A 288,358-nucleotide genomic window follows, 5' to 3' on the forward strand; every position below is an offset into this window, starting at 1 on the left:
TGAGACAGGCTAGTGTAGGAAAGAAATCTACTTTCACTATATACTCTTTGGTACTGTTTGAACAGTTTTTTTTTTTTACAACATTCATGAAATACTTTTTCAAGTAAAAGAAGACCTGTGACCCTGATACTATCACCACTACAAGACACACAGTATGTTCTTGACTCCCCCACTCAAAGGGTTAAGAGTCACATAAATGATTAATATAATTTTAAATGTCCAGATTCACTCTAAATAAAAACTAATGTTTACTCCCCAATTCTATATTAAAAACAAACAACAAAAACAATTGTTCAACTTTTGGACAGAGGTATATATATTAACCCTGTGTGTTATTTTCACGGATAATGAAGTTCAAGTGTTCACTGGTATTACTGCTTAAGTTCTAAAATCCTATAAAACATCTCCCATTTTAGTCTTCTATAAATAACATAAAATTTCAAGTTCATAAGAAATTTTCTACCGTATACATTATAGAGATTTCAATGAATCCTATCTCAACAGAAATAAAAAAGTATGTAAATATATAAACACAAAGTAGAATGACACTGCTTCTAAAAAAAAACAGAAAAGGTAATTCAGTTTTAATTTATTTTCATCACTTGTTCTTCATGATCCAGATATTTTAAAATGCAATGAAAATTAACTTTCCATGATATGTCAGGGACTGGCACTAAAAAAACTTTCAGACTGCAAATGAGTTATACAAATGAAAATATCAAATGGAGATCCAGTTATCAAAATGAAAGCACTCAACATATTAAAAGTTCACAATTATTTGTTTAGAGCACATAAAAAAGTCAGCTTGCTAACCAACTGTTGTGATTTTTCAAGAACTACTGCAGAGGTTTGAAGAAAATAGATTTATTAGTTAACTTATAAAGAGATTAAAAGAGCTTGAAACAAGTATTAAAAAGAAATTTGTGCCTTTATTAGAATGGTGTTAGGCTTTAAATATACCAATTTGGGTAATCAAATTATTCATTTTTTAATAAGAAATGACACTGCAGAACTGCAATACTGGTCCAACAGTCTTGTCTTTACTTTTCCTTTAAAGCGAGAAACAGAATGCAAGTAATCAGAAAGCACTAGCAGGCATCAGTTAATCCAAGATACTAGCTTCTTAGTTCCAAAAGCACTTGCAAAGAAAACCACTGGGGGGCATAGGGTACGGAAGCACTTCCTAATAACTGGAATCCCATGAGTGTGTGTGTATGCCAAGTCTCACAGGCTATTTTTTGTATTTATCCTTTACTTGGTCATTTTTTTCCCTCAAATACTAGTTTTTCTTTGACTTTTTTTCCTCAAAGTATAAAAAGTATGAAATATAAACAAGCTCTTGCATTGCACACTTCAGAGTGTACAATTCAAGCATTATAGAGCTATCTACATACCGATAAATCCCATCAAATCTTGGATAATTCAATAATATACAAAATAGCAGGGCACAGAAAGAACTAAAACCCACTTCTTTTTGTTACACGTTAAGATTCAAATATTCAATCTAAAGAAAAACACTTAATCATTTTGGCTCTCCTCTACATTCGCATGTTGATATACTTATTAAAATATTCCTGTATAATTATGTTTGGTCTTATTATTTCAAGTCAGGTTTACAACCTCAAAACCAGCCATCCAGACAAAACAGGTAATCAGAAAGATTATTTCTTCCCCACCTCCCTAACCCCAATAACTATGAAGCCAATTTTACGACATGACTCCAAACACTGGATTGTGACGACAAATGCTAGGTCCAATTTCTTCATAATCCTTTTTGGTGTGGCATACTTGGTAGAACTCAGGCTGCAAATAAAAGCATATATTTTTGTAAAGGTCAAAAATTTACCACTTTTCCACATGCTTTAAAATAGATTTGTTAAATCTAAAATGTTTATTATTAGTCCATTCATGGTACTTGAACAAAGCTTAGAAATTCTAGCAACCATGACTCAAAATCAGCTTTAAGTCTATAACCAAAACTGAAAAGGAGCATTTAACTCGAGTCCCTCCATCCCCCTCCTCAACACCTGTTTCTCCTGGGACTTTGAAATTCTGAGGAATGGAAGGTTGAATCTCAAATGCTCAGACCATTCTGTTGAGGCTTTCCCACATTGTACAGTGAATCAAGAAAAGCAGCAGCATTAATCTAAATTACAGATAAACTACTCCTAGTCATGCTACAAAAACTTCTAGATTAACCTGTTTTCCTCACTTATGGTCTGGTATGGACAGACTGTTCCATGCTCTGTTATCTCATTTCTCAAAGGGCAAAGTTTTTTTTTCTTTTTTATATCTTTATTGGAGTATAACTGATTTACAATGTTGTGTTAGTTGCTGCTGTATAACAAAGTGAATCAGCTATACGTATACATATATCCCCATATCCCCTTCCTCTTGAGCCTCGCTCCCACCCTCCCTATCCCATCACTCTAGATGGTCACAAAGCACCAAGCTGATCTCCCTGTGCTATGCAGCAGCTTCGCACTAGCTATCTATTTTACATTTGGGAGTGTGTATGTCAATGCTACTCTCTCACTTCATCCCACCTTCCCCTTCCCCCTCTGTGTCCTCAAGTCTCTTCTCTACTTTTGCATCTTTATTCCTGCTTTGCCACTAGGTTCATCAGTACCATTTTTTTAATATTCCATATATGTGCGTTAGCATCTGGTATTTGTTTTTCTATTTTCTGACTTACTTCGCTCTGTATGACAGACTCTAGGTCCATCCACCTCATTACAAATAACTCAGTTTTGTTCCTTTTTGTGGCCGAGTAATATTCCATGGTATATATGTGCCACATCTTCTTTATCCACTCATCTTTCAGTGGACATTTAGGTTGCTTCCATGACCTGGCTATTGTAAATAGTGCTGCAATGAACACTGTGGTACATGTGTCCTTTTGAATTATGGTTTTCTCAGGGTATATGCCCAGTAGTGGGATTGCTGGGTCACATGGTAGTTCTATTTTTAGTTTTTTAAGGAACCTCCATACTGTTCTCCATAGTGGCTGTATCAATTTACATTCCCACCAACAGTGCAGGAGGGTTCTCAAAGGGCAAAATTACACACTCAACTAGCTTATACGGCACAACTGAAGACAATTCAAATTAAGGAAAATAACTTTTACCTCTTATTTTTAAATGGTTTTCAATCCAAGGTTGTATAGTTTTCAATAATTCAGACAAAAGTTCTTACATTTTATTTAATACTCTGTGCACTACAGGATAAAGCACCATTATTTAGTAGGCTAACAATGTTAAAATATCTTTTAAAGGGGTTTTAAGATGTTTTGGTTTGGGGAGAGGGATCTTAGTAATTCCCTTTATTCAGTTTAGAACATCACACTTCCTGTGTGATGAAACATAACTCTTAATGCTTTTAAATATTTGCACAGAAAAAACAATGACCTTCTGATATCTGTATTACCACAGGGTTAAAAATTTTTCCCTACAGATAAATTTTAAAACTTTAAAGGCTCACTCTAAAAAAACAAACAAAAAGAAAATAAATCCAAATGAATTCCACTTTTTAAAATACTGTGTACATTTCTATTCAATCACTTCCCTGAACAATATTACATAAAAATTTAAGAAATTCCTCTTGTTCTTTTAAATTGTGTAAGTACTGATAAATTCTTTTATCTTAAAAAAAAAATCAAATTTTAAAGTAAGCTTCATCTCACTTACTGTGGAAGCCAGCATGGATCCTCCAAACCAAACTGCATATCGCTGCATGTGGTGTGTAATGACTTGTACATCAATAGGTTTTGGCTATAAGAGACATAGTAAGATCAGTTCAATGGTAAATTCATACAACAATTTCTGTATCATTTAACCTTAGATGTACATACTCAAAAATAAGTAAATAAAACTTTAAAAGATGCGGGGGGAGGGGTACACATGGCAAAACAGAATACAACAAAAACAAATTAAGCTAATTTTATTATTTTTCTAAAAACATAACCACACTGAAGTGAGGGAAAGGAACTAACCCAGGTAACCTGTGAACACAATATTATGGCTATGTCCTCAGGCTTAAGATAAAAACTAAGCAAACACTGAACTCCAGTTAGCGGGTCTATTTGTCACAGTGGTATGGATTAATAATTCTGAAACTACGATATATGTATTCCAGGATTGAACACAAACAAATGTATTATAGAAAAGAGAAGCCAGGTTTCTCACTGTCTGGGAAGAACATTACAAATATAGGAAGGTAGAAGGCTAGAATGAACCTTATGGTGTTCTGGAACTTGCATTTATCAGTATGAATCCATAGTTTTTAATTTATATAAATAGAGCCAACTAGATATAGATGGATACTCACACGTATCCTAGCTCTGACTGCCAAAAAGGCCTAGAAGCAGTGACCCCTCAGTAGCAATGAATATACCTAGTGTCCAATTCTTGGTTGTTGTTTTTTTTTTAATTGAAGTATAGTTGATTTACAATATTGTGTTAGTTTCAGGTGTACAGCAAAGTGATTCATATTTTTTTTCAGATTATTTTACATCAGAGGTTATTATAAGATATTGAATATAGTTCCCCATGCTATACAGTAAATCTTTTTGCTTAGCTATTTTATGTATAGCATAAAACTTTGTTTCTTAATAGCATTCTCCACTAAAAGGAACAAGGGTGCATTGAAACAAAATGGCTGATTACGAGACTGGCGAAGAGAAAGTACAAGATGAACCTGCAATATGTTGCTGTTCCAGAAAATAAGGAAGTACCTGAAGAATACTGGGGCCACAACAAAAGGAATAAAAACCACCTCTGAATGATTCCTACTGGCCAAATCTGAGAAAATTTGAGCATCAAAATTAATAATAGTATAATGATATGTTGATATTATATCACACTGATATTAATGATACAGCGTATAGAATAACTGAGAAATCAGGAGTTCATAGATATAACTTAATGAATGAATGAACGAGGTGGAAGGAAATACTCTTCCTTCCAGTAAAGTGAGACTATAAAACATAGAAGAAATGACAGAATTTGCAAAATACCATCTGGCCGCTACCACAGTAATAACTATTTTAGGAAAGAAAAATGGGTATTAAAACCAGTGGGTGAGAGTTGGATGAAAATCAGGATAGTTACATAGTCTGAAAGTATCTCCCCATAAGATTCTTATTAAATATAAAGGAAAAAATAACTTTATAATAGAGGAACCAGACAGACACTTAACCAGGTGATCAAAGTTAGCATATGGGACAAATCATATCATGTGTCTAGTGATACAATGCACTAAAAAGAATACAACATCACTTCTGCGGTATTACTGCCAAAAATGCAAAATCTGAACCTAATCATAACAAAACATCAGACAACCCCAAACTGAGAAAGATTCTGCAAAATAAGTTGCTTGTACTCTTCAAAAATGTTAAGGTTATAAAAGATAAAAAACACGAGTACTTTTTCCAGATTAAAGGGAAATGATACCTAATTCAAACATGTGATCCTGGATTGAATCTTAGACCAGGAAAAAATAAAATAAATGTATTTTTTTCCTTTTTCTATAAAGAACAATAATAGGAGAAATTTGAATCAGGTCTATAACTAGATAAAATATTGTGTATCAAGGTTAATTTTGTTGATAACTGTAATGGTCTATTTTTAGGAAATACACAATAGAATATTTAGGGGTAATGGGCCATCATATCTGCAACTCATTCTCAAATAGTTCAGAAAAAGGTATATGTGTGTATTTGCATACAGACATATATTTATAAAAACAGAATAATAAAACTAGTATAAAATGCTAAAATTTGGGGAATCTAGGAGAACAATGTATAGGAATCTTCTACTAGATTTTGCCAAGTTTTTTAAAGCATGAAATTATGTCAAAATAAAAAATTTTAAAACTTAAATGTCATAAAAAGATCTGGCTTTTTTTGTTTAAAAAAAAAGCTGTTTGGCTGCCATTTAAAATTGGATTGACAAGAAATAAAGCCAGATTTAAAAACAAATACATAAAGATGTTATGAAGATCTATAAAAATGACTACTGAGTAAAATAAAAGGGAAGGAGGCAGAGTACTCTAGTATACAGCTTTTTCCTGCCTCTCCCATTGCAGAGCACAGGCTCCGGACGCGCAGGCTCAGCCGCCATGGCTCACGGGCCCAGCCGCTCCACGGCATGTGGGATCCTCCCGGACCGGGCATGAACCCATGTCCCCTGCATCGGCAGGCGGACTCTCAACCACTGCGCCACCAGGGAAGCCCTCTCATTTCTTATTTAGAAATATACAGGCTTAAAAATATTTTAAACATTTTTACTTTACTGAAATATTGTTTTCAAAAACAGCATTTCTTTTGTCATTTCATGTACCTGTAATGAGTCATTACAAACTAAACAAGTACTTTTTACTGTACTCCAAGGGATAAGTTTAAGATAATCAAAATTTAGGGGCTGAAAACAGTCAGCTGTCATGCAGTTTCTCAACAAGCAGCAATACAAGAGTGTTGTAGTTTACGTTTAAGTAATTTTGAGTGACTGTGGTAGTCTCAGATGAAGCCCTCGTTCTTGGTAGTTTTCCAAGTTGAATAAAATGTGTTTTACTTAGCAACATGCCCTCTGAATCAATGTTTTGCTTCAATATCCCACATTTAACGAAAATGAAACAAAATTTACTGAAATTCTGTCTTATAAATACATACAGCAGTCATCTGAGAATTTAAGGCTAATTCTGACCTTTTGCCAGCAAGCCCAAAATTACAGGACACGTAACAGAAAGGTTGTTTTGCTGAACCACCAATTTGATTTCACACTAATGAGGCTGTATGGGAGAGGCTAGAGTCTGTGAAAGCAGGCTTGACCACACAACCGCCTCTCTCTCTCAACTCTGCTTTGCTGTCCTGCTGTAAAAGGTATTTAAAATTTTGTGGACCCATAAAGAATATTATTGCTGGAATATGCAAGGAATCTACTATATATAAATTATCTGTTTGAGACAGATATCAAAAAATTCTCTCTCGTGGCTATAACCAAGAATATTTTCCAGAAATGTAGGTAGTATCCTAGAGGAATGGAATGACCGAGAATATCATGAATATGAATCTATAAAATTAACCACTTTCCATTAGAATACCTCAGGTTCCTCTTATCTTTCTAAATAAAAGAAAGTTGGCAGACATTTTGCATTCCCAATATAATAATCAAGGCACCCTCAACCCTCCCACCAATAACTGAGAAAACCAACCTTCAATCTACCACCACTCAATTCCTCACTTAATTTCAGCCTGGCATCTACAGTTCTTTTCAAATCTCTTTGCAAGCGACGTCCGAAGTCCCTGAACATGGTTGAACCTCCAGAGAGGACAATATTCTGTATTAATGGACAAAATAAATAAATAAATACAACTTTTATGTAAGAGAAAGAAGAAAAAATTTTAAAGATACAAGAAACGGTACTAAAATCCTATTATACCCCTTTGAAGAGAGGTGTTTTAAAATTTACATTCACCAAGAGAGAAAACAAAGAAGTTTTTAAAAAGTATGACCTAGAATAACTATTTTGCTGTAAATACTGACCTTGTAGAGAGGACGTCTGACATCAATAGGACAATTCTGAATTACTTCATCTACAACTTCTGAGATAGGCTGAGTAAAGTCTGGATTAGCAAACTGAAAAGTAAATTGGACATATGACAGAGATTAGACCACTACTGACTTAAATATCACAATAAAAAATTAAGAAAGCTTTCAGTTCAAAAATAAAAGGACTTCTAAAAACCATAAATTCTGGTCTCTGATTCAAATTAAAGACACTGAAATCAGAGATTTCAGAAGAAATCAAATTAAAATAATGATCATATATACCATTTCATAACCACCAGAATAGCAAACATGTAAAGCCAAACATACTATGAGCTGGCAAAAATTTGTGCAACACTTTACAATGCTGATGAGAATATACATTGATATAAACACTCTGGAGAACAATTTGGCAACATCTAATAAAATTTAAAATGTACCACTACTAACTCCACTTCTTATAACAAACCCCAAAGAAACTCCCACACATGTGCTATTACATAAAGGCATAAAATTATAGCAGCTTTGCTTCTAAGAGTAAAAACAACCCAGAAGTCCACCAGCAGGGTATGATATAAATAAAATGCTGTGCCATCAATCCTCATTATTCATGGATTTGGTTATCTGCAAATTTGCCTACTCGCTGAAGTTATTTGTAACCCTGAAATCTGTATCTGCGGTGCTTTCACATGGACATGCGCATGTGCAGAGCTGCGAAAACTGGAGCTGACATTGACATTCACAGCTCAGGTGGAACCAGGCAACGCTCTGCCTTCTTGTTTCAGCTTTTATACTACAAGTAAGTCTCCTTTTCATGATCTCTTAGTGCCACAGTTTTCCCATTTTTGTCGGTGATTTTGCTGTTTAAAAATGACCCCCAAGGATAGTGTGAAGTACTGTCTGCTGCTCCTAAAGCACAAGAAGGCCGTGATGTGCCTTATGGAGAAAATACAGTGTTAAATAAGTTTCATTTAGGCACGAATTATATAGTGCTGTTGACCCTGAGCTCAATGTTAATAAATCAATAATATCTATTTTAAAATGTGTCTTTAAACAGAAACACACATAAAACAAGGTTACGTGTTTCAGTGACAAAAATGTTGTAGTCTGAGCCTCACAGGACCCTAACTCTGCATTTCCCTTAGGAGCAGTGGCTCAGCATTCACTAATTCAGTGTTTACAGCAACTTTATATAACATCTACTGTGAATAACAAGAATGAACTGTATTATTCACAGGATGATATACTCATAGTCAAAATAAACAATTTCCAAATAGTGACACGCATTTTTTTAAACTTGAATGATTCCATATATGCAAATTTTTTAAAATATATTTTTCTTATGGATACATGTACATTTAAAAACACAGACTGGAAACACACTAAATTCATGACTGTGATTACCTCAGGAGGAAGAAAGGATGAAAAGGAAGTAGAGAAAGGAAAGGGTCTGAGGAAGGTATTCTTTCTGTAGTTAATTTCACTTAAAAAATATATGAAAAATGTTAAAATATTAGTTATGTGTTTATTTGGGGTGGTTAAGTACATGTGCGTTATACAATACACTTTTCAGAATATTTTTTTTAACAGACTGATTAGATGGGTAGGCTTGAGATGGAAAGTTGTTTGACAATTTAAACTATTACAGAAATGGAATGAGGTTAAAGATAATAAATAATTTTAAATTTAATTTTTATATATAACAAAGAGGTCTGATACAAGGAGAAACAATATTAGGGAAAGCTTCCTTTTTACCCATCATTTATTTTTATATGCATGCCTATAGCCCTCCTACATCAGGCTGTATATTTCCTGAGAGGAACCACAAAAAAGAAAAACATAAAGAAGTTTTCAAATGCTGGATCTCAGAATTTAACTTGTATTCCTAAACAAAGATCTCATTTTACCAAAATTTTTCAAAAATATGTGTAAGTTGCCATGTCGTTAAAATTGGAAAGGAAATGCTAGAAGGGATTTTTCCTAGATTAAAATAAAAGGTCAGAATCTAGCTCTAATTTGTCAAAAATAAATAGGTGTACTTTATTAAAATGAACACAATTTAAAATATTGTCTAGAAAATGAGCTGCCAACAACCTCTCTTGGCCTCTCATTTCTAGAATTAGGTTGTCTTAATGGGAGAGACAACATTCCTTTGTTCATTAAACTGATTCCATAACTTGACTGATAATTATCAGGCATGTGTCAGGTTTTTACAATTTTTTAAATTAGTTTTAAGTTATTTAGAGGGTGGGCACGCAATGGAGAGATTTAATGTTACCTGAGTAATGAAGCATAATGACAGAAAATATTTTAATTTACATAAAGTAAAATACCACTAACAAAGGTTCTACTGACCTCTACTACCACAGTAAGAGAAAAGAAACTGGCAGTCAAAATCTGATTTTCTGAAACATGCTGATGAGTGTTAAGAAACCCTAACAGGGATATACAGTGGGTATAAAAATGTGGCTCATACTGAGTCTCAAGAACCCAACCTACAGATTAGGGAATGTTTTATCTGTCAGAGGTGGTCTGTATTGTATTCTGTGGAAAAATGGGAAAATATAGCTCAACTTGGCTGCCTTCCTATGCCATCTATAGGCAAGCTCAGGTTACAGGCAGGGACTAGCTTAGCTGATGGTTAACTGGAATGAGCAGAACTGGAATCCTGAAAATGTTATCTTATCAACTTGTTGATATAAAACTTTCAAATTCTCTTTGTGGTTCTTTGTTAGCCATTTCTTCAGTATTTACCTAAAACAATAATGTATACACACACACATGCACATGAGATTAACCTTCCTGTAATTATTTTTCTACCTTTAAGACAGTTTGTCTGCTATACCATGAGCTAGCAAAAGGCAGGGATAGGGTCATTCATTCCTGTGCTATGTACCTGTATGTCCTCCTCACAGTAATTTTTAATCAGGAATATACAAAAGAAAATATTTATAAACCTTTAAGTATTCACATACCCTGGGATCTACCCACAGAATTCCTGATTTAGGAAGAAATGGAGGCTGATTTGAAAATATCCTTTGAAAAAGCTCACGGACTACTGTGCTGCAGAACCCCAGGTGAGAACAAGTAGAATAATATACAGTAGAGAAGCAAGCAATGAATATTTCTTAAATAAATTTAGGAAAAAAGAATAAATTAACAATAAAGTGTTGGAGATTTATTCGATACTTTAATACTAATAGGCTCAACTTAGGGTCCCTATTAATATCTATAGGACTTTTCTTTCACTTGCAGCAAAAGGATTAGTCCTGCTTAACTGCTGCTTGATCAGGTCTTAGTATTACTGCAAGTAGCTATCAAGGAAGAAATATCTTTTTTCTCTTCTGAAAAATTTATAGGGAATGTACCCAACTAAAGCACAGCAGCCCAAAGAGGTTTGTCAAAAAAATTTTAATTTCCTTTTTAAAAAAAAAATGAAGTGCTAAACCCATTCCTTCTAAAAACAGTTCTTTCTACTATTTATGATAAATTTAGCAGTTCAATAATAAATATTCCCTTATTCTTTCACACATTTTTTTTTTTTTTTTTTTTTGCGTTACGTGGGCCTCTCACTGCTGTGGCCTCTCCCGTTGGGGAGCACAGGCTCCGGACATGCAGGCTCAGCGGCCATGGCTCACGGGCCCAGCCGCTCTGCGGCATGTGGGATCTTCCCGGACCGGGGCACGAACCCGTGTCCCCTGCATCGGCAGGCGGACTCTCAACCACTGCGCCACCAGGGAAGCCCTCTTTCACACATTTTATCTTCAGTGTTCAATCAAGCTCAAATGCCCACACTTTCATCTAACCAAAACAAAACAAAACCAAAAACTGAGCAAATCCTTCAAATGACAGAAATATCTAAAATTACAGAAGAATCTTAATATTAACTTGGGAAGTGACACAGTTCATACGATACAAAAAACAGGTCTGTTCTTGGAAAACGTGGTGAACTGAACACACACATATCTAATCTTGCTCTTTCTCTATTAAAAGCACCAATATAGAGAATTTTTTAAGGCATAATCCCCAAGTATGGAGAGAACAGAACAGGAAGAAACAGCAACAATATTTGGTAAAACAGAATCTGAAAAGCAGATGGATAAGACCATGCACTCCCCCTAAAACACTTAATAAGTCATCAGTAGGAAAAGCCACGAATCAAGCTGTATCACAAATCCCCCAAAGAACTAGCTGTACCTGCCAGCGCTGAAATTAAGTTAGAAGGAGGGCAGGGAGGAAGGCTGGCAGAAAGCCTCTCTGAGGAGCAGTTAAAGCCCCAGATCCCCTCCAAAGAAGTCTATCAAATGCCTCCTCATCATCCAAGGAGAAAACTGGTTAGCCTATACTCTCAACGGAATAAAGCAGAGTGCCAGGACTCTACACACAACTGAAAGGAATGAAAGCAGCAGGATTTTAAGTGAAGGTATTCATGCAGCCTACTGCTAACACATAAATACCAACCCTCTTCCTCAGTTTGGCTGCCAACCTTTACTCTCTAGGCAGGAGTCTTCTCTGGGAACTGGATTACCCGAAATGATCTGAAGAAACACACATAGGGCTATCCTCCAAAGAAAAAGCCATAGTCAACAAGTCCTACTCACAAAGCTTAGATTTCCAACAGGCTGAGCATCCCCCTCCTAAATGAGTGATCCCCTGGAGTCTCTAGCATGTAAAATATAGGTACCAAAACAAACAGAAAGGCAACTTGGAAGAAAGCAGAAAGAAGAAAACTTAAAAAAAAAAAACAAACAACCTCTGACTAGTATCCTCAGAGAGTCAAAAGATATGCAACCATGAAACAAGTACACGGTAGCATAAAAAAGGAGCATCAAAAGCAGAGGTAGGGGAAGTTCTTGAAAATTAAGTATGTTACCGGAAATAAAAAATTCAATAGAGGGTCCAGAAGGCAAAGTTGGAGAAATCATCTAGAGATCAGAACAAAAGCGCAAAGAGAAGAGAAAAATATCACAGCAGAATGCTAAGGAACAAAGCAAAGATCTACAAGTATCTATCTGGAGAGGAAAAGAAAAGGTCCTATACAAGGTTTAGAAATCAGAGCAGTTTTTCACTTCAAGTTATAATGAAAGCAACCAAGCAGTAGCTTCAAAATGCTGAAGGAAAATAATTTCCAATCTAGAATTCTACACCCAAACTACCAAACAAGTGTGAAGATAAAACGAATACATTTTCAGACATGCAAGGTCTTAAAGTGTTCATTTCCCATGTACCCTTTTTATCAGGGACTCTACTGGCAGATGATCTCCACCAAAGTAAAGAAGTAGACAGTAAGAAAGGGAAAGACACAGGACAGAGGAAAGAGGGATCTAACTCTAACACAAGAGAGAGGCAAAGGGAATCCCCAGAATGATGGTGAACTCTCTATCAGGTGCAGAAGGAAACAAGTTCAGATTGGGACATATCAGATGCTCTGGAAAATTAAACTGATGAAAAAACCCTATGCATCTGAGTATGCTGAAAAGACAGATTCAAAGTGAATTAATGACAATTATTTTAAAACTAAGTAGACAACTTATTAATGATTCTGTGGGAAAACAAAATACTAGACAGGAAAATATTTCATGGTAAACTACATGGCTCACATCTAAATAAAATTTGTGTTCACCAACATATAAGCACTGGATTTTTACCTAATTGAAGTTACAATCTAACTATTGGGACAAAAGATTATGAAAAGGTACTGTTTGTGTTGGAGACAAAGGGAGAAAAGAAAAGGCAATCCTCCTCTTCCATAGCTAGCTAGAAGTTGACAGAAAAATATCTAAAACTGAAAAAACTTGAAGTTGCAATATAACCAAAGCTGTTTGCAGCTATGGATGCAATCACCAAAAGAATCAACTAATAAGAGTATACCTCTAGAAAAAAAATGGGGAAATATACACAGGGCACTCCTACTTTTTGCTAGAATTTAAACAACTAGGACTTTTAAACAATGTGCATATACATAACTAATTTTTTTTTAACTTTAAGAAAGAGAAAAGAAAACAGATTTCTCATAGAAGAAATTTCAAAGAAAAAAAAGCTATGGAGACGAAAAGATGTTTCAAAGTTTTAAAAAACAATAAGAAAACTTCGTATATCAAACAATAAAGATTACTTAAATTAATAAAAAAAATTATATATGAAACCTTAAACAGCAAGATATATTTTCACCCAGACAACTATCCCTTTTCTAAGCAATATGACACAACCAAAACACATTTTATTTACATATCTAATGTTTCAAGGTTTTTAAGACAGTCAAGATGTTAGCTAAAGATATCTGTAAAGAGTATTTCACTCAAACGCTTCTTCTTTTGAAACCCAGGGTATCTCCTTCCATGCTATTATCTATCTTGTGGATCCCATTCATCTGAGACTCTGGTTCAGAATCTTCCATGATACTCTAATTCCTGTCCTCAACTTAGGGTTTTAACATCTCTCTCCAACATTTCAACTTCAAAACAACTGATGTTCCTTAACTCAAGTGATCTTAAATCCACTTCTACTTCAGCCACTCACATATACATGGCCCCACTGGAAAATCTGCCCTGATTTCCAGCTACATGTGGTTCTCTCTCTCCATCCTCTGGAATCCCCAATACAATGACAGAGGGAAAGTACAAGGAAACTTAAATGCTCAAGGATGAAAAAAGGAGATAAGGAAACAATAAAATAATCCAACCCTGTTTGGAAGACAGAAAAGGGACTTTACATCCTAAGTGTTTCCAGAGCACCCTGTAGCACCTTCAAAATTGCCAGAAATTGAAGGTATAAGAAACTACATAAGGAAAGAAATTATTATAGAGAACCAACAAGGGCCTACTATATAGCACAGGGAACTACTCAATATTTTGTAATAACCTATAAGGGAAAAGAATCTGAAAAAAGAATATATATATACATATATATATATATAAATAACTGAATCACTGTGCTGTACACTTGAAACTAACACGATATTGTAAATCAACTATACTTCAATTAAAAAAAATACTAGGTGGAAAATAAAGAAAGAAATTGTTAAAATTCTCTACGTGGAATAGTGACACCCCCAGGTTCCTTTCCAGACCTGGTATAACCAGGTAGTTAACTACAATGTCCATGAATAAATGAAAGAAAGAATATACGAACAAACAAAATGACATAAATGAAGAAATGAGGCAAAAATTTAGGAAAAACTAAATTTTAAGAGAAAAAAAATCACATTACTACCTCAAAAACAAACAACATTGACGGGTAGGATATTATAAATACTGTCATACTATTGATTTAACATAACAGCCAATAACATGACAGACAGGCTAAGAGAAAAGAGGCTCTAGAAACAAAATCAACTAAAACGAGGTTAGCAGATAAACTACTTACATTGATATATCAAGAAACAGCAGTATAAGCACTGTATTTTGAAATCTGGAAGTAATTACCAAGAGTAATGGCTACGTAAGAGCTAGTGGCTGCTCTGCACATCACTGTCAGTGTTATCTGTCTTTTAAAACCATGCGCACATATCCTTTTTAATTTAAAGAACTGCAAAGCAAATGTGCTGTCTAAAATCTGAAAACTCCTGTACACTTGTCTGACAACAGTGCCCTATCCTTCTGGCGCTCACTCCTTTGCTCCCCGTTTCCAACTATATGCCAATTCATCATGACCTCCAACCCTTGCCGGTATCCCTCACTATCTCTACGTAATTCAGCCTTCCGGATTCCCTCTCTTCTCTGAGCTGCACCACTTTAACCTCTTGCCTTGGCAAAGCCCTTTGCTCCTTTCCCAATACTGCCTGGTGGGGTGGGGCAGGGGGCGGGGACGACACCATTCTATGACTACAAGCTCTGAGTATCTAATTTCAGTGGTGCCCCACGACTAATAATACAGTCACCTTCTCAATTCTCAAGAGTGATTCCAAGTCACTATTCTCTCCCAGCCCTCAACCTTCTGTCTGATCCCTTCTCCAACACAAGAGCTTGATTCCAGTTCATGAAAAATAATTAAAGCTATGAACTATGATGATAAACTTCTTCAGCTATCTGCCTGCTCCTCTAACCCCTTCCAGCTCCACATTTTCCTGCACGCATACTTAATCCCTTACCTGTCCCTGGAGTAACCCCTCTTAAAAATAAAACTAACCTCAGCCTTCTTACAACTGACTTCTTACCAGTTCCCTGTAGCCACTAAGCTTTTCCTTTATAGCCGCCTCTCACGATGCCCACAACTGACAATTCCCAGACCTTTACCTCTCACTGATGCGACACACTGCCTCTATCACACCATTCCATTGAAATTGCTCCTCTAGGATCACCACTAATCTGGATGCTAAAACCCCATGGGTATTTCTCAAATTTCCTCTATCACCTCACTGTACCAACTGGCACTATTTAACCTCCTCCCTCCCTGAAACATTCACTTCTCTCAATGTCAGCACCACAATCCCTTGGCTTGTCTCCTTCCTTTCTGTATGTTTCAGTATCCTCTGCAGGCTTCTCTTACTCTGCCTGTCTATGAAGTGTTAGTGTGCACTAAGGCCCCATCCTTCCCACTCCACATTCTCTGCCTGGCCAGTATCCTTCTTTGCACCATATATGGTGATGACTTGACATCTATCCTCACTCCAGGACACATGCCCCAGTTCAAAACCCTTAGAACCCAAGTGTTCATTTTCAAACTTTTTTGAAGATGCATAGTAAACTCACCTCATTCTACCTTATCTATCTTATCCTTCCGTTTTCCTAACTTCAGTGATGGCAAAACATTGAGTTGCTCAAATTACAAACCTGGGAATCACCACAGATTCTTCATATTCTTACTCCCCTCACATCCAAGCAATCGGTAAATCATGTCGATTCTATTCTTACTCTCACCTCCTTTCTCATTCTCACTGACCTACTGACTTTTTTTCATCTGGGAAACTGCAATAAACTCACCTGTTTCCAACACAATTCATTCTGTTCCTATCTATCCAACCCAGTGCAACCAGAGTGACCTTTCCCATACCATATATAAATCTGTGTCATTTCCATGCTGAACATTTCTGCACAAGCACAGAATCCAGTAAACTCCTTTGCATAGCATTTTAGTTTCTCATTAACACCTATCTGGATCCATCTCCTACCACTCTCTTCCTTTGTACTTTATTATCTAGCTCTCTTACACCCCAGACCTCTACCCAGCTTATATATATATAGTTCTCTGCCAGAAATGTACTCCCCTAACATACCTGACTGAGAAATACCCATTCATGCTTTCTCAGTTCAACTGTTATCTCCTTTAAGAAGTTTCCCTGATTCTCCCAAGCAGACTTAGATGCTTTCTTCCCATGCCCTCACCAGATACATGCATTCATTAATATACCATTTTTTTAGATATTCATCTCTCATTCTTTCAGCTTGATTAGAGCAAGATAAATAATTTTTCATCTTAAATACACAATGCTTAAACTGAGATCATGAAAACTGTATTCACTTACCACTTGCTGACTGAGTAAACAATATTAAACAAACTATTCTTACTGCTGAATAAGCAGAATAGGCATTTAATGTTACTAATTCTAATACAAAAAGTTCTTATACTAACTTACTAGAAGAATTTTTCATTATTAAAAGCTCATATTTCATTAATTTAATATAGCCTGTATGTTGCTAACACTTCATAAAGAGAGAAGACTATTTTGCTAATAGTTAAATATTTTGTTATGATAGTCAATTGAGGGTTCTTTGTATAATGGTTATTTTATATGGGAGGAGGAGGAGAGAGTTCTAGAACATCTCCCAAAATATTTTATTTAAATGGCCATGAATTTAAGGGCTCCCCACCCTCCATGACCCCAAGTAAGTCACAAATATTAGATAAAAGTTTCATTTTTCTAAATGTATGAAATATAGTAACTGTTTACCCAGTTTTAACACACAGGCAATTTTTTTCTTGAAAAATATGACTCACTATAGTATTTTAGTATACAAAAGAAAGTTCCTGAGATTAACTCCTCTGATATAGTTGACTGATATTTTCTGCTGAATATTTCAAAACAATTCCATCTAAAAAAAAAAAAACTTACCTCTGGATGAAAAAATATTTCAGGTCCCAAGAATCTCTCATATCCAACATCAATGGAAAATTCTTTCTTTGAGATAGCATTGATTCCAGTATACTGTTTAATCCACTTTGATCCATCTGTATCATACTTGTTAAATTCTTTTACTAAATCTGGGCAGACATAACTATAGCGCTCCTAGAAAAAGAAATGAGTAATTTTTTCCTCTTGCTTTAGGAAAAGCAAAACAGAATGGCATATTTTCAGTAAACTAAAATCAAATAAAAAACATCTTCAGAAAATAAAATTAGCAAATTTAGCTGAAGAAAATTTTATGTTAGGACGTTATTGTATGTGTAGTAAAAATAAACAGCTCATCTCCTATACATAACTGAAGGTTTCACAAATGAAGAGAATAAGACTTAAACTAAAGAGCCAATTTCTAATATTTCAGTGCTATTTCATGAAAGTACTCATTAATATCATCCAAAATTTTATGCTGTTTCAATAATTAAAGGAGTTCATATTTTAGAAAAAAGAAAAAAAATACACAAAGAACTGGAGAATAAATAGTTGATATAACCACACAAATTAATATAGTAAGAGGTACAAGTTATTAGGTATAAAATAAGCTTCAAGGATATATTGTACGACATGGGGAATACAGTCAATATTTTAAATGAAATACAACCTTTAAAAATTGTGAATCACTGTATTGTACACCTATAACATATAATATTATACAGCAACTAAACTACAGTTAAAAAAATTTTTTTTTTTTTTTTTTTTTACATATATAGATCTTTAATACCTATCTGGAACAAAAGATTATGGGCTAAGTGAGCAAAAGAAAAAAAACTGAAAATATAAACTATTCTTTTTTTACTATATCACCTGCAAGGCTGAATCACTGCATATTTGGATATACATCCTCAGTAAAAGTTTTCATCAAAAATGCAGTTCAAACATGTTATAACTTTCTATCTGCAATTTGTGGACTCCTGATTGCCAGTCTATTTCTTTTTTTTTTTTTTGAAGGAAAACACACATTTCACATATTTGTATACATCAATGATTCTATCCAAGATAGGTACAAATATTATTACTGATAATCAACACACATAATGGGAAAGAATACTGGAAAACAGAAGATAATTTGAGTATGTCATATTAGGTCTTCTTTCTCCAAATCTTGGAAGTAGGAATTACATGGAAATGATGATCCTTAAAAGACACTAATACTGAGCACTAGTATGCTCTAGAACAAATCCTTGGTGTTTCTGTTAATTTTTAAACTCCAGAGATTTCCCAAAGATGTTGAAACAGTAGTGTTCATATTAATTTTTTACATATTTAATTTTGATGCCACCTACCTGAGGTGACTTTTTGCAACCATTTACAAATTCCTTTACTACCTAGGAAGTAGTAAATTCATTTTCATTCCTATCCTTTGATAAGCAAGGAAAACACTATAATCATGCAAAGACCGTCAAATATATGGAGTTATTTTTACCTGGGAAGTTTTGCTTTGACATAGTTAAAACATTTGTGAGACCCAATGAAATTTTTTAGGTATGCTGACAAATGATAAATTTAAAAAGCTATGTTAAATATTTTGGTATTTTGCATGGAGCCCTGGTGTAGCATACAAATTATTAAAATACCTTACACAGCCTTCACATTTTTCGTCTATAGGCCATATCACTTGGGCCAACCATTGCCTCTATTCTACAGCCAAATGAATCAATGACATCAAAAATTTTGTTGTAACAGAAAACTGCTAGAATTAAAAATAAAGAAGTCAGCGAAAATTGAGATGTGAGGACTCTGAAGTGAACTAATTACAGGCATACCCCGTTTTACTGTGCTTCACCAATAATGTGTTTTTTACAAACTGAAATTTTCTGGTATCTCTGCATTATCAGATGACGGTTAGCATCTTTTAGCAACAAGTATTTTTTAATTAAGGTATGTACATTTTTTTATAGACATGATGCTATTGCCACTTAATAGACTACAGTATAGTGTAAATGTAACTTTTAAATGCACTGGGAAACCAAAAACTTTGTGTGACTCGCTTTACTGCGATATTCACTTTATTGCAGTGGTCTGGAACAGAACCCACAGTACCTCTAAGGCATGCTACATTTATTTTTACTAAAGAGAATAATCACAAAAATGTATGTTGAAGTCAGTTGGTATAAATGTTCTTGTATGTTAGTCCTCTCAAATGTGAAATGTGGTGAGAGCAAGCAAAGGGTTGATAATCTCCCCAAAATTTCCTACAAGAAATACAGAGAAAAATACATGTAATTAATAAGAGTAGTGGTTTGTAACTGGTTAACGAAAGTTTTTTTTTAAACTACTGTTCTTGACTTAAGAATTTTTCATGTTCATATTATAACATGATTTTAATTTTTAAATAAATTATATTCTTAACTTTTTTTTTTTTACCTTTACTGCCTTAGCAGTTTCCAAGGATTGCTCTGGAGGAATTCCTACTTCTCGGTCTCTCAGCAATTGCTGAATAAAATATGTTATATCTCGTCCTGCGATTGGAATGTGCTTAATACAGCTGCCAATCACATACCCTTCAGCCTAGATGAAAAAGAAAGTGTCAAATTTACTTTCAACGTTTTCAAAAATCAGTATCACCTAAATTAATCATTAAAGACCAATTTCTCAGATTACTGTATTTGTATCCTTAAGTATTGCTTTATCCCAGGAGAATTCTTCTAGTCTTTATTCCTCAACTGTATTCCTCACAGTTAACTTAGCACAGAATTTATAATACTGTACAGATATTATGAACAAGAATGAACAAAACTTATGAACAAAGCTTAGATTTATTCTCCTACTGATAAGAGTTTACAACCAAGACTGAAATGACTCAACAACAAAGAAATAGTGAGTTTCAGAAGTATTAAAGGTTTTAGACAACAGACTTCAAATAGGATATTAGTTTTAAATCTTCTATAATTTCAGCAAAAAATTTAGATTGCATTGTAAGAAATTTTATCATTAACCCACAAGCTGGCTATCATTTTCCTAATGAAGTAGGTACCAACTTCACAAGCCTGAGGCAGTCCATGTACCATCATAATTCCAAATAATTTAATTCTGCAGAATGAATTCATAAACTTACTAATACAACTAAGAAGTACAAAAATAATGTAGCAAAATTAAATTTCATTAACAACATAACATTCTTGTTTATGAAATGGTAAAATATTATTTGTAGTTAGACTGTAATAAATTAGAGATGTTTAATATGAGCCCTAGAGCAAAAACCACCAAAAAATAAATGACAATAACAAAGAAATATATAGCATAGCTAATAAGTCAATAAAAAAAGATAAACTGAAGTTATAAAAAACAGTCCATTAATTCAAAAGAAGGCAGGAAAATCACAGGAATACCCAATTCTTAATATTCTTACTAAAACTCTTTCTTTTCCAAGTTGGTAACTCCTTTTTGCAAATTACCTATTCTAATATTAATTATCAAGATAATAATATTACTGCTTAATTGTGTAGATGTTAAGAAAAGACTTTGGTCAGGAAGAACAAGTTCAGATCCCAGCCCCATGACCTATGATTTGGTGATCTTAAGCAACTCAGTTATTTGCATTTTATAAATGAGTAAACTGAAGTCCTCAAAGGATAATATAATCTACAGCATAGATCTTGAGGCTTAAATGAGAATTTTAAATGAACATTTTAAGAATCTTTATGTATCTCTAAACAACATACATATATGCATTATTTAATCCTCAAAACAGTTTTATGACATAGGTCACTATTATTGTCCCATTTTGGAAAAAAAAGGGAAAAGAATATGTAGCACTAAGAAAGAAAAATACGCCAACTAAATTATAAAAAGCCATCAAAATGTTGGACACATCCTAATTTCCAAGATATTAAAATATCCCCCAATGGCAATAAAATAAAATGTAGAATATCCATACAATGAAGTATTATTTGGCAATAATAAGAAATGAAGTACTATACATGCTACCACATGGATAAATCTTGAAACACTGGGCTATGTGAAAGAGGACAGTCACAAAAGAGTGACTCTAGGACTTCCCTGGTGGTGCAGTGGTTAGGAATCCACCTGCCAATGCAGGGGACATGGGTTTGAGCCCTGGTCTGGGAAGATCCCACATGCTGCGGAGCAACTAAGCCAGGGTGCCACAACTACTGAGCCTGCGCTCTAGAGCCCGTGAGCCACAACTACTGAAGCCCACGCACCTAGAGCCGGTACTCCACAACAAGAGAAGACACGTCAAGACACGTCAACGGGAAGCCCATGCACCGCAACAGAGAGTAGCCCCCGCTCGCCGCAACTAGAGAAAGCCCGAACACAGCAACGAGGACCCAACACAGACAAAAATAAAAACAAACAAACAAACAAAAACAAAAACCTGGTGACAAATGTTTTAAAAAGAAGAAAAAAAGAGTGACTCCATTTATATAAAATATCCAGAACAGGCAAATCTACAGAGACAGAAAGTAGACTAGTGGTTGCCAGGGGCTAAAGTTACGGGGGGACAGTGAATGCTAAAAGATACAGGGTTTCTTTTTAGAGTGATAAAAATGTTTTAAAATTGACTCTGGTAATGGATGCACTTTATGAATATACAATGAAACACTGAATGGTACACTCTAAATGAGTGAATTGTATGGTGTGTGAATTATATCACAAGGAAGTTTTTATTTTTTTTAAGAAGGGCAATTATTACTATTATGACATCAGAAGAATAAATTATGACATCTAATCCAAAAGTAGTCACTTGGAGGATGTAATCTTCAACAGAGGTTGCCTGATGCATTAAAAAGAGGAATAAGAATAATGGAAAAATAAAGTTCTAAGTCATTTCATTCCTTACATGTTATTCAATATAACATAAAAATTACTTTAAAAGATAAACCTTTCTACATATATGCACCCAATAATAATCAGAATGAATTCAAGTAGTCATTTTGATCTATTAGACACAATAAAAAATCTAATTTGTCATTAAAAATTGGAAGCAGAAAGGCTTTGGCAGAAAAATGCTATCTCTCACAAATAATCCAATCTGATGCATTTTTCTTAACATGCTTGATTAAATCCAAACCATGAAGCACAATCACAACTTGAGCTTTTTAATTCAAAAACGTAATTCCCCAGAAGTCATTAATGGTCATGTACTTTCGACTAACTGCTATTTAGTAGATAACCTATGACCAGTACAAAATCTGTTAATTAAGGATAAGAAAAACTATCAACTGGCTAACATACAAACAGACACATCCAAACTGGAAAACTGAGTTCCACATTTAAGACAAGAAAGGCCTATTGCCATTCCAGATACTCTAATTCATCATTTCCTAATTATGAATTAGAAACTATTTCTAATAATTTTCTAATTATTTTTAACAACCTAGAGCAAAAAAAAAAATCTGGAATTTGTTTACAAAGTTCTAATAATAATTTGAGCAAAACACAGCTACAGCTGAACAATGGTCAATAAAGTTTTTAAAAGGTGGCAATAATTCATATAATTTAACTTTTCCAGGTGTTATCTGATATCCTGTTCAGTAATTTTAAACTATCCTTACCACAGGGATGACATGAGTGACACCATCTCCACTGTCTATTACCGTACCGGTCAACGTCCGTTCTCCTACTTGCCTGGAGGTCCACGATGCAGCTAAGGCAAGAACAGCCTTGAACAAAAAGAAATATGATAGGCAAAAAAAATAAAAACAAAGAGTTATTAGAAAAAATTTTTTTACTGGAGTACTTTATGCAATTTTAAATGTAGTATCTTTGGAAAGAGAATACACAAAATTAATTTATATTATACAATAAAATTGTTCACAACCTACATATTATTAAGACAACTTACAGGCTTACAGTAGTCTTTAGGGGCATGTTTACAAATTTTCGATATTTTAGTGGGGGCGTTTTCCTCTTATACCCCCCAAAATGTGGAAGACTAACATGAGATAGTACGGTACTAACATATGGAAGACTAACATGAGATAATACAGTACAGGGCTTAAAACTATGTTTATATGGCCTAGCCTGTAACATACCACAAAGTAAGGTAGAGAAGCACGCAACTACCAATCATCAGTTATTCAGTACATAGATGGCTATACTAAGTATCACTCATAAGATTAGCTACAAATTTTCTAAGTGCAACATGCATTTAGGAATATGTAACAAGCTATTTAACCAGAAAAGGCCATTGCACACTTCCAAATACTATGATTTAATGAGGAAAGCAAAGCTGATGAAATAATGTATTTCTATAAAAAATCTTGGCGTAGGCAATAAAGTATAATTTTTTCTATTAAAAGAGTTTGCAAATTAAGAAATTAATGAAGCTAGTTCATTTTTTTAAAAATTACCTAAATTTCATACAAATCCAAGCCTCGAACAAGATAAATAACTAATTAATTAAAATCAGAACTAAGCTGGCTTTATTTTACCTACTTGCAATATAATAGCTGAAAGGGACCTAGAAAGGTAACTAGGCCATCCTCCTATTTTAACACAAGATCACACCATAATAACTGTGGGCTAACAAAACTACACAGTAATTTATATACTTCTTAAGCATTTGTGATATGCCAGGTATCACATTTGCTACATTAAAAAACAAGTAAGAAGTAAGCTCTGATCCTGAGGGATGGGAGAGAAGCTGTTCCATACAGGTATATACACAAATTAAATGCAATAAAATATTATGGGGATTTGTGATATACAGAATACAGAGGGGCACAAAGGAGGCAGTGGTCAAATATATGTAATGGTAAGTCATTCAAAACAGACTACAAAAAAAGGACACAGTGAATGTTACAAGGGTAAATGTGTACAGAAAATTCTTGACAGAGTAAATTCTCAATAACTATCAGTGCCCTTATTTCTGTTCTATAAAAGGTCTTGATTTATCCAAAAACCATTAACTTACTTCCTTTAACATTTCCCTTTTACTAACTAAATAGCTCCATTCCTCTAATACAATTTCTAAATTATCAGTTCAGGAGAGAACTATGATACGCTTTGAGGTTAAGAAAAATATAAATATACATATATTTTAAGAGTGAATTAAACCAGATTAAAATTTAAGAGTCAAGCTTATTTTGACTTATAAACTTGCTTACTTACCTGTACAGCAATGTACAAGCCTGGAACATTGAAGGACTCAAACATTATTTCAGCAGTATATTCCCTGTTTTCTGGAGTATTCAGTGGAGGTTCAGTCTATTAAATTGAATAAGATTTTAAGTATGCAAGATAAAATTATTTTGATAAATTCATAGATAATTTTCATGTGAGAAATAATGTATTTTAAACATTGTATTTAAAAGTCATTAAACTCAGAGGCACAAAAAAAAAGACACACAGACCAAAAAAAACCAGTAGAGAACTCAAACAGATCTGTATGTTTATATAACTGCTAGAGTATAAAACGGAAATGTTTACACAGTTTAAGATGTTTCTTCAGTTTAAGTTATGTGACTGCATACATCATGTCACTTAGAAACCTGCGGGTTAAGTCTGGGCCAAAACACATCCCAATGAGGCAAGAAAGGACCTAAGGAACAGCCCTCAAAATCCTGGACTTCATGTTTCACTTATGCCTCAGGAATACCTAAATCATTTTATATTACCAAAGCCTGAAACTACATAAGACATCATTCTTATTAATCTGATTTGACTATCCAATCCTTTTTGTTATCTCAAATATTTTAACTTGAAGGGCAAAAGTTTAAACTTAAGAAATACAGAAGAATTATCTTTTTGACCTTGAGGTAAGGAATGATTGCTTAAATTTAATGAACATAAATTGCAAAAGGAAAGACAGATAAAACTTAAATTCATTACAAATAAAATCATTTTTTTTAACTTTAAAAGACACTATAAAATTTTTTTTAGAAAATTAACGAGGATTAGACTTTTTCCATATGTAAAACCTTTAACTTCTAAACTACTTGATGTGTTTAAACTTACTTAGGAGGGTTTTGGACTATGTTCAAGAGTTTGAAGATAATTCAGTAAGAGTTACATATAAAATTAAGCAAACTAAAAACCAAGGCAGTTAAATTATAAGCTCCAAGAAAAGCAGAAATTCTATACAAAATAAAATAAAATATAATCAGAAGACCTCACAAGGAAAATATACAAATAGCTAATAAGCACATGAAAAAGTACTCAACAACATCAGTCATCAGAAAAATGCAAATTAAAACCAAAATGAGAAAGTTTACCCACCCAACCAGAATGGCTAAAATTAAAAAGACTGACACATCAAATGCTGGATCTGGATACGTAACCAGATCACTAACACATAGTTGATGGGTGTGCAAAAAGCTACAATCCCTTGGAAAAAGTTCTGAAAGTTTCTTAAAAAATCAATCATGCATCTATCCTGTGACACAGCAATTCCATATCTAGGTATTTACACAAGAAAAATAAAAACATGTCCACAAAAAGACTTGTTTAAGAATGTTCACAGTACCCCAAAAATATTCACAGTAGTCAAAAACTTGGAACAGCTCAGGTGATTATCAACAGGAAAATGGACAGGGAGGCATACAATGGAATACAACCCAACAAAAAGCAACAAATTACTTGTATGTGCAACAACATGGATGAATATTAAGATTATGATGAGTGAAGTCTTACCAAAGAGCACAACTTGTACAATTCCATTTACATGAAACTCAAATATAAGCAAAACATGTATGTACTGGAAAAAATCTGAATAAAGGTTGCCTCCAGGGCATGGGGGCAGGGATTAACTAGAAAAGGGCATGAGATAACTTTCCAGGTTAACAGTAAAGCTCTGTTATCTTGATAAGGGTTTAGGTTACACAGATGTATAAATCTGTCAAACCCAGGGGATGGGCAAACTACATCATGCATCCTGAAGGCCAGATCTAGTCCACCACATCTTTCTGTAAACAGAATTTTATTGGAACACAGCCATAGCCACTCATTTAAGTATTGCCTATGGCTGCTTCCTACTACAACAGCAGAGCTAATTAAGCAGCTGCAAAAGAGACCACATGGTCCACAAAGCCAAAAATATTTGCTAACTAGCTTTAAAGAAAGTCTGCCAATGCCCAGTCAAACCCATAAAATGGCAGGGTTAAGATGTGTGATTTTATAGAATGTAAGTTTTATACAAAAGAAAAAGTGTAAACAATAATAAACTCTAGTTGATGATAATGTATGCTAAAGTACTTAGGGGTGAAATGACTCCATCTGCAACTCATTTTGAAGTGATTATAAAAATAAGATGGAGTGATAGAAGGATAACCCAATAGACAGATGTCCTAAAACAATTATAATAAAATTAATAGCTGAGTCTAGGTTGTGGGTATATTGGGCATTCACTGCAAGGTTCTTTTCAATTTTATGTTCATGGTCCAACCATAAACAATATTCACAATCACAATAAAATATTAAAATATTAATTTAACCCAAAATTAAACTATGTCACAGAAAAAGGGAGAAGGTAAGGATTTTGTGTTAAGGAGGGGATCAAAGGAAAAGAACGAAATACTCATCTTACCTAGCAGGAAGTTAATAGACTGTCTAATATTTTAAAAAAACAAAAATATGGGCTTCCCTGCTGGCACAGTGGTTAAGAATCCACCTGCCAATGCAGGCCACATGGCTTCGAACCCTGGTCTGGGATGATCCCCCATGCCGCGGAGCAACTAAGCCCATGCGCCACAACTACTGACCCTGAGCTCTAGAGACCGCAAGCCACAACTACTGAGCCCACGTGCCACAACTACTGAAGCCCGCGCACCTAGAGCCCATGCTCTGCAACAAGAGACGCCACGACAATGAGAAGCCCACGCACCGCAACAAAGACCCAACGCAGCAAAACAAATTAACATAAATAAATAAACAAACAAAAATACAAGAAATACATGATATAACTATCAAGAAAAACTCTTTAAAAATTTAAAGTGTTTGGCCGGGGGGAATCAAGGGTTCAAGGGTAGGGAGAGGTGAGGAAGGAAAATTTTAATTTAAATCTGATATTATAGCACTTGATTTTTTAACATTATGAACATGCATTGCTTTGGTTAAAAAAAAAAAAAGAAAGAAAGAAAAACGTTTAAAAATTAAATTATATTGTAGTTTGTTACGAAGAATTACAAATGAAATAATAATCAGACCAGTTATTTTTTTAAAAAAGAAAGTGCCATGTTTACAACTTTTTCCCCTGAAACTTACTGTTAAAGATACTAAAGATGATACAGCTTTATAACAAAGTCTTTAGATACATGACAATTTAATAAACAAGAACGTATGTCCTATGAGTACAGATGCGATGAAAACATTCTCATTAAATTTCTTCAAAAATTTCCTCACAGGGCTTCCCTGGTGGCGCAGTGGTTGACAGTCCGCCTGCTGATGCAGGGGACATGGGTTCGTGCCGTGGTCTGGGAGGATCCCACGTGCCGTGAAGCAGCTGGGCCCGTGAGCCATGGCCGTTGAGCCTGCGCGTCCAGAGCCTGTGCTCCGCAATGGGAGAGGCCACAGCAGTGAGAGGCCCACGTACCACACACACACAAAAAAAATTTCCTCACAGAATTTAAAATTTGTACTTACCAAAAGAAAATAATGGTCTTCAGGTTCCGCCCTTAAATATTTAAAGATCACTTGCTCCATAAACCTTTCCATCAAGTCCCAATCTTCAACTATACCATGGCGGATTGGCCACTATTAAAACAAAAAATAAAACAGGAATTAAATCTTTACTAATATCAGAAAAAATCAAAAATAAAACAGATCATTAGTGAGTATTAGATGAGGATAGCATTTCTTACGTGTGCTAATGACACGCAGATCATTAGAAGATGCATACTTAACTATTTAGAGATAAAAGAAATTATTTCTACAACATATTTTCAGATGTTTCAATTAAAAAACACAATGCAAATATATTAAAATGTTAAAAACTGTTCAATCTAGATGGAAGGTCATTGTACCGGTCTTTCTAGATTGCTAAAAGTTTTGTAATAATGGAAACGTAACCTATTAAAATTTAGCCTGTGAAAATTACAGGTTATGACAATTTGCTTAATCTTTATTAGCGCTTTCACAAGTATTTGTTGTGTGCCTAATATATAAAACACAGTTGGTAAGTATAGAGCAAGAATAACCATAAATCAAGCAAGCAAAATTTTGTAAGACAAGTCATATGTATTTGTTATGGAACCATGGTTCCAAAACTGAGCCCCAGGGTACTACAGCAAATTCTCAAAGACACTGCAAATATTTTACATTTTCCAGGGAAATCTGGTGATACTCAGAATCAGTTTGGCACTGCATACCTACTATTTTAAAGTAGTTCAGTTTCAACATCAGATCATACTAGATTCCCTTCAAGTAATATCACTTCTTTGAAAAGCTGGGTTGCCAGCAGTCGCTATGATGAAAACTAAATACCTCCCCAAAAAACCCATGTACAATAAGAAATGAGGATGGTGATGTGCAATCTGATTCCAGGTGTAAGAAACTGTGAAGTGCCCGACAGGCACACGCATCCTACTGGTAATTGTGAGTATTTAACAATTAAAAATATGTTTTATTTTTCTCAAGTGGCTACTAAGTTGCTACTTAACAAACAGAACTGTTAGTAATTTCTTTCTAAGTGATGCTGTAAAAAATTTTACTGAGACACTAAGGGCACTGAGAAAGTTTGTGAATCTCTGCAATAAAATAGTTTCACAGCACATGTAACTGAAGATTAGTATTCTGAATATATGAAGACTTACTTAAGCAAAGTAAAAACGTAGGCATAAAACTTTAAAAAATATACAAAAGAAAAATTAAAAAATACAGTTCCATGCACATAGTACAAATACACACCCAGTACTTAAGGCTGAATGCGTTAGTGAAATAAATATCCTACAGTCCTCTACTCAATCATTAAACCTTTTATCTATTAATTCCTAATATCCACATTTCACCATAGCCTTCTAGATACTTTCTAAGTCATTATACTTAAAAAATAACTTTTAGTCCCCACTTTGCTTTAGGGAAGGAAAAAATGTACTACATCATTCATTTTATAACATTACTGGAACTGACATATTTTAATGTTCTAAGTGTTATTTATTCATTTATTCCTCATTTATTATTGTGCACCTACTATAACCATTTGGACATGAACATCCTGCCATAAGGAGCTGTCCATTGAAAGAAATAGATATAAACATAACCTTGTAAGTTTTTAAGGAAATAAAGTACCTAGGACAAGATGATCAACTTGGCTTCAGAGGGAAAATGGGAAGGTTCCTATTCCTCTATGACTGAGGAGGTCGTATCTAAGCTGGGTCTTAAAGGAGCAACCTTGTTAATTTTGTTTTCAGGGGGTGGGGTAAATAGAGAATAGAAACAAATATATACAAACACCGCAATAATATACAAACACAACAGTTATCGATGAAAAACACGTGTGCCTTTAGGGAAAGGGGTATAGACAGATAGATCAGTTCTACATGAAGGGGACCAGGTTCTCAAAAACTATTACTTGCCTTGTATTTGGGTTTTATTCTATAAGAAACAGATCATCAGTAGAAATTTTCAAGCAGGGTATAAACAAGAATAGCTTTGAGTTTTAATAAGATTATTATAGCAGCATTGGGAAAGCTGAAATGAATCTTAAAAGAACCAAGGAAGAAAGACAAAGAGCCCCAGTTGTGGTGTAAATAACGCTAGGCCAGATTCAAGATTTCTGTCACTACAAGGGAAAACTCAAAGATATAATCACTAGGTTTCTAGCTCTAGAGTCAGGATGGCAAGGATCTATTAATTAAGACACAAAAGTTGTGTTTTGTCTTATCTTGGAATAAGCAAGGGTAGAGTATATGTAATAAATTTTGTTTTGAGTATATTAAACTCAAAAGCCAGGTAGTAGGTAGGTGACAGTAGGTACTTGGAAATGGGGTCAAGGAATTGGAAGTAGAGATGTAGGCTGTGGTTGTTGATGAAGGTGTGGATGAGACCACCTAGAGAAAGTCTCTAATAAAGAGAATCAAGGACAGTACCTGGGAAATACTGACATTTGAATAGTAGGCAAAGGATAAAGAACCAGTGACAGCAGGGGAAAAAAATAAGTAATAAATAAAAAGAATAGTCCAGGGCTTCCCTGGTGGCGCAATGGTTGAGAGTCCGCCTGCCGCTGCAGGGGACACAGGTTCGTGCCCCAGTCCGGGAAGATCCCACATGCCGCGGAGCGGCTGGGCCCGTGAGCCATGGCCGCTGAGCCTGCGCGTCCGGAGCCTGTGCTGCGCAATGGGAGAGGCCACAGCAGTGAGAGGCCCACGTACCGTAAAAAAAAAAAAAGAGATCCAGCAGAGTAATCTTGTGAAAGAAAGACAAATCAAGAAGGATGAAAATTGTTACAGATAATTGGATTTAACAAAGAGCTTATCAAATAATGAGACCAAATAAGAAGTTCGGTTTTAAAAGAGGAAAATAAAACAATAGCTAAAATGCTGAGGAAAGAAGGTAGGATTGAAAGAATTTTTGTCGTTTGGGTGTGTTTGTTGCATTTGGAAGACATGAAAATGTTTAAAAGAACAGAATCAATGCAGAGGAACTCTGGCCTCTCAGCTCACCGACTTCATCACATTCAAAGGTGTCTTTTCCATTTTGGCCACAGTTTAGATCATCACTATCATCTCTAAATCCCTGAAATGCAAGTACACTCCTCTCTGATCACAACTTCTTATCCTTCTAGCATACTCCAGCACCTCACCATATCTCTCGCGATCACAATTAGACTTGCAGTCCACTGGTTGTTGTAATTCTTCCCTCGCCAGAAACCATCCCCCTCACAACACACACACACACACACACACACACACACACACACACACACAGTTTAGATTTTAGGCCCCATCACTTTGACTATTCATACTTCCTTTTGTCATTCCATCTACCAAAACCCAACTCAGCACAGTCCTACCCTAAACTTGCCTATACCCAGAATGCTGATCACACAAATCACACAGAACTGGTTGATAAAACTAAGAATTCGTAATTGCTATTCCCAAATGGACCTAAATTTACCTGGCAAGCCTTTGTTTCCCTACTCTGTTATCCACAGTGATGATTTTAAATATTCTCCCTATCACTCAGATTTCACTTTTTCCCCGCTATTTCCTGGGCAGCAGAGATAACATCACCATGTATTTCACAAAGAAAGCAGAAGCCAACAGTCAGGAATCCAACTTTTCTTCACCAAATCTATAAAACTGATTCTATACTTACCTCTTTTTTCTTTTTCATTTTTTATAATGTAAGAGATCCTCCATATATCAATTAGATCATCTGGATTCCATCCCTTTAACTTTGTCAAGAGCCCTGTATTATACTCCACTTTCCTGTTACTTTAATCTCTTTTTCTAATGACTCTTTCACACTAGCATTTAAGCATCTCTTCCACCTCACTGAATATACTGTCATTTTTTTCCTTGTCATTCATAATCCAATCTACTTTAATCCAGCCTCACTGCTCTTCTAAAACTATTCTTATTAAGGTTATAAATGACATCCTTGTAGCTAAAGACAGCAAATAACCTATGGGTTCTAGCTTACTTGGTCGCAGCATCCCACACTCTTATTTCTCCTTCCTGTTTACCCAGTCTCTCTAACTACGCCTTCTCAGTCTCCTTTGTAGGCTTTCCTCCTCCATCCAAACCTAAATGATGTGTTGATCAGGCTCTGTCCTAGGCCTATCCCTATGGAATCTTACCCCTTCCAAAGGTAACTAATACCTTCTAAATGTTTATCCCCAGTTCTGTCTTGTTTCTAAGCTCCAAGAGCCAAATATTTGTATAACTACAAGCCACTTATAATTATTTCTTCAATGGCTTCCTTTCCACCAATTATAATAGACTTGAAGTCAGGAAAGCCATTTTTCTTATCTAATCTCAGCACTTTATAAAGTTGTTTATACATGGTAGCTGTTTATTAATGAAATTACTAAAACGGAAGAAAAGAGGGACCAAGGAAGAAATGTGCAAATTAGGGAAAGTCAATTTGAATAGTGTTTCCCTTTTGGTGCAGGTTGGGTAGTGACTATGGGAGCAGACACAAGGAAAGCATCTGGGTTACTAGACTTGTTCTATGTCCTGAACTTTTATGATTACAGTCACAAAAAATTTTCAACTGTGTAACTAAGCCTTACCTATTTTACTGTATATAAATTATACCTCAATAATAAGGGAAAAGGAGGAAGAATAGTATGGGACAAACAAGAAAGGGAAAAAGATAAAAAGGAGGAAAGAGGGTGGCACTTCCAGATGACATAGGCTTCAAAAGGGCAGAAAGTGTGGGTCTGAATAAAGACGGGAGGGAAATATCTCTAGGTGTGGCGATGTGGAGGCAAGAGAAAGCCAATCACATTGATGATTCTGAGATGGAAAAAGTAAAAACTGCTCACCTGAAGGGGCTAAAATCTTCCTCTTGGGGAAAAAAAACCAGTAGTTAAAGCAAGGCTGGGAGGAGCCACAGAGAAGAAGAAATTTCTATTGTGAAGAGGTTGAGGGTATTAGACTTGTAATTGACTGAAATTCCAAGTGGCACAATTATAGAACAAACTAATTTTTTGAAAGAGAATGTTATTTATATTTATACAAATCATAAAAATATACCTTTGTTGCATATGTAGGTTTTTCTATTGCTTCATCACCAATGAAGAAGTCTAGGTCATCAACACCTTTCATCACCCTCCTTTGAGCTTGATCACCCACTTTTGCTGACTCCTTAATAGCAATACCTTTAAAATAGAAATTATTTGTACATGTCAAAAATTGTATTTTTTTCAAGTGAGACAAATTTTTCACTTGTATTTCTTCCGTAATAAAGTGTTACTAAATAGAACATGATCTAGTATATTTAAAGTGTCAAATTAAAGCAAAAAGGTCATAAAAAAAAAAAAGACAAAATTCATCTAACACAATAAAAACTCAACTTCCACCCAGAGACAGGCCTCAAGTGTAAAAAGCCCCCCCAAAAAAAGTACTGCTGTGGGAATGTTTCAGTTATGTTTTTAAAAACTATGTGAGATCTATTTTGATTTGAGTAAAATTATAATTTCACCAAGTCAACCTGTGCTTGATGGACAATCAGAAAGAAAAAACTGAAGAACAGTTATAAAGGTGGGAAAATTGCACGGGGAATTTATTTTTAAAGCTTTCTTCATATTTCTATCCTATTTGCATTATTATGAGCTAGTAATTTAGGTATAACGCTGGCATAAAGACCTGATAAACTTAAATCACATATACAAAAGGAAATTTCAAATCATTTAGGTAAAACCCACAACAATCTCCTTATATAATTTCAGAAATCCAGCATACAGTTCTAGACCTAAAACTTGTATATTTCTTAATTAAGTTATAAATTTCTGAATCCTTCAAGTTAAACAGTTCTTCATTCAAAATATCTGCCTGGGGACTTCACTGGCGGTCCAGTGGTTAAGAGTCTGTGCTTCCACTGAAGGGGATCTGGGTTCCATCCCTGATCAGGGAACTAAGATCCTGCATGATGCACGGTACGGCCAAAAATTAAAAACAACAAAAAAAAATCTGCATGCACATAAGCTGATGTGGCACCCAACTGTTACACTTTCATTTAATAACAATTTATATCCTTAACAAGGTAGGTAGAAAATACTGAAGGAAATTCTAAATCCAATCTACTTCTAAATGTCAGAAAGCTTCTCTAGCAATTTATTTACAATGTACACAGACATCAGATGGCTCACTATAAACTTCCTAAAAAACAAAGATTATGAAAATAACTTTGAACCATATCCACAGGTTTTCCAGACCAAATATCCGTGCTCATCAGTGGCAGTGATTATATTGGCTCATTTATAAAACTACACCTGCAGCATTAAGACTGGCTGCGTGAAAAAAAACCCCAAAATCAAAAACCTTCTTTCATACACACATGGATTTTTAACATGCCACAGCTTCTCATAAGACAATGAAAACTAAAACTGCAAATTTTGGCAGAAAGGTGAAATAGAGAAAGGATACAATGGTGATGAGAACCCAAGGTTCAAAAGTTCAAAATTATATGGGCTTCCAACAAAGACTGAACACAGCCACTTAAGAGCATAAGCAAAACCAAACTTTACAAGGATGAGAGTTAACATATCAGTAATCTCCTGAAATAAACGTTTAATCACAACATAATGTTTTATAAAAGATTATAAATTAAGAGATTACAAAATCAGCATTTTATGGGTTGAACTGTGTACCCCAGAAAGATATGTTTAGGTCCTAACTTCTAGCACCTCAGAATGTGACCTTATTTGGAAATAGGGTCTCTCAAGTTAAAGTGAGGTTAGCAGGATGGGCTATAATGCAATGACTGGTGTTTTTATAAAAATAGGAAATTTGGACATATCCACACACAGAAGAAAAACAATATGAAGACACACAGGGCAGCCATGTGACTGGAGTGATGCATATACAAGCCAAGGAACATCAAGGACTGTCAGCAAACACCAGAAGCTTTAAGAGGCAAGGAAGATTTCTCCCCTAAAGCTGTCAGCAAGATCTTGGTCCTGCTGACACCTTGATTTCAGACTTCTCCAGGACTGTAAGTTTCTGTTGTTTTAAGTCACATGGTTTTTGGTACTTTGTCTCGGCAGCCTTGGGAAACTAATACAACCAATACACAATGGTATAATACTAAACTCAAATATAACTAATGTCAAGTACTAGTCCACAAAAGTACTTCTATTTTAGTCAGCAATAGAGGCAATATTTGTTGTCAAAGTCTTAAACAACTATCAATATGTTTATATATAAATGTGGGACAAAAGTAAAAAAACAAAACAAAACAAAAAAGCAAATCTGTCCCTCAGTGTAGATAACAAATATGCATGAATAAAACATAAAGAAAAAGACAACAGTACTACAAATTAAGACCACTGTATTCCTATGAATGAGCAACACTGTCCCCTAAAATCTATTCCAGGCATTAAAGAATTAGACTTAGGTAACAGCCTAAATTCTCAGATGGTAAGAATTAGATTATTAGATAATAATCCCTAGAGAAGTATACCAAAAGTATATCAGAAGTGCAAAAGTCAAATAGGTTTGTTTCTAGAGAGTGAAAATATGTACTAGCTCCCCCTTTAAAGACAATTTTGACACACACTTCACACATTTTAAATTTTGTTCTTACTATATATAAACAACAAAACAATCAACCTGTTCAAGTCTGATGAGTACCCAAATGAGACTAAAGATCTGCAGCTTTGGGCAAGCCCAGTAATTTCTACCTCATTCTCAACTTCACAGATTTTGAATCCTAAGCTGCTTTCACTATTCTCTGCATGTTTATTTTTCCATTTCCTTCTTATTTTCATAAGTTAATAAGAATACACAAAAGTATTCAAACAGTCTAATACTAGTGATACTAGAACTGTCTAGGAGTTAGCACCACCAAGGAATGGCTCAAAAGGTTTATCATCTGATATGCTAAAGTCTTAACTTGGCATAGGTCAGGTGGTTCAGAAATGTTACTACATTATGCACAAAAGGTGAATTGTCTAAAAGTCAGAAGCCCAAAACAGGTTCATCTAGGAACACATACATAGCCCAGGCTAACAAATATGAGTGCTAAGAAACCAAGTGTGAGAGTATTTTTTAAAAACTTCTGAAAGACAAACTATTGAAAGTGGACAGTCAGCTAAAGTGAAGTTAACAGAAATAACATAAAACAAAAACAATGTAAGTATGGTTATAAGATGTCAGAAAACAGCTGAAGTCCGCATCTCTAAAGATGAGATGCCATCCTTATTTTGAAACATGAGCTCTTGTCAGGGATGTCAACAAGCACGAGTCCTGCAAACAATCACATCCACAAACCAAAGGATAGCCTTTGTAGGCGTGTGATGGGGAATGCATTACTTAATAGTAACACACACACATTATTAACAGCAATACCCTCAAAGCAGAAAACTGTTTAATTATCAGCTCATTCATTTTTGTCTTTAAAAAGGTATTTGGCAGATCTGGTAAATGAAGAGCTAAACAGAGATCTGAAACGAATGGTCAGAGGTACAGAAATGAGGCCATGCTTAGAACTTGGCAAACCATGTTTTTAAAGGACTAAATCTTACAGAGTGTCAAAAATGATTATTTATTTTACTTTATTAAATGATATTAAATCAGCTTATTTGTGACTTAAAAGAAATACTTACAGGAAGGGATGATAAACTGTGGTTCCGTATTTCCAGCATATCCTAATTTTGTATACCTGAAAAACACAAAGAATTTCGTAAGGATTTCACAAATATCTCAGCAATTATGAATTTAATTCTTAGATTTCCATTTGTTATAAAGTGAGATTCCACTCTGGGTAAATACTATACAAAATTCCATCGTTTCAGTTCATTTAAACATCTCTGCTTTCAAAATTATATCAAAATTATAAATACCCATAGCTTTTAACCAGGAACTGCACTTCTAGAAATTGATCCTACAGGGATATTCATACATGTACAAAATAACATATAACAGGGCCTTTTGCGACAATCTTGCTTATAATAGCAAAAGACTGGAAATAAGCAGCCATCAAACTAGTTAAGTATGCTTCGTTTATACTATAGAATATTAGGCAGTTATTAAAAAAGAGATTGAAGTAGCTCCTTATGTACAGATATGGAACAATCTCCAAAACGTATTGTTCACTGAACAAAAGCAAGGTACAGAACAATGGTTCAACTATGTGATATTTGTATAAAAGTAAAGGGTAGGGGTAAAACATGTAAAACACAAGCTGCTCATCTCCTTACACAGCCCTGCAATAAACCTTTCTCTGCTCCAAACTCCGATGTTTCGGTTTGGCCTCATTGTTCAGTAGCACCTTCAGAAAAACTCTTCCTTCTACAGCTAGTAGACACTTTGATAACTTTTCCTTCCCTTAAGCTTTAAACATGGGATTAAACAGCTTGGATTTTTCTTAAATCTGCCATTTGGATAATTGGATTATTTAGTATAGGAGTCAGACATGGGAAAACGTTCACATTTGGAAGTTACTTACTCAAATTGACTACAGATCCATGCAATTGCTATCAAAGTCCCAACAATGTTTTTTTGGGAGAAAGAACAAATCCATCCTAAAATTCATATGGAATCTCAAGGGACTATGAATAGCCAAAACAATCTCAAACAAAGTTGGAGGTCTCACACTTCCTGATTTAAAAACTTAGTACAAAGTTACAGTAACAAAAGCTGTGGCAGTGGCACTGACACAGAGACACACAGACTAATGGAACAGAACAAAGCCCAGAAATAAATCCTCCCATATATGGTCAAATAATTTTTGACAAGGGTGCCATAACCATTCAAACAAGGAAAGGATAGTCTTTTCGAGAAAGGGTGCTGGGAAAACTGGATATCCATTATTTAATGAACATGGACTTTTATCTTATACCACATACAAAATTTAACTCAAAATGGATCAAGACCTACATATAAGATCTAAAACTATAAAACTCTTTGAGGAAAATATAGGGGACAAAGCTTTATGACATTAAATTTGGCAAGGATTTCTTGGACATGACACAAGGAGGCAACAACAACCATAAAAAATAAATTGAACATCATCAAAATTAATAACTTTTGGGTACTAAAGGACACTATCAATAGTGTGCAAAGGCAACCCACAAAATGGAAGAAAACAGTTACAAATCATATATCTGATAAGGAGTTAATATCCAGAATATATAAAGAACTCCTACAACTCAACAACAAAATAAACAACCCAGTTTTTAAAACAGGCAAAGGACTTGAATAGACATTTCTCCAAAGGAGATATACAAAAGGCCAACAAGCACATGAAAAGATGCTCAACATTATTAATAATTAAGAAAATTCAAATCAAAACCAAAATGAGATACCACTTCACATCCATTAGGATGGCTATTACCAAAACATCAAAAACAAACAAAAATATCAGTGAGGATACGGAGAAACTCTTGCACACTGCTGATAGGAATGGAAAATGGTGCAGCTGCTACAAAAAACAATACGGCAATTCCTCAAAAAATTAATCACAGAATTACCACAAAATCCAGCAATGCCATTTCTGGGTATATACCAAAAAAAAGAAAGCAGGGGCTTCAACAGATTTTTGTACACCAATGTTCACAGCAATATTATGCATAATAGACAAAAAGGTGGAAGCAATGCAAGGGTCCACTGACAAATGAATGGATAAACAAATGTGGTATATACATACAATGGAATATTAGTTAGCCTTCAAAAGGAAGGAAATTCTGACACATGCTACTACATACAATATGAATGAACCTTGAGGACATCATCCTAAGTGAAATAAGCCAATCACAAAAGGTCAAATACTATATGATTCCACTTAAATGAGGTACCCAAAATAGTCAAATTCACAGAGACAGAAGCTGGATGGTGGCTGCCAGGGATGGAGGTGGGGTATGGTTGTTACTGTTCTATGGATACAGAGTTTCAGTTTGGGAAAATGAAAAAGTTCTGAAGAAGAATGGTGGTGATAGTTATGAATGTACTTAATGCCACTAAACTGTACACTTAAAAATGGTTAAAACTGTCAATTTTATGTTGTGTATATTTTACAACAATTTTCTTAAACAGCTACGTAAACTTGACAGCTACTGGGGAAAATAATTAAATTCTGTACATATCGTACATGTTAAAACAAAATAAATCTAAATGGATGAAATATTAAAACAGGGTAGGGAAATAAACCAAAAACTTTAAAAGGTAATGCAGGATAACTTCTTTATAACCCTGGAACAAGGGAGTCTTAGTAACTATAATTCAAAATCCAGACATTGAAAAAAGACTGATACTCCAATTATGTGAAAATTTAAAAGTTCTTCACAAAAACATACCAAAAGTAGCCAAAAGAAAAATGACCAAAAGAGAAAAACTAGCTGCACTCAGAGACAAAGAGTTAATCACCCTAATATATAAAGGATATCTAGGAGGTGATGTCAACAAGGGAGGGAAATAAGGAGAGAAGAAAGTGAAAAGTAAAAGACAATAACCATTCAAAGAAAAAGAAATATAAATGGCTATAAATGAAAAGATGCTCAACTCTGTGGGGTAAAAAAAGAAAAACAAAGGCAAATTAAAAGTACACTGAGGAGGGTTTCCCTGGTGGCGCAGTGGTTGAGAGTCCGCCTGCCAACGCAGGGGACACGGGTGTGTGCCCCGGTCTGGGAAGATCCCACATGCCGCGGAGCAGCTAGGCCCGTGAGCCATGGCTGCTGAGCCTGCACGTCCGGAGCCTGTGCTCTGCAACGGGAGAGGCCACAACAGTGAGAGGCCCGCATACCACACACACACAAAAAAAGTACACTGAGGTAAATTTCATACATTCCTAGTTGGAATGATAGAAAATAATCAAAATCATTTGTAAATAAAACAGCCACTTTGGAAAACACTTAAACATTCACTTACCATATGACCCAGCAATTCTAATTCTAGGTATGTACCAAAGAAAATATGTCCCCACAAAGAAGTGTAAACATTTGTTCACAAGAGCATTATTCATAATGGCCGAAAACTGGAAGCACAGTGTATATTCATCAAGAAAACAGATAAGCAAGGCTTGATATATTCATACAAACCAAAATTATGCCATCTATGAAGAATCATGAAAACGTAACCCATTCTCTAAGGAAAAGATACTCAACAGAAGACGAAATGACACAGTGTTGGAATTATCAGATAAAGACTTGAAAGCAGCTGTGACTATCACAATGAAATAGTAATGACTAATAGTAAATATCACAGAAACTCTAAAACTATTAAAAAGAACAAATGAAAATTACAGAACTGAAAAATGCAATGTCAGGTATAAAAAATTCTCTGGATGAGCTAAACAGCAGAACAGAGGAATTAATCAGTGAACTTGAAGGCAGATCAGTAAAACTCATTCAGTCTGACAAGAGAGGGGAAAAAAATTAAAAAGAGAGACACAAAGTGAAAAGAATAGACCCTCAGAGACTTGGGGAACAATATCTGAAAGGTGACACAGGTTCCAGAAGGAAGGGAGAGAGAGAGAGAGATGCAGAATAAATCCAAAGAAAACTATACCTAGGCACATCATAATCAAACTACTGAAAATCAAAGATAAAGAAAAATCTTGAAAGCAGCCGGAGAAAAATGGCTCATTAACAGGAAACAAAAATTCAAATTACTAGCACCTTCTTATGAGAAACTATGGAGGCCAAAAGACAGTGGAATAACATTTTTTAAGTCTGAAGGAGGTGCAAATATAGTCAGCCCAGAAATCTTTTAAGAGCAAAAATATCCTTCAAAAATGCAAGTGCAATAAAGACATTTTTCAAATAAAAGAAAACTCATTCTCCAGGATAGATCACATCTTGGGTCACAAATCAAGCCTTGGAAAATTTAAGAAAACTGAAATCCTATCAAGCATCTTTTCTGGCCACAATGCTATGAGACTGGAAATCAATTACAGGAAAAAAACTGTAAAAAACACAAATACATGGAGGCTAAACAGTACACTACTAAATAACCAAGAGATCACTGAAAAAATCAAAGAAGAAATAAAAAACTACATAGAAACAAATAACAATGAAAACACGATGACCCAAAACCTATGGGACGCAGCAAAAGCAGTTCTAAGAGGGAAGTTTATAGCAATTCAATCTCACCTCAAGAAACAAGAAAAATCTCAAATAAACAATCTAACCATACACTTAAAACAACTAGAGAAAGAACAAAGAAAACCCAAAGTCAGTAGAAGAAAAGAAATCATAAAGGTCAGAGCAGAAATAAATGAAATAGAAATGAAGAAAGCAAAGATCAATAAAACTAAAAGCTGGTTCTTTGAGAATATAAACAAAATTGATAAACCCTCAACCAGACTCATCAAGAAAAAAAGGGAGAGGACGCAAATCAATAAAATTAGAAATGAAAAAGGAGAAATCACAACTGACATTGCAGAAATACAAAGGATTATATACATGGAATCTAAAAATAAAGAAATGGTACTGATGAACCTAGTTGCAGGGCAGGAATAAAGAGGTAGACATAGAGAATGGACTCGATGACATGGGGCGGGAGGGTGAAGTGAGAGTAGCATCGACATATATACACTACCAAATGTAAAACAGTTGGCTGGCGGGAAAGCAGCAGCACAGTACAGAGAGATCAGCTTGGTGCTCTGCGATGACCTAGAGGGGTGAGATAGGAAGGATGGGAGGGAGACTCAAGAGGGAGGAGATATGGGGACATGTGTATGCATATGGCTGATTCACTTTGTTGTGCAACAGAATCTAACACGGTATTGTGAAGCAATTATACTCCAATAAAGATCTATTAAAAAAAAGGAAAAAAGAAAAGAAAACTCACTGCCATCAAACCTGAGCTAAATAAAGTTCTTCAGGCTGAGGGGAAACGATACCAGAGGGAAACTGTGGTATTAATGAAGAACATCAGAAATGGGAAACAGCTAGGTAAATGAGACTTTTTTCTGCTTAATTTTTTAACACACTTTTGACTATTTAAAGCAAAAATCAAATTATCTTGTGGGGTTATAACATATGCAGATATAATACCTATGATAACTATAGCATACAAGGACAGTAGGGTAGAGGGAGTGTCAAGAGAGTTAACAGATCTACAGAGATGCATGGTTTCTACTCTGCATAAAGTTTTAAATTATTAACTCTAAGTAAAAAAATAAATAAGACGGTATACCAAAATTCAACTGTACCAATTTTTACGTTAAATGTAACACACTACAGTCTCCAATTAAAAGGGAGGAAGGAAGGGAGACAGAAGAAAGAGAAAGGAAGAAAGAAAAAGGAAGAAAGCCCCAACTATATATTGTCTGCATGATATGCACTTTAGAGATGGAGAGTGAAGAAAGATGGATGGAAGGCAAACAGTAAACGTAACTCTGAAGTGGCTGTATTGATATCAGATGAAACTTCTTGAAGAAAAAGAGTTAACACCAGAGATAAAGAGAAATTTTATAATAATAAAAGGATAAATTCATCAAGAAGACATAACAATCTTAAACGTACATGTGCCTATTAACAGTTTAACGTCAAGCATGGTTTAATAGTACAAAAATCAAGGCTCTACTTTTTAGAACACCTCAATGAATTTCACTGGTTGGAATACTACCCTATTTCCCTTCCCAGACTCATCTAAGTACCCACAATTCACTTTCATAATCCTCAACCCCTGCAATATACTCTGTTATGTCTGAAGTAGAAAGAATCACTTTTATAAAGCCTTGATAATTATATTTAGGAACAAAAAACATAAATCCTAGCTCTTACAAAATATAAATGCTCCATCCTTCTTTTCATTGTTGCTCTTGTTTTATTTTATCCTAATCTTTTTTTTCCTCAAAGGCCCTTTTCAAATCTTCCATTTTCATCAGTCCTTTGGGAACACATCTGATTTTCACAGTATGATTCCCAGGCAAAATTAGTACAGTCCTAATACCTTCCAACTTGCTGTTCCTTAATAAATGGTACGTGTGTATGTGTTTTCCTGCCTATGCACACGTGTGTCTATTTTTAATATTAATTACACTATACTTTATTACTTTGAAATACCTCGAGAATACTTTCACATCTAGTCCTAAACAGGGAAAATACATTTTGTGAATACCTTGATACTTTTGTATCAAATATTTTTGTGTCAATTGTAAACAAAAATTTACATATATATGTAGAGAAAAAATAAAACTACATAGGAATAATTCTATTATATAATGCTAGCATATACATACACTTTGTCTTCTGGAAGTCTAAACAAGAAATAGTAAACTCTGATTATCTACAGATAGCAGGATGGGAGAATTTTGTTTTTCAAATTAACACTTGTCTTAAATGGTCTAACCATGCACTAAATTATTTTTTAAAAGAATTTTTGAATAGGTAACATTAGCCCATGATAAAAATTTTAACAAATAAAACAAGAAGCAGTACTAAAGTAAGTTTCCCTACCACATAAAAAGTACTAAAGTAAGTTTCCCTACCAGGCCTATCTCCTAGCCACCCCGCCGCTAACCCAAGAGGCAATCACTTATGTATTCCAGAGATAATTCATGCATAGAGAGGCATGTATGTTACTTTAATTTAAAACATGTCATTGGGTTATCCGGGTAGTGAAATCATTAATCTACTTCACTTCTTTATGCTTTCCTATACTTAAATAAGAAAGTGTCATTTTCTAAGTGGTCTTTAAAAAGAGACCATAAAATGAAAAAGGCAAAGCTATCCTAAGTTTATGAAATTCATAAGGGCAATATAATACTTTGAAAAACTAAACCAAATTTTTTCTTTGTGGCCCAGGGAAGCAAGTTAAATATACAGAAAATCTCCCTGGACTGTGGTAGCAATGAGAAAAGATCTACAATGCTGGTTTTGGTCAGCAAAGTTGGAAATTGCTTTGATAAAGGAATACAGTAAAGGAGAGAATTCAAAAGCACTTTTGAAGTTATCAAAGTGATTAGAAGAACAGCAGTGGAAATGTAATAAAGTTAGGAGAGAGGGAAAGCTCGGATTGATAGAAATGAACAGCAAAAAAAAAAAAAAAGAATTTTATACAAGAAATGGTTACTTTATTGTGGTCCTAACTGCCTCTGGGCAGGGGGGAAAGTGGATTTGAGGAGAGCCATTTATAATGTTGTTTCATTCTTAAAAAACAAAAAGAAATGAATCATTACCAGGTAATTATTCTGATAAACAGGGGTATATGTTATATTATTCAGTATACCTTTCTAAAAGGAAGAAATTTATTTATGGAAAGAATATTTTTAAGTAGTAAAACCAGTTAAAAGCAGTAGCATCCCTCATGTTGGATATTATTTTTAATTCTGTAAATTCATGTTTATTTATTGAAAGCATGTAGTTGATTTGACAGAATACTTTTTTATTTAATACAATGGTTCACTTTTCTTTTTGCTTTGAAAAACCTTATCAAGCAAAAAACTACTTGAAGATCCCAATACATTACGGATATTGAACCACTAAATGAGAACAGAATCTTTAAAAAAACAAAATTACATTTCACAAATGAACTGGAATAAAAAGCTAGGACAAAAATCATTCCAGAAAAGAACAAATATGTACCAAAGCTATTACGCTAAATATGGTGTGTGACTCTGTAGACTACCTAAGGGAGAAACAGCAGTAGAATTTTAACTTTCAATGTTTCAACAATTTTAAACCATACAACAAAATGAATATAAGACCCTAGAACTTTAGGGTGGATAGAACCTTAATAATAGTACAACCCATTTTCCAAAATTTCTTGGTATTGAGAACCACTAATTTAAAGTTGAAAGAATTTTATCTCAATATGAATGACCAGCTTCCACCCTAACATACTATAAAAACAAAGTAAAGTACACATAGAGATTTTTACATAACAAGCATATAATTTTCAAATTTTAAGTGAAAATGGAGGTCTACAAATGAATCCCAATGCCAACTTTCATGATATCTCAATTCTCAGCTTAGCTATATAGTTTTCTTCCTACTTGTAGTGTGAGGAACTTTTAGCACAAGAATGTAATGGCTAATTCACAGGGAATTAGCTATAAAGATAACTGGCAATTTTTTAAAAAGCATTTCCATTTCCAGTTCCCTCCAATGTTCTTCTCACTACATGAAAGTCACTATTTAACACAAAAAGACTGACAAGACTGCTGAGTGGAAGAACCTGGATTCCTAAATATCAACAGAAATATTCTCCCAGTTCTTCCAGATCTAAAACTTAAAATCTAATAATTCCTTTTCACTCTTAGGGAGGAAAGAACATGGACCACAGAATCAGAAAATCATGAGTGAAATGTTTGTTCCACCATTTACTGTCTTGTGATTATAGACTTTATCTCTAAGGAATAAAACCAAATTTGCAAGACAGTCACGACAATTAAGATAACAGTGGATGGCACTCACTAAGTATTCAGTAAACATTTCCTTCCCCAGATCATTTTCCTTTATCCAGAGTCCTTTTTTTCCTTCTATCCACTCCCATAATTATTCTTTCAAAGACTCTTGGCGATGTTTTCCCAACCTCTTTGCTACTAACCAGTCCAAGCGTCCACCACGAAACATGTAGACTACAGCAGTCAATACTTGTCCCACGACAGAAGCCAGTCACAAATGGCCACAAGTTGTATAACTCCATTTATATGAAATAGCCAAATAGGCAAATCCACAAGGATAGAAAGTAAATTAGTGGTTGCCAAGGGTTGACGGTGACGAGAATGGAGAGTTTCTGCAAATGAGTATGAAGTTTCTTTTTGGTGTGATAAAAATGTTCTAAAATTGACCGTGGAGATGGTTGCACAACCTGGTGATATACTATAAATCACTCAATTATACACTTTAAAAGGGTAAATTTTACGGTATGTGAATTATATTTCAATAGAGCTGTTAAAAACAAAATAAAATAAAACACTAGACTCAGACTAATACTGCATAAATTTAACTTTTATCAGTCTTCTGCTTAATGATCTACACAATCAACTGCCCATCAAATCATTCCAAACAATTGTGCCCCATTTAAACTCCTTCTGAAATAAGGCAGGATAATAAATAAATAAAATACTTGCTGTCCCAAAGCTCCCAATAGGAATACCTCAATTCCCGGTAGGGCAATCTCCTAACTAATCCCTCCCTCAAATATTTTGAGACTCCTTCCTGACTTCCCTTTATCAATAAAATATTTGCTGGGCATTATTAAATACTATGCATGAGGCCATAACTTGGAGACTGAACAAAAGACATCCTGCCATCATAAAGCTTTCAACTTAGCTTACACATCTTACCCTGACAAAGTCTTCCTACCCTTCCATCTATCATATCCTATTTATACTTTTCCAAGGATTTGATCAAATTCATAAACCAACCTCCACCTACTACAGCCCTTATTAATCTCCCCAAACAACTAAATACTAAAATGTCATCCTTACTAATGAGAACCTACTCTTTTAGCACAGGGAACTCTACTCAATGCTCTGTGGTGACCTAAATGGGATGGAAATCCAAAAAAGAGAGGATATATGTATAGCCAATTCATTTTGCTGTACAGTAGAAACTAACACAACATTGTAAAGCAACTATACACCAATAAAAATTCATTTTAAAAAAATGCTGGCAATGCCTACATAACCAGAAAAAAAAAAATACTATTTCAGTCCTGGTTTGTTCAGCAGGTCACATTGCTGGTATTTATAATCACCTTCTTTCAACACCCTTGTCCTCACCCAACACTCAGCTCTTCATGGTTCTTTGCCTGAAGAGATGACTCAACATTCATTCTTGAATGCTTTGACCATTAGATGTTCTGCCTCAATTAGGTTATTATAATTATCCATTGACTTTTCTCCCCAGCTTTACTGACAAATAAAATTGTAAGATATTTTAATAAATAAAATAAATGCCATCCTTAATTATTTCACATACATTAGTTTCATCTCTGTAACTTAACTGTAAGCTTCAAGTATAAAACCATGCCATCACTTTCTGTACATACCAGTGTTCAGCACAGAACTGAAAACACTGTAATAGTGAAATAAGTAATTAATTACTTTCAACACCCTTAATAACTAGAGCCACCATTATTTACTGTATGCCAATTATTTTGCTATGCACTTTACATTATCTCTAATATTTATCATTACCCTGGATGTTCTCTTTTTACATATTGGGAAACTGCAACTCAGAGAAGAAACCACTTCAGAGAAATAGCAAAGCTAGATTTGAACTTAAGTATCTATCAGCCTCCAGTCAATGCTGGTTTGTACTGTCTCCCTAAAGCATGAGCGATTACATACACAATAAAACCAGAGAAAGAACTAACAGTATAGTTTATCATGCTACCTATGTGATCTCTGGCAAGTAATTTACACTCTGTATCACAGTTTCATCTGTAAAAGAGAGTAACAGTAACTATCTCATAGGGTTAGGTATAAAATGAATTAATATATGTAATGCAATCAAACGAACAGTGTATGGCACATAGTATGCACTACATGACTGTCGACTATTATTTTTTTATCATCATAAATCACCATAACGAAGTCATCAAATATACTTCCTATTCTCATAAACCTGGTTTATAACAGATTGTGGCTTCATACTACCTACAACATGAACGAAGTTAGTATAGAATTCAAGGCCTTCCAGGCTTCCATAATCCAGCTCCAACATCTTTCTACTTTAATTCAACCCAAGAAGCACTTACTGAGCACCTTCCATATATCAGACTCTTTCACTATTTCCCTGTATCATATCAAACATTTCACTACTTCTCTGTACCATCTCAAACATTACTACTTCCTTGTACTATATCAAACCTAACACACCCAAATTCTACCTTTACACTTCCCACCTCATTATTTCCTCCCACTGTTCTCTCACCTGGTACACTAGTCTTATTTCTGTCTACCAATATTTTACTTATCCTTAAAGGCCTACTTCAATTATTATCTCTATCAGGAAATTTTTTTTTCATGCTCCCTAGAAAATGTAAATTTTCCTTCACCTATGATTCCAAAAAATTTCATTTTATACCTACCAGAGCATTTGCCATACTGTCATAACCATTTGTGTACATGTGAGCTTCCTAAAGGCAAGCAGCATTTCCTATTCATCTTTATGTTCCCCACAACAAAAGTCCTGTAAAAGTATTTATTCATTTGCATAGATGACGCTTACTATTCACTGAAGACCAATTTCTCCAACTATAAACAAATGAAATGCATAAGCTATTTCCTCTCTCCCAAGTTTTATATATATGTGTGTGTGTATATATATACTTATACACACACACACACACACACACACACACATATACATATATATATACACATCCCATTATCTCTTGGGAAAAAAAAGTGTAGCTCAAATTCTTTAAATTATACTCCTGGTTTACAATTTAAAAAAAAATTTAAAAAATAGCCTGTCATTATCAAATAGGTCCTGTTTTCCAAAATACTCCATAATGCCAAATTGCTAGAATATTATACCTCTGTTCTAATGAAAAATCCCATACTACTCGAACCATCATCCATTATTCTTAAAATAAAAAAAAAGAAAAACTGCTCTTTCAACACGTTTAGGCTGAATTTTTTGGAAAAAGTTTTAATTCAAATTGCTAGTCAGTAATGGATCATGCAGTTATCAAAATGAAATAATAAGGAATTTAAGGCAACATAAAGAAAAATGAGCAACTGACTTCTCCATACTCATCTTTTCCCCTACAGTGAACACTATTTTTTCTGCCAGAATTGAATCACCATTCCTATCCTGAGGGACCCACAGGAGGCAAAACCTCACATCACTTAATAGAAGGAGGGAACTGACGCTGACCCATCCCACTCCTGTCAGCTTCTATATATCACATGATCTATGTCTAGCCAATCTGAGCCTCGGTCAGAACTTTCAATCTTGACTGAATAACCAAAAGATGATGAAATGGTTTAGACTTCGTATTGCTAGTGTCTAGTTGCAGCATTCTGCCGCATGACTGGCAGCAGACTCTTGATACCTGACCTTCCTTTTTCTCTGCTTTTCTGGACCTGGTTCTTCAGCCTTCTCATCAATTTTGTGATCTACATCATATCCCTTCAACAACCCCTTTTTTTGCTTATGTTAGCTAAAGTTATTTTGTTGTTTGCAGCTAATTTCTCACATATAACCACAAGTTACATCTCTCATTTCTACTTCTCAAGAGTTTGCTCTCAATTTTAAATAGTTTCATTTTATTAAAAAAATCAAAGTTTCATTTCTAAAATAACTTCCCTGACAGTAAGGCAACTTAAATAAGCAAGGAACATCCCTTTGAAAGGCATTATGGAAGCAATAAAATTCTCAACTAGTCTTTTATACAAATAACAAATTCATCAAGAAAAGGTAGGGGGGCTTCCCTGGTGGTGCAGTGGTTGGGAGTCTGCCTGCCAGTTCAGGGGACACGGGTTCGAGCCCTGGTCTGGGAGGATCCCACATGCCGCGGAGCAGCTGGGCCCGTGGGCCACGACTGCTGAGCCTGCACGTCTGGAGCCTGTGCTCTGCAGCAGGAGAGGCCGAGGTGGTGAGGGGCCCGTGCACCGCGATGGGGAGTGGCCCCCGCTCGCCGCAACTGGAGAAAGCCCTCGCACAGAGACGAAGACCCAACACAGCCAAAAATAAATAAATAAATTTATATATTAAAAAAAAAAAAAAAAAAGAAAAGGTAGGAAAAAAGCCCCCCCAAAGTCTCTTTTGCTGTTACCTCTACCTTTTTTGACCATTATGAAACAAAGTTTTAAAAGAAATACCTTCAAAGAGGAAACATACAAGCTCTTACGTGTGCTTTTTCAATAAAATGCATCCTACTTCATCATATACTCCAGAAATAACAATTCTGTTCATTCTCGTTTAGAAAAAAAAATCTACTTTCTAATAACCATGTGTTTCCTTTAATCCATATATTCATTATTTGCAGAGTCAAATGTCAAATGTGTACTAAGTCCTCTGAGTCTAACATAAAAATTATTTTTACAGTCCTATATTCTTAAGTTATTTTTATTCTTAGGTTCAACTGTTTCATCTCTACATTTTATGCAATCATTAGTGAGGAATGACTTTTTTAATGCATCGATTATTTATGTTCAAATTGTAGCTTAATGAATATGTACACCTTCATTTTAAAGTTATGTGTAATTAAACATCATTTCCTTAATTGAGCTGTCCTGAATTAACCAGCAATTGTCAGTTTTACCATGCTAGACACAATATGTCTTTATAATATTCAAAGGACTAAATAAATGATTCTATGTCATTTAACTTACATGTGTTTCAGGTTAATAAAATCAAAGAACTGGTCACAAAGACCTCCCTATATAGTTCATATTTGTTAAAAATTAACAGTTCTAAAAGTAGAAATTTATTTTTCTAAATATGTAGCTTAAAATTTGAACACTCTTCAAAAACTGGATTTAACAATTTAACCACCCTTACTGAATAATATTCCAAGTTGGAGTAGTCTAGTAGTGGGCCCTGGAGTCAGACTGCCTCAGGGCTCAATTTCTATATCTACTACTTAACTATTTACATAAGCAAGTTACTTAAGCTCACCATACCTCACTTTCCTCACCTTTAAAATGGTAATTATACAACAGTACAAACCCACTTCGCAGGGTTTCTGAAACTGTTAAACTCTTAAAAGGCCTTGAAATGGCTGATTTGTAAACATTCCATGTAATAAGTCTTTAAATAACTGAAATCCAAAACCTAAAATAAATGTATCTAAGATTTAAATGCCTAAAACAATTAAAAAAGCACATTTCTGTGAAAAGACCATCAATTTTATGAAAACGGTCTCAAACGTTATGTTGGGGAACATAAAATCACAGGTTTTCATCTGTGCCTTATACTGCGCATTTTTATTACAACAGAAACACTAAAGAATTCTGATGCATGTGTTGCACCACATCTCAAACAAGACTACTTTAACTACAAAAAACATACATGTTACTTCGACTATTAAGAAGAAATTTCAATTACTATAACTCATAAACATGAACTCCTAAGAAAACATGAAAGAATTCAAGAATGCTGTCAACTGACACCTAAAAAACACTCCTGAAAGACATTTCTCAACCCTGGACCTCTGTTTAATTTGTAAATAGAGTGGATTAAATTATTTCTCAAATTCTTTTTCAGCTCCATTAATTCTGTGTGAGTAATTAGGCACTTCTCTAAAGTGTGTCACAAATACACATTAAACGCTATTTTTAATAGCCTCAAAGTAACTGAATCTTTTAAATGCTTATAAGCAGAAAAGCACACTGTATTTTAATTATACTAAACTCTAAAACTTTAAGCAAACACTTGGGTTTTATCATAGACCAATACCAAAAACATAGTTTATACTTTTACAGTTTCCAACCCAACCCTAAACTGTAAGGTATTTTGCATCCTAGTTCCCTCTTTTAAGACTTCCACCCTCCTTGTAGCAACCCCTCATTCACACTAAACCCTGTAACTGAAAAAGTGTTAAAGACATCCTTCGCAAGAGTATGGCATTTTCACAAAGGGCAAGAAGCCTTCAAGGAGAATGTTTATAGATGGAATGCTCAGCACCAGAACAGATGAAGAAAATGGTCTCTGAGGCACGGGTTAGGGGTAGGGAGGAAGAGGAGAAGGAGGGCAAGAACGTACGCGACACACAAATTCAAGGCTGGTCCCTTCCTGGTTGCAAGGAGGATGCAAGAATGACTTGTGTTTAAATGAACAGTTTGGAAAGGTTTTGAAAAAAATTTTGAAAGAAAATTATTCAAATTCCACAAAGTAGTCCTTTGGAAAAATTAAGATACTATTTGTCTTTCTGCTCTGGTATTAATCAGTTATGCAGGTACCTTTTATACATTTTATGATATAAAGGCCCACATAAGGATATAAAACAAGCAACACAAAAAACAGTATTAATCAGTATCCTATTTTGAAGAACCAAATTTAAAATATTTATCCAATAACATCACCTTATCTTGCACCATTACTTAATAATTCATGAATTTATAAGTGCTTGGTAAGCTGTAAAGCCTGTTAATGTAGTGTTATTATTTTGCTCTTACCTCTTTATGCTAGTGGCTATCACAGATCCATAGTGTCATAAAAGAGGCTGCAAGTTCCAAAAGAATTGCAGGTGAGCATTGAAACGCTTTTATTACAGGGGAATTTCATTTCAGAAAACATACTGCCTAAAGGTACATTTGAACCCTCCCAGACGTCTGCTCCTAGTCGGAGCGTTTAGCTGTCTCCACGTGCTGGAGGGGGAGCATTCTGCACAAGGAGGAACACTGGGAGGAAAATTCAGCCCTACCGTGAGCTAAACTCTCCCAAGGACTTGCCTCCTAAAAAGTGGGATGAGATCACTCACCACTTCAAGCCACAGTGCTCACTCATTCTTCTCTTTGTGATGCTCAAGAAGCCAGATCACATAACCAAGATTTTTTAAGGAAGATTAATGTTCAGTCTTTTTGTTCTCTCTTTAAATTGTCATTTTATTAGCTTCAATTTAAAAATGGTAATAATTATTGTCAAATCCCCACCTTCACTTCTGAAGCTCCTGTATTTTTAACTTCCCCTTAGAATATTTCCAATTATGGATCAATCCAAATTCCAATCTTACTCAGATTCTTAAAACCAACTCCTTATTGTCCCACTCAAACTCAGAATCGGAAATCTTCATTGATTGCTATTTACGATATACTAGAAACAACTGCCAAGTCCTAGCTATACCTCTGTCTCTCAAATCAGCAAAAACATTTTGACTGAGCAAAGAACCCTGGTAGACAAAGCCCACAGGAAATAAGAAAATAAGCATAAGACAATGTGTTCCTTTCCTTAAGGACTTTTCAATTCAATAAAAAAGGGAGCTAACTGATAACAGTAATAATTACATTGTACTGAGCTCTTACTATGTACCAAGCACTGTGCTGAACCATCTTCATGCATTATCTCAAAAAAACAAAAAACAAAACCCCCGTAAGATAGATACTGTGATCTCCAAATTACAAAATTAAGACCTGTAGAGTTTGCAGTGTACAAGGTCACACAGCTAGTAAATGGTAGAGCTTGAACTCAAAAACAGCTCTGACTACAAAGCCCTTGCTAACCTTAAATAAACCGTGCAAAACAATATAACTGCCAGAAGAAAGGTACAAACAAAAGAAGCAATCTTTCCCAAATTTATCTCTTCTGCTCCATTCCCACTGCCAACACCCTATTTCAGAATTTCTGCATAACAGGTGCTGAGAGGACTGCTTAAAAATCATCTAAGAAGGACCTCCCTGGTGGCGCAGTGGTTAAGAATCTGCCTGGCACAACTTCCCTGGTGGCGCAGTGGCTGGGAGTACGCCTGCCAACGCAGGGGACGCGGGTTCGAGCCCTGGTCCTGGGGGATCCCACATGCTGCAGGGCAGCTGGGCCAGTGCACCACAGCTGCTGAGCCTGCACTCTGGAGCCCGCGAGCCACAACTGCTGAGGCCAGCACGCCTGGAGCCGGTGCTCCACAAGGGGAGAGGCCACCACAATGAGAGGCCCTTGCATCCCGGCGAGGAGCGGCCCCCAGCTCGCCGCAGCTAGGGAGGGCCCACGCGCAGCAACAAAGACCCAAAGCAGCCAAAAATAATAAGTAAATAAAATAAGTTTAAGAAAAAGGAATCCGCCTGCCAATGCAGAGGACAGGGGTTCGTGCTCTGGTCCGGGAGGATCCCACATGCCGCGGATCAACTAAGCCTGTGCACTGCAACTACTGCGCCTGAGCCCTAGAGCCCGCGAGCCACAACTACTGAAGCCCGCGCGCCTAGAGCCCGTGCTCCACAACAAGAGAAGCCACCGCAATGAGAAGCCCACGCACCGCAACGAAGAGCAGCCCCCCCGCTCGCCACAACTAGAGAAAGCCACGCGCAGCAACAAAGACCCAACGCAGCCAAAAATAAATAAAATTTTTTAAAAAAAGAATAAAGAGTTACCCTCACTAATACAAAGAAAGCAACGTGCACAGGTCTGAAAAGAAGTGCCCATGGTGTAACAGAAAGAACACAGGGCTTAAATACAAAAAAAAAAAAAAAAAAAAAAACCTTAAATACAAATAGCAACTCTCACAACCCACCTACATGACATTAAAAGAGTAATTTAAATTCTCTGATTCTATTTTCTCACTTGCAATATGAGGTAAAAATAGCTGTCACAAGATTAAATAAGTTAAATAAAAAGCCTGACCAGCAGGTCCTCCTCTAGTGGATCTTTCCCTTCTGTGCTTAAAAGTAAAATTTCTGAACTTTTTTACAATAAGGCTGAAAAGTTCATTAGATTCAATATACACCCAATCCAAAGTCAATATTCCAACACAAAATTGGCAGGCAGGAAGAGATTGGCAGGAAAGGAAAGGAGAAAGATATTTTAGGCAAGACTAAGAAGCTAACTTCTCAACAGGAGCAAGTGTGCTATACTTACTGCAAACAGCATGCAAAAAAAAACAAGACCCATTTAATGAATGTTTTTTGGTAACAAATAGATACTGTGAATGTTTCTGCCCTTGCAGACAACTGGAGAAATAGTATTTTACATATTATGCACAAAATTCACGTAAGAAACATGAACTTCCCACTTATATTTTCTCCCACCCACTCAGCTCTTCCCCACTGCTCTCAAACAAGATCATCCTACCTGTACTAACAGCTAGAATGTGACGACAGGATGAATAATATAAGCTCCTCATCTGCTGACTCCAACAAAATATTTATCCTTACATTTTAAGATTGCTAAGAAGTTTAACTCAGAGAAATTCCTTAACTCATTCTAGATCTGAACATATCCAAGAGCTCTACAATAAGCCTATAATAACTCTGCTATTATAATCAATGAAAATAATTTACCAGTACAGTATTTATTAGGGAAAAAAAGAGGAAAGACGTAAAAGGGAAAAGAAATGTCACAATGCAAAGCTTTGTAAACAAGCTACAACATAATAAAAGTAAATAAGGAGTTCCTTTATATGGCTTGAATGTTGAAGAATTCTGAGGGAAAACATGCAAAAGATAATTTAGGATAATCTTAACTTTACAAGTATTACAACGTTTCAAAAACTGCTTTAAAAAAAAAATTTTCCTCACCACTGGTAGCCCGTTTGAGTCTGTACCTTAGTTCTTAAGCAACCAGCTCTATCAATAAGAATCTCTGTCCCAAAATTTTATTCTACATTACTATTCCAATACAGATCACCCACCAAAAAAGTATGTAGACATGTTATCAATATGAAAGAAGTATTTTTTTCTAAATTCTTTTCAAAGGAGTTCTCTCTTTTATGATCTGGGCCGGTGATTCTTTATCTTACGTTGAAATAAAAGACTTTTGCTGGAGGATCTCTAATTTTAAATTTAGGGATTAAGCTTCATGTATCGAAACTCTTACAGCTTTTCTTACCTAAGACCACCAAATTTCATAGATGGCCACTTTTTCCAGTCACCGTTTGCCTAACTTACATTATGAAATGGAATGAGCAACTTGATTCCAGTTATAATTTTTCACTTATATTAAGTGGCTAACTGTGATTGATGAATGCATTCTCTAAAGCACAAAGGAACACACAAACTGTAGGTGCACAATTTGCATCTCGGATCGTACAGTATTCTGGAACATGAAACTCTCTATTAAGGCCTTATTTAGAGATGCTTATCACAGGCCCAATTTCAATGAGCTATCCTTTAAGTGCTAATAAAGTTGAAGGTGTAACTTTCCAGGATTGCATAATGGACAACAGGAAAGACCAAAATGCCTTCTGAAAACCAAAATAAACGGATCTCTAAAGGTGGAATTTCAGAGACTGACAGATGGTAAAAGGAAGTGAGAAGTATCCTAATCAGTTCCATTTAAATCATGAGTGTCCAGCTAACAACCTCTGCCGGTGAGATAAAACTAATGTAATAATGTAAGAGTAACCGCTATATTAAAACAAAAATATCCTAAGCATAGACTGAACCCCTGTCCCCCACACCTCCTGCTCACTCAGTCTGTGTTTTAAATTCAAGGCTGCCCTATCAGAAAGAGGTCACTTAAGGATAGTTAACCTCAATGAAATACCCAGCACACTAATTCAAAAATAACCAAAACTATTGCCAAAGGGAAAAAATAAAGTGAGAAAGAGTTAACACCCTACTTAAGATGTTACCATGTTCTTTATTAGGGCAACAATTATCTACACTAACTTTACTGACAAGGCAATGATTACTGAAGCATAGAATAGTAATTATGTAGCAATATTTTTCACTTTAACAAAACATACTTGAAAATCTTTGTTAGGCTGCCAAATCTAATTTTAAAACTCAACCTACACATAAAACTACTCACCAGCTGGACTAAGAAGGGAGGGGGAAAAAAAAATACTGGTTCAGGGAAATGAAATTTGATTAAGAAAAAAAACTTTAATTAGTTGTCCATCAAAAAATTACATGGAAGTTTCAAGGCTAAACGAGGCTCGTGTTTCCTATATTACTATTATATTAACATATTAATAAATTGGTTGTTTCCCTATGCACGGCTGGGATTTTGGAAACTGCCACACTTGCATAAAGGTATGAGCATGAAGATTACAGAGAAATGTTAACAGAGAGCAAATAGCGAGGAGCAGACCACCCTTTAAGTAACAATAGTTTGCTGAATAGTAAAAACGGGGGTAAAAGGCTGGCAGTCCACTTCTCACAACAACCCCCCAAACAAAAAATGTGGAGTATTTGGGAAATGAGAGAAGTAATAATATATCAGCAAGGTATACACACGGACAAAAGAAAACACTTCCGATACTGCAACGTAAAGCAGTCACTCTACATTAAAATACTGGCAGTATTTTCTACGTAAGTATAAAATGTGCTGCAACTCTCTAAAATGCCTATTAACACAAAAGGAACGACCACTTTCACGCCATCCTGTATTTGAATAAACTACACTACAGATCTATGATAAACAACTCCTTGCAAAGCAAGCACATCCCTTGACAACTCTATCACCTTCCTCGCGCCTTAAGATACCGTCACAGAATGAACGTATACAACTTAAATTAAGCCTCCTGGGTGCTTCCCTTCCTCCCTCTCCGTGGAACACAAATACATTTTTTTAGGTTCCCATAAACTGACACCCAGCACCAGTAACTCACCCTATGTGAAAACTGTTTAATTTTGAAAATTCTAATAAGATGTGTTCAGGTTCGAAACGAAAAACTACCTTATAAGGGTATAAAAGACTGAAAGCAGGAAGCGGCTTTGACAAAACTAAGGAAGTTGCAGCGCGCTTGCTCACTGGGGGACTTTTTTGAGGCAAGAGAAGTAACACATGACATCTTTCTCTCAAATTAAACTGTGACTTGGTTGACCGGTAAGAACGTCGTGGGAGATGGAAAAGACCGGGGATCGAAAAGCAAGAGGAGGCGGGTGGTCAAATGAAAGACCCGCTCTAGGTTCCCATTTTCCGAGTCCGACTCTTCCCTTTCCCCACCCACACCCCGGGCAGAGTGTTGTCACGGCAATCTTGCAAAACCTACCAGGAGCGCTTCTCCTTCCTCGCTCCTCTGCCAGGCCAGTCCCCGCGCTCGATGCCCCGCGGTGCCCAAACCCACGGGCAGGAGGCGGCACGCGGGGAAAGGAGGGCCGGGCGCGCCGGGCTCCGCGACCACCCCAACGCGACCGCGGGCCCCGGGAAGGCGACCATCCCCGCAGCTCCGCGGGCGGCGCTGCCCACCGCGATGGGGGAAGGGCTGGGAGGGGTCGGGCGGAGGAGGCCGCTCCCCGGGGGCTTCTCGGCCCCTCGCACCCGCCCGGCTCCCAGAGGGTGAAGCGCGAGGGACGAGGGAGGCCGTAGCTCCGGGCCCCACCCCTCGCCAGCCGGCGGAGCCGGGGTGGACACAGCCGGCAGCGGCAACTCGCGGCACCGTTCATCTCCCGGCCTCCTGCCGGCCCCGCCATTTTCCTCCCTCCGCCTCAGTTTCCCCACCCCCGCCCATCAGCCCCCTTACCCCGTGCCACAGTCCACCACACAGGCCGGCAACCGTCCCGCCATCTTCCTCCTCGCCTGCTGCTGCCGCTGCCGCCGTCTGCTCCGTGCCGGTTGGGGCCAGGGATGGGCGGCGAGAGGTAGAGGCTATCTGACCATCCACGGCCAGGCCGCCCTCTCCGTCCGCGGGGTAGCCGGGAAGCCAAAGCAGTAGCGAGAGAGCAGCAGGTTCGGTCAGCGGCTACCACTTCCGCAACCCGGGCGGGCAGGCAGTCCCCGCCCTGCCCCGCCGCGGCCTCCTCCCCCTCTCTCTCCCCTCCTTCTCGCTCCTGCCCCCACCCTACAACTTCTTCCCCTCGCGCCGCCTTTCCCCGGGAAGCCAAGATGGCTGCCGGTGCCGACGCCCCGGCCAGGCCAGGCCCAGGCCGCGAGCGCTCCCCGTTCTGGCTCCGGGCGGGCGGGGCGAGAGAGCATGCGCAGTGAGGTGCGCCTCCGGCCGCCGCTCCGGTCCCGACGGTGAGGAAGTCCACTTCGGGTGTTCGTCCAGGTAGGGGCGGGGAAGTCGGCCCGAGCCTCCAAGTCTCCTTCTGAAGCTGGAAGGGGCTGATAGTTTCAGTTACTTCTGTGCTTGGTTGAGGGAGGGATGGGACCGCCTATCGCAGCCGCGAATATCTTTTCCGGTGCCCCGGGGAAAACGGCCTAATGGAAAACGTTGTCAGCGGTACACATCCTTTTTTTCTAACTTGAGGGGCTGCTTTTCCGCGTGGAAAAGAGCGATATCAGACCGAGGGTGAGCAGTCGGTGGAGGGTTGAACAAAGGCTTGCACCGTGGCTCCTCTGCCTTTGTGCGTTCTTTTTTTTTTTCGGTTACACTTGTGCGTTGTTAAAGCCTCGCGTGTTGCAAGCGTTACAACACGGTTTAGATTGCAGGCCCTCCGGAGGGCAGGTCTGTGCCCACGAGGAAGGCACACCTCCCGAGAATATGGTCTACGTAACATACTCTACACAAATACACCTTTTTGTTTGTTTGTTTGTTTGTTTTGCGGTACGCGGGCCTCTCACTATTGTGGCCTCTCCCGCTGCGGAGCACAGGCTCCGGACGCGCAGGCTCAGCAGCCATGGCTCACGGGCCTAGCCGCTCCGCGGCATGTGGGATCCTCCCGGACCGGGGCACGAACGTGCGTCCCCTGCATCGGCAGGCGGACTCTCAACCACTGCGCCACCAGGGAAGCCCCACAAATACACCTTTGGCGGCTTTGGACGATGACAAAGATTTCCCTCTGGAGTAGTTTAAGATTCTACTGTTCTACTTTTGCAGGATGAAACCAAAGGTTAAGGACCAAAATTTTTAATTAAAAAAAAAAAAAGCTAAAAACTGGAAAACCTGGAACAGTGGTTTTCAGACTTCTCAAAGTGTGCATGAGAATTACGTGGAAGGCTTGTTAAAGCACAGAATGCTGGGCCGTGAATTCTCTTGATGATTTGGTGTGGAGGGGGCCCTGGTAATGTGCATTTCTACCGAGTTCCCAGGGGATGGTCTGGGACCCGCCCGCCCCCCAACCTGGGAAAACTATAAAGTGAATAGATTTTTTCTCCACCAGGCTTACCTTCTGATAAACCATGTGGATGTGCTTATATGTGACTGAAATAGAAATATTTTTCCTCAGAAAGGATGTCTAATTACTCCAGAAGATTTAGACCAGCCTGGGGGATGGGGTATAGGTTTTTCATTCATCTGGCAGATGAGGATTGCTCACCCACTCGATTATGACAGGGACTCTGCTGACCCTAAATATTCCGTAGGCATAAAATAGATAAGGTCTCTGTGCTGTAGAGCTTACGGTTTAGTGGGGAAACATACAAATTGTGTTAAGAGCAATAGAAGTCAGAAAGCAGGGGGCTCTGAGAAATGGAGGGGAGTGGGAGAATGGGAGGGAGGTAGCAGGTAGGGGAGGCTTCTCTGACAAAGTGGCATTTAAAAGCTGAGCCCTGGAGGATAGTAGGAAATAGAGGAGAGGGTGAGGAAGAAGGGGAGCCCTCCAGGAAGTGGGAACAGCAGGAGTCAAGGCCCTGAGGTGAGAAAGAGCTTGGCTTCTTCCACAAATTGAAAGAAGACGCAAGTGATCAAAGTGAAGTGAGCCAGGGAAGACAGAATGGGAGATGAAACCTGAGAGAGAAGGAAGAATCAAATGATGCAAGGATTTGTGGACTTATCTAAGTGTCTTAAAATTTAGCCTGAAAGCTATTTGGAAGCCATCAAAGAGACTTAAGCAAGGAAGTGTTCTGGCTGCTTTGCAGGGAATGGATCCCACAGAGTAAAGAGTGCAGTGAATGGTCATATATCATACGTGATGCTGGCATTCAGGGATAGAAACGTGTGAGGAGTAGCATCTAGATGGGATTGGATATGTGCAAAGGAGACTTACTAAGGGGCGTCGTCATCATTACCATCAACTGGTGCCCAGCACATCCCCAGCTACTCACAGAAAATAAACAAATAATCCTCAGGGGAGGCTTTCCTCAGAGATTGTCTTACAAGAAGACAGACAGAGGTGATTCTTCGTTCAGATGCGTTGTTTTGTTTTTCCCTACATGTAGAAGATGCTATATGAGGATTCATTGCTGCCTTTTCCACCACCAGGTGTTTAAGGTCATTTGGGAGACCAGATGCCTAAAGATTGGCTCTGACAGAGGAGGGAGATGTGGCTTGGTTGCAGTAGAGCAAATGGTTGTTTTCAGCATCACAGATGGTCAGTCAGGACTAACGGGATCTTACCTAAGGGGTCCCGAGGACAGAGGTTAGGAACTTGAACTCAGGGAAGTTCTCACGCTCAGGGAAACCCATAGTGGTAGATCCTCACAAGGACTGTCCAAATGCTGGCCTTGGGTGGGTTGTCATGGAAGTAGTTACATCAGTGTTCAGAGACTAGAATGCTCCCACAGCCCAGGCAGGCAACATTATAAGTGAAGAGGGCTATGAGGAGGGTATGGCAACGCGGAGAGCCCACAGAAGACAGTAGAAAACTGTTGCTATGCGGGAATGTAGGCCTGGTGTTGCCAAAGCCTCCCTTTATTCAAGAAAAGTCAGAAATCTGTATTTGTATCTGTTGGTAACTAATTCTTTGAAGGCTGTATCTGACCTGTAGTCTGTCAGTTTTCAACGTTTGATTTGAGAGGCTGTTTAATGTTTACTTGTGTATTACATTCAAATATGAAGTTCATGTCAGTGCTAGGTGCTGTATCTCATTTCGTAGGCGTGAGGAACCCTGCCACAGTTTCTTTCACGTAGTCAGGACTGTCCTTCGTCTATAAGGCTGTGACTGTTAGAAGCGTTTGGAAGCTTGCAGCACTTATGAGAAGTGTCATTTGTGGAGGTTCCTCATAACGTCTGCCCCAGCGCTTTGCTTGCTCAACACCCCTTCTACTTCCTCCTTCCTACGTGCCACGTTGTCAGCGTCTGTACTTTGGAGGCACATCTGTCCAAAGCATTTCTGACCACCGTGTTTGCATATGCACCCCCTGCTTCCTGCCCATCCTTCTCCAAATACAGAGAAGCAGAATATGTCTGAACTAGAAGCCCTCTTGGAGATGATCTTGTAAGATGTGGAAAGGAAAGCAGTGGTGGATGGGTGGGGTTTGTTTCACTGCCCTAAATCCATTACTCCCTGGTAGCACCCTAATTTCCCTTTTAGTTCAGGTCAACCAGGTGCTTTCTTCTTGTTAGTTTCCAAGCCCAGTTCCCAGCCTTTCAAGCATTTGTGTGTCTTACAGTATCCTTCCAATAAATCCCCTTCTGCCTAAGTTAGCAGCAATCAGTTCCCATTACTTGCATCAAATTTAAGAACCCTAAGTGATACAGAAGACCAGAAAGTTTAAGTGATTTTCCCATTATCTTAGGCAAACTAGGGAACGGAGTCCAGACCAAAACCCAGTTCTGACCCCTTTTCAGGGCGCTTTAGTTATAATGCCACGAGCATTGTTTAATTTTGACTGATACACTGGTTACCAGTTACCATGAGATTTCCTAGGTCATTCCTGTGTCTTAAGGCCAGTTTAGCACATGTCTCTGAATCTTAAAATGTCCAAGAAATTCACATGTCACTCAATCTCCATTATTTTAAAGTGGGAAACATTATTATTTTTTTAAACATTATTATGTTTTTAAACATTATTATCTCAGCTTAGGTACTTGCTGCACGGGTGACTATTTGCAGGTTGGCAGACCAGTCAAATCTACAGAGAGCATTGATTAAAGCAGATAGATAAATGGTCAAGATAGATAAATGGTCAAGATGTCCATGCAGCCTAGTGGTCAGAGGGAATGATGGCTGTGAACTGTGGATTCTCCTTTCTCATGTTGTGTAATCTTAGATAACTTCGTATGTTGAGAGATCACTGAACTTGGAATCAAGAAACTTGAGTATGAGCTTTTTAAATTAATCTGTTTCTTCATCTATAAAAATGGCAGGAATACCTAACCCACAGGGTTGTTGTAAAGCTTAAATTTTTAAAAAAGCATATTACAAATTATAAAATGATTTTATGAACAGATCAAGAGGAATATGGTTGAATTATAAAGTAATGACTCTTTTACTTATTACTTATACAGATCTAAACATCCAAAAGTTGGTCCTCCTTTTCACAGAATTTATCTTGGGGCCTGTGTGCTTACTCTTTTAACGCTATCATCATGCAAAATATTTTTGGAAGGTTTCCTTTGAACTTGCCTTCAGAGCCTGTTGCACATTCCTTTAAATATTTTAATTGGTAACAAATCTTGGCCCTTTGTGGGTAGGTTTTATTTTTACAATTGGCTCAAAATTATTTTTTCAGAGCCAAGTCTAATGCATAAAATGGCCAATCAACTAGGGCTATGGTGGGTTGCTTTTTAAATTAATTGATTTGTTTATTTGTTTTTATTTTTGGCTGCATTGGGTCTTCGTTGCTGCGCACTGGCTTTCTCTAGTTGCGGCGAGCGAGGGCTACGCTTCGTTGCGGTGTGCGGGCTTCTTATTGCGGTGGCTTCTCTTGTTGTGGAGCACGGGCTCCAGGTCCATGGGCTTCAGTAGTTGTGGCTCGCGGGCTCTAGAGCGCAGGCTCAGTAGTTGTGGTGCACGGGCTCAGTTGCTCCACGGCATGTGGGAACTTCCCAGACCAGGGACTGAACCCGTGTCCCCTGCATTGGCAGGATTCTTTTTTTTTTTTTTTTAACATCTTTATTGGAGTATAATTGCTTTACAATGGTGTGTTAGTTTCTGCTTTATAACAAAGTATATCAGTTATACATATACATATGTTCCCATATCTCTTCCCTCTTGCGTCTCCCTCACTCCCAGCCTCCCTATCCCAGCCATCCAGGTGATCACAAAGCACCAAGCTGATCTCCCTGTGCTATACGGCTGCTTCCCACTAGCTATCTGTTTTACGTTTGGTAGTGTATATATGTCCATGACACTCTCTCACTTTGTCACAGCTTATCTTTCCCCTCCCCATGTCCTCAAATCCATTCTCTAGTAGGTCTGTGTCTTTATTCCCGTCTTACCCCTAGGTTCTTCATGACATTTTTTTTTCTTATGTTCCATATATATGTGTTAGCATACGGTATTTGTCTTTCTCTTTCTGACTTACTTCACTCTGTGTGACAGACTCTAGGTCCATCCACCACACTACAAATAACTCAATTTCATTTCTTTTTCTGGCTGAGTAATATTCCATTGTATATATGTGCCACGTCTTCTTTATCCATTCATCCGATGATGGACACTTAGGTTGTTTCCATCTCCTGGCTATTGTAAATAGAGCTGCAATGAACATTTTGGTACATGACTCTTTTTGAATTATGGTTTTCTCAGGGTATATGCCCAGTAGTGGGATTGCTGGGTCATATGGTAGTTCTATTTGTAGTTTTTTAAGGAACCTCCATACTGTTCTCCATATTGGCTGTACCAATTCACATTCCCACCAGCAGTGCAAGAGTATTCCTTTTCTCCATACCCTCTCCAGCATTTATTGTTTCTAGATTTTTTGATGATGGCCATTCTGACTGGTGTGAGATGATATCTCATTGTAGTTTTGATTTGCATTTCTCTAATGATTAATGATGTTGAGCATTCTTTCATGTGTTTGTTGGAAATCTGTATATCTTCTTTGGAGAAATGTCTATTTAGGTCTTCTGCCCATTTTTGGATTGGGTTGTTTGATTTTTTGTTATTGAGCTGCATGAGCTGCTTATAAATTTTGGAGATTAATCCTTTGTCATTTGCTTCATTTGCAAATATTTTCTCCCATTCTGAGGATTGTCTTTCCGTCTTGTTTATGGTTTCCTTTGCTGTGCAAAAGCTTTGAAGTTTCATTAAGTCCCATTTGTTTATTTTTGTTTTTATTTCCATTTCTCTAGGAGGTGGGTCAAAAAGGATCTTGCTGTGATGTATGTCATAGAGTGTCCTGCCTATGTTTTCCTCTAAGAGTTTGATAGTTTCTGGCCTTACATTTAGGTCTTTAATCCATTTTTAGCTTATTTTTGTATATGGTGTTAAGGAGTGTTCTAATCTCATACTTTTACATGTACCTGTCCAGTTTTCTCAGCACCACTTATTGAAGAGGCTGTCCTTTCTCCACTGTACATTCCTGCCTCCTTTAACAAAGATAAGGTGACCATATGTGCGTGGGTTTGTCTCTGGGCTTTCCATCCTGTTCCATTGATCTATATTTCTGTCTTTGTGCCAGTATCATACTGTCTGGATTACTGTAGCTTTGTAGTATAGTCTGAAGTCAGGGAGCCTGATTCCTCCAGCTCCGGTTTTCTTTCTCAAGATTGCTTTGGCTATTCGGGGTCTTTTGTGTTTCCATACAAATTGTGAAATTTTTTGTTCTAGTTCTGTGAAAAATGCCAGTGGTAGTTTGATAGGGATTGCATTGGATCTGTAGATTGCTTTGGGTAGTAGAGTCATTTTCACAATGTTGATTCTCCCAATCCTAGAACATGGTATATCTCTCCATCTATTTGTATCATCTTTAATTCCTTTCATCAATGTCTTATAATTTTCTCCATACAGGTCTTTTGTCTCCTTAGGTAGGTTTATTCCTAGGTGTTTTATTCTTTTTGTTGCAGTGGTAAATGGGAGTGTTTTCTTGATTTCACTTTCAGGTTTTTCATCATTAGTGTATAGGAATGCCAGAGATTTCTGTGCATTAATTTTGTCTCCTGCTACTTTACCAAATTCATTGATTAGCTCTAGTAGTTTTCTGGTAGCATCTTTAGGATTCTCTATGTATAGTATCATGTCATCTGCAAACAGTGACAGCTTTACTTCTTTTCCAATTTGGATTCTTTTTATTTCCTTTCCTTCTCTGATTGCTGTGGCTAAAACTTCCAAAACTATGTTGAATAAGAGTGGTGAGAGTGGGCAACCTTGTCTTGTTCCTGATCTTAGTGGAAATGCTTTCAGTTTTTCACCATTGAGGATGATGTTGGCTGTGGGTTTGTCATATATGGCCTTTATTATGTTGAGGAAAGTTCCCTGTGTGCCTACTTTCTGCAAGGTTTTTATCATAAATGGGTGTTGAGTTTTGTCGAAAGCTTTCTCTGCATCTATTGAGATGATCATATGGTTTTTCTCCTTCAATTTCTTAATATGGTGTATCACATTGATTGATTTGTGTATATTGAAGAATCCTTGCATTCCAGGAATAAACCCTACTTGATCATGGTGTATGATCCTTTTAATGTGCTGTTGGATTCTGTTTTGTACTATTTTGTTGAGGATTTTTGCATCTATATTCATCAGTGACATTGGCCTGTAGTTTTCTTTCTTTGTGACATCCTTGTCTCGTTTTGGTATCAGGGTGATGGTGTCCTCGTAGAATGAGTTTCAGCGTGTTCCTCCCTCTGCTATACTTTGGAAGAGTTTGAGAAGGATAGGCGTTAGCTCTTCTCTAAATGTTTGATAGAATTCGCCTGTGAAGCCATCTGGTCCTGGGCTTTTGTTTGTTGGAAAATTTTTAACCACAGTTTCAATTTCAGTGCTTTTGATTGGTCTGTTCATATTTTCTATTTCTTTCTGATTCAGTCTTGGCACGTTGTGCATTTCTAAGAATTTGTCCATTTCTTCCAGGTTGTCCATTTTATCGGCATACAGTTGCTTGTAGTCATCTCTCATGATCCTTTGTATTTCTGCACTGTCAGTTGTTACTTCTCCTTTTTAATTTCTAATTCTATTGATTTGAGTCTTCTCCCTTTTTTTCTCGATGAGTCTGGCTAATGGTTTATCAATTTTGTTTATCTTCTCAAAGAACCAGCTTTTGGTTTTATTGATCTTTGCTATCGTTTCCTTCATTTCTTTTTCATTTATTTCTGATCTGATTTTTATGATTTCTTTCCTTCTGCTATCTTTGGGGTTTTTTGGTTCTTCTTTCTCTAATTGCTTGAGGTGCAAGGTTAGGTTGTTTATTCGAGATGTTTCCTGCTTCTTAAGGTGGGCTTGTATTGCTATAAACTTCCCCCTTAGAACTGCTTTTACTGCATCCCACAGGTTTTGGGTCGTTGTGTCTCCATTGTCATTTGTCTCTAGGTATTTTTTGATTTCCTCTTTGATTTCTTCAGTGATCACTTCATTATTAAGTAGTATATTGTTTAGCCTCCATGTGTTTGTATTTTTTACAGATCTTTTACTGTAATTGATATCTAGTCTCATGGCGTTGTGGTCAGAAAAGATACTTGATACAATTTCAATTTTCTTAAATTTACCAAGGCTTGATTTGTGACCCAAGATATGATCTATCCTGGAGAATGTTCCATGAGCACTTGAGAAAAATGTGTATTCTGTTGTTCTTGGATGGAATGTCCTATAAATATCAATTAACTCCATCTCGTTGAATGTATCATTTAAAGCTTGTGTTTCCTTATTTATTTTCATTTTGGATGATCTGTCCATTGGTGAAAGTGGGGTGTTAAAGTCCCCAACTATGAATGTGTTACTATTTCCCATTTTATGGCTGTTAGTATTTGCCTGATGTATTGAGGTACTCCTACATTGGGTGCATAAATATTTACAATTGTTATATCATCTTCTTGGATCGATCCCTTGATCATTATGTTCTGTCCTTCTTTGTCTCTTCTAATAGTCTTTATTTTAAAGTCTGTTTTGTCTGATATGAGAATTGCTACTCCAGCTTTCTTTTGGTTTCCATTTGCATGGAATATCCTTTTCCATCCCCTTACTTTCAGTCTGTATGTGTCTCGAGGTCTGAAGTGGGTCTCTTGTAGACAGCATATATATGGGTATTGTTTTTGTATCCATTCAGCCAGTCTGTGTCTTTTGGTGGGAGCATTTACTTCTATTGAGATGATCATATGGTTTTTCTCCTTCAATTTGTTAATGTGGTTTATCACATGGATTGATTTGCGTATATTGAAGAATCCTTGCATTCCTGGAATAAACCCCACTTGATCATGCTGCATGATCCTTTTAATGTGCTGTTGGATTCTGTTTGCTACTATTTTGTTGAGGATTTTTGCATCTATGTTCATCAGTGATATTGGCCTGTAGTTTTCTTTCTTTGTGACATCCTTGTCTCGTTTTGATATCATGGTGTTGGTGGCCTCATAGAATGAGTTTGGGAGTGTTCCTCCCTCTGCTATATTTTGGAAGAGTTTGAGAAGGATAGGTGTTAGCTCTTCTCTAAATGTTTGATAGAATTCGCCTGTGAAGCCATCTGGTCCTGGGCTTTTGTTTGTTGGAAGATTTTTAATCACAGTTTCAATTTCAGTGCTTGTGATTGGTCTGTTCATATTTTCTATTTCTTTCTGATTCAGTCTTGGCACGTTGTGCATTTCTAAGAATTTGTCCATTTCTTCCAGGTTGTCCATTTTATCGGCATACAGTCGCTTGTAGTCATCTCTCATGATCCTTTGTATTTCTGCACTGTCAGTTGTTACTTCTCCTTTTTAATTTCTAATTCTGTTGATTTGAGTCTTCTCCCTTTTTTTCTCGATGAGTCTGGCTAATGGTTTATCAATTTTGTTTATCTTCTCAAAGAACCAGCTTTTGGTTTTATTGATCTTTGCTGTTGTTTCCTTCATTTCTGTTTCATTTATTTCTGATCTGATTTTTATGATTTCTTTCCTTCTGCTATCTTTGGGGTTTTTTGGTTCTTCTTTCTCTAATTGCTTGAGGTGCAAGGTTAGGTTGTTTATTCGAGATGTTTCGTGTTTCTTAAGGTAGGATTGTATTGCTATAAACTTCCCTCTTAGAACTGCTTTTCCTGCATCCCATATGTTTTGGGTCGTCGTGTCTACATTGTCATTTGTTTCTAGGTATTTTTTTATTTCCTCTTTGATTTCTTCCGTGATCACTTCATTATTGAGTAGTGTATTGTTTAGCCTCCATGTGTTTGTATTTTTTACAGATCTTTCCTTGTAATTGATATCTAGTCTCATAGTGTTGTGGTCGGAAAAGATACTTGATACGATTTCAATTTTCTTAAATTTACCAAGGCTTGATTTGTGACCCAAGATATGATCTATCCTGGAGAATGTTCCATGAGCACTTGAGAAAAATGTGTATTTTGTTGTTTTTCGATGGACTGTCCTATAAATATCAATTAAGTCCATCTTGTTGAATGTATCATTTAAAGCTATGTTTTCTTATTTACTTTCATTTTGGATGATCTGTCCATTGGTGAAAGTGGGGTGTTAAAGTCCCCTACTATGAATGTGTTACTGTCGATTTCCCATTTTTATGGCTGTTAGTATTTGCCTGATGTACTGAGGTGCTCCTATGTTGGATGCATAAATATTTACAATTGTTATATCTTCTTCTTGGATCGATCCCTTGATCATTATGTAGTGTCCTTCTTTGTCTCTTCTAATAGTCTTTATTTTAAAGTCTATTTTGTCTGATATGAGAATTGCTACTCCAGCTTTCTTTTGGTTTCCATTTGCATGGAATATCTTTTTCCATCCCCTTACTTTCAGTCTGTGTGGGTCTCTTGTAGACAGCATATATATGGGTCTTATTTTTGTATCCATTCAGCCAATCTGTGTCTTTTGGTGGGAGCATTTAGTCCATTTACATTTAAGGTAATTATTGATATGTATGTTTCCTATTCCCATTTTCTTAATTGTTTTGGATTCGTTATTGTAGGTCTTTTCCTTCTCTTGTGTTTCTTGCCTAGAGAAGTTCCTTTAGCATTTGTTGTTAAGCTGGTTTGGTGGTGCTGAACTCTCTCAGCTTTTGCTTTTCTGTAAAGGTTTTAATTTCTCCATCAAATCTGAATGAGATCCTTGCTGGCTAGAGTAATCTTGGTTGCAGGTTTTTCTCCTTCATCACGTTAAATACGTCCTGCCACTCCCTTCTGGCTTGCAGAATTTCTGCTGAAAGATCAGCTGTTAACTTTATGGGGATTCCCTTGTGTGTTATTTGTTGTTTTTCCCTTGCTGCTTTTAATATGTTTTCTTTGTATTTAATTTTTGATAGTTTGATTAATGTGTTTCTCCTTGGATTTATCCTGTATGGGAGTCTCTGTGCTTCCCGGACTTGGTTAACTATTTCCTTTCCCATGTTAGGAAAGTTTTCAACTATAATCTCTTCAAATATTTTCTCAGTCCCTTTCTTTTTCTCGTCTTCTTCTGGAACCCCTATAATTTGAGTGTTGGTGCATTTAATGTTGTCCCAGAGGTATCTGACACTGTCCTCAGTTCTTTTCATTCTTTTTTCTTTATTCTGCTCTGCAGTAGTTATTTCCACTATTTTATCTTCCAGGTCACTTTTCCGTTCTTCTGCCTCAGTTATTCTGCTATTGATCCCATCTAGAGTATTTTTCATTTCACTTATTGTGTTGTTCATCGTTGCTTGTTTCATCTTTAGTTCTTCTAGGTCCTTTTTAAATGTTTCTTGCATTTTGTCTATTCTATTTCTAAGATTTTGGATCATCTTTACTATCATTATTCTGAATCCTTTTTCAGGCAGACTGCCTATTTCTTCTTCATTTGTCACGTCTGGTGGGTTTTTATCTTGCTCCTTCATCTGCTGTGTCGTTTTCTGTCTTCTCATTTTGCTTATCGTACTGTGTTTGAGGTCTCCTTTTTGCAGGCTGCTGGTTCGTAGTTCCCGTTGTTTTTGGTGTCTGTCCCCAGTGGCTAAAGTTGGTTCAGTGGGTTGTGTAGGCTTCCTGGTGAAGGGGACTAGTGCCTGTGTTCTGGTGGATGAGGCTGGATCTTGTCTTTCTGGTGGGCAGGTCCATGTCTGGTGGTGTGTTTTGGGGTGTCTGTGGACTTATTATGATTTTAGGCAGCCTCTCTGCTAATGGATGGGGCTGTGTTCCTGACTTGCTAGTTGTTTGGCATAGGGTGTTCAGCACTATAGCTTGCTGGTCGTTGAGTGAAGTTGCGTATTGGTGTTGAGATGGAGATCTCTGGGTGATTTTCGCCGTTTGATATTATGTGCAGCTGGGAGGTCTCTTGTGGACCAGTGTCCTGAAGTTGGCTCTCCCACCTCAAGGGGACAGCACTGACTCCTGGCTGGAGCACCAAGAGCCTTTCATCCACACGGCTCAGAATAAAAGGGAGGAAAAGTAGAAAGAAAGAGAGAGAGAGAGAGAGAGGGAGGGAGGGAGGGAGGGAGGGAAGGGGAGAGAGAGAGAGACAGAGACAGAGAGACAGAGAGACAGAGAGCGAGAGAGAGAGAAAGAAAAAGAAAGAAGGAAGAAAGAAAGGATGAAAGAAAGGGGATAAAATGAAATAAAGTAAAATAAAGTTATTAAATAAAAAATAATTATTAAGAAAAAGAATGTTTTTAAAGAAGAAAAAAAAAAACCGGACAGATAGAACCCTAGGACACATGGTGAAAGCAAAGCTATACAGACAAGATCTCACACAGAAGCATACACATACACACTCACAAAAAAGAGGAAAAGGGGAAAAAATCATAAATCTTGCTCTCAAAGTCTGCCTCCTCAATTTGGGATAATTCATTGTCTATTCAGGTATTCCACAGATGCAGGGTACATCAAGTTGATTGTGGAGCTTTAATCCGCTGCTCCTGAGGCTGCTGGGAGAGATTTCCCTTTCTCTTCTTTGTTCTCACAGCTCCCAGGGGCTCAGCTTTGGATTTGGCCCCGCCTCTGCGTGTAGGTCGCCGGAGGGCGTGTGTTCTTCGCTCAGACAGGACGGGGTTGAAGGAGCAGCTGTCTCGGGGGCTCCGGCTCACTCAGGCCCGGGGGAGGGAGGGGTGCGGAAGCAGGGGGTGCCTGCGGCGGCAGAAGCCGGCGGGACGTTGCACCAGCCTGAGGCGCGCCGTGCATTCTCCGGGGGAAGTTGTCCCTGGATCCCGGAACCCTGGCAGTGGCGGGCTGCCCAGGCTCCCCAGAAGGGGTATGTGGAGAGTGACCTGTGCTCGCACACAGGCTTCTTGGTGGCGGCAGCAGCAACCTTAGCGTCTCATGCCCGTCTCTGGGATCCGTGCTTTTAGCCGGGGCTCGCGCCCATCTCTGGAGCTCCTTTAAGCAGCGCTCTTAATGCCCTCTCCTCGTGCACCAGGAAACAAAAGAGGGAAGAAAAAGTCTCTTGTGTCTTCGGCAGCTCCAGTCCTTTTCCCGGACTCCCTCCCCGCTAGTCGTGGTGCACTAACCCCCTGCAGGCTGTGTTCACGCCGCCAACCCCAGTCCTCTCCCGGCGCTCTGACCGAAGCCCGAGCTTCAGCTCCCAGCCCCGCCTGCCCCGGCGGGTGAGCAGACTAGCCTCTCGGGCTGGTGAGTGCCGGTCGGCCCTGATCCTCTGTGAGGGAATCTCTCCGCTTTGCCCTCCGCACCCCTGTTGCTGTGCCTTCCTCTGCGGCTCCGAAGCTCCCCACCTCCGCCACCTGCAGTCTCCGCCCGCGAAGGGGCTCCTAGTGTGTGGAAACCTTTCCTCCTTCACAGCTCCCTCCCACTGGTGCAGGTCCCGTCCCTATTCTTTTGTCTTTGTTTATTCTTTTTTCTTTTGCCCTACCCAGGTACGTGGTGGTGGTGGTGGTGGTGGTGGTGGTGGTGGTGGCGGGGGTTCTTGCCTTTTGGGAGGTCTGAGGTCTTCTGCCAGCATTCAGTAGGTGCTCTGTAGGAGTTGTTCCACGTGTAGATGTATTTCTGGTGTATCTGTGGGGAGGAAGGTGATCTCCGCGTCTTACTCTTCTGCCATCTTCCCCCTCCTCGGCAGGTGGATTCTTAACCACTGCGCCACCAGGGAAGCCCAGGGCTATGGTTTTTGATCAAAAGTTTTGTGTGACTATAAAGTATTAAAACTGGGTTTTGAGATGACTTCCTGACCATGTTTCTAAAAAGTAGTTCTAGAAGGATTTTATTGAATGGTCACATCCCTGGGATAAAAATATTATACTCATGGGGACTTCCCTGGTGGTCCAGTGGTTAAGACTCTGTGCTTCCACTGCAGGGGGCATGGGTTGGATCCCTGGTCAGGGAACTAGGACCCCACATGCCTTGCTGCGTGGCCAGAACAAAACAAAAACAAAAAAAATTAGATTCAGTATGTGTTTAATTTCAATTGAATGTATATTTCATATAATGATGATATTCGTACAGTGTTTGAAATGAGGTGAGGGTCTGTGGGATATCACCCTAGTCCCCCCCCCACCACCTGAAAATGATGAATAGTTTATTTAAAATATAACTCTCAGTGTGAAAGAAAATAAAAGTTAGACTCCCCACACACATACCCTATTACATATAAAAACAAAGTCCAGATGGACTACAAGTCCTCAGTGTAGAATAAAATGCAAACTCCTCGTTGGCCTGCCAAGCCTGCCAGTACCTGCCTCCCTCTCCAGCATGTCTCCTCAACCTGAGGCATGAGCCACATCAGCCGTCCTGCCCTTCACACATCCCAAGGCCATTCCCACCTGCCTCTTCTCCCTGGACTTCTCCCCAGAGCAATAGTTATTCCTGAGTCAGTTTGAATCCCATCTCCTCAGAGAAGCTTTTCCTGACCACTCATTCTGAAATAGCCCACCTCACTCTACCGTGTCACCATGTTTTAATTCTCTGGTGAAATGCCTCGCTTTTTTATTGGTTCATTGTATTATTGTCTGTCTTTCCTAACTGGAAGGCATCCCCACTAGAATTTGAAGAAGACCTGGCACATAATAAGTGGTCAACAAATAGTTGACTGAATGAGTCGAATAATAAAAACAAAACTATAACAAACAATAAATGCTGGAGAGGGTGTGGAGAAAGGGGAACCCTCATACACTGTTGGTGGGAATGTAAGTTGATACAGCCACTATGGAGAACAGTATGGAGGTTCCTTAAAAAGCTAAAAATAGAACTACCATACGACCCAGCAATCCCACTACTGGGCATATACCCTGAGAAAACCATAATTCAAACAGAGTCATGTACCAAAATGTTCATTGCAGCTCTATTTACAATAGCCCGGAGATGGAAACAACCTAAGTGTCCATCATCGGATGAATGGATAAAGAAGTTGTGGCACATATATACAATGGAATATTACTCAGCAGAAAAAGAAACAAAATTGAGCTATTTGTAATGAGGTGGATGGACCTAGAGTCTGTCATACAGAGTGAAGTAAGTCAGAAAGAGAAAGACAAATACCGTATGCTAACATGTATATATGGACTCTAAAACAAAAAATGGTCATGAAGAACCTAGGGGTAAGACAGGAATAAAGACACAGACCTACTAGAGAATGGACTTGGGGATATGGGGAGGGGGAAGGGTAAGCTGTGACAAAGTGAGAGTGACATGGACATATATACACTACCAAACGTAAAATAGATAGCTAGTGGGAAGCAGCGCATAACACAGGGAGATCAGCTCCGTGCTTTGTGACCACCTAAAGGGGTGGGAGAGAGGGAGACGCAAGAGATATGGGAACATATGTATATGTATAACTGATTCACTTTGTTATAAAGCAAAAACTAACACACCATTGTAAAGCAATTATATTCCAATAAAGATGTAAAAAAATAAAATAAAATAAAGGGAATAATTAGATGGCAGAAAAAAAAGATGTGGCACATATATACAATGGAATATTACTCAGCCATAAAAAGAAACGAAATTGAGTTATTTGTAGTGAGGTGGATGGACCTAGAGTCTGTCATACAGAGTGAAGTAAGTCAGAAAGAGAAAAACAAATACCGTATGCTAACACATATATGTGGACTCTAAAACAAAAAATGGTCATGAAGAACCTAGGGGCAAGATGGGAATAAGATGCAGACCTACTACAGAATGGACTTGAGGACACGGGGAGGGGGAAGAGTAAGCTGGGACAAAGTAAGAGAGTGGTAGTGTATATATGGACATATAAACACTACCACATGTAAAATAGATAGCTAGTGGCAAGCAGCCGGAGATCAGCTCAGTGCTTGGTGACCAGATAGAAGGGTGGGATAGAGAGGGTGGGAGGGAGGGAGACACTAGAGGGAAGAGATATGAGGATATTTGTATATGTGTAACTTTGTTATAAAGCAGGAACTAACACAGCATTGTAAAGCAATTAAACTCCAATAAAAATGTTTAAAAAAAAACCCAACACAGCCAAAATAAATAAATTTATTTTTTTAAAAAAACTATAAGTATATTAGAAAATAAGAAAAAAATTCAGGAAAATATTTGTATTAGCTCAAGGTGGGAGAGACTTAAGTAAAAGTAGAAACCCATCGCCATTCATGGAAAGATTTGGTTACATAAACAAATTTCCAATGGCTAGAGATTTTTTTAGAATTTAGAGATTAGAAGAAAATGGTTACATCACATATGACAGAGATTAACATCTCTCATAGTTAAAATGATAAGAAAAAGGCAAACAGTCCAACAGAAACATTGGCAAAGGGTATTAACACAAACTCCCTACAGAAGAAATTTAAGTGGGCAATTAACATAGGAAAAGAGGCTTTTCATTCCTGGTAGTAAGGGAACCACAAATTAAACAATGACAGATATCATTTTTCACCCATGATTCATAACATTTAAAAGGAGAAAAAAATATCCAGCGCTGAGAAGTGTATAGGAAAATGGATATGCAACTGAACGCTGTTCCTGAGAATGAATTGTCACAGCCTCCTACAAAGTTAACCATCAGCATCTATTAAAACTTAAAATTTGTTGACATTAGTCCTAGGAATCCCATTTGGTGAATCCTAAAAAAATAAAAGTACCGATGTTGGAGGGAGAGAAGATTATGATCGTGAAGAAATATTCTAAAATGTGAAGATTTAGAAACATAGCCTTCAGTTCAGGTGCCTCTGCGACCAGGTTAAATCTGAGGTTTCTTTTAAGTCAGAAGAGCCTGGATATTGAGGGCCTTCACAGTCTCTTCCATGTGTCCGTCTTAACCTGCAGGAACGTGGAGCAGAGACTGATATTTGTATCTTCTCCTTAATAACAGTACCTGGATTTTACTCTGGTGCCTGTGTGCCAAAAGACTACATTTCTCCACCTCATGTGAAGCTAGGTGTGGCTGTATGACAAAGTTATGGCCAATGAGATCTAAGTGGAAGTATCTGAGTGGGAATTCCGGGAAATATCTTTAAAGAAGGGCTGACTTACGAGAGGCTGACCATTTTGTTTTTGCCCTCCACTTTTTTTACTGCCTGAAACACAGATCAAGTGACTAGAGCTCCTTAGCCATTAGGGATGATTAACTGACCTTGAAACTAGAATCCACGTCCCAAGGAAGGTGGAGGAGAAAAATAGGGGGAGCTCAGGTCCCTTGTGACTCCGAAGTACCATGTAAGCTGTGGACCACACACCTCCAGACTTAATTTACATGTGAGAAAAAGAAACCCTTAGGGTTTAAGCCACTGTAATTTGGCATTTTCGGTTATATGCAGCTGAAGTTAATTCTAATTGATAATACCATGACATAATGTTAAATGCAAAAAGTTGCTAAGTAATATCAGGAGGATATAAACTCAAATGCTTATAGATGTTAGGCCAGTAATATCAAAAGGTGGATTAGTGGAGGTATGAATAATAGGGAATGGAAAGGACCATGTTAAATTGGAAGGCCTGTGCAACATCAATAATATTCTTACTGTATAGGTATGTGAGTCCAGGTCATTCATGTTAAATTTCCTTAACGTTTTGCCAACAAAATGTTTTCCCCAACTGTGGGCCGTCGATTTGTGTGACCTTTGATTTGTAGTGTGATCTAGTATTTGGAAAACTATGGGAAAAAAAAGTAGTAGTAAGGGAGGTGGAAAGGATGGAAGGGTGGGCCCTATATACATATATGTTTCTATGTGGTATAAACATAGAAGCTACATGGAAGGTTGCACACGAAGCAATGGAGACCTAAGAGAGATGAGACTGAAGGAAAGAGATTAATTTTTTCATTATAACTTTTGTTATAACTCTGTATTTTCTGTCTCATTACAATGAATATACATTAATTTTGTAATTAAAAAAAAATCTAATAAGGTAGGAGGAAAATTGCTGAGAAGTTACCCAGATTGGAAATCCAATGCAAATGTCACAACATAGTCATAGAAAACTTTCAGGATGATTCAGTCTGAGCAAATTCAGTGTGTCTTAGGAGCAGGTCATTAAGTATTAACACCTAAAATTAGAAAATACAAATTTGAGAGAGAAAACACAAACACATTGTAGGTAGCAGTGACTTTTGTTAGGTGTCAATGAACAGGAAGTCATGTAAACATATGCGTCAGTTGGAGAAAAAAGTGTTTCAGGAAATGGAACCATGATTATTTTTTAAGTAAAAGATAAAAAGAAATGCATTCTGAGTTCTTTGAAGTTACAGTGTGACCCAGTGTGTAATTACATTTAGTTTAACATATCATGTTGGTTTTTATTAAAACTGGTTTTGGTTTTAAAGCAGCCCAGATTTTTTTTTTTTTTTTTTTTTTTTTTTTTTTTGCGGTACGCTGGTCTCTCACTGTTGTGGCCTCTCCCGTTGCAGAGCACAGGCTCCGGACGCGCAGGCTCAGCGGCCATAGCTCACGGGCCCAGCCGCTCCGCGGTATGTGGGATCTTCCTGGACCGGGGCACGAACCCGTGTCCCTTGCATCGGCAGGCGGACTCTCAACCACTGCGCCACCAGGGAAGCCCCAGATTTTTAAATAGTCATTACTTTTTCCTACTTCTGACTCAGGCATTGCCATCTCTTTAAACCACATATCTGACGAATGTTTAGGCTTCTCCTCTCCATCTAAAACTGTGCATTTGGTTCCAATTTGATGAGAAGAAACTGAATTATGAATACATTTTTTTTTCTGACACATCTATTTTCATCCTTTGGTAAATCTGACAACCTGTGACAGTTCTCACATTTCTGGAACTCATCTCCCAATTACAGAAGAAGCTAATAATGATAATATGATAAATAATAATGAGTAAGCCAACCCAATAAATTATTTGGCTGTTTGGGGTTTATCCAAAATGAAGTTTATCAAACTTTCTCCTCCTGCTTTTCTACCCTACCCCCTACCCCCAGCCCCTGACACTTACTATATGCCATAACAGCATTTATGGTTGGGGAATTATGATCCTTAAATAGCAGTCAATTGCTCTAAAGTGTCAGTGTTTTTTCCACAAAATAATAATTCTGAAGAAGGGACTTAGTATTAACTCCCCAGTTTAGCAAATGAGGAATTAAGTGACTTATTTAAGATGTCACAACTAACTAGTAAATTACTTCTACTTAAGTATATCTCTAGAGATTCATAGAAGAGAAGAGCTTTATTGAAAATTCACACTATTCTTGTGTAATACAACAAATTCAGTGATGCTATAAAATCAGACATAATGTCTTATGGTCAAGACGCTTATGGTAGTAAATGAGAGAACGCAAACTCAAATCAGCTTAAGAATAAAAAGGAATTTTTTTCTTTAGAGTGAGTGGAGCTCAAATAAGTATAAATCCCAAGGGGTAAACTGTCTACAGTCCTTTACAGCTGGATGCAAAGGCTCAAAATATCATCAGAAATTGCCTCTCTTTCTCTTTTGGCTTTGCTTCTCACTGTGTTGGCTTCATTCTTGGGCAGCTTTACTCACTCCACGGCAAAAATGGCTGATGTTCTAATACTTTATCAATCCCAGTGCAGAGAGTACATCTTCCCCTGTGGTCCCGACAAAGGAACTGGCACGAACTCTCATTGGCTGCCTTGGATTAGGTGTCTTCCCTGAGCACTTCACCGTGACTCCAGTTGGGCAAGCCTGGGTCACATGCCTCCCTCCCCCGAGCAGTCCCACCGAAAAGAACCACATGGACAGAAAGTGGAGGAGTCACAAAGGGAAAAATAAGTGTATAGTACCCAAAGAGAGGTAATGAATCTAAGCAAAAACAAACCAAGTCCATTAAAAATTCCATTTACATTAAATTATAAACTGATACAACTATGTTAATTTCTTGCTTAGTGGTTGGAGGTTTATGATACATTCATTGAAACAAAAATACTACCAACACTAAAAGAATAAATAGAAATACACTGAAAAATATTTTTCACTTTGCAAAAAAAAAAGATGCATTGCATGTGTGTGTGTATCTTGCCAGCCCATAAATGAACACAAAGGCAAATGAAAAATAAAAACATTGGCCATCTGCCAAACAATACATTAATCTAAATGTTTAATGATTCCCTCAATCCTGCACTGGGAAAGCAATTATATTTTTGCAGTAGCATTTATTTTGGTTTCCATTTCATCTCAAATGCTGAAGAACTTCTGCTAGCTTCACTTAATAGTATTCTGTTGGAAGATATATAATTATTTAGTTCATAAAGAATAATGGTTTATACACAGCCAGTTTCTACCATAGTGTGACTAGAACTCTGTTCATTCATTTATCCATCCATTCATTTATTTATGTTATGTGCCAGTTATGAATCAGGAGCAAGGCTGGGCACTAAGATTAAAGAGATGAGTAATTTGCAGCCCCACCCCTTGAAGAAGTCCAAGTACAGGAAGGGAAACAGACAAGTGAAAATTAAAGTACACTATGAGGGCTTCCCTGGTGGCAAAGTGGTTAAGAATCCACCTGCCAATGCAGGGGACACAGGTTCAATCCCTGGTTGGGGAAGATCCCACATGCCGTGGAGCAACTAAGCCTGTGCGGCACGACTACTGAGCCTGCGCTCTAGAGCCCACGAGCCACAACTACTGAGCCCACATGCCACAACTACTGAAGCCCACGCACCTAGAGCCCATGCTGTGCAACAAGAGAAGCCACCGCAGTGAGAAGCAAGTGCACACTGCAACGAAGAGTAGCCCCCACTCGCCACAACTAGAGGAAGCCCACGCACAGCAACGAAGACCCAACGCAGCCAAAAATAAATAAATGTTTATTTAAAAAAACAATAAAGTACACCATGAGCAGTGATTTGCACAGGGCTTTTAAAAGCAGAGGAGGACCCTTAGCTCACTCAGCTGAGAGATCAGGGAAAGCTTTAAAGAAGAAGGCTTACGGAATGCTTTCCAGGGTAGAAAAGGAGTGAAAAGCAATTCTGGAGAGAACAGCATGTGCAGTGACAGAGGCTTAGGAGAACCCTGAGAGTTTCAGAAGTGGATTACAGCTGTGGCCGTGGTATGGGGTGTGTACCGGGGAAGAGTCAATGTGAATGACTTTGTGTGCTAGGTTTGGACTTCATCTTGCAGTTCCAAAACCCTGGTCCCCCGACTAGAACCAGGCTGACAGTAAAGAGCCATCTGAAAAACTTGTTAAAAATACAGATTGCCCAGGCTGCACTTCCGGAAATTTTGGTTCAAGAGGAATCTGTTGGAAAAAAAGTTCCCTAACGTGATAATGGGGCACATCCAAGTCTGAGAGCCACTGTGTGTGGACAGCAGGGATCTATCAGGAGGTACTGGCAAAGAAAATAGCATGTTTTAGAAAGATAGCTCTTTGCCAGTGGAAAGTTGCAGTAGAGCAGATCAAAACAGGAGATGGAGAGACCCGATGGGAGACCATTGTGAAAGAACGAATTAAGAAATGGCAGGTACCTGCACAACGTAATGGGCAGCACTAGACAGTCTGTTTGATGTGGGACGTGAAGTGGGGGGGAGGGGGAGAGGGAGGGGGCATTAAGTTTGTAAAGGGTGCCCTTGGGAGCGAGAGGTAGGCAGGAGGCGTGGCTGTGTGTACAGCAGTGTGATGTTAGCTCAAGGTGGAGGCCAGGCTGGAGCTTGCCATGGGCAGGAGGCCAAGGCTTGGGACTGGGCTATCCAAGATCCAGAGCCTCAGCTTTGCAAACCTTGAAGTTGAAAACTGGTGGATGACTCCTCGCCTAAGGACACCTCCCTGCTTTGTGCCACCTGTGGTCCCCGGCAAGAGTCACCTCTCATAGCTTCTATAGCAGCCTCTTAGACTCTCTCTCTAGCTTATAAACTTTCTGAAGCTAGGAATTATGTGTATCTACATGTTCTCAGAGCCTAGCCTTGTGCCTGCACACGTTTGATGCCTCCATTTCTGGGTGAATGAATTTTATTAATTATCTAGATTACAGCTACAACAGACTCATTGTATAGACTTTGGGCCTCACGTGTGTGTGTGTGTGTGTGTGTGTGTGATCATATAAACTAGTATTTCTAAAATTGTACATGCTTCCTTTATTGTTTTCCAAAATGCACATTTTTTGATGAATAACAGTATGCAAAATACACTGCTTTCTTCCAGATATTAATTATTGCAAGGTGCCTGTGTAATCAGTGAACCAGGCATCGCCTATGGATATTAATTTAGATTCCACCAAAAAGAGCTTGGTTAATAAAAACAATATTTTTAAAACTTTCAATCTAATTAATTAAAGACAAGGAACAATTTTCATTTCAGTTATCCAAATAAGCATTTGTGGATCCAGAGAGATTATTTTTAAGTAGAGTAGTATGATCACTTTAAAGTATCTATTTATCTTTTTCTCATATGGTACCATAAATAAGAAAAGCTTTACTCAAGCCCATGAAAGAAAAATAATACAGGGACAGAAAATGCAAGACTTAACTTGTTGGTTACATTACTCTTTATGTTTAAGCTTTCATTCTGTTCATTGATTGGATGATTCCTTTTTTGTTTATCCCCCATTATCTTGGCCTTCCTCACTGCAGATAAGTGCCTTCTGAGTGCCTAACAGGAACATCCTACTTATAGAGTTTGAAATCAACAGAAAACTCAAATAGGTGCAACTTTTCTTTATAATTTGCTCTCATGAGAAAGCAATGGCAAGTAGTCAAGCTAATATCAATGATTTCAAAGTGCAGTTTCCAAGCAGATGTAGGAATTAACTTCAGACAACCAGAAAATATAAAATGGCAAAGATATTGACAAAAAGAAAAGTCCGTTTGGAATTCTAGTGTCTACCTTTCAGACTGGTTATTTGGAATGGATTCCTACATACAGATAATGAACTGCAACTCTCTAAGCCTGTTTGACCCCTTGTTACTACCCTGTGTGTGCTGATGTTCTATCCCCGTAATATGGCCTAATTATCATGAAAATCTATGACTGTGTTTCCTCTGATCTCCAGGAGATTATTTTATACGTCTCTACTGATAGTTTATGATGCATTGTGCTATAGTCCCCTCTGTTGGCGCAACTCCTCTTTATGACCCTGTATTCTGTATGCAATATCAGTCATACCTCACTAGCTTTGCCCAATCTCTGGTTTGGGCTTCTCTGACCTGCTTTGACCATTTGCTACCCAAAGCCCAACATAACATACTGCACTAGGGGCTTAATGTGCTGCTCATTTGCCTACTTGCTCTCAAATCCATTCATTCCTTGCCATTCTCTTATTCTGTCTGTTTGGAAGGAAGCTGATTCCTGCCAACTGCATTTCCTAGACTCACTTGACCATGCCAAAAAGGAATTAGGACAATGAAAGATAAAAAGATAAATTAGGAACACTTGCAGAAGAAGAAGAGAAGCCAAGGTTATTTTCCTCCTTTTCTGATTCAGGGGACTTCTCCCACAGTGACTGCCTCTCTGTGATTCTCATTCTAGGTCCATCTGGGGACGGTGGCTCTAGGCCTCTGTTAATCCAGCCAGTCTGTTGGTCTCTCCAACCCTAGGGATGGAGGGCAGAGGCTTCCTGCTATTGCTTCTCACTGAGGTTCCCTTCCTTCCCCAGTTTGGCTTTCTGGCCCGTCCAACACCTTTGTAACCAGCTCCTCGTGTTAAGTTCCCTCAACCAAACTACCTCACTTGGGCTCTGGTTTCTGCCTGGTCTCCAGAGACAATACTTGGGGAATTGTTAGGCAAAGAACCAAATGATGGTCATCATCACAGAAGAACTCAGGTATTTTGAGGCTCACATCCCAAAATGCACAGCAGAGATACAAAATAGCTAATGAACATGCTGTTGGAAATATATAAATGGAAACAAGGTCATTTAATTTTTTTTAAAGGAACATTCATTTCGTTCTTATCTTCATTAATAATCTCCCATCAATAAAGTAACCATGGGGAATGGAACAGAGTGAACGAAGGGCCATGCCCACGCTGACTCCAAACTAATTCCAAGCAAATTTGCCTGCACAAAAGAAAGCAAGATGTAATCAGCACCCAGTATAGGTAACAAAATACATTTAGCACTGTTAATGGCAAATGGCAATGGAGACTTCTGCTGCTCTCCCCGCAGAAACTCTCTCTCATTAATTTAATCTTTCCATGACACAAAAGCAGTCACACTTGTTGTGTGAAAGAAAGAGTCCAGGACAGTTGTCAGTGGCCCAAATGGCCTTGGAGTGACCCATCCTTCAAGGCAGGTTTCAAAATCAGAGTTTTGTGCTTTGGGAAAGGTGGAAGCTGTGGTTTCATGACCTTGGGTAGGATTCAGTTCATTGTGTCTCACTTCTAAGTAAATTTTTTTCTGGTTTTGTTGAAATGGAGCAGAACTAGAAGCTACAGGGGGTGGGGGGAGGGCTAGTTTTATTCTTCAAACAGTGATGGGCTGTATGTTAGCTTCCTGGCACCGCTGTAACAAAGGACCACAAACTAGGGGGCTTAAACAACAGAAATGTCTCACAGTTCTGGTGACCAGAAGTCTGAGATCAAGGTGTTGGCAAGGTTGCTTCCTTCTGAGGGCTCTGAGGGAAGGATCCATTCCAGCCCTCTCTCCTAGTTTCCGGTGACTTGCTGGCAATTTTCAGTGTTCTTGGGCTGGCAGAAGCATCATCCGATCTCTGTTTTTGTTTTTACAGTCAAATCTCTACCATTTGGTGGCATTTAAGGTCACACATATATAAAGAAAGTTAAACATTTCTTGTACATTTACTTTTGTGGCCTGAAATGTATACCTGCTACTCGGTGGGAACAGGAGATCTGGGTTCAGATCAGGAGTCTCTCTGCAAGCTGTGTGTGCCACTGGACAGTTACTCAGTGTTTGTGAACCTTGGGTTACTCATCATTAAAATGGGGATGTTAACATTAGGTTGAACATATGAAACTGACATTTTTGTAAGTCAAAAATCATTGAGTATTGACAATTTCATATGATTCAACTTAATACCTACTTCACAGACATAAGGAAAAAATTAAATAGAATAATATTCTAGCACTGTCCCTGGTGTTCAGTAAATGCCTAATAAGCACATGATTTATTAAAAGATATGTAAATAAAACCCTGTGGCCTAATGGTCATAGTATAATCTGAGCTTGTAATATCTACCCCTTGCCATACAGAACATGAAATGCCTATCAGGAGTTCTCTTTTCTCCCTACATCCCTCCTTCCTTCTTTCTTTTCTCCTCCTTCTTTCTTCTTAAAGTTTAATTCTTATTCTCTTTCTTCGTCTTCAATTTTATTGCTTAATGTTTTAAATAGCTAGTATGTTTTCATGGTTCAAAAACCAAAAGGCATAAAAAGAAAACATCTATAACATCCCTGTCCTCCATCTGTCCAGAACACTATTTTTTATACATCTTCCTGATGTTAAGCACATTTAAATATGTGTTCTTCTGTGTGAGTTCTAAAAATAGCTTTAAAATATCTGTATTTCTATGAATACAAATATATATACGTATATATATGTGTATATACGTATATATATGTATATATACGTAGATATATATATATACGTATATATATCTGTAGTCCAAGACTATCAGTTTGTGAACAAGAAGCTGAGGCCCACAGAAATCCAGCATGCCCCAGGTCACTCTCACAATCAGTAGAAAGGCTCGGACATTAATTACACTTAGCCAGCACTCTACGAGGCCTCACATTACAAATATCAACTTTAAATGTAAATAACCTATTTTGTTAGGCAAATAGGACCTTATTTATTTATTTGGTTTATGGGCAATGGAAGCCAGGTCAGAGTACCTCATTATTCATGGCTTTGTACTTGTGAATTCTCCTACCTGCTAAAAACTTACCTACAGCCCCAAAATCAATATCCATGGCATTTTCATCGTCATTCCCAGAGATGAGCAGAGGGGCCAAAAATTTGAGTTGCTGATTATACACATTCCCAGGTGAGGTCAGACAAGGTGCCACTTGGCCTTCTTGTTTCAGGTCTCATACTATAAACAAGTGTCCTCTTTGTGGTCTATCTGATGCTATGTTTTTTACATTTTTGTGCTTTTTGTGGAGATTTTGGTATTTAAAATGGCCCCCAAGGAGAGTGCTGCAGTGCTGTCTCCCACTCCTAAGCATAAGACGGCTATGATGTGCCTTACGGAGAAAATAAAGTGTTAGATAAGCTTCTTTCAGGCACGAATTATAGTGTTGTTGGCCGTGAATTCAATGTTAATCAACAATATACATTGAATAATGTGTCTTTAAACAGAAACACACATGGAACAAGATATGGGTTCAGTTGACAAAAACGTTGTGACCAGAGGCTCACAGGAACCTCACCCTGTATTCCCCATAGGAACAGTGATTCAGTATTTGCTAATTCACAGCAACTTTATAGAATTTAACTACTGCGAATAATGAGAATCGACTGTATTTTAGAGTACAACATATAAAGTCAAGTTTTCCTATCTTACTTTTTAGTTCCTAGTGTCAGTTTGGTTTAAGTGCTTTTTAAATATGATAGCTGTGCTATCATAGCCCACATTCTTGAGTTAAAAAAAAATTAAAGCTTTTATTGGCTGCAAAAATGGCGCCTAAGTGCAATTTTGGAAGGGATGGACTTAAAGCCATTGTTGGTTTGAGCGGTTCAAATATCTTGCTAATTTCATAGCCTTTGAACCACTTATGAAATAGCAGTAGCTACCAAGTTTGCGGTTCCTTTAGGAGTGTTTATATTTCTTATTAGCATTAAAGAAGAAATCTACAATAATCTTCACTTGGCAATTATGAGTATGTGTCATTGTATCAACAACATGGCATTCAACCTTATTTTGCCATTAATAGAAAATGCAGTTTTTATGTGAATTATAATAAAAACCAAGTATTGCTTAGCAAGTTTTTACTCATTATCCCAAGCACTGCTACGATTTATGTTCCAGTATATAACATATATGTTATATGTTGTGTTATAGAGGAATGAGTATAATTCCTTGTGATTTGTTAAAATGTAGATATTTCCAGGAGGGACAACATACTAAACTTTATCGATTTCTTTTTGTTGCTTTATATCATTTTGGACCATTGTACTTTATAGACAAAGACAATTTTGGCCAGTCATGCCTCAGTATAAATGAGATTACCAGATGTTTTCCTGACTACAGATTCTTCCAGAAGGCTTTGGTGGAGAGAAATGGGTCGGTGGGAGTGGAAAAAAGAGTTCAGCAAGAGATAGTGAGCTAATCTGTGTAAGTGGTCTGTTATGGGTTGAATTATGTCCTTTTCAAAAAGATACGTTAGCATCCTAACCCCCCAGTACCTCAGAATGTGACTGTATTTGGAGATAAGGTCTTTACAAAGGTAATTAAACTAAAATGAGACCATCAGGATGGGCACTAATCCAATATGACTGGTGTTCTTATTAAAAGGGGAAGTCTGGGGACTTCCCTGGTGGCCCAGTGGCTAAAACTCTGCACTCCCAATGCAGGGGGCCCAGGTTCAATCCCTAGTCAGGGAACTAGATCCCACATGCCACAACTAAAGATCCTGCATGCTGCAACTAAAAGACCCCACATGCCACAACTAAAGACCCCGCATACCGCAGTTCAAGATCCCACATGCTACAACTAAAAGATCCCACATGTCACAACTAAAGATCCTGCACGTGGCAATGAACATCCCGCAGGCCACAACGAAGATCCTGCATGCTGCAGCTAAGACTTGGTGTAGCTAAATAAATAAATATTTTTTAAAAAATAAAAATAGAGGGCTTCCCTGGTGGCGCAGTGGTTGAGAGTCCGCCTGCCAATGCAGGGGACACGAGTTTGTGCCCCAGTCCGGGAAGATCCCACATGCCACGGAGCGGCTGAACCCGTGAGCCATGGCCGCTGAGCCTGTGCGTCCGGAGCCTGTGCTCCGCAGCGGGAGAGGCCACAACAGTGAGAGGCCCGCGTACATCAAGAAAAAAAAATTAAAAAAATAATGAAAGGGGAAATCTGGATACAGAGACCAGGTGCGCGCGCACGCGCGCGCGCGCGCACACACACACACACACACACACACACACACACACACACACACACACACACACACACACACACACACACACACACACACGCGGAAGATTTTCTTTTCTCGCCACTTCCCTAGAATTGTGCCTGGGAGGTGCCTCAGGCCCAGCTGCCCCGGTTCTCCCCAGTCATTCCTTCCTTGCTGGCAGGGGATGGGAACTCTGGAATCTCACTGCTTTTACCTCAGCTTGTGGGGCTCATGTCCCTCTCTGCTCTCTGGCAGGATGTATACCTCACAGACCACTTTCTCTGAAACCCCTAAGTCTACTCACCACTAGCTTCCTCACTGGCTCCCCTGGATCCAGACCCCTGCTAGTCTCAAGAAACAGAAAAGTCTGACTCTGACACACTGTACACAAAGTCTCGAATCCTTTCAAGGCATTGGCTTTGATATTTCAAAAGCTTAATCTTTTGCTTTCAGTAGACTCTTAAACTCTTCCCTACTTATGATTTTGAAGTCTATTTTGAAATGCAAAAATATCAGGAATCAGCTCTCTGTTTCCTTTCATTCTTTTCTTAAGGCAATAAAGGCAAAATAATTAGTAGCCTGAAGGTTGAGGGTGCAGGGAGGGGTAGAGATAACAGGAAAGAACAGATAGGAAAGAGGGGAACATCAGTTAATGTTCAAAATACTGTCCTCCCACAAATATTTGTTGTTCTTTTCTTACCACAGCTTCTCAGGTAGTTCTCAAACTTGAGGATGAAGCAATTATACTCCAATAAAGATGTTAAAAAAAAACACAAAAAACTCAAGCATGTCCAAGAACTATCCAGTAGAGTTGCACAGACCCCATTCTCTTCAAAGAAGACTACTTTGGACCAATGGAAGCAGTTAAGCCATTATATTACTTTTCACCTGTGGGCACATCCAGATTGAAATAGGAACTTGCAATCTTATAAATAAAAGAAAATTTTTTAGGTAAATAAGACTGAAATTTATTTTTCAACCAAGAGTTGAAGAGCAACCTGGCACTGGCTGAACAGCAAAGCCTCTTGAGACTGCAGCTCTGTGGCCCTATGGCTTTGCCTGTGAAGCAGTTCTTTTAGACACAGCTGGGGTGCTGGGCCCTTATTGAGGCAAGACTCACATAAGACAGAAATCCTTCAAAATGACCTGACAGATCAGAGAGGAGTCAGGCAGCCTGTTCTGCTGTGCTGCATCTAAATTGCAAAGGAGAAGAGAGACAGGGGAAATGGTGTAATTAGAGGCATTTTAAGCTCCCTCGTAGGAGGAACAGCAAAATATTCTATATTTGAAATCGTAGTGGGAACTTGAAGTTCTAAGGTAGTGGGGAGAGGGATAGGGAACAAGGAGAAAGGAAGAATTAAAGGAAGAAGGCGCCATGTGCTCTCAGACTTGGAGAGAAAGTGTTTGATCAGACACTTCGAAGAATCTGAAGGCACAGTTCTGGGAGAAAGGAGTAGTAAAATCCCATTTCTCCAAAGTACAATGAGAGACGTAAGGCTAGAGAAGAAAGAAAAAGAGATTGAGGGGCAGGGGTCGAGGGCGGGGTTGACAGGGCAGAAAGGACTAAAATGAAAGGTTGAATATTTACAAGGCATCAAATAAAAATTGATTTTTTTTAGTAAAATTATTTCACTGTACAGAGTCTCTAGGCATGCCATTAATGTTTAATTTATTGTAGATTATACAGCTTTATCACACTATGTATTTTTTTTCTAAAAATGCTTTACAAAATGCTAACCAATCTTCTTGGCCACAGTTCAGAGTACAATTGTGGAGCCTTATATAGACTTAGAGAGTTTCCCCTCCTGAAGGCTAATATTGATCTCTACCTGATCCTGCCAAGCTGGGGCAATAAGCGTGAGTTGTTTCTTCAATGAAGAGCAACTCTCAAAACTGCTCTGGTTCTTAGAGGAGAGGCAAAAACACCAATGTTGCAAGTTTCTCCTGTAAAAGCTTTCTGGGACAAGTAATCCCTCACAGTTGTATAGCACTTTATGCTTTTAAAGCACTTTCAGATGCATTGTCTCATTTGAATTTTAGTGAATTGTATCATAAAGGGCATTTTCTATATCATGTGTTTTTACATACTGCTTTTTCCACCATCAAAACCAATAAAAGGGCTTCCCTGGTGGTGCAGTGCTTGGGAGTCCGCCTGCCGATGTGGGTGACACGGGTTTGTGCCCTGGTCCGGGAGGATCCCACATGCCACGGAGCAGCTGGGCCCGTGAGCCACGGCCGCTGAGCCTGTGCGTCCGGAGCCAGTGCTCCACAACGGGGGAGGCCACAGCAGTGAGAGGCCCACGTACCGCAAAAAAAAAAAAAAAAAAAAAATCAATGAAACATTAGACATGGTTAATTAGATTCTTATACCCTAAATACTCAGCCTTTCACTGTTTTCATTTAGTTTTTGTTTTTGTTTTCTCTTTCCTTCTAACTAGAGAGCATTTTATGCTGTGGTCAGTTCTCTCGACAGTCCAAATTTCTAGTCTTTCACTTAGCAAAGTAACACAAGGCCTCTAAGACCTAGAAACTAAAGTCCAGGTTGGGGTGGATCTCTGGGGCTCTGTGTCCTAGCCAGCTGCCCAGGTCATTCACTGGTAGTGTGAGAGTCACTGTGTCCTGTTAATGCTGTTGAAGGACATCAGAGGCTATCGACCAAAGTTTTAGAGCCAGACTAGACCAGGCTTTGAACTCTGAATTTACCACTTAATAGCTGTGTGGCATCCTCTTTAAAGTGGTGATATCCATTTCATGTCATTTGTAAAGTTTCTAAGTATAGTAGAGTTCCTGCCATACAGTAGGCATTGAATGAATGTTCATTCTACTCTTTACTTCAGAGAAGAAAGACTGTTGAAAAGTGGAGTCACCCACAGTTTACGTGACAAGGACTGGGGTTTGATCTTCTTGACAGAAGTAGAGATGGGAAGGCCACCCTCAATCCCCAGGGTAATTTTGTGCATTGCTAAACTCTGACCAGTCCACCAAGCCTGCTGAAAGCAGGGCATCTGCTGACACCCCAGTGGATGCCATAGTCCCCATCAGGCAGGTCATGAGGTATCTACACACCATGATCCCAAAATGGCCCCAATGCATACCGTATTCCCAAAGAAGACTAGGCCAGCCAACCCCATAATTACACAACAGCAGACGCAGATATCACCAGCCAACCAGCATCTCTCAAGACATTTTGCTTTCCTAATATGGGGCAGAAACAGTTTGAGTGATTTTGCTTTAAAAGATCTACTTCCTTTCTCTATTCCTAAACCTCATCCCTGAGGAGCTCCTAGACCTGTTCCTCTGTCTGGGTCAAGTTCCCTGCTTTACCGCTCAGCACGCAGTCTTAAGTCTCCAACAGTTTTGTTTTGTTTTGTTTTGTTTCGTTTTTCCTTTAACAGCATATAGGAAGAACTAGTGTCTTAGCCTCTGGGGAAAAGTCTTGGTCTTTATCCCCCTTCGGAAGAAAGCAAACAGAAGCTCTCCACGAACTTAACTTGATAGATGCTGTTTCTTTGCCTCAAGGAGAGAACCAAGCTGGGAGAACTGGACTGGAAGGTCAGAAGAATTTGCTTCCACAAGACAAATGATCTCTCTGTGACAGACAGTGGCTCAGGTTCAACAAGCATGCATAGAGTACATACATTGGCCCAACACTGCACTGGACGCCAGGATATAAAGGTGAGTAGAAAACGGTCCTTATCCTGGCCTTCAAAGCCTACTTGAAGAATAAATGAAACCTATGATACAACCTGTCATGATTGTGACTGATGCTAAAAAAGGCTCAAAATGAAAAGTGTTCTGAGTCATAGAGGGGAAGTCATCAGCTCTAATGGGAGGAAAGGGAGCTAAGAGAAGGCTTCACACAAGGAGTAATACTGATGCTAATTAGAATCTCCATGTTGGTTCTAGCCAGCAGTTATTTTGTGAAAATGAAATAAATTATGGAGGTTATTGACATTTCTGGTCCGTACTAATTCTTTTTTTTTTCTTAACTATCTTTTCAATTTATTCATAAATTTCTATTTCACAAATGTGTATGTGCATATATGCATACGTGCGTGCATGTCTATGTGTATATATGTATGGACATGAATATATTATAAATACTGTGCTTTCTTTTGTGACTTTTGGTCCTGCCTCTCTTGCGAATTTCAAGCATTAAAATATGCTTGAAGCTGTGCTTCTTCTACATAGATGATTTCTTTTAAATAAGCTGAAACTGGGTTCAGTAGGCATTATATGCATACCTCTTGTGACATTAATCCCCCCAATACCTTCCTTTTTTCCTTTTGAAGGCTTCCATCTTTATTTCTGCTCCATAATTTCTTCACCATGCTTGTCATATAGTTTGCCAGCATCCTGCAGCCTGTAACCCAGCAATGTGCCCCAGGATCCCTTACAAGAAATACCTGGAGAGGCCCAGTATTGTGTGGTCTTATTATGCAGCCCTGGTTGTTCCTTTCAAAGCTCCATGCGGGTCTGCAACTTCCCAACAGGTTTGTACTTTGGAGCTTGTTGCCGTCTTGATTGTGAGGAGATGCTCTATGCCCTGCACTCCTCTCTTGATTGCCCTTAAGAGTATTTTCTGTTAATAGAATATTTGCTGGAGTTTTCCGTTTCAACCTGTCTACAGCTGCCTGTCCTTGAGCTGTCGCTGAGTCACACTGATCCGAGGAGAAGGGATTGTTCCCGCTCACGTTTTCATAGGAAGAGAGCTTGAAGTAATGTAACCTGGTCAAGATTCCTTAACTGAACCCAAAACTCTACTTACTGTGCAGTTCCTGTAAGCGTCCTCCCTAGCTACTGCTACTTCATCATTTTATGTCCATTCTGGGGGAGTAGGGCAGCCTTGGTTGAAGCTCACCTCACATCCCTCTATTATGTAGGCCACAAAAGCACTTTACAAACTATAATGCATTATACAAACATGGAGTCTTATTGTAATTATGCTAGAAACAGCCACCCGTTAAAGAGTAGTCTGTCTGCATAGATCACACCCATCTCTCCGTCCTTCATCACCGTTTACGTGAACTGCTTTGGGACTAAGTTGCTTTACTGTTCCTTGCAGTCAAGAGGCTACCCGTGTGACAGCACAAGAGTCCGAAAGAGACTTCAACTTTTTAGGAATATCCCGGTAATTAAAATATATATATATATATAAAATGAACATTGATTAATTCTGGGTACCTATATATTTTTAGTATCATCTATGGTTTTTTCTGCATTTGTAAATTTAAAAAATTAAAAATCCTCCCTGAGCAGAACTGTATACCTGCTAAAACATATGTAATTAATGTACAAGAACAGGAACCCAATTCTGCTGAATCGACTGGCTCCTAAAGGTAACTTCTAAATCTTCCACATTTACCTTTTTTCTTTAAAAAAATGTTCATTTTCTAATTTTTCTCAGCATCCCCTCCCTGTTTATGCTGAGAATACCCACTGTGCTTGTCAGAGCATATTTATAATAGTAGGCAACTGGAAACAATAGGAAGCAGATGCAGACACAAGTCTAATGACTGATGGTGTGTTGATGAAAACATGTTAATTTTTTTAATTAATTAATTTATTTATTTATTTTTGGCTGTGTTGGGTCTTCGTTTCTGTGCGAGGGCTTTCTCTAGCTGCGGCGAGCGGAGGCCACTCTTCATCGCGGTGCGCGGGGCGTCTCACTTTCGCGGCCTCTCTTGTTGCGGAGCACAGGCTCCAGACGCGCAGGCTCAGCGGCCATGGCTCACGGGCCTAGTTGCTACGCAGCATGTGGGATTTTCCCAGACCAGGACTCGAACCCGTGTGCCCTGCATTGGCAGGCAGATTCTCAACCACTGCGCCACCAGGGGAGCCCCCATGCTAAATTTTGAAAGTGGCATTTTGAATTGTGTATTATACAACGATTAAAATGAGTTAAGCATTGTATATATACTGTGCATGTATGGGGGGGATAAAACTGTGAAGGAATATGAAGAAACAAAAATTACCATACAGTAGGGAAATTATGGGTGACTTTAAAAAATTGCTTGTAAAAATTTAAAGTCTATTAGCTATAAAGAAAAATGAATGTCCTTCCATTCATGTCTTCATGCCATTGAGCCTTGTACTTTCTTTTGTGACTCTTGCTTCTGCTTTTCTGGCATGTGTTCAAGTGTTTAAGTGTTATTTACGCTCCTTCTGTTATAGTACATTCTAGCTATAAATGGTGATTTTTTTTTCCACAGAGGCTGAAAATGGGTCAATGTGCAGATCCCCATTCCTTCCTCCTTAATTTTCATTTCTGTGAAGTGTGAGCTGTACTGTTAAGCACCTTAAGAATCAGCCTTGCCTCACATTCCCTGTTACTCTCCTTCCTACAGCCCTGGGAGTGTAGTGAGGAGACCTGCCAGGAAACGTCCTCTTGAACTTTAGCGCTTCATTTCTTTGCATGGATGGCCCAGTCTTGGTGCAAAATTAAAAATCACCTTCCTGATTCTCGCTTTGGTGTATCCCGTCGTTCCTCTTAAGCCGCCAAGCTATTATTTTTTACCCTTTTATGGTATACTGTGTGCCTTGTGAGTCATGCTCCTGGAACATTTTGCTTGCTTTGCAGTACGAGTTACCCCCAAATCTGAGAATTTCAAAATGCTAGTGTTTCCCAGTTCCCAGCAGTTTTTTGTTTTTAGTTTATTTTATTTATTTATTTTTGGCTGTGTTGGGTCTTCGTTGCTGTGCGGGCTTTCTCTAGTTGCGGCGAGCGGGGGCTACTCTTTGTGGTACACAGGCGTCTCATTGCGGTGGCTTCTCTTGTTGCAGAGCACGGGCTCTAGGTACGTGGGCTTCAGTAGTTGTGGCGCCTGGGCTCAGTAGTTGTGGCTCACGGGCTCTAGAGCGCAGGCTCAGTAGTTGTGCTGCATGGGCTTAGTTGCTCCGCGGCATGTGGGATCTTCCCGGACCAGGGATCGAACCTGTGTCCCCTGCACTGGAAGGTGGTTTCTTAACCACTGCGCCACCAGGGAAGCCCCCCCAGCAGTTTTTTTGCTTTAAAAATGTCATCACTGATATATAATACATGGATATATAATATATATGAATATATGTAAATATGTTTATATTATATGTATAGGGATGCCAATGTATGCATCAAAAATATAAAATCATGTATTAGAATGGTAAACACTGAATTAAGGAGAGATGTTTTGTTGTAATGATAAACACTGACAAAGAGAAATAGAGTCAGTCCTTAGTATACAGGCCCTTAATGGATTGGCAATGCTTTTTTTTAAGGGGAGCAAATATGTTATAATGTTAAGATTTGATAAAACCAAGTGGTGGATGTGTATGTGTTCCTATACTAGTCTCTATTACTGTCTGTGTGCACAAACTATTTCACAATTTTTTTTATGTTGTTTGAACTTCTTCTTCTTTTTTTTTTTTTTTTTGGCCACTCGGCTTGTGGGATCTTAGTTCCCCAACCAGGGGATTGAACCTGGGCGCATGGCAGTGAAGTCACCAAGTCTTAACCACTGGACCACCAGGGAAGTTACTGCTGAACTCCTTATTCCGTTGTGCTGGTACCTTTGCATTGAAATCTTACAGAAGACAGCAGTGAGAGCGTTTTGGAAGTGGAAGGGGAGGGGACCCTATACAAAGTGGGGAGTTGAGAGATACAGGTCATAGTTAATGGAACAAGAAAGAAAAGGGCATATAGTAAGAAAATTACAAAGAGGAACTAAAGTGCATTACCTAAAATTACAATAGAGGACTTAAAAATAGTGAGACATTCATACTGAGAGGGGGGAGGGTCTAAGTGAACTAAGTACTCATGTATCAGAATGGGAAGGAAGTCCACAGAAAGTCTGTCTGATAAACAAAGAAGTGGCAATATGACTGTATTATTTGAGGGGTAGGGAAGTAACCACCCAAAAGAATTAAAGAACTGTAGCTGTTGAAAAGTTAAACTTGGTTGCTTCCCAAGTTGGGTGGAAGGCAAAGGGTGGGGTAGGGCCGGGATGTCGCAGCGGGGCATCCTTACCTTTTGCAATAAGCTCTTCAGCACCATTGATTTTTTTTTTAATATATAAATGTGCACACATACTGCTTTGATTTAAAAAAAAAAGTTTTAAAGATTAACACAATAGGGACTTCCCTGGTGGGCCAGTGGCTAAGACTCCACGCTCCCAATGCAAGGGGCCTGGGTTTGATCCCTGGTCGGGGAACTACATCCCACATGCCGCACACTAAGAGTTTGCATGCCGCAACTAAAAAGATTCCACATGCTGCAACGAAGATTCGCGTGTGGGCTTCCCTGGTGGCGCAGTGGTTGAGAGTCCGCCTGCCGATGTGGGGGACACGGGTTCGTGTCCCGGTCCGGGAGGATCCCACATGCCGCGGAGCGGCTGGGCCCATGAGCCATGGCCGCTGAGCCTGCGCGTCCGGAGCCTGTGCTCCGCAACGGGAGAGGCCACAGCAGTGAGAGGCCCGCGTACCGCAAAAAAAAGAAGATTCGCCTGCCACAGCTAAGACCCAACACAGCCAAATAAATAAATAAATAAATATTAGGGGAGAAAAAAAAGATTAACACAATAGTAAGACCATCAGACCCAAGAAAATATCCCCCTCTTCAATAACCTGATCAAGTTACTATTCACATCTTAAGCTATGTTGTCTGCTTGCAAATAAATTGTTTTCCTCCTCAATTTTCAGTTGTTATCCTAGAATTATTCTTTGTTTTTCTTTCTCTGTTTCTTTTCCTTCTTTTAATTTTTACCCTCTGCAAACATTTTAGAAATAATTTCTCTATACAGAAATTTGAAAGCTACTTATCCATTTATGGAAAGTTTGTTTCTGATGGACTATTCAGTGAAACAAGGAGGAAAATTCAACTGACTTAAAACATGCCTTTTGTAAGGATATAGAAATAGAAGGTAGAGCCAGGGGGCTGGAGAGATAGGGAATAGAGTAGATGCTAATGGGATTTTTGGGGGGTGATGAAAGCATTTTAGACCTAGAGAGTGGTGATAGTTGCACATCTTTGGGAATTTACTAAAATGACTGAACTGGGGACGTCCCTGGTGGCGCAGTGGTTAAAAATCCGCCTGCCACTGCAGGGGACATGGGTTCGAGCCCTGGTCCGGGAAGATCCCACATGCTGTGGAGCAACTAAAACCTGTGCACCACAACTACTGAAGCCTATGCACCTAGAGCCCACGAGACACAACTACTGAAGCCTGCGCGCCTAGAGCCCGTGCTCTGCAACAAGAGAAGCCACTGCAATGAGAAGCCCGTGCACCGCAAAGAAGAGTAGCCCCCGCTCACCACAACTAGAGGACAGCCCACGCGCAGCAACAAAGACCCAACGCAGCCATAAATAAATAAATAAATAAATAAATTTAAAATGACTGAATCGTACACTTTAAAGTAGTGAATTTTATGTACGTGAAATATATCTCAGGTTTTTTTTGTTTGTTTTTTGTTTTTTTTTTGTGGTACGCGGGCCTCTCACTGTTGTGGCCTCTCCCGTTGCGGAGCACAGGCTCCGGACGCGCAGGCTCAGCGACCATGGCTCACGGGCCCAGCCGCTCTGTGGCATGTGGGATCTTCCCGGACCGGGGCATGAACCTGTGTCCCCTGCATCGGCAGGCGGACTCTCAACCACTGCACCACCAGGGAAGCCCTATCTCAGTTTTTTTAAAAGTTAATGAAAAATACTACAAGGGAATAAATTAAAATGATAATCATATTATACTTGGGGAGTATTTTTTTCTATCACATACTTCCCTAAAGTTTTGGTAATGTGATACTACTTACATAATTTCAGAAATATTTTAAAGTAACATCATTTTCCTCAGTGTGTGGTACTATCTTCATGTGTCTAATTTTTCCTCCTAATGTCATAACATTTTTAATTTTCTCCTGTACTCAAAAGTGCATAATTATTCACGTCTTGATCAGTTTTATTTATAGTTTTGGGTTTGGTGTTACTCTCATTCTTGTTTGGCTTTTTCTTTTCATCATTTTGATGCTGCCAGATTTGTACTTGTGGTTTGTTCTTTCTTCAGTTTTCCTCACTCACTAGAACACTTACTGCTTTCCTTGAGAGCTTTCCCTGAAACACCTATAAATGCCTTAACTAAATTGTGACTTCGTGAAAAAGGAGCTGGATTTTTCTGCCTTGAATCATTCCTCAGTCTAATCAAAGCTGGCAGGAAATCTGGAGGAAGGGGAAAAGAAACACAGGGAGAGTATTAGGAGGAAAAACTGATATTTATTGAGCTCTTTTATGTTCCAGGCTCTGCCCATGCATTTTCTCAATACTCCCTCTAGCCTGAGAGTATTACCCTCTTCATTTCAATGTGGTGTGCAGGGCTCAGAGAGGTTAAGCAACTTGCTCCAGGTCACACAGCTGGTAAATAGTAACGGCAAGTATCAGACCCAGTTCTGTCTAACTTCAAAGCCAGTGGTCTCTCCTCTACACCTTCATTTTTAGTTAGCTCAATTCTATTGAGACACATTGCCAAGATGGCCTCCAAAAGTTTATATCAACTTATAACAATAATTAGTGGATTTTCATGTTTATTGGTCATTTATATATTTGCCATTAGTAGATTCTCTTATGTGTATTAGCTATTTATATAATTTCTTCTCTGAATTTCCTGCTTATTCCTTTTTCCTGTTCTCATACTGTGTTATATGTTGTTTATGATTCTTACTGACTTGCAGCACCCTCTCTATATCATGGCTAATGTTTTTTTTTTCTGTTATGATTTCTTAGATTGCCATTCATTTCCTTTGTTTATTGTACTTTTACATGTAAAACGATTATACTTGTTCACATCTTAATCTGTGTTCTATATGGTTGTGGGGTTACTGTTCCTCTAAGAAATTATTTTACCACCCTGAGGTTATAAAAACATTTCTGTGAATTTTGTTCTTAGTAGTTTTCACATTTACTTTTTTATTAAAAAACATTCAGGTCTTTGATCTACCTGAAATTGAGCTTAGTATGTAGTATGAGAGGGAATTAACATTATTCTTTCTTTTAACAATAACCAGTTTATCTTTCTCTTAAACAATAACCAGTTGTCCCAAACCAACTCATTTTACTTTATATACTGATTTTGTATGCAACCTTTGTGGAATACTAAATATACACACACACACGTATATATACTAAATTGAGATACACACATATACAAGAACCCGTCTTTACAGATGGCCAACAGGCACGTGAAAAGATGCTCAGCATCGCTGATTATTAGAAAAATGCAAATTAAAACTACAATGAGGGCTTCCCTGGTGGCGCAGTGGTTGAGAGTCCGCCTGCTGATGCAGGGGACACAGGTTCGTGCCCCGGTCCGGGAAGATCCCACATGCTGTAGAGCGGCTGGGCCCGTGAGCCATGGCCGCTGAGCCTGCGTGTCCAGAGCCTGTGCTCCGCAACGGGAGAGGCCACAACAGTGAGAGGCCTGCGTACAGCAAAAAAAAAAACCAAAAAAACCCCAAAAAACTACAATGAGGTATCACCTCACACCAGTTAGAATGGCCATTATCAAAAAGTCTACACATAATAAAACCTGAAGAGAGTATGGAAAAAATGGAACCCTCCTACACTGTTGGTGGGAATGTAAACTGGTGCAGCCACTATGGAGAACAGTATGGAGTTTCCTTTAAAAAACTAAAAATAAATCTACCATACGACCCAGCAGTCCCACTCCTGGGCAGATATCCAGAAAGACAAAAACTCTAATTCAAAAGTTATATGCACCCCAATGTTCATAGTAGCACTATTTACAATAGCCAAGACATGGAAACAACCTAAATGTCCATCAACAGATGAATGGATAAAGAAGATGTGGTGCATATATACAATGGAATATTACTGAGCCATAAGAAGGAATGAAATAATGCCATTTTCAGCAACATGGATAGACCTAGGGATTATCATGCTAAGTGAAGTAATTCAGACAGAGCAAGACAAATATCATATGATATCACTTATATATGGAATCTGAAGATATGATACAGGGACTTACCTGGTGGTCCAGTGGTTAAGAATCTGCCTTCCCATGCAGGGGAAGCTGGTTCGATCCCTGGTCGGAGAACTAAGATCCCACATGCTGCAGGGCAACTAAACCCACGTGCCGCAACTACTGAGCCGGCGTGCTCTGGAGCCTGTGTGCCACAACTAGAGAGCCCACGTGCCTCAACTACTGAGTCCACGTGCTCTGGAGCCCATACACCACAACTACTGAGCCCACATGCCACAACTAGAGAGAAGCCCACACGCCACAAAGAAAAGCCCATACACCGCAACAAAAGATCCTGCATGCCACAACGAAGATCCCATGTGCCGCAACTAAGGCCCAACGCAGCCAAATAAATATTAAAAAATAAAAATATGATACAAATGAACTTGTTTACAGAACAGAAATAGACTCAGACATAGAAACAAACTTATGGTTACCAAAGGGGAAAGGGGTGGGGAAGGAGGGATAAATGAGTTTGGGATTAATAGATACACACTAATATATTTAAAATAGATTAAAAATAAGGACCTACTCTATAGCACAGGGAACTCTACTCAATATCTTGTAATAACCTATCACAGAAAATAATCTGAAATAAATATATAGATATGAATCACTTTGCTGTGTACCTGAAACTAATACAACATTGTAAATCAATTTAAAAAAAAAGAATCTAAATTTTCTAGTCTGTTCCATTCATTTTTTTGCTTATTCTTAAACGAGTACTACACTGTTAATTTTGATATTTGATAGGACAAATCTCATCTTCTTGCAATATCTATTAAATAAACAAATGTCACAAATAAATAAATAAATTTTCTACCCAACGATGCTAAAGGACTTGCTCAAATTCATGTATAATTTAGAGATAGAATCCAGAGAATAATCTCACTATCTTGAGTTTGGGTCATGTATTCATTTTCTTTAACAGACTTTTATTGAGTGCCTACTATATGCCAGAAGCTGTTGTAGCTTCTGAGAATCCAGCAGTGAAGGAAACAAAAAAATTATGCCCTCGTGGGGGTAATACATATTATTTTTATAGATAATATATATATAGGTAATATTATAGGTAATACAAATAGGTATGTTCTCTATATACCTCTGCTAAATTTCCTAATTTTTGAGAAATCTTAGTTATTCCTTCAGCATAATTGGAAGAGCTGGAATCGTGCACTTTATATTTCACGGATCACAGGCTCCAGATGCACAGGCTCAGCGGCCATGGCTCACGGGCCCAGCCGCTCCGCAGCATGTGGGATCTTCCTGGACCGGGGCGCGAACCCGTGTCCCCTGCGTCGGCAAGTGGACTCTCAACCATGCGCCACCAGGGAATTCCCATTTCTCTTTTTTTAATGCAAAGTAGTTTCTCTTCTATATCCAAGTTTGGTTTCTAAAAACCTCTTTGTAGAGAATTCATTGTTGAGGAGCTTAAAACTTTGTGAGGAAAATAAAGGTCACAGTTAAACTAGAAAAATACATATTTTCCTTAAACAGTGCTGTAATTAAAATAAAATAATACATCTAGCACACATAATGCATCTGAAATTAGTAATTTTCCTTCACCATGCCTTGCTCAGGGGGAATTTTTCAGAACTTCTCTTCAATGAAGTTTCCAAAGTTTCAGAAGATGCATGATTATATTATTTAAGAGCACATAATATTCATGATGAGTCTTTTTTCCTCCATAAGTTCTGATCATTACATTTCAAATTTTATGACTTGGAATAATTGAATCCCAATATCTAGTATCAACATGACCCCAAAGAAAGTGACTTGACAGGAGTTAAATGTAATTATATGTTTGGGCTCTGAAGTTGTACCAATCTGGATTCAGAACCAGCTTTGCCACAGAATCACTGTGTGACCTTGGGCAGGTGAGGTCGCCTCTCTAAATTAGGATCTCCACCTATAATTTGGTAAGAATAATAATAGTGCTTCATAGATTGTTGAGAACATTAAATAAGCAAGAACATGTAAAGGTAACAGCTTAGTGCTTGTTACGTGATATATGTTAAATAAATGTTAGCCAGTACTATTGTTACTGAGGTGTTTGGCTATATCCTTTCACTACAAAGAACAATGGTTCGTTTGGGTGGTGGAAGTAGGGGTACTGTGAGGATATTTGGGGAAGTAAAGCCTTTAAGAATCTTTCTGGAATTCAGGAAAAATGATGGCGTCAGTCCTCGTGGACACTGGCAGTCATTCAGCAACTAGAGGCATCCAGTGAAGAGTTGCCAATCTGAGTCACCTTTTTGCCTTGGCAAGTTCAGGGATCCCGTAATTGCAGTGACTCAGCCTCCCTCCACCTGCCCTGCCACTATCCCTATTTCTACCCACCAATTTCTCAACTCTCCTATGAATACCTTGTGATTTTAGTTTGTCTTTTCTGATAACTTAAAGCTTCAACTTATTCACAACTTGTCAGTTCAGTGTCAAATTTCTAGGAGATAGTGGTGTCTGCTTGACCGAAAATATCCCTATTTGGACAGAGGTTCTATGCCAAACCTCCTCATAGGCCATAAACCCATAAAATTGGTTGCTTTGGGATTACGTGCTCCTTCCTGGTTCCAGTCAGCTGAGGTAGGAGAACTGAGAACTAAGGGATTAGGGAAGGGTGGGAGAGGTCACATAGTGTGGAACATGACTCTTCTCTCAGTAGGAGCCACAGGTTTTGTGTTTTCTCCAAACAGGGCCATGTGATGACTGGCTTGCCCATAACCTATACCTTGGATAAATTATGTCTAATCTATTCAACATAGCAAAAAAAGAAATGTATCACTTCTTCCCTCCATTCATAGTTCTTTTATTATTTTGGTTGGTTTCAAACTTGGCACAAAATGGGGAAATTATTGGCTCAGAGGCTACAGGAAAAATGAAAGTGTAGATGGCCAAACCCAGTCTTTCTTCCCATATTACTTTGCTTCTTGTTTTAAAATTATACCCTATTTCTTTGCTCTCTGATCCCCATAAACTGTGACTCTAACCTTGAGTGATCTAATGCTCTCTCAGTGACCTGTTTCCAGTTTATAAAACACTTGGCCCATATATATGTTTTATTTTTAGCTCCCCTAGCCTTCCTCTGAACTCCTTTTACTTCCTTAAAGTCTTAATGTTTTAATTCCTTTACTCTCAGGACTCATGTTACTTCCTTCTCCTAAAATAGTTCGGTACCTGCCATGATGCTTCTCATTTACTTTGTGCTTTACCTCCATGTTTTCCCTGGAAGTCTTTCCTCTCACTTTTTCCTTGCCTCTTTGTCATTGAGCTCATGAAGCTGCTAGAGTAAGTAATCTTGGTACTGTTTCCTCAACAAAGGTTTATTTTGGCAATCGTCCACTTTTTCTTTTTTGGCCACACTGCATGGTAGGTGGGATCTTAGTTCCCCAACCAGGAATCACTCCGGCACCCCCTGCATTGGAATCGTGGAGCCTTAATCACTGGACCACCAGGGAAGTCCCCATTTTTATTCATTTTTTTAAAATAAATTTATTTTTTCATTTATTTATTTTTGGCTGCGTTGGGTCTTTGTTGCTGCGTGCGGGCTTTCTCTAGTTGCAGCGAGCAGGGGCTACTCTTCGTTGCGGTGCTCGGGCTTCTCATTGCAGTGGCTTCTCTTGTTGCAGAGCACGGGCTCTAGGCACACAGGCTTCAGTAGCTGTGGCACACAGGCTCAGTAGTTGTGGCTTGCGCGCTCTAGAGCTCAGGCTCAGTAGTTGTGGCGCACGGGCTTAGTTGCTCTGCGGCATGTGGGATCTTCTCGGACCAGGGATCGAACCCGTGTCCCCTGCATGGGCAGGCAGATTCTTAACCACTGTGCCACCAGGGAAGTCCCATTATTCATTTATTTTTATCTTCACCATTTCCTGAAATTGAAATTGATGAAAGTGAAATTCATCTTCTTGTTTTTATTCTATTGCCCCCTTTATCTCATTCTTCTCTTACAGAATCAATTAATTCTTCTGCATTCAAATGGCAAATAATACCAGATACTGCCTGTGTTAATTTGCTAGGGCTACTATGACAAAGTACCATGACTGAGTGGCTTAAACAACAGAAATTAATCTTCTCACAATTCTGGAGGTTGGAAGTTTGAGATCAGGATATTAGCAGGACAGGTTTCTTCTTAGACCTCTCTTTGGCTTGTAGATGGCCATCTTCTCTCTGTTGCCTCACGTGGTCTTCCCTCTCTGTGTGTTTGTCCTAATTTGCTCTTCTTATGGGGACACCAGTTGTATTAGATTAGGGCTCATAAGTAGTAGGGAGAGCGACAGGAATCTGTGATTCCCAGGCACTTTCAGGTTTGGAATTCACTAGCCCTGAGAATCTTGATCAACTTGAATGTTTACTAGTTGTCCCTAAAGCTGCTTAACAACAGACTTGGGGCTTTGAGGTATCAGGCCGTAAAAAATTTCATCTAGTCCTCTTGATAGGAACAAATTTATTTTTACAGGTAGGCCACTGAATGAACCCAAGTGCTGCCACTTTTATCTTTTTCCTGCATTGAGCTGTGATGTGATAAAGTTATTCTGTTTGCATTAAAAACAGTTTAAAAGACTATTGCTTTTAAAACAGTTTGAAAACAGTTGAGTGGTAGTGGAAGAAAGAGGGTCAGTCTTTGAAGACATACAGGCCAGGATTCGGAACCCCAGTATTACCGCTTATCTCACGGCAACCTTGGGTGAGTTGCTTAATCTCTCGGAGTCTTGCTTTCTTTATCAGTATATGGTGGAAAGGACACCAGGCTAGGAGGTGACTGCAAATTCTTTGAGGTCATTGTTGTATTCCTAGTCCTTGGCATTTAGTTGCTCACAGAACATTTGCTGAATGAGCTAATAATTTATATGTAAACTATCTAGCATAGCACCTGCTTAATAAGAGGGAGTTAGTGTTACTATTACTGCAAGCTTTTTCTCCTTTCTTTTTTTTTTTTTCATCATGCTCAAATACCACATGTGCTTGCACTTCAAATTTCAGAAAAGGATCATTTGAGGAGGTGTAGGGATTTGGGCAGGATTCAGTTGAGAGATAGCCAAAAGGGAGTTTATTTTGACCTGTAACTTTTAAAATTTTACAAGGAAAGTATTTTCATGTATTATTTGTTCTATTAGAGAAAAAAAATAGAAAAATTTAAAAAGTAAATAAAAAACTTCTTTTACATCACCCATGAATGGTCTACCAGCCAGCTTAGGAGTTTTTCTTGGATTTTTCATTTATAATTCTGCACACACACACATACACACACACACACACACACACACACACACACACACACCAGACACAACTTTCCATCTAATATATTTTCTTTTCCATTAAACAAGCTGCCTTGAACTGCCTTTTCTGATGGAGAAATATGTAGATCTCTTCTTAGTCAGCAGCTGCCTCACCCTCTGTCATCTAAACCCCTTATTTTATCATGTTCAGAACAAGTCCACTTAATTTACTTAAGGTTTTTATCTTATCTCGTGAAGGACTCTGGTTACCATATCTCTTTTTCTCCATGGTGAACACACAGAGTGTGGTGCTGTGTGCAGCCTGGGCAGAGAGTGGCCTCTTAACCCTTGAATCCTAAGTGACAGCCATCTGTCCAACATTCTCAGCCTGGCTGGCAGGACCCTCCAGCTTGGGCCTCACTTGCCCTAATGTTCTTTTCCAGCCACGTGTCAGTAGACTTCTCAGCATCTCTAGTGTATGGTAAAGCCCTTGGGTGTGGAACCGAAGCCTTCAAGCTGTTTATGTCCCTTCAGCCCAATGGCGCCTTTCTCATGAAGGAAATGTTCCTGTTGGATGACTGAAACTGGAATTTTGATCTTATATTTAAAAAAAAAAATTGGTTGTCACTACTTTTTATCTGTAATAAATAGAAGTTGTGGCCAAGAAGCAACTACCCATTTTTGTAACAAGTAATTTCCAGTTGTCTACTGTTTTTCAAGGTTTCAGCTTCCCTTAGTCATGTACTTATCCTGAGCTCTACACTGAATGTCCTGTGTTTTTCCCCATCTATTAATTGGCTAAAGACATGTTTAACTTCTGCTCCTGCAGAATATGCTGATTTTTAGAATTTATTTTCAGTGACAGCCACGTCACGGGATGAGAATATTTTACTGGAGAAATTTCAGCATCTCATTTTCTCACCCAGAGTGTTGGTTGGTTTGTTCGTTGTTGGTATTGCTTAGTAAAGACCACTGGCTTTTGGAAGCCCTGGGTTTGAATCCTGGATCTGCCGTTTAGTAGTATGTGGCTCTGGACTACTTATTTCACTTTTCTAAGGCTTATTTTATTTTTTTATAGTATTAAAACCAAAAACTGGCCGTATGTAATGATTGTGAAGATTAAATGAGAGAATGATGTTAAGGACTTAGCTCAGTGGCCAGTCCACAGATAATGCTTAATCAACGGTATCTATGATTATGATCAAGGTGGATATTATAAACTTTATTCATTCATTTATCCATCCATTCATCCAGTTATTATATCAAAGCCCTATATATTTAACTATGCAAACCATGGTGATATAAGTTATAAGCACTGGCAGTATCCATGGGGTTTTTTTATGTTAATCACTTAACCAACAAGCCTTTATTAAATATCCTTAATACTTGATACTCTGAGGAACTCAGGAGTACTATACACTCAGTAGTCCTTACAAGAGGTTTCTATGGTGCTATAGCTACATATATAACAAAGAAGGACTGTATATAATTGAGAAATTGCAGACTACAGAACAGTGGTTCTCAGCCTGCTCTCAGCCAGCACGCATCCCAGCAACTGTGATTCACAGGGACACACCTTCAGTTAATCATGGTTGTGCCAGCACCTGCTCTGCCCCCATTACTCAGCAGATTGCAAGAGCAAGTGTAGTGTAAGAACAGGGATAGCTCTGAGCTCAGTATTTTTGTTTTGTTTTAAGTTGATTATTAGTGAATTTCAGCGCTTTCACTATCAGATAAAAATGATTTGGCTGAGATTGAGAAACAGTCAGAAAAGGGTCATAAAGTAAAATGCCTGCAGGGAGTGAGGTGAGCTGAATCTGAAAACCTACAGGAAGCCAACAGGGAAAAAAACCTCAGTGTGCGGGGATCCACTTGCCTTTTAAATGGGTCTGTGCCCACATCGCCCGAGGGAATCAAAGGACCCGTATTGCCAGCAACTCTGGTTTCTCAAACAACCCAGATGTCTGGGATTTTATGTGAAATCTCTGGATTTTGATGTTGATTCAAACAATTTTAAAACGGTATGAGACACATCAAACACATCTGCTTTATCTCAAACCTACAGACCAAACTTTTAAGTTTTATACCCTAGTCAATGAAAATATGTTGAACATGCAATTCAGAATATAATTTATAAATTATATACATGTACTCAAAATGTATGAATTGAATGTTAATAATGCCTTCTTTCTTTTAGGAAAAAAGTATATCTAAACGGATGTTCTCACATTTTCCTTCTTCACCCTAGAGCACCACCTTGGTGTGCTGTCTGGACCCTGGGTGCTGGAGGAGTTAAAGGTCATGGGTAAGTGAAAAGACCTTCTCTCTTGTTCTCTCACCGCTGACACCCAAGATCCCAGTTCCCTTCCTCAAAGCAGCCACTATAAATAGTTGGGGGGGGGGGTTCTCCTGTATTTTTCATTGTATATTAATTTATTCAAAGGAGATGTATTAATAGCTACTATGGACCAGGCGCTGTTTTGAGTACTCGAGGTCTTTCCTCCTGGGACTGTACCTGCTGCTAGGGGAGAGAGCTAATAAACAACTAAACATTCAATACACAATTAACTGTCAGGGGGTGATCAGTGCTATGAAGACAAGTAAGTCAGGGTGAGGTGAGAGACAAGGACAGGTAGGTGATGACGGGGGAGGGAGAGTACAGAGACAGGGACCAGGAAAGGTCCCTCTGAGGAGCTGACATCTGAGCAGAGATCTGGGTAACAGGCCAGCCTCAGCATCTGTGAAAAGCACTCTAGGCAGAGGGACCATGAGTTGTAGTAAGAATGAGCTAGAACAGGACGAGCATGAGGTCAGAACAGGATCACAGGAAGTTGTGGAGACCTGGTGAGGAGTCTGGTTTTATTTGACCTGATGAAGAAAACTTTAAAGGTTTTGAACGGGGCGGGGAGGGTGAGGGGGATGATGTCATTTAATTTCTCTTTTAACCGGATGCCTTGGGCTGCTGTGTGGTGACTAGACCGAAGCAACGAGAAGGCTGCTGACCTAGTGTAGGCAAGAGGTGATGGCTTTCCTAGGATTAGAGCAACAGAGGGGTGAGATACGGATGGAATCAGGATTTTTTTTTTTTTTTTTTTTTTTTTGCCCCTCTGCCCACAGGATCTCAGTTCCCCGACAAGGGATTGAACCCGCACCCGCTGCAGCATGGAGTCCTAACCGCTGGACCACCAGGGAATTCCCAGAATGGGGATTTATTTTGAAGGTAAACTCAACAGAGCTTTCTGATGAATTATTCTGTGCAGATACAAGCCTATATTTATATTTGCCGCTCCCTCCATTTTTAAAATGCAAATAATAGCTTAGTATACAAACTATTCTGCATTTTGCTTTTTGTCACTTGATGTTAGACAGATTATTGCGTATCAGTCTGGATTAAATACACCGATCACTTTCTTCTCTGCCTTTTTTCTTTCGGTTGTGACTTGTACTTAAGTTAACATGCACATAATTTTAAAGACAAATATTTCTCTGTGGCCTTTTGTGAAACACAGCAGGTCCCTGTCCCCTCACATACCATTTACTCCTTCCCAGAGGCACCAGTTTCACCTCTTTCACCTGATTATTTTGGTATTTGCCTCCATTTTGCTAGATAACATTTTTGCACTGCTACTTCTTGACTTTCCAGTTTTAGATAAGATATCTTAATTTTCCATTCAGGAAGAGGATTGGAAGAGTAGGACTCAGCTCTCTTTTATCCTTCCTGCCCCACTACCTGTCCTCACTTTTTGTACTCTTTTTTCTCATAATTCGGTCAAATTGTAATTTTCATTAGTTCAATATTCAGTGTTAACTGGCTGATTTATGACTAATTAAACACTAATGACCACTAAATCTGTTGTAAATTATGGTTAGTTTTATTTGCTAACAACATTGTTATCCTCAGAGTTAATAATGGCCTATTTTTTTTCCTTTGCTTAGTTATCTTTATATTTTTCATGAAGTCAACACCAAAATCTTTAACAGTTGTCTAAATCTTCTCTCAACATGTTCAGACACATCAGTTACATTTTACAAATTTCATTTTCTTAAAGAATTTTCTCCTAGAAACTTCTGCTAAGCTCTGTGGTAGATTGCTAACAGAAATGTCCAACAATTCCCTTTCTTGTAGCCATGTTCCTTTGCTCTGCAACTTTAAGTATACTCTCCACTTTAATTCTGAACTTGACCATGTGATTTGCTTTGGCCAATGAAATGTTAACAAGCACGGCACAGTAGTTGGAAAAGTCCTTGTGCTTTGGGCTCTTGGAGTCTTGCTGCCATGTGAAGAGTAAGGTTTACCTGCTGGATAAGGAGAGGAATATAGCCCAGTCACCACAGTAGCTCCAACCACCACCACCACTTGTCAGACATGTGAGTGTGGCCATCTGGAACCAATCAACCTCAGCTAACCTGCCAACAGACCACAGATGCGTGAATGACCCTAGCTAGGATCGGCCAGAAGAAATGCCAGGAATGTGAGAGCTTAATGGTTTGTTTTAAGCCACTGCATTTTGGATTGATTTGTTATGCAGCACTAGGTAGCTGTTACAAGCTGCAACATGGATTGGTTTGTTGTGGGGTATAAATACTATCCTGGGACTCTCTTGACCACTGTCCTTGGACTGTCTTTTGCTTTTTTCCTATATTGGATCTCCTGTTTACCGTAACCCACATCTTCCTCTTGCTTGGTTTCATCCAGTGACTTCCCAAGAAAGGGTATATGATAAGTAAATATTTTAAGATCTTGTATGTCTAAAAATGTATTTTTAAAGAAATTTTCATATGTAAATGATAGTTTGGTTGGGTGTAGACTCTAAGCTGTTAACTATTTTCCTTCAGAATTTTGAAAGCCTTTCTCCATTGCTTTGTAGCTTCCAGTGCTCCTGTTCAGAAATTAAAATTCTATGTCAAATGTTGATAAGACCACCACTCAATATCTGAAATAAAAGAACAAAGCTGACTTTAGTGCTTGCTATAGTAAAGGAGAGCTGTGCTGCTCAGGCACAGTCTCTCCAAGCAAGGCAGACTGTTAAGCTTGTCTGGGGCTTTGGGGAAGCACAGAGTTCAGGGACTGGTGGACTCTCACAGGCTTCAGTGGGTTGCCATCTGCAGAATCACAGTTCTTGGGTGTTTTTATTGGAGCGAGTCCATCCCTAATGGGCCAGTGGTCAGAAGTGAGCAACTCATGCTGATTGGTTGGTTTGCAAAGGCATGTTCATCTGTGGGTGTTGCTTTTGATTGAGTAAGTGAGTTTAAAACCGTTTAAATGGCCATTTGTTAACAGAAATGTGACCATAGAACAATCGCCTTTACCACGTTTGGGGGAACATTTTTGTTCTCACTAATTACTGATCCTATGTGTACGATCTGGATTTTTTTTTTTCCTCTTTACAATCTTGCAGGATCTTCTCCTTGCCCTAAATGTTTGAAATTTCACAATGTTGTACCATTGTGAATCTGTTTTCACTTGGTAAATCTTTTGGTCTGGAAATTCAGATTATTAAGTATCTCCTCCTCTCCATCTTCTCTATCTTTTCCTCTTTTTTAATGCTAATTTTCCATGATCAGTTTCCTAATTTTTTTATCTCCTATTTTCCGTCTTCTTTTCTTTTTGCTGATAAAATTCCTCCACTTTATATTTTAACCTTTCTATCAAAGATTTTTATTTCTGCTATTGTATTTAATTTTCAAGACCTTCTTTATGTTTTTGGAACATTCCATTTATTTACTTGTTTGTTCATTTATTTGGGGGTAGAATTCTGTTCTTATTTCATAGTTACAGTCACTTCTCTCTGTGATGTTTTTGACATTTATTTGATCTTTCTCTCTTCAACATTACTTTTTTCTCTTTATTTTATTTTCTATCTTCCAGCTTAGCTTTCCGCAGATACCTCATACATTGTCTTCATATTTGACAACACTTAAGAGTGTGATACTAAAATACTGACTGGAAGCTCTGAGGATGTGAGAGATGGGCTGGTCTGATGTGAATTTTCCTATATGAGCATCAGACTGGGCCATTTAATGGGGAGATTTCTGATGTCAGTATTTTTCTAATGTCATGTCTTTCTTCATGGGCTAGTCATATATCCCAGAGAAGACTCTTTCAGTCTCCTGCCAGGAGGGCGAAGGTCTAGCTTTCAGTGTCCTGGACTCAGAACTGAGAAAGATGGATTTATGTCTCCAAAGCAAATACACATACATTCATTTATTCCCCTGTTGTTAGCACAGCTCCCTCGCCTTCAACTGCACTGGTATTCTTCCATGCAGACCATCTATTTTACTTCATTATGAAAATAAACCATCATTCTTTGCCAGTGAAGGAAAGGTCAGTTTCTGGGATGCTGCTTGGATCTGAGAATCCAATTCCTTCTAAAACAGACTTCCCAACATTGCTCCTTATTAAATCTATACCCCTTTTATTTTCACTTCCACGAAGACCTGCTGCCATTAGTTTCTAAGTCTTTGGTTTTCTGTAAATCAGATTAATTCCTAGTTTTCCCTACTGCTTGATTGAATTCAACTTTCTCAGCGCTGCTTATTCTATCACTATGTATTCATCTGCTTTCCAGCTTCCAAAACGATCCCTTCTGCAGCTCTCTCCATGTTTTGGGTTTAAGCCTGAAAACATCCCTTCACTTGTTGTGTTAGTGGGGTCTCAGGAAGGTGAGAAGGTAGAAGTACATGTTAAATCTCCTATCTTCACACAGAACCTGCTTTTTATTTTCTGTTTATGTGAAGTGTGTTAATGGCTTCATAATTGAATCTAGCTTATAATTTATGTGAGATCAATCTAAAACTGGTTTATGAAAGATGGCTTCAATTACAGTAAGCATAAAGCAATGCTTTCCTCCTTAACACTACAGACAAGAAAAAATAATTTGGCACTAACCCAGTGAAGGGGGACCCATAATTATAAATCAAGATTAATATGCCTGGGAATATTCTTTACATTCATTTGTATGCCCTTGCTAAAATGCATATTGTATAACAAGCTTAATAAGAAAATTCCTAAGCCTGTGCAGACTTGTGGGAGAGGTGTGGTCATGCATAATCTCACACGAAAATCTGCCGAGGCAGTGCATCCTACAGAATTCATAATTTCCATTTTCATTCCACACAGTAGCTCAAAGCCGGAAACATACGTGTTCATGAACCTTTGCCGTGTTAATCACTTTTTCCTGTTGCACCACAAGTTTAATACAGGCTTCTCGGCAACCTGTCACTAGAGTAATCTGTTTACGAATCTTATGATAAATCACACACAAGGTAAGTTAAGATTGCTCTGTTAATTGCAGTCATTTTTTCCAGAGTTCTGCTCTTCTGCAGCCTTTTGGGGATGACTGGCTTCCTTCCCTAAAACCAAGCCAGACAACAACACACTGAAACACTGGAAAACAAAAATAAACAGAATGTACATGTAGGCAGTTGTTCGGTTATTCCGTCTCCCCCTGAAGTAACTCCTTATTCTCTCCTGAAACCACTATCCACTCTCTCTTCCTAAAGAGATCCTGCCGCCTCTCGTAGGTTGCCTTGGACCTTCCAGTGGTCTTTTTGCACTTCCATCCTCTTTCATCCCTAAGCAGTGTTTACTGAGATCATTCACACCCTATTTATTGAAAGATAAATTCCAGAACAACTCAAACATAATGAGCCTCAGTAGGAAATCTTGATTTCCCACCTCAAACCCAAACCCTCACCTCTTTAACCATATGCTAGTTGGTAATAATAAAAGTTTATATAGAAGAGTTATTTAGCTATGGTGCTAAGTACTCTACATATATTAACTCTTTTCACTGTCACAATAACCCTATGAAATACAATCGATTATTATACCCATTTTTATAAAGCAGAAAACTGAGGCCAGAGAATTTGTGTAATTTGCTCAAGGAAAAATCCCTGGTCAGTGGTCGTCCATATATGTGAACCGTACCCCCATTCATCCAGTTACCCAAGCCAGAAACCTAGGAATCAGCATTAATTTCTCTCTTTCCTTTTTTCTCTACATTCTTACCATCTTAGGTGAGGCTACTGTCATTTCTCACCTGAACCAGTGTACCAGCCTTCCAACTATTTCCATTCATGTTCCTTATAGACTATTTTTCATATAGCCGGCCCCTGAATTTGATAAATCCATAAACATAATGAGAGATTTTTAACAAACTTCTTTCAAAAACTGACTTCATGTCATCAACATAGTATGGATAAAGATGTATCTTTATTGTGTGGACAACACGACTAACGAACAAAGTCTGATGGACATTTGTGGGACACTGCCCACACACAAGATAAGAGAATACACATTCTTTTCAACAACCCTTGGAACATTTACAAAACCTGACTATGTCCTAGGCCATAAGATGAGTTTCAGTAAATACCAAGTAAGGATTATCAAATAGACTACAATCTTTGATCACAATGTAATAAACTTCAAATTAGTAACAAAAAGATAATCAACTTCTCTGCGCTGTTTTCCCCTGTGCTCTAGGGAACTACAATTCCCAGGCTCCCTTGGGCTCTGACAATGGGAGACACTGGCAGCACTGACCTTAGGTTAGGAGGCAGAAAGGGGAAAGGCAGGATGTTTCCTGTTTCCTATGGATTGCCTCTCTTGGCTCCCAGCTTGTGCTGGGCAGTCCCCACTTTGGCTCTGACTCACTTCAGATGAAGTGAGTTTAAGCTTGGGTAAAGCCACCTCCTTCTGTTGTCCCTGCAGACCTAGAAGTGGTAATGACTTTCTGCTGTTGATAATCTCTGGATTGCGTCGGTGTCCCCGGTTGGCTTCTCAATCCATGGCCACCACAAAATCAATTCTCTGTATTAAATTCCTCTCCAGTCAAATCTATATATCTATATCTATATCCACCCCTCTATCTGTCATGACCAATATAACCCCATATATTTAGAAATCACATCTAAATAATTCATGAGTTAATATTTAGAAATGAGCAATTACACAGGGACTTCCCTGGTGGCGCAATGATTAAGAATCCACCTGCCAATGCAGGGGACACGGGTTCAATCCCCGGCCTGGGAAGATCCCACATGCTGCGGAGCAACTAAGCCCACGCGCCAGAACTACTGAAACCCGTGCGCCCTAGAGCCTGCGTGCTGCAACTACTGAGCCCACGCACCACAACTACTGAAGCCCGCCTGCTCTAGGGCCCGCGTGCTGCAACTGCTGAAGCCTGCCCGCCTAGAGCCCATGCTCCGGCAACAAGAGAAGCCACCACAATGAGAAGCCCATGCACCACAACAAAGAGCAGCCCCCCGCCCCAACGCTCGCCGCAATTAGAGAGAGGCTGCGTGCAGCAACGAAGACCCAACACAGCCAAAAATAATAAATAAATTTTTTTTAAAAAGTGAGCAATTAAACTACATACCAACATTTTGGGATGTCGGTAAAGTATTACTTACAGGGAAATTTATATCTCAAAAAGCAAGATCTGATGTTGACCCTTCTGCAAGTTTGGCTGACTTGTTTGTGCTATATTCACCACTCTATTTGTTTTAACACTTTTCCTTACTTTTACCAATTCTGTATAATTCTTTGATTATTGAAGCATCCATAGCTCTGTTAAAAACTTCCACTGATACTGTCCTACTGGCCTTGGAAACAATACTTTCATCATCCATGCCTGCCCCAGGCATTAACTCTATGCTGGTTTCTGTATCCTAAAATTTGTATCTCTTGCCTTGGCTTCTCTTCTGAACACCATTCCCACGTTTACAGTTGTGTATTGGACACACTACACGTTTTTCAGAACACCAAATTTGACACGGCTAAACCTAAATTCATCATCCTGCTCCCCAGCCTCTAGAATCTGCTGTTCTTCATCCTCTGTGTGACCCTGTCACCTTCCCAAATACCCATCCTAGACACCTACAAGGCAGAGACCGCATCTCTTTCATAGTAATGGCTTTTGTTCCAAGCACAGAGCCTGACGTGTAACGGGTAGGCAATCAATACATTTTGAATCATCAAAAGACTCCACCCTCTCTCTGATTCCATATCCCTATTTTTTATAGCTCTGTAATGCCTTCTCAAATCCATACTCTGCTTTCTATTTTCATGTGACTAGTCTTCTTGACTGCTTACCTAGAGAAACTCTGAGAGTTAAATTATAGCTAATCTCATAACGGTGTTCAACAAACACCACCTTAAAAACAAAATGCTTCTTAGCTAGAAAAGCAGGACCTGACTGCGGGGTTCTTAATGAGGTTAACGTAATTGAGAAAGAATGTGTTGACCCAATGGGGAGTTGGTATGCGGAAAAGACTGCAAAGGCTAATTATGCCAACAGAGCCTAGTCAAGCTCTGCTCAGGATATCTTTCTGTCCCAGGACGCAGCTCCCTCTGGGGATGCACAAAGCCCAGTTGTTTCAACTTTTTGTTGTTGTTGGATTTAACTTCTCTAGAACCAAACCTAACCAACCCCTATATTTCTGGCAGTCCCACAGCTATTCCTTCAATTAGGCAGGCTCAGAATATAAAAATTATCTCTGATTCCCCTCTAGTCCTCACATCTATTAATACTGGATTGATGCTTTTTCATTCTTACTCTTTTTCTTTGTCTTATTTTACTCCTCTCTCCTCTCTGCCACCCATAATTTATAAGGCACTCATTAAAACATACCCAGACCAGTCCTTCAATTAGATCTCTTTGCCTCTTTCCACCCCTCCTGAGGGTCCTGCCCACAGCACCAGATTCCTCATCCTCTTGATGCCTTTTACTGCATAATGACTTAACGACTGAGGAACAAAGATTCCCAGCATCCTTTCCATCTTGGTTTTTCAAATAGGCACTGCCTTCCTCAGCGAACCCCGTGGTTCCCCTCTGGGCAGCATCACTGTGCGTTTCGGGCAGGTGGCTTTCTCCACCCTCTCCTGAACAGACTGTGCTCACACTGGCCCCCCTGCTGTTACACTCAGGGTGCCCAGTCACAGCCACACTTCAAAGTCCCATTTCCTCCTAAAAACCCCTCTTGATATCCCTGGTGACACTGAATCCTTCCTGAAGCTCTGGCCTTCTTTAGGTCCAAGGACATTTAGGTGAGATGGATTTTCCATGAAGCTAATGAGGCTTACACTTGAAGGCCCCCTTCCTTGGACAGCCCCCTCCAAGACTGTATACCTAATTTTTATTTATACTTTAGTATTTTTTCCTGAAAGAAGATCTTCCAAGTTGGAAAAGCCTGAGGTCCTACATAATCTGGATCTGTCCCTGAATTTAGGCAGTTAATTCTATTCTTTCCTTGAAGTATTTTCTGATTGGTTAGTGTACGACAAACTTGTTTTCCCAGCTTGGTATGAGCTTCTTGCTACATAATGTTGTATAGTGTATAATGTGGTAGTTAAAAGGGTCAAAAGGGTCATCAGTGGAGTCCCCCAGACCTATATCCAAAATTACCTCTGCCATTTCCTAGCTCTGCGGCATGTTTTATTTCTCAACTTGATTGAGCCTCAGTTTCTTTATCTGTTAAGTGGGAATGATTATAGCGAGGGCTGCAGTATAAAGACTAATAATATCCAGGGAAGATTATATTCCTTTATTTTCCCTTCTGATTCTAAAAGAAACTAAAACATTTTCATGGATCTCTAAAAGTATTGTGGACCCTAGGCATAGTACCTAGTGAGCATAATGGATAAGTTGGTCCTGACTGCAGTCTCCACACAGTAGAAGTCTGGTAAATAATAAAAGAGACAATGCATGTAAAGCATTTAATAAAGTGCCTGACACACATTAGGTGCTCAATAGATACTAGCCATTATTATTTTTGTTATTGTTACATTCCTCTTTTGTATCCTTCACAACGAACAAAAGAAAATAAAAGTTTACTAAATTAATTTACTAGAGCATATTTTACACTAAGCTATTTGTAGTGTTAAAAGATAAACTGAGACACACTAAAAATTTAAAAAGTTTATTTGAGCAAAAATCCACTGGAATCGGGCAGCACCAAACCGGAAGTGGTTAAGAACCACTTCACACACAGGAGCTAAGGGAAAGACGTTTATAGAGAAAAGGCGGAAAGAAAGCAAGGAAACAATTTGACTGGCTATAGCTTTAAGCAGTTGCCTTGTTTGGGAAATCCTAGTTGGCTTTTTTTTTTTTTTTTTTTTTTACGGTAGGCGGGCCTCTCACTGCTGTGGCCTCTCATGCTGCGGAGCACAGGCTCCGGACGCGCAGGCTCAGCGGCCATGGCTCACGGGCCCAGCCGCTCCGCGGCATGTGGGATCTTCCCGGACCGGGGCGCGAACCCGCATCCCCTGCATTGGCAGGCGGACTCTCAACCACTGTGCCACCTGGGAAGCCCCTAGTTGGCTATTTGTGATAGGTTGTCCTTAGGTTTTGATTTATTCACCTGGATGCATTTCAGGCTTAGGTTTTGGTTTGCTTACATAGGCTACTAAGGTATTAAAGCCACATCAGTCTAATGGCCTTCTTGTTTAATTAATTTAACAGTAGCAATAGGCGTTGGGAAACAGAAATATCACTTTATTGTGTATCGTACTATACAATGTCAATTAAAGCAGGGTATTATGTGTTTGCTTAAGTTTCCAGATTTGATGCACACCCTGTATTTACAAGAAGTGACTGCCTGCCAAGAAGGTGCTCAGGTACCTTCAACTTGAATTTCCCAGCAGAGACTCTTAAAGATTAGATTCTCAGCCTCCACTCAGGAGATTCTAGCTCTGTGGCTCTGGAGTGGGATCTGAAATCATGGCAGTTTTGAAGAGCAGCTAGCTTTGTTGGAAATCGTCATCATAGGCAGAGCAGCAGAGGACAGTGGTGGCTGAAAGGATGGCATGTGAGGCTATTGCTAACCCCTTCCCGAACTCTGTAACACCCACCTCCCAAGAAAATGAAAATAGTGTGCCTGCTATGAAAATTCAGGTTCAGGTCAAGTTCCCTAGGCACTCTCTTCCTGACCAGATTGCATCTTTAAGCCTCCTTAGTAAAGTAGGTCTGGAATCACCAGCAGAAGAGATATAATCTTGATGACAAATTGAAATTATAGTGGATTAACCACAGGTCAGGCATACAAAAATGGAGTCAGGAGGCCATCGAGGATCTGGTCTCAGACACATCTCTGCACCAATGAGAACTTGAACTTTCTTTGAACTGTACCAGACCCAAAGACACTACCAGCTGTATTCAGAACGACACTTGCCAGCTGCAACCTTATGGTCTCAAGGTCTCCCCTTGTAATTACGCAACTCTTTCAGACCCCAACCAGCCCTTCCTTAACAAGCACCCTTACTTCTTGCCAGCTCCAATTATAATTCTTGATAAACAATTCATGTAACTAGTAGTAACCTTCAGTTTTTACCTTTGTAAGCCTCCTGCATTTTGTAGTCTGGCAGAACACAATCCAAGTGCTTCTTGAACCTGTGTCTCCCAGGTTGCAGTCCTAACGAACGCCAAATTAGCACCTTTTTATTTCAATCGGGTCTCCGCTTCGGAAATTTTGGTTAACAACCCCTATTGTAGCTTTTAAGGAACTTCCAGGATAGATGTACACACAACACTAGGATGGCACATTTTCAGGACCGATTAAGTACTGCAAGCATTGAGCATTCATTCAAAGGAGGAAGTAATCACTGCAGGCTGAGTTGTTGGGAGAGGCCTCACAGTGAAGAGTGACTTGAGCTGAATCATGGAAGAAGGTAGACCTAGGATGTGTCATGGTCGGGAAGAAAGCACACTGGACTGGGGATCAGGTGGTCTAGGGATAAACCTGGCTTTGCCATTCACTAGGTGGGTGTCTTTGACAATAAAGATATAGAAAAATATAAACCTGTCAACATCTCCTCTAAACAAAAGAAATCTGATATAAGAATATTAATATTTGTGAAAATATCATTTAATTCAAACAGCATTATTGAGAACAAAGAAGGATACACATTATGGTAAGGAATCGTCCACCAGGAAGATAGAATCATCATGAACTTGCATGTACCCCCTCCCCCACAAAAAAAACAGCCTTGAAATATGTTAATCTCCAAACTGGGAGAATTAAACACATATCTATCAGATAATGATAGGTCACGTATTTAAAACATTAATAAGCATAATGAATAATGGATTTGAACAGAAAGAAAGAGAAACTGAAGCACAGAGCTGTGAAATAACTTGCCCAAGATCATATAGCTAGTAAGTGACAGAGCCTAGACTCAAACCCAGGAAGTCTTCTACTGCCAGCCTGCAGCTAGTGGCATTATGAAAATGTATTTACATAAAAATATTCAAAATAAGTCAATTAAGCATTCAATATTCAACTCAACAAGTTAGAAAATAAAGAACAAATCCCCCAAAGAACAAACAAAAATTATCAACACCAAAAGCTGGTTCTTTGAAAAGCCTTATAAAATAGATTTCTTAAAATATTGCCAGAGAAACTCACAGAGAATAAAAATGTAAGAGAGAGACAGATGTGAGCAAAGAAGGGGACATAATTAGAGAAATAGCAGAGATTTTTTAAAATTATAAATGAATAGTATAAAGAACTTTTTGCCAATTAATTGAAAACTAAAAGAAAGTGTATTTTTCTAGAAAACAAAACTTAACAAAATTGCCAAAAAAAATGAATGAAACAATACCCAACAAAGAAATGGAAAGTAGTCAGGACTCTCCCAGTACTCCTCTCTCCACTTACAAAAAGAGAAGGTGCAGACAATTTTATGGTGTATTTTAACAACCCTTTAAAGAAATGATAATCCAAAGTTTTTAGCGATTTACAAGGAGAAAGCGGAAGAGAAAGAAAGCCATGAACTTTATTTTATGAAGATATAATTACCTTGACACCAAGATGTGGCAAGGACAATACAAGAAAAGGAAATTAAAGATTAAAATTTTCTAAGTAAAATATTACCAAAGAGGCCTTTAGTCTGAGTCACAGTGGAATCTATTTGCCATGTGGAAGTAGAAAGAAGGCAGAGGGAGTCTTAACTCAGTGAAACTGCTGTGTTCTCCTCACTGACCAGTTTCCCAGATTATGAAGAGTGGGGCATCCCCCAACATGCAAAGACAATTTTTTAAATTGGATCCTTCTATGACCTGAAGAAATGTGTTCTTATTTTCCAGTGCCATTACCACTGATACTTTGCTATTCTTCTTGATCTTGGGTAGGGTGGAACATGCCCAAGTTACTGTTCACCATTATAACCTCACCAGGATACCGTACAGTCTATACTAGATTACCTGAAGCCTCAAGAATTTTGCTGGAACCAATGACTCCAAGCTCCTTCTACAGCAGATTGCACAACAGGACTGCTTTTGGTTTGAGCTGCTTTTGTTCCTCCTCTTTGGTCACATGCCTTATTATTTCTATTTTTATAGTCAACGCTTGGCTAAGTAGCAAGTTCACAAAAGGTTCTTGCAGGCTGTCATTTGTCAAAATCTGTTTTAGTTTTAATTAATTAGTTAATTTAGTTTTCTTTATGCTGTGGATAAAAAGGCTCCCTGTATCAGAGATAGTACTTAATATGTTTTAGCTTTTCCTGCTTTTCAACAATAATCCAGTTGATAAGAGTTTTAAGAGCCATTTTATTTTATAGAATATATATAATTATATAATTTTCTATTTGCATATGGAAGACAGTATTGAATATCCATTAGGAATAAGGGCTTTGGAGTCAGAAAAGGTGGGATTTAAATCTTGGTTCTTATAGAAAATGGTCTGTTTTTTTTTGTTTTTCGCCACCCTATGCGCCATACAGGATCTCAGTTTCCCAACCAGGGTTCAAACCCGTGCCCCCTTGCATTGGGAGCATGGAGCCCTAACCACTGGACCGCCAGGGAAGTCCCCCCAATTGTTAATAGAGGTTACCTCTGGCATGGGGCAGGCACTCCACTTTTACTTTACCCACCCCCTCTGGATTATTTTAATGAGCATGTATAACTTTTGTAACTTGAAAAGAAGAGAAGGGAAGGAAAGGAATAGGAAGAGAGCTAATTTCTGTGACCTGAGGCAAACCATTCTGCCTCTCTGTACCGCAGGTTACTCATGCGTTCTGTGGAGAATAGTGAAGGGTTATTATGAGGAATACAGGAGATAATGCATATAAAGCATTTTGCACTTCACTCGGCACAAATTCACCATCTAGTAAATGTTAGCTCTTACCCCTAGGCAAAGTGCTTAACTCAATATCTGGCATGTAGTAAGTGCTCCAAAAATGGTAAGTAGTCGAACAAACAAGCAAAACATGACAGGTATTCTTTCTTTTTTCTTCCAGTTTTACTGAGATGTGATTGACATACAGTAATGTATAAGTTTAAGGTGTACAGCATAATGATTTGAACTTCCACAGTAAATTTAGTGACCATCCATCATCTCCTATAGATACAAAATTAAAGAATAGAAAAACATTGTTTCCTTGTGATGAGAACTCTTAGGGTTAATTCTCTTAACTTTCACATACATAGCATACAGCAGTGTTAGTTGTGATTACATCCCTAGTACTGATTTATCTTCGAACTGGAAGTTTGTACCTTTTGACTGCCTTCATCCAGTTCCCCCTTCCAGCGCCCCCCCCCCACCTCTGGTAACCACAATCTGATTTCTTTTTCTATGAGTTTGTTTGTTTTTGAAGTAAAATTGACCTACAACACTATGTTAGTGCACAGCGTAGGGATTCAGTATTTCTTAAATTTCAAACTGATCACCACAATGAGCCTAATTACCATCTGTCACATACAAAGATATTACATAATTACTGACTATATTCCCTACACTGTGCATTTCATATCCATGACTCACTTATTTTGTAACTGGAAGTTTGTACCTCAATCTCCCTCACCTATTTCTCTCCTCCTCCCACCCCCACTCCAAATGGTAGGTATTCTTACTAACTGTATTTTTAAATTTTATTTTGCTCCTTCTTTTTTATGGCTAGAAGGTTTTCCTTGTATTTTGCTTTGAGCTGTTTGCAGTTGGTTCTTTGTTTTAAAGAAAAGGTACGCCCAAATTGAAGGACAGTCTTCGAAGTAACTGGCCTAGACTCTTCAAAAGTGTTAATGTCGTGAAAATAAAGGAAGATTGAGAAGCTATTAATGCTAGTTATTTCTGATATTGATCATTGAATATTCATTAATATCTGAAATTATATTAAAATAATTAGTTACTAAATAAATGTAGATAATGTAGAAACACTGTGATCCATCGCTAATAGGATGTAAATTGATATGACTTCCCTGAAGGATACTTTGGCCAAACCTTTCAAAAACAGAAATACACACACCTCTTGACCCAGAAATTCCACTTCTAAGAAATTATCCTGCAAAGATGCTTCTATTGGAGTAAAATGAAATGATACAAATAAAACGGTATATTAATTGTATGAGCAAAGTTTAGAAACTCACTGGACCATCAGTAATGGGATGCTTAAATAAATTATGATAGACTCATACAGTAGAGTAAAATAGACTTAATAGACTGCTTTAAATATACTTTTCTGGAAGGAATTCCAAGAGAAGGGAAGTTAAGAGAATAAGGCAAAGTATAGAACATTGGGCAGAATGTGCCCCCATTTGTGTGTGGGGAAAATGTATGTATGTATGCAAGTATATACATTGATTTTATATGCAACTATTTGTATTTTAAATGTACGTATACATATATTTGTATGCTTACATATGTCTATATACATACTTTTTTTTTTTTTTTTTTTTTTTTTGCGGTACGCGGGCCTCTCACTGCTGTGGCCTCTCCCGTTGCGGAGCACAGGCTCCAGACGCGCAGGCTCAGCGGCCATGGCTCACGGGCCCAGCCGCTCCGCGGCATGTGGGATCTTCCTGGAACGGGGCACGAACCCGTGTCCCCTGCATTGGCAGGCGGACTCTCAACCACTGCGCCACCAGGGAAGCCCTATATACATACTTTTTAATACATTCATATATGTATGTATTTGTAAATGCATATAATTGAGAAAACTGTGAGCTCCAGAGAGGAGACTGAGTTACCAGGAGATGGAGGGTGGGTGAGACTTATTTACCTTGGTATGTTACCATTTTGTGTTTTTTGTGTTTGGGGCAGTATACAGGTATTACCTATGAAAAAAAACCCCAAAACTAAAGAATATAGAGACAATGCAGAATGTTGGAGAGCCAATCTGAAATCAGTTGGAAGGAGTGAACATTTGTCAACAGCGTGAGTGCAAGCAGATGGAAAGAGAACTGTACTGAACAATTCTCCAAATATAGAAACAGTCTACTGGAGAAAGTCAGACAAACATGGCGTGTCCAAAAATCTGTTTCCAGTTTAAAGCTTATCTTTTTACGGAGTGAGGATTTTCACATGACCCATTTCTTCTTTTTTTTGCAAAACGAAGGTAAAGGGGTTGATTTTATTGTATGTGAATTAAACTTCAATTAAAAATATACTAAATTTTTAAGAAGTTAATGATGATGACACAGTCATACCATGGAATACTGCTGAGCAAGAGAAAGTAAGGAATTACTGATACACACACAAGTTGGATGAATCATCAAGGCATTGTGCTAACTGAAAAAAGCTTGTCTCAAGAGGTTCCATGCTGTAAGATTCCATTTATATGGCTTTCTCAGAGACAAAACTGTAAAAAGGAAGACAGATCAGTGGTTTTCAGGGACTAGGAGTGAGTGACTGTAAAGGGATGGTAAGAGAGAGTCTTTTTTAGAGGGTGGGTGACGGGATTGTTCTGTATCTTGCTTATGGAGGGTAGCTGCATGAATCTATACATGTGGTAACATTCATAGCACTTTACCTCAAAAGAAAAAATCAAAATAACTATATGATAATTTATAAAATAAAAATGTTTTAGGTTAAAACACACACACCCCAAAATGTGGGGATTCTTGCAAGAGCATAGCTCCAAGGTAGAGTTCATAATTTTAGCATTTAAATTTTGATTCTGTACCAAGAGTCAACAAGGTTTTGCTGGTGATTTGAAATTGTAGTCACATTGTCCTTTTCAACATGGCAACCTTAACCCTCTCCATGATTCTCTCAGAAAAAGTCAGGAAGTAATTCCAGAATCTCATCATTACAGAACACAGTGGCTACACACAGTACTTTCCCTCCCATGTGAATGTGCCAGCCTAGTAGACATTGGTGGATGGTCACGACATACCCGGTAACACTGTTTTACAGTTCATTGTTACAACACACCCCAGGTGCTGGCATGAAGATAACTCAACAGAAGTGAAGAGCCACAGATTCTAGGGCAGTGTCAGATCTAGAAAAGCAATCACAGCACCAGTTCCTTTTCCCACAGTGGCTTAGCAGCTTCACGACTCTCCAAGGTAGAGAGGAGAATCAAGTCAAACGGGCCTTGAAGACAAGGCATGAAATACCAGAGGTCATCTTTGTTCCTGGTTGTGACACTAAACAAGTATTTGCTGATATAAGCTATTACACATTCTCCCCACTTCTTACCTAAGCAGTCAAAAGTTAGCTCTTCTTGGAGCTGTAGATAGGGCAAAAATCCTACCTAGCATTCTTTTTCTTTTTTAATTCTATGTATTTATTTTTTAATTGAAGCATGGTTGATTTACAATATTGTGTTAGTTTCAGGTGACAGCAAAGTGATTCAGTTACGTGTATATGATTTTTTTCAGATTATTTTCCATTATAGGTTATTACAAGATATTGGATATAGTTCCTATGTTACACAGTAAATCCTCGTTGCTTATCTATTTTATACATAGTAATGTGTATCTGTTAATCCCATACTCCTAATTTATCCCTCCCCCTTTCCTCTCCCCTTTGGTAACCATAAATTTCTTTTCTATGTCTGCGACTCTGTTTCTGTTTTGTATATAGATTCATCTGTATTATTATTTAGATTCCATGTAGAAGTGGTATCATATGATATTTGTCTTTCTCTGTCTGACTTACTTCACTTAGTATGATACTCTCTAGGTCCATCCATGTTTCTGCAAATGTCATTATTTCATTCTTTTCTTTTTTTTTTTTTTTTTGCGGTACGCGGGCCTCTCACTGTTGTGGCCTCTCCCGTTGCGGAGCACAGGCTCCAGACGCGCAGGCTCAGCGGCCATGGCTCACGGGCCCAGCCGCTCCGCGGCATGTGGGATCTTCCCGGACCGGGGCACAAACCCGTGTCCCCTGCATCGGCAGGCGGACTCTCAACCACTGCGCCACCAGGGAAGCCCCGATTCTTTTTTTTTTTTAAGATGCCTTTCCTTTTATTTTTTTAATTTTTTAATATTTATTTATTTGTTTATTTATTTACTTATTATTAATTTATTTATTTTGGCTGCGCCGGGTCTTAGTTGCAGCATGCGGGATCTTTAGTTTCAGTATGTGGGCTCTTAGTTGCAGCATGCGGGCTCTTATTTGCAGCATGCGGGATCTAGTTCCCTGAACAGGAATCAAACCCGGGCCTCCTGCATTGGGAGCATGGAATCTTAACCACTGGCCCATGAGGGAAGTCTCTATTTCATTCCTATTTATGGCTGAGTAATATTCCATTGCATATATGTACCACATCTTCTTTATCCATTCATCTGTTGATGGACACTTAGGTTGCTTCCATGTCTTGGCTATTGTAAATAGTACTGCAATGACTATTGGCATGCATTTATCTTTCTGAATTAGAGTTTTCTCTGGATATCTGCCCAGGAGTGGGATTGCTGGATCATATGGTAACTCTATTTTTAGTTTTTAAAGGAATCTCCATAGTGGCTGTATCAACTTACATTCCCACCAACAGTGTGGGAGGGTTCCCCTTTCTCCACACCCTCTCCAGCATATATTATTTGTAGATTTCTATTCTTTCATAACCTACTTATTTTACACATCTGTCCTAGACTTCATCCCAGATAACCCTAGAAAAAGCCACTTGTTATGGAGCAAAATGGGCTGATGGATTGAATTATCCCTCCACTGAGGAAGAAACTATCCTGAGAAGGCTGCATAAAGTACTTCCTGGTTGAAAGGGCTCTGGCGTCAGCGTCTTGAATTTGAATCCCAACTCTGAAATGTATCAGTTGTGCGACCTTAAGTAAGTAACTAAACTTCTCTGGCCTCAGTTTTCTTAATTATAGGTGCTAAAGGGACTTACTGAACTGGGCAATAAGATTAAATGACATAATGCCTATAATGTGTCTAGTACGAGGTTTAATGCATATTCAGGACATGTGCACCATTTTCACATGTGAGGTCATTAATGTGACCAGGAAGGGGTGGGAGGTTCCAGGAAGGTGTTTAAATCCCTTTTGCCGCCCAGTTCCTCTACTGTGTTTAGGGTGACCTACCACATTCCCAGTACAACTTGACCTGCTTCCCTGCTAGGCTGGTTCCCATCCCCTTATGTCCTTTGCTGAGCTGCCAATCAATCTGGGAAACTAATCATCACAGAGATGTTAGTGACTTTATTTGACTTCTCCACTTAGAGAGTGGTGGCTTAAGAAGTGTACTTTAGGCAGGGGGCAGCTGGGGCCAATCAGCAGCCTTCAGGTAATACCTCTTTCCATACAGGTCAGCCCCGCAGCCTGGGCTGTGAGTTGGCCACCCACCTTACACGACCGGCTGGTTGGGTAGGTGGGTGAGGCCACCCTTCTCATGCTCCAGGATCCTTGTGCACATTGATGACACCCATCTTTCTGCTTCCCTTCTTTCCTTTCCTTTCCCTCCCAGATCAGAGTGCAGTAGGGCTCATTAAAGCTTCATAGGGATAGTGCCAATAAAGAACTTCAGGAACTGGGCTTGGTCTGGAGAAGACGTATTAGTTAAGATCAACTGTGTACGCTCTGGGAGTCTTTGGGTGGCCACTCCTTCCATTGGTGTTTAATATTTATTGCTTCCTCATAATCTTGGAGCCGCTATCTTGCCAGTTTTAGGAAGACTGGGGAAAAAGTCCTCTAAATATTTGTTTTCTACCACATAATATATTTACTCTTTGGCTTGAAATTTTGAGTTTTGTGTTTCTTATATAAATTATGAATAAAAAAATAAATAAAAATCAGTACTGCTTTCCGGCCAAATATAGATTATTGTGCAACAGTATACTATGTATAAGAATATCAGAGGAAATTGGAAGCGTTATTCCTAGATGAATTTGACACAACACAATGATAACACAGTAGTAATAATGGAACTATGAATGAAAAAAGAATCCGTAAGGCCCCAGAGCCTGTGAACACGATGGTACACAGCAAGGGGGAATTAAGGCTGCAGATGGAATAAAGGTTGCCAAGGGGTAAGAAGTGGATTTATGTAGACATATGTTGCCACGTCCCTTTCCTATTCAATTGTTCCCTAAAAAAACATATTTCTCTCCTTCACCTGCACATGTACTTTCTATTCTCAGTCCTTTCAAATATGCCATATTCTCTCCCAACCTCAGGGCCTTTGATCATTCTCTCATCTACTGGTTAAGTCCTGTTGTTCCTGAGATCACAATTTCAGGTTGATTCTTTCAGGAAGTCTTCCCTCATTTCCTCCACGATAAGACTACCATAGCAGTACTTCCCTGGTGGCACACTGCTTAAGAATCCTCCTGCCAGGTGGGAGGGAGGGAGATGCAAGCGGGAAGAGATATGGGAACATCTGTATATATATAACTGATTCATTTTGTTGTGAAGCTGAAACTAACATACCATGGTAAAGCAATTATACTCCAATAAAGATGTTAAAATGAAAAAAAAAAAATATATATATATATATCAAACTGAAAAAAAAAAAAAAGAATCCTCCTGCCAATGCAGGGGTCACGGGTTCAAGCCCTGGTCCGGGAAGATCCCACATGCCGCGGAGCAACGAAGCCCGTGCGCCACAGCTACTGAGCCAGCATGCCACAACTACTGAAGCCCACATGCCTAGAGCCTGTGCTCCACATCAAGAGAAGGCACCGCAATGAGAAGCCCGCGCACTGCAATGAAGAGTAGCCCCAGCTCGCCACAACTAGGGAAAGCCCGCGCACAGCAACGAAGACCCAACGCAGCCAAAAAAAAAAACAGATTACCACAGCAACCTGTGTGTCTTCATCTTGGTATTTCTCACACTGAGTTGTAGGCTGTTTACCTGCTAGGTTCACCTCCCTCCTCCAAGACTAAGAGCTCTATTAGGTAGGGGATATTTCAGTATTTTTCATTATTGTGTCATCAGCACCTAGCACTACCTGGCACAGAGTAGGAACAATACATATCTGTCGAGAAAAGATCTCTCCATCCTATGGCAAAAGCAATAATTATGTAAACTTGGCTGGCTATTGACTCTTTTCCAAATGCCTGAAATCTGAGAGCTCAAAGCAGTTTTTATATCTGAATGCCACATAGCAAAGAAAGGGCTCTCTTTGAAGTTAGTGGGCCCAGAGAGGGTCTGTTATCTATAGACCTACCTCCTACCTGCTGCTGGAGGAATTTGTCACAATTCTGAAGAGTATCGAAGAAGGTACAGTTCCCGGAAAAATCAAACCAGTGATCTTTCCAGAGCCCCTCCTTTTAGGAACCCAGTACAATCCGTCTATTCATCTTTCTGGTAATGATTTTTTTTTTTCCTCCTCAAAGCACTCAATTCATTTTCCATCACTGGCATGTAATCCAGAAATAATAGAGGTCAGCCTAGTATAACTCATATCCAAAAAGGGAAAGTACCGACACCCTGAAAGAAAAGCTCTGAATTAAGTATTCCCGAAAATAAATCGGGGGATATGAAAAGGCCTATTCAGTAGATGATGCCTCTTTTTGTTGTTTATTATAAACATGGTTCCCCAATAGAAAGAGTTACATTTGAAAACACTGCTCTGGGAGTCTTTGTGATTATATCCCAGGATTCAAATGTGAACATTTCTTCTTATTCTATTTTCTAATAAAACTTTACTCAGAGGTGCTAAAATTTGAACCCTTTTTTTTTTTTTTTTTTTTTTTTGCAGTATGCGGGCCTCTCACTGTTGTGGCCTCTCCCGTTGCGGAGCACAGGCTCCGGACGTGCAGGCTCAGCGGCCATGGCTCACGGGCCCAGCCGCTCCGCGGCATGTGGGATCTTCCCGGATCAGGGCACGAACCCGTGTCCCCTGCATCGGCAGGCGGACCCTCAACCACTGCGCCACCAGGGAAGCCCTGAACCCATTTTTAAAAACCCTAAACTTCCACTGTGTGGTGTGTGTAGTCAAAGCCAATGACCAGGGTCCCGGTGAACATGTAACGTGAGCGAGAAATAAACCTTTTTTTGTTGTTTTAGCCACTGGGATTGGGGGGCTCTTTGTTTCTGTAAAAGGAGTGATAATTTCCTGTCAGCCCTTTGAGTTCAAACCTTGTTGAGAAGTGGACACAAGAATCAGACAGTTGGAGAACAAAATACTCAAAGGGCCAGTTTGGAGAATGGAGCGTAGATATTAACCAAAATCGGGTTCCCTAACGGCTTTCCCTCTAGATTGACCCTACCCATCCCAAACTTCAAGGCTCCCCATTCCAAGGCCAGATCCTGACATAGAAAGCTTACCTCATGGAGAAATAGAATGAGAGATTCTTGAGGAGAGGTAGGGCAGAGAAGTAACAATGAAGCACAGGGGCTAAGGTGAGCATGCCCAGTGCCTGCTTCCCATCACCAGTCAGGAAGGCACCTGTCCAGGGGAAGAGTTCCCATCCTTCCCCTTCCTGAGGTGGAAAAACCCACAGTTGAAATAATGGAATGTTGATCCAGTTAATAAACATAAGGGCAAAAGCTAAAGAAACTCACAGGGCCGCCTTTCACCTAGTTTTGAAAATGACCAGTATTGTAGACACTAAATTCATGCACTGTGGGCTCTGTCCTGGGAGATAGTGTGCAAGACCATCTATCTTCAGGGAAAGCAGGACCCTGCAGTGTTTCCGGGATTGTGGGAAGCTGGGTCCAAAAAACCCTATCTGGATGATGATAGGTTGATTTGAGCTCTAAGACCACCTCTGAAGGAGAAAAAGTACCAAAGGACAGCCTGGATAGAGAAATGTGAAATAAAAAGAGACAGTCCTATTATTTTGGCTTAGTATAAAGAAAGGGCTCTGGGCCTGATTAGAGGCATATCAGCCTCAGGCATTGTAGAAGCTTTACCCCATTTGCCTTCCTCAACTGCTGCTTCCCTCATTTACCAAGTGAACGGTGTTTTATAGCTATGTATTTAAATCTGGGATTTCATTGTGGGTTTGGTTATAGAAGAAGTATGGAATTTAGCTTTAAGTTCATGGCAAGGAGGTGAATTGCTGAGGAGATGGGACACCAGTTTTAAGCAGGGGGAGACGCATGATGTAATGACACCTTGGAAAAAACAACCAGCTCATCCTATGATTGTCATGTGGGATTTATCAGTTGAGTAACAAACACGTGTTTGACTTCCAAACCAACAAAATGCCTTTGGCCTCTACCAAGTTGTAAAACACACACACATAAAGACACACACACACTCTTAGAGAAAGTCAGGATAATTGAGATTAATGATAGATGATAGATAGATAGGTAATAGGGAGGAAGGAAGGAAGAAGGAATGTTTCTTTTAACAGTTTATAAACTATATAACAAATTGAGTCATTTTTGGTCAAATGCCTTTTTTATGTGTAACAGCTAAGAAACCACGAGGTCATCATGTGAAAAGGAAGAGTCTGGCATCACATCTTAAATAGTCATTATCTTCCTTGCATGAATGTAGGGGAAAAGGTTTTCGTATTAGTTTATTTTTGTAAAGCAGTCTGCCTCAGCTGATCCTAAGACATCACTTGGATGAACTACACAGAAGCTAAGGAACTGCCAGGGTAGGCCTATATCATTACTCTTGCTATTGCAACTCACTCTTTCTTTTGCATAAAGCTTTTCTACTATTTGTTCATTTCCTTCACAATTTTTTGTTTACTGTGTAGGAGCCTGAATAAGATTCCTGGAAAAGTATACTTAGGACCTATTTTCAGATGGCTGTTCTTTTTTTTTCCTCTGAGGTTCCCCAAACTCAAAACATTAATGTTTCTCATTGCATTGCATATGTTTCTCATGTTTTCTTAACTGTTAGTAGCTGATTATGAATGAATGTTATTTCTTCCCTGGAGAATATAAGTAGTTTAGTTTAGATGAATTAAATGATAATCCTTATTTTGATTGGTTAGATTTCAGTTTAGGTGTAGTTTATAAATTTTATTAAATGGATGTTTCAGAGAGCTATGGTTAGCATCTATGACATTTTTAGCCAGAGAAGCACATACATGCTTGAAAGCCTTCTTCATTAATGAACACCTTTTATCAGTAGTTTTAATTTCAGGTTAGAATTTATGATTTATTTGGGTTCTGCTTGTTGGCAACCATTCTATTTATCGTATAAATTTTGCTGTGACATACCAGCATGGCTCTAATATGTGAATGAGACAGAATCCCACCAGTGAGATGTGTTTTCTGATGGCTTTAAATCTGAATTATGGTTTGCTGTCTTGGATTATTTCTAAACTCTAGTCATTCTTCCAAGGTCCGTAAGAGCAGCAATGAGCCCTAAGACGCCAGGGGAAAAGATGCGAGTCCATTTTCTGTAGTAAAAAAGATATTGTAATAATTTCTGCCCACTGTAGTTTTTTTTTTTTTTTTTTTTTTGCGGTACGCGGGCCTCTCACTGTTGTGGTCTCTCCCGTTGCGGAGCACAGGCTCCGGACGCGCAGGCTCAGCGGCCATGGCTCACGGGCCCAGCCGCTCCGCGGCATGTGGGATCTTCCCAGACCAGGGCACGAACCCACGTCCCCTGCATCGGCAGGCAGACTCTCAACCACTGCACCACCAGGGAAGCCCCACTGTAGCTTTTTGATTACAAGAATAAATACAGATAGCTGCTCACTATAGGCCATTTACTCTCTCTGTTCATCCTAGAATATTTAAACATCCCAATATTCCTGGCACCGAGGGGGTTACTGGGACGTGGGACTTTCAGTGTTAAAACTGGTAAAGTTCTGGGTATACCAGGAGAAGTTGATCACCCTAGGTAATTCCAAATTCAGAAAGATCGCAGTCCCTGGTTTGGAGAATTCAGAGGTCTAACTACCATAATGGAAATACAGTGGATATGGAAATACAATTCACTGGCTCCAGGTTTGCCTTAAAAGGACACAGGGGGCTTCCCTGGTGGCGCAGTGGTTGGGGGTCCGCCTGCTGATGCAGGGGACGCGGGTTCGTGCCCCGGTCTGGGAGGATCCCACGTGCCGCGGAGCGGCTGGGCCCGTTAGCCATGGCCGCTGGGCCTGCGCGTCTGGAGCCTGCTGCTCCGCGGCGGGGGAGGCCGCGGCAGTGAGAGGCCCGCATAACGCCAAAAAAAAAAAAAAAAAAAAAAAAAAAACAAAAACAAAAAAAAAAGGACACAGGGCGACTGTATCTGTTCATGGCCCATAGAGGGTCAGGGCCTCCTCTCAAAAGTGCAACTTTCTTAACTGCTACCATACTTCTAAGGCTTCCTTCTTGGTGTATACTCTGGCCCTACAGACCATATGGGTTGTCTTTACCTCCTTAAGTCTTTAATGGGTTTGCTGAAGATAAAAAATAACATTCTCAGCTATTGACTATTTAAATAAGTGCTTTCTCCTTTTTTATTTTTTAACAGGTTTATTGAAACATAATTCACATACCATACAATTCACTCATTTAAAGAGCACAAATCAGTGGTTTTTAATGTATTCAGAGAATTTTGCAACCATCTCCAGAATCTAAGATCAGAAAATTTTCATCATTCCCAAAGGAAAGATTATACCTATCGGCAGTCACTTCAGATCCCTCTCTCCCTCCAGCCCTTGACAACAACTAATCTGTTTTCTATCTCTATCAATTTGCCTCTTCTGGACCTTTCACATAAAGGGACTCATACAATATGTGCTCTTTTGAGCCTGACTTCTTTCAATGGGCATAGGTCTTCAGTGGTCATTTGTATATTAGTATTTCATTCCTATTTATAGCTGAACAATACTCGACTACATGCATACACCACATATTTTTATCCATTCATTCATTGGTGAATATTTTGGTCGTATCCACCTTGGGGCTATTATGAATAATGGTGTTAATGAACATTCATGTAAAAATTTTTGTGTGGACTTATGTTTTTAATTCTTTTGAGTACACAGTAATGAGAAGAATTTCTAGGTCATATCATAACTCTATATTTAAACTTTTGAGGAACTTTCAGACTAATTTCCAAAGTGGTTGCCCCACTTTAAATTCCTACCAGCAGTGTATGAGGGTTCTAATTTCTCCATATCTTCACCAAGAGGATGTTATTTTCTCTATTTTTTATTTTAGGAATCCTAGTGAATGTAAAGTGGTACCTATTATGGTTTTCTTTTTTTTAATTATTTATTTATTTTTTGGCTGCATTGGGTCTTCGTTGCTGTGCGCGAGCTTCCTCTAGTTGTGGAGAGCGGGGACTACTCCTCGTTGCGGTGCGTGGGCTTCTCATGGTGGCTTCTCTTGTTGCGGAGCACGGGCTCTAGGCACACAGGCTTCAGTAGTTGTGGCACGTGGGTTCAGTAGTTGTGGCTTGCAGGCTTGAGAGCGCAGGCTCAGTAGTTGTGGCGCACAGGCTTAGTTGCTCCGCGGCATGTGGGATCTTCCTGGACCAGGGCTTGAACCCGTGTCTCCTGCATTGGCAGGTGGATTCTTAACCACTGCACCGCCAGGGAAGTCCCCCTATTATGGTTTTGATTTGCATCTCCCTGATGACTAATGAGTTTGAGAATCCTTTCACATGCTTATTGGTCATTTGTATATCTTCTTTGGAAAAATGTCAATTCAAGCTGTCTTCTATTTAGCTAAATCAAATCAAACAAAAACAAAACAAAACAAAAAAATAGTACACATAAGGTGAACTGAGTTTTCAGCTGCAGAGTAGATAGACTTTTAGGTCTCCTGAGCATGCACTTTTCTGTCACTTCTCAGAAAAATTAATCTTCTGACAGCAGCATACTTGCCACGGGACTTACCTCTGGCCCAGGTGCTCTACAGTGAGGTGATAAACGCGCAAAATCCTTCACCCAGCAACTCCACTCAACTTTTGTGATAGGTTAGATTTAGAGTTCCTGGAGAACTGGTAGGATGCCAGGCGAGCTGGTCCTTAACCCCTCCCTCATTTGTCAGTCCAAGTGTGCAATTGTTCTTCCAATGGCAAGTCAGCAGAAACGGTTGGTGAGTTCAGCTATGGGATGGACATTAGAAGACAGGAGAGACTTATTATCCATCATTGCGACGTTACCTGGTTGCATTTGGTGTCGGCAGGAATACGGACAACTGTGTTACCTGAGAGAAGCGATACTTGGACATTCTTGACCATCAGTTCCTATGATTTCGTTCTTCAGCTTAGTTAGAAAGCATTACATAATATCAAGCAAAATAGTCTGGATGTGTAGTAAGAAAGTTTAAAAGTCCTAGAATATTGAGTGGTGGATGAGCCCTATTGGGGAAAACTTTAGGGTGCCTTGAGGTGGCATAAAAGTACTGGGGCACATTTCAAAGGAAAGAGAGGATGCAGGGAATTGTGTCCACTGTTGATTCTGTCACACACCCAGACTGCAGACCAATAGAGATCTTGTCAGATGATCCTTACCATTCCTGTCTAGCTCAGAAAAAGGTAGATTAGAAAGAACTGCTTCTAGAGGGCAGGGAAATTGTGTAATCGATTCATCAATAGTAGACAAAGGCTTCATTTGGGGCCCATCAATCCAGGAATCCCTCAATTTGTAGCAGTCTGAAGGTTAGCAGATAATAGTCTTCTAAGAATTTCCCCTGGAGCTGGAAAAAGACAGCCTGAGCCTTGGGGCAGCAAATCAACCTCCTGGAAGAGACGGCTGGCTTTTCAATTCATCAGTATTTGTTTTCTTGCCCTTACATACAGAATTCAAGAGTGTCACCTGAATATGTAAAGCTTTTTAACTGTAACAACAAAGGTAACACTTGGTTGAAAGGTTAAAAGATTCCAAATGTCTCTTGTCTTCCTAGGAATTCTTATCTACTTTGCTTTCCATTTCTCTGTTGATTTTTTTGAAACCCTTAAAGAAAAGTCACCTGCATACCCAACAGTAGGATATTATTTTTATCCCATAGGGTGAATTAATGACAAATAGAACACCAGAACCTAAAATATGGGGTCTCATCCCTTTTTGAATGTCAATTCACAGTGTTTCTCCTTGTTTGCTGCCCCAAACAAAATTTTATCTGTTTTCTCTTTTTTCCAGTTTGGACAATGTTTACTCTGTTAGCTATAATTCTATGATTTGAAAAAGAAATAAAGTTGTGGGCAATAAAAATATCTGAGTTATATGATACTGTAATCTTCTGTAATGATTCTTTTAGCATTATTACATAATACTTTAGATTAATGATCTATAATAAAATTTTTAAATGAAGAGGACTTTTATTCCAAAAATCTATCAATTGTATTAATTTAAAATTAATGGATGCTCATTAAATTATTTTTTTAAATTTACTGAGCACCTAATGTGTGCCAGATATTTTTCTAACTGTTGGAGATAAAACAGTAAAAACAAAGGCCAACAATCTGAATAGGACCATATCTATTAAAGAAATTGAATCAATAATTAATAATTTTCAAATCAAAAAGCACCAGGCCCAGATGGGCTCACTGCAAATTCTACCGAATATTTAAGGAAAAAAATCATACAGTTCTCTACAATCTCTTTCAGAAAATTGAGGCAGAGGAAACACTTTCAAACTCACTCTATGAGGCCAGCATTACCCTAATACCAAAACCAGACAAAGACATTACAAGAAAACTACTGTTAAATGGAATATGTATATACGGAATGGAATATTTATAAATGGAATATTTCCTGCCATATCAATAAACAAATGATGTCACAGTCATCAATGATTGCAGCCCTCCAACGTGAGGCGGTGAGCCCTGAGGGAACTCAGGGCTGAAAAGAATACCTGCCATCTAGCAGCCATCAGACTGCAGCCATTCCCTGCGGTGAGCCCTGAGGAAATTCAGGATGTGAAAGTACAGGCCCCAGATAGCTGAGGTGCATAGCAAAGGAATGATTTCAGTGAGCCCAGACTCTTGCATCTTCCCATACACAGAAAAGTGCTAAATTCTTTAACTTGAGATATCTGGTTTTCTTTATTTAACAATAATCTTTTGATATTACCTGCTCTCTGTTGCAGAACTCCTATATATCCTGGCTCCTCCCCTCGCCTCTTCGGAGCAGTTTCTCAGAGTTATCTGAAATACTGTCTCCCGGGCTGCAGTCCTCATTTTGCCCCAAGTAAAACTTAACTTGAAACTCTCACGTTGTGCATTTTTTTAAGTCAACACTACAGACCTATATCTCTCATGATCATAAAAGCAAAAATCTACAAAAATATTTGAAAATCCCATCCAACAAGGTATAAAAAAATAATGCAACACAATCAAGTGGGATTCATTCTAAATAAGCAAGGCTGATTCAACATTCAAAAATCAATGACATGCTGAGGAAGGTGTGGAGAAAAGGGAACCCTCCTACACTGTTGGTGGGAATGCAAATTAGTGCAGGCTCTATGAAAAACAATACGCAAATTCCTTAAAAAAAATAAAAATAGCATATGATCCAGCAGTCCCAACTTCTGGGCATATATCTGGAGGATGAAAACTCTAATTTGAAAAGATACATGCACCCCAGTGTTCATAGCACCACTATTTACAATAGCCAAGACGTGGAAGCAACCAAAGTGACCATCAGCAGATGACTGGCTTAAGATGTGGTGCCACAACTAAGAGTCCGCGTGCTGAAACTAAGAGTCCGCATGCTGCAACTAATAGTCTTCATGCCACAGCTAAGAGTCCGCATGCTGCAACGAAGATCCTGCCTGCCGCAACTAAGACCCAGCACAGCCAAAATAAATAAATAAATGAATATTAAAAAAAAAAAAAAAACTCTCAACAGTTCAGGAATAGAGGGGAAGTTCCTCAACTTGATAAAGAACATGGGCAAAAACCCTACAGCTGGGACTTCCCTGGTGGTTCAGTGGTTAAGAATCTGCCTTCCAATGCAGGGGATGCGGGTTCAATCCCTGGTCGGGGAGCTAAGATCCCACATGCCATGGAGCAACTAAGTCCACACGCTGTAGAGCCCGCACACCACAACTAGAGAGCCCACGTGCTGCAACTACTGAGCCCGCGCGCTCTGGAGCCCATGCACCACAACTAAGACCCAATGCGGCCAAATAAATATTTTTTTAAAAAGCAACCTACAACTAACATCATACTTAATAGTGAGAAACTAGACATTTTCTCTCTAAGATCATAAATGAGACAAAGGTGGCCCTGCTCATCAATGCTTGCATGTTACTGAAAGTCCTAACTAAAGCAATAAGACAAGAAAACAAAAGAAAAAGCATAAGAATGGGAGAGAGAAATAAAACTGTCCTTGTTCACAAATTACATCATCATCTACGTAGAAAATCTGAAAGGATCAACAAAAAACCTTCTGGAACTAATGAGCAATTATAGCAAGGTCACAGGACACAAGGTTAATATATGATATACAAAGTCAATCACTTTCCTATATACCAGCAATGAACAAGAATTTAAAATTAAAAATATATTATTATTTACATTAGCACCACTCAAACTGAAGTACTTAGATATAAATCCAACAAAATATGTCCAAGAGCTAAATGAAGAAAACTGAAAAACTCTGATGAATAAAATCAAGGAAGGACTAAATAAATGGAGCAATGTTCTATGTTCATGGATAGGAAGACTCAATATTGTCAAGATGTTAGTTCTTCCCAACTTGACCTATAGATTTGATGCCAAAAGCTTGGCCTCTCTGCACCAGTGCTGAATCGAATCTCAGAGATAGAGTTCCGGGTGAAGTAGAAAAGAATGGCTCCTTCCCTCCTGTTTCAGACTCACAAAAATCTAGTCAACTGATCTTTGACAAACAAGCAAAAGCAATGTGATGGGGAAAAGGTAGTATTTTCAATAAATGGACATGCACATCCAAAAACATAAATCTAGACACAGACTTTACACCTTTTAGAAAAATTAACTAAAAAGAGATTACATATCTAAATGTAAAATACAAAACTATAAACCTCTAGAAGATAACATAGGAGAAAAATCTAGATGGCCCTGGGGATAACAATGACTTTTAGATACAACACCAAAGGTATGAGCCATGAAAGAAATCACTGATAAGCTGGACTTCTTTACAATTAAAAATTCTTCTCTGTGAAAGACACTGTCAAGAGAATTAGAAAGGCAAGCCACAAACTGGGAGAGAATATTTGTAAGAGTCACATCTGATAAAGGACAAAATATACAGACTGTCATACAGAGTGAAATAAGTGAGAAAGAGAAAAACAAATGTTGTATATTAACACATGTATGTGAAATCTAGAAAAATGGTAAAGATGATCTTATGTGCAAAGCAGAAATAGAGACACAGACTTAGAGAACAAACGTATGGATACCAAGGGGAAAAGGGGGATGGGATGAATGGGAGATTGGGATTGATATATATACACTACTCTGTATGTATAAAATAGGTAGCTAATGAGAACCTAAAAAAAAAAACAAAAATGTACAAAGAATTCTTTAAAACTCAACAATAAGAAAACAACCTAATTGAAAAATGGGCCAAAGACCTTAACAGACACGTCACTGAAGAAGATGGAAAGTATGCATGTGAAAAGATGCACCACATCATGTCATCAAGGAGATGGAAATTAAAACCATAATGAGATATCACTATGCACCTATTAAGATGGTCAAAATCTGGAATGCTGACAACACCACATGTTGATGAGGATGTGGAGCAACAGGAACTCTCATTCCCGCTGGTTGGAATGTAAAATGGTACAGTCACTTTTGAAGGCAGTTCAGTGGTTTCTTATAAAATTATACATTTACCATTTGACCTAGTAATTGTGCTCTTTGGTATTTACTCAAAAAGAGCTGAAAATTTATGTCTACACAAAAACCTGCACTCAGATATTTATAGCAGCTTTATTCATAATTGCCAAAACTTGGAACAACCAAGATGATCCTTCAGTGAAGGTGAATGAGTAAATAACTGTGATACATCCAGACAATAGAATATAATTCAGTGCTGAAAAGAAATGACAATGAAGTCATGGAAAGACATGGAGGAACCTTAAATATATATTACTAAGTGAAAGAAGCCAATCTGAAAAGGTTACATACTATATGATTCCAATGATAGTCTGGAAAAGGCAAAACTATGGTGACAGTAAAAAGATTTCTTGTTGCCAGGGCTACAAGGGATGAATAGGCAGGGCATAGAGGAATTTAGGGCAGTGAAACTACTCGGTATGATTCCATAGTGGTGGATACCTGTCATTATCAATTTGCTCGAATACATAGAATGTACACCAGGAGTGAACCCTCAGGTAAACTATGGATTCTGGGTGATGTGTACCACGGATGGGGGGGTGTTGATAATGGGCAAGGCTACACGTGTGTGGAGGCTCAATTTTGCTATGAACATAAAACTGCTCTAAAAAGTAAAGTCTATTAAAAACAAAAGCCAAAGCCTTGCCTTTGTGAAGCTGTCAGGAACTCAGCTGAGCTGGGAGAGAAAGCAAGCTGTCCTAGTAGCTGTTTAAAACAAGCTGAAAATCAGAGTTAAACCTTTAATCACTTCTTGTGATGGAATAAGCAAGAGTCTAAAACTGGAGAAAGCGCAGACTCCTTCCTCTTTTATTTCTCACACGAAATGGTATGCCAGTGGGGGTCAGGTGGATCAGTGTAGATGTGGAGGTCTCCTGCAGTCTTATGGAAAAGTGGGGAGGATGGTGAAGTGAGGTAGGGGGCGCTGGGGTTAAGAGTGGAAAAGTAGCTGGTACCGAGTCTGAGCGAAGAAAGAGTATTCAAGGTTTTCCCCTCTTCCCCATAAGGAGGTCACAGCAGAGGTGCCTGCATATCTCTGCCCAAGGCCTTAGATAGAGAAATCTAGGAATGAAGACCCCAGGGCTAGAAGTGAAAGAGCATGACTTACCGGGGGCTCTGCGTCCTTGAGACTGTGTGGGGAAGGGTAGCTTCCTCCACTCCCTCCCCCAACCCCGTGAGGCCTCCTGGCTTAAAGCATTTGTAATTACCTCTGGTCAAGCCTGAAAAGTCACACATAGGTTTTTAATCAGGAGCTGGACTCCTCGCTAACATTGTAGACCATAAATAGAATAAACAAGTAAAATATATGGCTATATTAGATAGTGATAAGTGCTGACCAAAAAATTAAATAAATAAAGCTGGGAGGCAGATAGGGAGTAAATGAGAATTTGCAGGTAAGTGTGTGATAGCAATTTCATTTACTTTTTTAAATTAATTTTTATTGGAGTATAGTTGATTTACCATGTTGTGTTAGTTTCTGCTGTACAGCAAAGTGAATGTTATACGTATACATATATCTACTCTTTTTTAGACTCTCTTCCCATATAGGTCATTACAGAGTATTGAGTAGGGTTCCCTGTGCTATAGAGCAGGTTCATATTAGTTATCTATTTTATATATAGTAGTGTGTGTATGTCAATCCCAATCTCCCAATTTATCCCTCCCCCCCCAAATAGCAATTTTAGACAAAGGAAGATAAACGAGGCCTCCCTGAAAAGATGGCATTTGGTGAAAGACTTTAGGAATTGAATCTTGCAGGTACCTGGGAGAAGAGTGGGTCTTGCAGAGGGACCAGGAAGTACAAATTGCTTGAGGTGGCAGCTTGTGTGTTGTGTTGGAGGATGCCCACTTGTCTGGAGGGAGAGCAGTAGGAGATGGGGTCATGGTACCTAGAGCTAATGAGGGGTCCAGTCCTGCAGTGCCTGGTAGCCTCTGTAAGGATTTGGATTTTTTTTCTCTGAGTGGAACGAGAAGCCACTGGGGATTTTGAACAGAGGAATGACATGATCTGACCCTCTTGAGGATAGATTCAGGAGGAGAGGAGGGGACATTAAGGGCAGAAGTAGGGAAACCCATTAGGAGGCTACTATAATAATTTAGGAAGGAGATGGCGTTCACTTGGACCAGGATGGTGAACTGGAAAAAAGGAGAAATGGTTGGATTTTGTATTTATTTTTAACACAATGCTCCACTTTATCAATTCTAAACACACCATTTTTCCTTCACACTTTGACATATCTGAAATCAGAATGCAGCTTCTATTGGGGTGTCATATTATGACTGCTATCAGCCGCGTGGCAGTCATGATGTCATTGTTAGCTAAAAACCCTTCAGTGATACCACCTGGTAATTGCCAAAATCAATGCACAGATACGGGTGTGTTGTGACAAATTCTGATTTTAAGTAAGGAAATTTTGAAGTTTAATATATTTGCTCAGAAACACATCATAAACGTGGCTTCTCTACATAACAATACCTTTGTGGTCCTCATCCATTTGCACCTGGACATTAATTGTGTCCACATTTCTCCAGGCTTCCAGTCTGTGGCCTCCAATAAGCATAGCTGGCTGGTGCCAGAGTTAACTTCCTAAAAATCAAAGTTAACCATGTTGCTCGGTGCATATAAGTTTCTGATGCTGTGGTGGCTACAGAATCCATTCCAAACTCTTCAGCTTCACACAAGACCCTCATAATCTGCTTCTCACCTAGTTTTTCCAGGCTTATATCTCACACTCCCTAACTGGTACTTTCTACTTAAGCTATGCTAAACTCTCAGTTTTCAGTGTGGTCAGAACGTTGTCCTAGCTGCACCCCTTTACTCCTGTTTCCTCTGCCTTTCTTCTAACAGCTGCTCATCCTACAAACTCATATGTCACCTCCTTTTCAAAACCTTTTTGACCCTCCAAGCAAACTTAATTATTCATCTTCTCACAAAACATGCTGCATTAAAATGCAGGTCATCTGTTTACTCGTTTATCTCCTTCAGGAGGCTACGAGTTGAGCACCTCATTCATTTTTACCACACAAAATCCCCTGAACATAGTAATATACTTGGCATGGAACAGGTATGCAATATTTGTTTGAGTCTATTTTTATTACGTTGGATTTGATGAACCAAGGTTCCCTTTTCTGCGTAATGTAGATAGTACTAGAACCTACCGCATAAAGGTGTTTTAGGAGTTTTGACGTTTATGTAAGATAATACATAGAGTACAAAGAGCAGTGCTTGGTACGTAAGTCCTCAATAAATGCTTGCTCTTTTAAAATTTTGTACTGCAGGGACTTCCCTGGCAGTCCAGTGGTTAAGACTCCATGCTTCCGCTGCAGGGGACACGGGTTCCATCCCTGGTGGGGGAACTAAAGTACTGCATGCCGCACGGTGTAGCCAAAAAGAAAAAATTGTATTGCAATGTGAATAATGTTACTATTACACTTTAAATCATCATAATGTATTTTTAATCTCACCTGAAAATTGTAACATCTATTTTTAAGTCTGAGAATGGGATCTGTCACATCACAGAAACTTCTGGTGTGTTCAACAAGAAAGAAAAGCAGTGAAAAGAGGAGGTAACCCCATTCTATTTCTCTCTTGGTGACCAAGTGCTGGGATCTACGATTATTTAAAGATTCTAAATATAGAGCGCTGATGACCCAAAAGCTCTTCTCAAATTTCATTTTTTCTAATAGCTTCTGAAAAAATACTCCCAGGAGTATCAAGACTTAGTGTCAAGTTAGGTAGTTTATGCAATTTACAGTAGAGTATTACATTTTATCACGTTGACTTTATCTCACAGGAGTCTATTCATGTCCAGTCTGCTTTGGTCATGTGAAATGCATTATCCAATTACTTATTTAGTCTCTTTGCTAATTTAATTCATTTGGTTAAATCACTAGAACTGACGTCGTTGGGTCTCTGTTAATTCTGACTAAAATGCATGACCCTGATCGGTACTTTCATGTGTACTTCCTTCTATGACTTAGGGATTTTCCTGTTGCTGAATTGACACTGTTGAATTTTAATACAAGATTATGAAATTCCCCTAAGGCTTTTAAATAAAACTCCTCAATAAATTCATCTTGACTGGTGCTCTATTGTTCTTGATGCTTACAGAGGCTTCCCCTTCACTCTTTTTTTTTAATATTTATTTATTTTTATTATTTATTTTGGCCGCGCCGGGTATTAGTCGTGGCACACAGGCTCTTAGTTGTGGCGTGCATGCTGGGATCTAGTTCCCTGACCAGGGATCAAACCCAGGCCCCCTGGGTTGGGAGCACATAGTCTTACCCACTGGACCACCAAGAAAGTCCCTCCCCCTTTGCTGTTTTTCTTGTTTGGGATCCTGAGAAACTGCAGAGTTTATTGGGTGTGTGAGAGTCTATAACATGTATAATTTTCCAATTAACATGATCAACATGAGATGTAAAGTATACTTGGGGAACCTGTGTCTAATCTCCCCCTTCCTCCTTCTCCTTACTGATGGCTTTGATTCATGCTTCATGAGAAATAGAAGTGAATAGGCAGTCTCTCATCTTCCTTCCACTGTGTCCCACTGTCTTTCATCTGCTACTGTGGGAAGAAACAGCCCTGCTCCTAGCTAAGGCCAACCCTTCCCTTGTGCTGTGGACCTCTTGCCCTTTTACCTCCTCAAAGACTTTGCTCCTACAAATAGACCCCCCTTTCCAGCATCTTCAATTTCCCTCTCTCTGGGGGGCTGTTTGCATCAGCCAGCAAACCTGCTCTTGACCTCCCATTCCTGTCTTCTAGCTGCTGCCCCATTTTCCTGCTGTCTCCCAGCAAAACTTCTCAAATAAATGGCTTTCCCACCGCATTACGTATTTTCTTTCCTCAATCCATTTCAGTTAGACCTTTGTCCTCCCCACTACATGGGAAACTTCTCCTAAAAGATTCATCAGTGACCTCCATGTTACCAAATGCCATGGTCACTTTTTGCCTTTATCTTTCATAACAGCTCAGTGGTATTTCTCCCAAGTGACCACACTCTGCTTGAAACTATTTTCTTGGCTTCTGTGATAGCCCACTCCCCTGATTTTCTTCTTATACCACTGCCTGGTGACTATAGACTTGTAACTCTGAAGTGTATATATCCAGATCTAACCTTCCGCAGCATCCCAACCTGTGTATCTAAATACAATTTGACATCGACACTAGGAGGTCTAATGAGCATCTCATACCTGTTTATTATGATCACATTTCCATGTAAATAAATATACATTTAGAATCCTTCTGCTGTTCGCTCTGCCCCGTACTCTCTTCCCTCATCCTTTCCCTCTATTTCCTGCCCCTTCTCCTAAACCAGCCCTTAGTAGTTTAGATCCCTTGGTGATTCCATAGCACCCAGTAGTTTTCCTTTGTAGTAATTAGCACACTTATACTCAGTTAGTCAAAAGTATGATTATCTGTTTAATGTCAACCTTGCCCCTTTAGCCTTTAAGATTTCTGAGGCCAGAGATTTTCTGTGTTGTTCACTATCTCCTTAGGGCTCAACTCAGTGTCTTGCATATATTAGGACCACAATAAATATACTTATTTCTTATCTTTGTACATCTAGGTTGTTTCCTGTTTTTCACCATTACAAGCAATTCTACAATAAACTTTCGTGTAGCTAAATCTTTGACACGTCTTTACTCATGTGCTTAGAAAAATCCCCAGAAATAGAATCACTGGTTTTATAATGAGATGCACATTTTCAAGGCTTTTGTTAAGTGTGATAGTCTGCAAAATGACCATCATTAACGTCTCCCCTCCCTGTACAAGCAAGCCACTCATCCATCAAAAAGTGACATCTTTAAAGAACAGATTTGTGTTGACAAGGGAGAGGGGGGGGTGGGGGAGGGATGAAGTGGGAAGTTGGGGTTAGCAGATGCAAACTATTACATATAGAATGGATAAACAACAAGGTCCTACTGTATCGCATAGGGAGCTATAGTCAATATCCTGTGATAAACCATAATGGAATAGAATATAAAAAAGAATGTATGTATATGTATAACTGAATCACTTTGCTGTATAGCAGAAATTAACGCAACATTGTAGATCAACTGTACTTCCAAAAAAAAATTTTTTTTTAAAGTGATGTCTCCTTTCCTTATCCTTGAATGACTTGCTTTGTCCTTCAGAATGTGGTGAAAGTAGGATTGCCAGATAAAATACAAGATGCCCAGTAAAATCAGAATGTCAAATAAACAGAAAAATGGGACATACTTATGCTGAAAAAATATTTGTGATTTATCTGACATTCAAATTTAACTGGGCAACCTATACTTTTATTGACATATAGCTGATTTACAATATTATATTAGTTTCAGGTGTGTAGCATAGTGATTCAGTATTTTTGCAGTTTATACTCAATTATAAGGTATTACAAAATAATGGCTATAATTCCCTGTGCTATACAATATATTCTTGTTGCTTATCTATTTTATACATAGTAGTTTATATATGCTAATCCCATATCCCTTATTTGTCCCTCTCCTTCTCCCTCTCCCCTTTGGTAACCACAAGTTTGTTTTCTATATTTATGAGTCTGTTTCTGTTTTTCCCATGCATTAATTTGTATTAGTTTTTAGATTCCACATATAAGTGATATCCTATAGTATTTGTCTTTCTCTGTCTGATTTATTCCACATTGCTGCAAATGGCAGAATTTCATTCTTTTTATGGCTAATATTCATATATATATGTGTGTGTGTGTGTGTGTGTGTGTGTGTGTGTATATATATATATATATATATATATATATATATATATATATATGATGTGGTATATATACCACATCTTCTTAATCCATTTTTCTGTTGATGGACACTTGGGTTGCAGCCATATCTTAGCTATTATAAATAGTGTTGCTATGAACATTGGGGTGCACGTATATGTTTGAATTAGCATTTTCATTTTTTCCAGATATATACTCAAGAGTAGAATTGCTGGATTATGTGGCAGTTCTATTTTTAGCTTTTTGAGGAACCTCCATACTGTGTTCCACAGTGGCGGCACCAATTTACATTCCCACCCACAGTGTACAGGGGTTCCATCTCTCCACATCCTCACCAATATGTTATTTGTAGACTTTTTTTTTTTTTTTTTTTCCGTACGCAGGCCTCTCACTGTTGTGGCCTCTCCCATTGCGGAGCACAGGCTCCGGACGCGCAGGCTCAGCGGCCATGGCTCACGGGCCCAGCCGCTCCACGGCATGTGGGATCGTCCCGGACCAGGGCCCGAACCCGTGTCCCCTGCATCGGCAGGCGGATTCCCAACCACTGCGCCACCAGGGAAGCCCATTTGTAGACTTTTTGATGATAGCCATTCCGACAGGTATGAGGGGATATCCCATTATGATTTGCATTTCTCTAATAATTAGCGATGTTGAACATCTTTTCATGGGGCATTCTGAATTTTTATTTGCTAAATCTGGCAACACTAGGTATGATGACACTATTTCAGTTCCAGGACTAGCCTTTAAGAGATGTAGCAGTTTCTACTTTTGCTCTCTGGAAACCAGCTAACATGCTGTAAAGAACTTTGGGCTAGACTCCCGAATGAAGAGAGGTCAACTAGAGAAGCCAGGGGGATGAGAAGTCACTTGGGATGTTTCAGCCCTAGCTGGGCTCCCAGGCCCGGGACTGGAGGATTTCACAACTTATGTCCAGGTAGATTTCAGAATTGCTGTAGACCTGTTCTCTGTGTTGTTGAATGGGAGCATCTATTGTGGCTTTCCTGTCCCTTTCTCACCATTGTATGCCTGGTAGGGATGGAAGAGTTGGGGGAAATTGGGACAGAAGGCAGTTCACAGCTCTCTAGGTCCAGAGGAGCTGCAGCCACATCTGGACATGATGCAGATTATGAAATACTGAACTTTGAGGCTGATGCTTTCATGGGAGGAAACTTTGAGGTACCTTGGGAGGAGCTCTGTTTTGTTTTGCCTCAGCAAAGAATATAAATAATTTGTGGCCAGAGGGAAGACTGTGATGGGTTAAATATCACCACAAATTCTTTGCCACTCCTCAGATCAAGAGGTGGAGTTTGTTTCTCCTCCCACAGGGACTCTGGGCTGACCTTGAGATTTGCTTGAATAAACAGAATGTGATGGATAGGAAGCTGTGTGACTTTCAGGAAATAGTGTTCTGGAAATTCAGCTCTTTGAAAAAAAATTACAAGCCCTGATTTATAGCATCTAACAATTTCTGTGGTATAAATACACCCAACATGACTGATTTCAGGCTACCAATGCGATATCACCAAGCATGGAGTAGGAAAGAGATACGCATAAATGGCCGTCATAAACTTGTACAAATGGGTTCCCGCATACCATCACTTCCAGACTTACTCCTTGAGGGATCTGTCAGCTTCCTTTTTTGCTTTCTTGGAATCCACCTGACACGAAGGATGCTTGGGCTAGGCTCCTAAATGATGAGAGGCCAAATGGAAAGAAAAGTAATGTGGAGAAGAAAGGAAGCCTTGGGCATTCCATCCCTGGCTGGGCTCCCAGCATGCGTGAGTGGTCCCAGCCAACGTTCCATGACACGTAAGACCACATAGCCAACTCACAGAAATGTGAGACATAATACATGGCTGTGGATTTAAGCCACTACGTTTTGGAATGTTTTACTTAGTCAGCAATAGGTAGCTGAACACATATACTGCCTAGTTGTCATTAAAAAGTTTCAAATTTTACTCCTGACAACAATGTATGAAAGTGCCCTGTTCTTTGCACATCAGCCTGCACTTTGCATTATCATTGCCAGGCTGATAAGTTAAAAAAAAAAAAGTATGTTGCAGTTTAATTTGTATTCTTTGAAAATGAGTTTGAACATTTTTTCAGATGTTTATTGGCCATAAAGTGACTCTGCTCTCTGCCCATTTTTCTATTGATTTGTAAGGGCTCTTTATATTTTAATAATAGTAACAGGAAATGGGCAATATTGTGCAATGTATGTGGCTACCCAGTTTGCATGTGTGCTCTTTGCAGTAAAAAGCTTAAACTATTTATATGAAAAAATGACGCCTAAGGCAGTTTTCTGCAAGTTTCTTATAACATGATTATATTCAGTTTTCGGCTTGTTTGTTTCTAGTATTCCTTAAAGTATTCTAATATCTTCACTGGATTTTCTTATTAGTGATATTCTTCAGATTAAATCTTCAGCTGAAACCCAGTACAAAATACACTCTCTCCATTCCCCTCCTCATACCAGTTTGAACAACACTGGCTTAGGCCACTGCATTAGGTTAATTCTTCAGCCATCCTTGCCTTAAACCGTACTGAAAGTCTTTGGATAAATAGCAGTTATAGTTCATACCAATTTCAATTTCACAAATTTGAAACAGTGTGACTTTAAAATGTTATCAGTTTGCACAAATTTTGAATAATGTGAATCCTTCCAAAATTAAAAAGTATTTCAGGGCTTCCCTGGTGGCACAGTGGTTGAGGGTCCGCCTGCCGATGCAGGGGATACGGTTTTGTGCCCCGGTCCGGGAGGATCCCACATGCCGCGGAGCGGCTGGGCCCGTGGGCCATGGCCGCTGAGCCTGCGCGTCCGGTGCCTGGGAACCTGTGCTCTGCAACGGTAGAGGCCACGACAGTGAGAGGCCCACTTACCGCAAAAAAAAAAAAAAAGTATTTCAAATGGTATTGGATTCTGGAGCAAAAAAAAAAAAGGAGCATTAATGGGAAAATTAACAAAAACTGAGTAAAATCTTGAGTTCAGTGAATAGTACCCAAGTTAGTTTCTTAGTTTTGGCAAATGTGCCTTAGTAATGTTAGGTATTAATGATAGGGGAAACCGGGTGAGGGGTATATGGAAACTCTCTATAGTATCTTTGCAAAACTTTTCTATAAATCTAAATTATTTACAAAGGAAATGTTTATTTTTGAAAAAAAGCGCTAAAAACTTACTCTAAGAAATACTCTGTAATTTACAGGCTTATGTATTCTGAAACTGCTATTTCTTACATTATATTGATTCCTCTGGGGTAATAATCTGTTTAGAATTATGCAAGTTTTGAATTATGTTAGCTTTTTAAGATCTTATCCCATATGAATTATATATTTACATCCCGTTTTGAAAACTGAAATAGGAAAAACTGAAGATTTAAGCCTGAATCATAAGCTAAAAGAAATTCCTCCTCCCAATAAAAACCAAAAACAAAACTAAAACACTCTGTATTCCAGTTTCTGACATCAGAATTGTGGCAGTGAAGCCTTATCACTCTATGTGATCTTTGGACAAGTATGTGATTAAAGGCTTGGCTTTAAGTGTGGAATCTGGAAACTAGGTCACCAGGGAGGGCTTTGTCTGTCTCTGTAAGGCAGAAATGTAAGCATGGGAATCCAAACCTTGCAGGCACACTAATAAATTTTTATTAGAAATTTGTCTTTTGCCCGTGCAGTTGGTAGGATTTCCCACCTTCTCCCTCCCACATTTTTGAGTTCTCTTCCATCACAGCAAGTGTCTTGGGAGTGGGGTGTTTTAGTTAGTCATCATTTCACATTCCTCTGTAGGTTTCTTTGCAGATAAAACTTATCTTTTTATAGACTTCACAGGTGTAAAAGAAATTCCAATACTTTAAATTCTAGATGTTTCCTACTGTTTTCCTCTATATTTAGAATAGATACCTTAAAATTCTATGATACAACCCCTGTGCCTCATTTCTTTTTTTTTTAATTAATTTATTTAATTTATTTATTTTTGGCTGCATTGGGTCTTTGTGCAGGCTTTCTCTAGTCGTGGCGAGTGGGGGCTACTCTCTTCGTTGCAAGTGGGGTGCGTGGGCTTCTCATTGTGGTGGCTTCTGTTGTTGCGAAGCACAGGCTCTAGGTGCACGGGCTTCAGTAGTTGTAGCACACGGGCTCAGTAGTTGTGACGCACGGGCTTAGTTGCTCTGCGGCATGTGGGATCTTCCTGGACCAGGGCTCAAACCCGTGTCCCCTGCATTGGCAGGCAGATTCTTAACCACTGCACCACCAGGGAAGCCCTGCCTCGTTTCTTATAATAGCCTCTCTCTGATATTGAGTGGCCTTTGGATAAACAGTGCAGTTATATTTCACAGTAATTTGAATTAGCAAATTTGAAACAGTGAGCAATGAAAATTTTTTTTTTTTTTTTGCTGTACGCGGGCCTCTCACTGTTGTGGCCTCTCCCGTTGCGGAGCACAGGCTCCGGACGCGCAGGCTCAGCGGCCATGGCTCACGGGCCCAGCCGCTCCGCGGTGGGATCTTCCCAGACTGGGGCACGAACCCGCGTCCCCTGCATCGGCAGGCGGACTCTCAACCACTCTGCCACCAGGGAAGCCCTAAAAATATCATTAAAGTCTTACTTTATGCACACACATTGAAATAATGTGTATTCCCCTCACTAAAAACTATTGATTGTGCATTAAACAGTAAGTTGGATATAAGAAATGCATTACATTGGCCGAAGTTTATGTGCACTGAGACTGTTATTTCTCACATTACATTTATTCTTAAGGGAAAAATCTATGTGGATGTCTTATGCGTGTTTTGAGTTATGTGAGGTTTTCAGGAGCCATTCCCAGAGCAGCTCTCCAGTGACTTAGATGATGTAACTCCCCTGCTCAGTATCTGATGTGATTGCTAATGATAAAAGTTATTGATTGCTTAATCCTGTACTAGGTACTGTGTTGAGTACTGGTGTACTCAACAACGTGTATTACTCCATTATCTATGAGGTAGAAATCATTATATCATCTCCATTTTGTAAATGAAAAACTTCATGTTTGGCAAATTTAAGTAACGTGTTCAAAGGAATATCTTTGGATTCCCAAGGGCTGGAATAAAGATTTCTTTCTCTGTCTGTGCCAAGATCTTTGCTAACCAATTCAATATAAAATATTTCACAGACCCCTCCGTTATTTCAGCCCTGTAGGTAAGTTTTGTTTCTGTGACCATGGTCTTCCAACTTTAAGTTTTGATATGCTTCTTGGTTCCCAGAGCACTTGTCTGCCTTTTAGGAAGGCAGGCCCACTCCACTGAGGTGGTTGACAAATAGAGTAAACCACTTTACCTCTAATTATTCAAGACTGAAGAAGCTGTTTAAACTTTTTTGTTTGTTCATTGCTTTTTGCTTATTTCTTTTCATGTTTGAATTTTCCAAATTAGTTGAAATTTCTCAAAATCTTTTTCTAAGAGGTGTTACTTACCACTTCTTTAAACAACAGTGTCTCTAAACATGATTTTCCCTTTTCCTAGAAGTAGTTGATGTTGTTGATTGTAAAATGACAATGAATAGCTTTTTTCTCCTTTTACGATTAAAAACAAAAAAACTACTCACCTTGAACAGAGGCTCCAGGTCATCTGAGGCATTCCATGATCTGTGATGTAATTTCCTTCCCTAAATCTTTCAATTCAAGGAGGCAGTGTAACCCCATAGCAGGGAGGAAACTAAATCTTTTTAATGTTTTGTAATCTGTGGGTATGGTGAAACACCTGGAATGCAGGAAGGTGAGTTGAGCTGGAAATAGGACTTTCACACTCCATGCAGTTTTATACTTTTTATTTAGAAAAGTGTTATCACTTTCATAAATTTCTGTTCACCAAAGAACCAAAGTCATGCTTCCATTACTACAATAATCTTCATAGAACCTTCATTCAGCTGAAACTGAGCTTCATGATGGCAGGGAGTTTATCGTAGAAGACTGTGTGACACGTAGTAGGAATTAAGTTCACTTTCAATGAGTGAACTATGGTTTAATAACTGAGATCTTGGGGATTCCCTGGCAGTCCAGTGGTTGGGGCTTGAGCTTTCACTGACGAGGGCTTGGGTTCCCACCTTGGTCAGGGAGCTAGGATCCTGCAAGACGCATGGTGTGGCCAAAAGACTCAACATAGTAAAGATGCTAATGCTCCCACAACTGAGATCTAATTAAAGAAGCTGCAGATGAATTTGAGGAAAGCTGTAAAGAACAGCAAAATAGAAGGAGCGCTAGAAGAGTTAGGAAGGCTGGGTTCTACTTTCAGTTTTGCTCTCAGTTGATGAAGGGTGTAACTTTGCGCGAGTCCCTAAACCACTCTGAAAGGCTTTCTCCCTCTAATTAAACCTTTTCTATGGTGACTCATGCTTTGCTTTACTTTCTAAATATTAGTTCTGATTCAAGGTTCTTACAGATTTAGTTGTTGGAATACTAAGGTATAATGCACTTAAATAGTCTATATTTGATGTCATAGATTATATATTAGCATACTTAACTAACATATTAAGGATTGTGACATACTACAGACTTAGTATCTATTGAATTTAAAAATTAGTGTTGTATCAAATGTCACTTGTTAAATTAAATCCAATATCTTAAAAAAAATTTCCATAGAGCCTTCAATATTTATGATTGTATCTACATATTTACTTTATTTTATTTTTTTAACATCTTTATTGGAGTATAGTTGCTTTACAATGTTGTGTTAATTTCTGCTGTATAACAAAGTGAATCAGCTATACATATACATATATCCTCATATCCCCTTCCTCTTGCGTCTCCCTCCCACCCTCCCTATCTCACCCCTCTAGGTGGACACAAAGCACCAAGCTGATCTCCCTGTGCTATGCGGCTGCTTCCTACTAGCTGTCTATTTTACATTTGGTAGTATATACGAGTCCATGCCACTCTCTCACTTCATCCCAGCTTACCCTTCCCCCTCCCCATGTCCTCAAGTCCATTCTCCATGTCTGCATCTTTATTCCTGTCCTGTCCCAAGGTTCTTCAGGACCTTTTTTTTTTAGATTCCAGATATATGTGTTAGCATCCTGTATTTGTTTTTCTCTTTCTGACTTACTTCACTCTGTATGACAGACTCTAGGTCCATCCACCTCATTACAAATAACTCAATTTTATTTCCTTTTCTGGCTGAATAATATTCCATTGTATATATGTGCCACATCTTCTTTATCCATTCATCTGTCGATGGACACTTAGGTTGCTTCCATGTCCGGGCTATTGTAAATAGGGCTGCAATGAACATTGTGGTACATGACCCTTTGAATTACGGTTTTCTCTGGGTATACGCCCAGTAGTGGGATTGCTGGGTCATATGGTAGTTCTATTTGTAGTTTTTTAAGGAACCTCCATACTGTTCTCCACAGTGGCTGTATCAATTTACATTCCCACCAACAGTGCAAGAGGGTTCCCTTTTCTCCACAGCCTCTCCAGCATTTATTGTTTCTAGATTTTTTGATGATGGCCATTTTGACTGGTATGAGGTGATACCTCATTGTAGTTTTGATTTGCATTTCTCTAATGATTAGTGGTGTTGAGCATTCTTTCATCTGTTTGTTGGCCATCTGTATATCTTCTTTGGAGAAATGTCTATTTAGGTCTTCTGCCCATTTTTGGATTGGGCTGTTTTTGTGATATTGAGGTACATGAGCTGCTTGTAAATTTTGGAGATTAATCCTTTGTCAGTTGCTTCATTTGCAAATATATTCTCCCATTCTGAGGGTTGTCTTTCCATCTTGTTTATGGTTTCCTTTGCTGTGCAAAAGCTTTGAAGTTTCATTGCATCCCATTTGTTTATTTTTGTTTTTATTTCCATTTCTCTAGGAGGTGGGTCAAAAAGGATCTTGCTGTGATTTATGTCATGGATTGTCCTGCCTATGTTTTCCTCTAAGAGTTTTATAGTGTCTGGCCTTACATTTAGGTCTTTATTCCATTTTGAGTTTATATTTGTGTATGGTGTTAGGGAGTGTTCTAATTTCATTCTTTTACACATAGCTGTCCAGTTTCCCAGTACCACTTATTGAAGAGGCTGTCTTTTCTCCACTGTATATTCTCGCCTCCTTTATCAAAGATAAGGTGACCATATGTGCGTGGGTTTATCTCTGGGCTTTCTATCCTGTTCCATTGAGCTATATTTCTGTTTTTGTGCCAGTACCAAACTGTAGCTTTGTAGTATAGTCTGAAGTCAGGGAGCCTGATTCCTCCAGCTCTGTTTTTCTTTCTCAAGATTGCTTTGGCTATTCGGGGTCTTTTGTGTTTCCATACAAATTGTGAAATTTTTTGTTCTAGTTCTGTGAAAAATGCCATTGGTAGTTTGATAGGGATTGCATTGAATCTGTAGATTGCTTTGGGTAGTAGAGTCATTTTCACAATGTTGATTCTTCCAATCCAAGAACATGGTATATCTCTCCACCTGTTTGTATCACCTTTTTTTTTTTTTTTTTTTTTTTTTAACCGGTACGCGGGCCTCTCACTGTTGTGGCCTCTCCCATTGCGGAGCACAGGGTCTGGATGCACAGGCTCAGCAGCCATGGCTCATGGGCCCAGCCACTCCGCAGCATGTGGGATCATCCCGGACTGGGGCACGAACCTGTGTCCCCTGCAACGGCAGGCGGACTCTCAACTACTGCGCCACCAGGGAAGCCCCTGTTTGTATCATCTTTAATTTCTTTCATCAGTGTCTTATAGTGTTCTGCATACAGGTCTTTTGTCTCCTTAGGTGAGTTTATTCCTAGGTATTTTATTCTTTTTGTTGCAATGGTAAATGGGAGTGTTTCCTTAATTTCACTTTCAGATTTTTCATCATTAGTGTATAGGAATGCAAGAGATTTCTGTGCATTAATTTTGTATCCTGCTACTTTACCAAATTCATTGATTAGCTCTAGTAGTTTTCTGGTAGCATCTTTAGGATTCTCTATGTATAGTATCATGTCATCTGCAAACAGTGACAGTTTTACTTCTTTTCTGATTTGGATTCCTTTTTTCTCTTTTTCTTCTCTGATTGCTGTGGCTACATATTTACTTTAAATGGTTTCACCTTGTTCCTTAACTAATCTAAGGGCTGCTCCTTTCAGGAGAGGTTTATTGTTGTTGGAAGGCTATGTCCAGTAGGAGAAGATTTATTAGATTAACCCTACAAACCAAAGAAGCTAAGTGTGTGATTCAGACTGCCTATCTAGAATTGGAATTACATTTGTCAAGCAGCCAGAGAGACAATGTCCCTGCTGGAATTCAACATTTTCTTATCTTCATGATCACCTGAAAATGCCAAAGGCAAAGGACAAGTTGGATCCTTATGCTCGAGAGATACAAACGTGTTTATTCGGCTCTAAACTTAGAAGATGAAGTAACTTGGACTCTTGATATCTGTAATTCCAGCTGCCCTTATCCAACAAGTGCATTCCTAACAAAGGCAAAACATCAAAAGGCAAAGAGAAAGCAATCTTTGATAGTTTATTTTTCATTTATTACCTATTTTGAGGGAGATGCTGTCTTCCAGAACAGTGTTTTCCAAGCTTATTTGTAAGTTTACAAACTGTAAAATGTAAGAAATATACTTTCAATTTCAACCTAGTACACCTACGTATACACATGCAGGCATGCACATGCACACACACAACTGAAACTATGTTTCCTCAAAATAATGTCTATCCTAACCACAGTTGAGCCATCTGATATTTTTCTATACTATTTCATCTTTTAAAAAGTAGTTGTTTCGTTTTTTAAAAAGCACTGTGTTACTGCCATGACCTTCTAGATTGGAAGAAAACAATCTAAATGCTTTTAGGAGATTCAAAAATAAATTATGGCCCTTGACCAATAGAGAGGCGTATAGTCCCGCAAATAATCAAGAGAAAGCCAAACATAATAAATGCTGTCCTGGGTGCTGGGACCAATGGATAGCCTCATGCAGAAGAATAAAGTTGGACCACTGATTACACCATATTTAAAAATTATTTCAAAATGGATCAAAGACCTAAATGTAAGAGGTAAAATTATTAAACTCAGAAGAAAACATAGAAGTAACCTTTATGAAGTTGGATTGGGCAGTGGTTTCTCAGGAAAAACTAAAAACACAAGAAACAAGAAAAACAAAGAGACAAATTAGACTTCAAATTCGTTAAAAAACTTTTGTGCTTCAAAGGATGCCATAAAGAAAATAAAAAGACAACCCGCAGAACAGGAGTAAAATATGTATCAGATAAAGGACATATATCTAGAATATATAAAGAACTTTACAACTCAATAATAAAATGACAGCTCAACTTAAAAATGGGCAAAGAGGGCTTCCCTGATGGCACAGTGAGCTTCCCTGATGGCACAGTGAGAGTCCGCCTGCTGATGCAGGGGACATGGGTTCGTGCCTCGGTCCGTGAAGATCCCACATGCCGCAGAGCGGCTGGGCCCATGAACCATGGCCGCTGAGCCTGCACGTCCGGAGCCTGTGCTCCACAACAGGAGAGGCCACAACAGTGAGAGGCCCGCATACTGCAAAAAAAAAAAAAAAAAGGCAAAAAATCTGAATAACCACTTTTATTAAAAAAAAGATATACATATGGTCAATATGGACATGAAGGTATTCTCAACCTCAGAAAAATACAAATCAAAGCCACAATGAAATGCCACTTCATTCGCACCAGGGTGGCTCTAATAAAAAAAAAGACAGATGATAACAAGTGTTGTTGAGGATGTGGAAAAATTGGAACTCTGATACACTGCTGGAGAGAGTGTAGAATGGTGCCACTTTTTGGGAAAACAGTCTGGACATTCTCAAAAGGTTAAAAAGATTTACCGTTTAACCCAACAATTCCGCTCCTAGGCTAGGGAAATGAAAACATGTGTCCGTGTAAAAACTTGTATGTAAATGTTCAACAGCAGCATTATTCATATCATCCAAAAGATGGAAACAACCCACATCAACTGATGTGATGGATGGATAAATAAATGTGATATATCAACACAATGGAATATTATTTGGTAATAAAAATGAATGAAATACTGATTTGTGCTATAACATGGATGATAATGCTACGTGAAAGAAGCCAGGCACAAAAATTTACATATTGTATGATTCCATTCATGTGAAATGTACTGAATAGGCAAATTCATAGAGAAAGTAGATTTGTAGTGGTTACCAAGGGCTGCAGGCTTAGGACAAACTGGAGAGTAAATTCTAGTTTGTTTCTTTTAGAGTGGATTGTCATCACATTCTTTTTTTTTTTATAAATTTATTTATTTATTTTTGGCTGTGTTGGGTCTTCGTTTCTGTGCGAGGGCTTTCTCCAGTTGCGGCGAGCGGGGGCCATTCTTCATCGCGGTGCGCGGGCCTCTCACTGTCGCAGCCCCTCCTGTTGCGGAGCACAGGCCCCAGACGCGCAGGCTCAGTAGTTGTGGCTCATGGGCCTAGCTGCTCCGCGGCATGTGGGGTCTTTCCAGACCAGGGCACGAACCCATGTCCCCTGCATTGGCAGGCGGATTCTTAACCACTGTGCCACCAGGTAAGCCCTGTCATCACATTCCTGATAGTGTCCTTTTAAGGATAAAAGTTTTAAATTCTGATGAAGTACAAGTTACCTATATTTTCTTGGGTTGCTTGTGCTTTAGGACCAGTGACTAAATGAAGGTCCTGAAGATTTAAGCCTATGTTTCTTATGAGTTTAGTAGTTTTGCTTTTCACTTTTTAGGTCTTCAACACACTTTGAATTAAATTTTGCATATGATGTTATATAGGCATCCAGCTTAATTCTTTTATATATGGATATCCAGTTGTCCGATCACCATTTGTGTTAAAGACTGATCTTCCGTCTTTGAATTGTCTGGGAACCTTTGTCAAAAATCAATTGACCATGGACAATGGTCAATTGTGTGTGAGGGTTTGTTTCTGTACTCTCAGTCCTATTTCATTGATTTATACGTCTGTATTTATGCCAGTACCATACTGTCTTGATTATTGTATCTTTGTAGTAAAGTTTGATATTGGGAAGTATTGTGTGAGGGTTTGTTTCTGTACTCTCAGTCCTATTTCATTGATTTATATGTCTATATTTATGCCAGTACCATACTGTCTTGATTATTGTATCTTTGTAGTAAAGTTTGATATTGGGAAGTATTAGTACTCCAATTTTGTTATTGTTTTTCAAGATTATTTTGGCTATTCTGTATCACTTGAATTTCCATATGAATTTTGGGATTAGCTTATCAATTTCTGCAAAAAAAGAAAAAGTGGGAGTTTTGATAAAGATTGTGTGAAATATGTACATGAATTTATTACTTTCCCTTTACTTAGGTGTTCCTTAATTTCTTTCAACAGTATTATAGCATTCGGTGTGTAAGTTGTGCGCTTCCCTTGTTAAATTTATTCTTAAGAACTTTATTCTTTCTGATACTTTTTTTTTTTTCTTTTTGCAGTACACGGGCCTCTCACTGTTGTGGCCTCTCCCGTCGCGGAGCACAGGCTCCAGATGCGCAGGCTCAGCAGCCATGGCTTACGGGCCCAGCTGCTCCGCGGCATGTGGGATCTTCCCAGACCGGGGCATGAACCCGTGTCCCCTGCATTGGCAGGCAGACTCTCAACCACTGCGCCACCAGGGAAGCCCCACAACTAATTTTTATATATTGATTCTGTGTCCTGTAACCTTGCTAAACTTGTTTATTAGCTCTAATAGTTTTTCTGTGGATTCCTTAGGAATTTCTATAGATAAGATCATCTGCAAACAGAGATAATTTTACTTCTTTCTTTCCATTCTGAATGCTTTTTATTTCATTTTCTTGCCTAATTGTCCTGGCTAGAATCTCTAGTACAAGATTGAATAGAAGTGGCAAGAGAGGACATCCTTATCTAGTTCCTGACCTATGGGGAATGCTTTCAGTTTTTCACCACTAGCTTTCATAGTAGCCATGTTTTTTTCAAAATGCCCTTTTCCAAGTTGAGGATATCCCCTGTATTTTCCAGTGTCTGTTGAGTGTTTTCATCATGAAAGGGTGTTGGATTTTGTCAAATAACGTTTCCACATTGATTGAGATGGTCGTATGGTTTTTGTTCTTTACTCTATTTATGAAGTGTATTACATTGATTGATATTCTTATATTGAACCAATCTTGCATTGCTGGGATAAATAGCACTCAATCATGGTGTATAATCCTTTTTATATGTTGCTGGATTCAGTTCGCTAGTAATTTGTTAAGGATTTTTGTGTTTATATTCTTAAGGCATATTGGTCTGTAGCATTATTTTTTCTTGTGATTTCTTTGTCTGGTCTTGGTATCAGGTAATGCTAACTCCATAGATTGAATTGCTCAGTGGCTCTTTCTATTCTTTCTTTGGAAAAATTAGTGAGGAATTGGAATTAATTCTTCCTGAAATGTTTGGTAGAATCCACCAGTGAAGTTGTCTGGGTCTGGGCTTTCCTCTGTTGGTAGATTTTTGATTACTCACTGAAATTTTTACTTGTTATAGGTCTATTTCAATTCTCTATTTGTTCTTGAATAAGTATCAGTAGTTTGTGTCTTTCTAGGAATTTGTCCATTTCATCTAGGTTTTCTACTTTATTGGCACACAATTATTCACAGTATTTCATCTATTTCTGTAATGTCAGTGATAATGTCCTCTCTTTTATTCTGGATTCTAGTAATTTGAGTCTTCTATCTTTCTTTCTTGGTCTATCTAGATAAAGGTTTATCCATTTTCTTTAGTTTTACAACTAACCAACTTTTTCTTTTTGTTGACTTTTTCTGCTGCCTTTATAGTCTCTATTTCATTTTTTCCTACAGTAATTCTTTTTATTTCCTAACTTCTGTTTGCTTTGGATTTAGTTTGATATACCCTCTACCTGGCCGTTTCTTAAGGTGGAAGGTTGAGTTTTATTTGAGATCTTTCTTGTTTTTTAACGTAAACATCTACAACTATAAATTTCCCTCTGAGCATTGCTTTTGCTACATCCCATGCATTTTGGTATGTTGTGTTTTTATTGTTATTCTTCTCAAAGTATTTTCTAATTTCCCTTGTGAGTTGTTCTTCGACTAATTGGCCATTTAAGTGTGCTTTTTAGTTTTCATATATTTGTGAATTTTCAAAATTTCCTTATGTTATGTATTTCTAATTTCACTCCATTGTATTGGAAAATATGCTTTGTATAGTTTCAATCCTTTTAAATTTATGGGCACATCTAATGGCTTATATATGTTTCATGTGCACTTAGAATAATATGTATTCTGTTGTTGTTGTGTGAGGTGTTCTATAAATGTCTGTTAAGTCTAGTTGGTTTATAGTGTTGTTCAAGTCTTCTGTTTCTTTCTTTCTTACATCATAATATCCAAATCTTTATTGTTTACATTCAGAACTGCTGAGAGTTTGGAAGACTATTAGAATCTAGATAAACATGTCAAATACATTTTCTTTCTTTCTTTCTTTCTTTAATATTTATTTATTTATTTATTTATTTATTTATTGTGTGTGTGTGCTGTGTCGGGTCTTAGTTGCAGCACGCGGGGTCTTCATCGTGGCATGTGGGATCTTTCATTGCGGCATGGGCTGCTTGTTGCCGCACGGGCTGTTTGATGCAGGGTGCAGGCTTCTCTCTAGTTGTGGTGTGTGGGCTTTCTCTCTCTAGTTGTGGCTGGCGGGGTCCAGAGCACATGGGCTCTGTAGTTTGCAGCACACAGGCTCTCTCGTTGAGGCGCACAAGCTCAGTAGTTGTGGTGCACAGGCTTAGTTGCCCCATGGCATGTTCCCCGACTAGGGATTGAACCTGTGTCCCCTGCTTTGGAAGGTGGATTCTTCACCACTGAACCACCAGGGAAGTCCCTCAAATACATTTTCAAAAACATTTTTCACATTTTTCTTCGTTTAATCGGAAGTCTTCTATTTCTTTGTCAATCTGTTATTTTATCCATTATGGATAGTGGAGTATTGAAGTATCCAACCATTATTTTTATTTATTTTTATTTTGTTTTATTTATTTATTTTTTGGCCACATGGCACAGCTTGTGGGATCTTAGTTCCCCAACCAGGGATTGAACCTGGGCCCCAGGCAATGAAAGCGCCGAAGTCATAACCACTGGGCCATCGGGGAATTCCCCAACCATTATTTTTAATTGTGTATTTCTCCTTTCATTTCTGTCATTTTTGCTTCATATATGTTGGGGCTGTGTCTCTAGGTGCATGTTTAGTCTTCTTGGGAACCATGAGACTGGTCAAATAATGACAGTTCTCTGAGAGTAAGCTTTAGAAGGAGCTCCAACCCCCCAGTTGTTTCCTGGATACTGGTTTTCACCTCAGATACAGGCTCTTAATTTTCAACGTTGCTTCAGAGGTGAGAGTAGAGAATGGGACTACAACAAGTTAAAACCCCACAAACTAATGTTCTTACCAAAATTCAACCACTTTTCTTGTGTGAATGCTGGATTTCTACAAGACTTTGGTTAATTTCCAGAGTTCTGAACAAGTTGATTCTGACAATTTTTCCAGTTTTTTTCATTATTTTTATGGAGGAGAAAATTTTCATAAATCAATGCTTCACCATTTTTATTAATGGCATTTCATATTGTTTCTTTATTGTTTGTGTAACAGATTCTTAATGTTCTTTAATGTTGTGGTACTACTAAAAATTTTTTTTGTTGTTTTATTTTTAATTAATTAATTTATTTATTTTAGTTTTGGCTGTGTTGGGTCTTCGTTTCTGCACGAGGGCTTTCTCCAGTTGCGGCGAGCGGGAGCCACTCTTCAGCGCGGTGCGCGGGCCTCTCACCATCACGGCCTCTCTTGTTGCGGAGCACAGGCTCCAAATGCACAGGCTCAGTAGTTGTGGCCCACGGGCCCAGCCGCTCCACGGCATGTGGGATCCTCCCAGACCAGGGCTCGAACCCGTGTCCCCTGCATTGGCAGGCGGATTCTCAACCACTGCTCCACCAGGGAAGCCCTAAAAAAATAATTTTGAAGTTACTAAGGTTGTGCCTTGGGAACATAATTTAATTTCTTATGGAAATATTTTTCATAAACTATTTTCCCAATAGATTTTCTGCAAAGTTTCTTCAGAATATAATAGAAAACCCAGGGAATACATTAGAAAATGCTTTGCTGTCGAATTTTTGGTATTACTGCTGTTTGTATTAATCTAATTTGAGCACCTTACATAAAATTGCAGCTCTCTCTAGAACACTCTATTTTCCCCGCTTTATATTTTTCCACAGCACATATCACCATTTAATAATATATTTCACTTGTTTATTGTCTGTCTTCCCCACTCCTATGCAAGTACCATGTAAGGATTTTCATCTGTTTTTGTTTATTTTCCACTGCTTTAGTTTCAAGACTTAGAACTTTGCCTATTTCATAATAGGTACTCAGTAAATGAATAAATGAGCTAATTATACCCTTATTTGGGGTACACGCTGAAGACTTTTTACAGCTCAAGTGCTAACTGTCCCTCAGACCCACAAACATTTCCTGAAGACTTGTCTGCTAGGTCCTGATATACAAAGATACAATTCCTGACCTCCACATGCAAGCCAAGGATTGCAATACAAAATTAGTAAGGCCCTAACATAGGTTTCTTTACAGAAACAGAAGTAGCTGGAGGAAGGGAAGAGAAGGAGGAAGTAGATAGTGCCTGAGGTCTTAATGGAGAAGGAAGGACTGAGATTTCCCTAGTTTGGGCTGAGAGTACAGGGCTGGGATAGCAGAAGACCTAAAATAATTAGCATTCATGTTTAGTGGCATTAGGTCACTGGGAGGGTAGCTGTTTGGATGTGGTAACAAATGAGGTTAGGGAATTCCCTGGCAGTCCAGTGGTTAGGACTCAGTACTGTCACTGCTGGGGGCCCCGGGTTCAATCCTTGGTCGGGGAACTAAGATCCCACAAGCCAGTTGGTGCGGCCAAAAAGCAGAAAGAATGAAATGAGGTTATAGGGTAAACAAAGGTAAAATGTTGAAAGGATTTGTCTGCCATTTTAAAGAGTTTGACCTTTATATCAAGAGCCACAAACACACCCCTTCTTATTTAATCCCGGGAGAGTGATGTTTGTATTCTTTTATGAGATGGTCAGTCAGGTGTGGCCATAAGAGGAGATAGAAGAGAGGCTCAGAAAAAAACCCAGCAAAGTTTATTTTACTCACCAGTTCTAGGCACAGGAGACACAGCAGACCATGCAGGGCCACATGGAAAAGCCACCAAGATGGTCAGGTGGCAGAAGTCAGGAGTGAGGGGAAGGTTTAGGCCATGACCTTTATTGGGGTTTCCATGGGAAAGGCAAGCTAGGGCAGCGTAAACACTTAGGAGTGGCTAATTTGAATAATTTTGATGGTCTCTAAGCTATAGGAATTGTCCCTAGTTGTCTGGCACCAGGCCCTGGGATGGTTAAGGCAGAGGAATATTACTCCCTGGGGTACACAAACCAGATAGAGGAGGTATGGCTCTGGATTGGTTAGTTTTTGTATCAAAGATGTGGTCCCAGCTGGGCCCTTTGCTATCTCTAAGAGGTGACTAGCCCAGGGAAGGGCAGGCTCTTCCCAGCCAGAAAGGTTTTTCAAGATGTCAAAGCGTCACAATATACAGGAAATACGAAATATTTACAATACAGTTTGGTTCGGGTTATGTGGAGAATGAGCTGCTCCAGATACATCTCTGGGGGTTGGTTGATGATTATTTCTACCCTTTCACTTGAAATTTTTTAAATTATTGTTTTCTAACCCCAAAAGGAGCTTTGTGCTCCCAAGTTCTTGAAGATCATTGTAAGTAGCAGTTATATACATATAAAGTATAAGATACGTAAAATGTCAGCTGACCTGTTCTGGTTTTGTGGAAAGAGGCAACCACAAATCACTGCTACTGTTCAAAATTATTTTGCAAGTTTTGTATTTCAAAATGAAACCTATTTTTATTGTGCCTTCAGGTAAGAGTTATATTAAGGAAGGAGCAAAATTTTGGTTAGGAAGAACTATCATTCTCATGCAGAAAAATTGGGTACCTGTATCTTTTCCTGTGGTTCAAAATGAGTTGAAGATCTTCAGAAAGGGTAGGTAACTAAGTGGGTGTTTGTAGCACCTGCTACACCCAAGAATTATGGTGTCTGTTCTCATGAACGTCACTGTCATCAGGATCAGGTGACTAGATGCCTGTTGGTCAGGTCACCATCCCCAACACAGCACTTTATGGGCTCAGGAATTATTCCTGATCTATATTGCTATTCCTTCTGATGTTGCTCCAGCCTTTCCAGCTCTGTTCTTTCTTCCCTTTTTTTAAATTTTATCTTTTCTTTTCTTTTTCTTTTCTTTTTTGGCTGTGCCATGCGGCACATGGGATCTTAGTTCCCTGACCAGGGATAGAACCCACGCATCCTGCATTGGAAGTGTGGAGTCTTAACCACTGGACCGCCAGGGAAGTCCCTATCTTTTATTTTTTTTATTGAAGTATAGTTGATTTACAACGTTGTGTTAATTTCTGCTGTATAGCAAAGTGATTCAGTTATATATATACATACTTTTTAAAATATTCTTTTCCATTATGGTTTATCTCAGGATATTGAATATACAATATGCTATACAGTATGCTATACAGTAGGACCTTGTTGTTTATCCATCCTATATATAATAGCTTATATCTGCTAACCCCAACTTCCCAGTCCATCCCTCCTCCAAACCCCCACACTGTTGGCAACCACAAGTCTGTTCTCTATGTCTGTGAGTCTGTTTCTGTTTCATAGATAGGTTCATTTGTGTCATATTTTAGATTCCACATATAAGTGATACCATATGGTATTCGTCTTTCTCCTTCAGATGTACTTCACTTAGTATGATCATCTCTAGGTCCATCCATGTTGCTGCAAATGGCATTTTTTCGTTCTTTTTTATGACTGAGTAATATTCCATTGTATATATGTACCACATCTTCTTTATCCATTCGTCTGTTGATGGACATTTAGGTTGTTTCCATGTCTTGGCTATTGTGAATAGTGCTGCTATTAATATAGAAGTGTATGTTCTTTTTGAATTATAGTTTTGTCCGGATATATGTCCAGGAGTGTGATTCCTGGTTATATGGTAATTCTGTTTTTTTGAGGAACCTCCATACTGTTCTCCATAGTGGCTGTACCAATTTACATTCCCACCAACAGTGCAAGAGGGTTCCCTTTTCTCCACAACCTCTCCAGCATTTGTCATTTGTAAACGTTTTAATGATCACCGTTCTGACCGGTGTGAGGTTGTACCTCATTGTAGTTTTGCTATGCATTTCTCTAATAATTAGCGATGTTGAGCATCTTTTCATGTGCCTATTGGCTATCTGTATGTCTTCTTTGGAGAAGTGTCTATTTAGGTCTTCTGCCCATTTTTCGATTGGGTTGTTTGCTTTCTTTTTTTTTTGTTTTTTGTTTGCTCAGCAGCCATGGCTCATGGGCCCAGCCGCTCCACGGCATATGGGATCTTCCCGGACCAGGGCACGAACCCGTGTCCCCTGCATCAGCAGGCGGACTCTCAACCACTGCTCCACCAGGGAAGCCCGGGTTGTTTGTTTTCTGTTGTTGTTGTCCAGCACTGTTCTTTCTGTACTCAAATCCCAGGAACAAGAATACTGGCTTCAGAATTAGCCACTTATTAGCAATAAAAATAATAATAAAATCTCAGCTAACAATTACCAAGTTTTCCCCTGTGCAAACCTCCTTAATAAGCCTTATCTCATGCAGCCCTCATAACTCATGAAGTAGGTGCTATTATAACCCTCACGTTTTAGGAAACTGAAGCATAGACCTTGAACTTTGGTGAAATTTTTACCTTTCATTTTTTTCTTTTGTAAAATGGAGATTATATCTATTGTCCGCTTGCTTCACGTAAGTGAAGAAATGTGTGTACAATTCTCAGCACATGCTTTATGAAACATAATTGCATTGGGTAGATAGCCTTTCGGTGTAACCTTGATATGCATGATGGAATTACTTTTCAGATGGATAAAAGCAGTTTCCTTTCTAGGCTCCCAAGAATTTCTTTATCTTCTCATTGCTTTCTTAATTCATTATCCACCCCAATTGCTTCCTGAAGTGCTTCCCTGCCATATTTTTACTTTCTTCTCACTGAAAGGAAAAATGTTGTCAAGAAGAGCTCAGAGGACCTCTCCAGAATGAAATTACACCTAAAAACACAAGTTATTTGACAGGAAACCCATTGCTACCAGGACCTCTGAATCCCTAAATACCATTCTTTTCTTCCCAGGGGAGTCACACAGATGACATTTACACATGAGAACTCTAGAATGTTTTTAAAAGGTGGTGGCTAGAAGTGGATAAGGATCAGAGGAGAGTAGACAAGCACTTCAGTGACACTGAACCCCAATGAAAGGCGGAAGCCCAGAGGACAGCTCCCTAGGGTAAGAGTGGCTCTGGGTTTTAGTCTCCAGTCCCACAATGGCAGATGTGGGTGGAAGGGACTCCATGGTTGACTCAAAGGCATGTTAACCAAGCCCCCTTCAATGAAAACGTGAGTGGCTGTCCACATGGGTCCCTGCCCACATTTGTGTATTACAAACCAGGCATCCTGAATGATTCACTTTCCTGAAGTTTACCAGGAAGGAAACTCCTCTTTCCCAGGTTTGCTCTTGACAGATCCTCCTGAAGGACTTTGATTATGGGCGTGTAATCGATAGACATGGGTAGTTGTCATTTTTCTCACTAATAAAGAGTCAGGAAGACCAGAGGTGAATTAAACTAGAAATACTATTAATAAATAAACAATATTAATAGCTATACAAAGGAAGAAAGAAAAAAGAAAGAAAGGAAAAAGGAAGGAAGATAACGAAAGAGGGAGGAAGGAAGGAAGAGAAAAAGAAAACAAGAAAAAGATCTCTAGACTCAGATACGACTCTCTCAGGGTCCTCGTCTGGGACCCAGGTATTTTTTAGGTCAGGAAACAGAGGCACAGGGAGAAGATCCTTGAGTGAATTTCAAGATCAGTCTCTTATGGTAATTCATTACCACAGAATCTCAGTATGTTGGAGTAGAAGAGGACCATGGTCCGGTTATTTCACTGAAGAAGGGAAAGGACAAGTCCCAAGATGTGCAGTAAATGTCTCAAGATCACTTGTCCAATTTGAAAGAAGCTAGGCTTGGGACTTCCCTGGTGGTCCAGTGCTTAAGACTCCAGGCTCCCAATGCAGGGGGCCCAGGTTCAATCCCTGCTCAAGGAACTAGATCCCACACGCTGCAACTAAGAGCCCGCATACTGCAACTCAAGATCCTGTGTGCCGCCTGGCACAGCCAAATAAATAAATCAATAAATATTAAAAAATAAAATAAAATAAAAGAAGCTAGGCTTAGAAGTGTTCAAATCTTAAACGTCAGGACAGTTTTGGACTTTTGGTGGTTAAATACTGTTATAAAACAAGAGAAAATATAGAGAATAGAAGGTCAAAGAAGCAGGAAGTAGAGGGATGCTAAAAACACAAAGTGTACATTTGCCATGATGACAAATTGTCCCTTGGACAGGCATGGGTTTTGCAGTGTTGTAAAACAGGGATTAGGATGGGAATAGCATGTGTGGATGTGAGGCCAGAATCACTGCATGAGTGCCATGGGGATTCGTTAATTTAAAAAAATTGTAGTATAAAATACTCAGTATTCATTTAGTGCCCTCTGCAGTTCTCTTCAGAATCAGCTTAATATCGAATGGTTTCTATCTGGTGTACCCTTCCTCATCGTCATTTCCTCAATAAGCCACTTCTTCCCTACATTGCTCTACCACCACCAGAAACCTGCCATCCTCATTTTCTATTCTGGGAGAAAGCCTATTCTGCAAGAATAGGCTTACCAATAAGATTACCGGGCTTCCCTGGTGGCGCAGTGGTTGAGAGTCCGCCTGCCGATGCAGGGGACACGGGTTTGTGCCCCGGTCCGGGAAGATCCCACGTGCCGCGGAGCGGCTGGGCCCGTGAGCCACGGCCGCTGGGCCTGCTGCTCCGGAGCCTGTGCTCCGCAGCGGGAGAGGCCACAGCAGTGAGAGGCCCGCGTACCTCAAAAAAAAAAAAAAAGATTACCATGCCTCCTTCCCTCCAATTTTATAAATATATGTAACATATATATATATACACACACACACATGTGTATATATGTGTGTTTATACACAATTTATGACAAAAATATGTGTATTCATTGAAAAAAATTTAGGAAATACAGAAATAAAAACAACATTTTAAAATCACATTTATGTAGAGATGTGGATGGACCTAGAGACTGTCATACAGAGTGAACTAAGTGAGAAGGAGAAAAACAAATATGGTATATTAATGCGTCTATGTGGAATCTGAAAAAATTGGTATAGAAAATCTTATTTATAAGGCAGAAATAGAGACACAGACGTAGAGAACAAACATGTGGATACCAAAGTAGAAAGGGAGGGATGGGATGAACTGGCAGATTGGGATTGACATATATACACTATTTATACTATGTATAAAATAGATAATAATGAGAACCTACTGTACAGCACAGGGAGCTCTACTCAGTGCTCTGTGGTGACCTAAATGGGAAAGAAATCCAAAAAAGAGGGGATATATGTATACATATAGCTGATTCACTTTGCTGTACGGTAGAAACTAACACAATATTGTAAAGCAACTATACTCCAATAAAAAAATGTTTTTTAAATGTAAAAAAACCCACAACGATTTACCACTTCGTACCCACTTTGGTGGCTGTAATAAAAGTCAGATAATAATAAGTATTGATGAGTCAGTGAATAATTGGAACCTTCACACACTGCAAAGGGTATGTAAAATGGTGCAGCTGCTTTGGAAAAATTCAGTATTTCCTTAAAATGTTAAATGTAGATTTACCATATGACCCATAAATTCTACTCCTAAATATATACCCAAGAGAAAACTTGTACAGGAATGATCATAATATTATTCATGATAGTCCCAAATGGAAGTAACACAAATGTCCATCAACTGATAAATGAATAAACAAAATGTGGTATGTCCATACAGTGAAATATTACTTGGCCATAAAAAGAACAAAGTTCTTATACATGCTACAGAATGGACGAACCTGGAAAGCATTACGCTAAATGAATGAATCCAAACACAAAAGGCTACATATTATATGGTTCTATTTATATAAAATGTCTAGAGTAGGCAGAACCACAGAGACAAAAAGTAGACTAGTGGTTGTCAGGGACTGCAGTTTGGGAGGATAAATAGTGACTGCTAATGACAATGGGGCCTTGCAGGGGTGGGGAGTGTTGATGACAATATTCTGGAATTATATAACATTAACTGACATAAAGCTTTGTGAATATACTAAGAGCTACTGATTATACACTTACAAAGGGTGAACTGTAGATTTCTGACATATATCTCAATAAAACTATTATAAATTAAAAAACAATAATATCACATTTAGTCCCACTACCTTGATATAAATACTGGCTATATTTTACTGTATTTCTTTTCTGTTTTGGGGGGATTTTTTTGGATATACACACACAAAGATACACATTAAAAATAATAATTAGAACCAAGCTATATACGTTATATTATCACTTGCTGTTTTCACTTAGCAGTGTACTATTACCACTATCCTGTGTCATGATTTTTTTTTCATTTAATTTAATCTTTATTTTATATTGGGGTATAGTTGATTTACAATGTTGTGTCAGTTTCAGGTGTACAGCAAAGTGATTCAGTTATACATATATCCATTCTTTTTCAGATTCTTTTCCCATATAGCTTATTACAGAATATTGAGTAGAGTTCCCTGTGCTATGCAGTAGGTCCTTGTTGATTATCTATTTTATATATAGTAGTGTGTATCTGTTAATCCCAAACTCCTAATTTATCCCTCCCCCCCATCTTTTCCCTTTGGTAATCATGAGTTTGTTTTCTAAGTTTGTGAGTCTGTTTCTGTTTTGTGAGTAAGTTCATTTGTATCATATTTTTAGATTCCACATATAAGTGATATCATATATTTGTCTGAGTTACTTCACTTAGTATGATAATCTCTAGGTAATTTTCTATAATATTATTTTAATTGTCTAAAATATTCCATTGTCTAAAGTACCACAATTTATTTAAATTATTCATTAGCATGGATATTTTTGTGGCCTACAATATTTTGCTAATATAAAAAAAATACCACACAATATCATTGGAGCTAAATCTTTGCACACTATTTACTCAGTACAAATTCCTTGAAATAGGTCAAGGTAATCACATAATTAAACATGAATAGGTAGTACATAATTAAGGGTTTTGATAAATGCCATCAAATTGTATTCCAGAAGTGTTGTGGAATTTTATATTCCCATTAGCAATATAAAAAAGAAATGAGGCTTCCCTGGTGGCGCAGTGGTTGAGAGTCCGCCTGCCGATGCAGGGGACGCGGGTTCGTGCCCCGGTACGGGAAGATCCCACATGCCGCGGAGCGGCTGGGCCCGTGAGCCATGGCCGCTGAGCCTGCGCGTCCGGAGCCTGTGCTCCGCAACGGGAGAGGCCACAACAGTGAGCGGCCCACGTACCGCAAAAAAAAAAAAAAAAAAGAAAGAAATGAAAATTGTGTATGTGTATTTGTATATATTTTGGTTTGTGTGTATATAATGTGTGTGTATATGTGTATGTGTTTCTTCTAGTAAGGTGGAATATTACTTATCTTAGGTAACTATATTGAAATAACTAGCTGCTATAATAAATAAAACCTAAAATTGTAATGGCTTAACATAATAAAAATTTATTTTTTGCCGATATAGCTGTTCAATGAAGGGTTCCTGGTTGAGGATGGCTTTCCTCCATGGGGTGATTTAGGGATTTGGACTCTTCCATCTTGTGTCTGGGAATTTTCTTGTGCTTCACCATTGTTATACCCATCTGGTGGGGACATAGGGAAAAGAGAAAGCATGATGGAGGTATAACTTCACAGTCCATTGAACTCCGTCACATGGTCTACAAGGGAATCTTCACAGTGTAGTCAAGGATTGCTGCCACAGTGGCGAAAAAGGATAACCTTTTTCGGTAGAACAAGAGAGCAGGCTCATAAAATATAAGAAATGCTGACTACATCAACAGAAGAGACCAATTGCAGTCATTAACAATGGCATTCCCAGGTACACACTGAAGCTGAAATCTTTAATTTTAATTAGGGCAATTTAAGTTCTCTAAAGGCTTTCCACCTGCATATTTGCAAATATATGACAGCTTTTTTTAATGCCAATTTTATACTTAAGAAGGCCTTCCCACTCAATACCATACTGTCAGATTTTCAATATAGTACATTTATGTGATCATGAAAAGATGTTAACTGCCTAGTTAAAATAATTAATCATGCACACAGAAGACTTTTCATCTGACAACATTCAGTTTATTGATCTGCTGTACTGCTTAGAATAATCCTCAGGTAGGTGAATTTGCAGGTCCACTGAACAACCATGAAGGCTGTCCTTAGATTTCATAGATGTGCTTCCTTTTGTCTTCTTCAAGAAGACAACCCATTCCTTCACAATGATATATTTAGGTCATCTTGCAGTAAAATGAATGGCTTTATATTTTTCTTCCTTTCACATTAAGTGAAAGTGAAGCAGTCTGCCCAGAAGATCATTAAATAATCCCAAAAACGTCCTTGTAGGAGATCCAGTGAGATTTTCATAGAACTTGCAATACCATACCTTCTTTCTCTAGGTATTATCTTCACCATATTCTGTTTACATAGGAAGACTTGTAGGAGTACAATTTCAAGAGACAAACATTGATAAGTGTGTCAAAGGGAAGGAGCTACATAAGTTCAAAGCATGATTCCGAGTTATTTTACAGCAAGTAGTAATATATACGCGTTAAAGAGCATGCTATTCATTGAGTGCTTTGTTCACCATTTTTACATTTATTGTTTTTTGAGCAAAAACAGTGTTTTATAGAAGGTGTGAAACAGACAGTGAAATAGGCATTCGTACTTGCTTCATTGAAAGCAAAGGGAGCTCTGATAAGAAAATATTCAATAGGGTTACTTCCCAAACATTAAACAGGAGATAAAGACAAGAGTTGAGCCCATTTGGAAAACGTGGAGCTGGTATTAAAATATTACTAATGGAGCAAGCGTCAAATCATTGCTTTCAGATCTTCAACAAATAGGCTGAGCAGCCATGGACCAACAAACTCAGTAAACATAAATAGGCAGTGGTCAGAATAAGGGAGATAAAGAAAGGTAAGTGGAAATGAGGTGAGATAGAATACACTGAACTATTTTAATGCATTTTAAGATAAATACATAGATTAGAAAATTAAAAAGCCCTATCCCAGAGTATGTGCCAAGATGTTAAAAAAAAAAAACCAAAAACCTCTTTTCAACTTCTTGCCCTGGTTGCCAGCCTCTGATTCTTTCCCCTTCAAAAAATGTTTTATTTCTGGCACTTTAAATAAAAGAAGCTCATGATACACATAACTGACCCCTTCACATGCATTCCAGAAAATAGCCACCTCTACTCAAATCCTTGTCTGTTGTTAGTTCAGTGTTAAGCTCTGATAGGTATCAGACAAAATGCTTTTACAAAGATTGTGTTTTGGCTGCCCACAGGATTCCTGAAAGCACGAACTTCTATCTGGACTTATCTTGAATGTTCCTTGAGATGGGATAACCTTTTCGATTTTAAATGCTTAAAATCTTTCAATGATTATTAATAAGTAATTACACACAGGAGAAATGTGTAACAAGAGCACATTAACACTATAAAATCCTTTGGCTTGGTATCGAGCTCTTTGATTTCTTTTTTCTTTTTTTTTGACTGTGTTGGGTCTTCATTGCTGCGCGCAGGCTTTCTCTAGTTGTGGCGAGCAGGGGCTACTCTTCATTGCTGTGCGCGGGCTGCTCATCGCAATGGCTTCTCTTGTTGCAGAGCACAGGCTCTAGGGGCGCGGGCTTCAGTAGTTGCAGCACGTGGGCTCAGTAGTTGCGGCACTTGGTCTCTAAGGTGCACGGGCTTCAGTAGTTGTGGCTCACGGGCCCCAGAGCACAGGCTCAGTAGTTGTGGCGCACAGGCTTAGTTGCACCACGGCATGTGGGATCTTCCCGGACCAGGGATTGAACCTGTGTCCCCTGCATTGGCAGGTGGATTCTTAACCACTGTGCCACGGGGGAAGTCCAAACTCTTTGATTTCTTAAATTAGTTTTATGATTTGTTTAGAATCATGTTTCATGCTTTGTGATTTTGAAAGATGCCCTGAAGCTCCTTGGCTTGGCATTTGTGGTGTTCCCTCATAGATTCAACCTTTCCTATCTTTTCAGTCCTTCCTTGTTCTCCTACAAACTATAATTTTGCATCCCTCTCTTTGGTTTAATTGCCTGGACCAGAGCTGGAAGATACCACCCCCAAAACTATCTGTTATTTTTGTCTTCAAGGCACGCGTTGAGTCTCATATCCTCAGCCTGACTGCATGATTTCATCATGACCCTTTGCTGACTTTTAATTTCCTTCCTCCCTTCAAGAAATATTTACTGAATGCCTACCGTGGGACAGACACTGTTCTCAACCTTGGAGATACAGCAGTGAACAAAACAAATCCCTGTTCTCAGGGAGCCTACATTTGAGCATGGGGGTACAGACAGTAAACAAATAAACATATAATATGTCAGGTGGTTATAAAGACCAGTGAAGGAAAATAAAGCAGAGAAATGGGGACCAAGCATGATGTCGTAGTGGGGGGAGGGTGCTGTTTTTACATAGGCGGTCAGAGCAGGCCTTCTTACAAGGAGATATTAGAGCAGTATTAAGGGAGTGTAGAAGACATGTAGGAATTTTGAGATCAAGTTTTCTGAGGAAGGCATGTCAAGGGCCTGTACTATCTATCTATTGCTGCAAAACAAGTTATCCCAAAACTTAGCAGCTTAAAATAACAATAGATATTGATTATCTCATAGTTTCTGTGGGCCAAATTTGGAAGTGACTTAACTGGGTGGCTCTGGCTTAGAATCTCTTAAGAGGTTGCAGTCAAGATGTTAAACAGGCCTATAGTCTCTGAAGGCTTGACAGGGGCTGGAGGACTCAGTTCCAAAATGGTTTAACCCCTTGATGCTGGTCGTTGGCAGGAAGCCTCAGTATCTACCCACGTGGACCTCTCCATGGGCTGCTTGAGTGTCCTCATGACACAGTGGCTGGCTGGCTGCTCCCAGAGCAGAGAGTCCAAAATGGGGCAAGGTAGAAACCACATGTCTTATAGACACGGCTCAGAAGTTACACATCATCATCTCTGCAAAATCCGATTGTTTCACAGGTCACTCCCATCCAGCATAGAAGGGGACTCTGTAAGGACATGAATACCATCAGATGGAGGTCATTGGGGATCATCCTGGAGGCTGGCTGCCGCAAGGCTCTGATGAGAGGGGTGGGCAAGTTCAAGGAGCGTAAATAAGCACAGTGTGACTACAGTGGAATTATGAGCAGGTGCAAGGGAAGAGCCGGCGTCCAAGGGGGAGCAGGAGATCAAGTCGTGTTGGACTTACAGGCCACAGTAGGGACTTCCAGTTGTTTGCTCAGTGAGAGGGAAAGCCATTGGAAGGTAGCAGGATAATTTCCTGAATCACTAAATTCTGTTTGTTCTTCCAGCATTTTCTCTTCCCCCTCATTTTCATCAGGTTTTGCCATTCTCTGCCTCAGGGCTCATGACTGGGCTGAAAGCAGGAATAGCCTAAGGCCAAGGGATCCTGTGGGGTTAGAAGAAACCTAACTCCTAGGGCTGAGGAGCTCTGAAGGGCTTCTGCTAGGTTTCCTTGAGGAGAAAGGGAGAGGCATTTCTTTGAGATGTCCTAAGGCGGGGAGAAAGTGTTCCCTGAGGCACTGAAACCTATTTGCAACCCTGAGCTGTGGGTACCCTGGCCTTGCTCCCTTGCAGTGGCACTGGGAGAGCACAGGAATGGTTTTGTGAGTACTTGGGTAGGAAGGATTGACGCAGAAGAGCCACAGGACATGAGTGTGGTTTGTGAGATGGGTGAAGCAACAGTAACTAGTATTTTGCTATGTCAGCCCCAGGACCTTTGCACAACTCTCCTTGGAAGATAAGTCCCGAAGGTCATTGAAGTTGCATTCTTACCAGGCTGGTAGACTAAAGGTTCATAGTGACAAGTAAGTTTGTTTAAAGAAATGTGATATTTCTTAGACACCTCATTTTGTGCCCTGATATTCATTCACAACACAAAGTCAATGTGTTTTACTTAATTCCATCACTGTTAAGGTTTGCTGGTTAGGGCTGAGATGAAGTTCTTGACTTACCTTTAAATATATCACATTGGCACAGACATTTTGAATGCAGCCGGATTTCCATAATAGTAGCTTGTCCACATGGTCATAATGAGTGGCCAGTCTGCCACTCTTAGGTTGTAGCAGCTGAGTCTCTCAAGCTTGAGCTTTTGCTGCAAGTATTAAAGACATCTCCGTGAAGATGACAACCTAAAACAGCCTGAAACAAAACGCAGGCTTCTGACTCACATAAAGCCATCTTTGCCAAGACATCTTGTCTGATGGCCACATCCACTCTAGAAGGGCATCCTTGTATCCGTGGACTGGAGCATTGGTTTCTATGCCCTGCTGCAGTTATACCTTCACTGTCTCTATCTGGCCAGTGATACTACAGGCTCAATGTACCCTGGCAAAGGCAGCTGAGAAGGTTGTGGCTGCGGTTATGAGCCATTGCCTGTCCCTGGAGATATTTCCCATGGCTGTACTGGTGGACATTATTGAGGTTGAGCTGGCTGGACTCATTAGTGCTGATGACTGACTTGCATTTGGGAAGAGGAGCTTGACAGCTGTTAACTTAAGCCTGGTAGGAACTTTCAGAGATGTTGGTAGAAGGGTGACAGAAACAAGCCTTGGCCTAAGAACCAACGTGACCTTTGTTTTAGGTTGTGTTCCCAGAGAAATAGACATCCATTGTTAATCTGAGATTTGCATGTAGGACGTTTATGGTGGGGGAGAGGGGAGTGCTCTTAGTATTAATACCTATGGTGGAGTGAAGAAGCAGAAGGAGAAGACGAATCGTTGTCCAGTCCCAACAAAGGACTCAACTGATAGCTTGTGGAGCTCTGGACCTATAAATTGTCCCGATGGAAGCAAGGGTGCCTTCACTCTCATCCCCCTCCCACTGCATCTTTAGATGAGGGCTGCTTCCAGGGCAGTGACCTTGAGTGAGGCAGTTCTCCAGTGATTCAGCTGAGAGATGTCAGCCTTCAATACTCCTGTAATTAGAGAAGTGAAGGCTGTATTCCTGAAAAGATGGTGTCAGGGGAGGGGAGAGATCCATCTTGCAGCAGACGACCACATCCCACAATCTGTTTCATGTTGGAAGGAACAAACATGTCTCAGATAAGAGACGTTTGAAATAAGTTTACAAAATTATGCAACACAGGCAACAAAGGAGACCTCTGGGCAGTTGCATGTACTGACCCCATCCATGCAGAACTGTCCTTCAGCATTCAGCAGTAACTGTGTTGCCCAGTGAGCTCGTGGCCACCTCGGAAGCAGGCGCACTGCCCCTGCTCTTTCTTGCCACTCCAGTATGATTGCAATTTAGCTTTTCTTTCTGAATGTCTCGCTCGGCTTGGCCTCCTTTTCTACTGTTCTCTCTTTCCACTCCTTCCAAGTGCTCTTTCTTTTGCATTCATATCTTCCTAAGAGAGGATCTATTTGGGTTCATTAGTCACCCTCCAATATAGATTGTCCTAGTTGAATTGATTTTGAGGCAAGGCCTCCTCAACCTACATAAACTGGTTGCCTTTGGTCAGCGAACCAATTTTTGTTTCGTTTCAGCTGTGGTCACATGACAAAAGCAAGTCAAGATATATTCAAGGAACCACCAAGAAGTCCCTCTGCTCAGAAGGAACCAGGATCCTGGCAGGTATTCAGAGTGTTTGAACTCTTGTTACACAATGGCTTCCAACTTCTCTTCACTTTAATAGCTACACATGCCTTTTTAAAAATGGTTAGCAGAAGTAGCAAAGGCTTAAAGGTTTAGAATAGTATAGAGGACTTCCCTGGTGGCGCAGTGGTTAAGAATCCGCCTGCCAAATAGAGACGCGGATGTAGAGAACAAACGTACAGACACACCAAGCGGGGAAAGTGGCGGGGTGGGGGAGGTGGTGGTGGGATGAATTGGGAGATTGGGATTGACATGTACACACTGATGTGTATAAAATAGGTAACTAATAAGAACCTGATGTATAAAAAATTAAATTAAATTAAAAAAAAAAGAATCCGCCTGCCAATGCAGGGGACACAGGTTCAATCCCTGGTCTGGCAGATCCCACATGCCACGGAGCAACTAAGCCCGTGCACCACAACTACTTAGCCTGCGCTCTAGAGCCCGCGAGCCACAACTACTGAGCCCATGTGCCACAACTAATGAGCCCACATGCCACAACTACTGAAACCTGAGCACCTAGAGCCTGTGCTCTGCAATGAGAGAAGCCACCGCAATGAGAAGCCCGTGCACCGCAACAAAGAGTAGCCCCCACTTGCAGCAACTGGAGAACGCCCGCACACAGCAACGAAGACCCAAGGCAGCCAAAAATAAATAAATAATATAAATAAATTTAACAACAACAACAAAATAATTAGAACAGTGTAGAAATGATCTGTTCCTTAAGAAAAGCAATAGGACTCTGCCTCTACCTCAGCACTCTTCATTCCGTGCTTGTAATCTTTTAGCTGTTTCTTTTGTTTGTTACAGTTCATACTACTGTTTCTTCATTTATCAGTTTTAGACATTATCACATTTTTATTATGGTATATGGTGATTGAGTTATCTTAGTCTTTCTTTTGTTTGGGGAATTGTATTAAATTCAACTGCCCTTAAAGAAGTTCGAACATTGAATTACTATAAGCTATTAACACTTTAATACGAAAGAGCCCTTCAGGTTTTTCCACGTTTGATGGCTGGCTGAGAGCACTTTGGAGAAAGTTTGGTGTTTACACAGAAAAATAAACCTAGCAGAGAGACACATGGTGAAGAGAGATGAGGGGTGATTTCTACTCTTTTAATTGGTGGTTTTCATGTTTGCCTCCAAATCTCTAAATAATCTGTCACAGTGTTTGGCATAGTCACAATATCATAACTAGCTGTAATATGGGACAGGAAATACAATCTTTTAGCTGGGCACTTTGTAACTGTGAATAAAGTCTTGGTTCTATTGGAATGGAAAAAGGAGAGAGGTGACCAGTGGTCACGTCCATGTCCATGTGATTTAAATATTTTTTCCTATTTTTAAAAATGATGGCATCTGGGGCTTCCCTGGTGGCGCAGTGGTTGAGAGTCCGCCTGCTGATGCAGGGGACACGGGTTCGTGCCCCGGTCCGGGAAGATCCCACATGCTGCGGAGCGACTAGGCCTGTAAGCCATGGCCGCTGAGCCTGCGCGTCCGGAGCCTGTGTTCTGCAACGAGAGAGGCCACAACAGTGAGAGGCCCGCATACAGAGAAAAAAAAAAAAAAAAAAAAAAAATGATGGCATCTGATTCTCTAAAGGAAGAAAAATGGTGGAGAATACTAAAAGGATTGGAAACGAAAATTTCTTTTTGAATAAAATAACTCTAGATTTCCTTAATTTTTTTTTTCATGTATGTAGAATAGTAGTAATTCTCTCGCAGAGAGCTATAAGGTTCCAAAGTTGTTTCAGAGAACATTGTAGAAGTTGATGGTCCTAATAGTTCTGCGTGGTAGATGGGACAGAAATTGTAATCTTTATCATATAGATGATGAAACCGAGGCACAGAAAGAATGTGTCTTCCCCAGGGTCCCATGACTATGAGTTCTAATTCATTCTTTAGTTTTCCTACTTCAGGATTATGTGGGAGCATTGCAGAAGGGAGAATCTTCCACGAAGGCCCTTCGTAGTTTTGGGATGGAGAGGGAAAGTCATTGATGCAAACATGGTACAAATGTCAAACCCATTTGCCTTTTCCTCAAGCATTACTTCTTCAGAATCACTGCATATTTGTCAAATGAGGCTGAACTTCCAGCCTTAATTGAGGTAGTGTTGCAATCAATCTTGGCATCAAGTCTTATTGTACAGGTACTGTGTGGATTTGGGATCCTCCATAAGGCACAGTTAACAACTTGGTAGTTATAGAGATTTGGCCATATAGTTAGTAATGTAAATGTTAGTGGCCTGGCCTCTATGTTTTTATATATAAAGAGGGATCAGGAGGAATCTGATTATTAAGGGTTGCAGATTGTTCAATAATAGACCTAGTAAATACGAAAATAAGTAATGCAGAGTTTGGGAAATGGAAAATCCTAGGTACCTTACACATTCAGATGTCATGCAATTCTTGTTTTCCTTTAGTTATTCATTGAGTTGTGCTGGCGTTAGAGAGTTTTTAAGCGACAGATCTAAATGGAAGGAAAAAATTCAGTCACAGTATTATTCCTAAAGGGAAAAGGTAGTTACTAAAGCATGGTAATTTTTAACTGAAAAGTAGTTGACCGTTTTCCTGGAAGGATTTTGCCACTATAACTATTTAAAAGTAAACTTTTAAAACCACGTAATCAGGCAGCCAGCTGAGTTTGTGCTGTACTAGGTATTGAAAGCTCTTTACAGACCGCTAAAATTATTGACAGTATTTCAAATATAAGACATCTGTAAATTCACATCATACATACAATTGTACAACAGTAATCTAAGGAAATAAACTTTCTCCTTCAACTTCCAAATACCTGAGTTCCTAGCCATAATAGTAATTTATATAGGTTTTCTCAATATTTAATATCAGTAAAGATACACCAAATGCATAGTACAGAGGTGTTTCCAGTGATCTTTTATTTTATTATTACATAGCTTTCAGATAAAGGAAAACTTAAACTTTTAAAAATAACTTTCTTTTGGGAATTCCCTGGTGGTCCAGTGGTTAGGACTCCACGCGTTCACTGCTGAGGGCCCGGGTTCAATCCCTGGTCAGGGAGCTAAGATCCCACAAGCTGGGCAGCACGGCCAAAAAAAAAAAAATACTGTTTGAAAAAAATAAGATACCTTTCTTTTTATGGACAATTTCAAACATATATGAAGATAGAATAATACAGTGAACCCCACATAGCTGTCATGCAGCTCCAATAATTATATATTCATGGCTTATCCTATTTCATCAATACCCTTATCCTCTCCTCACCCCAATTATTTTGAAGTAAATCCCAGACAGCGTACCTTTCATCTATAAATCCTTTGGTATATATGTCTAAAAATAAGGCATCTCCTTTTAAAAACATAATTGCTGTGGTAGACTATAGATGGTCCCACATTTTTTAACCACTCCATCCACTGAGAGGTGGAATCTAAGTCCCTGCACCTTGAATCTCAGCCACAGTGATTAGCTTGACCAGTAAAATGTGGCAGAAGTGTCAGTCTGGCATTTCCAAGGTTAGGCCTTAAGAAGCTTTGAAGCTTCTGTCTGGGTCTCTTGGGACCTGAGCTGCTAGGTAAAGTGACAACTTTGAAACCTCTACAATGAACAGCCAGTGAACACACAGGTGCGCTGGTCAAAAGTCTCAAGAATCCAACCTTTCGTTCTTCGTCTTCAAGCACCAGATATAGGAATACAATCACTTTGGACCCTCTAGATTTGCCCATCTGCCAACTGAATACCAGTGAGTGACCTCAGATGGTGCCACATGGAACAGACAACTCACACAGCTGAGCCCTGCTCAGATTCCTGACCCACAAAGTTGAAAGATTTAATAGAATGGTTGCCCTTTTAAGCCACTAAGTTTGCTGCAATAGATAAAATGGAATAACCACAAAACCATGATCACTCCTGAAATAACTAGCAATCATTTGCTGAAATATCAAATATCCAGCATTCAAATAATAAATCATCTTTATTGTCTCATAATTTCTTAAGCTTTTGTTTTAACCAGGATCTAAATAAGGTTTATACAGGGCAATGGATTTTTATGTCTCTAAATCTCATTCAATCTATTGATTTCCTTCCTTCCTTTTTTTTTCCCCCTTTCAAATTACTTGTTTAAGAAACTGGATTTTTGTCAGCACTTTCCCACAATCTGGACTTTAGTATTGTTTAATATGTCCTCCCATCACTTGTGTTTTCTGTAAATTGGTCGTTGGATCTAGAGGTCTGATCAGTTTCAGCTTTGATTTGTGGCAAGGCTGTTTCATGGGTGGCATTGTATACTTTTATCAGGAGGCACATCATATCCGGTTGTCTCTTGTCTTAACATTGGCAGTCACTGCCTAGACCCATTAATTAACCCATTCTGGGTTGAAAAATGGATACTGTATCAGTTAGCTATTGATATTACTGTATGAGAAAGGATCAAACAATCTCAGTAGCACATGATAATAAGTATTTATTTAGCTTATTTACCACCACTTTCACCTCATCTTGTTCACCACAGCGAGTCATATGCCCCAAGTCCCAAGTCAAGAGGTAGTAGTCCTGCCTCCAGTGGGTCGTGAAGAGCCAGGCTGCAGCCAAAATTCTATGTATGACGTTTCAGGCCTGACCATAGGCCACTACAAGGTTTTGCCTGGCAGACCTCAGGGGGAGAAGATGCCCTCCTCACGCCAGACTTGGTACAAAGTCCACGACAATCTCTGGAGGTACAGTTGAGGATCCAGGCCCCCCTTCCCGCACCAGTCATGTTCTTACACATGGTGACATTCCTGACCCAAGTACCTCCATTCAGAGTTCTTTTTATTGAGGACCTCAGCGAGGCTCTTCCCAGGTGTATCCTCCAAGACCCCCTAATTGGGGCCTTGCCTGAGGCATTTGTCTCCACTTTGACTTAGGACTTTTGCCCTCTGAGCCCTTCTTTCTCTCTTTCCTTCCAGTCCCTGGATCCACAAAAAAAGGCCAGAAGTTCAGGGATTCTCAGAAGTGAGATGGTCCTCCCTCTCTGCAAGGCATTCAACTGACCCTAGTCCAGTGTCATTCCACGGGGAAAACTAGAACACTGGGGAGTTGGCTCCTTTCTCTTTTGCCTCTTACCTACATTTCTGCAGTACAGTTAAGTCCCCTACATACGAACCTTCAAGATGTGAACTTTCAAAGAACAAACGTGCTTCCCAGGTCTAATCACGTAAGTCAGTTCATGTTTCTGGCATACACTGTCACATGCGTGCATCCTCTACAAGTGGTTGTGCTTTTGTGTGCTTTACTGTATAGAGTATAGAGTACAGCACTGTATAGAGTACAGCAGTGCAGTTTCTTTATTTCAAGCCCAGGATGTCCGGAAGCAATTGTAAAAGCAGCAGTGATATAGCTGGTACTGTACTGTACTTTTCATGGTACTGTACTGTAAGATTAAAAATGTTTTCTTTATTTCTTGTGTTTGTTTTTTATGTATTAATAGTGTGAAAAGTATTATAAACCTATTACTGTACAGTACTATATAGCTGATTGTGTTTGTTGGGAACCTAAGCTAACTTTGTCAGACTTAATGAACAAATTGGACTTACGAACCCGAGCTCTCAGAATGGAACTCATTCGTATGTAGGGGACTTACTATGAATGAAAAAGGCTTAATTGTTGTCTTCCGTTTGGCTGTTGTCCTAATCTATCAACTTGACACCTGGTAGCTCAACAGGAGGGCATTGCAAAGTTACATAGAAAAGGGTGTGGATTCTAGAAGGAGTGAATAATTGGGTCAATAATACAATCTATCAGGGTGATATTCCATTATTATTCTTCCTTTATTAATTAGCCAGAATATTTCTGTAAAAAGAAATGTACCAGTTTTTCAAATAAATTAGTTGACACTTGGCATTTTTTTTAATTAATTTTTTTTACTGGAGTACAGTGGATTTACAATATTGTGTTAGTTTCTGCTGTATAGCAAAGTGAGTCAGTTATACCTAAACATATATCTGCTCTTTTTTAGATTCTGTTCCCATATAGGTCATTACAAAGTATTGAGTAGAGTTCCCTGTGCTATACAGTAGGTCCTTATTAGTTACCTCTTTTATTGATATATATAGTAGCGTGTATATGACAGTCCCAATCTCCCAGTTTATCCCGCACCCCTCCCCATCTCCCCCTTGGTAACCATAAGTTTGTTTCCACATCTGACACTTGGCATTTTCATAAGGTAACAAATGAACTTTATAAGATTTTAAAAAACTAAGTTATGGATTTCAAACACATTTGGTAAATCAAAATTTATGCAATTACTATTCTGATTTTGCTGAAATTATCCCATCTTTTGCTAGTAGGAACTTTGTGAAGTTGCTCTTGACTCTTTTTGATATGACCAAGTAATCTTTTTTTTTTTTTTTTTTTTTTTTGTGGTACGCGGGCCTCTCACTGCTGCGGCCTCTCCTGTTGCGGAGCACAGGCTCAGGACGCGCAGGCTCAGCGGCCATGGCTCACGGGCCCAGCCACTCCGCGGCAGGTGGGATCTTCCCAGACCGGGGCACGAACCCGTGTTCCCTGCATTGGCAGGTGGACTCTCAACCACTGGGCCACCAGGGAAGCCCTGACCAAGTGATCTTTAATAGCTTTCTTCTGGTGGGATGGGATGCTCCAGAGCTGAAATGAGGCATTCAACATTTAATTTCATGATGGATAGACAGTTCCAGTGATGGAAGGTCAACTTAATTTTTAATATATCTGGAGTTTGTTTTTAGTTGAAAGATTAAATAATTTTGTTACAATAACAATTTTAAATAATTTTGTTACAATAACAAATAACAAAATTTTGTTAATTTTGTTTTGTAAAAAACATGCTTTAAAGATTCAAATTATTTAATATGGTGGTGAGATTTTTTTTCCCCTGTATTTCAGAAAAGGAAGCCAAGCAGCATTTGGTGAGGGCTGACTTCAGGAGAATGAGGGAGGAAGGGCACCATCATGTCTTATGAGCCTTCATATGCCCTTCAGTCTTGAAACAGGGATCTAGGATGGGACATCTTGTTATTAATGCTAAGACCTGGAATTCGTCTTTGACTTTATCCAAACCATTTAGAGAGCAGTTACATTTCTCCTGTGGTAAATGTATTTAACTCATACGCTATGCAATTCAGCAAGTACTAATTGAGCTCTAGCATTGTGTAAAAGCAACCAGCTGGGCTCTGTGTGAAATTTAGAAGACATACAGGAGAAAAATAAAATATGTTCCCTGATTATACAATCAAACTGGAGAAACAAGATAAATGCAGGAAGAATTAGATTGTGATCCAGGACAATATGTAATTATGTGTTCAAACAAGTGGTACTGGGCTTCCCTGGTGGCGCAGTGGTTGAGAGTCCGCCTGCCGATGCAGGGAACATGGGTTTGAGGCCTGGTCCGGGAGGATCCCACATGCCGCGGAGCGGCTGGTCCCATGAGCCATGGCCGCTTAGCCTGCGCGTCCGGAGCCTGTGCACCGCAACAAGAGAGGCCGTGACAGTGAGAGGCCCGCGCACCGCGATGAAAAGTGGCCCCCGCTCGCCACAACTAGAGAAAGCCCTCACACAGAAACGAAGACCCAACACAGCCATAAATAAATAAATAAATAAATAAAAACTTAAAAAACAACAACAACAACAAAAAAACCAAGTGGTACTAATACTTATTGCTATAGGATTTCAGAGGAAAGCGAGACTAATTAGCTTAGCATGGTCTGAGATGTTCTTTGATCCAAACCCTGAAGAATGAACGTTACTTCCATGGGCTGAAGGAAGCAGAGGGTGGAGGAACACATAAGCAGTTATAAAGGTGAGAGTAAAAATGACACAGAGGACAGTGGGGAGGCTAGCCACCTCGCAATGAGGGGCTCAGGGTGGGAAGGCAGGCAGGTACCTTTGGAACACGTGGGCCAGAATCAGTCCCTTGGCAAGTTTGAGCGGTAGGCTGAAGTGATTAGGTTTCAGAAAAGCATCTGTGCCCTTCATCTCAGATGCCAAGGTCTTTGCTGTTAACCAGTAGCTAGCGTATTTATTTCTGGAAAAAATCCAGGGGTATAATTAAAGTTAGAAAGGAACTATCAGAGTTTGAAGTGGTAAAGGAAAGACATGCAGAATAGGGACAAGTGCATGGCAAGGAAAATGAGGCAGTAAACTCAAGGAGAGTCTGTTCATTTATTCGGTATTTACTGAATATATACACGTGCAAGTCATGTGCTAGGCATGGAGGATAGAGAAGAACATCTTTTATCAAGAATTTGTTAATGGTCTGAATAATAGAAGAAGAATCAACACCTTGATGTTGATGACTTGATAATTTAATCCTTAAGAGTAGAATTTCAGGATATGTAATAGTCTAGTAGAGAAGGTATTTTTTGTCACAGTGGCCTTTCCTATCAGTACGTGGGCACCTACTCTACTACCAATGTGTAATGCCAAACCTGAAAAGTGAATGGATCTTTTCCACACTGTTACTGTCTTTTTCTACCTTCTCCTATTCCTGGCTTTTTTTTGTGTGTGTGTGTGTGTTACGCGGGCCTCTCACTGTTGTGGCCTCTCCCGTTGCAGAGCACAGGCTCCGGACGCGCAGGGTTAGCGGCCATGGCTCACGGGCCCAGCCGCTCCATGGCATGTGGGATCTTCCCGGACTGGGGCACAAACCCATGTTCCCTGCATCGGCAGGCGGACTCTCAATCACTGCGCCACCAGGGAAGCCCCTATTCCTGGCCTTTAAGAGCTCCAAGGATTGTAAATCAACTATACTCCAATAAAATTTTTAAAAAAAGAGCTCCCAGGAGGACAAGGGAAGAGTTAACAGCAAGAATTCTGAGGACAGTGGTTCCAACAACATTAACTGTAGGCTAGCTACTCTGGAACAGGGAGCTTTGTCTCGAAAATTGGTCAGAGAGCATTAGTTGTGCATTCATTCCATCAAGAAATATTGATTTAGCTCCTTCTCTGCTTTAGACCCTTATCTAGAGGCTGGGGATGCAGTGGTGAACAAGACACAAAAAGTTCCTGCACTCATGGAGCTGATATTCTGATGGAAGACAAACAAATGCATAAATATATACTGTATTTTCAGTTCATGGTAAGTGCTATGAAAAAAAGTATATACTAAGGTAGAAGAATGAAAAGTGATGGTGGGGTGGCGTGGGGGAATAATTTTAGATTGCGTGGATTGGGGAAAATCTCTGAGGAGGTGACTTGGAACACTTCAGGAATAGTGTTCCAGGGGAAAGAAATGGCAAATACAAAGGCCTGAAGGCAGGAAGGGCTAGGGATGATGGAAGAACAGCTAAAAGGTAGTGTGGCTGGAATCTTGTGAGCTAGGTGGTAAATGGTAGGAGAGGTAGGAAGGGGTCAGAGTATTTAGGGCCTTGTAGGCCCCAATAAGAACTTTGAATTATTCAGTGTGATGGGAACGGTGGGATGGTTTTGAAAATGGAAGCGATATGATTTGATTTCTATTTTGAGAAGTTCATTCAAAAGGCATTTTGAAGAATAGACTGCCTGGGGTAAGAGTGGAAGCAGCTCCATAAGATGGCAATTTTGATTGTCAAGGTGAGAGGTGCTGGTGGTTAGGCTGAGGGTGTGAGAAGTGGCTGGACTCAAGACGTATTTTGAATGTGGAGCTGGCAGAACTTGCGGATGTCCTTGCGGATATAAAAAAGAGGTGGGGCTTCCCTGGTGGCGCAGTGGTTGAGAGTCCGCCTGCCGATGCAGGGGACATGGGTTCGTGCCCCGGTCCGGGAGGATCCCACATGCCGCGGAGCGGCTGGGCCCGTGAGCCATGGCCGCTGAGCCTGCGCGTCTGGAGCCTGTGCTCCGCAACGGGAGAGGCCACAACAGTGAGAGGCCGCGTACTGCAAAAACAAACAAACAAAAAAAAAAATGGTGAACAAGGTTAACACTGCTCCAGGCCCCAGGGGCAATGGTAGGTCCATTTCCTGAGATGGTGAGAGGCTGGGAGAGGAGGAGGTTTGGTACTACTCATTAAATATTTGTTGAATGATCCAAGAAACCAAACAATCAAGGATGTTCCAAACTTGGGGCAATGGGGCTGATAAGTTGTTTACTTCTTCACTGTTAGCAGATGATAAGAGTATATAATAGTCTGGAATCACTCTAGATCATGATGGAGTTTCTAGAGTTTCAGGTGTTGGGGGTGTAGAAACCTTTGGAGAAATACAGGGTATTTAGGAGCGCCAGAGCAGAAAAAAATTAAACTAGTAGTCTAAAAGAATTAGCACTGGACTGGAGTCAGAATATTTCCAGTAGTTGAAGTGAGGGATGGAAAAAAAGAGAATTAGGCCTCTGACCTTTTCCTTGACCATGTTCTTCCATTGATCTACCATGTTAGAGGTTCAAGGGGAATGGAAAAATGAATTTTTTCTTGACAGTGTAGGAATAAGCATTTGGACATTGTCCCTTCAGCTGGAATAGGGAGCTAGAGAATCTCTCCATCCAAGTTTTACAGGCTTTCATCCAACTGTAGCTTTGGCATATGTTGCCTAATCAGAAAAGCATGCCACGTCTTTTAACTGGCTTAATTCCATCTCACAGTTGAACCTTGCTCTTTCCACTGTAGCCAGATGGCAAAGGTGTAACTTCCAGGAAAGTATCTTTCACTCTTATAGCAGATGGCAAAGGTGTAACTTCCAAGAAAGTATCTTTCACTGTTCTTTGATGTATGCATTCAAGCAACTGCCCAGCCTAAATTAATATTCATCACAGTATTTTTTATATATATGTAAATTGTAAATTCTTTATTTTGAAAAATTTATAGAAAAAATGCTGAAAACAATACAGTGAACACACTCTTCCTCCAGTGTCTAGTTTTAGCACTCTACCATATTTGCTTTGTCACCATCTGTTTATATCTGTATATACATGTAAGTGCACATACACATACATTAGTATTACTATTATTTGTGTTGTTGAACCATTTAAGTTGCAGATATCTTAACCCTTTACCCTTTCCTGATGTATCTCCAATGAACAAGGACACTCTCTTACATAAACACAGAACAATGACCAAATTTGGTAAATTTAACTTTCATACCATAATACCATCTAATGTACAGTCCATATTCAAATTGCACCAGTTGTCCCAGTAATAGTCTTTATAGCGTTTTTCCTGTCTGATCCACTGCATTGTGCTTAGTTGTCATCTTATGACACATTTGATACCCCTCTCTCTTCCTATCTCTACATTTGAAGCTTTTATGAGTCTTTCCTTCCTTTGTTTAAGTCACTAAGAACCAATTATTTAGCACCTGTTAAATGGTTAGCGTTACATTAGGCCAAGGAGGACAAAAAGAAGTAGAGATGAAATTTCACATTGTGTCATCTCTTGGGAAGACAATATTTCCATTCATAAAATGATCAGACTATAGCTTCAAAGCTATGCATAGTAAAGTGTGAAATAGAGTTATCTAAATGCTCGAGGAATTTAGAGAAGAAACAAAGGAAGGAAGGAAAGAAGGCAGAGAAGAAAAGAAAGAAAGAAAGAAAGGAAGGAAGGAAGGAAGGAGGAAGGAAGGAAGGAAGGAAAGAAAGAAAAAGAAAGAAAGAAAAAACAAAGAAAGAAAGGAAGAGAAAGAAAGAAAAGAAAGGGAAAAGAAGAGCACTGTAGGGTCTGGGCTAGCCCAACTCTCTGTTGGGCTCTACATTTCTCTACTGGATACCTAAATGCTCAAGGAATTTAGAGAAGAAAGAAAGGAAGGAAGGAAAGAAGGCAGAGAAGGAAAGAAAGAAAGAAGGAAGGAAGGAAGGAAAGAAAGAGAAAGAAAGAAGGAAGGAAGGAAGGAAAGAAAGAAAGAGAAAGAAAGAAAGAAGGAAGGAAGGAAAGAAAGAAAGAAAGAAAAAGGAACGAAGGAAGGAAGGAAGAAAGAAAGAAAGAGAAAGAAAGAAAAGAAAGGGAAAAGAAGAGCACTGTAGGGTCTGGGCTAGCCCCAACTCTCTGTTGGGCTCCACATTTCTCTACTGGATACCTAGTAGAAGTACAAACTGGTCACCAAAAGTTTTTAAGACTCTATGTGGAATTCTACATTGGCCCTTAGATTGAGAGTCATTGCACTGGAATCTGAAAACATCACAGTGAGCAAAACCATCTGTGCATCCTTGTGCCTTCTTCTGATGTTGGCTGGACCTATTTCTCTTTGCAGGTTTGAGATGTCTATATCAACCCCAAACAAACTGTTCAGTAAATCTGTAACATGTTTCCATTCATAAAACTAAAGTATCTCAACCTCAGCACTATTGACTTTTTGGGCTGTGGCTATTTGGGGAGCTATTGACACTCTTTGTTATGGAGCTGTCCTGTGTATTAAAGGTGTTTAGCAGCCTCCCTTGCCTCTACCTGCTAGAGGTCAGTAGCGCCTTTCCTATTGTAACAACCAAAAAATGTCTCCAGATGTTGCCAAATGTTCTTTGCAGGGGGATAAAATCAGCCCATTGAGAACAACCACATTAGACAGAGCTCCTCAAGAACAGGGACCACTGCTGATTTATTTACTATTGTGTGGCAAGCACCACATCTGGCCCTAAGTACAATAAGTATGTGATAAAGAGCAAACTAATGAATCAAAGCACTGGATTTCTGCTAATTTGTTTAATTATCCCTACTGTTACATGTTTGTACTGAATTGTCTCCACTACGGTTTTTCCCAGGAGCTGCATGAGAAAGGGTTGGGTTGACTCCGTGTAATCTTTATGATGAAACTACATTTCAGTCAAAGTTCAAAGCCCTAGTTGACCAATGACAAGACACAGACAGATAAATCCAGTGTGATACGCAATTAGTTTCAGAAGATTTATTCTTTTCATTTACTTGAGGGAAAATGATCATGGACAGTTTAAGTCTGGCAGGGAAGGTGGTGGAATGAAGGCAGCTGACACATCGCACCAACAACAGGAAAGCCTGTGTGAAATAGCAGAGGAGCTGCTTTTGGTGCCCGTGGGGCAGTGATCGACTTGGTCTTCGAGGAAAATTGAAGGGTAATCATGCTGAACTATCAGAAACTTATCTTAGCTGCCACAAACGTACATTGTGCAAAACAGTCTTTTAACTTGTTTGTCTTTGTCAGACAAGAGAGTCATGAAAAACTGTGTACGTGTAAAATCAGCACATTTAACATACTGTCTTAATCTGGTTAGAGGCATTGGTGGGGGGGGGAAGTTGGGTGGGAGGGATACAGGGAAATTCTCTGTACTTTCCCCTTAATTTTGTTGTGAACCTAAAACTGCTCTAAAAAAATAAAAATTAACCTTTGCTAAGATGTGAATGCTAAGTTTAGTGGGCTCTAACCACATTTTTCAGATTTTCCTTGTTCATGTGTCCCTCTCATACTTAATGACCTCGAAAGGCTTAACTGTTTCAGTGATAACAGCTGCTCCAAGGAGACATTAATAGGCAAACTCCTAGCAGGAGGAGAAGCTGAAGTTAAGGTCATTCTAAGATGAGGATTTTCTGAGAGTTTTGGCTGCCTGGTCTTCTCACCACCCACAAATTTCTAATTTTGAAATTACGTATTTTGGGATTTCCCTTGTGGTCCAGTGGTTAAGATTCCATGCTTCCATTGCAGGGGGCACATGTTCGATCCCTGGTCAGGGAACTGAGATCCCACATGTCGCATGGTGCGGCCAAAAGAATTTTTTAAAAAAGAAAGAAATTACCTATTTTATATCTTAATTCTTAAATGAACTGCAGTTCAAAACCCTGGAAAGCACAATACTGAGGACCTGGGAAGGTGAAACAAGACTCTGGGTATTTTATTTTATTTATTTATTAATATTTTATTTATTTATTTGTTTGTTTGTTTGGCTGCACCGGGTCATAGTTGCAGTACGCAGAATCTTTAGTTGCAGCATGCGAGGTCTTTAGTTACGGCACGCGAACTCAGTTGTGACATGTGGGATCTAGTTCCCTCCTGCGTTGGCAGAGTGGAGTCTTAGCCACTGGACCACCAGGGAAGTTGGGTATTTTAAATTTCGCAAGGTTTAGCTTTCAAAATCTAGCCTAACAATATCCATATATGCAAATAGCTCACTGCTTCAAAAGATTTCGACCTAGAGTTTTAAATGTATCTTTTAAAAGGCAAATTAAGGATATTTTCAACAGGATGTACACTCCCTACCTCCTGCAAGGCAGTTTTTTGGTTGCTATACCCTGTCATCAGTTGGTTCTTGACTCACCCCATTTTCCAGCTGAGACAATTCTCCGCTCCACTTTGTCACTTATTAATCCTATTCTGTCTCACCTGCCCCCAACCTGGAATAGCTGACCACTAGTTTTATCTTTGATGTTCACTAGTGGCTCTTAAAGATAACACACAAAGTAGGATTTGATAACACTGTTCTGTATTTCTTGTTTGGTTCCTACATTTCTACATGTTCAGCAAGTTTTATTGATTCAACAAATACATGTATGTTCAAGGTAATCTTATAGGCACTAAAGACACAGTCTTCACTGTCAAGAGGATATTTAGTGCTCTTCATGTCAATACCACATCCAATTGATCAGGAAGTTCTATTTCTAAAACCTATCTCAAATCTGCCCATGTCTCTACATTTTCCTGACTCCTTATCAAATCCAAGACACTGTCATCTCCCTCAGGACTTCCAAAAATAACCTTTTAATTTCTCCGTTTTCCCTGTATCCACCCTCCTATTCATTCTTCATATGGCAGCCAGAGTAATTTTTTAAAATATGTCACCCAGAATTTTGTCACTCCCTTGCTTAAAACTGATCAGTGGCTTCCCATTACACTAAGAAGGAAATTCAAACTTTTCCCACGAGCCTCAGGACTCTGTGTGTTGGCTGGTGTTTACCTCTTCAGTCCCATCTTATACCTCTTCTTGCACACCAAGGCCTCAGCCACACCTGGTCTTCCTTCTTTTGCGGTACGCAGACCTCTCACTGTTGTGGCCTCTCCCGTTGCGGAGCACAGGCTCTGGACACGCAAGCTCAGCGGGCATGGCTCATGGGCCCAGCCGCTCCGCAGCATGTGGGATCTTCCCAGACCGGGACACGAACCCACGTCCCCTGCATTGGCAGGCGGACTCTCAACCACTGCGCCACCAGGGAAGCCCAGGTCTTCCTTCTTAAACCACCTATTGTTTCCTCCATTGGGTTGCTCACCCCACGGCTATTCACATTACTGCTTCAATCTCAGCGTTCCGAACAAAAGTCACCTCCTTAGAGAGACCTTCCTTAAGAGATCCATTGGAAACTGGTCTCTCCTAATTACTATCACATTTCCATCTTTATTTCCTTCAGAGCACTTATCACAATCTGTATTTACTTATTTTTGGTTTTGTTTGCTTATTTATTGTCTACCTCCCACCTCTGGAAAATAAGCTCCAAAGTATAAGGGCTTTATTTATTTTGTTTATTGCTACATCTCCAGTGCCTTGAAGTTAAGGTCATTCTAAGACAGGCCAGTGTCTTGAATAGGGGATGGGGCATAGCAGGCACTTAAGAAATATCTGTGGAGTCAATGAATATATTCCCCAGGTTGTCTAGCAATGGTCCTATATGAGAGCATCAATGAATAATTTTTGATCAATTGCCATTTGAGGGCCTATGATATGAAGCAATACCTTTTCAGACTTATAATATGATTTGAGTTATAATTCTAGAATATTTTGTTCCTCAGAATGACTAAGAATTATAGTGTTACGAACCTATGGTGTAAAATATGTAGTATAGTAAATAATATATATACAGACATCTGTACAAACCTGTATCGCACACTTTCTAAAGGTCGTCCTGCGCATACAAAGGCCCTTTTAAATATTTTTAAATTATTACATTGTGAATAAACTTTGCTTACGTCTTTTGTGAGCTCCAGAAGAAAAACGAGGCCCTTGAAGTCTTGCCTGAAGCTAAGGTCCCAGAGTCATCTTAGGGTTTCTCAGGGAAATCCTAACTGTGGCCACGGAAGCAAGGCCCCTTCCATAGAATCACTTCCCAGGAAGCACTCTCTAGCTTGGTTTGGAATACGGTAAAGAGGTGAGATGTTTGTTCCTGTAGCCACTGAGCACTCTTGGGAATAAACCAGGCAAATTAAAGTGGTGAGCAGGCTAGCAGAGAGTTGCTAGCTATTGAGGAAAAGGCTCAGTTATTTTAGGTCACCACGCATAAAAATCTCCTTTTCTACTTAGGGTTCCGAGCACCAGTAGGCTGGATCTTTTCATGAATGAGTTAATTTCACCAAAGGAGAGAGGGGCTCTTTCCTGGCTCCAAAACATATAATCCTCCCTCCGCCTGACAAAGGGCTCTCAAAAGTCAGATGGGGACTGGACAAATTGAGCTTCCATGACGTGAACTACTAAGCATGGACAACTCATGTTAAGCACGTTATTCTTGGCGCCTACTGTTAGAAACTTGAATTTGCCCAGGCTTTCAAGTGGGTCCAAGTTCATAGTAGCAGCTCTACTTCTAGTTTCACTGGCTTGTACTCCCACCCATGCACACACGTAATGCTGGGTCTCATGCCCTAAAAGATCTCCTATGCCCCCTCCAAAGATTTCTGGAGTCTCTAGATGCTTCATACCTGTGCTCACATACAAGCCTTCTCTCTCTTTTCATCAATTTTTTTTAATTAAGGCAAAATTCACATAACATAAAATGAACCATTTTAACGGGAACAGTTCCGTGGCACAATGCTGTGCAGTCACCACGCCCATCTAGTTCCCAAACATTTTCGTCATCCCAAAAGGAAGCCCTCTACCCATTGATCAGTTGCTCCCAATTCACTCCTTCCTGAGCCCCTGAAACCACCGATTTCTGTTCTGTCTCGAGGGATCTACCTGTTCTGCATATTTCAGGTAAATGAAATCATACAATATGTGACCTTTTGTCTGACTTCTTTGACTTAGCATAATGTTTTCAAGGTACATCTATGTTGTAGCGTGAATCAGCACTTAATTCCTTCAATCAGCTGAGTATTGTTCTGTTATATATATATAAATATATATACCAAATTTGTTTATGCATTCATTTGTTGATGGACACTTGAGATGTGCTATAGTCTGAATGTTTGTGTCCACCCAAAATTCATATGTTGAAATCCTAAAGCCCAATGTGATGGTATTAGTAGGTGGGGCCTTTGGGAAGTTCTTTAAATCATGAGGGTGGAACCATCATGAATGGGGTTAGTGTCTAATAAAGGGGGCTCCAGTGAGATCCCTTGGTCCTTCCACCATGTGAGAACACAGTGAGAGAAGGTGACAGCTATGAACCAGAAAAAGGGCTCCTGCTAAAACGTGACCGTGCTGGTGCTTGATCTTGTACTTCCCAGCCCCCAGAACTGAGAAATGTCTGTTGTTTATAAGCTGCCCAGTCTGTGATATTTTGTTATAGCTGCCCAAATGTACTAAGACAGTTTGCTTCCACTGCCCATTGTGAATAGTGTTGCTAGGAATATGCATCTACATGTATATTAGCCTTCTCTTGCTCGGGCACCACAGAGGGCTTCCACCTCTCAGCATTATTGTTGTCCCGCAGTGAGGCTGAGATGCTAGAAATGAGACTAATACCATGTTTTACTTAGAATTGCTCCTCCTTTCTGAGGGCCAAGACTTTCTTTCAGGGCCACAGGATTGCTCTCTGATTATTTCTTTCTTAGGATCAGTCCTTTTCCTGAAAAACCTGTTTTTTTTTTTTTTACCACCAGCTTTTTTTTTTTGTACCACCAGCTTTCAGTTTGCCACCGGTTCCCAGATAATTCTAAATGACTCTAAGACTCAAGCTAGCGCTCCTGTCACATAAAGATAAAAAGAGTCAGTTCAATAAATTACCTTCAATAAATTCGCAAATGGCTACATCCTGATTGGAGATAACTTGACTACAGCAAATACATATGTATTTATTCATTTAGATGTGTTTATTGGTTGTGGTGGTTTTAAAATACGTCCACAAGTTTGACACTTCCCCCTACAAAAGGCGGAGCCTCATCCCTCTGCCCCACCCCATGTGTGTGGGGTAGATTCAGTGACTTGCTTCAGATGAGTAGAGTATTGTGAAGATGATGGTGTGTCATTGTGGCTTCTTCCTTACTCTCCCTCTCACACTGCTTAATCTGGGTAAGCCTGCCATCTGCCATGTCATGAGGACACCCAGTATGTGGAGAGGCCCACCTGGGGAAAAGTTGAGACCAGAAGCTAGCAAGAAAAACTGAGACCAACAACTAGCAGGGAAGCGAGGCCTCCTGACAACAGCCATGTGAGTGCGCCACCTTGGAAGCAGATTCCCCAGCCCCAGTCAAGCCTTCAGATGATGGCAGCCCAGCCAACATCTTGACTGCAACTTCATGAAGAGGCCTTGAGTCAGAACCACAGAGCTAAACCACTCCCAAATCCCTGAGCCACAGAAACTGTGAAATAATTTTTAAGATGTTAAGTTTTAGAGTAATTGGTTACACAGCAATGCATAGTTAGGATATTTGTTTATTGAATGACTGAAGGATACACACATAAAATGACATTATGCTTTCTCACCTTTTCCCCTATAAAGTTGATTTTTCTCTTTGTTCTTTGCTGCCCCAGGATGAAATAGTAGGCATGTTGCTTAGCTTTTCTGGATACGTTTAGATGTTTAAAAGTTAATTTTAGTCTAATAATCATATAATTCCTAACTCTCATTCAATTTAAGCTTCACCCTTCTGCCAGCCCAGGGCTATTTCAGGCCTGAAAGCCTGCAGCTGGGAGGGAAGCTTGGCTAGTTTCTTTATTCCCTACCTTATTTTACTTCCTTTCTGCCACTCACCAGGCTGTGTCTGATACCTCTGTGGATAGGGGATACGGCAGAGGAAGGATGCCAGGGAAGGGACAGAAAAGGTCTTACCTGACTGGTTTGGCTGTAATATGACATCTCTGCCGTCTGGGAATGGTACAGTGGCGTATGCTAAGTTTGCCTGTACCAACCCTCAAGAGCTAATTGTTCAATTATCAGGAATTTTGTGTGGTTGTTAAATCCAGACATCATTAAAAATTAAATCATATATAAATTTACCAGTAAATAAATGTTTTAAAATCAAAGATAACAAATACTCATTATCTTCTAACTACTTAACTACATTTTACTGTTTTCTATGTTCTTGTCTTGAGTTTACTTATGTCTACTGTATATGCACGGTGGAAGCACTTTACAGTGGTGTCTTGTGCATCTTTTCCATGTTTAGTGATGTCACGTTGGTACCCCGAAGTTGGCTGCAGCAGAAGCCAAGGAATCTTACCTTGGATGTCAGAAATGCTACAAATCTGAACTCTTTTCCTGGAGGTCTGGTTGTTAAACCTTTACTAGAACACCACCGGCATGGTGTATACCAAATGCAGATCTTCATTCTCATGGAATGCTTCTGCTGGGACATATGTTTCCTGTAGTTTCCTTGGCAAGGGCCTGTCTCATCTCTTTGACCACTTACAATTTTCCCCCGAGTAGTTCTCTGTTAGAGATATCGCATCCCTCGAGGCAGCCCTTGTTGGTAGAGTCACTCTTAAGAAACCCAATATGGCTCCTTCCTATGTGGTCCACTTCTAGCCCGTGAGAAATTCATCTTCATTTTTCTTCCTGTAAATATAGGCCATTCCCATCAGAATTCTCTTTCCTTATCATGCAGACAGAGCAGCAAGGCTCCAGTAAGCCCTAGTTGCATCTTCTTGCCCCCAGACTCAGGCACCAGCCCTTGTGTTCCTTAAACTCAAGAGAACATGCGCTAAGACCTTTGAATACTCTCTAGAAGTGCCTACTTCCTCCCTTGCTGGTCCTGAGGTGGGGAGAAGCACACATCCCGAATCCCTAGGGGGATGCTGATGGGAATATTCAGATAATGTGACAACGCTCTTCAAACAAATGCATAGTTTCCCATTTTTAGACTCTTCTCATGGATTCTTAGTCTACATATACAGCCTGGATATGAGTGGTGTGCTGACAGTAAAACTGGGTTAGGACACTCCCGTTACAGTCTAATCCCTTACCTTAGAACATGACTGTCTTCGCTACTTATTGTTTATTCTGTTTCGGGGCCTCTGCTCAAAGCAGAATATAACACAAAGAGTCACATCTAACAACCTGTTACATATATCATAGCCACAGTTTTGCTTTTTTCAAATTTTCTCATTTGGGAGTTGAGGCAACCTGGGCTGTTCATGGGCCACATGGGCTGTAGAAGTGTTCCAGGGACTGTGAGACTCAGGCTGGGTTGTTCATTTACTGCCTCGCAGCAGATGGGAATGCAGGTGTTGGTGCAAATGATAAGAGAGGAAAGGGCCAAGGTTGTACTGGGCGCGTGGTGTCAGGTATCAGGTATCAGGAGCAGAGCACAAGACCAAGATGGGAGATGAGAGAACAAGGGAGAAGCCGAGGAGGTCAAGAGCACGTTGGGAAGTGGATGTGGCTGTCAATGAGCTCCCCGTTGCCATGCTGTGACCTGCTGGCACGGGCCCCTCAGCTGGCAGGAGGCCGATGGGCTGGCTGAAAGCACAGGGTGGGCACGGGCGGCGCCACTCTTAAATTCCTCAGCGTCAATTAAATGGGGCTCTTATTTTCTTATCTTGTTCCTCACCAATTATGCCTTCACCGGTAAGATATAAAAGGAAGTAACACTCCAGCGAGACCATTTTCAAAAAGAGCATCGATTTGGCGTCCAGCGTGGTACATAGTGCTAAAAGGATACTAGCCAAGTACGTTTAGATTCAGTACTTTCTAGCTTAGCAAATGCCTGCTTTAATTAGATAATCAGTTTTGTCCATAACATGGTTTTCTTGAGGGCCATGTCTTCCATAGTGCCCCAACAATACTACCATACTGGTAGCCATCAAGCGGACACTTAATTATTTCTGCCTTACTAAAAGTGTTTCTCTCTTATTTAAAAGCTCTTCGCTTCTCCTCACATACAAATTATAAGTCCAAACTCCCTGAACTAGCTCCCACAACACGCTGCAACCTCCCCAGAATTCACCTGATCTGTCTTAATTCCCATTCCTTCCCTCCATATATGCTGTGTTCTGTCAAGTGTTTTACCAGTTGTCTCTGGACACACCTTTCTTTCTTGCTCATGTCAGAGACCAGAATGTGCCACCCCCCAAAACTGTCACTTTGGCATAAGGCTTATTTTGAGCTGGAGGCAAATGAGATCAACAGATGCAGAAAGAAGCCTTGCTGACTAAAAGCGGAAACTTCTGAAAAATTAAGGACTGCCATACTTAAATCCCCTCTCCTTGGGAAGTTTTACGGCCACGAAGAAGACAGAAAGCCAAGGTGGACCTGCACAGACCAACCTTATTCCATTAGCTGCCCCTACGTATTTACCTTCTCATGGGTTGCTGCACCTGAAAGTCTGAAACTCTTTTCCTTTGTCACATCTCTAGAAATTATTGTTTTGTTAAGATGCTACATTAGCCCAAGCTCTAACCGCCCATTTGAGTTACTTTTCCTTGAGATTTTTCCCTAACGATATGCCCTGTATGTGTTGGTAAACCGTTTGTCGTTCCCTTGTTAATCTGTCTTTTGTCAGTCTAATTTTATAGGACCCCAGCTGGAGAACCTAGGAGGATGAAAGGAAAAAAGAATTTTTCCTTCCCCACACTCATACTCTTTTACTCTCTTAGAAAAAAAAATCATTCCTCTACCCTGCCCCCATCAAAGTTCTACCCATCATTCAAATGAAGCTCAGATCCATCTGTTTTCTAAAGCCTTCTTTATATTTACCTAAAGAGATCATGCCTGCGGAACTCTGGCCAATACCCTCAAGGGCATGGCAATGAGTGGCCAGCAGTCAAGCACTGTCCTGGGATGCCTATTCTATATATGTTTGGAACTTTTATTCAGATCTCTTGCTATTTTGCTACTCCAACCTGCCTGTAAACCCTTTAAAGTCTAGGACTTGAGTGTACACAATAAACCCATAGGACCTTAGATATCCCAGACTCTCCCAAGGTAATGACTTCCATTACAACATATTATTTACCCCGTAAAATGCAGTAATTCAAATTCAAAAGCAGTCTCTTGTGTACAATAAAAAAAAAAATTGTGAACCTCCATCCAGTAGGCCATGTGTTAGATACAAATCAAATCAATTATTTATTGAGCTTGTGTACCCAGCATTCTGGTAGGTACTAAAGAGAATATGATGATAACATACAAGCTACAAGAGTAGACTGTTGGCCAGGACTTGATCAGTAACTGCCAGCTTCCTAAGTTTTTGCCCTGTTTCCAACTTAGGACCAACCAGAGAAAGGCAGATATGCACCCCTGACCAACCATAGGATGCCTTGCTTCTGGTTAGGCTTTCTCGTTTCCCCATGCCAACAATCAAGGCATCCTGAAGCAGTTCCCATTTTCTACTGTAAAGTTTTTACACTTCCCTGCCTGTCTTTGAGTCTCTGCCAAATACAAGTGATGGGAGCTGCCTGCCTTCCTATCACAAGCTCTGAATAAATGTCTTTTGCTTGTTCTCCTTTGACTGTTATTTATTTCCGCACTTGGAATTCACAGAACTATTATAAGTGGTTTCAACTATTAACTGGGGGCTCCAAAGGCTCATGCCATAGCCATTTGTAATTTTACTGAGGCTTGAATTTAAAATGTAATCTTTGATACTGGTGTACAGGAGTTATTTAACTAGTGAGTGCCCTGTACACTCACATACAACTTTGCTTTCATATTCATATTGTAACATAGGTACTTACTGAAGAAATTATATTCTCTATATTTCGGGGGATTTTTTTTTTTAAGACTTAACTGATGAATCTTAAGGGTCTACTACTGAGAGATTTCAAAAGGACTTGAAGAGTGATCGACTTTGAAGAGTAAAAAGGAAATTAATAAAAATGAAAGATCAATCTTTTTAAGCCTGTGAGACTACAAAAATAGTACTACCAACAGAAATGAATATATGAGGAAGAAAATTGGCTTCAAAAGGTCAAGAGACAGCAGGATGTTCAAGCTCATTCAACAAATATTGACTGCAGTTCTGTGTTAGGCACTATTCTAGGTGCTGAGGAGATAGTGGAGGACCATATAGGCAAAAATCCTTGCTCTTGTGTAATTTATATTTGAAAATGTAGACAGCTGGGATTTGGTAGGAAGGGAAATGTAAAGATACCTGCTTTTAAGACTTAATCACACAGAGATGAGTTAAACATATCAGAAAGCAGCTTTCTAAGACTTTGAAGTTTCTGAGGACTTGGCCTTAGACAAGACATATGGGGACAAAAGAAAGAAATGCCTGAGGTCAGGATGCCACAGCACAGAAACCACACCAGGGCCTGTTGACTCAGAGTAGTCCAGTGGAATTTCCCTCAGAGTGTGCTGGGAAAAAAATGTTAAGGGAAGATTAACCTAGGATTAGAGGCACCGTCCTTTAGCAGATGCTCTGGAAATAAGTGGTAATAATGGTAATTTATATACATTTACAAAGTACTTACATTTGCATTATTTATTTAAGAAACAGGTAAGAGTATCAGCATATTTATAGATGGAGAACTGAGGTAGAGAAAATAATAGTCCTCAAGATTACACAATAAATTGTGGTCAGATTAAGAATTAGAACCTAATTTTCCTCACTCTTAGATCCTGGGAGGTATTCATAATGCTACTGTTTTTTTCAGTCTGTGTATCAGAAATGTAGCTTAAAACTTCTTAAGCATATTATGAGCCTGACACCCTAAAGAAAGGATAAATAAAGCAGGTACTGAAATAATTTGATTAATGTCTGCAAACAAATTTCCCCTAAGTAGTAATTTTAAGTAAATGGTTAAGGTTTTTCTATTCTGCATGGTACGTTTCTGAATAATTTATTAGAGGAGCTTGATGCTGATAGTTTATTAGAAATTGACTAGATTAACACAAAAAATGTCCATTGGTATTGTTTTATTAGTCAACTGAAAAAATTCAATACATTCAATTTCAATAAAACGAGAGATTAAAAAGGTAAGAAATGCACTACATTTGACTATAGAAGAAAATTTCATTTCTTCACACCATCTCATAAAGATGTTACAAATGTGCTGGTGGTAGACAACTCCATACAGAACCTCGTAGTATTGTTTTTGTTTTCTAAATGCAAACCAGCACAATGGCAAGCCATTTTTCTTATGGGATACTGAAGATGATTAAGAAAAAGTCTGTACAATGTAATAATTATTAACATTTGTGTTCTACCTGCCATGAATTATCTAAGCCCTTCACATTTGTACGCTCATGTAATCCTGGCATATGTACAAACTAACAGATGAGGCTGGTACTATTATTATGCCCAGTTTTCAGATGAGGAAACTGAGGGTCAGGGAGGTGAAGTAGCTTGCCCTAGGGACACAGCTTCTAATTCCCAGAGCTGGGATCTACTTTACATACAAAAAGTTTCCAGAAAGCAAAAGTTCTCCCAAGCCATTTTGCTTTTCCGGCCTCTTCTCGAGAAAGGAATATCGAGAGTTGCCTGGAGTTGCTATCTCTTCTTTTAGTGCGGGGCCATCTGGAGGCTCGGCCACCTCCCTTGACCTTCGCTCCAACCCAGCCACCCACGCCCGCTTCCCTCTTCTCCTTCCACCGCGCCCCACTTCCCTTCTTCCCACCTCCGCTCCTCCCTGCCGCCCCAGCCGCACCTCCTCCGCGCTCGGTGCCCAGCGCCGCCAAACCACCCTAGAGGCGGACCCTCCCGCGGCCGCCTTTGCGCTTCCGTGACGTAACCCGCGCGCCACCGCCCTCAGGCCGTGGGGCAGGGCCGCAGGCCAGTCTGGCTGGCCGGGCCCGGGGGCGGGGCCGGGGGCGGGCCCAGGGCGGGGCCTGGATCCAGCTCCAAGCCTCCGCGGCCATCGCTGCCTGCGCGGTTCCTCACTCTCACCCGCTCCCCGCCCTCCCGGGCCGAGTGGAGCCGGGTGGCGTCGGCAGCCTAGCTCCGAGGGGCACCGCGGCTTCAGGGGCTGGGCCTCCAGCGCAGCGCAATGTCAGGCGCCGCGACAGCCCTGTGAGTCCGAGGCCGCGGCCGTGGCCCTGGGCGGCGGCGGGTCCGGGCCGGGTCCGCTCATGGTGCCGCCACGACACCATCGCGGGGCAAGAAGGCCAGGTAGGTAGGTACGGGAGGCCCGCGAAATCACCCGGCACCGAAGCCGGGATTGAGGGTCCACCAACAGCCCCACCTCCAGCCTTTGGTAGCAGCCGACGTGCTTTGACCGAAACGGCAACGGTGTCTGGGGAAGCTGCCTGGGCGCCGCCGCTTCAGGGCTTTACTCGCCTTCCCAGGGGAGGCGTCACCGGCTTAACTTTTTTTTTTTTCCTCCGAAAAAGGAAGATTCCCTTTAACAGCTGTTTTCCCCACCCATCTCGTGAATGACTGTTTAGAGCTAAAATAAGTGGACAGGGGTGGGTGGGGAAGCCTGGAGGATCCTTTCCCTTTACCACGTGAGGTGCTTGGAAACGTGCCGTCGAGACTCACAACAAATCCCTTCCTCTCACATCACCCAACTCCGCTCGAGATCGGGGACGGAAAAGACACTTAGGAACAGGCGCGTCTCTAGACGCTGTCCCGGGAGTGGGTACCTCCGGAGAGAGGCACGGGAGGCGAATGCAGTTCTGTGTTTATGAAACTCGGAGAAGCTATTTTTCAGTAGCTAACTATTCTTAAATATGCCGTTTGTTGAATACTGCTTTTTTTTTTTTCCTGTACCGTGTTCTTTTCTGAGTATAATTAGAAATACACAACGGATAACATGAAAGTCTAGAGGAAAGTGTCAGTTATATTTCACACACTTTGATATTCTTTCATTTGGAAGGTGAAGAGTGAAAAAGAGCTTAGGAATCTTATGTTGAGTGGTTGATGTTTTCATAAGCATTGTTTTGTGGTGGTTTTTAGGTGCGCTGAGTTTTTCACCTCCGTTTAGGCTCAGATCTGACCAGTTTTCAGGCGCTGCTCTTGAAGACCTCAGAAAGGCCTTTAAAATAAGGTAAATTGCACGCCTTTTTTTTTTTTAACCTGTATGACTTTCAACCTGAACGTTAGCTTAACAAATGTAAGATATTTCTGTTATACTAATTTTCTCATTTTTTTATGGTTATTTAAAAAATATCTCCTCTAATGTGATCTGTATTTTCACGAAACAGACTGCAAATGGTGTGTGTATTTATCATGAACCGAATGAATTCCCAGAGCAGTGGTTTCACTCAGCGCAGGCGAATGGCTCTTGGGATTGTTATTCTCCTACTTGTTGATGTGATATGGGTCGCATCCTCAGAACTTACTTCGGTATGTAATTCTTGTCTAGGAATGATGTTGCGTTATAGAAATATTATTATTGTTATAGTATCTCTCGTCATTACTATCTTTCATCTTAAAGCAGTATTTTGAAGATTGTTGAATTATTTATCTTTTCTTTGATAATGAATTAGTATCAATTCAAGTTGAAACTGAAAGGATACTCTTTTTGTTGCTTCATACAGTTTTCTTATATCTTTTAGGGAGGTTATTTAGAAAATGAGGTACATGCATATTTTCTTAATATTTATGGGTGTTTTTGTTGTTTTTTTCCCTAAATTAATTTCTTTCTTTAGAAATACTATCTTCTAGTGGAACAGCCATCTAGGATGCGAATCCATTTGTCACCATTTAGTAGAAAGTGAGAATGCTTTAGGACAGATGAGTGAAAGTGATCTGAGTTTTCATGTACAGGGCACTATCGTACACATACATGCGTGCATGGACATTTATATGTTTGCCGATTCAAACATTATTATGAAGTATATGTATACAGTGATTGCCTTTAGTTAAATTTTATGTTGTTTTTATTGATGACCTGTCGGTAGTAATGTGGTATTTTGAGTTCACAAGCTAGTTTTTCTTTCAACTTGTACAGCTTGTACAGGTACTTTATTCTGTTTGGCTAATGATCTCTGTAAAAACCTATTTTCAGAAGTTACTGCATTTCAACTTACATGTTGCTATCTTAAGGCAAAAGGAAGACTAGCATTTATGCAATGAGCTTAAATCTCAAAAGAAGCAGTGTGATACTGCTGGTCATCTCACATGGTAGCTAAGTAAATAGTTGACATTGACATTGTATCTGATGAATGAATAAATGTTTAGCCTTTTAGGACTTAGACTCTGGAATACAATAGGCCATTTATTTTTCACTTTTCTACAGCCTTTTTAGTTTTTAGATTAACACTCTGTAGTTTAACTACAAAGAACCCTCTTTAATGATGACAGGGAAATAAGCCTATCTTTAAATTTTTATTTTAATTTTAAATAAATAATTTGGTTTTTATTTATCACATAATAAAATTTAGGACAAAAGAGCACCTGATTAAATTATAATTTAACAATCCATATCTAAGCAAAGTAAAAAGGAAAAACAAAAAACCCAACAACAAACTTGTCCCTATTTTTGAAAAAAGTAAAACCTGTTGATAAGAGGATATTTTATAATTTGGTTATCCAGGAGCATATGTAATGTGTCTAATTCCTCAGCCACATATGCTCTTCAAACTTAAGATAGACTGTGTATTTCAAAATTGAAAATCAGTCTTCTTATTGTGGAAATTTTCTGACATATACAAAGTAGAGAGAATGGTGTAATGGATCTTCACGTACCCATCACTTACCTTTAACAGTTATCAAATTTTGCCAACAGTTTTTTTAATAGATTTATTTATTCTATTTATTTATTTTTGGCTGTGTTGGGTCTTTGTTGCTGCACGCGGGCTTTTCTCTAGTTGCTGCGAGCGGGGGCTACTCTTCGATGCGGTGCGCGGGCTTCTTACTGCGGTGGCTTCTCTTGTTGCGGAGCACGGGCTCTAGGCGCGCAGGATTTAGTAGTTGTGGCTCGCGGGCTCAGTAGTTGTGGCTTGTGGGCTCAGTAGTTGTGGCTCGTGGGCTCTGGAGCACAGGCTCAGTAGTTGTGGTGCACAGGCTTAGCTGCTCCGCGGCATGTGGGATCTTCCCAGACCAGGGCTCGAACTCTTGTGCCCTGCCTTGGCAGGCGGATTCTTAACCACTATGCCACCAGGGAAGCCCCAAATTTTGCCAATCTTATCAACCCCTTCCCAAACATTTTTTCTTCCAGTGTTTAAAGCAAATTCTAGCTACCTGACATTTCACCTATAAATTCTTTCATATTCATCTCAAAAGGACTTCTAATTTTGTAAATATAATTACCATGCCATTAATATATCTCACAAAATCAATTATAATTCATTAAAATCATTTGATATTCAAATTTCCCTGGTTGTCAAGGACGTCTTTTTAGGTTAGGATCTAGTCAAAGATCACACATTATACTTGTTGGAACTTTTAAGTCACTTTTAGTCCTTAACCGTATTCCCTCCCTTTCTTTTTTTTTTTTGATTTGTTGGAGAAATTGGATCATTCTTCCTGTAGAATATACCACACTGTCGTAGTCCATTTGGGCTGCTACCGTAACAGACAACCGTAGACCGGGTGGTTCAAACAACATTTCTTACAGTTCTGGAGAGTGAAAAACCCAAGATCAAGGCGCCAGCAGTTTTGATGTCTGTTGTGAACCGCTTCCTGGTTCTTAGATGGCAGTCTTCTCACTGTGTCCTCACAAAGCATAAGGGGCAGGAGAGCTCTCGGGAGTCTCTTTTATGTGGAACTAATCTCATTCATGACTTAGCCTCCTGACCTAATCACATCCCACAGGCTCCTGCTTCCTCATACCATCACATTGGGGGTTAAGATTTTCACCTAAGGGGATACAAACATTCAGTCCACAGCACACATGTTCTGGATTTGGCTAATTACTTCCTTGAGATTTCATTTAGCTTGCTCCTTTGTCTCTCTTATTTCCTGTAAAATGGTAGATGTAAAGTCTTGATTTGATTTAGGTTCAGTTTTTAGGAAAAAATGCCTTGGTGGTATTGGGTACTTCCTTGGACATCACAACATGAGGCCCATAATGTCTGCAAGTCTTACTTTGGATGATGCCAATTTGAGCACTGTAAGTTCCTCATCAATCTTTAGGTAATGGTTGAATATCCATATAATTATTGCCCAGATAGAGTATTTCACTAGGGTTGTAAAATGGTGATTTTTCTAAGGGTCGTTCCTTCTGCGTTTATTAGCTAGAATTCTTTAAGGAGAACTTTTCCACAACTACTCTTTGGTTATCCTGATACACGGGTCATGTAGGAAAGGTTGGATAAATCTTGATTCTTTCCCTTTATTCATTTTTTTCCCCTTTATTCATTTTAAACTAATGTTGCCTAGCAACTTCCGGAAGTAACCATTGAGGATTTTTTGCATATCATTATACATTTATGGACTTTTGTATATTTGATGTGTTTTAAGCAATTGTGGTTATTATCCCTTTTTTTTTTTTTTTTTTGCGGTACACAGGCCTCTCACTGTTGTGGCCTCTCCCGTTGCGGAGCACAGGCTCCGGACGCGCAGGCTCAGCGGCCATGGCTCACGGGCCCAGCCGCTCCGCGGCATGTGGGATCTTCCTGGACCGGGGCACGAACCCATGTCCCCTGCCTCGGCAGGCGGACTCTCAACCACTGCGCCACCAGGGAAGCCCAGTTATTATCCCTTTTGATGCTTAAACTGCCCTATCTGAGGCCGGTGGGAGCCCTTTTAAATTCTCTCCAGTGTCCTTTCAATATTACCCCATTAATCTTTAACATCCTGTTTGCCTTCTGGCACAAGATGCCCCAGACTCATCTCATACATTCCTGTCCCATACTTGGATTTAACCCTTTCTTCAAGGTCCTGTGTTTTTTTTTTGTGTGCAAGATGGTACAGATCATCATCTGGATTCTAGAGGTGTTCATTTCTTCTGGGTTATCTTTTTTTTTTTAATTGAATTTTATTTATTTTTTTATACAGCACGTTCTTATTAGTTATCTATTTTATACACATCAGTGTATACATGTCAATCCCAATCTCCCAATTCATCACACCACCACCACCACCACCCCGCCACTTTCCCCACTTGGTGTCCATACATTTGTTCTCTACATCTGTGTCTCTATTTCTGCCCTGCAAACCGATTCATCTGTACCATTTTTCTAGGTTCCACATACATGTGTTAGCATAGGGTATTTGTTTTTCTCTTTCTGACTTACTTCACTCTGTATGACATTCTCTAGATCCATCCACCTCTCTACCAATGACCCAATTTCGTTTCTTTTTATGGCTGAGTAATATTCCATCGTATATGTGTGCCACATCTTTATCCATTCATATGTCGATGGACACTTAGGTTGCTTCCATGTCCTGGCTATTGTAAATAGAGCTGCAGTGAACATTGTGATACATGACTCTTATTGAATTATGGTTTTCTCTGGGTATATGCCCAGTAGTGGGATTGCTGGGACGTATGGTAGTTCTATTTTTAGTTTTTTAAGGAACCTCTATACTGTTCTCCATAGTGTCTGTATCAATTTACATTCCCACCAACAATGCAAGAGGGTTCCCTTTTCTCCACACCCTCTCCAGCATTTATTGTTTGTAGATTTTTTGATGATGGCCATTCTGACTGGTGTGAGGTGATACCTCATTGTAGTTTTGATTTACATTTCTCTAATGATTAGTGATGTTGAGCATTCTTTCATGTGTTTGTTGGCAGTCTGTATATCTTCTTTGGAGAAATGTCTATTTAGGTCTTCTGCTAATTTTTGGATTGGGTTGTTTGTTTTTTCATATTGAGCTGCATGAGCTGCTTGTAAATTTTGGAGATTAATCCTTAGTCAGTTGCTTCATTTGCACATATTTTCTCCCATTTGCAAATATTTCCTCCCATTCTGAGGGCTGTCTTTTCATCTTGTTTATGGTTCCCTTTGCTGTGCAAAAGCTTTTAAGTTTCATTAGGTCTCATTTGTTTATTTTTGTTTTTATTTCCATTTCTCTAGGAGGTGTGTCAAAAAGGATCTTGCTGTGATTTATGTCATGGAGTGTCCTGCCTATGTTTTCCTCTAAGAGTTTTATAGTGTCTGGCCTTACATTTAGGTCTTTAATCCATTTTGAGTTTATTTTTGTGTATAGTGTTAGGGAGTGTTCTAATTTCATTCTTTTACATGTAGCTGTCCAGTTTTCCCAGCGCCACTTATTGAAGAGGCTGTCTTTTCTTCATTGTATATTCTTGCATCCTTATCAAAAATAAGGTGACCATATGTGCATGGGTTCATCTCTGGGCTTTCTATCCTGTTCCATTGATCTATATTTCCGTTTTTGTGCCAGTACCATACTGTCTCAATTACTGTAGCTTTGTAATATAGTCTAAAGTCAGGGAGTCTGAGTCCTCCAGCTCCATTTTTCTTTCTCAGGTTTGCTTTGGCTATCCGGGGTCTTTTGTGTTTCTGTACAAACTGTGAAATTTTTTGTTCTATGTCTGTGAAAAATGCCATTGGTAGTTTGATAGGGATTGCATTGAATCTGTAGATTGCGTTAGGTAGTATAGTCATTTTCACAATGTTGATTCTTCCAATCCAAGAACATGGTATATCTCTCCACCTGCTTGTATCATCTTTAATTTCTTTCATCAGTGTCTTATTCCGTTCTGCATACAGGTCTTTTGTCTCCTTAGGTAGGTTTATTCCTAGGTATTTTATTCTTTTTGTTGCAGTGGTAAATGGGAGTGTTTTCTTGATTTTACTTTCAGATTTTTCATCATTAGTGTATAGGAATGCAAGAGATTTCTGTGCATTAATTTTGTATCCTGCTACTTTACCAAATTTATTGATTAGCTCTAGTAGTTTTTTGGTAGAGTCTTTAGTATTCTCTATGTACAGTATCATGTCATCTGCAAACAGTGACAGCTTTACTTCTTTTCCAATTTGGATTCCTTTTATTTCTTTTTTTTCACTGATTGCTGTCTGGATTCTGTTTGCTAGTATTTTGTTGAGGATTTTTGCATCTATATTCATCAGTGATATTGGTCTGTAATTTTCTTTTTCTGTGGTATCTTTGTTTTCTGGTAGTATCTGGTTTTGGATCAGGGTGATGGTGACCTCGTAGAATGAGTTTGGGAGTGTTCCTTCCTCTGCAATTTTTTGGAAGAGTTTGAGAAGTATGGGTGTTAGCTCTTCTTTAAATGTTTGATAGAATTCACCTGTGAAGCCATCTGGTCCTGGGCTTTTGTTCGTTAGAAGATTATTATTATTATTATTATTATTTTTGCGGTACGCGGGCCTCTCACTGTGGTGGCCTCTCCCGTTGCGGAGCACAGGCTCCGGACGTGCAGGCTCAGCGGCCATGGCTCACGGGCCCAGCCGCTCTGCGGCACGTGGGATCTTCCCGGACCGGGGCATGAACCCATGTCCCCTGCATTGGCAGGCGGACTCTCAACCACTGCGCCACTAGGGAAGCCCAATTTCCTCTTTTATAGCTGTTAGCAGTTCCCTTATGTATTGTGTTGCTCCTTTGGTGGGTACATATGTATCTGTAATTGTTATATCTTTTTCTTGGATCGATCCCTTGATCATTATGTACTTCCTTCCTTATCTCTTGTAACATTCTTTATTTTAAAGTCTATTTTATCTGATATGAGTATTGCTACTCCAGCTTTCTTTTGATTTCCATTTACATGGAATATCTTTTTCCATCCCCTCACTTTCAGTATGTATGTGTCCCTAGGTCTGAAGTGGGTCTCTTGTAGACAGCATATATATGGGTCTTGTTTTTGTATCCATTCAGCAAGCCTGTGTCTTTTGGTTGGAGCATTTAATCCATTCACATTTAAGGTAATTATCGATATGTATGTTCCTATGACCATTTTCTTAATTGTTTTGGGTTTGTTTTTGTAGGTCCTTTTCTTCTTTTGTGTTTCCCACTTAGAGAAGTTCCTTTAGCACTTGTTGTAGAGCTGGTTTGGTGGTGCTGAATTCTCTTAGCTTTTGCTTGTCTGTAAAGCTTTTGATCTCTCCATCAAATCTGAATGAGATCCTTGCCAGGTGGAGTAATCTTGGTTGTAGGTTCTTCCCTTTCATCAGTTTAAGTGTATCATGCCACTCCCTTCTGGCTTCTATTTCCTTTCCCATGTTAGGGAAGTTTTCGACTATAATCTCTTTAAATATTTTCTCGGGTCCTTTCTCTCTCTCTTCTCCTTCTGGGACCCCTATAATGCGAATGTTGTTGTGTTTAATGTTGTCCCAGAGGTCTCTTAAGGCTGTCTTCATTTCTTTTTATTCTTTTTTCTTTATTCTGTTCCACAGCAGTGAATTCCATCATTCTGTCTTCCAGGTCACTTATCCGTTCTTCTACCTCATTTATTCTGCTATCGATTCCTTCTAGTGCAGTTTTCATTTCAGTTATTGTATTGTTCATCTCTGTTTGTTCTTTAATTCTCTTAGGTCTTTGTTAAACATTTCTTGCATCTTCTCGATCTTTGCCTCCATTCTTTTTCCGAGGTCCTGGATCATCTCCACTGTCATTATTCTGAATTCTTTTTCTGGAAGGTTGCCTATCTCCACGTCATTTAGTTGTTTTTGTGGGGTTTTATCTTGCTCCTTCATCTGGTACAAAGTTCTCTGCCTTTCCATTTTGTCTGTCTTTCTGTGAATGTAGTTTTCCTTCCACAGGCTGCAGAATTATAGTTCTTCTTCCTTCTGCTGTCTGCCCTCTCTGGGTTATCATTTTTTTCTAGGCCTTTTCAATGCACATAACTAGGTTTTTTTGGAAACAAAAATTATGAGTTCATTCTGATATTTTCCATTTAAATGAGGATTACAAGGATCTACTATATAGCACAGGGAACTATATTCAATATTTTGTAATAACTTATAATGGAAAAGAATCTGAAAAAGAATATATATATATATATGTATATATATATATATATATATATATACATAAAAAACTGAATCACTTGGCTGTACACCTGAACATAACACAACACTGTAAATCAACTATAGTTCAATTTTTAAAAATCAAACAGAAAAAAACAATGATTACAGGTTGTTGTATAACTTCCTAATAACATTAAACTTCATGCAGTTTTCTTCATACCCCATACTGTTTCATTGCCTCCCTTTATGCTATTTCCTCTGTTTGGGCCTTCAGGTACCCATCAAGAATAGCTTCTTTTGGGAAACTTCTGTAACGTTCAAAATGCTCTGTCTTTCTTTGGTACTCCCATGGTACCCTGTATCCCCCTATCATGGTATTAGCACATTACACTGTGTATTCTTCATATCTATATTTATGTCTATTAATCTGTATCTGTATCTATAGATCTCCTCTCAGGAAATCCTGTCTTATTTTTCCTTAGCTGCTAGTATAGATACTGTTGCATAGTAGGTTTTCAGTGAATATTGAACAAAAGTTGTTTTGCAAGTTGTTGCTGCTTTGTTTTGGAAATATTATCCTTTGTATGCAAGGCAAATACAATATTCAGAAATGAATTCAAGTTATTTTTATAATCCCTTTTGATCTTTCCCTTCCAAATGAACTTCTAGAGTTAAAAATCATGTAATAACTGTATTTTATTGGAAATGAGTAATAAGGTTTGTCTCATAGTTTCTATAACTTTTTCCTCCACAGTATGTTTTTACTCAGTACAACAAACCATTCTTCAGCACCTTTGCAAAAACATCTATGTTTGTTCTGTACCTTTTGGGCTTTATAATTTGGAAGCCGTGGAGACAACAGTGTACAAGAGGATTTCGAGGAAAGCATGCTGCTTTTGTAAGTTTAAAATTTTAAGTGTTTGTTGGAGTGGGGGTAAATTTTTTCAAACTATTAGTTTCTTGAAAAACAGATTTTAACTTGTTCTTTAAATGAGTGAAGATAGCATGATATAAGAAAAACTTGCTTTTGTCCATACTTTTAAATTTACTCTTCTAATCAGCTTGACATCAGAATGTTTTGTGAGAAGTCAGAGGAACATAATCACTTTCTTTCCCTTACCTCATGACACGCTCTGAGTTGTTAAGACTTACTTAACTAGTCCAAATCAATTAATGTGGAGAAGTTGATGGAAGATAAAGGATAAGAAGAATATCTAGAGTCTATGGTCATTTGCAGATCAAATAAATATCATCTAATTAGTTGTAAAGTTGATTGTAGAAGCAAACTAATTCAAAGTTTATATGTTAAAATGAAAATAACATATTTCAGGGCATATTTCAGATGTTTGGCTAATCAAATTATATTCCATCATTAATGTCACATAAAATGCTTGTTTTTAAGTGTTGAAAGAAATGGCAGTTTATGTAGTAATGTATCTTCCGTGTAGTAGAAACTGAATTTTTGATAATAAAGAATATAAAACTCTTTTTTTTTAAATTTTTTACACATTTATTTATTTTTGCCTGCATTGGGTCTTCGTTGCTGCGCGCGGGCTTTCTCTAGTTGCGGTGAGTGGGGGCTTCTCTTTGTTGCAGTGCGCGGGCTTCTCATTGCGGTGGCTTCTCTTGTTCTTGTTGAGGAGCATGGGCTCTAGGCACACGGGCTTCAGTAGTTGTGGTATGCGGGCTCAGTAGTTGTGGCTTGCAGGCTCTAGAACGCAGGCTTAGTAGTTGTGGCGCATGGACTTAGTTGCTCTGCAGCATGTGGGATCTTCCCAGATCAGGGCTCTAACCTGTGTCCCCTGCATTGGCAGGTGGATTCCTAACCACTGTGCTACCACCAGGGAAGCCCATAAAACTCTTCTTTACATTAATCCTTTTCCTTTTTTTTTCTTTTTTTAATTCTCTATCCTTCTCTCTCTTTGTAAAATTGTGGTAAAATATACACATAACATCAAATTTACCATTTTAACCATTTTTTTCTTTTCCCCAATTATTTTTTAAATAAATTTATTTATTTTTATTTTTGGCTGCGTTGGGTCTTTGTTGCTGCACGCAGGCTTTCTCTAGTTGCAGCGAGCGGGGTCTACTCTTCATTGCAGTGCACGGGCTTCTCATTGCGGTGGCTTCTCTTGTTGTGGAGCACAGGCTCTAGGTACGTGGGCTTCAGTAGTTGTGGCATACAGCCTCAGTAGTTGTGACTTACGGGCTCTAGAGCACACGCTCAGTAGTTGTGGCGCACGGGCTTCGTTGCTCCACGGCATGTGGGATCTTCCCGGACCAGGGCTTGAACCCGTGTCCCCTGCATTGGCAGGCGGATTCTTAACCACTACGCTACCAGGGAAGTCCCTTCACTTTCTCTTTTGTTGTAATTCAATAGGAATGTCTTTGTACACATCTGTAGTTATTTACTTAGGATAAATTCCTAAAAGTATAATTGCTGGATAAAACAGTAATGTCATTATATAGCTTTTGATTCCTTTTGCTAAATTATCATCTACAGTAATTGCACCTGATTCATGTCTGTTAGCAGTGCATGAGATTGAACTGTTAGCAAAACCCTAATGCTTTGCCAATATGATAGGTAGACAGTGGTATCTTGTTTAATCTGTGTGTTTTTGGTTAGTTTTTCATATATTTGTTGCACAGTAGAATTCTCTTGTGAGTTGTCCATATCTTGTCCATTTTTCTACATTGACTCTTTCTTACTGATTTATAAGGGTTTTTTAAGGGCATGGGCTTCTGGTGTTTGAATCTTGTTCTGTCACTTGCTGATTGTGTGATCTTTAGCAAGTTATTTAACCTCTTCAAACTTTAAGCAGGGATAAATGATAGGGTAGTTGTGGGTGTGAATAAAAGCATACTTTTACAGCACTAGCACAGTGGTGCTCAAAGTGGTCCAGTGTCTGAATCCATTTAGGGGATTATTGAGGTTAACACTGTTATCATGATAATGCTAAGATGTTATTTGTCTTCTTCACTAACCCACCCATCCTCTCCCTGGTGATCTGAAATGTTATTATAATATTGTGAAAAGGGCTTAAGTTCAGAGTTAGACTAAACTGGGCTTTAATCCTAGTTCTGTTACTTAGATGAAATTTCTTATCCTCAATTTCTTCATCAATAAAATAAAGATGATAATACTCACCTTACATGGTTGAGTACTTGGCATTAGCTGCTGTTATTATTAATAATGATTATAGGGCTTCCCTGGTGGCACAGTGGTTGAGAGTCTGCCTGCTAGTGCAGGGGACGTGGGTTCAAGCCCTGGTCTGGGAGGATCCCACATGCCGCGGAGCGGCTGGGCCCGTGAGCCACAACTACTGAGCGTGTGTGTCTGGAGCCTGTGCTCTGCAACAAGAGAGGCTGCAATAGTGAGGGGCCTGCGCACCACGATGAAGAGTGGCCCCTGCTTGCCACAACTAGAGAAAGCCCTCGCACAGAAACGAAGACCCAACACAGCCCAAAATAAATAAATTAATTAATTAATTTTTTAAAAAAGTAACAAATGTTCAAGTACAATTGGTGTCTTTAAAAAAAAAATAATGATTATACCCTTATAGGTCTGCTCTGGATTTTTGGTTTTGTTCCTTTGAGCTGTGACTCACATTAGTTCTACTTTATTTCATGAGGTTAATTGAATTTCATGTCTCATTATTTGTAGTTTGCAGATGCTGAAGGTTACTTTGCTGCTTGTACAACAGATACAACTATGAATAGTTCTTTGGTAAGTGTTTCTTTTCTCCTCATGAAGAGAGCGGGTGGAGTTGACCATGGCGGGAAGGACTGAAATAGCGTTGATAGCACCACAGCTATATTAAAATAAAAATATATCTCAATGTTGGCTGCTCTCCATGAGAGTTTAATTTGGTACTTTCTTAGAGATACCTGAGACCTAAAAGTAAGCAATTCAGCCACCTCTGGGGAGAGAAGGGAATAGGAAATTAGTTAAGGACTGAAAATAGTAAAGGAAGTCCTTTGTCCTTTGTTTCTTACCAACTTTGTCACTTCATGTTTGTTATTATATTATTACCACTTAGAAACAAATACATTTACTTGACACTGAGACTCTATAAGCAGTTTGCTTATTCATTTCACAAATTTTTAAGAGCACTTAATGTATGTTAAACACTTGTTCTAGACTCTCAAAATACAGCTTATGTTCTAGTGTGTGAGAGTGTGTGTTCGGGGAAGGGAGGGAGATAGATAATAAGCAAGCATATGAAGGAATTATCAGTCGCTGTATTTAAGCATTTATTATCTTGTTGGAGAGAGAATATGTAAAAATCTATTCTTTTTACACCATTACTAAGGCGTCTCTTTAAAATATATTATTCCAAATGTGGCATTCTATCTGGGAAAAATTTTAAAGTCAACTCTAAAATTTAATAACCAATTTATGAAGCACTAGCTTGGTGACCTTACTGACAGTACAGTTTTTTGTTTCTCTGACTTTTAGAACTACAGTTGCTTGCAAGGTAGCTTACCGGGTGCTGTGAATGGTTTGTGAAGCCTAGAAAAAATTTCATTTCTTTTCTCTGGGATCCTAAGGATCAACAAGACTAATTCCCTGGTGGTTCAGTGGTTAGGACTCTGCGCTTTCACTACAGAGAGCGCGGGTTTGATCCCTGGTTGGGGGACTAAGATCCTGCAAGCCTCGCTGTGCGGCCAAAAAAACAAACAAACAAAAAACAGAAAAAAACAAAAACAAGACTAATATCAGTTGTCTCTAACAGTGTAGAAGACAGAGTTGAGATGGCAGCCTACTCTTCTACTATTTTTTTCTATTATCTGTAAAATGGAAATGTCAAATTATTCTAGGCCAAATGCTATGATGAAAAGTTCAATGCAACAATGAGACTCCATCTATTTCCAAATCCTATTGTCTCTTCATTTACTGAATATTTTTCATTGGCAGAGTCTGTATCAGGAGTTAAAGATAAATTAAAGAAATAAAAAATACTTTATGTTAATTTAAGAAACAGCCTTGTTTCTTAAATTAACAGAATTATGCCTTAAATACAGATCATCTGAAGAACATTTACAAAAACATTTGGGGGATTTAGAACCACTTAAAAATGTAGACTTTTAGAGCATGGTTAGACAAACCTGGCTTTAATTCTGTTGTCTACCACTAGATTATTTTATATCACTGAGGACAGAGACTTTGTCTCTATTCGCTCTTATATCCCTAGGACCTAGAACAGCACCTGACATAGTAGGAGCTCAATATGTATATGTTAAAAGAATGAATGAAAAGGAATGGCAGATAATCTGTTAGCTGAGAGAGGTCTGTTTTTATGACATTTAAAAATTAAATATCATAATGTGCCAGTGCTGTGTGATTACATTTCTAAGCTTTAAATTGATTCTTTCTGTCATTGTACCTGGGTGGATCATTTGAGTTTCCTATATAAGTCTTGAAAATGCATTTTGGGAAAATTATGCTGTATAAACATGGTGGTGAACAGTCCTGTTTTGGGTGGTATCTGTGTCTATATACCATCCACTTAAATTTAGCCAGTATATCAGCTATTATACTTGTTTATATTTGTTCCTGTTTTTGCTGCATTCCAGAGTGAACCTCTTTATGTTCCTGTGAAATTTCATGATCTTCCGAGTGAAAAACCTGAGAACACAAACACTGATACTGAAAAATGTAAGCAAAACTTAGAAGTGGGTGGAAGTTTTAGCTTCATTTAAGCCATCCCAAAACTTAGTGGTTCTGTGGGTTGCCTTGGATCACCTGGCTGTTCTTCTGTTCCAGTGGTGTTGGCTCAGCCTGTAGTTGTCCAGTTGACTGGACGTTTTTATTAATTCAATGGAAATAACTTCCAAATACCAGAAATCTCTATGGTGTTATTATGTATATATAGATATATTTATTAATGAACAGTATCCTCTTCAACCAGGCCATCAAAGACCTTGATAGCAAATTACAGGAGTTTTGCTGGTTCTTTGAACATGGTAAAGAATGCCAGCTTCAATGTAACGCACAGTATTCATCCATGATATTCTCTTTCAAGGAATGGAACTACAGAAGAATGTTCTGTGTGCTTGACCAGGAAAATAATTCTCATAAATTGGATATCTATGAGGAAAAATCCAAATAAACTTTTACTGTAAATGCTAAAATAATAATCATACTATAATCCTGAACCAGGCAGTTGTTTGAAACTTTGTTGAATATTGGTCTCATTTTAAAACCTTCAAAATTTTTTATAGATGGAAACATTTTTCCCACCAACTCTTTTGAATGAGCAGAGCTGTCCCATGTAATAATTTAACTGTTTTTTTTGACTGTTCAAATATGATTATAGATGGGTTAAATAATATGCATTTGTAAGTAAATTAAAACTTGTGACATTTTTTGGATGGGAGGGGAAACATTTAATGATTTTATACTTTACTTTTCCTTTCAAGCTCCCAAAAAGTCTCGTGTAAGGTTTAGTAATATCATGGAGATTCGACAGCTTCCATCAAGCCATGCATTGGAAGCTAAGTTGTCTCGCATGTCATATCCTACCGTGAAAGAACAAGAATCCTTACTCAAAACTGTGGGGAAACTAACTGCAACTCAAGTAGCAAAAATTAGCTTTTTTTTTTGCTTTGTGGTAAGTCTTCTCTTTATTATATGTTTGGAATTTGACTTTTAAGACAGTAGACATACCAACAATATAGTATTAAAGTTTAAGACTATTAGGTTGCTTTAGTCATGACTTTAAACTCTGTTATCTGCTATCATAGGGAAATTAGAGTGTTAAAAGTAATAAATACTAGGCATACGTAAAAGAATTCAATAAATACTATACACTACAACCACTCATGTATATTTAGAATTTGACATTGCCTTATGGTCAGAATAACGAATAGAGTTATTTCACACTATGATATATACAAGCACTAGTAAATGTCCAGATAAGAGTTTGCATTGATTGCATTAATTTCTTCAAATAAGTCCTTTTGAGGTTTTATTTTAAATTCATATAAATGTGGTCAAATATTTTATAAGTACTCATAGTAAACATTTTTTCATTGTTTCTTACAATTTTGTTTATGGCTTCTTAATTATTTTAATATAGAAACAAAAATATGCTTAATGTTTCAATAAAATATTCATATAACAAATAAAATATTATTTTGGGCTAATCTGGGATTAGATAACTTGTCTGAGTTAGTAAACTCTGATTTACAATTAAAAAAATGAATTTCAGTGCTCTTTTCTATATGTATCATTGGAAGTAGACTATTCCAAGGTGGTTTAGTATGGGCCTTTAAGGTTCAAATTTATACTGAGCATTTTAAACGACTAGGTGATACAATGCTAATGTCAATATTATTAGCCTGATTATAAGATTTTTTTACTTTACAGTTTTGCCTCTCATATTTACTGCATAGCCAATTTTTCACCATCCTCTAACTGAATAACCTCTGTTTTAGTGATACCTTGATTAATATATTCAGGAGTACAAATAAAAGAATCTTTGGGAGTTGTAATATGATAATTACATATGTAATAAAGTTAATTTAAAGGCTCATATATTTGGATTATGCTATTGTGATTTCAGTTTGCTTGTTTTAAATAAGGCAAGACTAAGATTTATTAATTATATCTCCTAATTTTTAAAGGAGACTTGAGGGGAAACACGATAAAAGGATCTATAAAGTAAAAGTTTAAAAAGGAACGGTGGATAAGAGCCAGACTAAACAGATAATGTCTGTGTAGGGTGCAAACTGGCTGTGGAATGGGTTGATTATATCAGGAACTTCCATTGAAAGAAAGAAAGAAAGCACACAATTCATCTCTAGACAAATGGGCAAAAGGAAAAAAGGAAAACTTCCTGAGTTACACAGTTTGTCATCTATTGATAAAATAAACTTTTCCTAACTCAAAACTGAGAGAATATATTTCATAGGTTCTTATGTAGAAAGGCACTATTCCGTATAGCAAATTTACAGGTAGATACGTACAGATAACAGCCTTTTAGAAAAATTGTGGTAAAATATACCTACCATAAAACTTACTGTTTTGACTCTTTTTAAGTGTACAGTTCATTGGCATTAAATACATTCACACTGTTTTGCAACCATCACCACTGTCTATCAGAACTTTTTCGTCTTGCAAAACTAAAACTATACCCATTAAATGACAACTTCTCTTTCCCACCTCCCTAGCTCTTGACAGCCACCGTTCTACTTTCTGTCTCTGTGAATTTGACTGCTCTGTGCACCTCATATGAATGGAATTATACAGTATTTTTCCTTTGGTGACTGGCTTATTTCACTTAGCACAGTGTCTTTAAGGTTCATCTTTGTAGCATGTGTCAGAATATTTTTCCTTTTTAAGGCTATGTAATATTCCACTGTGTGTATATACCACATTTTGTTTATCCATTCATCCATTGATGTACACTTACGTTGCTTCCACCTTTAATAGTCTTTTTTGAAAAATCAACCTTAAGTAAGTTATAAGAGCAGGGAGCTGTGTTAATCTTAAGTAAAGGCATTTCTGTAGAAAGTCAGAGTAATATAGTCCAGGTCTTTTTGGAAACCTGACTTAATAGAGTGATAAGCTTGGATGAGCTCTAGAGCAATGCTGTTCAATAGAAATATAATGTGCAAATGCAGGTCACATAGGTATTTTTAAATTTTCTAGTAGCCACATTAAAAAAAAGAGAGAGAAACAAGTTACTTTTAATACTATATATATATATTTTTTTTGATTAATTTATTTGGTTGTGTTGGGTCTTCGTTGCTACGCGCGGGCTTTCTCTAGTTGCGGCGAGTGGGGCTTACTCTTCGTTGCAGTGCGGAGCTTCTCATTGTGGTGGCTTCTCCTGTTGCAGAGCACGGGCTCTAGGCACGTGGGCTTCAGTAGTTGTGGCATGCAGGCTCAGTAGTTGTGTCTCGCGGGCTCTAGAGCGCCGACTCAGTAGTTGTGGCACACGGGTTAGTTGATCCGGGGCATGTGGGATCTTCCCAGACCAGGGCTAGAACCCATGTCCCCTGTATTAGCAGGCAGATTCTTAACTACTGCGCCACCAGGGAAGTCCCTTAATACTATATTTTTATTTAACCCACTATATGTAAAACACTTCAAAATATTATCATTATAAAAATTATTGATGAGATAGTTTACATTCTTTGTACTAAAATCTTCTAAACATTTCAATTTTTAAGCATTTCAATTTCTTTTTGTGTTTCATTTCAATTTCAGTTTTTATTTCAATTTCTAAACATTTCAATTCAATGTAGCCATATTTCATTTGCTTAGTAGTCACATGTGGCTAGTGACTAATGTATAGTACATTGTAGGTCAAAAGGAGTTAATGATTACTGTATTTGCCAGTCCTTTAATTCTTGTCTCGTTAGGACTTATGGTGTTTTAATTTTTTCTGTAAGATGTAATTTAGGTCATACAGGCTTTTATGCTAATTTTAAAATGAATTATCACTCATGAAATAATGAAATACTATATAAATTATTTGTGACAGCTTAATTATTAGTAAGTGGTTGTCCTCAACTCTGGAATAATGAAAGGAAACATTGTAAACATAATTTTTACCAGAGGGCAGTTGAGATGGTCTTCTTTTGTGATGAGGCTGCCTTGGGTTTGAAAGCCAAAGAATGGAGTTTGGGGAGAGCTGGAGAATGGGAAGATCTTTCTGGAAAGAGTTCATAGCTAGTGATGAGTAGTTATACTCTTTGAATTCCTGCAATCTAAGTTGTCTGTTTTTATTTCTTTATCTCACATTAGCAGAGACCAGTAAGATTGTTTGGAAAATGAGCACAGTATTTAAGTATTAAAGTGGTAAGGAAAGTGGGTCAAGAAAGCTAATTATCACCCCACAAGCATGGCTTATTCTTGTAGAGAATCTCCAAAAGATAATTAAGGGCAGAATCTTCTGCTGCTTTTTTTTTTCGGTACGCGGGCCCGTCACTGTTGTGGCCTCTCCCGTTGCGGAGCACAGGCTCCGGATGCACAGGCCCAGCGGCCATGGCTCACGGGCCCAGCCGCTCCGCGGCATGTGGGATCTTCCCGGACCGGGGCACGAACCCGTGTCCCCTGCATCGGCAGATGGACTCTCAACCACTGCGCCACCAGGGAAGCCCTCTGCTTCTTTTTTAGCACTTCAACTGCAAGCAGATTGTGGCCCCTATTGTCATATATATTTTATATTGCCCATCTTACCAGTTGCTAACCTCATTTTCTTATTTAGATAGTCAAGTGAAATTAGGAAGTCAAAGGACTACAGATGGAATCAGAGTCTGGCTTTAGCTTTGAGTACAGTGTATACTGAATGAAGACTTCTAGACACTCAGCCATCTGCTGCCTCCTAGCAGTAAGATCTAGCTCTAAGATCATGTGTCTCTACTGCTTCTTTGAAATATAAATGCTAATAACTGTACTTCTCACTTAACTATAAGTTCTGAGAGATATCAAGAGATGTCCCTCCCTTAATAGAGACAAGTCATTCTCCAGTAGTATATGATTATCCAGTCAGTCTGTTTAAGTAACAGAAAACAGTTAGACAAGCAGTTAATTTACTTTGACCCAGCAATCTGCTTCTTAGTATATACTACATTAGGGGCACTCATGCACATATGCCCCAGGCGGCATATGCTAGAATATTCTTGGTAACATTGTTTGAAATAGTCAAAAAGTGTTCATCAACAGAAAAATGGATGAGTTGTGGTAAACTGTATTAGATTATCTGATAGCAGTAAAAATAAATGAACTTTGGATGCACGCACGCGCGCACACACACACACACACACACGCACACACACACACCAGGCTACATCAAAAGAGGTCCTATTTCTTATTCTGTAAATCAAAGTAGGCACAGGGTTGGGAATATAAGAATAACCTAGCCTAGACAAGCAAAAGGGAAAAAAGAAAAAAAAAATCCTCATAGCTGGAAAACTTCCTTCATTATATTCAAAGTTATGAGACCTCTTTATATTATGTCTCAAAACTGAGAATCAATCACAGTTAGCCAGTAAATTCACAATTTCTTGGACATTTAAAGATTTCCAAAGTGAGTATAACCTTTTGTCTATCGATCTGGCTAGTTTCATCCATCCCCTTAGGCATCACCTTGTTCAATCGATTTCTCATCATGTTATATTCATCTGTACGTATTTTAATGTTTGAGAATTCCCCCCAACCTAAATTTGATTTAGATAAACTTAATAGAGTACTATCAGTGCTTGGATAAAGCAAATTTCAATGTTGATTTGATATTAAATTTACCCTAATTTTTAAAAAAGCCTGACCAGTGCTAATTTTTAACCAACTGTTGATAATTTCTTAAGGGAAATTGGATAGCAAAGATATTAGGTCTGATATAAATGTTTGTCTTCTTTTTGGGCCTGTGACTTTTCAGTACAAAGCAGATTTTAAAACTTATGATAGCAGTATTTAGAGGGAGAAAAAAAGGAGGGGACTATAAATTATAATGACAAATATAAAAAGTCATTTATTAGGTTTCACTTTATTTTCTATTTCTTTAGTGGTTTTTGGCAAATTTGTCATATCAAGAAGCACTTTCAGACACAAAAGTTGCTATAGTTAATATTTTGTCCTCAACTTCTGGTAAGAAATTTGTCTTCAAAATCTGTATTATAACTCAAGACCTATTTCTGATATATATGTGTACATATACATATATTTTTATCTTGTTTTAAATTATTTCATTCTTTCTAATGTATATTGGTATAACTACTATTTAATCTTTAAATTTTGTGCCATAGCCTTGTGCTATTTATATTCCTTCCAATACTTTACAGTATTTTTTATACAACAATATATTAAAGTTTTATAGGCTGACTCTGTATTGTAGCTATCTTTCCTTTCACGTATTCTTTCTAAAGGTCTTTTTTTCAACCCTTTGGCTAAATGTAATTGCTTATTTCATAACTATAATTTGCCCTATGAAAGGTGTTTTATTTTTAAAATTGAATCACCTTCCAAATCTGGAAGATAAAAATGTATTTTTGAAGCTGTAAAAATAACTTTAGTTCACATGCTTGATTATGATGAGGTCAGAATGTTACTCTGAATGCTCAGTTTAACTCTCTTATTAGTTTTAAAATAAATAGGACTGTACTTGATCTGTACTGTTGAAATAAACATGGTTTCATTTGGAGGCTGTTTTTATGTGTGATCTCTGAACATTTCAGCCTAGGTAACTGCAGTCTTATTCTTAGTCATTTAAAAATGACAAAAATTAGTTTAAAAGTTAGGTGTCTAATTAACTTATTTAAACAGTCAAGTTGGTAATAAATAATTTTGACAGTATTTAAGCTAATGTATCTTTTTTTTTATCCTTTTCTCTCCATAGGACTTTTTACCTTAATCCTTGCTGCAATGTTTCCAAGTAACAGTGGAGATAGATTTACTCTTTCTAAACTATTAGCTGTAATTTTAAGGTAAGAATATAGTGTAATAGCTAGTTTATTCTGCTTAAAAATGCAATGTTTAAAGCATTTCTGGTAATGATAGACGATAGTTTATATTATAATATACTGTATAGGCAAAGATAGATGAGGATAAAAGGTTTTAAGGGGACATTATGCTACTCAGCTCTGCATCACATCCTTGGCTAGTTTTTGAAACCTTCCTGGGGAGGGTAACTGGAGGGAGGACCCCAGAGCAGCTTTGGTTCCCGTTCATGCGACTGTGGACTGCTAAGTATTGTACTGACATTCACGTTTAACTGCATGTTAATCCTCATAAGCTCCCAAGTTTCTGTTTCCTTTTCCTAAAACAAGTTCCCCTTTTTGTTTAGTTTTTAGTTTTCACTTCTCCCACTTCTAGAAATCTAACCTGCAGTCTTCTCTGATTGTCTCAGCCTCAATCTTTCAATTATTTCTGTATAAATTATCTGGCAATTTTGTATTACTGTTTGTAACACAATACATAAGTATCATTAATGACTAACTTAAATCTTTTACTTTATTTAACTTTGTATCCCTACGAGATTATAAACCCTTGAAGGTCAGAACCTTGTTTTCTACTTCTGTGTGTCATCAAAGGCCTAGCATAAAGCTTTGCTCACAGTCAATACTCAAAAAAGACATGTTGGTTTGATGAAGCTGTTGTTTTTGTGAGAGAAAATTAGAAATCAGAGAAGGTAGCAGAATAATTTACCAGAAAGATTAGTGTTTCTGAACTGTCAGAGCTGGGTTTGAATCAGAGCTCTGCTTTTTGCCCCTGGGCACTTGCCCTAAACTCTCTGAGAGGATTTCCTAGATGACAAAATGATGATAATATCATCTACTACTTTGCAGTCTTGTTTTAAAGTTTGGAGGGATGTATATAGAAAGTGATTATCGTAGAGACTGGCACTCGGCAGTCACATAAGTGGTGTTTCTCTCTTTTAGATATAAGGGTAACTTGACCATGGTAGTTTCCATGGGCAATCTGGTTGAACCAACTAATTTACCATTTAGACTATGGACGCTAGGAATTTTTTCTTTTTGCATGATTGGCCCATGTTTTAGCCAAACATATTTTTTCATTAGGGAAATACAGTATATTTGTCATAGGGAAGTGATGAGGTTTATCCAACTTTGTTCAAAATTCATGCCTATTTCTAACTTTTCATTGTCTTAATAAAAGTAGAAAGATACATAGAAATAGAAAGACAGTATAAGGCTGCATGAGGACAGGAACCACATCTCTCTTGTTCATTGCTTAACCTGAAGTTTAGCTCAATAAGCAACAGTTGAATGAAGGAATAACCTCTTGATTTCTCTACATCCTTAATTTGGTCTTATTTTTACATTAAAATAATGGGATTAATTTAATTATTTAAATATTTAAGGATAGTTTTACCATTAATTTTGGTTTTACCAGTGAGAGTTAGTGCCATTGCTAGGTTTATATGGGTTTTGATATTTGTACATTGCCAAAAAAGATTGGAAGAGGAATGACAAGTTGGTTAATTTTTTCCTAATTGAAAGGCAGAAGATAGCATAGCAGGTAAGAACACTGAACTCTGGAAGTAGACTGCCTGCGTTTCAATCCCAGCTGTGTGATTTTGGTCAAGTTACTTCATTTCTTTGTGCGTTATGTATAATTTTCTCATGTGTACAATGGGAATGATAATAATAATAATCCCTTCCTTATAAGGTAATATTGGGCATTTTATGTGGATTAAATGAGTTAATATAAGTATAGCACTTATACTATACTGATAATATTGTTAGATATTATTAATTAAATCATTAATTCTTTGATAGTTTTACCCAAAGTTGAGATTAGTCTTTATTACTTGTAAACAATTTTGATCTTTGAGGTTAGTCTTTTGAAGCAATTTATTATTTTACTTGTCAGTAATGACTGTTATTCTCATAGCATCGGAGGTGTTGTGCTGGTAAACCTGTCAGAGTCTGAAAAATCTGCTGGAAGAGACCCAATAGGTAAGTATCTGATTCTGCATTCTTTCTGTTAGAGTATACAAGAAAAGTTCTGTGCATGTCATCATGCATGTGCATGTCCACACACATGCGTGCACACACACACACACACACACACACACACACAGGGTGAGCACTAACAAGGCCTTTTTTTCTTTAACTTTTCCTTTGGAAATAATGTAAAAAAATTAAAAAATATTTCACAGAACTCTCATATAGCACTCCCCCCGATTCTCTTAACTATTTACAATGTACGTAACTACAGTACAGGTTTAAAAATCAGGAATTAACAGTGATTACAATAATTTTTATTTAGTCTGTAGATCCTTTTCAGATTTCACCATTTTTTCCACTAATGTTCTTTTCCTGGTCCAACATCATTTGTTGCATTTAGTTGTCATGTTTCCTTAGTTTTCTTTACTCTGGAACTATCCCTCAGTCTTTTCGTGTCTTTCATAACTTTAATATTTTTGGAGGATACTGTCCACTTGTTTCGTAGAATGTCCTTCAATCTGAGTTTGTCTGATATTTCCTTATGGTTAAATTTATGTTGTGCATTTTTGGCAAGAATACCATGGAAGTGATATTGTGTCCTGATAAGTATATCATATCAGAAGGCATATGATGTTGATTTGTCCCATTACTGGTGACATTAATTTTAAAGTGGTGTGTCAGGTTGCTCCAGTGTGGTTACTGATTTTTCCCTTTGTAAGTAATAATCATCTTGTAAGAGATACTGAGGCTATACATATATCCTATCCATCATGCTTGTACCTGCCTGCTAATTTTGTCATTCACTTTTGATTCTTGCCTGAAACAGTTACTACTACAGTAAACACGTCGGTTTTGATCCATTGTTTAGATTTAACAAAAGAAGGGTAATCAAAACCTAGCTTAACTGGTTTCCTTCTGGATACTTTCTTTATTTTTTATTTATTTTTAAAAATATTCATTTATTTATTTACTTGGCTGCGCTGGCTATTAGTTGAAGCATGCAGGATCTTAGTTGCGGCATGTGGAATCTTTAGTTGTGGCATGTGGGATCTTTAGTTGCAGCATGCAGGATCTAGCTCCCTGACCAGGTATTGAACCTGGGCCCCCTGCATTGGGAGCGTGGAGTCTTAACTGCTGGACCACCAGGGAAGTCCCTCCTTCTGGATACTTTCTTTAGACATTTAAAGTTTATTAAATACAACAGTGCTTTCTAAACTATTCCTGGTTACTGCCCAGGGAGCTGTGTCTTGAACTGCCTTACCTCTTTCTCACCCAGAGCAGATCTGTATGTGTAAAACAATATATATATTTGTTGTGTGTGTGTGAGAGATTTTGTTGACAGGCTTTCCCTTTGCTTTTTAAAAATAGTTTAGTAGTAATAGTAATAATAAATAGATTTAATGAAACACTGGACTTTTGGATAATTGATTAAAGTATTGAATATGGTCACCTGGCAGATAGCACCTTTAACAGCTGTTTTTATTGTTTGTTTGTTTTGTTTTTTTGCGGTACGCGGGCCTCTCACTGCTGTGGCCTCTCCCGTTGCGGAGCACAGGCTCCGGACACGCAGGCTCAGCGGCCATGGCTCATGGGCCCAGCCGCTCCGCGGCATGTGGGATCTTCCCGGACCGGGGCACAAACCCGTGTCCCCTGCCTCGGCAGGCAGACTCTCAACCACTGCGCCACCAGGGAAGCCTTATATAGCTGTTTTTAAAGGCTTACTTAAATGTTCTTGCGAGTTAATATATTAAAGAGAATCCATATTTATTATGCAGGTACTGTGAGCCCTACATTATGTTAGATATTTTAGAACATTAAAAAGTATACATTATGTGTTTGCAGTTGTCAAGGAGTTTTTGATTTTAATCAATAATATATGATTAACAAAATGAAGCCCCTAGAGAATAAAATAACACTATATTTAACTATAGTAAGTATTACATTATCTAAAATAGAAGACAAGGATGGAAATTCAGTGGAGTAGAAAGAGGATGCTCGGTGGCAGTGGTGGGACTTTAATAGGGTCTTGAAAATGGTGGTAGAATGTATATTAAAAATTATACATAGTGGGGAGAACAATATAAACAACAGCTTAGAGAGGGAAGGAAGCATTGTTAAGTTGGCTGTGTCAGGTGTCATAATTGCTTATGTAGGGGACAATATGAAGTATGCATTTCAAAATTAAATACCAAAAAGTTGGTAATATAACATGTATAACATTGGTTAGATCATTGAGGTGAATGTTTTTGCATTTATTTGTTTATACTTTAAACTCCTGCCTATATTCCTGGAGGCCATGGATAAGGTGGGTTATACTGTATCTTTTCATATTTGAATACTAATTTCTTGAAATAGGAGCTGACTGTGTCAGATTTTAAATAAGTGTGTGATGAATGAGTTAATGAACAGATGCTTTAAATTATTATCTTGATTTTTACAGGTTCCATTTGGTCTCTTGTTGGAGCCATGCTCTATGCTGTCTATATTGTTATGATCAAGAGAAAAGTAGACAGAGAAGATAAATTGGATATTCCAATGTTCTTTGGTAAGACTATGTTTAACTTGTGAGGCTATTTACTCTGAATGATGAACTTAGGGTTTTCATTTTTGTTTTTTGGAGGGAATAGGGAAGTCTTCCTCCCCACTCCCCCATATGATTCTTTAAAACCATTAGATTTTAAAGATTATGAAGTCCAATCTCAATGTTTTTCTCTTACCTTGTTCTGCATAGTTGTGCACCTGTGAGGAAACGCTCGTTCCCTCAGTGTGAGGTAAAGAAATTCCTTCTAACACCTTTTTCAAATTAATGTCTTCAGCCTGTGAATCAGATATTTTCCTCACTGATATGACAGGTTATGCTGTTATAAGTATGTGAGTGTATACCTGTTGTATTATACATTTTGCCTTTTTTGAAGTGTAAGATTGGGGAAACTGCCCCAAAATGATACGTATAATACTGTTTCAGTCTATGTACTTGTTTTTACTAAAAATTGTAGGTCTTTTGAAGGTTTTCCATTTACACTTTAAGACTCAGATTCTTTTATGACATAGATTTTCAAATTATCCAGTTATAGTTTCTGGCATCAATTCTTAATTTTGGTAAATGCCTAATATGATTTATAAATTCTCCTTTGCCTGAAATCAGCTCAGTAAAGAACTTGTGATATCTAGGATTGCAAAAGAAGAACACATTGACAAGATATCTTACAAAAGATATCTGAATATCAATAGATAAAGAAGCATGGTGATGAGAATTCAAAGTGCAGCTTACAGGGAACCAGGAGACATGGACTCTAGCTGTTATAACTTCATTTATCTCATACTCATCTGAAAATGAGAAGATTGGACTAGGTTAGTAGCTGATTTACGGAGGATCCTGGGAAGGTTGGAAGGAGGTGGCGTTGCATGTGTGAGTCTGGTTCTCAGACTCCTTTGCTGCTTCTGCTGGAGCAATTCTGCTTTGTTGGTTTTTTAGCATTATAATTTAATTTGTAGAAATGATTTTTCTGCTAAAAATAGTTTATATATCTTCACCTAAAAATGAACAAAAATAAAACCTTTGAAAAGCCGCTAGACTGGGTGATCACTCAAGTTCCTTTCAAGTAGAGAATTCAATAAGTATACTTTAAATATGAAGATAATTTTAATGATGTCTTATTTTAAAGTCATAGAAAATTCCATCTGGAATGCATTAAAATGTTAATGTTTTACAGTGTTCTTTTTTAAGATTGGCAGCTTTCAAGAAAAATTGCTTATTTACTCTTATTGGAGAGTAGTAACAGACATATAACTTGGTTAATCTTCATATGTGCCATGATATGGAAAGCAATATGAATTTGACATGGGCTTTAGAATAGATAGGTTTGGAGAAGTAGTCGTTAGGGTTGGGACGTGGAGGGTTCTTTCGGCACTGGGATGTGAGCAGAGCATAGCAGGGAACAGTGAGTAGATCCATTGTGCTGGAGTGTTCACTTTAGGGAAGAGCAGAAGTGCATGTGGCTGCCTTCTGGAGGGTCTAGAGAATAGGTGAAGTGATTTGGATCTTTTATCTCTAGATCCAAAAGTTGTTACTAAATATGGGTTTTCATAGGTTTCATAGTTCAGGGAACAGAAAAGAGATTTGGTTCTTGATAATGCCAAATTTTGCTGTTTTAATTAGAACAGCTTTTTAATACTATACAAGCCTTCTGTACGTGTGTTGTTTTGTTCCTTTTTATTTTTATCACTAGGTGTCTTAAGTTGGGTTTCCTAGAAGCAGGGTATGAGATGGGGATTTGGTGCGGGAGATCCATTGAAGGGGTGCTCTGCAGGAAAGACTGGCAAGGGCGTGAGAGGAGCAGAATAGAGAAGGGGAGAGACCCACGCGATCTCTGGTACAGTTGAGGCGTGGCCCAGCTCATTGCAGGTCCCTGGGCAGGGAGCACAGTGGGAGCAGGTAATGTGTCTACGCACTCCTCAGAGCTGTCCTGGCCTAGAGCCATTAGGATTTGGCTGCGCAGGGTGTGGAGTGGGGAGGGGTGGGAACTTCTGGGGAAAGGCAGACCTGGTCGCTGTCCAAGACAGTCCTTCAGAGAAGGCAGGTCTTGTGAGTCTTCAGCAGCAGATGAGAGTAGGTGCTCCAGCCCTATTAAGATTTAACTAGGCATCCTAAATACTAGTTTATTATTTAGCAGCAGATATAAAATACATACCTACTGTAATTTAATTTTCTTTTAGGAAAGCTCTATAGTTACCTCTGGATCTCATAGTGGAATTGTGGTGTTAAACTATATACAAAGTCCAATAAAAACTACTATAAGATTATAATATTTTTTTCTTTACATTCACATGTTGTAGTCTTATATAAGCTTACGTTTCTATAATAATAATAGCTAGCCTTTATTAACTGTTTACTCCATGCCATGTACTGTGTTGTATTTTATGTTTGTCTAATCTTCCTAGTAACCTAATTAAATATTGTTTTACACTTATAGATTGGAAAACTGAGGTTTATAAGAGGTTGAGCATCTTGCCTAAAGTTTGCCTAAAGATTACAGTACTAGTGAATGGTAGAGCTGGGATTGGAACCCAGGGCAATCAGACGGCAGAGCACACACTTAACCACTAAATATTATAGCCTTCCTTTACACATAGTCCATGCTTAGTTCATACTTGAATAGCTATTGGCGTATGTGTGTAATCTCACAGACTAGCTTATGAGCTCTTGGGAAGGCAGGAAGCAAAAATTTTATCTTTTTAGGGGACCCTCCTCCATTATTCCTAGCATAGCACGGGTGCTTTAAACATAAATATGATTCGAATCAGAGAGTAAACCGTCTAGTTCCTCTTAATAATTTAGGCTGAATACACACACACATACACGCACCAGTTATTCCTTTAAGTTCTAGGACACTACATTATTATAATCTAAGATTAGCAACCCTTCTTTCTGAATTGTTCTAAGTGGTTTGTTCTGCAGTAGTTGCTCCATGCAGTGGGATAGTTGAACCTTGAAGACTCAGTGATCACCAGTTGCCTGATAAAGTTTTTTCTTGTGTTGATCTCTCCATAAGACTTACTTAAAAACAAAAGTAACAGGAAAAAAAAAAAAAGTAACAGAAATTTCAGTTAAGGAAACCTGTTGAAGCCCTTTGTGCAAAATCTAACGTTTTCTTATTGTAGAGTTATAAGTTTGGAAAATTGAAATAAATCACAGTTACTAACTTTTCTCTCTTCTATACATGTTTAGGTTTTGTAGGTCTCTTTAATCTGCTGCTCTTATGGCCAGGTTTCTTTTTACTTCATTATACTGGATTTGAGGACTTTGAGTTTCCCAATAAAGTAGTATTAATGTGCATTATCATTAATGGCCTTATTGGAACAGTGCTCTCAGAGTTCCTGTGGTTGTGGTATGTACTGTTTATTACCCTATGGTTTATTAGTTATGAGTTTACTGACTTTTGGCTAGTTTAAGCATTTCTATTTCTTCTGTCTTCTGATGGCCCCTCCTGTGCACCTTCCCACCCCACACACTTACAGCTTGATACAGTAACCCCATTAGAGCAGGAACTGTGTTTTGTTTTTTTAATTTCTGTGTACCCATTGCATAGAGTAGTGGCTTGCACATAGAAGGAGCTCGTGAATTTTGCTGAACGAATAAATGAATATGAATGATCTGAATTTATAGAATGTTTTAGAAAGTAGAGTGTTATGCTAATTAAAGGCATCATTATCTAATGGACAGTCACACTTAGGAGATGTGTATCCCAGGTATGAATACATGAATTCTAAGTGAGAATCTGGAGACTTTGCTTATTCAGGAGACTTTGGAATGTCTGTTTGGTTGCTCATAGACTTTTTTGTTTTGTTTATTCTCAGGACTTTTCATATGAGTGAGGCAGATATATAAACCCTAAGCTCCGATTAACTTGAGATTTTAACGTAGTTTGATATGTTGTAATATCAACTATGTTGATATATGATGATAATCTTAAAATAGTTTGACAGCAGTATCATATATGGAGTTTAAGAAAACTTCAAATAGAGAGCTTAATACTTACTCCTGTTTCCATCTAATACGAACTTAAAAAGAAACACAAATTGTACCTAAACTCCTAAATGTATTTTATTATATACCATTTAAGACTACTGACTAGTTTTCCCTTGCAAAAGACTGCAACAAAAATAGCCTTTTCCATCAAGTCTTCCTTAATGCTCTGCCTACATTTCTCTCCCCTCTCCAATTAAGGAAATATCTCTATTTTCTTGATATCCTCTGTACTCATTCCCTTTCGTGTAGTACTTAAAGATTTACTTTGTATGTAGTAATTTGTGTAATTAAATTCCTTTGCTGATCTAAAACTCTTTGATATCAAAATCTTCTCATTTTGTACAAATTATTTGAGGTGCTCGTTTTTTTTTAACCAAAAAGAATTATATATTTTATTTTATATATTAATATATACCATATGTCTCATTCTTTTGTTCTATCATTTCTCTTGCCTCTTTCCACTCTTGGTTCTGGGCAGATGAAACTGCTTACTGGTAGTGTTTTGATTGAACTTAGTTGCACCATAAGGAATTGTTGATCTTAAACCATTTTTGATGGCAGTTTCATAGGGTTCAACCCGGTGAACCATATGCTTTAAACAATTATGCACTCACTGTATTTTAACAGAAGTTTGTATTCCCTACTTTTCTAAGTTTAGCTTAGATTAGAAAATTTCAAAGCAAGGAGTTTTTACATATTTGAAAGAAGTAATTTTTAAAAATTTTTGGATATTAGACAAGAGAAAGGTTTAGTATGGTTCGTATTACATTGAGACTCATAATGAACATGGACTATACCACAAATTTACAAATACTAAAATTCTCATTCTTTATCGAGAGAGTTATTTTTAATAAATATATACACTGGAGTTTCATTATGTCAGCAGATTTTAATGTAGGCTTTGGGGTTGAATGAATATGAGTTGTGTCATATGTAATCTCTCTGTTATGTGAGCTTTCCTGAGTTTGCTCCCTTGGAAAATTTTATAGTTAAATAATAAATAACATGTTTTGAAATATTTTTATTCTTTTTGTATTTAACTTTTTTTAAATTACGAGAGTAATCCATACAAAAGTGTACAAAATGGATTACAATGAAAAGGTAATCTCCCTTCTGCCCCACATTTTCATTTCTTTTCCCCAGAGGCAACCACTATTAACTTCTAAGCCTTCTGCAAAATTGTCTGTATATACAGAAGTGTGTTATCAGTCTCTTAATCCTCCCCACTCCAATTTGTTTTATTTTTAACATGCAAACTATGGATATCATTCTATACACAAATTACTGTCTTGTAAATCTTTACATATCAGCCACTAGATTCATTTTTTTAAAGCCTATGTAGTACTCTAATCTGTTTTGCTCCAATCTATTATGTAACGTAATGCATAGAACATAATGTGTTTTACCAGTTCCTTCTTGAGAGACATTTTAGTTTGTAGTCTTCTGCTTTGTAAATAATATGGCATTGAACATCCTCATATATGTTTTTGCATATACATGTAAGTATTCTATAGGATAAATACTGAAAAGACTGAATCAAACGTGTAGACTTTTTTTTTTTTGCGGTACGCAGGCCTTTCACTGTTGTGGGTTCTCCCGCTGCGCAGCACAGGCTCTGGACACGCAGGCCCAGCGGCCATGGCTCACAGGCCCAGCCGCTCCGCGGCACGTGGGATCCTCCCGGACCGGGGCACGAACCCGTGTCCCCTGCATCGGCAGGCAGACTGTCAACCACTGCGCCACCAGGAAAGCCCCAAACGTGTAGACTTCTGATTTTGAGAGAATTGCAAAGTTATTCTCTACAGAAGGAACACAATGTATATTTCCAACTGTGTATATGAGTGTTTATTGTTGACTAAACTGGACACTCAAGATCATATATTATGATCAAAGCTATGTTTATCCTTACCTGGGGTGGATTTTGCAGGACCTCAAAAGTTTATTTTTCAGATATACTTCTACACTCAAGCATTTAAGAGTACTTATGGTTACAATTCAAAAGCAGTAAGTTAATCATTAATGAAACAAACTTCATATCCCTTCAATTCTAGGTGTTGTTGGTAATTCAAAACAGTTATAAGGAGCATATCTATGTATTTTATACCTTTTTAGATCATTAAAAATAGTTAAATCAGAAGTCATAATCTTTGCGTGTATGATGATTTCTTTCTAGGAAGGCAAGATTATTGTATGTTTAACTATAAATAGACAACAAACTTCAGCATATATAATCAGGTGCTGAGTAGTATACTAAAGATTTAGAAGTGCAGTTGTGAATTTTTTGGAAATTAAAGATGTGTACTTGTCACTCATTGTTCATTGGAAAAAAAATTTTTTAAGTGCACTGTTAACTCCATATATTGTACTGCTAGTATAGATGTGAGATTATCCACCTAGTCCTCTGTCTTAGCATTTCCTGGAGCATGTTGAATGAATAATAGATCAAATGGGGAATTCCCTGGTGGTCTGGTGGTTAGGACTCTGCGCTTCCACTGCAGGGGGCACAGGTTCGATCCCTGGTTATGGAACTAAGATCCTGCGTGCCGCGTGCCTCGGCCAAAAAATAAATAAGTAAATTAATTAATTAAAAAAAATAAATCAGATGTATTCAGCCATCAGCTAAATTGGGAAAAGCTGGTATAAGTCAAACAGGGTTTTTAATACTTCATCTCAGACTCAGTGTGATTCTACTTTGCATTATGAATCTCTAAGAACATATACTGCATTAAAAAAAAAAACAAGAGAATTCCCTGGTGGTCCAGTGGTTAGGACTCAGCGCTTTCCCTGTGGGGGCCCTGGTTTGATTCCTGGTCCTGGAACTAAGATCCCGTCTGCAAGTCTTGCAGTGTGGCCAATAAATAAATTAATTAATTAATTTAAAAATTTTTTAATTTAAAAAAATGATATTTGATCCCTGAACCCTCTTTTCACAGATCAGCTCATGAATAGTGGACTAGCGCTTGAGTTTTCTTTACCACATCAATAAGAACTAATTGTCCAGCAATTGTCCAGCCTCTGGTGAATACTTCACGTGACACTTTATCAAGAGATAGCCTCTTTTATTGTAGGACAGCATTGTTAATCTTAACATATACTGAGCTAGAATTTACTTGCCTATAATTTCCATGGGTCTGTAGTCCTAATTATATACATTATGGTTTTATCTTGGCCTATAATTCATTTTCTTCTTATATACCCAAATATCTATTCAATATAATGCTTTCCTTCACTTTTTTCCTTCAACTATATAAAATTATATGCAATTGATCTGTCAAGATTTGATACCAACATTGATAGTTCAAGGTGAAAATAAAATGAAGAGCTTAGGTTTTGTTAGGACAATTGTTAGAAAAATGAAAAACAACAAGGAAATATCCCTGAAAAATACTCAAGTTCTTTTTTTCCGATATTAAGCCAAATCAAAAGAGCAGCACACATCTAAAGACTACTTTAGTTTTTAATGAGGGTGAGATATTTTTGCTTTAATGACAGACCCACCTGTTGGCTTATCACTTTGTTAAAGTCTGTGTTATGAGGTATTGTCCTGAAATTTTAATATAGCTGTTTCCTTTGTTAGCTGAGTATCATTATCACAAAACTATAACAACTCTTTTGACAGTTTTATTAAAAATGTTAATAAAATATAAGCTATACATCAAAAGTTGAATAACGTCTGTAAGCAGATCTAGAAAATAGCATAAAGTCTTTTGAAATTTGTATACTTATATATTAGATTTTTAATATTTGAAGATAAACTGTAAGAATGATCTTAGTAACTTTATTTTTCATTATGTCTTAGTCCATCCTGAGCTTTTATTTTTGCTCCTGGTCTCTCTTGCCTATGTTGTAAGATAGATAGTTTCTGATCATTGTTTTTCTTTGGTTCTTTTACTTTTTTGATATGGAAATGTATATTTTCTTTTTTCTTTTTAGGGGCTGCTTTCTTACCTCATCACTGATAGGCACACTTGCACTAAGCCTTACAATACCTCTGTCCATAATAGCTGACATGTGTATGCAAAAGGTAAGGCAAACTATTTATTAGATATTTTAAGTGTATTATTAAAACAGAGCTGATGAAAGGTAAGGAATGTGACTAAATTTTAAAGACGACCATGAATAATACTTGATGCCTTCTCTTCCAAGCTGTTTTACTACAAAAAGATATAAAAAGTACCAAAGAAATGGGTAATGTGTTGCATTTTTTAGCCTTTCAATATTTTTCCTTAATTTCTAAATTAAGGGCAGTGTCTTTATATATAGTTCTCCAGTTTTGGAGCTGATTATGTTCCAGATGTTCTTTGGTGAGTCAGTGGTATGGAATAGGGGATATAGTTTAATCATATAAATAGTAGTGTTTTGATTTCTAACATAGACTCCAAAGGTTTCTTAACACTATGTTAATACTCCCATAGATGTGAGCAGCACAGGAATAACGTCGTTTCTCAGTGATTGCTCATTTCTGTCTGGACTCACCAAGGCGGGTGCTCCTTTCCTCGTCTGTGAAGTCCTGGTCTGAATGTGAAGGTTCTTTTGATAAATGCTGGCCGTGATAACATTGCAGAAAAGAGAATTGGGGTGGAGAGTCCCTCCCAGCAGCCCAAAGGGAGAAGTTTCTTTAGTGCTTCTAGGGGTACTAGGGAGAAAAAGATGTGCCACTGGCTCACACTAAAAGATGTAGAGCCTTTTATCACTCAGTTTAATATTTGTAAGCTTTTAATGACAATATTAAGTAACAAAACAATGTGTGTGTGTGGTTTGGTTTAATATAGTTCGAAGAAGAAATACTTGAAAGCCCAAAGACTTATAATGCGTAGAAGTTAAAATCAGATTTTTATTTTTCTTTAGATCTTCATGCAGTTTTTAGGATAAGGGCAAAATACTCTCAGTGATATGTATCCTCTTTATTTAAAAAAACAATTCTGTGGTATTTAATTTTGTTTTATGGTTCAATAAATTCTAATTTATCTGTCATGGTTAAGAATGGAAATTTTTGTAATTGAGAATTACTTATCTTACATATACCATGCATTTTCAAAAAATGTGAATATTATAAAATATATGTAACACTAAAGTCATGCATCATTAAATCCTTTTATAGATTTAAATAATATCCAGGTCTTTCCATATCTCAGGGTCATAATCTTGAATATCAACCAAAATTATTCTAGTGAAACTAGGGAAGTGCTGCTTATTAGAGGATTTTGGTAGATTGCTGTGCAAATGAACTTTACCATACTGATACTTTGAAAACATCGGCTTTTTTGCAGATTTGAAAAATAAAAATTGAAGGTTAATTTTACTTTTGAATTTTTTAAAAAGAACTGTAACAGCGGATTTAATTTGATTAAATGATTATGTCATTTGTTCAAATATTTTAAGATGAAGGCAAAACACAAGGGAAAAATGTATGTATATGTAATAGATTAGAAAAACATACCAACAGTCATTTCTTGATTGTCTTTGCATCAAGATTAGGGAATCAGTTAAATGAGTAGGCTGGGCCTTTGGTGGGAATTGAGGGCAGGAAGATACCTTCTGGTAAAAGTAGCAGGGTATGCCCCAGACCTGTAATAGAAACATGGTAGGAGAAACCTACTTTCCTGGGTTTTTTTTTTGTTCTAATATCCAAGCATATTTATATATAATTTCTGAAATTTTAGCATTTATCAACTTTATTTATTGAGCTTAAAATGTATATTTTTTTAACCTATTGGTATTTGGTATAATAGGAAGCATCCCTGATTGTTTTCAGGTTTATATTCAGATATATTCAGGAGTTAGACTCTTTTTGTTTACTTAGGCAGTTTTCATTGTTAATAAATGTCTTCATTAAAAAAAATTGTCTTCATAGCTTGTTGGAAATCAAATTAAAAGTTTTTTTCAATTATTCAGCAGCATATAAATAGCTGCATTGTTAAAAGTGAACTTTGCCTTTAAAAGTCATCTAGAGTTTTACTTACCTTTATAAGTTTGCTTTTTTCAGTTCTAAAATAGGGTTTTTAGTTGAATATTCATGAAATCATTCTATCAACTATATCTGCATTTTTAACTCTCATTAGTCAGAAGTTCTTTATACTGTTTCCTTTCTTCGGTCATTTAAGTTCATCATGATTTTTCTAGATTATTAAATATTCTGGCAAATATTCCAAGAATATGTTATACCAATACTTTGATAACAGTGTGAAGGCTTTTTAGTACTTACTGCTGGGTGTTCTTATCCTGACTCAGCCTGTGTGTGTGTACCACACAAGCAGGACGTGCATGTTAAAAGTTGTCAGTGGTTTTTCTTGTGTTACGCATTATGAGTCCCTCATAAAAGAAACCATTATTCTCACAAAACCCCTTTACTCTGAGTAATGGGTGGTATGAAATGGAATAGTATATGTTTTCCACAAGAGGGAGTCTTGCCTTTGATTCTCAGCCTCATTTTTTTAATGCTTAGAGAGGGCAAGCAATTTTTCTTCCCTATTTTGAAGATAGGAGTTACTGTTTTTGTCATTATTTTGAAAGCAAACCACCAGTGTGTTGCAGCTGAGTCTCAATAGTTAATCAGTGCAGGCTCTTTTTAGCAATTGTTTTTGATCCTTAGTTGAATCTAGATGGTAAAGGAAAGAATGATTTTTTTTTTTGTTTTGGTAACTTTATGGTGTCTCATTTTTAATTTTCTTGACGACCCTGATAAAATGATGGATTGGAGGGTCAGGCTTAGCAATCTGAGGGCTCCTCACCCCTGAAAGTATTTCTCTTTGTAATCTTTATTTTACTTAGTTATGATTTCCTTTTGAAAATTTCTGTTTCATTTGTTACTAGATAATCAAGCTATATTTCATCAATAAAATGTTTGCAAAAGTTTTACTTGAGTTTCATCTGTTTTTAGTACTGTCTTAAGAACCATAACATAACACAACATATCATAGCAATAGCATAACCTAGTTTTTCAAAAGTGGGAGTTTTTAAAAATGACTTCAGGAACTAAAGGGAAAGAATCAACTTGAGAACAGGCAGTAATCAGTAAAGAAAATATGGGCAATGTGATGTGTAAGGCAAATGCTTAAAATTTCATATTTCTGTTTCTTATGTACTATGCCTGTACTTATTAGTGAAAAGCATGCTTTCCTTTAGGCTATTTTCCAAGCAAGAAGTATTTTTGTTGGTAATTTAAGCAAGTGGTTAATATGTTGAAGTCCTGAATCCTTATATTTAATAATAACATACTTAAAATGTTGTCAAAGATTAGTATTATTTTCTTGGTGTTTTACTTTATTCCTGCAAGTTATCATAAGTGGAAAACTTACGTTAAAGGGAAAATTGTCTTAATGGTAATTGTGGGTGTTTTGTTTTTCTTCTGTCTCTTATTTTTAGGTGCAGTTTTCTTGGTTATTTTTTGCAGGCGCTATCCCTGTATTTTTTTCATTTTTTATTGTAACTCTCCTGTGCCATTATAATAATTGGGATCCTGTGATGGTGGGAATCAGAAGAATTTTTGCCTTTATATGCAGAAAACATCGAATTCAGAGGTAGGTTAAGTTCTAATACAGATTTTTTAAAAATAATGTTTACTAAGTAAATTAGGAATCATATCATGCTGGCCTAGCTTTTTAGAGATTCTGTGAAGAATTTTTAAAAGATTATAATTTTATATGTACAGTGCCAGATAAAAGAATTTTTCAGACCCTTCAGGTGATAAGATAGTTTCTTCCCAACTGCTTTTTTAAAAAAAAAAAAATGTTTTGATTCACAGGTACAACCAAAGTGTTTACTGCTTTGCTAAAACAAATTTAAATGTAGAAAACATTTGTTTGTTTGAAAAAAATTCATAATAAAATATGATAACATTGCCTCCATTTTTTTTCAATTTCTTTCTTTTTAAGAGAGAGAAACCTTTATACATTCTACTCTAAAAAGAATTTGGGACAATTTGTTGGGGAATCTTGACCTTGTCTTAGGTCTGACCTCAAGCCTCAGCCAGTGGAGTAGATCATTTTTAAGGGTTCCTTAGGTCTAAAGCTTTCCTAACTATTGTCTTTTTTTAAGGGTTCCAGAAGACAGCGAACAGTGTGAGAGTCTCATTCCTATGCACGGTGTTTCTCAGGAGGATGGAGCTAGTTAGCTGTAGTCCAGGTTTGTATGTTAGCTGACAGTAGTATTGAATAAGGTTCTTATTCTTGTATTGCTCAAATACAGAATCGATTTTCCATTATTAGTTGTTTGAGAGGCAATACAGCTTAGAGGCTAAGGGAGTCCAATTCTGGAGTCAAACTTCATGGGTTCCAATTCTAGCTTCTCTATGTACTAGCTCTGTGACTTTATGCAACGTTCTTAACCTCACTGTGCCTCAGCTTTCTTATCTGTAAAATGGGGTTGCAGTAGAACCTCCCTCACAAAGTTGTTAGAAGAATTAAATACTTGGTAAGTTTAAAACACATACAATACAGTACCTGAGTCAAATTAAGTGATTCCCAAGTTTTGTTTGTTTGTTTGCTTTTTGAAAAGGAAGAAGTAAAATTGTATTCAGTTGTAGATTGCATGATTATATTTAGAAATTCTAAGGAATTAGCAAAAAAAGTTACTAGAATAATTGAGTTTAGCAAGATCACATATACAGTGTCAATATAAAAAAATCTTCCTATTATTTCTATATGTAGCAATGAGCAATAATTAAATGAAGTTAAGAAAAATTCCATAAACAATGAACTTTTAAAAATACCTACAAATACATTTAACAAACATTGTACAAGACTTGTAGATGGAAAACTAAAAAATAATTCAGAGAAAAATGAGAGATATGAGTAAATGGAGAGATATAATAATGTGTTCATGGGTTGAATGACTCAACCCATTAAGATGTACTATTAAAAAGCCAGTTATCCCTAAACTGATCTATAGATTGAGTGCAATCCCAGTCAATACTCTAACGAGCTTTCTTGTGGAAATTGCCAAGATGGTCCTAAAATAAGGCAATTAAAAATTTTTTATCTATTTTTTAAAATTAAATTATACTTGAACTACAACGCTGTTAGATCCAGGTACAAAACATTGTGATTTGCTATTTCTATATTCTACAAAATAATCACAAGTGATTCCAAGTTTTTTGGGGTTTTTTTTGCGGTACGCGGGCCTCTCACTGCTGTGGCCTCTCCTGTCGCGGAGCACAGGCTCCGGATGCGCAGGCCCAGTGGCCACGGCTCACGGGCCCAGCCGCTCCATGGCATGTGGGATCTTCCCGGACTGGGGCACGAACCCGCGTCCCCTGCATCAGCAGACGGACTCTCAACCACTGCGCCATCAGGGAAGCCTGTGATTCCAAGTTTTAACTATTACTTATATTCATGCTAATGGTCATCATTTTACTTAATGATACACTTTAGAAAAATATTTTTTTCTGAGTATAAAATTAAGAAAAAATGTAATACTTCAGCGTATATCCAGTCTCTTCTCCATGTATGTGTGTGTGTTTACCACAACTCGCACAATATATATCCTGATTCTCTGACTATGCTTTTCACTTAACAATGTTTTGAGAACATTTCCACAGTTTTTTTTAATTTTAAGAAATAGTATCTTGTATATTTCTTACATGACAGAAAGAGTACGTGATAGTTTATGTTTCTTTTAATGAGTCCTTGAAATATATCCACCGTATATCTTTGGTAGGTAGGAAAGCAATTATTTAGAGCAAGAGATCACAATAAATTACTGAAATTCTGGAAATTCTTGTCCCTTTCTTCTGAGATAACTTTAGACGATTTATATTGAAATGTTTCTTGATTACACCTGGGCTTCCCCTCTTCACCTAGAACATTGAACAACTCCTGTCAACTCCTTGCACTCACATTGGCCATGAAGCTTAAGTTTATCTTCATGGTAAATTCACCTCTAACCCAAGGCTATTTGTCTTGGTTTTGTGTTTTTCTTTGATTGGTCTTTTTTTATTCTAGTTTTTCCTCTTAGGATGGTTATATATGCACATAGTTTGAAGAATTAGAGTTGTACAATTCTTATTGTACAATGCAGCTATCCCCTGCCCTGCACTGCCTATCCTGCTTTCATTCTTTTCCCACCCTGAGGAGTCTCTTTAAACTCTTCATTGATTTGTTTCGTATTTTCCTCTCCATCTAAGTACCATGCTTATACTTCTATTTCTTGATTTCTCAGTTTCAGGCCTCTTCAGCTGGTTTTCCCACTATGGCACATGAGGACAGGTTACTTTCAGTTTCCCCCTCCTCTGCTCCCACCGCACTTGCCTGCCTTCCAGCCCTGTATCATTCCTACCTCCTCATCATCCCAGGATATTTATCCTGTGATTTTGAATAGATGTGTAATCAGTGTTTACACTGTTATGCCTATATAAATGTTACTTTTACCTGAGCCATGTAGGATTGTGCCTGGCATTTCCCCAGTCCAGAGACCCTCTGTTACTACTCTTTTTGGAGAATAAACCTCAGATCTTCTCCTGGGATAGAGAAGAGGCACTTGACCAGCTGTGAAACGTGAGGGGCAGGCATCTGAGTGTCTGACTGCTTTTTCTATAAACTTTGTACCAATCTGCCTACTTTTAGTTGTTTCTTCACCCCTCCTTACAGAGGCATCTGGTTGTATTTCTTCATTGCTAGCTAAGAGTTGGCTGCTCTTTTCTTGTCTCTGTTCTTCTCTATGTCCATGTGGTTTATACTTTTTTAAAAAAATCCCTTTATTATCTTTTTACTGAGGTTTTGGGGACAGAGTAGAACTATGTATATTTTGCTCTTTTAAAATTGTTTTAATTTTTTAAAATTAAAAAAATGCAAATAGTTATTCTTTAAAGCTTTTTAATGCTATAATTTATACATTTTCCCTACCTAGTATGCTGTGCATTATTCCCATACTCACACTCATACCCACCCTCACCCAGATATTTTTGGAAGTGAGAGCTGGATAAAGAGGAGATAGTGAAGACTGAAGAAGATGGACTACAATAGAGTAGAATAAAGTAGGGCAGGTTGGGCAGCAGTCTTTGTCTTGACAGGGGTAATGGTGGAATGTACCTTGAATAAAACTGTTATTATGTGATCTTAAAGTAGTATTGGATGTCAGCCTTTGACATTGCTGTAGAACTCACTTTCATGAGTTCTTAGAACTCACCTCAAGTTCTGGTATCCAGTTATTAAGTATATAGGCTGTGTTTGATATATATTCCAATGGTAAAATAATTTTCTTTTTAAAATATAAACTATAGAAATTAAAGCTATGACAGTTGTAATCTAATGATGATCCCGTGTTTGTTTTTATTTTTAGCTTGATAATGGAACAATATACGGTGAAGAGACAATCTCTGGCAAGTTTTTGTAGAAAAATGTTTCAGTGCCTAGTCTGAAAAATAACAGTTTCAGTTCTTTGGAACTCTAAAACATATTTTCCTCTTGTCCGTTTTCTTCATTTTCATAATGAAGTACTTTGCTATGTAGCTGTGTACATATCACTACAGTTATAGGAAGTTTCAGTCTACAGTCCATCTAAAGGACCAACCTGCCTTACACATCTCAAGGAATTCAGCTGATGAAATAATTTGGACTAATCAAGGGATAAAATTTTAATGTTCTGGAGACTTTATTTTCACATATTATTTGTTAAATGCTGGACTATATTATGAAAATGTTTTCAAGAAATCATTTTAAGTATATAGATTGGTGTTTCTTACAGGTAAAATGCTAAAATAAGCTGCCTATAATAGGTACGGATTATATTTTTGAGTTTTGTAGAATATTACAAAGTAACAACATGAAAAATGTTTAATTTATGCAGCAAATATATTCACACAAATTTGGTAGGACTTTAGAAAGAATCGATATTTGAGAAAAGACCTGGTTCACTTACACTACATATACTGTATTATCCTTTCATAGCATTAGGTGCCTTCTACTTTAAATCTGTGACAAACCATGACAAATTTTTAAAGGAGAAGTATTATTGTAAAATGAAGAATCATGTACTTCTAAAGACTGTATTGCTGTAAGTTTAATTGATAAAGCTCTGCTTATTTAGAGTTTTGAAGAAATATCCTCTCTTCAATTAAACATTTTCATAATGGAATGATGTAAATTGAAGTGATAAAGAGTATTATTAAAATAAAATGTTTATATATATGTGTGTGTATTATAGATCTATCAATTGGTTTCTGATTTTTTTCACATATAAATGTGCCAAATTATCCTAGAACTGGATGCCTCTTCTTTAAATAATTTTAGTTTTCCTAAATAAATTTTTATGGTTAAAAACCAAAGAAGGAAGTCAAGAAGAAATTCTACTTTAAAAATTACATTTGGAGATTTCCTTTACCAAGTTTAAATTAAATATAAATACTCCTGATTTTAACTTTTAAACTTAGGTCTTATATGTACTTATTGTGCAGCAGCTCCTGGACTCTACTCACTGTAGCCCTCAGAGGATGAATGTATGTCTCAGGATTCATCCAGGCTTTTGATTAATCAGAACGTATTTCCTTCTCAAGTTTTGTGAGATTAGTTCCTTTCTCTTCAAAATTTCTTAACACATCTGTTTTTTAAAAATTCCCTTTGCAATATTTAGCTTCAGTTCGTCTTATTCACGTTCTTAAAATTGCTTCGATGTTACCGTAAGTCTAAAATGAAGTTTAGCCATCTTTCTGCTTGTCCTGAAATTTTATATTATATTAATTTAAAAGATTGTTGATAACATTAAATTTTAAAAATAGATGTTATCCTATTTGGTGCCACCAATAAATCTTAAACCGAAAAGAATCCTTATTTTGTGAGCTTGGCACAGGTTAAAGGCATGTAAAGAATGTGGACCTCGAAGAAATTTTCTCTTGAAAAGCACTAATGAAGTACATTTCAGTTACTCAAAGACTAAGTTTGGTTGACGTTCCCTATCTGTATACCCCTCTACTTCATGTTTTTTGCTGTTTTGACAGTTCGCCAGTACCTTTCCGCAGTTTACGGGATGAAATAGTTGAAACAGTGTCAGTGAAATTCAAGCTTTAAATTTTTCTGTAAATATGGTAGGAAAAGAGGTTGAACTTAGAATTTTTTGGTTGTCCATGTGCTCTATGTTCACATGTCATACAGATCATGTGTTGTCACTCAGGATTCCAGAAGTAGTCAGCCTTGTTAACACACTGGATAAATCTTGAGGAGGTCTTCCACTAGGCTATGCTTTTTGTCAAAGAACCTGTTTAGAAGGAAGCAAAATTACATTGGTTAGCTGAAAGTAGGGGTTACTGCTGCTTTGCCAACTTACATATTGTTTTTTCTCCCAGGTTATATTTATCTAAATGATTTTGGTATTTGAATACTGTAGCCACGGCAAGTGAGCAGTTGAAGACTTCTTTTCTGCACCTTGTAGTTAAGGGTTCACCTTCTCAGAAAATTAAGTTATGGTAGATTACTTTCATTCTGTGATTACCTAGAAGTCTAAGTATCAGGGCCCTAGGGTCACAGCAACCACACTGCAGGCCTTTGGAAATGTTGGGAGAGGTTACACTCAAGTAACTGCTAATGTCCTTCATCTCTGTTGGAACAGTGTTGGCCTGTGATTATATTTTTCTGAATCTAAAGACCCAAATAGGGATTTCTAAAACCTTGTTTCAGTCTTCTACTTTTCTTCCCATACATAATTTAAATTCCATTATTGTATAACGTTTCAAATTATGACCTTGATGAAAGGGAGTCTGCTGTTTTGTCAGAAACACTTTCAGTTAGATGAACATCAGAATCTCTACTAAAACAAAACTGAAAAATGAGGCAGCCTTAAAAGTGCTTAGATGAACGCTTTTTGAAGCTCAGAAAAGCCATTAGATATACGTAAGACATTCCGTTAAATAAATTTTGATTTTTAAAAAGTTGATATATTGACTTCTGTCAGCCTGACTTAATTAATTCCTTAAATTAAACTGATTTTCCCACTGGCAGCCAGCGAATAAAATTAATTGTTTCTATAGAAGTGAGCTCACAAGGTTAAATGAATGTTCTCAAAGGTATACAGTCTTATTTCTGGAAGAATGCTCATGCCCGCTTCACAATGAATCATGCAGAACCAATTTGGGGTTGCAAGGTGTGACTTCTCTGGAAGCCAAGGGTTTTCATAAGGCAGTTTGGTAAGATCTGCAGCACTAATCCTCAGTGTGCTGGTTGAAGAAACAAAATATCTCTAAAGAAAGATAAAGTAGGAAGTAATTTTAAAATATATTTCCCAGAATCATATCAGCAAATAAATGAAATGTCATTTTTATTTTAAGCAATTCTAGTTGTTAGAATCCTGCCTCATTTCTCCCTACTTTCCTTTTGAAATATTCTCTATTACTAAATAATATTATAGGAAGAATTCAAAGAATTAAGAGATGACTGTTACCTCTGACATCTGCAAATTTAACTTATACAGCTAACATAATTGTGTGCTGATTTTGTTTCTTCGATGGTGACAGGGCATATATGAGATTCTCAGTCTATAGAGTTTGAAGGTAGGGTTCTATTTTATTACATCATGTACCAAAAATTCCATTTGGCTAAATTGAGGTACATTTTTTTACATAGACTTGCAATTTTTAGATGCTCCACATTTGCTTTTTTATACTATCAGCCTCATCCATCTGTAGAAAAACTAATAGTACAGTATTTCGTAGTCTGTCCTGTATATGTACATAGGAAACTTCCCTTTAAATATTAAGAGCCTTTTAAAAACTGGGGACAGAAAAGGAGTTCATTATAAATCCAAAGCAAATAATGACCATTGGGAATTTATTGTTATAGTAACATGAAGCTTTTTTGTTTTGCCATTAGGCGTCAAGAGGACATGATAATTGAAATCTTTATTTTAACTTTAACTCTTATTATAATGATTACCTTATTTTCATTCTGATTTTTTGATTTTCTAAAAAAAATTGTGTTTTATATATCTTAGGAACTAAGCATCATTTTTAATGTCATTGCATTTAAAAAACAAGACTTTCCTATAAAACTTCCTATATGATAACTATACATACTAGAATGGCAACTAATGAAATCATTGACAAAAATTTAAGGAAAAATTACATATGAAAAGGAATTAGTATTCTCCGGTTAGGCATACTTGCCGAAATGCTAAAGTGAAACAGCAAAATATCCAATGAGAACATTTTGAATTTTTGGTAACATGAATTATTTTATTTTTCATTTGGGGGTTTGGAGTGGAGAAGCACTCAGATGAAGACAGCATTTCCTTCTTGATATTTTAAAGTTGGAAAAGAAAACCTTCCAAATGGAAACTTTTAACAAGGTACTTCATTAAATTCTTAGTTTTTAATTTAATTTTACATGTGGTTTCTTTCTTAAGAGCTACTTTTATTAACTTTAACTTAGATCCTTGTATGCTAAACATTCAGTATATCCCTACTTAGTTTTCCTATACCTAGTTTTAATTATGGCAAGTAATACTAAAGTCAGTCAGGCAAGGGTATTTGTCAATTTCAGTGGATCTCTATAAGGCAGGCAGAAGATTTTTGTTTCAAGTCTTATTTATTTGGGACATAAGATGAAAACAGTTCTTCAGAATCTTACTGGCAATATTTGTTTATTCAGAATAGCTCTCACTTTTTTTTTTCTTATGAAAAAATTCAATGTCAAGCAGTTAGACCGTAACATCAAAAGCAAAATTTTGTTGAAGGCCATCCCTGTCATAATATTCAGGGATAAGGGGTAATACACTAAGTTCTTCTGACCTCTGCAGTAGCTCAGTGTAGAATTATATGTATTTTAATACGTACGCTCCAGGTAAGGCTTCCAAGAGGCAACATGCTAAAGAGCAGTGGCTCTCAAACTTGAGGGCCCACCAGCATCATTTGGAGGGCTTGCTGGGCCCACCCCAGAGTTTCTCATTCAGAAGGGCTGGGCAACGCCTGCGAATCTGCATTCCTAACAAGTTTCCAGGTAATGCCCCTGCTGCTGGTCCTAGGACTGCGCTTTGTGAATCATTACCCTCAGGAAGAGCAGTGACTTCGAAGTTGGAATTTCCCTGTTCTCCATTAGTGGATTTACTGGGGGGCAGGAGGGGGGGCAGGTATTTAATCCAGGTAGGCCTACATTTCCTTAGCTGTAAAATGGAGGTTAATGCTACCTACCTGGGACTGTGAGAATTGAGGTAGTAAAGTTGGAAGTGCCCAGTCCTACATGCCTGGGGGCCTTGATAAATGCTGATTCCCTTGTTCCATCCTCCCCTTCCTATTCTCAAATGGAAAGGGAGGAACTAAACGCCTTCTAAGTTCCTGTCACCTCTCAAATTCTGTGATTCTAAAAGTTCTCTAGTTCAAGAGACAATGCCAAACACTGTATGTGTGTTTGGTGCTTTACAGAGAGTGGTGTGGTGGTAACAGTGAGATTGCATAGACCATAGTTTCGCTTCTGCTTTCATTACAGCTTAGCATCCAGACTCTGTAAAGAAGTTTTCAGTGAGATTTTAAAGCAGCATTGAACAAATTATATTTGAATTCATGACAGTTTCTGGAGGCTGAGTGTATCAGATAAATCGGCATGCTTTTCTCAACGACTGGCCTTATTAGAGTCTCCACTATGTTGCCTCCTATAATGCATGCTCAAATGTGTAGTTTTCATTACCTGCGTGATTTTCAGACAGCATTAAATAAGCTGCAAAACAAATCCAAGCTAAAACTGTGAGCATATAATTTTTTTAAATTTTATTTATTTATTTATTTATTGGCTGCGTTGGGTCTTTGTTGCTGCGTGCGGGCTTTCTCTAGTTGCGGCGAGCGGGGGCTGCTCTTCGTTGTGGTGCACGGGCTTCTCGTTGTGGTGGCTTCTCTTGTTGCAGAGCATGGGCTCTAGGCACACGGGCTTCAGTAGTTGTGGCACACGGGCTCAGTAGTTGTGGCTCGCAGGTTCTAGAGCGCAGGCTCAGTAGTTGTGGCGCACGGGCTTAGTTGCTCCATGGCATGTGGGATCTTCCCAGACCAGGGCTCAAACCCATGTCCCCTGCACTGGCAGGCGGATTCTTAACCACTGTGCCATCAGGGAAGCCTGTGACCATATAATTTTTATAGCATGAAGTTATTCAGTGTTTTATTTAAAAACAGTCACTAGTGTATTCACTCTTGTGAATTTATAATCTAAAAAATTGGGGATGCTAAAAGTAGTGGGCTAAAATACTATTAGATTTTTTTCGTTTAACTTCATCTTGTTAAAGAAAATAATCACAACCAGGGTCCTCTTTCTTTACCCCGCCATCTAAATCTATACAGTATGTATGCTAACGCACATATATGGAATCTAAGAAAACGGTACTGAAGAACCTAGTGGCAGGGCAGGAATCAAGACGCAGACGTAGAGAACAGAGACTTGAGGACGCTGGTGGGGAGGGGGAAGGTGGGACAAAGTGAGAGAGTGGCATGGACATATATACATATATACACTCCCAAATGTAAAATAGATAGCTAGTGGGAAGCAGCCGCATAGCACAGGGAGATCAGCTCGGTGCTTTGTGACCACCTAGAGGGGTGTAATAGGGAGGGTGGGAGGGAGACACAAGAGGGAGGGGATATGGGGATATATATATACATATAGCTGATTCACTTTGTTATACAGCAGAAACTAACACACCATTGTAAAGCAATTATACTCCAATAAAGATATTTAAAAAATAAATCTATACAGTAAATTTGAGGATGAGTATGTACAACAAAAAGCACATGCAGCTAAGTGATTGGGGGTTTGGCGACATATGTGGAACTTGAATAAAGCATTTGCAGCCATCCAGGATGATCTCCTTAAACTACTGACTGCTGGGGGCCTGCAGGATGTGCACTGGAAACATGGGTGGGAGAGCTTTTCCCACACGCTGGAGGTTCTGACTGCATTTGAAATACCTATTTTTAAAAACCCGAGCAGAAGGAGGCTAGAAAGAATGCAGACAGGACATTGAAAATGCTAATTCCCTTTGTTAGTAGAACATGAAATACCTGATAGCGGCCAAAAAAAAAAAAAAGTCAATGCCAGGATACAATGTAGGGTAAAGTTCAACTAGTATAATCTGAAGTGGGTCTTAATATTCAGATTCATGTTAGAGGTTAGGCAGCAATATTTTTGTGGAACCAGGTATATATATTTATTTTGCCTTTCTTTATAGTCATACTGGTAAATTCTTGGGAAGGTTTGTTTTGGATCCAAGATATTTTCTATACGGTTGACCCTTGAACAACACGGGGGGTTAATCTGGGTATAATTTATAGTCGACCCTCCATCTCCCATGGTTCCTCCATATCCGTATATTCAACCACAGACCTTTATAGTCCTGTAATATTTACTGTTGAACAATATCTGCATATTAGTGGACCTGTGCAGTTCAATCTGAACAGCTGTTCAAGGGTCAACTGTACTAAAATTTTATAGTATATTCTTAATCCCCTTTGGCTAGTAAATTAAAGCTGAAATTATCAAGTGTCAACATACTGTGATTTGTATTTTAACATAAGACAAGAGTGCATCATTTTGATCAAGTTGCAACATTTTAATTTTATCTGATGGGTCTATATTGAGTAATCAGTAGCTAAGTGCAAATACTCCCATCCCTGTAGTAGAGATCATTTTATATAAAAGTCACCTTAATTACTAGACTCAGAAGGCCAGAGGTGATGAAAGAGTACTTTAGAAAGATGAAATGTTAAATAAATAAACAAATTAAGGAAACAATCTGAGATAGATTTGCCTAAGTGTAATTTAATGCAGATATTTACCTCAGATTTGTTTTTAAACTTAATAATTTTATTCTTCCATGTGTTTAATAAAATGAATGTTTTCCGATTTTCAGAACCTGGCATATTTAAATTTTAAACACAATTATAAAATTAATTCTAATTACTACTTATGGTACAAATTCTATTCTAATTTGGGGCCAGAACTATCCCAGTTTTGGAGGCAATTTGAAAATGCTTTTTTTTTTTTTTTTTTTTTTTTTTGCTGTATGCGCGCCTCTCACTGTTGTGGCCTCTCCTGTTGCGGAGCACAGGCTCCAGACGCGCAGGCACAGCGGCCATGGCTCACGGGCCTAGCTGCTCTGCGGCATGTGGGATCCTCCCAGACTGGGGCACGAACCCGTGTCCCCCGCATCGGCAGGCGGACTCTCAACCACTGCACCACCAGGGAAGCCAGGGAAACTGCTTATTTTTATACTATATGATTTGGGAAAGATTATTTTATAGACTATGAATAACCTAATGTAAAGTATGTATGATTTATTTTAATGCATTTGTGTAAAACCATATGTATATTCTACTTACAGTATGTACTTCTATTTCAGTAAAAATACATGAAAAATTCAGATCTGTCCTTGTGCAAACAAGTATTTGGTGGTTCTTTTTTTTCCGACCACACCGCGCAGCACGCGGGATCTTAGTTCCCTGACCAGGGGTCAGACCCACGCCCCCTGTGATGGAAGTGCTGAGTCTTAACCACTGGACCGCCAGGGAAGTCCCAACAAGTATTTGATTTCTAAAGTTTCCTTTTATTCAAACATTTGCACTCATTCTTTCATGCCTGAGTCTCCAGGATGTATCTCAGGTATTTGATAAAGCAGATCTTCCTGTAGAACAACAAGAAGAGCAGAGCCACGCACACGATGCAGCCGGAGACGAGGACGACAAAGAAGGGCCCTGCTTTTCCTTTTCTTCCTGCCGTTGACTCCCATTGCAGGGCGTAACCGGGAGCTTGGGACTTGGAGCCTCCGGATGTCAACTCTTCCGAGCTAGAGAGCAGAGGTCAAGCAGGCCCAGAGCTGGCATAGGCACTGGCTTGCGTTTGGAGGCCCGATTGTGTGGAAAACATGTTATCTTTAAACAGCAGAATCACAGTACGTGAAGATGTCACAGTACAAGAAATACTCTGGGGCTTCCCTGGTGGGGCAGTCGTTGAGGGTCCGCCTGCCGATGCGGGGGACACGGGTTCGTGCCCCAGTCCGGGAAGATCCCACATGCCGCGGAGCGGGTGGGCCCGTGAGCCATGGCCGCTGAGCCAGCGCGTCCGGAGCCTGTGCTCCGCAACGGGAGAGGCCACAGCAGTGAGAGGCCCGCGTACGGCCAAAAAAAAAAAAAAAAAAAAAAGAAAGAAATACTCTGAAGCCAGGATTGGTTTTGTCCATCTCAGGTCCACTCCAGAAAGAGGATTTGGGGGGAAATGCCTGCCCTGGACTTCTGTTATCATTCCCAGCCCTCCTCCTCTACTTCCCACCGCCATCCTTTCCCTTTTCCTCTGCTCCTCAAAAATGTGGCTGCTTTAAAGCCAAACATAAAAATAGAACATGAAAAATATTTTTTAGTGACTGAGAGGATGAGAGCTAAAGCATTCAGGATAGTGTATTCACGGAATTGTTGAAAAGGAGGAACTAAGAACAATAGTTTCTTAATATCTTGGAAGACTCATGAAAGACTGAAAATAGAATCTTAAGGAGATAGTGTTCTCAAAACTTTGCTCTAATTATTTAAAACTCTTCATCTTAATTATTTTGAAAAGTCATTAAGCATTTGTCAATTCTAACCATTAGAGATAAAATTTTAAACTGGTTCATTAACCATAGGTTCATCATTTTACAGTTGGAAGGGTCTCTAGAGAGTTTCTAGTGACAGAATTAGGATGGCCATGTGTCCCAGTTTGTGGAGGACAGTCCCAGTTTACATCTTGTTGTCCTGGTATAATCATTAATAGTGCTCCAATAAAGAATGTAATTTATATTCATTCAATTATATGGCCACCCTAACGTACTCCAAGTTTCCTGACAACTAGGCTGCTGACAAATTTCACATTCTTTGATTCCCAATCTAGTGTTTTTTACTCTAGACCTGTGTGCTTGCATAAAGGAAGCCATATGAGCCAACAATCTTGGGTCTTTTGATCAGGATGTTAACTCCTACCTTGAATCAATTTTCCTCCTGGAGTAGAATGCTAGGATGCTTCACAGAGGTAAGTGAAGAGCCAGATTATCCGGTTTGCTCTGTTGGCCCAAATTTTCCTTCCTGGGGCCATAAACCAGTTATTATTATCAAGAAACAAATTAACAAGCAAATTTTTATTTTTCAGGTTTATTGAGGTATAATTGACAAAATAAGTTGTAATATGTAATATGATGATTTGATACACGTATACATTATGAAAGGATTTCCACTATAAATTTAATTAACACATCCATCACCTCACATACTTACTTTATTTATTTTTTGGTCAAAAAGCTTAAGATCTACTCTCAGCAAATTTCAGTTATACCATAAAGTATTCTCAACGATAGTCACCATGCTATACATTAGATCCTTAGAACTTTGCTCACTTTATACCTGAAAGTTTGTGCCCTTTTACCAACCACTCCTCATCTCCCCCAACCCCTAGCCCATGGCAACTTCGGTTCTACTCTCTGTTTCTAGAAGTTTGACTTTTTCCTTTTTAGATTCCACATGTAAGTGGTACCATGCAGTACGTCTTATTTCACTTAGCATAATGCCTTCCAAGTTCATCCATGTTGCAAAGGGCAGGATTTCCTTCTTCTTAAAGTCTGAATAATATTATATATTATAAATGTATATTATATATATTATATATATCATATATATATATGATCTTCTTTATCCATTTGTATGTCAACAGACTTTTAGGTTTACCTTGGCTATTGTGAATAATGCTGCAATGAACATGGGAGTACAGATATCGATTTGAGATAGTGATTTTGTTTTCTTAGGATATATAGCCAGAAGTGGGATTGTTGGACTATATGGTAGCTTTGTTTTTTAATTTATTGGGGAACCTGTTTACTATTTTCCATAGTGGCTGCTATACCATTTTACATTCCTGCTAACAGTGTACAAGGGTTTCCTTTTTTCCACATATTTACCAGCTTTTGTTATCTCTTGTCTTTTTTATAAAGTCATCAGGCTGTGAGGTGATATTGCAGTTTTGATCTGTATTTCCCTGATGATTAGGGATGCTGAATTTCTTTTCATATACCAATTGGACACTTGTATGTCTTCTTTGGAGAAATGTCTATTCAGGTCCTTTGCCCATTTTTAAATTAGATTATTTGGTTTCTTTTGCTATTGAGTTGTATGAGTTCCTTATATATTTTGGATATTAACTTCTTATTGATATGTGGTTTGCAAATATTTTCTCCCATTCTATAGGTTACCTTTACATTTTGTTGATGTTTTCCTTTGCTGTGCAAGATCTTTTAGTTTGATTTGGTCCCAGTTGTTTATTTTTGCTTTTGTTGCTTTTGCTTTTGGTGTCAAATCCAAAAATTTCATTCTTTTGCATATGGATATCCAATTTCCCCAACACCATTTATTGAAGAGACTAGCCTTTCCTCATTTTGTATTCTTGGTGCCTTTGTCAAAAATTAATTGACTAGGGCTTCCCTGGTGGCGCAGTGGTTGAGAGTCCACCTGCCAATGCAGGGGACACAGGTTCGTGCCCTGGTCTGGGAAGATCCCACATGCCGCGGAGCGGCTGGGCCCATGAGCCATGGCTGCTGAGCCTGCGCGTCCAGAGCCTGTGCTCCACAATGGGAGAGGCCACAACAGTGAGAGGCCCGCGTACTGCAAAAAAAAAAAAAAAAAAAAAATTAATTGACTAGATATGTATGGGTTTGTTTCTCTTCTGGGCACTCTATTCTGTTTCATTGATCTATGTGTCTGTTTTTATGCCAATGACGTACTGTTTTGATTACTGTTGCTTTGTAATATAGTTTGAAGTCAAGAAATACGATGCCTCCAGCTTTGATCTTTTTGCTCAAGATTGCTTTAGTTATTCAGGGTCTTTTGTGGTTCCAGATGAATTTAGCATTGATTTTTCTGTTTCTGTGAAAAATGACATTGGAATTTTGGTAGAGATTGCATTGCATCCATAGATGGATAAGTATGGACAATTAATTTTTCCAATCCATGAATATGGGCTATCTTTTCAATTATTTGTATCTTCAATTTCTTTCATCAGTCTTTTATAGTTTTCAGCATATAGATCATTCACCTCCTTGGTTAAATTTATTCCTAAGTATTTTTACCATATTTGATGTTATTGTAAATGGGATTTTTTTCCTTAGTTTCTCTCTCTGATGGTTCATTGTTACTGAGTAGAAATACAACTGATTTTTATATATTGATTTTTATGTATTAATTTTTGTACTCAGCGACTTTACTGAATGCATTTATCAGTTCTAACAGTTTTTTGATGGAATCTTTAGGTTTTTTTTTTATATATATGAGATCATGTCGTCTACAAACATAGACAGTTTTACTTCTTCCTTTCTGATTTGGGTGTCATTTTATTTCTTTTTCTTCCTTGATTTATCTGACTAGGACTTCTGGGACTATGTTAAATAGAAGTGCTAAGAGTAGGCATCCTTGTCTTGTTCCTGATCTTAGAAGAAAAGCCTTTAGCTTTTCATTGTTGAGTATGGAGTTAGCTGTGGGGTTGTCATGTGGGGTACATTCCTTCTATACCTAATTTGTTGAGAGTTTTTAATCATGAATGGGTGTTGGATTTTGTCAAATGCTTTTTCTGCATCTATTTAGACAATCATATAATTTTTATCCTTCATTCTGTTAATGTGGTGTATCATATTTATTGATTGGCATATGTTGTACCATCCTTGCATCTCAGAGATAAATCCCACTTGATCGTGGTGTTTGATTCTTTTAATGTGCTGTTGAATTTAGTTTGCTAATATTTTGTTGAGGATTTTTGCATCTTTGTTTATCAAAGATATTGGCCAAGGAAATTTTCTTGTAGTGGCCTTTTCTGGCTTTGGTGTCAGGGTAATGCTGGCCTCTTAAAATGAGTTTAGAAGTGTTCCCTTCTCTTCTATCTTTTGGAAGAGTTTGAGAAGGATAAGTATTATTTCTTTTTAACTCTTTGGCAGAATTCACCAGCAAAGCCTTCTGGTCCTGCACTTTTCTTTATTGGGAGGTTTTGATTACTGATTCAGTCTTCTTATTAGTAATTGGCCTGTTCAGATTTTCTGTTTCTTCATGAATCAGTCTTAGTAGGAATGGATCCATTTCTTCTAGACTGTCCAGTTTGTTGGCAAGTAATTGTTCGTAGAAGTCTCTTTTGATCCTTAGTAGTTCTGTGGTATCAGTTGTAATGTCTCCTCTTGTTTCTGATTTTAATCATTTGAGTCTTCTCTCTTTTTTTTTAGTCCGGCTAAAGGTTTGTCAATTTTGTTTGTCTTAGTTTCATTGATCTTTTCTGTTATGTTTCTAATCTATTTATTTTGGCTCTGAACTTTGTTATTTCCTTCCTTCTACTAACTTTGGGTTTAGTTTGTTCTTTATTTAGTTTCCTTCAGGTGTAAAATTAACTTGTTTATTTAAGATCTTTCTTTTTTCTTAATGTAGGCATTTAATGCTATAAAATTCATGTTTAGAACTGCTTTTGCATCCCATAAGTTTTGGTATGTTGTGTTTTTGTTTAAAGATATTTTTTGATTGCCCTTTTGATTTCTTCCTTGATCCATTCAGGAGCATGTTTCTTAATCTTCACATATTTGTGAATTTTTCAATTTTCCTCTTGTCATTGATTTCTAGTTTTAAACCACTGTGGTCACAAAAGATGCTTGCTAAAATTTCAGTGTACTTAAATTTGTTAACACTTGTTTTATGGCCTAACATATGACCAATCCTGGAGAATATTCTGTGTGTGCTTGAGAAGAGTATGTATTCTTCTACTTTTGGATGAAATGTTCTGTATATGTCTGTTATGTTCATCTTTAACATGTAGTTCAAGTCCAGTTTGTTTACTGACTTTCTGTTTGAATGATCTCTCCATTGTCAAAGGGGGATATTGAAGTCCCCTGCAACTACTGTGTTGTTATCTATTCAATTGGATGTTGGGCACATTAATATTTATAATCGTTATATCCTTCTTGATGAATTGGTCACCTAATCATTATATAATGACCTTCTTTGCCTCTTTTTACAGCTTTTCACTTAAAGTCTATTTTGTCTGATGTAAATATAGCTACCCTGCTCTCTTTTGGTTCCCATCTGCATGGAATAGCTTTTTTCCCATCCATTCACTTTCAGTCTATGTGTATCTTTAAAACTGAAGTGAGTCTCTTTTCAGCATTTATGTGGGTCTTATCATTATTATAATTTTAAAATCCATTCACCCACTCTATATCTTTTGACTGGAGAATTTAGTTTACTTACATTTACTTTTTGATATGTATGGACTTACTAGTGCTATGTTGTTAATTGTTTTCTGGCTTTTGTTGTAGTTCCTTTGTTCCTTTCTTGCTCTCTTTCATGATTTGATGATTTTCTGTAATTGTATGCTTTGCTTCCTTTCTTCTTATCTTTTTTTGTATCTACTGTAGGTTTTCACTTTGTGGTTATCATAACAACTTCATATGCATACAAAGGCTCTACATATGCTTACTCTCCCTCCCACATTTTATGTTTTTGATATTACAAATTGCATCTCTTTAAATTATGTATCTATTAACAAATTATTGTAGCTGTAGTTATTTTTAATGCTTTTTTCTCTTATCCTTTATACTAGAGTTATAAGTGATTTATGCATCCTCATTGCAATATTAGAGTATTCTGAATTCACGTATATATTTACCTCTACCAGTGAGTTTTATGCTTTCATATATTTTCATGTTACTAATTAGCATCCTTTTGTTTCAGCTTGAAGAACTCCCTTAAACATTTCTTATAAGGCCATTCTAGTGGTAATGGACTCCTTCAGCTTGTGTTTGTCTGGGAAATCTTTATCTCTTCTTTAATTCTGAAGGATAAGTTGGCTAGAATATTCTTGGTTGGCAGTTTTTTTCTTTTAGCATCTTAAATATGTCATCCCACTCTCTTCTGGTCTACAAGGTTTCTGCTGAAAAATCCAATGATAGTCTTATGGAGGTTCTTCAGCTCCCTGATGCAGGCTAACTGGAAGCCTGACCTTCAGGCAGCAGCTGGGAAAGTCAGGACGTTAGCTATGTGGTCTAGCCCCTATCGGGGAGAAACCAAGAGCTGGGTGTTTTTGCTTACTCTGTGCCAAGCCAAAGGGGAAAGTCACTGGTAGTGCTTGTGCATCTATATAGAATGGCCTGTTTTCTTTGTTGTTTTTTTTGTTTTGTTTTTTGCTGCGTTGGGTCTTTATTGCTGTGTGCAGGCTTTCTCTAGTTGCAGTGAGCGGATGCTACTCTTTGTTGTGATGCACTTCTGTGGAGGGGAAGTCAGGAGCCTCTTATCTAGCCTTCTCGGTGATGTCCTCCATGTGACATTCTTAAGGGGCCTTTGGGCTGCTCACACCTTCCTCTTGTTTGAGCATCTCCACTTGAATCTTGCCACACACATTTAGTTTTAAATTGGCATTGAGGAGAAACATCTGGAATCAAATCTAGCCACATAGACCCAAATCACCCCAAGAGCTAAGGGAATATAAAATATACAACAGGTACTGCTTTCATAAAGATTAAGAAAAAACCTTAACAGGTAAGTAACTATACCTTCAAACCAAAAAATAGCAGGTAATCATGCTTTAGTTAAATGATCAACTACTACATCATCTCTAAGTGTCTGTACTATTCCAGAATGACCTGGACCCTAATCAAGATGACGAGTCCTTTAAAAAATATGACCTTGGTGGGTGCATTTAAAAATTGCTTTAATGAGAGAGCAGTTATCACTTCCTGCTTCAGGAAACATTTCTGGTATATACCCCAAAAGAATGCAAATAGTTAAGCCTAATGCAGAATGATATACTCCATGAGCCTATGTAGGCAAAGAGCCTTACAAGTAATTTATTTGGTGAGCACTGTGGAGAATGTGATCAGGTGCTTTAAAGAACATCAATTATGAAACTTCTATAAATATAATGGAGAGAAAAAGAAGCCTGGCCTTGACCATCAGCATTCGTCTGAGCTGCACTAAACCCAATCTGAAAAAATAATCCCAGAAGTTCAACCAAGAATGCATTGAAGTATTTCAACCATCAAATTAAGGACATAACTATGCGACCTTTTCTTTTGGGTGCTAATTCAGGACTATTAACCCTATTTTCTTGGACAGTGTTGAGAAACCACTCAATCTTGGATGTACTTGTGTAAACCTGAATTTTCAACTCAGATCTTTTTCTTTCCTGACACTTATTTTAGACGGATTACTTAAGCATACCTGCATGAAACTATTTCTTAATTCAAGTCCTGCTGAATACCAGTGTCCCATGAGATTAACTCAATGGGCGTTCTGAAACAAAACAAAACATAAAACCAAAAGTTGATTCCATGGTTGAATAAATTGGGAAACATGCTTACATGTTCCTGCTTTCACTGCAGGATCACGTGAAAGATTTAATATCCTTTGTAAATAATGACTTCCTAGAAAGGTTGGGGTCCAATTTGCAGTCTTCTTCAAACTTATTTGATCAAGGATCCCCCCTGTAAACTCTTGCTTTTTTTTTTTTTAATAAATTTATTTATTTATTTTTGGCTGCATTGGGTCTTTGTTGCTGCGCGCGGGCTTTCTTTAGTTGCGGTGAGTGGGGGCTACTCTTCCTTGGGGTGCGCAGGCTTCTCATTGCGGTGGCTTCTCTTGTTGCAGAACACAGACTCTTGGCGCACGGGCTTTAGTAGTTGTGGTGCGCGGGCTCAGTAGTTGTGGCTTGCGGGCTCAGTAGCTGTGGCTCGCGGGCCCTAGAGCGCAGGTTCAGTAGTGTAGCGCATGGGCTTAGTTGCTCCGTGGCATGTGGGATCTTCCCGGACCAGAGCTCGAACCCGTGTCCCCTGCATCGGCAGGCGGGTTCTTAACCACTAACCACCCAACCCTTGCTTTTTGGGCTAAACATCCGTGCGTGTAGAGATGTTTCTGTTCCATGGAATATGGTTTAGAAATTGCTGCTATTGAAGATAGCAAATGACTGAAAAGAGGTCAGGAATCTTTACGCATTTTTGTGTCGTTTGAGTTTTTGGTAGAAGAAATGTTTCCCCTCCTGTGATAATGAAGGGGCTGAATACATGGCGTATTTTCCTAGCACAGGTGGCCAATTTGAGGTGCTCTGGCAAACAACGTGGTGTCCCTAATAAGTACAAAGTATTTTTACCTTCCGCTTAGAGTAAAACCTCATACAGCATGAAATAGAAAAGCAGTTCAAAAATAATGTCTCCTATACTCTTTTTTTTACACGATAAATATTTTTGTTTATTTTTTTATTTTATTTATTATTGTTTTAATTTATTTTATTTTTTGGCGGTACGTGGACCTCTCACTGTTGTGGCCTCTCCCGTTGTGGAGCACAGGCTCTGGACACGCAGGCTTAGCGGCCATGGCTCATGGGCCCAGCCGCTCCGCGGCACGTGGGATCTTCCTGGACCGGGACACGAACCCGTGTCCCCTGCATCGGCAGGCAGACTCTCAACCACTGCGCCACCAGGGAAGCCCCAATATTTTTATTTTTAAACAATGAATCGTACATCTTTCATATAAAAGATGAGATTCTAGCCTCTGTTTTTAAAAAATTATACTTGCTAATACTATCTTTACATTTTTTACAGAAGCTAATTTTCTCTAAATTTGCAGCTTCATTCCATAGCTTTTATAGACTCATAGTCTCGAATATATTTCCCATATCCTTTAAAAAATAAATTCATACAAGATAATTTTAACACAATAAAACTTAACAGGTTACAGCACAACTGCCTAGCCTTCCAGCTACCACTGAATACTTTTCCAGTACAGAGAAGCCAACATGTTGGAGTAATTAATTCTCTGTATTTACCTTTATTAAAAAGAGCTTTTTGGTAGTGAGAACAAATAATCTCTCATTTGTTGCTTGAAAGCCTAAAATAGGATCACTGGTTTCTAGGCTTGCTACTTGCTGCTTAGCAACCTGCCCTACTTGCCTGCCTTCCTTCCTATTATTGTAAAGTACAGTGGACATGGGTGTGGGCTGACGATAGATGAAAACTCGTTGAAGGCACTCGCAAAGGGCTGCATAAGAATAATTTGGAGCACAGGCAAAAAAATTTTTGGGTCTCTTTCATACTTGGACGTAGCCTAAAGCATTGAAAATTGCGATATGCTCCCACGTATCATCTTGGTTGCTGGAGTGTGGTTGCCAGTGTAGAGCATCAACATCATGGTGCAAACAGAAGCAGGGCATTTCTTTAGGATCCACTATGACAGAGAAAAGGTACTGGTTGCTTCCAAGATTCACCCACTTACATGGCAATCCTTTCTTCTCCCCATGTTCAGATGAACCAGCTCTCCTATCCAATCTCTCCTTGGTGGTACCTGTTTTTCCTTGGATTTTCAAGCTAGTTGATTGCCCTGTAACCTCAGATCTCACATGAGTAGTTTTTAAATGTACTGCCATCAAATCTGCATGAACTGGAGCTCTCTTCAAAGAAAATACCACATTATTCTCACCAACTCTTGAGCATTACAAGGAGGCCTATCTGGATTTGGCTTCAGTTCATCAGAGGTCAAATGCATCAGACGTTCAGCTATTGCAGCACATTGAGCTGAGTCTCTTATAAATTCCCCGTTTATCACCGACCACTAGTTCTGGCCATGTCAGTCCTTCATTCTTCTTAATCAAGGAAATCTCCAAGCTATTGTTCTCTTTAATTATCCATATAGTGCTTTCTTCATGATCCATAGATGAATAGAGATTTCCTTCCAGAAACCTCTGACCCTTCAGCACAACGTTGACATGATCAGGCAAAAACTGTATTTGAATGTCTTCCTTAGTACAGTCTTCTGGAAGCAGTATTGTTACTGTCAAATCATCTTCAGTCTGTTGCCAGTAGTACAGAGGTTCTTTGATTATCTCTGACATGTCTTCATCCTTACTTTCTTCAAGCTCTTGACCAACTTGCACAAATGTAAAGGACTTGTAGGAGACAGTCATTAGACCATTCCCATCGGGCTCAAAAGCGACATAATGGGGCACTGACTTTCCACAGAGAATATTATGCTTAGTAATTTCATATTCTTTATTATCTTTATTTTTCTTATTAATAGTGACCCACTCCAAGGAAACATAGAAACCACTTCCTTCCATATCCAATTCCTCTTTCTGTGTTCGAAGAAGCAGCATAGTTATCGAATGTTCTTCAGCTTTCAGCAATGAGATACTGTGAATTATGATAAAAGGACTGCCAAGCTCTTCATTAAACATAATCTCCCATTTTTCAGAAGCACTATTTCCACGTTCACCTGTTCCAATGAGACACAATCTTCCAGTTCCATCTGACAAGGTAACCCAAGTAGAAGATGTGAAATGGATGGATGTGCAAAGGCGCTTATCATATGCTGTCAAATCTGTAGGAAGTTGAAAACACCTCTCGTGGTTTTCCTAAGGCAGTGTCCAGCATCACTGTTTTTTGGGTTTTGTTTTATTTATTTATTTAGCTGTGTTGGGTCTTCGTTTCTGTGCGAGGGCTTTCTCCAGTTGCGGCTAGCGGGGACCACTCTTCCTCGCGGTGCACGGGCCTCTCACTGTCGTGGCCTCTCTTGTTGCGGAGCACAGGCTCCAGGTGCACAGGCTCAGTAGTTGTGGCTCACGGGCTTAGTTGCTCCGCGGCATGTGGGATCTTCCCAGACCAGGGCTCGAACCCATGTCCCCTACATTGGCAGGCAGATTCTTAACCACTGCGCCACCAGGGAAGCCCAAGCATCACTGTTAAATTCATAATTCTTCCAACGTTATGAACATAGTAGACACTGTCTTGATACCATGAATCACAATGTAGGTAATTATACATTCCAAAAGCATGCATGTGTTCCAGTGTATACTGATCATCTTGAAGTTTTACTTCTGCCACAGACAAGGCTAGGAGCTGTCACTGTTCCCACTAGGCAGACCAGAGAAAACTCCTAATTCATAGGCAGAGTACACAGAAAAGTGTTATCTCAGTGGTGAGGAATAATCAGACATAGACTGAGCATCGCTCCAGACAAGCCTGCGTAAAGCTCCAGTTGGAAACAGGGCAGTGGCTCGAGGGACAGCTTATAACCCTTGAAGCGGGGATCCAGCAGAGGTCTCTTCACCCACAGGGAGCAATTAGCGGCCACCTCCATTGCCTTCCAGGGTCCTAACATGAGAATTAATAAAGTTCGTGTTGAAAGGTCCGCGCTTCACGCGTATCACTGTGGCTGGGAGGCGGCATGGTTCCCATCACTGTCTCCTGTACTTTTAAAATTAGATTCAAAAAACGAAATTAGATTCAGAAAAACCTGAAGAACCATTGCAATTACTGCCAAAATGTTTCAGAGGGCATTAGGTTAATGCCTCCTCTCCTAGGAGAGGAGTGGAAAGGGAGATAGATGCTCATCACCAGAGATACGACTCTATTTGTTACGAGGATTTGTAGGGGCAGCACTTTGTTATTGGATATTTGTTTTGAAATTGGAATTATATTTGTTGAATTTTAATCATAAGCAGGGAAATACATCTTCCTGAATGTAAGAAAATACATTAGCTAATTTGGGCCATAAATGTAAAAATTGCCCTTAGCATGTAATCATAGGAATACTAACTTTATGATACATTGTTTTTCTTTGATAAAGTTTTAGTTTAAAACCTGTTGGATTTAGCAAGGGATGAAGGTCAAGACCTGGTCATTTTTGCAGATAAGACACACACACACACACACACACACACACACACACACATGCACACAAGTTCATTAAACTTTGACCTATATTTCATTCAGCAGTAATGTTTGCTATTAGAAATAATTCTACTTGCATCTTAATTTTGCTTACTCAATGAGTATGTTAAGTGTTTCATACAGTCTACTTTTAAAAACATCATAAATATACTAAACAGCAGTTCTTTAGTTGAAAGTGCTAATTTAATTAAACAAATACTTGTGTGGATTCCTACTATTTGCAAAGCTTCATTGAACACATTATGAATAAGATAATCTTTAAGGAACTTATGGTGTTTTGAGGGGACATGATAAGAAAAGTGTCAAAAAAAAACCAAAAAAAATAAACAAGTTATAATAGTTGCCATTATATAGGGTTGAAAGGAGGCCCATCAAGGAATGAGGAAAGGCTTTACACAGAAAGTGGCAATTGAGATGGACTTTGAAGATTGAAGTCAGATTTTGAGAGGTAGGTTCGTAGGCAGGAGATAACAAATGGCTGCATAGAATTGGAGTAATTTGTGAATGAGGAAAAGCAAGTCATCCAGTTTGGCTGGAGTTTAGATGGAATAAGTATTAGAGAGTAATGGGAAATAGAGTTAGGAAAGCAGCCTGTAAAGTATTCGTATCAGTCAGCTTAGGCAAAGCAGCAGTAACAAAGGACTCCAAATCACAGCAATGCAATAAGCTTATTTTTCACTTATATCAGGTTTCCATTATGCGTTGCCTGTAGCTCTGCTCCTTGCATCTTTGTTCTGGGCCCCGGCTGAAGAAGCAGCCCCTATGTGGAGGGTATCAGTTCTCGCTGAGGGAACTCTGCAATAGTTCTCCCAGTGACTGCTTGAAAGAGGCATGTGTTACTTCTCACATTGATTGCCAAAGCACCTCATATGGCCAAACCTGTCATCACTAGGATAGGGATATATAATCCACTTACAGGAAGGGACAGGAAGTAGATATTTTGAACAATTTACCAAAAGACTTGAAAGCCAAGAATGGGTCATTTGCAATTAATTCTTTAAATGGTTAGGGGGTGTGGCAAGTTTCTGGATAAGAGTGTATGGTTTGGTTAAAAAAAAAAAAAGATGTTTTTTATATTGCATGTGCGTGTGTGTGTGTGAACACATAAGAATTCACTGGGGTACTTGCTTGTTATAAATGTAGGCCTCAGGATTCTAGAAGGTTGGATTCAGGGGCCCATGAATCTGCATTTTAAGCAAGCAGTCTGGGAATAGTATGTAGATGGTCCACAGACCTCCTTGTAAGAAACCCTGGATTGAGGAATGAGTGGGGAGTGGCCAGCTGCAGATAAGGTGGGGCAGTGAGTGAGGGGATGGCAGGTTGTTGGTGAGTGCAAGGCCGCCGTGCCCTGGGGGCACATGGTATGTGGCCAGTACAGAGGCAGACAGACACACTGAAAGAGGAGAACAGGTAGAACTAGAACTACCCAAGAGGAAACAGCCAGGAAAGAGTAGTGAAAGGAGCAAATCTCTTTAGGAGGTGAGATTTCAAGGGATCTTGCTCTTCACTGAGAGGTAGGAGGCAAGTCTATCTGATGCAAGAAAGAGTTGAGAGCTAGAGGAGAGCAGAGGTAATAATCAGCAAGTCGCAGGAGACGCCCTGTTTTTAGAGCAGCTATTGAAGAAAACTGTTGACTAAAACCCACCACGTAAATTTGTTTTTGCATCGGGCCAGCAGGGGGCGCTATGGTAGCACATATGCTGATAATTAGGCTCAGCTTCCTAGGCCCAGCAATACCAGCTCTTACTGAATAGGATTCTTAACCCGACCTACAGTGCAGTATTTTGGGAGCTTCATTTATTACTTTTATAGCTGTGAACCTTCATAAAAAGAACTTTTAAGGTTTCTCTTTAATTATTAAGGCATCTAGTGTTTGGGTTTTTTTTTTTTTTTGAGCTGCCAATTCCTACAGTCAAAAAGAAATTAATTCTGTAGAGTTTAAGGGCATTATTACCCATTTATTGACTTCACTTGAGGCATCGAATGGAGATTAGAAGAGGAGAAAAGACAAAGGAAAAAGAAAAGTGCATTCGTAGCATCACTCCTAGAAGGGGAATCTCTGGATCGCAGGATATGGGCTTTGTACTTTTTGTTAGATGCTATCTGATTGCCTTCCAGGGACTGTGGCAATTTATTTTTTCACCAATAATGCAAGGATCTTATTACTCTCTGTGAAAACCCACTGTATGCGTAAGCTTTTTAGTATTTGCCACTCGGACAGAGGACCTATGGGCAGTTTTAACTTGCATTTTTCTCCTGTGGGAGGAGAGACACTTTTTCACATCTAAATCTTATTTTTACATTTTTTTAATGCACTGTGTTTTCATGTCCTTTCCCCAGTATATTACTGGCCTTCCACTTATTGACTTGTAGAAGCTCTTTATGAGGTCAGTTAAAAGATTTAGTTGACAATAGAATAAATAAATTGTGCTCTTCCATAGATGAATGATGAATGGCTTTCAAAGCATTCCCTGCCCCTATCTGCTCACGTGATTCAGTAATCACATAACTTGTTGACCCGTCTCTGAAACTACTGTGGGGTTTTTTTTGTTTTTTTAAACTTCTGGCCACGTTGTGCAGCCAGGCCCTCGGCAGTGAAAGCATGGAGTACTAACCACTGGACTGCCAGGGAATTCCCTAAAACTACTGTTTTAAAGCACCTTTGGGTAGTCTGTAGAATTATTTTCCTAAAAAGTGCCCCATTTATTTCATTTTATAGTTCATTTCAATATGGAGAAAAGCCAAGAGTTAAATGATGACGAATCAGGTGAAAGTGGTGGTTAGCACATTTTTACTGGTTGAAAATTACCAAATGTCAGGTGGTGCTCTCAGATCCCAGTGCTTCAAATGGAGCATTTGCAGGGAATGTCCTGGATGTGCTGGACCGGTGATGACTGTCAAGATCAATAGGCTCAAGTGAGGATAATCATGAAAACCTGACCTTTGCTATCCCACCACTATCAGGTAACCAGATTCCTTAGTAATTAGATGACGTTTGTTTGGTAGCAGCTTGAGATATAATTCATATACCACCCAATTCACCCATTTGAAGTACGCAATTCAATGGTTTTTATTTAATTCACAGAGTTGTGCAACCAGCACCACAGTCAATTTCAGAATTTTTCATCCACCTCTTTGCTGTTACTTCGCACTCCCCCGACCACCCCAGCCCTAAGCAATCACCAATCTACTTTTTATCTCTATATGTTTGCCTATTCAGGACATTTCATATAAATGGAATCATATAATATGTGGTAGTTTGTGACTGGCTTCTTTCACTTCATACAATGTTTTCAAGGTTCATCCATGTTCCAGTGTGTATCTGTACTTCTTTCCTTTCTATGGCCAAATGACATTCCATTGTATAGATACACTACATTGTGTTTATCCATTCAGCAGTTGATGGACATTTGGGTTGTTTCCACCTTTTGGTTATTATGGATAATACTACTATGAATATTTGCACATAAGTTTTTGTGTGGACGTATGTTTTCATTTCTCTCGGGTATAGGCTTGGAAGTAGAATTGTTGGGTCAAATGGTAACTTGAGGACTGTTTTCTAGAGTGGCTGCACCATTTTACATTTTGACCAGCAATGTACAAGTGTTCCAATTTCTCCACATTCTCAATACCACGTGTTTTTCTTTCTTTTTATTTTCCATTATAGCCATACTGGTAGTTTGAACTGGTATCTCATTGTGTGTGTGTGTTTTTTTTTTGTTTGCTTGTTTGTTTTGTTTTTAGGGTCTATGTTTTAATTTTTTTTAATTGTGGCAAAATATGTATAACATAAAATTTACCATTGGAACCATTTTCAGTGTACAGTTCATGAGCATAAAGTATATTCAATTATTGTGCATTACTGTGGCTTTGATTTGCATTTCCCTGATGACTGATGACGTTGAGCATCTTTCCCTGTGCTTGTTTGGCCATTTGTATATCTTCTTTAGAGAAAGGTCTATGCAAGTTCTTTACTTATTTTTTAATTGTGTTATTTGTGTTGTTGAATTGTAACTATTCTTTATATAGTCTGGATAATGGATCTTTATCAGATAAGTGGTTGGCAAATATTGTCTCCCATTCGGTAGGTTTTCTTTTCACTTTTTGGGTAGTTTTCTCTGAGGCAGAGAAGTTTTCAATTTTGATGAAGTTCAGTTTATCTATTTTTTCTTTTGTGGCTTGTGTTTCTGGTATCATATCTAGGAATCCACTGTCAAATATAACAGCATGAAGATTTACCCATGTGTTCTTCTAAGAGTTCTATAGTTCGGCTCTTACATTCAGGTCTTTGTTCCATTTTGAGTTAATTTTTTTTTTATAGCGTGAGGTAAGGTCACATCCTTTTTTAAAATTCCATGTTATATGTTAAAGAAATAAGGCAATTCCTATGAAAAACAATTTGGTAAAATATCTATTACAAATGTATATCCCTCCCAGTTCTACTTCTAGGACTTTATCCTACAGAAACACCCTAAGGATGGATGTATAAGGTTATTCATTAACCCTTTTTTAAAAAATGCAAAGCACTGTGAATAGCCCAAATGTCTACCAATTGAGACTTGAATAAATTGTGGAACAAACGGAATACTACAAGGCCATGAAAAAGAATGAAGGAAGCTCTTTATGTGCCAATGTGGAAGGCTCTCCAAAAAATATTATGCATTGAGAAAAAACAAGGTTTAGAACAGAATATTTTTTGTGTGTGAAAAATTGGAATAAATATCTATGTGCATATTCCTAACATACATAGAAAGAAGCTCTAAGTTTTCATAAAAATCAAGAACAGTAGATTCCTGCAGTGAAGGTGGACATTGGATGCATAGGCAAGTGAGGGAGACTTATTCCTGCCTATGCTGAATGAGGTTAAAGTTGTGGTCTGTGGCAGTGAAACAGAGCAGCAGATTGGTCCCCAGGATGCTGAACTAATGACCTTGACCTCATTCACACAGTAATGAGCCAACATCACACGGAAGGATTCCAAAGGGAAAAGCTGTTTAGATCTGTCACTGAAAGAACACAAACGTGTATGAATACACAGCATCATTGTTTTACAAGTAAGGACCTTATGCTAAACTCCGTTCTCTAGGCGATGGGTGGTAGGTGCCCTTGAAAAGCATAACCCTCCCTACCACAATCATATCTGTCCTTTAGCCTGGAGAAATCAAACAGAGATGAAAACCTCACCATTGGTGTTCCACCAGGTTGACTCTAATGACAATTTTGGAGAGCTTGCTCTTGTTTTGAAGCATTTCTAAAATTGTCTCTTGGTGTTTCTTTCTCAACTCGTTGAAGAACATTTGCGGTCATATTCTGTTTTTGCTGAAAGAGTGCTCTCCTCTTCGATGTGAAGTTCTCCACTGAAAATACATTTCCCCTTTCTAACTCTGTGGTTAGTACCGCAACAGGGGCAAAACTGGTCTCAGACACACGAACTTGAGGCAGGAAACCCCAAAACACACCATGGTGCCCATGTGCCTTTTAACTCTTTTGATGTGTAGTAGACCAGATGACCTGTGCTCTCATGTGATTGTGAGGGATTCTGTAAACTGGATTGGCATTCCGGGAACCAATGTCACACATGGCAAAAGCTGGAGGTGCACAGTGTGAAGAAGGCGTGAGCCAAATTCCTTCTGCTTTTATTCTCCTTTGAGTATGAACCAAAAATATCAACTTCTTAAGTGGGAAACCATGAAATCCAGTCCTCAGAGAAGTGGTTGGGGAAGAGGGGGCATATCAGTATAATAAAATCAAACTTGAGAAAGCAAAATCTCTTTATTATAATAAATATAACAAAATACCACGCAGTCCTTTTCTAACTCTGGATAAAGATACATCTTCAAAGAGACAAACTCCAGAATAAATCTGAGCCGTCAGAGAAGCTCTCAGCAAATGAATGGCTTCTTTAAAAGACCTAGGATGAGTGAGCCCACTTGTAACCAGCAGCTAAGAGGAAAGCTGTCTAGCTAAGCAGGAAGATACCTACATTTTCATGATGGAAGTTCTGGATACTCTCCATCCCCGCTCAGGTAGCAATGAGGTGAAAGGAGTAGTAGGAGACTTTGAAGTCTTGGATTGCTGCTGCCCAGAATCCCTTTTCGCCTCTAATAGTGCAGGAGCTGTGAAGGAAAAGGGAGCCTCTGTGAGCCAGTTGGCAGTTGGAAGCTCCATTCTGAAAATCAGGAGTGAGCTCTGGATGGAAGTGAGGCATGTAACCCCACCGTGTTGCTCCCATCTTGTGGTTGATGTAAGACACCGTAGGCATCCTTTCTACTTCAAGTGGAAGTAGAATCAGACTTCCTACTTTATTGTTTAAAAAAGGGCCAATCATTACACTTTCACATTGGGGTCAGTTTTACCAACTGCATTTTACCCTCTGTGTTTGAAAACTTGAAGGCAATTGAAAATATTTCTTCACCCCTCATCTCCATAAATCACTAAAATGTAGCCAGTTTTTTCTTGGTGGAGTTAAGCTTTTCTTTGCATTTTTACAGAGGACTTAAAAGGAAGATGGAAGGACTCTTGTTTAACCTTCTACTCATTGCTGGCTTTCTCTTATCTTTAATGAGTAAGCCACCAGCCTCTTCTGAAAAATCTTCAGGGATATGAGCTCACCTCTGCCAAAGAGAAGTCCGATTCATTGTTGGATAGCTCTCTGGTTTAACACGTTTCCTTGCATTTCACTGATGTTTGCTTCCTTGGTGTTGCCCCGCTGAACAAGGCCGATTCCTTTTTCTCATGACGGCCCTTCAGATAGGAAAGATGGTTCTCATCTTATGAACACTCTGTGAGCTATTTGCAGTCTGGGCAAGTGGTGCCTTTCCCTGGGATTGTGGCCCCATCTGCCATACTGGTCTTCAAGCTGTCAATCTCACCTGCAATTAGTCTTGTACCTTGTTGCTAGATTTATCCAAAAGCAGCTTTACCTTTATCAATCACTCGTTGAAAATCAGCACAACGTCCCTGTTTTCTTAAGACCAATTTCAAGCCAAGGTTTTTTTCCCAACCAGCCTCACGGGTCTATTAAACCTCGTGTCTCTATTTCCCAACAAAGCCATTCTGCTCTGGTGAGGCCAACATGAGCAATGGTTCCCCAATCTACTTTGCCCATCTATGCTTCTGACCTGAGGCTTTCTGGTGGTTCGTTATCCAGCAAGCTTTAAGTTGGCTTCTCCCAAATTGTAATTCTGTATGGACTTAAGGGTTTGCCTTTTCCGTAAAGCCTATCCTAGACAACGCTGGTTTACAACGATGTGACATGTATTTTGAATTCTTTCTCATAGGTGAACGTCTCAGGTCAGGTCCTCTAGGAAACAAACGTTGAAATGGAGATTTGTGTACAGAAAGTTTACAGGAGATGTTCTCAGGCATAACATCTGGGAGGAAATAAAGAAAGCAAGATTGGATAAAGGGAAACTTTGAACTGTGATGCAGTTTGAACAGAGGCTTTAGTCAAATCGTGGGGCACCCTGGAGCTGGGGTGGGCCTTCAGAATCATCCCCCACTGAGGCACGGGCCAGCCTTTTTATTCTGTCCACACCAGTCACTGAATGTGAGCTGCCCCAGGAAGAAGCATAAACCAAGCGGGCAGCTTCATTCTACCGAGAACAATTTCTAGGAAGGGACTCTCCTGAGTCCTGAAGAAGTAACCCTCCCTGGAGCTGGGAGATGAGTGCCCCAGCCCTGAGGCAGAATCTAGGTGGCAATCCATAGCATCTCGGCAATGTACAATTAATAGCAACCTAGCTCACACTCACCTAGATGCACGTGAGTTTAAGGTGATTGCAAAGTACCACCTGGTAAGAACCACTGTTCTAGCTTTTGGGGGGGGCGGCTCTATGGGCCGACGATTGGGATGTTCTTTACTACTTAACACAGTGCCTATGGAGAGGGGACAGGCAGATATGGGTCATAATAGCTAAAGAGGGTTAAAAATGGAAATGCCATTAATATTGTATGCAGTCTGGATGTAGGTTTTGCCTTAAATATTAGGAAATTCCTACCATTTGATTGTAAGAAAAAAACGTCTGAATATAATCCAATTGATTCCAGGCTTTGGAAAGTTGATTCATTTCATTTTATTGGTAGTATTACTGTGTATAGTATATGTATTGGCATGCTATATACAGAAAAATACACGGATCCTAAGGGCACAGCTGGATAAACTTTAGTGAATACACTTCTCTATCCAGTACCCAAATCAAGAAAGACTAGTTTACCATTGCGCAGAAGTCCCCATGTGCCCCCCCTGCAGTCCCCATCCCCTGAGAAGATTAACCTCATCCTGACCTAATCATGGTTAGTAAACTTGCTCTTGATTTTGTTATAAATGAGTTGCACCGTGTGTCATCTTCTGTGGCTGGCTTCTTTTTCTCTATGTTATGTTTGTGAAAGTCATCCATGTTGTTATGTGTAGTTGGAAGCCATTCATTCTCACTATTGTATAGTATTCCATTATAGATATACTACAATTCACCTGTTACCAAACAGGGTTTTTTGTTTTTTTTTTTTTTAATCATTTCATGTGCTTCTTGGCCATCTTTCTTTTTTGAGGGGGCTGCATTGAGTCTTCCTTGCTGCACGCGCGCTTTCTCTAGTTGCGGCGAGCAGGGGCTACTCTTCATTGCAGTGCACTTGCTTCTCATTGCGGTGGCTTCTCTTGTTGTGGAGCAGGGGCTCTAGGTGCACAGGCTTCAGTAGTTGCGGCGCATGGGCTCAGTAATTGTGGTGCACGGGCTTCGTTGCTCCACGGCATGTGGGATCTTCCCGGACCAGGGCTCGAACCCATGTCCCCTGCGTTGGCAGGCGGATTCTTAACCACTGCACTACCAGGGAAGTCCCCCAACCAGGGTTCTTGGACTCTTTAATTAGTAGAAATTGATAAAAGAGGCCAGACAAGAAATTCAGGCAAGGCTTTATTGAGACTGGTGCTGAAGCAGGAGGGAGCACAGAGAAGTAACAGTTTCCCTTGCTCACTCCCTGAGTGTGTGTGGGGGGTGCAAACTAGTTCCTTATATGGGGTGAGGGTAGAGGTGTGTCCAGAGGTCGGGCTGAAGGGGTGGCTTAGGGGGTCTGCCCATCCCTTTGGTGGTGCTGTGTGCAGGGATCATGCGAAGTTCCCTGCCTTTGCTCCTGGCTCCTCAGAAGTGGCAGGTGGATTTGGTCTTTTTGTATCTCGTTGTTCATAATTTGCCCCAACTGGGCATGAGCACAGTTATTTTGGTCCCTTATAGTTTCTTTGTATTCTGTTGCTTGAGGAGATGTTTGTCCAGGGGCAAGCACTGCAGCAAAGGGTCCCAGGTCCCAGCCTGTCTCACATCTGTTCTACAATACCTGGACATTTGGTTGTTTCCAGTTTGGGGCTATCATAAATAGTGAGGCTATGCACATTCTTGTACCTATGTTTCAGTGAAGACGTATATGCACGTCTGTTCTCTCTTTACCTAAGACTAGAACTGCTGAACTCTACGTATACGTATGATTAGTTTTCGGAGATATTGCCAAACAGTTTTCCAAAGTGGTTGTACCAATTTACAACCGACCAGCACTGCGTGACGGTTCTAATTGCTTCACATGCTTGCCACCATGTGCTTTTATCTGTCTCTTTCACTTTAGCTATTCTGCTGGGTGACTGTGGTTTTAATTTGAATTTTCCTGATGACTAGAGCATTCTTTTAGTGTTTATTGGGCATTACCCCCAAAGACCGCTAAAGTCTTCTGCCCATTTTTCTATTGGGTTGTCTGGGCAAAGGATTCTTTGTGGTGTGACATCACGAATATATATTTATTAACATGTAAAGATGCCCATGATAGAGTAAGAGGAAAACAAAGATTTTAATGGTTATAATGCAGCTAGTTTACTATAACCATATTTTTATTTATAATTATATAAACTTGAAGGATAATACACTAAATTATGAACCATAGCTCTCTCTGGTTGGGAAGATTATAGATAATTTTTTTTTAAATGCATTATTTATTTATTTATTTTTAGCTGTGTTGGGTCTTCGTTGCTGTGTGCGGGCTTTCTCTAGTTGTGGCAAGTGGGGGCTACTCTTCGTTGCCGTGCACGGGCTGCCCACTGTGGTGGCTTCTCTTGTTGTGGAGCACGGGCTCTAGGCGCGAGGGCTTCAGTAGTTGTGGCTCGCGGGCTCTAGAGTTCAGACTCAGTAGTTGTGGTGCACGGGCTTAGCTTCCAGCACCAGGGATCGAACCCCTGTCCCCTGCATTGGCAGGCGGATTCTTAATCACTGTGCCACCAGGGAAGTCCCTATAGATAATTTTAACTCTCTACTTTATAACTACCCTTATTTATTTATTTATTTATTTTGCGGTATACGGGCCTCTCACTGCTGCGGCCTCTCCCGTAGCGGAACACAGGCTCCGGACGCGCAGGCCCAGCGGCCATGGCCCACGGGCCCAGCCGCTCCGCGGCATGCGGGATCCTCCCGGACCGGGGCACGAACCCGCGTCCCCTGCATCGGCAGGCGGCCCCCCAACCACTGCGCAACCAGGGAAGCCCCAACTACCCTTCTTTGTTATTGTCTAAATTTGTTTTAATAACAAGCATGGATCACTTTTACAGTCTGGAAAAACAATGGAGCTGTTTTCATTGGGAAGCAAACAAACCCGAAGAGGAAACAACAGCTTGTCAGCATGTGCTGGTTTGGTTCAGCCATCAGCTTCTTTCCATCTGGGACATTGAGAGGCACTGAGGTAAAGTGTCCTCTCTGAGCATGCTTTGAAAGTTTGGGTTAGAAGAAGCGAGTGTGAAAATGAAGGATCGTTTTCCTCCCCCCAACAGCTATGTGCTCCCTGGACCCCGCTGAGCCCAGGAGATGATCCTGCCGTAAGACTGGCTAATTACTTAAATTGCCTTTCTTTGTGGGAGCGAACCTCCCCAGCGACAGAGACTAAACTTATTTGGTCTGATTGCGGGAGCCCCTGCTGTTAGCTGGGATGAGGAAAGCACATTATTACACTGTTTAAGGGTAATGTCTTTGTTTACATTTTGCAAGGCAAACAGGGTTACTTCCAGTCTTTCAACCCGGAGGTCTGCAAAAACCAGGACGGGGAAACAGGCGACCCAGCCACCCTCCTTCCATACCTCCCTCGCCGGTTTCGTTCTGTTTGGTCCTACTAACCCATAAACCAAAAACGTAACGTCAAACCAACCTACCCGCTAACATACAGCTTTAAAATTTTTTGGAAACGATTTCAAATTTATAAAAAAGTTGCGAGTATAGTACAAAGAACATTTTTTCCCCGAACCACTTGAGGGTAAGTAGCCCACATGATTCCCCATCACTCCAAATATTTTAGTGACTACAAAGAAGGGCATCCTCCTTCATAACCGCAATACAATCATTAAGATTGGGAAATTAACATCGACATATTACCACCATCCAGATTCAGGTTTTTTCAATTGTTCCAATAATGTCCTTTATAGCCAAAAGCTGTGGTTACAGGCGTACGTATTGCATTTATCACTGGGTTTTTGATGATTATATTGAGGACCTGCACCTCTTTAAGATCCGAAGAGCTATTGGCCCGGCTGCCCTCCTCCCCCTCCCCCACCCGCCCCGCCCCACGAGGGGAGGGAGGCCACAGGCAGAGCGGTGGGTGCTTGCTCCGGAGGGGTGCAGATGCACGAAGAGGGTTGTGTCGCTGTCCTAGCAAACAAGGTCAGGCTCTGGACGGGAAGCAGGGTGGAGACAGGGATGAGGGCCAGAGAATCCTCTTGGGGCAGGGACAGCACCCAGAGAATGTCAGCTTAGCCCCACATAAAACTCCCCATCTCCCCCTTTTTCTCTTCTCCATGTACAGTAATCCCCCCTTACCCATGGGTGATACGTTCCAAGGTCCCCAGTGGATTCCTGAAACCCCGGAGAGGGGTGAACCCTACATATGCTGTGTTTTTCCTGTACTAACGGGCAGGTAGCGTTTACGCCCTGTAGACGGCTGGACAAAGGGGTGATTCTCAAACACTAGGACATAGCAGGACTGCAAGAGATTTCATCAGGCTACTCAGAACAGCTCGCAATTTGAAACTTCTGTTTCTGGAATTTTCTATGTCACTGAAACTGCAGAAAGCAAAAACGCAGCTGAGGAGGGACCACCTTTGTCTCTCCTTCCCCTGACTGTTGCCAAATCTGGCTCCCTGTGCATTGATGCCGAATAAAAATACGGAGACAGAGAATTGGAAGATAAGAAATGGAGAGGCTTTTTATTTTCTTTGCCAGGCAAAGGGAAGACACTAGGCTAACGCCTCAAGAACTGTGCCCCCCTCCTTGGGGAATCAAAGAAGATTTTATACGTGGGGCTCACAGTCTGGGGTATATGATAAGGATCAAAAGTAGTGAAGGTCTTGCATTTCTTTTCTTCTGCAAATTCATGGCCAAAGCTGGCATCAGGTGGCTCAGCACCTGTGTCTGGTGTCCCTGAAGATGTCGGCCCGTGACCTTCTTTCTGAAATGAAGAGTGCTACAAGGGAGTGTAGGGGGAGAAGGAATGCCAGGTGCAAAGGGTAATTTGTATGGAGTCAGAGAGTAATCAGCTTTGGGAAGGACAAGTCTAGCTACAAGCGCTTGTTGGTAGTAACAGCTAAAGAATAAGGTAGTAACAGCTAAAGAATAACCAAGGTTGCTTAACTCTTTCAGGCCTGTTTATGTTGTTTCCCCAGCCTGTTCATTGTTTCCTTATTTTTCCTGGTTATCATGAAAAAAACCCCTCATTTCTATTTTTGTTGGCAACATGACCCTTTGTTCACCCCCCTCTTTTAAAAAAAATTTTTATTTATTTATTTATGGCTGCATTGGGTCTTCATTGCGGCGAGCAGGGGCTACTCTTTGTCGCAGTGCACGGCCTTCTCGTTGCAGTGGCTTCTCTTGTTGCGGAGCACGGGCTCTAGGCGCATGGGCTTCAGTAGTTGTGTCACACGGGCTCAGTAGTTGTGGTTTGTGGGCTCTAGAATGCAGGCTCAGTAGCTGTGGCGCACGGGCTTAGTTGCTCCGCGGCATGTGGGATCTTCCTGGATCAGGTCTTGAACCCATATCCCCTGCATTGGCAGGTGGATTCTTAACCACTGTGCCACCAGGGAACACCCATCCTACCTCTTACTAAATCTATTTTAAGGAGTGAGGCAAAAACAGCAAAATGTATCATGTTTCTATCTTTATTTTCTAGAAATACTACAGTCTTGGTGGATTTGTTGCCTCCTTCCTGCCTGTGTTTCTTTGTGAGTTGGCCACCACTGCGACTTTCTGGCAGGTGAGTCTCATGAAGGCATAGGCGGTATTTCTTTCTTTAAATTCCTTCTAACTCTTCCTTCTCAGGCTCCTTGGGGATGTGTATTCTACAAGGTTCTGTCCTGTCCCACTTGCTCTTAATTTTCTCATGATCTCATTCAGTCCCATGATTTCAGCCCTGTGCATGATTTCCAAATCTGCAATCTTCAAACTGACATCTGTCTGAGCTCCAGGGTTGCATTTCCAATTGCCTGTCAAACTCAACCAGACTTCCTAGTGATATTTTACACCCCGAGAGCAGCTCAGCCTACCAACTTCTGATGTGAAAACTCGTGGTACTTTTGATTCCTTTCTCTCCTTCACCCGCCCCTTCCAAGCTTTAGCAAATTGTCATTATTCCTTTAAAATGTTTTTTTTTTATCTTTCTGTGCCCATTCCCACATCACTTGTTTCTGCAGCATTTAATACACATATGTTAACTTTTCTATTTCTTTTCTAATATTTTTTACTTTTAATTAGTTTTAAGGCTTTCTTGAGATTTAGTGTTCATGCAAAAAAATTCACCCAAGGTAAGTATACTGTTCAATTATTTTTGCAAATGGGGAGAGTCACGCAACCATCCAGTTTTAAGACGTTTCCATCAACTCAGAACGTTCCTTTGTGTCCCTTTACAGTTACTTCTCATTCTAACCTCAGGCTAAGGCAACCAGTGATCTGCTTTTTAGTTATGTAGATTTGCCTTTCCTAGAAATTTCATATAAATGGAACTGTGCAATATGTTGTCTTTTGTGTCTGGCTTCTTTCATTTAGCATAATGACTTTGAAGTTTATCCATGTTGTAGTATTAGTAGATTGTTCCTTTTCAGTACTAAATAGCATTCCATTGTATAGGTATACCACATTTAGTTTATCTGTATACCAGTTGATTGACATTTGGGTTATTTCCAGTTTTTTCTTATTATGAATAATGCTACTTTGTATATTCACGTGTAAGTCTTTGTGTAGACATATGCCTTCATTCCTTTTCAGTAGGTACTTAGGAGTAGAATTGCTATATCATTTGTGAAGTATACGTTCCACTTTTTAAGAAACTTTCCAACTATTTTCCTAAATGTTACACCATTTTAGAATCTTGCCACCACTTGGTATTGTCAGTTTCTTAACTGTAGCCCTTATAGTGGGTGGACAGTGAGTTGTATCTTATTGTGATTTAATTTGCATTTCCCTAATGAGTAATGATGTTGAGCCATTCATATTTTTTCTCGGGTGATATGTCTACTAAAGTTGTTTGCATATTTTTTAATTGCCTTCTAATTATCGAGCTGTAAGAATTCTTGATCAGGATACAAATCCTTTATCAAATACATGATTTGCTAATAATCTCTCCATGATAAAATAATAATAAATAAAAATATTTATTTTATAAATAAAATAATCTCTCCAGATAAAAAAGATATGGTTTATCTTTTTTTTTTCTTAATGGTATCTTTTGAAGAGCAAAAGTTCTAAATTTTGTTGAAGTGCAATTTATCAATATTTTCTTTTATGGATCTTGCTTTTCATGTCAAATCTAAGAGCTCTATGCCTAACCCAAGGCCACAAAGATTTTCTCCTGTGCTTTTTTAGACATTTTATAGTTTTAGATCTACACTGAAGTCTATGCTCCATTTAAGTTAATATCTGTGTACAGTGTGAGGTAAGGACTAAATTTTTTTTATTTGCATATTCATATTCAATTGTATTAGCACTATTTGTTGAAAAAACTATCTTTTCTACAGCATATTGTCTTGACATCTTTGTTGAAAATAGAAATAAATTGTCCATTAAGGTAGGGGTATATTTCTGTACTCTCTATTCTGTTCCATTGATTAATATATCTATCTTTATACCAATACCACACTTTCTTGATTACTGTATTTTATAGTAAATTTTGATATGAGGTAATGTGAATCCTTTAATTTTGCTTTTCTTATTCAAACTTATATTGGCTAGTTTAGGTCTTTTGCATTTTCTTATACAGTTTAGCATCAACTTGCTAGTTTCTATAAAAACAATCCTGCTGGGTTTTGATAGGGATTGCATTTGAATCTACAGATCAATTTGGGCAGAGCTGCCATCTTCACAATATTGAGTTTTCCAACCTGTAAACATGATATGTCTCTCCATTTCTTTAAATCTTTTGAAGTTCTCAGTGTATGGCTCTTACCCTTATTTTGTTAGTATTTCTCTAAGTGTTTTATTCTTTTTATGACTATTGCAACTGGAATTTTTTCTTAATTTCATTTGTAGATTGTTTGTTGCTTGTATTCTGCAATGTTGATAAACTTATTACTTTTAGTAGGTTTATTGTACATTCCATCAGATTTTTGATATTCATATTTTGTGAATAAGGACAATTTTACTCCTTCCTTTCCCAATCTGGTTGCCTTTTTATTCATTTTTTTTATTTGGTTGTGCTGGCTCCTTAGTTGCAGCTCGTGGGCTCCTTAGTTGCTGCTCATGGGCTCCTTAGTTGCAGCATGCAGTCTCCTTAGTTGTGGCATGCAAACTCTTAGTTGTGGCATACATGTGGGATCTAGTTCCCTGGCCAAGGGTCAAAGCTGGGCCCCCTACATTGGGAGCTCAGAGTCTCAACCACTGAGCCACCAGGGAAGTCCCCTGGTTGTTTTTTATTTCTTGCTCTAGCGTATTCCTGGGTAAAGGCTTCAGTAACTTTTTCAATAGAAGTGGTAAGAACAGACATCCTTGTCTTGTTCCTGATCTTAGGAAGGAAGCTTTCACTCTTTCACCTGTAAGTATAACACAGCTGTAGGATTTTTTAGAAGCTCTTTAACAGGTTGAGGAAGTTCTAGTTTTTGTCTAGAACTTTGTGGAGAGTGTTTTTGTTTGCTTGTTTTTTAATCATGAATAGGTATTGAATTTTGTCAAATGCTATTCCTATAGCTGCTGAGATGATCATGTGATTTTTTTGTCCATTCTATTAATATGATATATAATATTAATTATATGTATTTATATATTTAGTTTGCTAATATTATTTTCATAAATTTTGTATCAGTTTTCATGAGGGATGTTGGTCTTTAGTTTTTGTTTTTTTTTTTCATCTTTTATGCCTCTTTATTTAAATTTTATTGACATATAGTTGATTTACAATGTTGTGTTATTCTCCGGCACAGTGAAGTGACTCAGTTACATACACACACACACACACACACACACACACACACACACACACATATTCTTTTTCATCATCTTTTGCATTGTGGTTTGTCACAGGATATTGAATATAGTTCCCTGTGCTATATAGTAGGACCTTGTTGTTTATCCATTCTATACATAATAGTTTGCCTGTGCTAATCCCAAACTCCCAATCTTTCTCTCCCCTACCCCTCTTTTATGCCTCTTTTAATCTATACCTTCCTCAACCATTTCTTTCTTCTTCTTACAATATATCTGCGGAGCATTTGACCTGTCCAGAGGCAACAGTCCCGATTTTGCTGACTCATACTCGTAGTACAGTCCCGATTTTGCTGACTCATACTCATAGTACAGTTCCGATTTTGCTGACTCATACTCATAGTACAGTTCAACATGCTCCTCTGTCCTTTGTATTTCCTGGAGATTGGCAGCTGGATCCTGACAATAAGACTCAGGTTCAATCTCTTTGACAATACTATAGTTTCCATCAAGAGGTTCATTATATTTGATTTTTGCTCTTTTGTAATGTTTATAGCAGTTGATGTTCAAAGTTTAGGTATATTAATTCACTGAGGTTGCAAAAAATGTAATACTTAATTCTATCACTTCTTTTTCATTTATTAGTTGGCATAATTTTTTTTTTTTTTTTTTGATAGGTATACCTGGATTTAATTCTCACTTCTACCGCTTGGTAGCTGGATAGCCTTAGGCAAGTTTCATACCTCCCTGAAATTCACTTAATTCAGTCTGTAAAATGGCATAATAACTTATTATAGCATCCTTTTAGGAATTTTAAATCAGTTCTTGAAATAAAAGTACACAATATATAGACAAGTATGGATTCCTCAATAGGTGTTTGACCTTTCATTTCTCCAGTATCCCACCCACATCAAATAAAGAAAAATACTTTTTAAAATTTACGAATATTTCATTGTTGTAAAGTTAAAGCCATAAAAATAATCAAATGGCCTACTATCATACCGTTAGAAGAAAAAAAAAAAAGGTGTTCATGAGAGTTCCATATTAGAATACAAGTTTTCCTTAGGCACCTGTTTATGTATGCTATTCTGCTCTTTACAATAAATAATTAAATTTAAAAGACTTAATTCCTCACTTTTAAGACCTTATTAGTTTACAAATTACATATTGACCTATGCTAAATTTTATACCGACCCATGCTAATGAATTCAGTACAGAAAACAAAACACACTGCACTCAAGCAAACTACATATATATATATATATACACATATATATATATATAACTTATATGAGAATTGCTACTCCAGCTTTCTTTTGGTTTCCATTTGCATGAAATACCTTTTTCCATCCCCTTACTTTCAGTCTGTATGTGTCTCTAGGTCTGAAGTGGGTCTCTTGTAGACAGCAAATATATGGGTCTTGTTTTTGTATCCATTCAGCCAATCTGTGTCTTTTGGTGGGAGCATTTAGTCCATTTACATTTAAGGTAATTATCGATATGTGTGTTCCCATTCCCATTTTCTTAATTGTTTTGGGTTTGTTATTGTAGGTCTTTTCCTTCTTTTGTGTTTCTTGCCTAGAGAAGTTCCTTTAGCAGTTGTTGTAGAGCTGGTTTGGTGGTGCTGAACTCTCTCAGCTTTTGCTTGTCTGTAAAGGTTTTAATTTCTCCATCAAATCTGAATGAGATCCTTGCTGGGTAGAGTAATCTTGGTTGTAGGTTTTTCTCCTTCAACACTTTCAATATGTCCTGCCACTCCCTTCTGGCTTGCAGAGTTTCTGCTGAAAGATCAGCTATTAACCTTATGGGGATTCCCTTGTGTGTTATTTGTTGTTTTTCCCTTGCTGCTTTTAATATGTTTTCTTTGTATTTAATTTTTGACAGTTTGATTAATATGTGTCTTGGCGTATTTCTCCTTGTATTTATCCTGTATGGGACTCTCTGTGCTTCCTGGACTTGATTAACTATTTCCTTTCCCATATTAGGGAAGTTTTCAACTATAATCTCTTCAAATATTTTCTCAGTCCCTTTCTTTTTCTCTTCTTCTTCTGGAACCCCTATAATTCGAATGTTGGTGCGTTTAATGTTGTCCCAGAGGTCTCTGAGACTGTCCTCAGTTCTTTTCATTCTTTTTTCTTTATTCTGCTCTGCAGTAGTTATTTCCACTATTTTATCTTCCAGGTCACTTATCCGTTCTTCTGCCTCAGTTATTCTGCTATTGATCCCATCTAGAGTACTTTTAATTTCATTTATTGTGTTGTTCATCGTTGCTTGTTTCATCTTTAGTTCTTCTAGGTCCTTGTTAACTGATTCTTGCATTTTGTCCATTCTATTGTCCATTCTATCTCCAAGATTTCGGATCAACCTTACTATCATTATTCTGAATTCTTTTTCAGGTAGACTGCCTATTTCCTCTTCATTTGTTAGGTCTGGTGGGTTTTTATCTTGCTCCTTCATCTGCTGTGTGTTTTTCTGTCTTTTCATTTTGCTTATCTTACTGTGTTTGTGGTCTCCTTTTTTGCAGGCTGAAGGTTCGTAGTTCCTGTTGTTTTTTGTGTCTGTCCCCAGTGGCTAAGGTTGGTTCAGTGGGTTGTGTCGGCTTCCTGGTGGAGGGTACTAGTGCCTGTGTTCTGGTGGATGAGGCTGGATCTTGTCTTTCTGGTGGGCAGGTCCACGTCTGGTGGTGTGTTTTGGGGTGTCTGTAGACTTATTATGATTTTGGGCAGCCTCTCTGCTAATGGGTGGGGTTGTGTTCCTGTCTTGCTAGTTGTTTGGCATAGGATGTCCAGCACTGTAGCTTGCTGGTCGTTGAGTGAAGCTGGGTGTTGGTGTTGAGATGGAGATCTCTCGGAGATTTTTGCTGTTTGATATTATGTGCAGCTGGGAGGCCTCTTGTGGACCAGTGTCCTGAAGTTGGCTCTCCCACCTCAGAGGCACAGCACTGACTCCTGGCTGCAGCACCAAGAGCCTTTCATCCACAGGGCTCCTTAATTTGGGATGATTCGTTGACTATTCAGGTATTCCACAGATGCAGGGTATATCAAGTTGATTGTGGAGCTTTAATCCGCTGCTTCTGAGGCTGCTGGGAGAGATTTCCCTTTCTCTTCTTTGTTCTCACAGCTCCCAGGGGCTCAGCTTTGGATTTGGCCCCGCCTGTGCGTGTAGGTCGCCGGAGGGCGTCTGTTCTTTGCTCAGACAGGACGGGGTTAAAGGAGCCGCTGATTCGGAGGCTCTGGCTCACTCAGGCCCGGGGGGTAGGGAGGGTCACGGAGTGTGGGGCGGGCCTGCAGCGGCAGAGGCCGGCGTGACGTTGCAGCCTGAGGCGCGCCGTGCGTTCTCCCGGGGGAGTTGTTCCTGGATCCCGGGACCCTGGCAGTGGCGGGCTGCACAGGCTCCCCGGAAGGGTGTGTGGCTAGTGACCTGTGTTCGCACACAGGCCTCCTGGTGGCGGCAGCAGCGGCCTTAGCGTCTCATGTCTGTCTCTGGGCTCCGCACTTTTAGCCGCGGCTCGCGCCCGTCCCTGGAGCTCTCTCAAGCAGCGTTCTTAATCCCCTCTCCTCGTGCACCAGGAAACAAAGAGGGACGTAAAAGTCTCTTGCCTCTTCGGCAGGTCCACACTTTTCCCCGGACTCTCTCCCGGCTAGCCGCGGTGCACTAACGCCCTGCAGGCTGTGTTCACGCCGCCAACCTCAGTCCTCTCCCGGCGGTCCGACAAAAGCCGGAGCCTCAGCTCCCAGTCCCGCCCGCCCCTGCGGGCGATCAGACAAGCCTCTCGGCTGGTGAGTTCCGGTCGGCCCGATCCTCTGCGCTGGAATCTGTCCGCTTTGCCCTCCGCACCCCTGTTGCTGTGCTCTCCTCCGCGGCTCCCAAGCTCTCCCACTCCGCCTCCCGAAGTCTCTACCCGCGAAGGGGCTTCCTAGTGTGTGGACACTTTTCCTCCTTCACAGCTCTCTCCCGCTGGTGCAGGACCCGTCCCTATCCTTTTGTCTCTGTTTAGTTTTTTCTTTTGCCCTAACCAGGTACGTGGGGGGTTCCTTGCCTTTTGGGAGGTCTGAGGTCTTCTGCCAGCGTTCAGTAGGTGCTCCGTAGGAGTTGTTCCACGCGTAGATGTATTTCTGGTGTATCTGTGGGGAGGAAGGTGATCTCCGCGTCTTACTCTTCCGCCATCTTCCCGGAAGTCGGTCTTTAGTTTTCTCTACTTCTGATATATCTGTCTTTGATATCTGGGTGATAATCCTGGCCTCATAGAATGAGTTGCAAAGTATTTGTTCCTTATCCATTGTTGTAGGTTGAATTGTGTCCCTTCCTCAAATTCATGTGTTAAAGTACTAACCATTAATACCTCAGATTGTGACCTAATTTGGAGATAGGATCTTCACAGAGGTGATCAACTTAAAATGAGATCATTAGGATGGGCCCTAATCTAATATGACTGGTGTCCTTATAAGAAGGAGAAATTTGCACAGAGACACAGACAGAGGGAAGACAAGGTGAAGACATAGGGAGAAAACAGGCCATCTACAAGCCAAGGAGAGAGGCCTGAACATACCCTACCCTCACAGCCTCAAAAGGAACCAGCCCTGCTCACACCTTGATCTCAGACGTGTAGTCTCCAGACTGTGAGACAATACATCTCTGTTGTTTAAGCCATTCAGTTTGGGATACTTCGTTATGGCAGCCCTAGCAAACTAATACATATATTTTCTGAAAGAGTTTGTGTAGGATTGGTATATCTTCTTCCTTAAAGATGTGAGAAAATTTACCAGTAAAGTCATCTGGGCCTGGGCTTTTCTTTGTGGGAAAATTTTTAATTACTAATTCAATTTTTAATTTGTTATTGATCTTTCCATTTCATCTACATTGTGTAATTAGCTGGCCTAAAGTAGTTTATAATGCTCTCATAATTCTTTCAATTTCTGTCAGATCAGTAATTATATCCCCTTTTCATTCCTGATTTTAGTAATTTATATTTTATCTCTTTTTTCTTTGTCAGTCTAGTGACAGTTTTATCAATTTTATTCTTTTCAAAGAATCGACTTGATTTTGTTGATTTCTTTCTCTATTTTTATTTTATTGATTTCCACTCTGATCTTTATTGTTTCCTTCCATGTAATTACTTTAGGTTTGATATGCTCTTCTTTTTCTACCTTGGATTATTGATTATAGATCTTCTAATTTTCTCATTTAAGCATTCAGTGCTGTAAGTTTTCTTCTAAGCATTGCATTACCTGCACTCATACATTTTAGTATGTTTGGGTTTTTAAAAAATATTTTCTAATTAACCTTGTGATTTCTTCTTTGACTCATGTGTTACTTAGAAGTATATTTTTCAAAATTTTGAAGGTTGCCCCAATTTTTCTGTATCTGATTTCCAATTTAGTTCTATCATGGTTGAAGAATATATTTTGTATGGTTTTAATCCTTTTAAGTTTACTGAGCTTAGTTTTATAATTTAACATATGATCTACCTGGAAAATATTCCATGTGGATTGAAACCATTGTGTAATCTTCTATATATGTTATCAATAATTGGGTACAGTTGGTTGGTTGTTGTTTATGTCTTCTATATCATTATTAATTTTATTTTTAGTTTAACTGCTGAGAAAAGGAACTTGAAATCTCCAATTATAATTACTAAATTGTTTATATTTCCATTCTGTCAGTGTTTGCTTCATGTATTCAGTACTCTGTTATTAGTTCCTTGTATATTTATAATTCTTATAGATTCCTGATGTTTTAGTCCTTTTATCATTACTTGATGTCCCTCTTTAGTAATATGTTTTTGTCTTAAATTCTATTTTTTTCTGATATTAATGTAGGTATTTATAATTGTTTGCGTGACATATGTCTTTCTCGCATTATTTTTCTTTCCATCTATTTGTGTTTTTGAATCTAAAGTATCTTTCTTAAAGGTAGCATATAGTTGGAACTTGCTTTTCTAAACCAGGCTGATAATGATTGTCTTTTGATTAAAGAGTTTAATTCATTCACACTTAATATAATAATAGATATGGTCAGACTTACATCTGCCATTTTGCTGTTTGCTTTCTGTTTGTCTCATGTCTTTTTTGTCCCTCTGTTCCTCTTTTGCTGGCTTCTTTTGTGTTAAATATTTTTAGCATGCCATTTAAATTCCTATGTTGTTTTATTAACTATTCTTTAAAATTAATTTTCTAGTGGTGCTCTAGGTTACAATATATATGTAAACTTACTACAATGTGCTTCAGTTTAATAATGACCATTCTGGTAAAATACAGCAACTTGGTTCCAATATAGCTCTAATTCTTCCTCTCTCTTTTGTGCTATTATTATCATTATTATTATTATTCTTTTGCGGTACATGGACCTCTCACTGTTGTGGCCTCTCCTGTTGTGGAGCACAGGCTCTGGACGCGCAGGCTCAGTGGCCACGGCTCACGGGCCCAGCCACTCCGCGGCATGTGGGATCCTCCTGGACCGGGGCACGAACCCATGTCCCCTGCATCTGCAGGCGGACTCTCAACCACTGCGCCACCAGGGAAGCCCTGCACTATTATTGCCATATATATTGTATCTATATACAACACAAATCCAACAGTACAGAATTATAATTATTGCTTTATGCAATCACTTTTTAAAAGAAATTAAGGGAGAAAAGAGAACAATACCTGTTTATAGAGTCTTTTATGTTTACCCAATATTTATAATTTCCAATGCTCTTCATTTCTTTTTGTGAATTCAAGTTATCTGATATCATCTTATTTTAGCCTGAAAGTCTTCCTTTACTATTTCTTAGGAGGCAGTTCTGATGGCTACAAATTCCCTATTTTTGTTTATCTTTGAATGACTTTATTTTGCCTTCATTTTTGATAGATAGTTTTGCTATATATATTAGTTAAGACTCTTTCTTTCATTCTGCTGCCTTGCGGCCTCCATTTTTCCTGATGGAAAGTTAGCTGATGTACATGTTGTTGTTCTCCTGTACATGACAGTCGTTTTTCTCTTACTGAACTCAAGATTTTCTCATTGTCTTTGGCTTTCAGGAGTTCGACTATGATGTGTGAATCTCTGTGTTTATCTTACTTAGGTTTGTTGGATTTCTTGAACCTGCCACTAAATGTTTTTCAGCACCTTTAGGAAGTTTTCAAGAATTATTACTTTAAATTTTTTTCTACCTCTTTTTCTCTTTCCTCTCCTTCAGGACTCCTAATTCATGTGTGTTGGAATTCTTTCTGTTGTCCTAAGGGTCTCTGTGGGTCTGCTCATTTTCCTTCAATCTTTCTTCTCTGTGTTCTTCTGAAAGGATAATTTTGATTACTCTATCTTCAAATTTATGAATTTTTTCCTTCTGGTATCTCACATCTACTCTCAAGCTCATTTTTCATTTTGTTTGTTATACTTTTCAACTCTAATTTTCATTTGGTTCCTTTTATAGTTGATATTTCTCTATTAAGATTCACTATTGTCAATTGTTGTTATAATATTTTCCTTTAATTCTTTTAACAAAGTTTCCTTTAATTCTTTATGCATAGTTATAGTAACTGCTTTGATGTCTTTGTCTGCTACTTTTAACATCTGAGCACAGTTAGAATGGATTTGTATTGACTGCTTTTATGCCTGAACATGATCACGCTTTTCTATTACTTTGTATGTTTCATAATTTTTGTTGAAAACTGACTTTTTAGGTAATATATTGATTTTTACCCCTGAGGTTACTGACTGTCACCCATGAGGTTCTCTTTTGTTTCTTTTACTTTTGTACCTTTCCTGTAAATGGTAGAGTCTGTTGCCTTTGTGGTATGTGGCCACTGATGTCTTTGCTCAATTTTTTAAAATTCATTTTTATTTTTTTGGCCTGACTTCCTAGGGGTCACCTCTATGTCTGCATAGCTTAGTGATCAACCAATGATTTAGGCAGAAGTTGTGCTCATGTATCTTGAGTCTATAAAAGTTCTACCCTCTGCTAATCAATCTGTTTGTGGATTGAGGAGTGCATTCAAAGTTAAGCCAGTTCTCAAGTCTGCCTTGACTTTCACTTTATATTAAGCTCTCTCAAGTCTCCTCTGCACATGTGTAGTTCGCCAGTCAGCCAAAGATGTGTGGAGAGTGTATCTAGCCCTTCTAAAGCTTTCTCATTTCTAGGATCTTCCTATAAACTGGTTAGTCTGCCACAGCTAACCACAGCCTCAGGCTAGCAGACCTACAGGTTTTCCCCATTCTATTTTTTTTTCTAGTTTTGCTACTTTAACTAACAACACTACCAGTGAGAGTTTTTGCTCTCTGCCCCAAATAAAGTCTGCACCCAGGCAGCAAAGGGTAGATTTTCTCACCCAGCACTGCCCTAGTAGTAAAACCTACTGTCATTGCCAGCTGAGCTAGGTGGGGGATCAGAGCTCCTCAGGCAAGAAGCCTCAGATTCCTGCTGTTATTAGCTATAATTTGAGCAGGTTTTCATGAATAAACACTTTTCAGTTACTTGTTTCTTGGGGAGAGGTTCTTCCAACCTTTTCCGGTCACCATAGCTAGATGTATCATCTGTAGTATGTTTATAGTTTTTTGGGGGGTTTTTTTTGCTTAAATCTTTAATCCTCCTGGAACTTTAATTTTGTTTATAGTTTGAGATAAGCGTCTAAGTTCACTTTTTTCCCAAATGAGTAGACAAATTTCCAAGCAACTTTTGGCTGATTAAACCCAGACCCAGGCTCAGTTGGTTTGTATATAATTTTTGAACGAGACTAATGTTGTTTGGGTATGTGTATGTGTATGTTGGTGCAGTTGTAGAAGAAAATGGCATGTAGGTCCTCCAAATAAACTGAATCAACTCAATACGTCAAGATAAGATATAAGAATCTGTATGTGATAGATGAAATTAACCTGCAGAAAACTTCCCAGAAATTACTAATGTTTAGACTGTATTTAGAGCTGTGTCATGTCTGAGTTTGGTCCATTTATGACTCTAATGACTTGGCTTTTACATCCTGTCTACATCTTTTCCTGTATATAACCTCAGCCAACATTTTGGTTTTAGCTTTTCTACTATCTGGGTGTATAGTTTTGACCACAATGCAGGGCCCTTATCATGAGTGAATCCAGCAGCTCCGTCTCAGCTAATTAGCTGTGAGTTATTGGCTCAAGAAGAGGAATGAGATGGAACCTATTCTTTTTAAAAAATTTACTGACATAGGGCTTCGCTGGTGGTGCAGTGGTTGAGAGTCCGCCTGCTGATGCAGGGGACACGGGTTCATGCCCCGGTCCGGGAAGATCCCACATGCCGCGGAGCGGCTGGGCCCGTGAGCCATGGCCACTGAGCCTGCGCGTCCGGAGCCTGTGCTCCGCAACGGGAGAGGCCACAACAGTGAGAGGCCTGCGTACCGCAAAAAAAAAAAAAAAAAAAAAATTTACTGAAGTATAGTTGATTTGAAATGTTGTGTTAATTTCTACTGTACAGCAAAGTGATTCAGTTATACATGTATATACATTTTTTTCATGTTATTTTCCATCACAGTTTATCACAGGATATTGACTATAGTTCCCTGGGCTATACAGTAGGACCTTGTTGTTTCCATTCTATTGGGTTGGCCAAACAGTTCTATCAATATATGTAATAGTTTACATCTGCTAATCCCAAACTCCCAATCCATCCCTCCCCCACTCCCCCATCCCCATTGGCAATCACAAGCCTGTTCTCTATGTCTGTGAGTCTGTTTATGTTTTGTAGATAAGTGCATTTGTTCATATTTTAGATCCTACATATAAGTGATATCATACGGTATTTGTCTTTTTCTTTCTGACTTACTTCACTTAATATGATAATCTCTGTGTCCATCTATGTTGCTGCAGATGGCATTATTTCATTCTTTTTATGGCTGAGTAGTATTCCATTGTGTATATGTACCACATCTTCTTTATACATTCATCTGTCGATGGACATTTACGTTGTTTCCATGTCTTGGATATTGTAAATAGTGTTGCAATGAACATTGGGGTGCATGTATCTTTTTTATTTTTATTTATTTATTTTTATTTTTTTAAAGGTGTAATACTCTTTTTTAAATTTATTTATTTATTTTTGGCTGTGTTGGGTCTTCGTTTCTGTGCGAGGGCTTTCTCTAGTTGTGGCAAGCAGGGGCCACTCTTCATCGTGGTGCGCGGGCCTCTCACTGTCGTGGCCTCTCCCGTTTGTGGAGCACAGGCTCCAGACGCACAGGCTCAGTAGTTGTGGCTCACGGGCTTAGTTGCTGCACGGCATGTGGGATCTTCCCAGACCAGGGCTCGAACCC

General features: G+C 38.8%; 2 protein-coding genes and 1 pseudogene across 20 annotated transcripts; 1 reads left to right on the forward strand and 2 right to left on the reverse strand.

Annotated features, from left to right (window-relative positions):
- Positions 1 to 577: 577 nt before the first annotated feature.
- Positions 578 to 58,483, reverse strand: ACTR3 (actin related protein 3). Its single transcript, XM_079923899.1, has 12 exons — positions 58,188 to 58,483; positions 36,833 to 36,888; positions 33,261 to 33,385; positions 28,204 to 28,314; positions 24,736 to 24,831; positions 23,178 to 23,285; positions 20,026 to 20,169; positions 17,596 to 17,769; positions 7,542 to 7,634; positions 7,210 to 7,335; positions 3,687 to 3,770; positions 578 to 1,803 (listed from the first exon to the last, which is right to left on the reverse strand). The coding sequence occupies exons 1-12, from the start codon at positions 58,229 to 58,231 to the stop codon at positions 1,708 to 1,710; spliced, it is 1,257 nt and encodes a 418-aa protein (XP_079780025.1). The 5' UTR covers positions 58,232 to 58,483; the 3' UTR covers positions 578 to 1,707.
- A 6-nt stretch (positions 58,484 to 58,489) lies between these two features.
- SLC35F5 (solute carrier family 35 member F5) lies at positions 58,490 to 242,628 on the forward strand. 18 transcript variants are annotated; one of them, XM_079923885.1, is made up of 23 exons: positions 58,490 to 58,712; positions 87,399 to 87,556; positions 90,213 to 90,368; positions 90,986 to 91,186; positions 106,151 to 106,207; positions 107,020 to 107,122; positions 124,713 to 124,906; positions 172,721 to 173,568; positions 175,249 to 175,336; positions 184,298 to 184,421; positions 209,830 to 209,973; positions 212,740 to 212,802; positions 214,653 to 214,734; positions 215,499 to 215,689; positions 220,593 to 220,674; positions 221,423 to 221,510; positions 223,441 to 223,505; positions 225,937 to 226,041; positions 229,225 to 229,384; positions 233,959 to 234,049; positions 237,391 to 237,545; positions 238,063 to 238,149; positions 241,303 to 242,628. In XM_079923885.1, exons 10-22 carry the CDS (start codon positions 184,374 to 184,376, stop codon positions 238,136 to 238,138), a joined length of 1,350 nt encoding a protein of 449 aa, XP_079780011.1. In that variant the 5' UTR covers positions 58,490 to 58,712; positions 87,399 to 87,556; positions 90,213 to 90,368; positions 90,986 to 91,186; positions 106,151 to 106,207; positions 107,020 to 107,122; positions 124,713 to 124,906; positions 172,721 to 173,568; positions 175,249 to 175,336; positions 184,298 to 184,373; the 3' UTR covers positions 238,139 to 238,149; positions 241,303 to 242,628. The 18 variants fall into 18 exon arrangements, 16 of the variants coding, with proteins under 16 accessions (XP_079780011.1, XP_079780024.1, XP_079780019.1 ...); XM_079923898.1 differs by lacking the exon at positions 90,986 to 91,186 and adding an exon at positions 121,939 to 122,233; XM_079923893.1 differs by lacking the exon at positions 90,986 to 91,186 and adding an exon at positions 180,280 to 180,527.
- A 16,133-nt stretch (positions 242,629 to 258,761) lies between these two features.
- Positions 258,762 to 261,085, reverse strand: LOC307188147 (nudC domain-containing protein 1-like; annotated as a pseudogene). Its single transcript has 4 exons — positions 260,968 to 261,085; positions 260,658 to 260,837; positions 259,350 to 260,381; positions 258,762 to 259,220 (listed from the first exon to the last, which is right to left on the reverse strand). The product of its transcript is annotated as a nudC domain-containing protein 1-like (transcript).
- Positions 261,086 to 288,358: the final 27,273 nt, after the last annotated feature.

Source organism: Stenella coeruleoalba, assembly GCF_951394435.1.
Source record: "Stenella coeruleoalba genome assembly, chromosome: 6".
NCBI lineage: Eukaryota > Metazoa > Chordata > Mammalia > Artiodactyla > Delphinidae > Stenella > Stenella coeruleoalba.

What these genes read in the sequence shown, in the direction of transcription:
- ACTR3 (XM_079923899.1), bottom strand. Translation starts at nt 58,231, where the DNA reads ATGGCGGGACGGTTGCCGGCCTGTGTGGTGGACTGTGGCACGGG. An exon ending in AACCTACATATGCAACAAAG is followed by an intron (nt 28,315 to 33,260) that starts GTATATTTTTAT and finishes TTGTTTTAATAG; the next exon opens with TGGCCAATCCGCCATGGTAT. An exon ending in TGAGTGGTGGTAGATTGAAG is followed by an intron (nt 3,771 to 7,209) that starts GTTGGTTTTCTC and finishes TGTCTCTTATAG; the next exon opens with CCAAAACCTATTGATGTACA.
- SLC35F5 (XM_079923887.1), top strand. Translation starts at nt 200,364, where the DNA reads ATGGTGCCGCCACGACACCATCGCGGGGCAAGAAGGCCAG. An exon ending in GAGGAAAGCATGCTGCTTTT is followed by an intron (nt 209,974 to 212,739) that starts GTAAGTTTAAAA and finishes CATTATTTGTAG; the next exon opens with TTTGCAGATGCTGAAGGTTA. An exon ending in CAACTATGAATAGTTCTTTG is followed by an intron (nt 212,803 to 214,652) that starts GTAAGTGTTTCT and finishes GCTGCATTCCAG; the next exon opens with AGTGAACCTCTTTATGTTCC.